This window comes from Oxyura jamaicensis, chromosome 14 (genome assembly GCF_011077185.1).
Source record: "Oxyura jamaicensis isolate SHBP4307 breed ruddy duck chromosome 14, BPBGC_Ojam_1.0, whole genome shotgun sequence".
Taxonomy (NCBI): domain Eukaryota; kingdom Metazoa; phylum Chordata; class Aves; order Anseriformes; family Anatidae; genus Oxyura; species Oxyura jamaicensis.
In genome coordinates this window covers 7,189,433-7,476,878 of record NC_048906.1, presented here as the reverse complement: position 1 = coordinate 7,476,878, position 287,446 = coordinate 7,189,433, and the positions used below count along the sequence as shown (strand labels likewise).

The 287,446-nt window shown below is 39.6% G+C and overlaps 7 protein-coding genes and 3 long non-coding RNA genes across 21 annotated transcripts in view; 6 read left to right on the top strand and 4 right to left on the bottom strand.

Annotated features, from left to right (window-relative positions):
• Positions 1–19,812, top strand: part of LOC118174393 — a 22,447-nt gene extending 2,635 nt beyond the window's left edge. For both annotated transcript variants that reach the window (XR_004754636.1, XR_004754635.1), the window contains 3 exons: positions 438–489; positions 11,287–11,392; positions 19,077–19,812. This is a non-coding gene — a long non-coding RNA (uncharacterized LOC118174393). The remainder of the gene's footprint in view (positions 1–437; positions 490–11,286; positions 11,393–19,076) is intronic.
• On the bottom strand, positions 3,748–13,849 carry LOC118174388 (parvalbumin, thymic CPV3). Of its 3 annotated transcripts, none has more exons than XM_035339703.1 (5): positions 7,309–7,402; positions 6,645–6,712; positions 6,148–6,280; positions 5,614–5,723; positions 3,748–4,020 (listed from the first exon to the last, which is right to left on the bottom strand). In XM_035339703.1, exons 2-5 carry the CDS (start codon positions 6,703–6,705, stop codon positions 3,995–3,997), a joined length of 330 nt encoding a protein of 109 aa, XP_035195594.1. In that variant the 5' UTR covers positions 6,706–6,712; positions 7,309–7,402; the 3' UTR covers positions 3,748–3,994. The 3 variants fall into 3 exon arrangements, with proteins under 3 accessions (XP_035195594.1, XP_035195593.1, XP_035195592.1); XM_035339702.1 differs by lacking the exons at positions 3,748–4,020; positions 7,309–7,402 and adding exons at positions 5,407–5,506; positions 13,822–13,849; XM_035339701.1 differs by lacking the exon at positions 3,748–4,020 and adding an exon at positions 5,408–5,506.
• A 1,857-nt stretch (positions 19,813–21,669) lies between the features above and the next one.
• On the bottom strand, positions 21,670–27,753 carry LOC118174389 (parvalbumin, thymic). Its single transcript, XM_035339704.1, has 6 exons — positions 27,653–27,753; positions 27,153–27,216; positions 25,831–25,898; positions 24,801–24,933; positions 24,399–24,508; positions 21,670–23,085 (listed from the first exon to the last, which is right to left on the bottom strand). The coding sequence occupies exons 3-6, from the start codon at positions 25,889–25,891 to the stop codon at positions 23,060–23,062; spliced, it is 330 nt and encodes a 109-aa protein (XP_035195595.1). The 5' UTR covers positions 25,892–25,898; positions 27,153–27,216; positions 27,653–27,753; the 3' UTR covers positions 21,670–23,059.
• Positions 27,754–60,187: 32,434 nt separating this feature from the next.
• Positions 60,188–104,696, top strand: LMTK2 (lemur tyrosine kinase 2). 2 transcript variants are annotated; one of them, XM_035339356.1, is made up of 14 exons: positions 60,188–60,533; positions 74,901–75,025; positions 75,896–76,040; positions 77,057–77,130; positions 77,636–77,754; positions 78,948–79,035; positions 87,504–87,637; positions 90,288–90,372; positions 91,010–91,131; positions 92,502–92,651; positions 92,889–95,784; positions 97,200–97,335; positions 99,368–99,613; positions 100,682–104,696. In XM_035339356.1, exons 1-14 carry the CDS (start codon positions 60,386–60,388, stop codon positions 100,708–100,710), a joined length of 4,497 nt encoding a protein of 1,498 aa, XP_035195247.1. In that variant the 5' UTR covers positions 60,188–60,385; the 3' UTR covers positions 100,711–104,696. The 2 variants fall into 2 exon arrangements, with proteins under 2 accessions (XP_035195247.1, XP_035195248.1); XM_035339357.1 differs by lacking the exon at positions 60,188–60,533 and adding an exon at positions 73,017–73,131.
• Positions 104,697–112,426: 7,730 nt separating this feature from the next.
• On the bottom strand, positions 112,427–138,461 carry TECPR1 (tectonin beta-propeller repeat containing 1). Of its 6 annotated transcripts, none has more exons than XM_035339496.1 (26): positions 138,129–138,461; positions 136,552–136,603; positions 134,799–135,031; positions 133,473–133,655; positions 132,841–132,963; positions 132,029–132,154; positions 130,595–130,769; positions 130,402–130,502; positions 129,039–129,140; positions 128,515–128,660; positions 127,158–127,681; positions 126,155–126,300; positions 125,045–125,200; positions 124,366–124,515; positions 123,572–123,729; positions 122,166–122,293; positions 121,780–121,882; positions 120,999–121,095; positions 120,515–120,594; positions 120,130–120,186; positions 118,462–118,636; positions 117,026–117,161; positions 116,580–116,672; positions 115,800–115,906; positions 115,226–115,345; positions 112,427–114,222 (listed from the first exon to the last, which is right to left on the bottom strand). In XM_035339496.1, the coding sequence occupies exons 3-26, from the start codon at positions 135,027–135,029 to the stop codon at positions 114,025–114,027; spliced, it is 3,615 nt and encodes a 1,204-aa protein (XP_035195387.1). In that variant the 5' UTR covers positions 135,030–135,031; positions 136,552–136,603; positions 138,129–138,461; the 3' UTR covers positions 112,427–114,024. The 6 variants fall into 6 exon arrangements, with proteins under 6 accessions (XP_035195387.1, XP_035195391.1, XP_035195385.1 ...); XM_035339500.1 differs by lacking the exon at positions 136,552–136,603 and having other exon boundaries at positions 127,158–127,307; positions 127,437–127,681; positions 138,129–138,460; XM_035339494.1 differs by lacking the exon at positions 136,552–136,603 and having other exon boundaries at positions 138,129–138,460.
• A 2,055-nt stretch (positions 138,462–140,516) lies between these two features.
• BRI3 (brain protein I3) lies at positions 140,517–155,074 on the top strand. Its single transcript, XM_035339935.1, has 3 exons — positions 140,517–140,862; positions 142,450–142,564; positions 154,683–155,074. Exons 1-3 carry the CDS (start codon positions 140,697–140,699, stop codon positions 154,813–154,815), a joined length of 414 nt encoding a protein of 137 aa, XP_035195826.1. The 5' UTR covers positions 140,517–140,696; the 3' UTR covers positions 154,816–155,074.
• LOC118174545 lies at positions 144,086–151,246 on the top strand. Its single transcript, XR_004754681.1, has 3 exons — positions 144,086–144,448; positions 144,576–144,579; positions 144,629–151,246. It is a non-coding gene; the product is annotated as an uncharacterized LOC118174545 (long non-coding RNA).
• A 1,306-nt stretch (positions 155,075–156,380) lies between the features above and the next one.
• BAIAP2L1 (BAR/IMD domain containing adaptor protein 2 like 1) lies at positions 156,381–196,200 on the bottom strand. 2 transcript variants are annotated; one of them, XM_035339929.1, is made up of 14 exons: positions 195,951–196,200; positions 187,558–187,633; positions 185,294–185,380; positions 168,240–168,301; positions 168,073–168,144; positions 167,601–167,738; positions 165,838–165,990; positions 165,189–165,356; positions 164,324–164,471; positions 162,968–163,175; positions 162,581–162,658; positions 162,065–162,242; positions 157,694–157,734; positions 156,381–157,160 (listed from the first exon to the last, which is right to left on the bottom strand). In XM_035339929.1, exons 1-14 carry the CDS (start codon positions 195,999–196,001, stop codon positions 157,085–157,087), a joined length of 1,536 nt encoding a protein of 511 aa, XP_035195820.1. In that variant the 5' UTR covers positions 196,002–196,200; the 3' UTR covers positions 156,381–157,084. The 2 variants fall into 2 exon arrangements, with proteins under 2 accessions (XP_035195820.1, XP_035195821.1); XM_035339930.1 differs by lacking the exons at positions 187,558–187,633; positions 195,951–196,200 and adding an exon at positions 185,942–186,072 and having other exon boundaries at positions 156,407–157,160; positions 185,294–185,382.
• A 158-nt stretch (positions 196,201–196,358) lies between these two features.
• On the top strand, positions 196,359–247,295 carry LOC118174546. The gene is made up of 3 exons (XR_004754682.1): positions 196,359–196,433; positions 221,569–221,743; positions 247,177–247,295. It is a non-coding gene; the product is annotated as an uncharacterized LOC118174546 (long non-coding RNA).
• An 860-nt stretch (positions 247,296–248,155) lies between these two features.
• NPTX2 (neuronal pentraxin 2) lies at positions 248,156–257,962 on the top strand. Of its 2 annotated transcripts, none has more exons than XM_035339932.1 (5): positions 248,156–248,706; positions 250,148–250,364; positions 253,718–253,962; positions 255,392–255,571; positions 256,737–257,509. In XM_035339932.1, exons 1-5 carry the CDS (start codon positions 248,269–248,271, stop codon positions 256,767–256,769), a joined length of 1,113 nt encoding a protein of 370 aa, XP_035195823.1. In that variant the 5' UTR covers positions 248,156–248,268; the 3' UTR covers positions 256,770–257,509. The 2 variants fall into 2 exon arrangements, with proteins under 2 accessions (XP_035195823.1, XP_035195822.1); XM_035339931.1 differs by lacking the exon at positions 256,737–257,509 and adding an exon at positions 257,593–257,962 and having other exon boundaries at positions 248,269–248,706.
• The last annotated feature ends 29,484 nt before the right edge of the window (positions 257,963–287,446 follow it).

The following is a 287,446-nucleotide window of genomic DNA, read 5'->3' as shown; positions in this document are numbered from 1 at the left end:
ATAAGAAATAGTAATAACTTCAGCATTGTACAGTCATACGTTTTGTTTTGTTGAGCCTGTTTCTAGGTACTATTTTGAGCATTTCCATCAGCTGCATAGTAGCAGACTTAACAAAAAGGTATACTATCAATCACTCCGGGTGTTGGAGCTGACAGCTGTAAGTAAATACAGCTGACAGCTCAAATAGCTGTTCCATTGACAGTATGTGGTCTAAATGTGTTAACAAATGTGTGGACTCAGCAGTTTGGGATTAGTTTCACAAATAAATTACAAAATAGTGCTGTGATCCAGCAAAAAGCACAATGCCTGTGTATCCCTAGTCTGCACGCTTTGTTAATTCTGTACCAGGCCTTTGTAGCTCTGTGTGAAAATGTAACACTGCAGCGAGATGCAAGGGTCCTGCCTCTGTTCTGAAGAGCATTGTTCATCTCCCCCAGATTTGTTCTTAGTGTGATGTCAAGGAATGCGAGCAGCTATTTGAGTGTCACGGTGAGTAGAGATGGTTTAATAAGGGTTAATAATGGTTTAATTCTGCTTTGCAGAATCCAAGATTCCATAGTGGAAGGTAGTAAATTTATACTAGTTTTGGTTACAATTAAGAATATGGAGTCACTGAATAGCAATAAAAACCCTACTTTTGTGAAAAACTGGAGATATTTAAATGTTTTGATTTGTTTGATGTGTTAGGAAAGCTTAGGCATTGTCAGTAGACTGAATCTGTAGTACCCATGAAAGAAAAGCTGGGAAGAGTGGATGAGGAAGGGGCTAGACAGGTAAAAGGAATTCAGCACTGAAGATGATTAACAGTAATATGTTAGTTATGTCCCTGCTTATCACAGCAAGACTTGAAAGAGAGAGAATTACATGAGGAATTATGTCATAGTTTGATGTATTTAAGGCATGGTATTGTTTTTTCATGCTGAGAGGTTAAATAGCCCACTGTTTGTTCTTTTATATTTTATATTTAATTTTAACTGTTCACAGACAGGATAATTGTTACAGAGTATTAAGGGGTAAATAATGTGAACATGCAAAGGAACTAAGGAGACCTGTATTCTTGCTGGAATCATAAGTATTCTGGTATTTCCATAAGTATTCTGGTATTTCCAAGTATTTTCTAAAAATGTATTTTTATAGTTGTGTCTAATAAAGTTTTAGAATATAATTTACAAGTGGCAGTTCTGGTAACTAGTTGCAAATTTTATTTCAGTCTGTAAACATGATTGTTAGCTGTTGCTGATTTCTGAATACTGTCTCTGATTAAATCTTCGTACTGAGTATGCTTGATTAAGGCAGTCCTTAGTCCTTATTTCCATTTCATTTATTACAATGATTGTAGAAATTAGCTGCTCATGTTCTTCAGTGTGCACCAGTATGTGACAAATGATGCAACGTACTGTGTCCTTGCAATATGGTAAATATATTTTTCCTTCTTTGTCAGTCAGTAGGCCCCTGTGCGGGAGCTCTTTCAGTTACAACTCCCTCCCTGCTTGAAAGCAATCAGAATTCAGCGTGCCATGGCTGTAGAATGATGCTTAGCCATGACATTTTGTTTTAGGCCATGAAGCAGAAAGGTATCTCTGTCAGTGAGAAAATGCAATTTGAGATATCACTTTCATGTGTTTTACAGACAAGACCAACAGCATTTGAAAGTATGATTTAGCACCTGCGGGATCCCAGGGAAGTGATAAGTTGATTTTACTTTAAAAGTTTCTTGTATTTCAGCCTACGTCAGAGAGTTTCCCTTTAATTAAAATGCAAATTCCCACAGAAACCAGTAATCTGCTGCAGTAGCTGCTGTACTTTGGAGCTTTTTTTTTCAAGGTACTTTTTATGTGTGTGTGATGGAAATGTGTGGAAGGATTCCTTTAGCTGCAGTACTTGGCGTGCTAGAGATACCTCAAAATAGCTCAGAGTAAGTGACTTGTATCTTTCTTGTTTGGTACTGCAGCACACAACTTGTATTGAATAATAAGCTGTAAACAACTGAGGCATGTTTCAAGCTAGTAACGATGCACAAGTTTATTATAAAACCTTTACATACAAATTGGGTAAAAGATACATATCAGGGTAGTTGCCAGAAAGTGCTTTTTGTTCTTTGGCATCTTAATTGGTCTTAAGTAAGTTTTGTAGCTCAGATGTTTTACAGGAACTTCTAATGCAGATGACTTTAATATATTCTGTTTTCTGGAAAATGGAGAGAGTTCTAATTTCACTGAAAAACTTCTTTTGGGTCAGTGCAGTACATAAATCTTCTGTCCGCCTCCTGTCCAGTGACTGGCTCCACCAATGCGTTGCATCTTAGTGGAGAGTAACAGAATTTGTACATTGTCTCTGGGTTTCTTTGTGTAGGAACATGGTGAAGAGGCTGAGATGTTGAGAGGAGATAAAGTTCAGAGTGCAACAGCAACTGGAAACTTCTTTGTTTTACATGCATTTTCCTGCTTAATGTAATATGGTTAGTCAAGGTCAGGAAAGTTAATTGCCAGTGAAATGGAGAACGGTTTGTTACTTACACGTGAACTAGTCCAAGACCCTTCTGTCATCAGGCTGGTTTCATTGCCAAGAACAAACTTTATTTCTTGTGAATATCCTGTGACATCCATCTTATGCTATGAGAATCTCCATGGGTCTGATCCTTATCTTGTGTAAATCTGAGTAGCTTTTTTAAGTCCTTGATACTCTAGTGAATTTTGCCAGGTGAGAACATTTCTTAATGTTAAGAAAGATTATTTAAATTCGGTGTTAAATTTTTAGCAGTTTGTTAGTATTATTTTTGCACAATAAAAGGAAAAATGTCACAATCATTTTAAATTCTTGTGTGTCCTGAGTATCCCAGTGTATGAATAACTAAACTAAGGTGATTTAAACATTTTGAAATGGGACAAAAATTCTATTTTAAACCTGTTAAGAGGTGTAGGGTAATATATACATGCTTAAAGCAGTAAATGTTTCTTGCTGGTTCTTCAGTACTTGGCTCCCAGAAGAGTAATTGGCTGTAGAGAAGGCGTTAGAGGCGAGTACTCAAGGATGAATCATGATTGTGTTTGTGCTGTTGTCTAGCGAGAAAAATTCAGTGTATTTAAATGCTTTTGCTTCAGTGATGAACACATTTGAGGCTAAGAGGAATTTCTTAATTACTATTATGTTAGGCAACATAGCCCAGAAATACCTGCTAGAATACGTTGGAGCTTTCTCAACATGCATTTCTACAAGGCTTTCCCCCACACTTTTAGTCCTCCCTTTGAGAAAGATGAAAAAAAAATACCACAACACATCTTTTGCTTCCCCTCTATTTTTTAAAGCCTTACAGTTTATATGAAGACTTAAGTCCACAGAGGCTTTTTTTTTTTTTTTTTTTTTTTAAAATCTTTCCACAGGAAAGCATATGATTTTTAACTTCTCTTGGTTGGTTAATGTAAAAAAAAATACAGCTTGAAACTGCAACACTCTCATGTAGAAACCATTTCCTAGGCAAAAAATAAAAAATACTGCTTTTCATTTTGAAGTCAACAAGAGATGACTCCTCACCTACCTGCTAGCTATATCTGAGCCCCTAGTCTTGGCCTAAGAACTGAGGGTTTTGAGGGCTTCAAGCTTAAAAAGTCTATTGTAGAGAGAACTCCCACTGAGTTCAATCAGATCTATACATGAGGCTCTGATAAGATCAAGATCTTTGAGAGATTAACACTTTCTGTTTAAGAATTCATATGTTTCCATTTATTGTTCAAAAAAAAACAGACAAGCTGCATTAAGTAATTAATTTTTATTGGATATTTTTAAGGGAAGTGTCTGGTAAAGTACAGTTTAGAACATGGTAAATGGTCCACACAATGAAAAAAAAACATTAATCAGTGTTTCATTATATTATTAAGTCAGTGAACAAATAACAGACACCGTCAAGATAAATACATAAGGGACTGCCGATTTTCAAGGTTTTGGAGTTTTTCTTGCAGATTCATCCTGATTCTATCTTGTTGGTCTCTTTGAACCTCTAAGATTGCACCATTTCCTGGAATTCTGTGAAAAATAAGACAATATTTGCAGTAGAAATAGTAAAATAAAAGGATTAGGAAGAAAAGATTAAGTGCTTATCAAGAGATTTAGAATCAAAACAAGCAGAAAGCAGTTACCTGATAGATGATCAGAATGGAAGAAACTTGCATGCAAGAGAGACATTGCCTAAATTTCCTGTTTAGGCAGACAAATCTAATTAATCAAACAGCAGATGGAGAAGCAGTGATTTGCTGACATTTATAAGGAATAGTAAGTGCCCAGGGTAGTTCTAGCCTTCTCTGCTTAATAATGATTCTGGGCAAAGTTAATGGAATGGCCAATGTGGAATCAGAGTAAGCGGACCTGAAGCAGGATTAAACATGAGTCCATGTGTCCTACTAGCTGTCTGTAGGGCTTCCGCAGTTGAGAATTGTTGGTTTAGATGAGAAGTTAAAGCTTAAAATGTGTGAAGCTTCATGTGGTATTGTGGTGTTCAACAAGATACCAGCATTAGGAAGGTTTTTTTAAATGTCTTCAGTGAGTTAAGAGCATCTGATCAATCCTGTCCCAGAAAGACTATTAAATATATAGATCGCTTCATAAATCATGTGGGGTTGTTCTGGCATGTTTCTTAAGGAACTGGATTTAATTCCTTTCAAAGAAAGGAACAGAAGAGTCCTGTGCCCCTAGCGCAGTGCGCTGGGCAATCCTCACGGCAGCACATTCCCTGCGTGCCCTTCCCTAAGCTCCTTTCACGCTCGCTGGGCAGCTTGCTGCTCGTGTGGGACAAGCTGCCGTTGGCTCCAAGCCTTTTTTGTGTGCTTCCTGTCCAAAACGAGACCCAGAAGGGTGGAATCAGGAGATTGTGAGGTTTCTGCACTGAGCAGCCATTAAACCACACCGACATTTCCAGGGGGTGGATGCAATCTGCTGCTTCCTAAAACAGCCGCTCCTTATCTGATGCGTAGCCTGGCACCGGAGGTAAATAACCTCCATCTGCACGCACAGAGCCTTCTGGGGTATCTCGTGTCAGGGTAGTGACACTCGATCATGCTGTTCTCCTTATGCAAAACTAATAGTCAACTGTATGCTGCTAGCTCCTGCACATTGAGAGTGATTTGACTGATACTAGTAGAATTTCTTTAGGGAGATAACTGCTGTAAAAGAGCCTTTGTACGTGCTGGTGATTCTGCTGTGCGGGGCTGGTTCTTTTGTCCTCGTTTCACATGTATGTAACACAAGTGACCTGGTGATGCTTTACATCAGAGTAGGTGGGAGGAGAAACAGGGAGCTGTTCCTTGCAAAGCAACTGGAAATTTATGAGTGGCAGTGAGGAAGCTCCTTAGAGCAGCTGGGTAGTTGTTGTTTTTCTTTTTTGTTCTTTTTTTTTTTTTTTTTTCTTTTCTTTTTGACTTGCTCATGCATGAGGAGTTGCAGAGATGAAGCGGTAAGGTCAGGGACCATTTCTGCACTCACACAGGTCAGTACTGAGAGGGTTTCAGCAAATTAACTGGAGGTACATTCAATATAAATCATATAAAATCATCAATATAAAATAGAATCATGCATCACTTACAACACATCTTGAGGATCTTAGTTCTATATAGAAATAAATACCTTCAGCCCCAATTTTACCATCCCCATCGTGGTCTGCAGCTGCCAAGAAAGTCTTGGTTTCTGAGGCAGTTAACACTCGGGCTCCACACTCAAACCTCTGAAGGAAATACCTGGTTGGAAAGCACCTTTGATTATGATTTTTCAGAGCATACAATTCTTTTGTTGGCTATATTATCACACTGATAGCTATCTGTAAATAAATTATCTGCCACAAACACTGGAGGGTAAATTTTCTTCATGTACAGTTCTGCTTTGTATGTCCAGCCCTGATGCGTTTGGATTTTGCCCATTACCAAAATCCAGCCCCAGGGAGTTATTTTTTTCTACACTAAGCAGTAATGGCAGGTATTTACTAATTTGGCTTTGACTGTAGGGATTGTCTACTCAAATGCACCATTCACAACCTGCTGAAGGGTTTATGCTGAAGGTTTTAGCATATCCTGAGGCACCCTTTTATGGAACAGTTCTGGAAAGAAAAAAAGTGGTAATTTGTGGATAGGCTCTTACTAGTCAAAGTAACACAGAAATCCTTACTTGAGCTCATCTTCCTCGATAAAGCCACTTTGGTCGTTGTCGAGAATCCGGAAGATCTCCTTGAGTTGGCTGCTGCTCTTTTTAGACATCCCACTGATCTGAAAGAATTTTTTGGGACTAAAGGAATCTGGAGCTGAAAATAAATTAATAAATAAATTAACCCCAGACCACTATGTTTACTATTCCTAAATGGTCTGAGGATGCAGCTTTGTTACATTTTAATTGTTCTAATCATGAACAGTAGGTGAAGGCTGACAAAGAATAAATTTTGCTGTATTACACCATACCCTGGTAAACATCAAGAAATCACAGGGCGATAGGTTACAAACAATCTCAAACCACCCACAAATAGAAATCTCATGAACAAATATACTGCGACAGCTGCTACGGAAAGAGACTACAGAAGTCTGAGAGTATGTGTTTGTTCAGTGTGCTTTTGAATTAGACTTGCCATGTGTTACACAAAATAATAGATTGTTAGAGTTTTGTTTTCTCACCTTGGCAGTCCCGCAGAGCAGCAGCGATGTCAGAAGGGCTTAGAATGTCTGTGAGGCTCATCTTAAACCTGTTCAAAATTATAAATTGCAAACAGATTTATGAAATGCAACTGCATCTTACAGCAAATTGTTTTTTCTATGTTTTGAGGAATACTATATGGCTAATGATTTCTAAAGTTAGATGAACCCATTTGATCAGACTGAAATTGCTGCTGTTCCTAGGCAAATTAGAAGATCTAGTATGCTACTTCTTTAAAAACAGTACCGCTGAAACAATACTTTCTAATGAGATGGATCACGTAAACAGTATTGTGAGTTGATGTACAATTTTAAAGTCTTTTTTAATCTATTACCTGCATCCTGGTTAAGTACATCATAGTACATTCAATATTACCATTAATCTATCAATGACTCTTACTGGAATGCATGGCATTTGGCAATACAATAACAGTATAGACAGTGGGAAACACTGAAGTCAAGAATGTTTGCTTCTGTTTTCTCCCCCAACAGCTCTGAAGAATAAAAAGAAAACATACTTATCTACAGAAGGTCCATCCACATGTAATTCCAGCAATTAAAACCTTAGAGCAATGGTTACTGTACTTACTACTGGTGCAGCTCTACACAGTAATGTCATTTAACTCATCTCAAGTCAGCTGCTCACCTTTATAGTTTTCTCAGCTAGGTAAACGAAATATAGCTGAGGAGATACCAGGCAAAATAGTGTTGTTGGCTGTGGCTTGCCACTCCGACTTATAAAGGATTCAAAATGTGACAATAACCACTACTTAGGTTACTGTTTCATGGATCAAATGTTTGATTTGAGACCTAGCTCAAATTTCTTCCTTAACTAATTAAACTTTTCTTTCTATTTATATCCTAAGATAATATGGACAAGAAGAACAATGTGTTTAATAAATCCACTTGGGATTAATTAAGTACGACTCTGCCATCAAAACATAGCCTTTCCAACTCCATGTGTGCTAAATATTTTCAGTTAACCTCTGGACCTTCCCGTTGCTGCTGGAAGCTGACTCCAGCAGTCAAAGCCTTATGAAATTGAACTAGGTTGGTTTCCTGAAGTCTGTCTGTCCTTTGGAGCACATAAAGGAAGTTGGAGATGAAAGATTTGAGGTGATAGTTTGTCCTTCTGACAAAGATAACTTGTCACTAGGGTAGAGGGAAAGTGTGGCATAATTTAGGGGAATCTTTCTACAGTAGGCTTCATTTCATGTGTCCTGACCATTTTCTAAATTACAGAGCCATCCCTAGTCCGGGTTAGAACAGAAACCAGTGCGTTCCTTGACAGCACAACCAAGTAATTAAGCAAAGCTGAATAAACTAATCTTCTTGTCTGTATCCTTGGAAGATTATGTATGGTCTACTTAATAATTTATTTCAATTATTTTAAATTGTACTAAATCAATAATAGATTTACTTGAAATCATAGGAATCAGACTTTGCTATTGTGGAGATAGAGGTATGTACAGTTTACAACACACATACTCAGTTTCCCTAATGAGAAAATAAAATTGCAGATATATAATAATGGACTTTTGTGTGTGTGTTTTTCAAGATTATTAATTTTGGAGGAAAAAAAAAATGGAACAGCAGAAATGAGGTTTTCCTTCTAAGAAAAAAAATCTATTTCATTAAGCGGATTTATGTGGACAAGACTCTAGGATGAAGTCCAATAAAAGAACACACGTATTTTGTTTAGTTTATTGTATAATGGTCTGTTATGGTATGTAAATTAATGTTCTCTTAATACCAGAACACTGATTTTTTTTTTATTTTTTATTTTTATAGTGGCAAAAATTATAAATTGAGCAGTGAAATAGAGTAATACATCTAAGATGGTTCTTTTCACATTGGTATAACTTTATGGAATGTGGTAGTTTTACTCATTTATTTAATGTCAGGGAGAGGAGAGTCAGGCATAGCATCTGTTTATGTGAAAGTGGATAGAGAAATATAAATTACAAATAACATGAGAAAGCAAACATCAGTTAATTACAGTTTTACCTTTTTTGATATCTCTTTTGTACAAAATTAAAAGGTATAAATCACAAATAATCAGACATGACGATAAAGCATCCCAAATATCAGCTGCATAAGAAGAATGCTTTCTTCTGTTTCTTTCAGTATGAAAACTGTTTATAGTGACCTGGAAGGACTCCTCCTTATTAAATCTAAGAATCATTGGCTGATGCGCATTAGAATTGTCTGAAGAAAACCAAATGAACAATGCTTATTTGTGTATATTGAAGATCTGATCTCAGGTCTCTTAACGTTCTTTCTATTTAATGTTCTTTCTTTAATATTTTCATTTAATGTTCCTTCCTCTTTGTCTGGTACGGTATGTTGATATTGCTTCCTATCTAAGATTTGCATGCTGTTATAATCTGCAGTAGGAATGAAGTGCATACATGCTTTCTGCAGAACCACTCAGAAATAATTCCCATCACTGTATGTACATTTTTACATTCCGTTGTGAATTTTCTCCTTTATGTCCATCTCATGTTAATATGAGATTTCACAGGTCTTCATACAGCTTCCCTTTGACATATTTTATAACCAAGATGTTTCTACAGGAAAGGTTTTTTTGACCTCTGTAGTAATGCTATTGATTTTACTGAGAGCAGAATTTCACTGCTGGACTTTATAGGAGCCTTCCTTTATTTTTGCTTGCTACTACACACTGCTGAGCTGCTAGCTTTGTGTAAATCTTTGACTTGTCATACTTCACTAATTATTAAAAGCCAATGATGTGGAAGAAGATGATGAGATGAAGGTAATTAAATAATACTCAAGTTCAAACTATGTCTGCAACTTATTCAGGCATTGTATTAAAGTATAAGCAGCAAATGCTCAAAGAATGGCCTCGGGTTAGCTTATACGCTCTGTTGTGGCACACAGAGTTCTGAAATGTTTTTACATGTGGCAGAGAGCATTTAACAACAGTAAAGTAATCAGAATGACTTTATATTAAAAGATGATGTCAAACAGAAGTGAGCTAATTGCTACACTAGGTTCATTATTATTGCTTATGCAGGGATATTGTAATGTTTGAAATTCAATGCTGACAATGGAAGTGATGCTAATCCTGCCTGAAAGATGATTTACAAAAGCCTAAAACAGCTGAATTTCAGAATCAAGTTGATGTCACTGTATATTGATACAGGCAGGAATCTAGGGTTACTGGTATTTATTTATTTATTAATGACACTGCATCTGAAGTACAGGTTTCCCTCTACTACAATTAGAATGAAATAATCAGGGATGATATATTATATAAAGGGGTATCTTAACTAGATAACCTACCATACAGCTAAACTGTCTGCCTGCTTTCCTTACTTTTGGGATATGTGTTAAATTAGTTGATTGTAATCACTGTAGGGGCTCAAAAACTAAGAACTGTAAAAGAAAAATTGTAAAAGATTATGTGCAGACAGTGTAATGCTATAGAAAAAAATACTTGTTCCACAAGAAGTGTAGCTGCTAGGTAATGAGCAGTTTACAATAGTGCAAAATCTGATACAGAATGTGAGTATTGCAGTTTCCAGGAATGGTTGCACTTGTGCCTGTAAAGTACAAGAAAAAATATTTATTTTGATGTTTTTGTTTGCTTGTTTGTTTTTGCTCTACTAGGTAGTTTTGGAAGTGCTGTTGAGTTTTTCTTCCTAATATTTATGTACATCCATAATTTACTTCTGTTGTTTTCCTCCTGAGATGTCTCTGCATGCATTATGCATTACAGGAATATTATCTCCTTTTTTTGTTTGTTCATTTCAAATCTCTAGAACTTAACTTGAAGATGTAGTTCTGAACAATACAGAATGTTCATATTGATAAGTTCTTGGTAGGAATCTTCTACTTTTTACCTTGGAATAAATTTGTTTTCAGTGAAATCTGACAGAAAAAATAAAAAAAATCAAGTACCATTAACTAATACATAGAGGAAAGTTGTATTTCAGTAAATAATTGACAGGTTGTGGACTAGTCTTGTACTCTTTCTGTTCTGTTTGGTATAAAGTACAGTTAATTGGTAAATCAACCCAAGGCATGACTTGAAGCAGATGCAACGTAACGTCAGGAGATGTCTCAGATGAGATCAGAGGAGAGGTGTTAACCTGAGACCAACTACGGTAGTGTAAAGAGATGCTGTAGCAGCTGTTCTAAACCCCAAACAATTCCATCTTTCAGCCCTGGTAGTGTTAGGGCTAGAACAGTTGTATCATGATCCTAGATAACAGTCTGCCTTTGTAATGAGCTTGGAAGTAACTAAAACAGATAGTCATCAACCTATGTGGTTGGTCATGAATGCTGATGTCTCAGTGGTGATGGCAGACAATCTTGGTGTGAATATAGCTTCTCTCAATGGAAAGGGCCTCTGCAATGATGTGTGTTACATCTTGCCGCTTCAAGCTGTCTCTCAAAGTACATGCTTTAATTGTATAGAAAAAAATACAGAATCCTATCTGAGTGGTCTCTTGGGCCATAGCCTTTACCACATTTAGCAGAGAGGTTTAAGAACATGGTTTAGTATCTGAGTTTTATTTTGTACTTCACATTATTACAATGAACGATGAAATCCAGGCCTCAGAAGCCTCAGTGACAAAGCCTTTTTTTTCCTTTGCAGCAAGCAGAGGATATCACCCAGAAGACTGAGCAGAGATTTGGACTGTTGAATCCAAGCTACAGGATACATCCCACAGTGCTGTGGGTCTGGAGCTAAACAGAGACAGGTATTTCTTGTGTTAGGAGCAATGTTGTGAGTGCTTTCCCCAGTTCAAGTTATGTCCTTACCATTGTGTGTAAATGAGAAAATTTCAAAATGATAACATGCTAACATTAATAACATAGCTAATTCATAGAGATGGTTCTGATCTTAACATGTTTCCACTTAAAAAGCTCTCCTGGAAGAACTCTGCTAGCATTATATATGCTATGTGCTTGTCTTCAAATGCACTTGCAAGTGCTTCTGGGACTCAATAACACTATTTTCTCACTGTGACCCTGAACATAATTGTCTAAGATGTTTTTGACTGCTGTCAGCATTGTAGGTAGTATCAGATGGACTGATCTTTGAAAGTGTAAATTGTTCAGATTTTCTGCGTATTTTAAAAGTGACTGTGCCCTAAGGTTAAAGACTGTCAAAGAATCTGGATGCTGCCTTTTGTGGCCTGTAACAGATACGTACAGCAGTACTATACTGTTACCAAAGGCCTTTTACACGTGGGTGTATTTCACTATGACCCATGGTGTACAAAGCCACCGTAAAATAAAGCAAATAACATTGAAGTGTTTCCAACTCTTTCCGTATTTACTGCCTCTCTTTATTGATATCAGTGGGATTTCTACAACTTACTTCAGCAGTAGTCAATCATATATGGATGTTGTATATGAGGATGTATAGCCCTTAACAACGTATAAAGTAAAAACTACCCTATAAATTAGTTAACCTTGTCATAAGCAGTCATCAAATGTCACTTGTAGAACAGAAATACCCTTCTAAGTAGAGGGGAAGCAGAACAAAATTCCATTGACAAAAGTTGACCGCATATTTAAAGACTGGTGGAAAGAGTTGGATAGAAATACCTGCTGAATATGGGTCCGTAGTCCAGACCTAAGAATTTATCACTCCACTTCACTTAAGGGAGCTGAGTGGGAATGCATGTTTATGATCATGCAGTGTTCTTTCCAGTTGTGGCCTTATAGGCACAATATGAAGAACTTTCTTAAAGCACAAGATAAGCAGATAAAGACTTTCCACAGTACCTGACAGCCTGTGTGAGTGAGAGACAGGGAGTGAAAGAGAAAGAAAGAAACTAAAAGAAAGAGTGAGTATTCTGGTAGACAGAAACAACATTTTCTCCACTGATCTCCACTGATGTTTAGTGGTAATGCTGAAAGCAGGAAAATTCTAAAACCCTAACATTCTGGAGTGATCACTGAAGCTGATATCAGGCCTACCTCATCATTAATTTTTTAGTGTCCTTAATGGAATGATAAGTGGTGAAATTATTGTAGATTTGTATAGAGCTGGCAGAATAGTCAGCGTGGAAGAAAGTGTGCTTAAATAAAGGAGGTGCCTGAGCTGTCCGTGCATTTCTCTCTCTTAGCAGTTAAATTGGTACGGTGCTTGAAGAAACTCAGGTGACCCGTGTTACATGCTGAAAATATAAAACATAGTATTAAATGAGATGCATAGCATTTTCTGGCAATGACAGCTTTTAGCCTTGCAATCAGACTGCAGTTACTAATTCCTCAGAATTTCATTAGTTTATTACTCTCCTGAGATGCCACTGAAATAATAAATGTGAATTTGTTGGACGGATAATTCTTTTTTCACTGTTCAGGAATTTTCTATAAAATTAGGACCTTGATTAAATTCATTAAAGTTAATGGAGAGATATCTGTTGGCTAATCCATAAGGCATTAACAAATTACTGAGTATTCATTAAAGTCATGTAGCTTGCTTTAATTTTTTGTAGTGTTGTAATTTCCCCAGCATGATATTGATCCCCAACATTGTATTAATATTCTCCTGCTTCTCTGTAATGTCTTACCATAAGCATGTCATGCATCAGTACCATTGTAGCATTAGCAGATAATTTTGAAATTAAGATTTTGGTCTACAAGTACCAGAACATCTTCTTAAATAGCTCCAAGAAATGCCATCTGAGACAGTCAGACAGGTTTTGGCAAGATTAATGCCCAAAGAAAGACCTTTCAAAGAGTTCCAAATCTTTTCCTTTCCAAATGGTAAAAGGTAGGTTTATTTTGTCTGTTTGTTTTTTAGAGGGGTGTTTGGATTCTAATTATTTTTATTGTATACGTAAGTCTAAAAAGAACATAAAGACTGTAATGCCTAGGTAAGTACTGATAGTAATTAGGTAATCTGATTTGACAGCTGTGTATATATTATGGCAAAATTGTAATGACATCAAACTCTTACTTTTTAACCAGAACTCTAATGTAGTCAGTGCACAAACTGGATGAAATTCAGTTAATGTGCACTGTCCAGAATTTTACATTTTTATCATTCCTTGTTTACTTCTTGCTATTTCAATCTGTCTGTAAAGAAAAAAAAAAATAATTTCATAGTAAGCTTTTTTTATGGTGCCCTTCATTTTACTACCCCTTCTTCACAAATATTTATGCATTTACTTACCTTGTGAGGTGTGGACATTGTGTTATGCTCAGTTATGAGACGGAGAAAAGCAGAACATTGATTACTTTGGGGCAACATGCCCCAGTTTGTCAATATGGAGGCAGGGACTTGAGTTTTCAAAGTGCTTTTTAGCTACTGTATCCAAAATGCAGCTCTCTTTGCCTGCAGTTACACTTGTGAGGGCTGGAAAACACTTTTCCTCCAAGAAGATTTCTGTGGAAAAATAAGCAATTTAGAATTGTGGTAGCAATTAATACTCTTTGCCTTGATCATACAAGAACTCATTGTGGCGTAAATTCTGTTGATATGATTAAAAGATACAGAATCTCTGTTCTGGCTGTGTGTGTGCAGACCTTCCAGTCTCATACTGAAAGAGGAACTCTGGGCTCTGTGCAGGTGGACCCATGTTGTGCTCCTTTGTTTCTCAGAGCAATGGTGTGTAACTAGCTAGTAAGTACAGCTGGTATGCTTCATATGTGATCTGCTGACCAACTTGTCTAGTACGGGGGATAGGAAAGGGCCTTGCACATAGGATTTGCCACAAAAGGGGATTCAGTGGGCCCACCAAAAATATTCTCCTGGTGCAAATCAGCACTACAGATCTTACTTCTGACCTCCATCCAGCTCCCAGATTCTGAGGGACAGGGTCCACTCCTTTGGAAAACAAAATTTTTATTGTTCTGTGTTCAGGGATAATTTAATCTGGCAAAACTGAGTCAGAAACAGAAGTGAACAAACAGGATACTAGTAATGTTCTGGCTTGAATTAATTCAAACAGAATGCCGATTTAACTTCTTTCAAGTGGAGCAATAGTGCCATCAGGTGGACATGAAGATGAGTTATTCCTGGCAGAATTTTAAATGCATTTATGCTTCAATAATCTGGATTCATCTTGATCCACTTGATCTTTCATTAAAATTAACAGTTTAATTAACACTAAGTCCTGCCATTTAATTAGTTTATGAAGCAAAATCAGTTGCATAAAGAATGACGCAAAAACTTCTGGATTATTAAATACATCTCTTGAATATGCAAGTATAAGATCACCATTTAGCATAATCAGTTTTTATACCCCAAAATTTTATTAATTCAAGTTTTTTACAGCATTTTCTAGCTATTATGCAAATGTTGAAAATTAAATGGCCCACAGAGATGCTTTTAATTTGTCCTGCTCTTAACATTTTTACCAGGATCTTTAAAGACCAAAATTCAGGTGAACAGAGTGGACTCCCATTCAGTCTCCCAGTGGTATAATGAGCTTCTGCATAAAACACTGGGGAAAATTGTGTAAGTAGTGCTTGCGCTACTTCATACGTTTTTTAGCAATACGAAGTCACGTACCAATAATTGTTCGTGACCTTTCAAGGTACAAAATGTATAAATAAATAATGTACTTGCAATGGGAAAGATTGTTCATGGCACAGATGTTGGTCTTTATTTTGAGTGTCTCTTAAGATTTGATGAGGGCTTGAAACTCTGAAAAAGAAAGAAAAGAACAATAAAATGACACCATATTTTGTAACTGAATCTTCAGAAAAGTACTTTCTGTATCTCTTATCTGAAAATCATTCCTTAAATGTAGCACATTGTGTATGCATAATAACGGATATTTAAAACATAAGAAATGTTGCATACAAGTGTCATATTGTATCAATAGTTCAATAATAAAGCAATGAAATTATACACTAAGTGTTTATAAATATAAGTTTGGATTCCAGTCCTGAAATCTCTGCAGCTGAAAAAAGGGACTGACTACCTAGAGCTGAGGGCAAAATACAAACACACTCCTGTGTTAAATCCTTTCTATGACAGAGCAGAACTGAGCACCTCAGAATCAGATCTGGAACAGCCATTGTATGGAGCACGGCAGCTGCCTAGAGCTAGTCACTAGGAAGTCCCAACAGCACGTATTACTCCATTCCATAAAGGGAGTCTTACCATCCACTCCAATTCTACCATCTCCATCCCTGTCACCTGCTGCCAGGAATGTTTTGGGCTCAGCATCAGTCAAAGCTCTGGCACAGGCTGAGAAGTTCTGCAGGAAAAGTCTGTTAAAGATGAGAGGAAAAAAGTGAGACATACCTCAGTAATGAAAGCGTTTGGAGGTAGTTGTTGGTAACAGCTGTAAAAATCCAAGCCTGATTCAATCCTTCAGACTATTTCAAAAGCTCTTTGTGAAATTCTTTTGAACTCAGTGGAAAAACTTCCTTCTTCAGTGAGACTAAGGGTAGGAAAAGAAGAGGGTCTTGAATTGTAACACATAAAGATGAATTTGATATATAAACTGAAAAAACAAATTTAAAAGTTAAAGTTTACCTTGGCAACTCTGTAGGCCAGCACCAATTTCACCTTCTGTCAGGATACCAGCAAGAGCCATGCTACTGAAACTGAAAAATAACATTGGATAGAGTTCACATTGATCTTGCTCTGTCAGCCTTTGACGCTGCCTCGTGGGCAGCCGGGTTTGATTAGTGGGACACTTGTAACATAGGTCCCAGCGCAAACCAAGGGAGCTGCCTTGCAGGAACAGGCTATTCCATCCGCAGTGCATCTGCCTTGGTGTTATCTCTAGTTATGGCTTCAGGTGCACAAGCTGAGGATGAAACCAAATGTATTTATAGAACTGCATGACATTGTGGAATCTTTGGTTATTTCCATGCTTTTTTTTTTGCATGGATCTGGAGATGACTTGAAAAGCTCCCGGAGGAAAGATTCAGTTTACCTTGCTGCTTAGTTTTTCCCACTCCAAGAACAGAAAGCTCTTAAAGGTAAAAGATCTGCTGTGTCCTCTTGACTTGATTGTTTTCCAGATGATAGAGATAATGACTTATATAGATCTCAGTTAAGCTCTCTTGACCTTTTACAGAAGTTCTGGAGCCACGTGATAGCTCAGATACCCTAGGGGATAAGTTACTGTGGCTAACAAGACCTGCTGGCTAATCAGATTGATATTTATATCCCAAAGGAATGTGCATGGTGTTTTACACAATATATAAGGTTTAGTGACATCAAAGTAAATCGTCTCGCTTGCACTTATTTATAATCTAGTGAGTGATTTTTGAGCTGTGAATGAACTTTTTTTTTTCTACTTAAATGATAGCTGCAAATGGACATCTTCATTGTATACCTTGACTTCCAAGTGTTCAATCCTGACACTAATTGCCCATGAAGTATTACTCCTGTAATTGCCTTAATAATCTTCAAATAATGTTACAATGATACAAATGTAGTAAAAATAACTGACATGCAAGTAGAATCTCACATAGATAAAACTTGCCATTATAAATCAGCCCAAGGTATTTTTAATAAGCTCATACATAAAGATTGGTTACCCAATTACTGCAATATGTACTTTAGACTATAAAAGTTTAATACTGAAGACATTTTGCTCAGTATTAATTCACTACATGGTACACATTTTGAATCATAATAGTAAATGTGCCCATTTATAGAATGATGGTTTTCAGTCGTTCAGCAGCACAAAGCACTACACACCAGTTAAAGGTAAGAAGTGAAGATGTAAGCAATGGAATCAGTAATATTTGGTTCTTCTTTTCTGTATTGAGAAGATAAACTTCCATAAGGATTTGAACACTGGCCAAGCACAAGCTGTAACTTTTGTCTTGCTGGGTCCTCCACTTGGCGATCTCATGAAATCTGTTGGAACTCAGTGGCCTTGAGAAAGGCTGAAATTACAGTGGTGTAAAAAGCCATTGGGTGAACATTACACGCCCACGTATTTATAGATATGCATAGAGTATTGTTGTAGGTTTAGATAGTCTTTGAGTAGTGCCATTACACATAAAATAAATCCTAACACTTGGTCCATGTAACATAAAGCTGTTGTCTTTTCTCCCAGCAGTTATGTACATGAAAATATAGACAAAGCCTCATCTTGCACTTAGTTTTTCTTGGATCTTTTCTTCAAGAGATGAACTTGGGCAAGGAGTGCTAACTGTATTATTCTAAACCTATGCTATACGATAAATTTAACATTGTGAAAGCAAAACTTTCTGGACTGTATAAAATCAACTGAGCAAGTTATTTTTAAAGACTTTTTATCCTGAACTGGAGAATGTATAAATTTAATGATCCAGTCTTTCTGTCTGGGAATCTAGCTTTGCCTTTGGGTCAAATTCCTAGGAAATAATTGAGAATATGGCATGGGATCAGAGAAGCTCTAATAATTGTGCTGGAATTTCTGAGCATTCAAGAAACAGTTCTTTTCAGAAGATTACAAAGCATTTATTGATACAACTTTTTTAGTGTTTATGTGGTTGATTAGAGCTTGCCTGTAGATGGCACCAAAGACAGTTACGTGCAGCCATGAAAGCTCCAGGATTATTTTGGGTGAGAGGGAACAAAAAAAACAGAATGAGAATGGGTTCGCAGGTAGGCATTCATAAGGAAGGAACAGAAGAGGAAAGAACTGATATTTAAAAGAAAAAAGTCTAATTTACCAAACCAACTGAAAGACTGCTATATAAAAAAGTTAAATCGAAAACTCAGATATAATTCCAGACCTTCCTTTAATGATAGGAAGAACAGATTATTTCACCTACTTAACAAAGCCAGGTTTTACTGTATATATTTTTTATGCTGGCTAGATAATACAGTCTGTCAGGGAGATCATTGCAAATCTGAGATAGGCTGGTTGTGGAAACCCAGGAATTAGGGCAGGAAGTTAGTGTCTGAGAAGTACCTGCTGATGAACATCTAGGTGTGATGAAACCAGTGCAATTCCTTTTCAGTCAGGTATTTGCCTATTTTAATTTGACAAATTTCCCTTTGAACTGTAGGGTCAGTGATGTCTTTGTAACTGCAGGGGAAGCCATTGCTAGGAGCACCTTCTTTTCATATTGTGACCAATGTGGTAATCTGATTTTGTTTTCTGGAGCTTGATACACACAAGCTCTGATTTTCTTGTTTTCATGAGTGTAAGACATGTTGATAAGCAAATCAAAAGTTATTGAGCAACCATATCCCATCTGTTTGATGGTTTTCTCCTTAGGCCTTCTGTACAGAAAGTTTTCCTGAAAGTCCATACCAACCTAATGTTTCCTGTGTGTGCTTGCAAGCTAAAGTAATGTGGAGATTCAGTTTCATAAAATACGAACACTTTGAATAAGTTCAGATTCCACTGCACCCACTTAGTATAATGTTGTAAAAATACAAGCAACTAAACATAAAAATGTTATGTACATGTCTGTTCAGGGATTTAATCAAGATGCAGCTATTTCGGTAACCCATTCCAGGAAATGAATCCAGCCTTGGCCCCCTCTGCCCACGCTGGGTGAAGGGCTCCAGGCGCCTCTGATGATGCTGCATCAAAGATTTTCCACATGGGCTGGCAGCTAACTCAAAGAAGAAGCTTTACCAGTCTGTGCATGTAACGAATGTGCTGACACCCCCTTGTCCTTTCTGTGCTCTCTTACTCCTCTTGTTAGAAAATGAATGCCAGATTTTGAACAGTTCGAGAGCTGAAACTGAATCTGAAGTTTACAAATGGCTCTAGGTTGGTATTTCCAAAGGAACAGTGTGGTGGTAAAATTACTTGGAGTATTCTCTGGCAACATGAAGTTATTAGGTAGCCAGCTTCCACTAAATATCAGGAGATTTTATTTTTTCCTGTGTGGTTCTGCTTCTTTATCCTTTCTTTATCAGGACAAACCAAATTTTATTTTAAGAGAGAGCGCATTCAGTGTCTGGAGCAATAGGTTGGGTTTTGACAATAGGTTTCCAAACCCTGACCCACCACATCCTTCTTGTAAGAACTTGTGTAGGACAATCAAAATTCTTTGATTCAAAATGTTTTGATATCCCTCTTAAAGAGATCATATTAAGTCTTTATTTTGTAAGAGATATTGGGAGTATTAGAGTTGAAACTGTTCCTACAGGGTAATGAGGGGACTATGTATGCAGCTGAAGTGTGGTTGAGAACTCACAGTCATTGGGCTCAGTGGGACTCAGATCTGCTGCTCATGTTTGGAGTTGATATTTAATTGTCTTAAGTGAAGGTAAAACATATAAACAAAAATTCCTTCATGCTGGGAATTAAGAGGCAGTATTATACTGAATAGGATGGAATTACTCTAGAAACTGAGCACAGATTATCGGTGTGATACACAGGGTGGTGTTAGATCCTTTCTGATTTGATGTAGCATAAACAATTTATAATAGAATATGGGCTTTAAACTGTGTGCTCTTCAATGTTTTATGTGTGTAATTTATTCATAAAAGCTTGATGCTGAGGATTTAATCTTTATCAGATTGATCAGAGAGGTTATAGACCCTCCATGTTTGAAGATACTCAAACTCATCCTAGAGCAGTATGATCCTAGTTGGCCCTGTGGTCAGCAGATTGCACCAGTGACCACCAGAACCCTCTTCTGGCATAGATTACTCCGTGATCCTGTGCCTTGGTTGTGGTAACATTCTGAGACTACCATTTGTCTTTTTGCTACTTAACGTGGCATCTATATAGACATCCTGCCAACAAAGGTTTTCTCTAGTGCTATGGCAGTGTGACATCCACAGAGTGCTCCTTGCTATTCCCTAAAAAAAAAAAAAAAATTGAAGGCCACCACCGGCTGAACTTAAACTAATTTAGATGAACCTTCCAAGAAAACTTTACTTTACAGATGTTTTATGAATTTCTGTAGTTTGGTGAATGAATGATGTGATCTTTCCTTTTACGTCTGCTGCTTGCTTTATTCTGTGACATAATGCTATGAAACATAGCATTGGGCATTAAGCGACGGTTGGTATGTTCCTCGGGTGCATCATCTGGGATGAAAAATAAAGGTTAATGATGTTTTTTCAAATTTCTATATAGTCAATTGCTGTTGGCACTTACAAGTGTCTGTGTAATGCCATACTTGGTAAAAGTATGTCTTTTAATGGAAGGTGAGAGGTACTATTTTCATTTGTTAATGTGTCTGTCACACAAAATAAATTGTTTCCTTTTGTTGGAATTTATTCTCTTCTAATTTAGTTCAGCTCAAAAAATGTGCATCCTAGGGCCAACAGAAAACTTACCAGGGACTAAGCATTGTTTTTGATGAACAGTCTATGAGCTTTTTTTGAAATTGAGGACTTAGAGTTTTATTGTAATTTCTTAATGAAATGGCTGGATGGCTTTAGTAAAATTTAAAACTCATCTTGTTATCAGGAGTCACTATTTTAAGAAGGATGGATTTTCTCATGAACAAAGTTCTCTAAGTTTTACTTAAAGTTGCAATATACATGAAAATTGCCTAATTCATAGAAGTACTTATTTCCCCGCTTGTGGCAACAGAAGGGACTGACGTGCAGTTTTTTAACATCTCTCAAATACAGGATAGTCTCGCATTTCTTGCATTCCACATGAGACTTTCAGGTGTGCAACGAATAAAATGTCAGGCTTGTCAGTTAGTGTATTGTGTGTGCCATCTGCTTGTGAATTAATGACATGATATTTTAATGATTAGCAGTGTGAAGAACTAATGTATGTGTTATATCTGTATACTGCTGCAGGTCTGGATTGCTCTGGCTTGTTTCTTCAGCAAATAGGAAAATGAATAAGGTAAAAGGAACCACCAGTCTCATCATTATGCAAAATATTTCAGTGCTCTATTTAACAGCAGCTATAATTTAAGCCCAGATTTAACATCAAAGGCACTGGGGATAGAATTAAGATTTATATTCATTATAATTCTGCCAAGGCTTCAGCGAATCTGACTGCTAGAATTCCTCTTTTGCATTAACATCTTAAATCTGCCGAAAGCTCTCTTACATGCCTGGGTATGAGTGAGCTGCACTTGCCTCACATAATCATCTCGCAATTCATAGAAATGCCAGCACTGAATGTTACATAAAAGTTCCAGCAGGCTTTGTTTCTGCTCTTCTTCAAAACAGCTGCCAAATTATGTTATAATTATCACCCAATTTCAGCAGGGAGGATTAAAATGACAGTCTACTTCTGAGCTGGAACCAAGTCATGCTGGATGGGAGAGGTCTCAACTAAGTGTTGGTGGGGAAATTTCCAACCCACTCATCCAGAAATGCACAGCATCTACTCTGTCTACTGAGCTCTGCATTTAACCATGAGTAATAATTACTTTGTCCATTAATGAAAACAATGCTATAACTAGCTCTAAACCATGTAAGACACTTACCAAAGGAAAGGAAAGACTAGCTCTTTGTAATGTTCATACTTAAGTAAATTGCTAATATAATGGGTTATATAGATGATTATTAGTTATAGTAAGTGAAATAATTGAGTAATGGCTGTTATTTATCTGCATAAGACAGATAGTATTTGTACTCTGCTTCACTTTAAGATAATCAAATAGCAAGGCTGGCTGTTTTTTCATCTGTCGTGAACACACATTCACAAATGTGACGAAGTATTATTGTTTAGTAGGTATTAAGAGGTAACAAGCAACATGCTCATCATGATTAACAGAAAAACCTCCAGGCCTGGCCCAGGTCATGAAGGCAGTGTGACTTGTCACAGTGTCAGATATGGGATTAGAACCTTCTCCTCTGTCTCACAGCTGCCTTAGGTTTCATGAAAGATAAATCTTCTTGAGAGAGAGTTACATTTTAGGCCATAAACACTTTCAGACGATGGATGCTGTAATCTAGTACTTCATTTTGTAAAATTACCCACAAATTTATTCCATGCTTTGAGCTATGTGTCAGCTCCTCTTAAATTTTTACTCAGAGTCTCAGGTCTGGAACTGAATATAAATTATTTTTGGCTATCTTGTTAGCATTGTTTTTGCCAAAGAATCAGAGAATTAAGTAGAAATAAAACTCAACAAAATCAGGACAATTAAGCCTTAAAAGATGTTATATTGTTTAAGAACATCAAAACTGTGTCTGGCAAGTCAGCATGGTGAAGTACAGAGATGGAAAACCTAAACAAACCAAAATAAATTAAAAAAAAAAAAAAAAAAAAAAAAAAGCTTTTCCCCAGATTTTTTAAATGTTTCTTTCCGTCCCATCTTCCAACCATGATTTCAACACTAGGAGTAGTTGAAAATGACAAAGTGCCTTCTTTACAATGGAAATGTAACAATGCTGTGTCACCAAAACATCTGTACATCTGCACACTGTGTGTGAACTTGGTGTATGGGGAATTGCTAATGCCTGAAACAATATAAAAACGTACAAACACATGCTGAGTGCGAAGTGCTTGTTGGACGAGGTAATTGGAAGAGTCAGTCCAAGGCTGCCTTTGGTCTAATGCTGTTTATGCCTTCACCAGAGATTGGAATTCTGTCAAGAAAGAAAATGAGAAAGGCAAAGAATAAAACGAGATGAAAGTGCTTATTAACATCCCTTAAAAAAAGGTAGATAAAAATGTCCTAAACTCCTAGCCATGGAGGGCTCCCAAAGTTATTATAACACTGCACAAGCTACTGCTAAACTGAGATTCTGGGGGCGTGACAGATTTTTCACTCCTTAAAAAGAATATGTGCAGAGAGGAGTGTGTCTGTAAATTCATATTTGTAGGAAATCCTGAGTTAAAAGTAAACTATCTTTAACCCATTTACAAAGTCTGATAATAGCTAAGGCAGCAGAGAATGAATTAATTAGGTCAAGCCTGTAGCTTTCAATGTGAGGGTGGTTTTTTTATTTATTTATTTTATTACTCCAAAGAAAAAATATTAGTAGTGATGTAATTTCAGAATGGGAAATTTGATGGTTAATAGCTAAGCGTAATATAATGCTCTATTTGGGGCTCATAAACAGAAGCTGCAAAAGCTGCTGCTAAAGCAAATTCCTCCAACAGTGTCTCTCTCTCCTCCCAAACTCTGGCTAAGATTAGCATGTGTGTCTGTTGGAGTTATTGCCACCTGTCCTAGTTCAGCTAAGACAGCCCTGTTTTCAGTGACTTCATCTCTAATACATGATGTCTAATGCCCTATTTTCCTCTGCTGCAATTTCTAAAAGAACTATCCTGGGTGGTTCACATTATCTTTCTGAGGTTTTGTGAGGAATTTGATTTAGTTTCTCACAGAAGGACTGCCCAGTGAAATTTGCTAATATCAGATAGTTCTCCAGCAGAAAATTATGTGCTGCCTTGTAGCAGTTCTAGCTTTTTAAAACAACACCAGTTTTTCTTTACTTTACTGAATTAGCCACTCAGTAATACTGGCCAGCCTTGGAAAATGGTAGATAAATAAGTTTATGTAGTTGGAAGTTGTTTAAAAGTGAAAGTGGTATATGATCAGAAGTGCAAAGCATCCACTGCTGAAATGAAAATGCAGAGAATGAACAGATGTTCAGAATGTTCTAAAAATCCGTCACACTGAGTCTATGGATCCGATGCACTGTACAAATTAACCCCAAAACTGTTGTTATGGGTTGAAAGAACAGGTTCTACATTGGGCTTAAATGTGCTTTTGCTGCAAGAGAGATCAAATAGAAATAAAGCTATGAAAACAAAGGATTATTTGCTAGTATAAAAATTGTATCAGAAAGCAGCAGGCCAACTTGCTGCAATGCATTCTTCATTCAACCATTTAAATGCAGCTAAATGATTGCATTTTAAAAGATAAATTCAATGAAATTGCCAAAAGTCTGACCTTCTATTCCAATTTTGCCATCACCATCAGTGTCACCTGCAGCCAGAAAAGCCTTGGTCTCTGCAGAAGTGAGGACTCTAGCACTTGAAGAGAAATTCTTCAGAAACATCCTGAAATTGAACAGGGTAGAGTGTTGTGCTTGAGTTTTGTTCTCTGAAATGACCTTGGCATGTTGGTATTTCTGATTTTCTATCTTAAATCCATGCCAAAAAAAAAAAAAAAAGAAAAAAAAAAAAAGTAATGTTATGCTTGCTCTTAATTTCTGATGAAGTTCACCCAGATCCAAGGAAAGGCAAAGTACTGCATTTTGTTTTAAAAATAACAGCAAGGTTCTTCTAGGACACCAAGAATGTTCAAAGGTTTATGCTGTTCAAAGAAATACATCAGCTGAGCAGTACTTACTGAAGCTCTTCCTCCTCGATGAAACCACTCTTGTCCTGATCAAGGATTCCAAAAACCATCTTTATCTGATCAGGGGTTTTGCTGGATAAACCAACCATGGAGAAGAAAGACTTGTAATTGAAGGAATCTGCAGCTGGAAGAAACAAAAAACTCTTAAATGTTTTCCCTTAAAGTTGCTCCTACTGGATGTATTCCTTGGGAATATGTATGTCTTATCTTAAAAATCAGCCTGTTCCTGTTCTTCTTCCCCCGTGTAGCAAGGAAGATGATGTAGTGGATAGTTTCCCTTTTTAATCACTCTGTGCCTGTGGTCATATATCCTTTTAGCTAGTTCGACATTTTCTGCTACAATGCACAACCTGCTAAATCAGGATCCTTGCAATCTGTGTCATACAATTAATAATAAATATTTAGAAGTGAATATTTAGAAGCTATTGTGGCTTACAGACCGACTCCTAACATTGCATGTTCACTTTTACTTTGGTGAAGGATTTGATAGAAAGTTAAGTAAGCTGCAGTCTTGAGCATTTGGAAATTCAAATTTGGAGTTAAGTAAGCTGCAGTCTTAAGCATTTGGAAATTCCAAAAGCTCAGTGAGCATTTGGAAATTAGGCTTGATCCTGCCAGGGAAGAACTCTTTGAAACAGGGAAGAACTCAGGGAGAACTGAGACTAGTCATTGATTCACAACTGGTGGTTGGATTCTGCAAGCTGTGGCTTTGGTTTTGTTTTGTTTTGTTTTTGACATTTTGAAGGACAAGGATAGCCAGTTACATCTTCAACAGGTTTAAAACTTGAGAGTCAACTTGGTACTAACTGAAACTGTGGTCCTTTAATTACTTCTCCATGTTTCGGGGAATGTTACCCACCAAATATCCACTTGTAAGACTTTCTGAATTCAAGGGGATATACTGTAATGTAGCCACAATGAGATCTCACAGGGAAGGAATCTGAGGGGAAAATGATAGGCATGCCATCTTAAGACATAAAAATGATATGCATCTTCTGGCTGCAGAAAGACCATTCCTTACCCTGGCAGCTGGAGAGAGCAGATTCAATATCTTTAGCAGAAAGGATGTCAGTGATGGCCATTGTTGAACTGTAAAATAAATTAAATGTGAGCTACTTAGTCATTAAAATGACTTATCTACCTCTTTCATGGCTCTATTTGAAGTTGCTGCTGTGACAGTATGTGATAGGGGAGACATTATTCATCTAATTGTAAGGCGAGCGTTCTGTAACAGATGTCTGCAGCAGGTGCTTCCACTTAAAGCTGGGTAATGAGGGAGGAATTCTGCATGCGGGAGTGAGTGTGGGGCTTCAGGAAGATCTGATGCCTCTATTGCAGTGGGAGAGCAAAATCAAAGGTGACGAGCACCACAAAACTTCATAAATTCTTTGTGGGTTTTCCTGGATCTGGATTATTACTCAATTAAATTCAGCATATATTTACAGCATACATAAAAGATAGGGCCAAGTATGTCCCCTAGAACTACATCTGGAATAAATTTAATTGCAATTAAAAACATAAATAAATCTGGTATTATGGTCTATAAATGCAGTGATCTTTACAAGAATAAAAATAATAGTGTAGAATGAGCAATAATAAACCCACTCTTTTCAAGGAAATCTAAAATCAGAGGGTAATTTCCTCTTCTCTTTAGCCACACAATAAATGTAGTGACACTCTTTAAAATAAATGTAGTGACACTCTTTTAAAAAAGGATCTTAATTATGTTTTTTGTTGTTGTTGTTGTTTGTTTGTTTCGTTCTGTTTTGGTGTAGATGGTAATAAACCAGATTTTTATCCACATTTTGGCATTTCAGTATATTGAACAGAGTTATTGAGACTTAAATCTTACTCGTAATAGAATGGTGGAGGCATTTTCTTCTCATACAGCAGCATTTGACAAAAGATAGTCTTTGTCTCAGTCAACCACCAACAGCTGCACTAGTCTGTTTGCCAAAGTAGTAGAAAATGCTACAAGGCCTGAATTTCTCAGTTGTTGTAGTGTGAATACAGCATCAATGCATCTGCAGTTCCATAGCACACTCCAGCGCAGACTGGGTGCAACTTAAAGCTTACAACATTACTGTGAGGTAGCTTCATGTTAATTAAGGAAGAGGGACCGAGGCATAGAAAAGTTATTTTTGAAAACCACAAGAGAACAGAAATCTCGTATCCTGAATTCCTAACCGATCTTCAGCAGCATCATCCATCCTGTCTAAGTTTGGAAAGCAGCATTGCTTAGAAGGAAATCAATGCTGGTAACCATTTATAGTCTGTACATTGATTTGAGATCTACACATTGGTTGAAACGTTGCCCAGATTATGAAAGAGATGCCTCCGTACCTGTTCGATTGCAGCAGAAGAAATTGTCAGTCTTTGCAGTTTCTTTCTGAATGTCTCAGAAGATCTAAGGAGACAATGGGACAAATCCGTGTTGATGGCAAGGAGCATTTCTCCAGCTAAGGCAGATAAGTTAACTTCTGTTTTGCTAGCAATTATTTGGTCCCAGTGGCTTCTTGTGCAGAGGATTTCCCCCTCTCCGTTCTAGGCAAGGTAATTTGGAGCTCTGCCATTCACCTAATTCTCACTGCTGACAGGATCAAAAACAGGGCAGAGTTGAAGAAAAAATTAAAAACTGCAGCATGGTCTTAGGTTTTGTGAAGGGCACCGGTCTGTCTTTTTGTGTCCTGCAATCTGAATGCTGATTCTGTTCTATGGTACCTTGTAAAGTATGGCACACTGGAAGCTGATATAAGAATATATATATTAATTGCATAGGTGCTTTCCATTTAGGGAGCATTTTGCTTCTGTGTTTCTGAAAGCAGAGGATCTAATCAGCTTACCTTTGTGGCTGTCTTGATGGGATAAGGAAGCCGTCTGGTTGGGAGGAAAGTACTTGCTGTGTGGCTCTCCCAGAGCTGAGCTTGCATATATATACTTTAAGTTGTATACCATATACAGATTTTAGATTTCAGCGTCACGAAGGGGGAATGGTGTCAAATGAACTTGCCTAACTAATCATCTTGCACTATTTTTATCTCAAGAGAATACATACGATATTTGCAAACGAAACAAGATAAGTGGCTACATACACGAAACAGACTGAGTCATATTAAATTTCTTCTGATTTAAGCAGAAAATACCAACTTCTCCACATGATGTGGGGCAAAGAGAAAAAGAACACCTATCTGATATGCTTGATCTGAGGAGTCAGATCAAATGAAGCGGTACTAGCTTCTGAAGAGATGCCTTTAATGTTTAAATGAGATGACTTGCTATCTTATCTGTAGACACTGCATGTGATAGAGTTTAATCATTAGAGCACTAAACAGAAAAAAAATAAAAATATTCTGTTCAAATATTGTTTGTGTAGCAAACCATTTAGAGAAAAAGTAGTCAGATTGTCTCAGAATGTCTGGTTTGCTGTCATTTTGAAAAAAAATAAAAAAAGCAAAGTGAATATGTTGCTACAGGAGGTAAAATAATATTATGTCAATCCATGGGAACAGTTGGTAGGGGGAGGGTATTTAGTCTGGTATGTTTCCAGAGAAAATCTTCGAATTCTGTAAGGTTCTGACATCCTGTTTAGTCGCGTATGTATGAAGCAAAGAGGTTGTGATCCACCCAGCTGTCTCAGACAAAAGCTCCTGAGCCCTACATGAAAGATCTTTGCTTTCAGAATAGAGAGAAAAATTTTGATAGCAGCATCACTGCAGGGAACACTATGTGAGGGGTGTCTGTGCAATTTGGTAACCTAGTCTCTTTTAGGTAACTCATTTTTAGGATCCCCCCCCCCGGTGCTGTTTCCAAGTGTTTCCTTGTGCTTTTAACCTTTTTTAAAATAGTGGAAACAACTTGTTATCTCAGTTTTCTTTCATGAACTGTGTAGCCTAACTGGGTGAGGACCCAGTCAGCTTGGATCTCGTTGGTGGTTTCAGGCAGCAGAATAATAGAAAGGAAGTTGTGGATGAGAGCACGAGATGGCATTATGGCCAGGGGTGAGGGATAGCAAGGGATGACGGTGCAATTGGCATCACAGCCTGAGGTGGTGGCACAGTAAGATGTGACAGTGCAGAGGCTGTCTTAATGTTGGAAAGAGTATCAAAGCATCTTTTGTTTCAGAAGCATTTCCCTCTAAGATGAAAGGCAATCCTAACCAAGCACTGAGGACAAACACTGACAAATTGCTGTGTGAGGCAGTAAAAGAGGCACATGGGGTGTCTGTGAGACTTTAGTCCATCTGACATTGACAGCAGCTGATGAAAAATAGATAAAAGACTATTGTAAAAGTGTGCAAGGAGGGGACATTGCTTCACTTACTGCATATAAACACTAAAATATATTGCTACAAGATTTTTTTTTTCATTTTCTTTTTACAGATTCTGTGTGTTTGTCCTCCATCAAAAAGTTTCAGATTCAGAGATAATTGTCATTAGGTGAGGAACTGTTGGTTAAGAATGGCTGTGGAAGATAGCCAGTTTTCCCAGTTTTCTGAATGGGTTGTTGACCAACTGGCGCTTAAAAATTTCAGGAAGAATTTGATAGATAGATATTTAATCCTGGCTCTTGTTGCCACTGGGGACATCTGGCAGAAGGGATACAAATATCACTATCCCCCCTCAAACTGTTCTAAGAAATGACTTATTCTACGTGGGAAAAAAATGCCTCACCCTTGTGCACACACCACACTTTTCTCCCCATCCAATTCGGAAAATTGCCTACATAGTGCCAACAACTGATGCGAAGTAAGTAGGGCATCCAACATAAAAATCGATGGCATGATATGACCTAATGAAGCTAAGTTAAGAGGAAGGCCAAATTCTGCTGAAACTCTTGGACTGCAGGAGTCTACATGGGAATTTGGGCTCTGGTGTCTATTTCAGAGAATGTATTTGATTTTAGATGCAATGGCTTCTCATTTTGCCTGGAGCTAATTCCACATATGTTAACCCCTCGCCCCCACTCTTCCTTTTAAAAATAGCATTGATTGCTGTTATTTCCCTTAATGCCTGTGGACTCCTGCCATTAGTTTGAACTTTTGTACATGCATCACATAAGGATGCAATCTTTAAAAGTGTGCTTTGTTTTCTAAGAGGCTTTAAGAACGTGATTCCTTTTGCTCTCTGAAATTTTAAGCATATAGCATGAACATCAAATGATTTACGGCTCTAGTCTGCTTAGCTGCACTCAGACTCCAATGAATTTTGGAGTTGCTTCTGCAGTGAGATTGGAGGCACGGGAGATCCAGAACATGTGCAGTGGCTGGTGGGATGAAATGCACAAGGATCATGTAACTCCATTTGTAACTCCAACAACCATTTTAGTTGCAAGCTCTACATTAGAGATTGCAAAAACATCTGTCTGGTCATTTTTACCTTCTTACATCAAATACAGCTGCCATCCAATTTGGTGGGGAGAGGAACTAGGGAAGTATTAAAAAGTAAGGAGAAGATATCCCTTCAGGTGGTCAGGTTACCACTAAGGCAATTTTAAACCCTGGGACTTGGACATTTCATTTTGCTCAAGTCCTGTTGACTTCTGGAGGATTCTGTAATGGAATGCTCTTCTCATTTTTCCCATTTTTTATCTTAACCTCTCTGGCACCTGAAGTTACTTCCCCAGGTTGAGCAGCTGGAGTTTAGGTCTTCTCTAATTGTTCTATAACATTCCTGTCATTATTCTTTGAGTGCTGATGTGATTCGTGTGCAGCAGAATAACAAAAATACACTAAACAGTTGTGAATGCCCACTTTGATTTAAATAAATCTGATTTGCTGCCTCTGTGTATGCTTGTGACCGTTTTCCCTGGCTGCCTATGATAGGGATATCCATAGTTACTAGTCAAGGAATAGAAATCACCTCATATAATGTGTATAACCTATTGCATGTGAAGAATGACATGTGCACAGTGCAAGGCCAATATCCAGTCAGCTTGTCATTTGCTTTAGGAATATGTGAGATGAAAGAAATTGTATGAATGTAATTTAGTGTAATTGCATTAATGCATCATGCTGCTGTCATTCTAGGAACATAACTCTTGGAGTGATCTGGACATAGTTGTAAGTGATTTTAGGTATATATTACGTTAACATCTATGGACAACTTCTAACTACTCTTCAGTAAAATGCTGAAAAAGAACACCAAGGATGCTGCTATGGGGTGGGGAGGCTGTACCTGGGTAACACGCCAAATAACATTTGTTGTGTTTTTACAGAGTTACATGAATTACAAAAAATCAGTTTCCATTTCTGTTTCTTTCTGAAAATGTCCATGTAGTGATGCAAAACGTTTTTTTTTTTTTTTTTTTTTTTTTTTTTTTTTCTCTGAAGAAAGAAATCATAGAATGACTCCTGAAATGACAGATTCCTGGACCTATTAAATCTGATGGAATCATTCATAAATGGACAAAGTACTTGAACTATCAGATGATTCTTTCAACAGTTTAAAAATTACATGCTGCAGGTATCAGAAAGCATGTAAATAAGTAATTTTTCTACATAAGTTCTGAAGCAAAAAGGTTACCTATTTTTGGAAGTATCCTAATAAAATCACCAATAAAAATGTATGTGTAGGATAATCATACTTTTTGAATAGAAGATAAAATGAGTTCCGTAAAAGCAATCTTCTCTAGCTAAGTTGGAAGCGAAGATACATGCAGAAAACAGAAGCTGTGTTCAATATTTCATCTGCTGTATTGTTTTCTTGTGCAATGTTCGGCAACTCTCAAACATGAACAGCCCTAGAGAGGTCCTTGTTACAGGAGTTGTCACTGGGCTGTGCTTTTACACTGTGTAGCCCAGTGCAGTCGCGCTCCATAACTACGGTTTATAGGCGCTATAAATAATCATCAGTTGCAGCAGGCTTTCAAATGTTTGAAATTAACTCAGATGTTTTGGAGCCTGTTTGTATATTCTTGTTTATTACTTCTCACACAGTGTAAACAGTGTATCCCACTGGAAAGAGAAACAACCCCTTGCAGTTACGTAATTACAGGAGTATGAAATAAGAATTGGGTCATTATTCACGCACATACTAATCTAGTACGGATATTTCTGAACAATGCAGTGGCTTTGATTTTTCTGGCAGAGTTGCTTGCCAAGTATATATATATTTCAAGGAAATGTAGGTTTCAAAAAACCTAAGTGACATAAAATTGACTCTCAGAGATGTTTTTCCTGTGCGCAAAGCCCATGCCCAGTCTGATTTATAGGTGCCTGGTGAGGAGTGATTCCCCTCTGTGCTCCTCTGTTTGCAGAGATCAAGAACTACTCACGACTTGCCACTGCTCCAGGCCAGTCTGTGTGCTCAGGCTTCTGTTCTATGGAAACTAGAGCATGATAAAGGGGCTGATGTGCATTTGGGTATTGTCCAAATGCAGAGTTCATGTCTCCAGGCCATGCACTCAGACTCAGGAACTCAGAAGGATCTCTTCTTCCCTTGTTAGACATTAGACATTGCCAACAGCAAAGCACTGGCAATAATGAGAACTGTAGCAAAGTAAGCTGGATTAAGACAGGTAATTGGTACTAGAGACATAATGGCATCAGATGTGAAAGCATTAGGCCTTTACAAACAAGAATTCCTTTACGTTAGAGAGCTAAGCCTGGCTTAATCAAATGGTGCATCAATAAAGCCATCCCACTGTTCAAATATTCAGGGGATTGGTGGGATGAAAAAAGATGGAAGAGGGCATTGTTCTTCCTATGCAGGGCTGCATTTGTGCTGTAGCTCCTGAGTAATACCAGCATCCAGATATTCCAGCGATTTCAAGCTTTATTGTATCCTATAGAACAACACAGACAGAAATTGTGAGTTCTTATTATTTTTTTGACTAACTACAGTATATTCACTATGGATCCTATTAACAAATTGCTGTACTCAGTAGGTGTAAATTTAATCACTTCAAATCTGTTGCTCTGAACAGAGAATACCTTTATTGCATTCCAGAAATAAATGCACATAACAATCTTTCTTAGAATTTAATGTCCTCCAGCTGAGCTAGATTATAGCACTAATTGCACTTTACTAAAAGCATACATTCAAAAAGGAATTGTACTAACCTGGAAACTTAGGAGCAAAAGGCTGAGTAAAGCTCTAGAGCAGGAGAACTGTCTCCTAAGCAGAAACTTGGGTATGGCTGTCAGTGGGTAGCTCTTACAGCAGAAAATGTCCTTGAAATGTGTGGAAACTGATCATGAGCTCACAGAGGACACAGCCTGCCAGCTGCAGGTGGGGAGACGCTTGTCTGCATCTATTGCTCTCTGAGATAACTCACAGAGTGGTGTTATAATGCATAGCAACAAGTAAATGAACAAGACTCTTGAGATTCTTTTATGAATCTTATGATTTTTGAAGGATTTTGGCACATTAGTTTTTAACTTCTGCGTTTGGATATACTGAATAGCAACCTCCAGATTTGAAAATCCAGAAGGTGAGAGCAGAAGGCATTTTGCTGATTCTTGAATTCTCCATGTTGGCTTGTCCTTCTCCAAGTAGAGGTGGATGGAAGCAGGTGCTGAGCAGAATGTATGCTTAAGTGCTTCGCTGAATTTGAGAAGTAAAACCAAATTTTTTGCAAATGTATTGTGTGTCATATGCAATGCTGAGGTGGGCTACACAAGCTGTAGTTCTCGGCAAAATTCTGCACCTAATTTTTTTGCTGGAATGTCAAATACTTCTGTGCAAAATATGATGTTACTGAAATTTGATTATCATATGAAATGTGAAGCCTTAACTAAGCAGTGTTCCAAAGCTGTTATCTCAGAATACCATGGTAAGGTAATTTCAGATTGCCAAATCCTTACTGTTTCCCGAAAGATACAGCCATATAAAACTTTACTTAACAGTGATGTTGAAAAATGTGTGCTAATCAGTGCAGAAGATTTTCCCCATCATGTAACTTTATAATTGATGGTGTCATCAACAGCAGAGACAGTCATTTAAATTATGAATGCTTCTGGTTATAAATGATGGATTTTTTTTGGCATAGGAATTAAAGTGTATGCATTATTAGAACTAGTACAAGAACTCGAGTCATGCTTTGGAGAAAAGTACAAAATTAAACATGGTTTTAAAGTTCATGAATATTTGGGTAACCAAGCATATTTTTCTATTAAATATGTAGCTATTACAAAACACACAGGAGCATCCACTGAATAATGTTTGAAAGTTTTTCTAAGCCTTGTTGAAGTTGGGATATAAACCAACCTTATATTAAACCAACCTTAAATTATAATACCTACAAGCAATTATGTCAGTGCTTTTATGGAAGCAGGCAGCTGAAATGATCAGCTTAATCTTTGTCAGCCTGTTCTGTTTTGGTAGAGATAGTCTAGGGAGCTTTCTGATGAGCAGTGTCTCTGATGGGTCTTGAGGGAGAGTAACTTCCTTGTAGAGGTGACCAGCCGAGCATTGCCTGAACATTTTCTATAATTGCATTTATTTGCAGAATACACTTCTATTTAGATCTCAGGTTTATGGACAGCATTCAGCTAAGTGATATAAATGGATCAAAGAAAAATGTGGGAGCTCATCTTCTGCTGACATGGCCAGCAGGTTGCCTTCTGAAAGGAGGATTTCTTTTGGGTGAGTGGGATTGGATTTCACCCAGTTTTAAAACTACAAATATGGAAATCATGGTCTGATAATCAGGCATCGCTTTCATTGTATCTTGGTATCCTAATTCTGCCAGTTCTTCAGCAACCCCCTAGAGTTTTCCAAAGAAAGCTGTGTAAACAATGTCAATTGCAAAATATCAAGACAGCTATTAGAGAAACAAAACCAGTCAGTAAAATGGGAAATACAAATCCCATCTTTAGAAGTAGAAAAGTTTTAACTCCCTTTCCACGTTTGCTTTTACTGGGGGAAATATCCATAAACTTCCTGAAGACAGCACCCTAGAGTGTCGCCTGTGCTGACTCTGGGATGGGGCCACAGCACTTTGGAAATCCCTTGGGATCTCAGCGACAACAGTAACCCCGGACAGAGGCCACAGCAGCTCGCGGAGGTGGCAGCTGGCTCTGGGCAGGTCAGGAGCCATCATCACACAGCCACGCTCAGCTGCGCAGGGTGCCTCTGGAAAGAAATGTATACCCGAAATTCAGCTTGCTCAAAAGAGCAAAGTCTCTTTTGAGATACTGTCTCCCGATATACAACTGAAGAGAGTTCGAGTATTTTCTTGTTTATGTAAAACAATCTGCGTGAGACCCATCAAAATAGAGCAGCAGTTAGTTTCCCCAAAGCAATCTCACCCTGCGTACTTCACAGTGTGAGCAGTGGGCTGTAGGTCGGTTGCTACAACAATTTTGCAGTTCTGCTATATGCAGTAGGATTAAGATTAAATACCCCAATGTACTTGCCTGTAATGACATGTGCTTGGTGTAAGAAATTCGGAGCTGAGCTAAGTTAGTTACTAAACTGGCTGTGTCCTTGGAATGCCGAACACATGTGGAGCAGATGCAAGAGATTAAAAAAACATAGAATTATAGATGAGAAATGTTCACAATTACAGTGACAAATGTGCCGTTTGTACATATGTATGTTCATCTCTTTCCTAACCATTTTGAAAGGTGTTACAGTGAAAAAGGCTTTACCTGAAAATTTTTGTTAACTCCATTTGGAATCAAATTAATTCTGGTTCAAACAGTGTTTTCAAAATGGTCTTTCTTTCCCTGTATTCCAGCTTAGTAAAAGCAAATCAATATGTTTAACTCCACCACTTAATTTCAGACCATTTTAAGTTGTCTGATGAATTTGATAATTCAGCTTGTCCTCTACTGTTTCAGCTACGAAGGAAATTCCAGTTAGGATCTGCAGGATCAGATATCCTGTGTCTCAGCTGACCCAAAATCCTCATGGTGGTTTTAGCACCATTCTTAAGAGAACCATGCAGACTTGGTGACTAACAACAGACTTGTTTACCTGATCATGGAAGAGGATTTAATTTAAAAGATAGTGGCATCCGTATTAGAAACCTCAGGATTAAATGACAGTGTCTTGAATATTCTTACTTTTTGCTGTTATTTGAAGCAAGTCATTATTAACATGGAATTAGGTAGAACATGAAAGAAGATCAATGGATCCCGTTTGCTTTGGGGAAATCCTCCACAACCAAATTGTAAGTGAAAATGAGAAGTTTTTCTAGGACTCTTTAAGTGGCTTTTTCAAAACTCAAGTCTCTGAGGATCATGTGCCTTACGCCCACTATGCCTATACTGAGCAAAGCTGGATAAGCTGTAGTAAGAACTCCTCTTGCTTGTGCTGCTGCTCATAACACACACAGGGCTGTCTTGGTGCAGTGAAATGTGCAAATTTTTTAAAAAAGCAGCACTATTACTCCAACCCCAGGGTTTTCTAAAAGGGGCAGGCTCTGAAGCGAGCTAAACAGACCTAGTTCATGTTAAGACTGTTATTACGGATCCCTGACAGGGTGTAAAATTACAGAGTGGTCAATGCAGATAAAGCTGACACATACTTGCAAGCATAGTGAGAGTTTAGGGCTATATTTAACAAAAACACTAGTTTTGTGTTTGGGTAATACACTCTGCCTCCATACCCCAAAGTATCACTGGAATCCCAGGTCTCTCCAGCTTCTGTGAATTATATCCCACATACTGGTTTCAAATTTTATCAGTTGTGCTCGTTGGTGGAAAGAAGTATGGTTTTGAGGTAAAGAAACCGAAGATAGTTTCTTAAAATGCATCCAGTTTTTAAGTCTCCAAGACCTGGTCTCTCTTCTGCATTGGTAGGCCAAATTGCAGCATTGGATTTTCTTTCTCTTTGTACAGGTGAAAATGTGTGAGTTTGACAAGCTGAGAAGAGGTGACGTTTTCTGACGGTGACTAGAGCACGTCTTTGCTATATGCATTGCATGGGCAACATGGCCAAAACAACTACTTTTGCCTTTATCTTATAGCTAGTAATAAGAGACTCCTAGAGTTAAGTTTGCAAAAGAGCTGCGTATTGAATGCTGGTTTAAAAATCTGTCTGTAAGTACCATAGTAGAACCTGCTGCTATGCTGGCAGTCCCAGAAAAAGTGATTCTTCAGAACATTGAAAATCAGGCCCACTCCCCAAACTAACGTAAGGCATTGTCTGTATTTAGTCTGCTTGTAAATGCATGCAGTTAATATTCTAAAGGCCGTTTCTTTGGATCGTACCTGACAGGAATGTTTCCCCAGTGGTAGCGGCTATTTCTGTTCTGAGGAACACTGACCACTTTCCAGACCTTTCTGAGACACTGCATCATCTGACATTTCTGCGGGCAATGTTTGCTCAGTGGTGAATTTGATTGTAAATTCTGCAGCTGTGAAGTTAACGGAAACAGGAGTCTTGGCAAATTTCTAAACTGATCTCTGCTAAGGAGTGGGAATTTAATGAATAAGAATTGTGGAATCAGTCTCTTAATTTGTTTTGATAAGGGCAAAGTGCCTAGATAGTATTTTTTTATTGATTTAGCAAGCATGGCAACACTGAAATTTATTATCTGCACCTATGCAGAGTATTTTTCTTCTTACGCTAATGAAACTTCTGACTTTCTTTACATTGGGAATGTGGCCTTTGAAGTGAGCATCTAAATGTGAATCCTCCCATCTGAGCAACATAAATATCTTTTAAGTCAGTAACACTTGGAAAGGATTTTCCCCTGTCCATGCAAAGACAGGCAGGTTTGTGGTAGCTGTGTCACACCTTTCTTAATAACTTTATAGAAGGGGATGCTCAGAGAATTACACTTTATAGCAACTTATAGTAATCAGGTATTTTTAACCTGCATTAATGAATCCCTTTTATCTGAAATAATTTTTGTGGGCAAGTGAATCTAGTTAAAGTCTCAGTGCATCCCACCCTGGGTATCTCCGTGGTCTGTCAGAGACTGGCAATATATCCCCGTGCGCAGCCTCTTCAGATTTGCAGGAGCACAGAGCACAGTGACAGTCACGTTGGCTGACGAGAGCTGGGCATAGCTCTTCCAGAGGGTGCCACTATCATTTCTGTATTGGCTTGAGAACAGATGAGATTGCAGAATGAAATTATCTTTCCCTTATGGGAAATACAATACAAAGCTTACACACTGTTCTAGGTCTAAGACAAGGAAATCCCATTGCTTTTTAAAGGGACTGGAGTAAGATTCAGTCTTCCAAGTAGAGCAATCATTTATAAATTATAGGGACTAACATATGATATCTATAACTGCTTGCTATACAGAGACTTCCTGTTTCCATTCAAGTCAATGGCAGAGTTCCCATTGACTTCAGTGCCAGCAGAATCTGGACCGCAGGCCTTAAAACAAATGTTTCCCATTAAAATTGTGATATAATTAGCATCAGGAAGCTGCTTAATGAGCTGAGTCTGATAGCTATAGAAGCTGTGGATTGTTTATATGAACTGAATCTTTCTTTGTTTCTCTGCTTGATTTTAAAATTAAGTAGTGTCCTTGTTTTTACCTATTTCTATAAATATTTAATCCTGTACCTCATTGTGGTTAAAGCCATCATATTATTATTATTACTAGTGAAAACTACTTTGTGGACTATGTCAAGACAAGTGGAAGTTTCTGTTAAGGCATTGTGGTTATTATCAGCCATCTTCAGAGTATTAGCTGTATTCTTAAGTTTACTTTTTATTCAAAAGCAGAACATTTCAATGTAAGGTCAAAAAAGACAGTAATTTTCGGTGTAAGGAGGAAACAGACGCTCTTGAGAAAGTAACGGTTGCAGGCTCTCCAGGAATGGCAGCAGGTTAGTGTTTGAGTAATTCATGTGAGCTAAGTTCAGGGGTAAGGATCTACTCTGTTAGGGATCAGCAGCAAATCCAGGACTGGATCCCACTGCTGCAGATTCTGTCGTTCTGCCACCAGGTAACTTGTGTATATTTAAATCATTTACACTTCTCAGAGAGACATACACACAGCTCAGGATGGGGCACTGGAGTTCTAATTCTGACTTGGATGTTGAACCTCTCTGTGGCCTGGGACAGTTACTATTTGTTGTGTGCCGTATGTCACTGCTTCCCAGCGTAGTCTGCCACACGTGCATTTACGTGATGGGTTTTGTCCCAGGTAGGTCAAAGCCAAAAGCGCAACTTATTGATAGAGCTTCACTGGATGTTGAGTAGATTCTTGTGCTATGAACTGCTTTGTTACAGTAGAGGTGAATCTAGGAATCAGAACTTACACAGTGTAAGTGTACCACAAATTTGTTCCTGTATGTCATTTAAGATGACATACTGATGAGAGATGATAGATTTTATAAGTATGGCTTATCTTTTTAACAGCTTAAAGAGATATTGTATGAATTTGCTAATCATTAATCAATCCTGGAGATGAAAAAATGAACTTAAGTACCGGACAGTTCATTTATTTTCATTTGTTTTTCTGTGAGTTCTTCATGCTGGTAAAAGCAGAATTTGGCCTACATTAGTTCGGAATCCTTCCTTATCCCTATATTGACAAAGTCTCTACTGGAAACCAGTTGAACTTTTGCCTGAATTAGGGCTGATTTATCATAGATTGGGTCCACGGATTAATTTTCCCAATGATGAGGATGATAGGAGTTTTATTTTAAGCTGAAATAGTCCCATTGGATCTGATAAGCAGGACAATAACAAAATGCAAAAATAATTTAGAAAAATAAAATTATTGGTATATTTTTCTAAACTTCCTTTTAAGCTGTACAGTTCATCTTGGGTTGGGGAGTGAAACAAATATTGTTATGGAGAGAAAAGAAACTGAGCAAATATATCTATGCATTTCTAATTTTGTCTTTGGGTGTTGAGTTGCCCTGGGTTAAGTTGCATAATGATAAGTAAAGCAACTGGACACAATCCAGTGCAAAGTGATGCATGGAACCAGCAATTTCCCCCTCTAGTGTGTGAAAATTTGTATCAGCAAGAAACAGTCTAACTTGTATGTAGTTGGAGATCTGCCTGCATTTTGATACCTGCATTCTTTTAAAATGAATCATTCTTCAGTGCAGACACAAGATCCCTAGCTCAGGGAAGCTAAGAAGTGTCATGCTGACATTGGGCTACATTAACCCTACATCTTCACCAGCTTCTGTGTACTCGTGTGACCCTTAGAAGTGGTGAGTGGAGAGGAGCTGTGGTCAAGGCTGTGGTTAAAGCTGTAGCCAAAGGGTTCTTTGTGCGGTGTGACAGCACAGTTCTGTACTTTGTAAATCTGTGCTGGAGTCAGGGCTAGACCTGAAACGTGCTAGCGTCTTGTTTCAGACCAGTACACTCAGCTCATCACCGGGGCTTGAGCGTGTGTGTGGTTGCATGGACTGGCCTGGCTGCAAAACTCACCATCCTGTTCAGCCACTTTTTGTCCAGAAGATGGGGCAAGGTGCTTCCTTTTTAAGGAATGGGCCTCTCCTTGCTTTTCACCAGGTTGTCAGCTAAGTCAGTCATTACAGGCTCAATGTAGATCATAAATGTAAATGCTTGTGATAATGGTTTTGTTCTTTAAGCACCTTCACCCTGAAGACCTAGTGTGACTTTCTACCAACTACATACCAGGGAGCCCTCATGGATTAAAAAAATGCCTCTGGTGTTAAACATAAGTTGCAGTTTTTAATAAATAACTTATTGCTTAAAATGACCCCCCAGCATCAGGTAGAGAGTAATCAGAGAATACTTTCTCTGTTCTGCTTTTATTTCTAAAGGAAAAAAAATAATAAGGCTTTCTATTCTTAAGTAGCTGCCAATCAATTGCTTTTATAAAGCATAGAGTAACCATATATATGTGTGAAAGCGAGGAAGGTTCACTTCCACAGCAAAATTCCTGTTTGGATCTGGTCTTTTCAAAACTGACACTCGCTGGAGGGTAACCATTCTTCTGGAATTTGGAGCAGAGTAAGAATAAGTATGTAAATAAGTCAGATCAGTTTCACGACTAGAGAATGTTGATATTAAAGATTAAGCCAATGTAAACATGTGGCTAAAATTGTGCAGATTTTGACTGCTGCTCAATCAGAATTTGCAGTTGCTTTTTTTCTCAGTGGGTATCCTTTAAAATAAGGCACAAAAGTATAAAGAAATTGCAGCTGATCTATCTTACTCTGGTACATGAAGATTTGGTGTCTAATTGTAATTTAAACTGTTTATGGCTGGCTTATAGACCTCCCCAGAGTGAAACCAGCAAGAGGAAAGCAAGCACATGTTTCTCTACTCTGATAGATCCTGCCGTCCATTGAATTCACAGCAAGCCTTGATGAAACTGCTCAGATTTATTAATCACTTTGATTTCTTTGATTGACAGTGGGACAACTGACCAAGTGGCAAATTATCATGGGTATGGAAATGCACCCGTGAGCCCTCTGAATGCCATTTAAAGATTCAGGGCTTGTTCCCAAGTGACTGAAGCATCGGGTGAGGTCTGCCAGCGTTTGGTACTTCTCTTTTGGGTGAGTTACAATTTAAAGGATGCTGTTGGAGTAGTGAACTGTAGAGTATTCTGCTTTTCAAGTGCTCCAAGGAATGCTGTATGTTAGATAATCATTGCTGTAGCAGGAGAGCGTTTGAGCTGGGCAATTAACTGGTCTAACTAAAACTGATGAGGAAAGATAAATGGTTTCCTCTAGCTTAGTTGAAGCATTCAGCAATGGCTCGAAGCTGTCTCACCAGGGCCAATGGGCACGGTGCCAGCGGAGGCTTTTTAGTGCCTTTGATGTTGCTGTGATGCTCCTGGAGGGTGTTATGGAGCAATGGCAATGGATTTTTATATTATCCCAAGCATGCACCTTGCACTCCCTTACACTTCCTAGGTATGTAAACAGCGTACACCCATGGAACTAGTCTTTGCAAGGGATGTGGCCACCACGTGCGGACTCATTAAATTCTACACCCACTTGGCAGTCAATCTTTGCAGATTAGATTATTTTTGGAGTCCTCTGTGATCATGGAGTAGGCAGGATTTGCCCTAAGAGAAAATGTCATAAGAACAGGATGAAAAAGAGGAGTGAATTCTGTTGCTTAAAGGCTGGCCCAAGAAGAATATAAGGGATAATGAACAAATCAAATTCTGACAAGGTATTAATGAGAAAAGAAGGGAGGTTTTTTTGAGCTGTCTGCACTAAAGCTGGATGCATGAAAAATAAAGCAGTTCATATGCATAAACACACTTATGATTTAGTTGGCATTACCCGGGGATAAGTCATACAACATAGTAGGCATATACATCCGTGCGTGCAAGAATGGCCCCACACATGGTGGTGATGCCAAGAAGCCAGGGAGACCACCTGTTCTGAGATAGGGGGTGTAATATAAACAAACACAAATACCTAATCTTTCCCAGCTAGTGCTAACACAAGTAACACCTTACATGTGATGTACATTGACATGCTTAGGTGAATAAAACATATGGCTTGACCTGCTTTTGCAGGAGAAATACAAGCAACAAGGTGTGTGATTGTAATCAAGAACTGTTTAGGGAGAGCTCTTCATTGTGATCAGTGAGGTCTAGTTGTCTTTCCTTCACTGTGATATTTATATCAATGTCAGTTCTTCAAACAGCAGATGCCTTTCAGATTAAAGTGGAAGGCCGATAATCCATCTCTGAATTGTACACTGCAGTATGGCTCTGCTGCAGCCATGGTGACAGCGATGGGGGAATCAAAGCTTTGTTCATATCCACTGGGGGATGGCTTGCTGAATCCTCTTCCACTATATTTTCTAATAGGCTATGCAGTAAAAGCAGAGAATGGGAGAAACAGGAGATTGAGTAGTCAGGTGGAAATAGTCAGGTGGAAGGGTATGGCCAAGAGATGGGAAAAAAACAAGAGCGAAAATTTGAACCAGATCTTGTCTGTCATGCAGTGCCTATCTTGGCCTGTTTTGCCTTTCTCCTTTAAGCTGCCACTGGCAGAGTCTGGCAGGAAGAATAGGACAAGGGTGGTAAGCGTCTTAAAACCTTTAGATGTGGAGAATTTGTAAACACTGGTGTAGAAATCACATGTTCAACGAATGGCCGAGTGTGTGAAGTATTCACTCAGCCTGGCTCCCAGCCACTAGATTGACTCTAGCCCAGCTCAGCATCTCGCTGTCTGAAATACCCACCCTCAGTGCATCCACAGAGGTTAAGGAGCACCACCTTGTGGCTACTTGGCTGCGGTCAAGTCCTCTGGGGCTGCTGGGGAAGGATGATGAGTGGTTCTTGGAGGCAGCAGGATCAGGTTGAGCGTTAACTGCATTCCCGCAGAGCACAATGGCCTAACGGGACACTGTTGGGTTCTACAACGTGCAGGCAAGCTATACAGGCAATTCGAGGCCTTAAATACATAAAAATTCAAGCCTCTAAGAACACTTTTAATCATATTGCATGAAAACGACTCTTCTTACACCCATCTTACACTGCTGAGCTAGCTGGGAGGATGAATAAGAGGATTTGTAGATAGGTCACTAAATGCTGCCCTGCAGTACAAAAATCAGTGCAGCAGTGAAGTTGAGGAAGCTTCCAATGCTGCCCCTTCCAGCTGCTCCCCTGACTTGTGTGCCTGCTGTTTTTGAGTCCTGTTTCCCACAGGTGAGCACTGAGCTGCTCTGAGATGACCCAAGCCCCTTTCATCCTGCTGGTGTATCTTGTATACGAGCCTTCATCCCAGCGCCTTTGCCCATGCATTTCCCCACAGTGGAGGTTCAGTTCTCCAGAAAAAGACCTTCCCCTATATCTTGATTGTCTCATCAAGCTATGAATAGCTCCCATTGGCATCGCTACCTGAATCATATCCACCCCTGCTAAACCTTATGTAGATCTCTTCTGTTATGTAGAAACCTCAGAAAGTGGATCCTTGAATGAATAAAGGACCCAATTTTGAGCAAAACAGTCCTTTGGGATTTGAAATATCCTGCAGTGCAATGCCTACCGGGACACAGGAGAGTCTGAGTGCACAGTTGGAACCTGTTGGAATTCTGCTTATTGTCAGAGAATAAACCAGCTTATTCTGACAGGCTAGAAGTTACAGAGGGCTTAGTGATTAAATCCAAATTATTTGTACCAATTTCACATATTCAAAAATTCAGAAAAATATCAAAAGATTCTATGTGATGGGCAACCAGAGTGGGCTTTGTGAGAGCTTGTACAGATTATGATACCACCAGGAAAGAGCTTAAAAAGAATGTAACAGAACATGTTCAAAGCATGGTAAATATGCTGTTGTTGTCGTATGCTGTTATTAATACTATTCCCCCCAAGGGTTTGAGATGTCCTACGTACTTCTCAGACATAAAAGAGAAGATTATATTTGGCCAGTGGGATATATTTTACTGTGGGATAAGGGCTTTTTTTTCCAGTTTGACATGGAAACAAATAAAACAAACAATTACTTTACTTCCTGTTAAGAACCTGTTATGTAACTCTTCTGGCTTTCTTTCCTCTTTAAATGGAGAGAAAAGAAAAATTAACAATATTCATCCGTCCTGCAGAAGTTCAGAGAATCACTTTTGGCAGGTACAGAAGTTCTGTCCTTGAACTTAGTGTCACAGCAAAAGTTCTTTATCGCATGCCATTCCTTGATAAAACAAGAATCAATAAAGCTTAGATTGTAGACTGAAGATCTGATGCTAAATGGAATTCTTAGAGGGCAAAATGTATTTAATAAGCAATCCAAGTTTACCAAGTCTTCTGTTATAACCCATGTCTCATTTTAATTATCAAGGGAGGCCTACAGGAGGGCTATGCCTGACTTACACCAAGTGAGAAAAGGAAAAACAATCACATAAGATGTGAAAGTGAACAGTTGGAAAAGCTCCAGTGTTTCAGAGGAAGGTGAAAAAAACTCAGAATGTAACTTGTCCAGCAAGGGGGACAAAACCCACTGGTTGGGAAAAACCCACTGGTTCTCTGTTGGTGGGATCTTTTTGCAATCAGAAAACACAGTGAGGCATGGGATCCATACAAAATAAATACAGAACAAGAGAGATCTAGTCTTGTTTCAAACCTCTTTAGGTATGCCCCAAACATTTATTGGCCACAGACTCATTTTCTTACTTAGTTATGTAACGCTTACATGGGTATATCAAGTTCCATTTCAAGCCTATTTAGGTTCCTTGCCCTTACTGCTCTCTTTGAAGGATAATGCCAAAACATGAGCTCCTTGAATAGTTAGAAAATTTTGCCTTGGTTTTCAGTCTAAACATACTGCTGATCAGATTGGAGCAATTTGAACTCGTGGTGGTGTTAACCTTTAATTTCATTCTTTTGTCTTGCTGTTTATCTCAAAATCTATTTATAAAGGACTGGCATATTGTTTCTCTGCTGTCACGCTGAATAAACCATGCTCTTTTATCTCTCCCTAAGACTGATGCTCCGTTTCTATACTTGTTCTCATAGCCAGCCTGCACTGATTCCAGTTCAAATTAATCTTTTTTTCAACACTGTTGACTGGAATTGCATAAATATTTCACACAAAATCTTACCAGTGCCTTGTGTAAAAGTACAAATATTTCCTTCTCTACTAAAAATCTCACCTAACCTGTGTTAACATTATGTTATCTGTTTCCAAAACTGTGTTGCATTGGCAGCTCTGGTACACTGACAGTCTATCAGTGCACTCAGATCTTTTTCCTTCTCTGTTGCTTCCAGCTGATGAATCCCAGGAACACGACTTTGCAGTTCACATTATTGAATTTCTATCAGTACAGACAAGAAGGTCATCTAATTCCAATGTGGTGATCAGGTCCTCCTCGGTACTGGCAATATCTTTCAGCTCTGTATCATGTGCATGTTTTTTTGATGCTGGGCCTGGTCATAATTCCTAGGTGACGGCCGCGTACATGAAATAGCATTGCTCCACAGACTGATCCCTGAGGAGTGCCGTCAGGAAATTGCTCAGTTCTTATAACTACTTTTTTATTATAACTTTTTGCTCCTTGGTCACATTGCTTTTTTATTAATCCCTATAAATTCCACTTTCAGTAATGATTTTTTGTGGAACGCTGTATCAAATGAACTGTTTCAAACTCAATAGACCAACTTTACTGCATTATTCACTTCTAAAAAGACATTTGTCTTACTCTAAATACACCATCTTAGTCTGACATTCTCTGCTTTGGTAAACCATGTATTTTTTCTCACATTCTGTTTGCCTCACTACAATTAATCATGCTTTGTTTCAACATTTGCTCTATTACATAGCATTATATTGAATTTAAAGAATACTTTCTGGAATATATATACATTATATTTGCTATACTTGAGCCTTAGGTAAATTTGCATTCAAATTTATTTAAAACCTGCTGCTTTACTTATAATTTTATATACCCGTTCTTTTTGTATACTAGGGAAGCAATTACGTGGATCCCTTGATGTTTTTCACATTAAGAAATAGCTTTGTTTCTCCTAAGACGCTGTTATTTCTGTTATCTTGCTGCTGTTTCCTTTGTGTATCATTCTCATCTGTCATCAGCCTTAAGCAAATCAAAGCAAAGGTCTTCTTTGCTTACTCTGAAATAACACCAGCTCCCCTTAGTTAACTGATTATTAAAGAAATGCATTGCTTACCATGCTTATGTCTTTGATGGAGCTCTGCCATCACTGGTGGCATTTATTTTCTGCTTTATGCCCAGGAAGCTAAAGTCTTCCATAAACGTGAAATTGCATTTCTTATTTACTAGCTGGTAGCTGACTTTTCACAGTCAAAGATGGTCTGTAATGGACATTTGATACTTCAGCTGCTTGTCTACACACCCAGACTTCATTGGTCCTTAGGCCCTGACTATCCACTCAGGATTATCAGAGAGATGTATTAGTACAAAGTTAAAGAACAGAAACACGGTTTTTCATGCTTATTGAACTGGCAGGGTTTTTGTTTGTTTGTTTGTATGTATGTATGTTTATCCTGGCATCCAGAGCCAACGAGAATAGTCAGGGCACTTCCTACAGAGAGAACTGAGCTAACCAGCCATCTCCAAGTGTTACTTGTTTGCTTCTTCAGAGAAATGATTTTAGCCACATCATGAAGGCACTCACTGAGATTAAAAAAATCATCATGGACAGGATAGAAGTGTGCTCCCTTACACCCGATCCTCTGAATCCACTCAAGATTTGCTTATTGGCAGTGGGCGCAACATGGAACACAACCCAGAGGACTTGTTGGGAAATGGCATTGCTGAAGTTCTTGTCACCCCAGTCACTCGTGGCTGCACACACCCAGCTGCTGTTGATGGGAGTGGCTCCAGACACAGAGCTGGGCGTTGCAAAGAATTTTTCAGATGTTTACACCCTGAAGAACTCCCATCATAGGGTCAAGAACAACTGTTTTCACAAACTAAATACTATGCATTTCCGAATATGATAATAGCTAAGGGCAGCAAGCACTGTAGCTGGAGCCTGAAGGGAAACTATGGTGGTGAGTGGAAAGAGACATTCTTGTCTCCTGAATTAGGATGAGGCTTCTGTGCAGTCCAAGCAATGCTTCCCCTTTCAATGGCTCCTACTGGCTGTGATGCATCGTGCTTAATTTTTCAGAGATGTAAAATTAAATTAGAAGGGGGGAGAGCAGCAAAAAGTTCAGTGAATTGGAGAAAGAGTAATAATTTTGTATCTGACTAATCTTCAAACTATTCTCTCAGATCAAAAATAGCTCAACCCCTCTACAAAGATGTTTGCCAACAACAGCAGCCCAGCAGTTTCACAGTGTTTACAGTTTAGCAGCTCTGGTCAGGAATTTTGCATTTCTTGATGTAGCAAGACTTTTTCTTTAGCTGCAATGTTATTAATTCAGATACAGTGACTCTCCTTCCTGTTAGCTGATAACACCTTCTGACTCTGTCTCACTACTGCTGTTTTGCCTTTTCCTTGTAGTGTGTTACAGAAGGATTGGCACTTGTTTAGCATATTGCATCTGAAAATATTTTCTTAACTAGTAGGTCTCAGAGCATATTAGAAGTTCATTTCTCAATAGAAGGGTTAGAAAGAGCAAGTTTAGTTTTGGAATGTCTCACTGATATTTTTGTGGGCTCTGTTTGATGCTTGGAATATTTTTGGAGCAGGTGTTTGGTCAGTTGTCTTTTGAGGAGCTTGGGAACTCACTACTGCAAAAGGACAATATGGTTTAAAACCATATCACAAGTGCAATGGTGTTTCTAAGATGATACAATTGTTTGCAAAGAACTTGTGGCCTGCTGGAAACAAATTTCATGTGCCTTCCCCCTGCTAGTTGAAAGGCAGGAAACTTATCTACATTTTTTTGCCTTCTTGGCAAAACACCAAGTAATCTGCATGAGGATCTAAGAACTAAAGCATCTAGAACCAGAGAACAGGAAACACAGGCACAAGGGCATGAACTGAGCTGAGGTGAGCTGAACACGGAGCTTGCTTAGTACTTGGTTACATTGCACAGTGTTATCTTAAGATTGCTTCTTCCCGGAAGGGACAACCAAAGGGGAATTTATACGTCCATTGAATGAGATTGGCGATGATGTAGATATGAAAGGTTAACTTGAAGAAGTGAAGGAACACATCTAGCATGGAAGAAAACCAGCAACCATTCTTACCCTTAGAAGTGTCTTCACTGCTAACAGAGTTGCGGTACCAGCTGAAGTCCTTGTTTTACCTGGATAACAAACTTCACTTGGAACAGAAACATTTTTTGCCTGTCGCAACTCCATTGAAGTCAACAGATTTGCATGTAAGAGTTTGGAGCCGAGGCTGGTATGCTGTCTGTAGCCAGTTCTTTTTGGATGGCTTATACTGATAGGTGGGTGAGACAGGAGGTTGTTTCACATGGGGGAAGAATTACAAATGGGAAGTGGCAGCTGAAATAAACACTTGATCTTGTGCCTACAGTTTTAGGATAGAAAGTGAACCTGACTCTTACCTAAGGTTGGTGAGCCAGCTCCAGTTGTGTGATTCATATGAATACTTTCATGCAGGCTGTGTAATGCTACTTGGGTTGTAAGCTCAATTGGCTAGATATGATTTTGTCCATGACTTCTGCTCTTAGGCACTGTGCCACTGCAAATACTACCATAATTAAATGCTGACAAAGAAAATTGGGCGAATGTGTGCTCTGTTTCTGAATATTATCTTTCAGCTGCAACCCAGATGGGGTTTTGTACATGCAGCAGTTTATGTGATTGCTTAATAGAGAAGAAAAAACAAATCTGAAACATTTTTTATGCTTTGGGCACAACTCCATGTCGTATATCGTGTTTCTTAGTGATACCGGTACAACTATATGACAGTATAAATGGTATGATCATTAATACCATCTGTATTTTAATAGTACATAATCCCCAGCATAAGTCCAAGGCCCAATTAGGGATGAATGAATGATGTGGAGAAACAAGTAGTTTTGGTACTTTCACAGTCACAGCTATTATCTGTCCAGCTATTTATAGTCTACAGCATCAGTCCAGTTCTTTCCAAAGCATTATATTCACATTATGTTTTTGACAAAAAGATTTGTGATGGGAACTTTCATTCTGATTTTAACTCTTGCAGGCAAATCAGAAATGTGATCCTGTAAGATGTCCATGAGTCACCATGGTTGAAGTTCTTTTGACTGCAGAATCAAAGCACAAAGACTCCCAGCTGACCTCAAGGATAGGGAAACCTTGTTCAATATCTCATATCTTAATTTGTAATCTGAAGATATGCGAAGTTTATATGGGATTTTTGCTTGGGGGTTGAGCAGAAGGAAAGATCCCAATATCCAAGCCTGTTATTTTGTTTCACCATAGATTCATTAGCAGTTAGAAAAAAATGTTTTCTAAGTGATTGCATATTTGTTTGCTCAAAATTGTATTGTAATGTGAATTATATGCCAATGAAAATACAGAATAATCTTTCTTGGTTACAGAACCAAAGCTGCACAGTCTAGACCTCAATTTCCCCAAGGTCGTCAGATTTTGGTATTTATTTAATGTGTCAGTTTTGACGTAGATCCAATTCTCATTACTGAAAGCTACATAAAGTTATGTCTTGCAGCAATTTTCTTCTTAAGATCTTCAATGTACATGTATGTAAAAATAAGAATTCCAGACTCTTTCTACATAAACTATACCTACCATATTTTCAAGGAGAGTCATTGTATCTACATAAAGATATGCACAAGATATTTCAGGCAGGAAAAAAAAAGTCTGGTCAATACATATTTCTTATTAACTGCTTTACCTTGACTTATCTGGTTTTACAAGTACTATTGTCAAGGGAATTAATTGCACCAGAGTCAATGGAGAGAAAAATCAAGTATTCTGCTCACAACAAATTAGGCTTTAACACTGCAGAGTTGTCATTTTGTGTATCAAAGGCAGCTGAAAGTCATGTTGCTGGCATTAACTGGGGGGCTTGTTAATGTAGTCATGATCATCTTTCTGACAAAAACTCAACTTTTGCAAATTCAATATGAACTTTTCCTTAGGTTCTTGTCTCATTTACATTATCCTTTTTTCCTTCTTAGTGTGCTTCTTGTTTAATTTCTCAGTTAGGAACTCATTTTTCAGCATCTAAACTATAAAATGAATGAAGAACAAGTCTGAAAGGAGTCTTAAGTAAGTGAATGCAAGTTACATGTTCTTTTCCCATCTTTCATATGAATAGCTTTGGGAATGTAGGTCTCCTCAACTAATTTGAGTCAAGGCCTTTGCATAAATAGGGTCATACTGTGCCTTTAGACTTAGCTACAGGATGGATTCCTAATTTGTACCTTGTTATAGGTCCATTTTAGAAGACACTGTTTTTTTCCTAGCGTGCCCTTTTGTAGGAGAATAAGCCCTACATGGGTGTAGTTCTTCCGTTCTGGTAATCTCTGTAATATCTTATCAGTCCCTTAGGGGCTCACCCTTCATTCTGTGAATGGCCGGAACTGCCATTGAAGTCTGTGGCAGTTAAAGAAAGTGCAGTGTCAAAGAGGTATGCTGCTGGCAGCTTAAAGGCTTTACAGAATTCGTAGTACTAGACATCATTTCTTCAGGATTTTATACCCATTCTTATGTATGCCTACCACATGCAAACCTATCTGTGGAATTTCCTTTCTGCCCTTGCTCAGTTTTTGTTTTTTGTTTTGTTTTGTTTGTATTTTTAAGGCTGGGCAGGAGTCTGAGTTCCTCTGCCACAAATAGTAAATCTTCTTGTGGCAGAAGAAGCAAAAAGCAAAGGGATAATAGGAATAATGCAGTGGGCATCACAGGGCACCTGCATGCCTGGACTACTTCAAATCCATTTGACTGTGTCTTATTTGCTGACTGATACAGGCTGATCAGGCAGTAAACAATTACACCCAGTGTAAAAGTCTATTTCATTTCCAGAGTGGTGTAAATAAACATGACTATAAATGGTAGCTGTTCCCAGCATTTCCTGGGCCAGATGATGTATTGGGCTCAAAGTTACCTACACAAAATGCTTGACCAATTGCATATCTCAGCTTGTAATAATCACAAGTGCATTGTTATGCAGTAGCAGTGAATTCAAAAAGCTTCCTTTTTTTTTTTTTTTTTTTTTTGTCCATACATTTGTTGCTGTGTGCACCAACTAATTTATTGGTCCGTCTGAATTTAATGAATATTCTCTCAGTATGTGAATGATGGCTGTCTCTTTCTGTTAAATTAAATGTAAGATTCCTTCAACATGGGCTCAGCAAATCCGTAAGTTATTACGTACCAATTGTATCCCAAATGGTAACCTCCATCTTTGTCTTACTTTTTAGGCTCTTTAACGGGGCTGAGCATTGTGCAGCACCAAGCATGCTTTCTCTGATACTCTGTGATGGCTTGCAAGTCTATGCAGTAGTCCAAATCTCTACTTAAAGAAAGCAAAAAAGTATCCAGAGCCATCTAGAGATATATGTAAATTTCTCAGTGGTGGACAAAATGGTATTTCAAACAAGGACCACAATGACAAAGCAGAAAAGGAGTAAGAGCAAACAGGGGGAGCAATATGCACCAGCAAGCTCTTTGGCAGCTAAACCAATCCATGGCAGAGTTCCTGCGTGTTCCTCACTCAGGGCTCCCTCTGACAGCAGGGAGAGTCCTCCACACGAATTGGGCCACCTGCAAGAGAGCCAAAGCACCACTGTCGGTGGAGCAGGGCAGCCTGGGCTCTGCCTTTGGCTGGTCCCGTTCATATCTCCCTGGGAATCATTGGCCAGCAATGCTGGCGCACAGGCGAGATCTCCTGCCTTTAGTGTTCATCTTGATGATGTAGGATCCTTCTATCTACACTTTCACTACTACTAGCACTTCCTTTACACGGTAAGAGTCCCAGTAGATGAGACCAGTGATCCTCCTGGGGATATTTCCTCTCCAATGGGTCTGCACAGGCTGGGAATGTAGGTCAGCGTGGAGAACAGTAATGGACTATTGCCAGGTCTGCATTTGCCAGCTGGAGCAAAGCACATTGCAGCAAGGACATGTGTACAAACCCATTCTCAGTGGTGGGACTAGCTAATTGTTTAACACTGCCAGTGAAGAGGGAAGCTCTTGGAACTATTCTCATCTCCAACAACTGTAATCAAATGTCAGGCAGAGGGAAAATCGGACCTGTTTCAGCTTATGTACAAAAAGCAGTGGAATATGCTGATATAAGAAAGGAGAATTAGCAGTGTGTAGGAATGTAACGAGTTGTGTTAATATGCTTGATAAAAATAACATTTTCCGTTACCTATGTTGAGTGATTCAGCATTTCTGAGACAAGTCTTTAATTAAAATAAATGTGTTTAGAGATTTGTGTGGGATAAAGATTATATTTGGGTCAAATTAAAGAGTGGTCCATGCTGCACTGGATGGATAAGCTGTAAAATGTAAAAACCAATGAAAGGGTCTAAGTGATAATCCTGCTTCTAAAATGCCAGCTCAGCAGTAAACAGAGCAGGTGCAAGCCATGTTTAATCCATTACCCCTGGGAAATGATAATGTTAATTTCTGTTGTCTTCCTGTGCCAGATGCCAGGCTCTTTGAATTTCTAATTGAGAGCACTAGCTAAAAAGACTGAGAAGGCACAACTGAACACCTGGGTTGCATCAAAATGAGCATAGCTTTGTTAGCTGCTGCTTATTGTAATATCCCACTGCAGGCAACACCTGTGGTATGACTTTATAAATAGATAACCTGAGCTGTGATCACACAAGGTTAATTCAGAAGTTGTCAGCTTGTTGGGCAGCTTTCCAGCCGTGTGCTGATGATACATGCTCATAACATGGGATCAAATCATGTTTTGTATGCTTATGTGCTTCATGATGTCAGAAAGATTTTTTTCTTAGGTAGAATATTCCTGCTCTGCTCTTGTGTTAAGAGGAAACTCCAAGCAGATGTGATTTGAACATTCTCTGATGTCTTATAGCATGTACTTCATCTGCTGTGTTTAAAAACTTTTAGATGATCAGAATTACTTAGATCTGGTAGCGTGTGCTTGTAAAATAATGAAAATTTTGGCAAAGGTGCTGTTAACTGTTTTCTCTTATAGTTTAATCTCTTAGATGCATTTCCTCAATTGATAGTGATAGTCAGTGTACCCCAGGGAGTTTACAGCACTGAAACAGCACATCCTCTTGGTTAAAAGAAAAAACAAAAAACCTCCTCTTGCTGAATATCCAAACAGCCCTTGAGTGTTGGTTGTCTTTGCACCTTTACGTTGAATTTACTTCATGTTCAAGTAATTTACATTTAAGAATTATGAAGAAAAAAATGCAACTTGTCAGCCATGAGTTGTTTCTAATTATTCAGTGTATATAGAGTTTGATTCACAAGATTCATAAATAGCCAGCAATTTATCATCAAGCTCCTTGGTACTGCTCAGAAGTCATTTGGATTCTGTGATGTTGGATATTTCACCAACATCCTACTCAGGATATTTACTGGTTGATAGGTTGCTTTAACACCAAAGGAGAGCACCAGTTCTCTGTATGGATTAATGCACTTTTGATTTGGATATTTTTTTCCTCTTCTGGATTGGAGAGGAAATTGGTAACTACATTTATTGAAGGAAATTAGACCTTTCCAGTTTAGTCAAAGCTTTGGAAAGTAGCAGAAGGGTGAGCGTTTGGAAAAATACTATATTTCCTGCTTGAGTAGCTGTGCTTGTACAACATGGGATCATTCCCTGGATTTTCCTAGAGTTCCTTAGTTAAAAAATCAGGCAAATTCCTGCAGATATGAGGAATATCAACCACATGAGCAGCCTCACTGCACATGCTCACCTAGCAGGATATGGCCAGAACAATATAATGTGGAATTTATGGTACATGCAATACTGCTATGATGCTGTAATGGGGAGGAAAAAGAATGCCCCCTTACTGAATGAGTTGAGTTCATTCACTTGTTAACATTTGAGATGAAAAAACAGTTGCACAAATATTATCCTCACTTAAATTTTTGCTCTCTTTTTATCTGCTTGTATTTTATAATTCTACTACCAAAGCAACTTCTGCTGTAAGACTTTGAACTTTTAAATAACTTTGTAATTAATCCAAATTAAATAATTTGGATTAGTCTTATTAAACAGATGAAGAAGAGATTGTGGAAGACAGGAGGCCTTTGATTCTTAGATGATCTTTAGACTCCCAGACTGCAGTGGTAAGGGAAATAAGCTACAGATTTCAGGTCTGTTTGTTTTTTGTAAGTAACCAGTTAAAATTAATGAGTAAACTTCTAAAATAAGAAGTCCTTTAGTAGTGCCAAAGTGCTCTCTTAAAATGTGCCTGCAATTTGTTTTCGGTGAGTTGTTTCTTGTCTGGGGCATTAAGCCTTTTTTTTCTCACTGGTTTTGATTGTCTTCTCTGTAACAAATTTTCACTGAAGGATTTTATACAACTTTCTGTTCTGATTAGTAAACACTACAGAAACTTACATCTAATGCTTACCTTCAATAAGCCATTCTTGTTCCGAACTCTGTCTTTTGAACCCATAACTATGAAAAATAAATGAAGGTATCAAAAGTTATGTTTCCAGTATACATGTGCTGGATATATTGCTTGCTCAGCTGGCAGGATTCTTCCTGATCCTGCTTAATTTGTCTTGATTCATCTCGATTCTTCTCTGCCTAAGGCTTCCAGCCAGTAGGTCATGTTGAATGTCAGTGCTCTGGGAGGCAACGTTCATTAACACAGGAATAAAAAAGATCACAAAGTATCAGCAGTCCAGTACAAGGTAAATCCTTTCTTCCCCTACATGGCTTCAACAAACCGCACCTTCTGTTAAATCTTGAATCCTTGTGGATTTCCTTCCAAATGTAAATTTTATCTTAAAGCATCAAGAACACCAGATGTCTGTGTATTAGAGCTTACTTATTCCATTTTATTTATCCCTTTCTGGATCTGGCCTCTAGATTCAAATACTCCTGTTTAAAATTCATTCTGGCAGTATTGCCAATTATTTCCAAACTGGGATGAGTTTTCCCCCAGTATGTATACTGATCCTTAGCAGGAAGACTTTGCTTGTGCTTTCACTAGAACTAAGTCTGGAAGCCAATTGGAGTCCAGTGAAGGGGAATGAAAGTGGTCTAAGACCAATTTCTGGTATAACTGTGGACCAATTATTTAGGATCAGGTTATTAAAGATACTTAAAATGTGTACCTATATGTGTAAAAAACTGTCCTTTCATCTTCTCTGAGCTTCAGCTTGCTCAATTTTAATGAGAAATAGTACTTGTATGAGTTTTTTTTTTAAACTATTTTCATGAAGTCAATATAAAGTATCTTGGAAATGGAAAGTATTACATTAATAGGCAGGTTGACCAGGTACACCCAGTTTGATAGGATTCCAAACACAGCTCTGAAAAACTCATTTGGTTCTTCTCTTTCAACAGGTGACACATTTAAGTGGCAATGTATAATATTTTCAAAATTTAGTATTAACATTACTTTTAATGGAGACATGCAAATTGTGTAGTGTTTTTTTTTTTTTTTTTTTTTTTTAAAAAAAAAATGTTTATCTTCCTTTATTGAAAGGATTTGTGATGGAGAGGTTCCTCCTGATTTAGACATCAAGAAACAAACACTGCTTTTTTGGCAAGCGTATGTGAATAGAGTATACACCAGCAAGATACTAATTACAGGACCATTCATTGCAGCCTGTGGCTAATTAATTTGTTTGTTTTCAGAAGCTGTGGTTCTACAGTTTGTAGGTTTTTTACTAAACCCATGCCCTTTGGCTAAAGCATTGCCAAATTATTCTGTTGCAGGAGTGCTGTTCAGGAGTGCTGAAACCTTAAGCAGCAATGCTTGCTTATTTCAGTCATCTCAGATAGGACAAGTTTCTGAGAGCTGCTGAACAGCTTCCACAACTATTACTGTAATGAAAGTACCATGTGAGGAAAGACTGAATTGAGACCTTATTATTTGATCTATTGCAGTTGCATCTTACCTGATCTATTTGTGAGAATATTCTTTCCACCTTGCTTTTTTCCTTTGACACATATAATGTATATTTAGATCAGTACTGCATTAGACACTCCTTTGACTAAATAGTTTCTCATTCTATTTAGTATTGCTTTCCTGCATCTGGAACAAAACTTAATAGAGCATACAGCTCAGTATTTGCTAAAAATAATTAGGGAAGAATAACACATAGGAGAGGACGGCAAGGAATATCTAATACAGCTATGAAAGTTGTACGACACCTTTACACAAAGGTCATCGTTTTGCATTTCCTGTCTTATTAATGGAAATTACTTAGCTAAATCTGGTTTTCTCTGAAACAGTTGGTGCAGGGTTCTAGAGAAAGCCTTAAAACACAGATGTGATTCAGTCCAGCATTAGACATCTAAATAAAGAAAAGAGTATCTTCATAAAGAAAAGAGTTCCAAAATTGGTAGAACTGGTATTTTGGCTGGCAGCATCAGCAGAGAGCAATACCTGGGGAAAGAAATTTGCCCACTCATGACTATTTCTTTCAAGTCAGGATGAAATTCTGTTGATAAGAAAATTATACTGATAAAAAGGCACTTCTTATGCCTTCTTGAGGGAGTACTTAAACACTCTTTTATAACAAATCATTCATTAGATTAATTTAATTGAGTCCTTAGGATGGTTCAGTGGACAAAAAGGAAATTAATTTGATTTAATAAACAACATAAATGGAATATTTAAACAACATAAAAGGCATATTTAAAAATATGATCCACCTTCATGTCTTCATGTTAAGGCCTCTTGAAAGCCCACCTGTCTGAAGCCAAAGTAGGCAGCACCATTCCAGATCAGGGCCATCAAAATACAGTAGCTATTCCTGAGTCAACAGAAATGAATTTTTTACTAAGTTTGCAAGGACATCAGTGGCAGATGCAAACCTAATTCTGAAATATTTCCCAAGAAGAATGTAATTCCTCTGTGGTTATGACAAGAGCTGCTGGTTCATTGTTTAACGCATTTTTAAATTCATATAAATGGAACTTTCTGCCAGCAGTTCACAATATGCCCTGCCATGTTTTTCAGGAGTTTTTCTCTCCATGTGCAAGCTTAAGCATTTGTGGGAAGAAATCAGGGAGTTCTGTTCTAAACCCATTTTAGAGTGACAGATACAGAATGAGGGGAAAACATTTGACTTAAATAAGCAAATTACTCATTGTTTTAAACCCGCTTTTCTTTAGCCAGTTTTTCTCGGGAGCTATATAAAATCCTTTTGTAGGCTGTAGTATTGGAACAGCAGTGAACTGAGGAAGATGTCTCTAGTTATATAAAAACACTATTTGGTCACTGTGACTGAAAGTGGAGGTTAAAATTTGTTCCTATTTATCAGGTAGTGGAGCAAATTACTGTTTAATGTAAAAAGAGAATAGTGACAGTGAAGGAAAATATTACGCATAAAGGGATGAGAGATTTTCCTTTTGGGGAGAGGAGGTGTTGGGCACATTCGTATATACAGAAACTAATCTTTATGCTTAAAACAGTGGCCTGGAATAAAGACCTGGGTTCTGTTTTCAGTTGTGTTCCTGATGCTTAGTGGTACTGTTTTGTAGTAAGCAAATTGTGAATATTTTGGGGCATTATTCACAGTTACACTGAGGACCTTTAACACCCCTCTGGCAACTTGCTCAGTCTGCTAGACAATATTCCTTCCACACCAATAATGTTATCAAAAATATTTAAGAAAATCAACTGAAAATAAAACTATCAACATCCTTTAGTTGATCCAATTATCCTTCTCTAAAAAAAGGTTTTAACACCTCCCACACGGAACAGCAGCTTCAGTAATTTGGCAGTGATAACAGCGCATAATCAAGAAACATGAGGCTGCGATGTGGTAATACATCCCATTTTGTGTACAGGAAGATTTTTCTTTTATTTAAGTAAATATATTTTCTGTATAAGTACCTTTTGGATTCCTTGGCATTAGGTTGCTCATCCCATTACTCTCGTACAGTCGCTACAAATGTTCAGCTCTAGAAACGGGAAATGAGTGAATTGTAACATTCCTGATGATGGCAGATAGGAGATTAGGATTTGTCTTTGTTTTTGGGATGCTTGTGGTATATTTGTAGATAGGGAGTAACTGTGACTAACACGTAGAACAAAGGATTGGAAGGGTTGGTTTTGTAGCTTCAACTTCGTATTCTACCAATGACTAATTCACAGCTAACCTTAAGTGTACTGTCATTATAGAATAGTGCTCTGACAAGTCCTTTTAATGATAGGCTACCATAACTTCCCAGATAATATTACAACATGATGCTTTATCAGCAAATAACATCAAAGGTCTAGCATTCAATTAGGATGGGGTGGGTTGTAAAGTGAAGCAGTCTGCTGTGTTTAAAATGCACTGAATTGTTTTCACTGTTGAAGTGAGAACACCCTTACATTGTAAACCTGCTGCTAGGCTACAAGAGAAGTTTTAAACTTGAAGTCTGTAGCTGCTATGAACCTCAAAATTATCTGCTTATGGAATTTGCATGAAGCCAGTGACAGATCTCAGAAATACCATATACCCGAGAAACCAGAGTGATAGGTAGAAATTAGATTTGCCCATGTAGTTATACCATAATAGCACAGTGTAGTTTGAATAACCATCATTAAAGGGGATTAAGTGTCAGCTAGAAGGAAAACACATCCAGAGGCCCCAGCCCTGATGTCCATATTCGGAAGGGAGATTTGGTAGAGTGAAGAATAAAGGAATATTTTTGAAGTTTCCAGTGGATATTATATATGTGTAGATAAAGACCAGACTACAGGCTTGTCACCAGCACCAGTTTTAAATCCATAAAGAACTATTTAAATTAACATAGTAGCTGTTTATATAGGAAAAAAAATAGATGTTGTGTAACATATTGCTTATTACGTATCACTGATTTTAAAGGAAAGAGGCCCTATTTTGCCTTCCCAAATCTAAAATCTATGGACAGCCAGGCAAGGAATAATTTGGAGCTGTCTATTGCTTTAAAAACATTCACAAGGAGCAGCATAATGCATTAACAATAGTTTACTAAAACGACAAAAGATTGTCTGCCACGTCTCTATTCAAGTAAAATACTTCACTTGGAAGAATAATTAGGACACTTCAAAAAATAGGGGACGTTCTGTAATACAATTAGTGTCTTCAAGCTGGAGAGAATGTATCTTGGGGCAGACACAGACTTCGTAGCAAGAAAGTAGTTAGCCTTTCAGTTGATGTCTATGGCAGGAGAAAAATCACCCTAGAAAAAATTACTTGAGATAAGGATTTTGGTTTCTGTTTGTGTCTTCCTGAACGTCGTGTCCTCAGAGCTGCTTGGAGCACAAAGCTTTCCCTTCCTGAGGTCCCAGGGGTGTGCTCGTAGGACATTGCTTTGGACAACTTGTGCTCCCAGATTCATTATATAACCTTGACATAATTAGCCTTTTCTGCTAAGTTATTGGGAAACTGTAAATCTAGCGAATTGTATGATATTTCTCCATTTCTTCACTATATGGAGCGTCTGGTTGCTTGGGATTAACGCTTCTGTTCACGTTGCTTAAAGCCATCACCTCATCTTCATGCCCTGTAAAACCAGAACGATTACAAACATAAACGAGGTCGGGCCTTATTTCTGCGCCGTGCTCGTGCCCCGATGTAACAACAAGGTCCCGTCCCGCCTGGGGAAAGCCGGGGCTGCAGCGGGCACCGGGCGCCTTCCCGCCTCCCTTCAGCCCCCTCACGCCCCTCCTGCAGGGGGCAGCCCTGTGAGGGACTCCCCCCGCCCTGCGCGCGGGCATGGCCGGGCTCCTCGTCCCGCCCTCGGGCCCCGCACTGCTCGCCGATTGGCGGAGAGAGCCTTCAATGCCGAAGAAGCCCCCCCCCCCCTCCACGGCCCGAACTGCGGGCTGATCACCGAATGCGTCCCGCCCTCCTCGCGCCGCAGCCTTCGCTCGGCCCAGCCCGCAGCGATTGGCCGACTTGGCTGCCGGTCACCGCTCAGCCCTGTGCCGCCCAGCGCTCCCGCCTCCCTATCGCGAGACGTGGGCTGATTGGTCCGCTGGGCTGTCAGTCAGTAGCGCGCCACACCCTCCCCGTCAGGTAGCCCGGAAGATGGCGGCGGCGGCGGCCGGCGGGGCTCCGTGAGGGGAGCAGGGCTGCGGGGCTGATGCCGCGAGCGGCCGCGCTGCCGAGGCGGGGGGCAGCGACCGCCTTGGGGGCTGCGGGGAGCCGCTGAGGGCCGCTGGGAACCGAGAGCCCCGGCTTGGGCGGCAGCGCGGGGAGGGGATGCGGCAGCGCGGCGGGGCCGGGCGGCGGGGGGCCGGCCCGCAGCCCCTCGGCCAGCAGCCCCTCGGGCCCGGCCTGCCGGCCGCCCTCCTGCTCCCGCTGCTCCTGGGCGCCGCCGGGGCGGCTCCGCTCCCGCCAGCAGCGGCAGGTGAGGCGCGGCGGGTTCGGGGGGGGGGGCGGGAGGGGGTCGTGCATCGCTGCAGGGAGCGTGATGCGCCCGTGTCTGGCGACACGCCGTGCTTCTGCGGAGGGCACCGCGCTGAGCTCCGCGGGATTTTTCTTCTTTTCCGTGGGGACCGCCCGGCCTGGCTCCCGGTGCAGGGTGGAGGCTCCGAGGGCAGACGGCGCTTTCCTCGTTTCCGGCCCGATTAGCCGGGTCCCCCCGCGCCCTCGTCTCCTTAAGCAAGCATGTAGTTCGTGTTTGTTTGTCATGCGTTAGGTAACGCTGCCTGCCTCTGCTTCCCTTCCTCCTTTTCCTGATAATCCTAGAGACACAGAATGAAAAATGTGCTCTCTCAACGTTAGGAATTACTGCTGGAAGGTTTATTAGTGCGCATAGCTAACAACCACCTTTTTTTTTGTGTGTGTGTTTTATCGGGGCTTGCAAGCATAAAATTGTGTTAGAACAGAATTTGGTTAGGCTTGGTTTGAATGCATGCCGAGATTCAGTGCTAGCCACGAAGAGTTTAGCAGCTGAGATAGACACTACGTTTGGAGTGGAGGAGCAGCAGCAGTGGGGAGGGAGAGTGATCTGAGGCACAGAGATTAGGTAATTTGGTTGCTGGTCCACAGAAATTATCAAAACTGGCAGTGGAACGCATGCTGCCTTTAGCAGGATCTGTGCATTTTTTCTCATTTATTTTCTTCCAAGAAAAAATCAGAATTGTTCATGAGTTACTCCTTCCATCAGCCTTCCTTGAGGTCAGCCTTGCTATAAAAGCAAGCCTCTAAAAAAACCGAGAACTGTCAGTCACATTTGTATTTCCTTTGAGACTAAATGATAACTTTCTCATTTATGAAACGCTTAAAGATTTTCCAAATAATGGTGGCTTGTCATCAGCCCCTAGGTAAGGCAGCATAGTCAGGTCTGTGTGGCGGTTTCTTTCTTTTCTGTCTGTCTTTTCCTGACATTTTATTAGTTTTTCTATTTAAAGCTAGGTGTCAATGTCTGCATTAAGTATTCTCAAAGTAGTCTAGTTTTTTTATTTTAATAAAAATTCCTTTGCTATCAGGACTATCATGTATCTTACAAAGCTTGGAGCTAAAGACATAATTTCTATGACTGGCAAAAAGCTTAGCTGTCAGAATGAAAAGTTGATTGGACATATTACAGGAAATGGCCTTAGAGTTGCCTTTTTTAAAAAAAGGCTAAATTAGGTATGGTAAGTATAGTACTGCTAGGGAAAGTACTCGCGATGCTGTAATGTTGCACTAATACAAAGTGAATGTCATACCCTAGCTTTATGGGGTGCCTTAGCCCAAGGTATACGTGTGCGGGCTGTTACCTGAAATTCAGCAAACTGCCACATCGTGTCATGGGAAACCCAGTAGACTTGGGGGAAACGGAACTCCTGCTTTCTCCTGTATCTTTGCCCATATAGTAAGAAGTGATATATTTGGATTATTTGTTTGAAAGGTATTTAGTGTTCAGACCCTTAAAGCCTCAGGAGGAACCTTTTCCAGTTTCAGTGGCATCGCTTTTGCTGGGAAGACTTCCTACAGACTTTTCTTTTCTGAATGAGATAATGCATACAAATGGTTTTGTGTGCAGCAGATTCTGCAGCACATCCCATATCATCAGGACAGCAGTAACCAGCTGGAAAGCTACAAGGACTTCTTTTTCCTTCCCTTGAATAGCTCACCCATGGTTGACAGACAGTTTAGTTTTGAACCCTCCGTCATACTAAGCAAATTTCATAAACTGTCTAGAAAACAAACCTGTAACTTTATTCTGCTGGGGGTAAGAGGCATGAATTGTGTTGGAAAACAGCTTCAGCCATAATATGACTTTCTCATGTATCCCGTGGCAAGCTGCTTCAATTTCCTTATTGAGACTGGTGTTCACTGATGATTTTGGAAATACTGGTCTCTGTTGTAGGCCTTGGCAGTTCTTGCAGTTGACCATAATGCTCAGTCTGATATTAAAGAGTTGTGAACTTGTGAAGAATTTAATGGGCTTTTCATAAAATAATTAGCAAGGGATTTCAGAGTTACTTCAAGATCCCACAATTCTGCACCTAGCGAGAAGGGTTGCTTCTCTGACAGGGGAGAAGCATTTTGATGTGTGTTGCCACAAGCACTTTACTGGAAAGATGACAATCCACAGAAAAGGAGGAAAGGATATGTATTATCTGAAGTTGTAGTGAACTTTGTGGAATAGTTCATGGAATATACCCATAATAAATAGATTTCCCTTTCAGAAAGGAAGGAAGAAAGCAAGAAGCGACAATGGACAGGTTCTAGCAGGAATAGACTGGAGTCCTTGTTCAAAAATGTTCCATTTTGTGGAAGTAGTGTGGAAGTATGCCAGACCACAGCTGGGGAATTGTCAAGTTCCGGGGTCTTGATCAAGATGAATGATGCAGCTCATACCTTAAGTATGGCTTCACGGTGTTTGCAGGTGAAGGTGTGCATTAATGTGTTCTGTGTTTGTCTTCCATTTTTGAGGTTGTAGTTCTAAACTTGTAGAAAAAGAAGAGGTGGTAAAGGAAACTTTGCTTTAACTGTTCCCCTAGTATGCTTCATAGCTGTTATTGGAACAGTTAGGAAAAGCAAGATGTCAAAGATGTTACTAGCTAGAAATACTTAGACCAACTTAAATTTAATTTATTCTGTGAACGGAAAAGAAGGTTACTGATATGTACAGTGGTAGTTCTGAATTAATGGTTTCACCTTATCCTGGAGGTAAGAGCTGGGAGCAGGTCTAGTTGATAGCAGCTTTTGAAGAATTTATTACCTAATCTGTTAAAAGTAGAAGAGTTCATAAAATGAAATACTCCAGTTTTTCTAAGCCTGTGGAGCATCAGTGATTTTACCTGAATGCATCAAGCTAGGACGATTTTCATCTTTAGTATTGTGTGACTGAAATAAGGGTATTTGGGAAACGGGAGCAGCACTGTTTTACAGACAAGCATACTGAATTATAATCTGTCACTTCTGCTTTACTGTGCTAAAGCTTTCTATTCAAATTTATGCTTGTTTTGTTTTTGACTCGGATTTTCATACGTGGCCTTAATTCAGCTGCCTCCCCAGAAAGCTTGGAATGTGAATCAAGGGTATGTACGTTAATGTCAGACAAAGCATTTCTATCATCTCTCTGCTTTATGAGTTGCAAGTGCAAAGGAACAGGGACTCAAAAGAACCCTTATTTTCTTGCAAAACTTGAATAGGTGGTAGCGTTTTAACGGGTGTGTTCAGTCTGACATCTGTGCTGAATTACATAGCCTGTCCAGTTGAACTGAGGCTGCTGCACTGGCGCCTACATGATTCCTTGGTTTGTGCTGGGACGTCATTTGTGGACTGCCCTCCTGGACCAGCTGCATGGCACAGCAGTGGAGCCTTGTTGAGGAGCTGGGTGATGTACAGCTCCAGAAAAGACACAGAAATTGGTGTATAGTGTCCAGAGGTAGCTAGATGTTGTTTGTACAGCTCTACCTAGTATAGTCAACTGGCCATAGGTGACAGTTTGAGATTTTCTTCTCTTCTATTTGCGGAGTTCTGTAGTTCACGTGCACTCATGGGAAAGTTGTTAGTTTTGAGTTGCTGTGGCTTGATGTTTTACTTGGAGTTGTGTCGGCCTGGGGCTCGCTTGTGGTTGTAGCCTGTGGTTTGGATCTATGTGCAATGTATGTGACAGTTGCACATAATGAGAAAAGCGATTTTCTAAGCATATGCAAGGTACAGACCCAGATCATTTGAAGTCAGGAAAAATCCTGCTTGTAAAGGAGGTTTTAATCAATGGTATAGTTTTCTTGGGAGTGGTCTGTTCATCTGACCTTCCTTCTCTCTTTCAAGCACTAAATTTGTTTGCTTCTCCATGTATTTCTTTTTCTAACTTCTGACCCAGATGCCTAATAATTGTAGAGCTAGAGCTGCTGGGTTGTCTTTTATCTTTTGTTTCTTTCAGTGACTTTGAGGTAAGAAGCCAACTCTGGCTCTTGGCCTGCAGGAATGTTCCCTGCAAGGCTTTTTTCACAGGCTTGGTCTGCTTTCTCTGCCTCTGGCTGTAAGGTGTCTGGAGTTTGCTACAGTTAAAGCAGTCCTTAGAGGAGGCAGCCCCTTTCTGAGGTGTTTTCTCACACCTTGAATGCTGTGCTATGTTTAATAATTCCTCAGGTATTGTAGCATGTTAAGATAGCCCTGATCAGAGGCAGTCTCAAAGTTGTGGTCGTGGCATTAGGCCTGGGTCATCGGTTTCCAAGGAAGGCCCCATTGGTGAGTGCTGGCTTTACCACAGGTCCTGGATGAAAAGGAAGTTTGTGTTATATAGTCAGAGCCAACATTTTATTTGGAAAGCACAAAAGGGCAGGTTGTATTTTTTGTGGGGGGGCTACTGAACAACTATCAGGCAAATTTGAATAGAAGTCATTTTCTGAATGTTTGCTGTAGTCTGGTTTCAGTCCCTGTACGTGTGGTTTGCCTGAGCAGGACATGGGGACCCTCAGCATAGTGCCCGAGGCTGGTTCTCTGTCCTGGTCCTAATGCACTATTTCTGCAGCAGAAATACAATGCACGGAGTACTGGATTTTCTTAAATTTAACTTTGGGCCTGCCTTTCTGTTGAGTGTATCTATTATATGGAGCCTGGTGGGGTTCTGCAATAGCTTGTCACTTCGATTGCTCTATATAAACCGTTTTCATTGTACTACTTGAAAGGACTTGAACAACTTCGGTGGTACTAGAAACATCTCATAGTAATAATTGGAGATGTTCAAAGTGTGTCAGGATAGTTAAGTCTGAGAGGTTCATTAAGCATAACTTGGAGCAGGAAGGTGTGCCAGACGCAGCTTAGGCGGGGGTGATGAAGTGAAGCAAGCTGTGTTGGGGAATTGTCTGCTAAGGGGTTTTCAGTATGAAAAGCTAGTCCAAAGTAGCACAAAGTGTCATCCAATGCTACATGTGGAGTTTCCTTAATGGAAAGGAAACGTCACTTCAGTGATTCAACAGGGATGTGAATTGTTTCAGAGCTACCTTTGTACCCTGAGATTTCTCTGTTACGAAAGTGGTGTGGGGAAGTTGGGCAGTACTCAGACAGGCTTCTGAGTACTGCCTTTAATCTCTCAGCTTGTAGACTAGATCCAGTTCTCCAAAATCGGGCATACGGCCTGTTATTTCTAATAGAGATTCCTCATCTGTGGATGGGAATGAGAAATCAAGGTGAACAAGCTCTTCTGGCAAAATGATGCTGTCTGGGGACAGCGACAGGACTTGAGGGAATGGCATGGAGCTGTGACAGGAGAGGGTCAGAATGGGGGTCACGAAAAGGTTTTTCACCAGGAGGGTGGTTGGGCACTGGGACAGGCTGCCCAGGGCAGTGGTCATGGCGTCGAGTGGTGTTCATGAAGCATTTGGACAATGCTCAGATACATGGTCTTTCAGGTGGTGGGAGGAAGAGGTATGGAAATTGTGGTTTCCATGCTGCAGATAACTCTGGTTTGACATACCACGATATGTAATCTCACCATGCTTTAGATGACTGTGGTCTACCCTGTTTGTTTTTTTTTTGTTTGTTTAAACAAGCTACAACTCATGTGCCTCACAATTGGAGAGATGTTAAAGCGCATGGCATCATGGTGTCCTTGGGCAGGAATATGTTATTAAAACCAACATCTAGCAGCATGTTATAAAATGTGCTCTGCAGAATTCTTTTTAAAAAATGTGCGTATATAGTGTGTGTATGCACACACTTAAGAATCAGATGCAGCCTTTGCAAGATTTTAATTAACCCAGATTCTCCAGAAACATTACCATGAAAGCATAGGATATGTTATTATTGAAGACTTACATTTTTATCCTTGTCTTAAGATCTTGCTTTGTGCAAATACAACATTTTAACACTTCAACTTCAAACAGACCTTGCTCTGTAAACACTGGAAGTGCTAGCCTATACTTACTCCTTATTAAAATTGAGCCCTATGCTGTTTCATGAGCAATTCTTTGACATGACTTGGAAGGTTTGTAGAGTAACAGAATAAGGACAGAAATGCAAAACTAATCCCAGCTCATAGTTGTGCTACTTGCTAATTGTTCAGCCAACACTGAGGTGGGACAGAATAAGTGTTCAGAAGAAAATGTGGATTGGAGGAGTGTTGTTTTGGGGATGCTGTGTGGCTTGGGGATCCAACGTTGTCCCAGCTATTCATGCCTTGGGATATGTAACCTCTGCCAGCCTTGAGTACAAAGTGGACTTCAGTAGCTGCAGAAGCTCACCTGAAGCACACTGTAGAAGTATTTGGGGGGTGAGCATGGGATAAAACAGTTTGAAAAAGCATTGGATGACAGGAGAGGTTTGTGTTCTTTTTAAGGACAAATGGGAGGACAGCCAATTCGCCAGGAATTGCTGACACAGTTATTCATCTAGTTGTGATGTGAAGGAGCTAATATTTATTCCTGAACGTATTGTTGTTTGTTGCATGGGACAGTAATGATTTCAGTGTCACATCCACAAAATACCTTTAGTTATCAATTTGGCTTTTCTTTGAGTAGAACTGTATCTAGCACAAGGGAGGCTTTAGGAAGGTGCAAAGGTGCTTTTTTACTGCTTCACGGGAGAAGTTCAGTTGGAAATTGCCACTTGGTGTCTTCACTACCCTTATTTCTGATGATTATCTGTTGTGAAGAAGAAAAGCTGGTGTTTTTTCAAAAGAAATGTCCGTGCACCTGTTCTAGTCTTTTACCCTGTCCACATCTCCCTGTGAAGGTCTTTAATAATAATCTAGGATAAAGCAGGGATGGTAATGGTCAAGTTGAGTAGTAAAATGTTTCAATTTCTGTCTAGCATAATATAGTAACTGAGTAACTTGCATGTGATTTCTTTTCCACTACTGCTGGAAACATCTCATTCTCATATTTTTAAGCGTGATACTTTGATTTAGGCAGTCAGTATTTTCTTATTGGTAAACTGTTAATTGCTGCCTCTTGTATTCAGAAAAACTAAGTACAAGTGTGCCCAAGTAACTCAGCTATTAACTTTTTAAGAGTTCTTTTTCTTGAGAGTGTAGGTATTGAGATTTTGCAAAGTTGTAAGGAAGAAGGGGAAAAAAGATGTCATCCATATCAAAGGTAATTTGTGTTAGGTATGCAAACATTGCCTGATCCAATACAAGGCTAGTAATAACATAATGTGAGGGAAGGCTTTTGAAATAACTCTTCAGTTAATAAACTTTTCAGTAGTTTGTTCCAGATGATTTTTATTGCTTTAAAACGTTTGGTTTTTTCTTTGAATGGCAACAAGTATTAAAAATGTGAAAGCTGAGGAGTTCAGACATGAGCTAAGAACCTGACTGAAGTCCCTTAAGGGTTATTATATATGTCTGTTCTTAGGGATTTGCTCATTGAAGGAACCACTTGACATAATTTGGGCATTTGGAAGCAGTATGAGATTTCATTAAGATGCTGGCGTTATGCTGAGGACATCAAGTCGATGAAAGTCATCTGAGATCTTGGGAACGCTTCCTCCTGCTGTATTGGTAATGGTCATTCAAATCAAATGGCCGATTGGCGTATGGAGTTTCGTTATGTGCCTCTTGTGCTAAAGCTCTCCTTATTTCATTTTGAAAGAATGGCTGAAGTGTAAATAACACTCCTTCCAAACTTACGCTAGGTTCATCTGCTTGTGCTGTGCTTTAATTGAAAGTTAACAGTGACTTGATGCAATTCTAATGTAATATTGTAAAGCCTATTGTGATGTACCATTACGCAGCTAAATGAAGGTGCTGCCCAAATACCAGCTGAAACTTACTCTCAAAAATGATGCTGGTTTTTGGCTCTGCTGTTAAATGGAGCACAGGAAAAAATGAGATGATAGGAATGCAGTAACTGATGGAATTGGCTCTTGAGATTTTTTTTGTGAAACAAAGGAATTGGAAGGCACACCATGCTTTGCCTTGCCATACTAATCACTCATTGCACAAAAGATGCACCTAAGGTTGGTTTAAATAGGCTTTTGTGTTAGTATTCTGCCTGTTACCTCTAGGCCTTCATATACAGATAGCATTGAGTCTTGGTTTTGTCTGCATTAGCAGCAAGCCTCTGAAGATTTCATGGAGTAAACAAATACAGGAGAAACCCTTTGTGAGAACAGATAGCGATGTAAATCTGACATGTGAAGAACTAGGTAGGAGTTGAGAACAAGTTAATTTTCAAGTTAATTGCTAGCACAGAAGAAAATGACAGCATTATTTAGGAAAGTCAGAGTAGCTTTTAAATGTGTATTTATGAAAAACAGTATAAATTAGCATTATTACATATTTAATCTGTTACATTAATATCTATGAATAGCACAGTGAGTAAACTGGTCGAGTTTATGACAGATACCATGGAAGTAACTGGAGAGAAACATTGGATTTGGCCATTCAATAGTATTTGAAATGATGCTGTGTTCTGACTTGATGTCATACGGTAACATCTCAGTTCCTGATCATATAATTTCAGGGTGTTCAAAAGGCAGTTTAAGTGACTGCTGTCATGCTAGATTTGTGCTGGAATAGTTATAGCTATTAGTGCGGAGCTGCCATTTAGATAGCTACTCTTGAAAGAAAAGAGGCACTTGCTTATGCAGTGGGACTGTTGTTGCATAGCAACTACTGTGCTGAAAGCTTAAAATCAGATGCTCCCTTGAAGTTCCCTGTGCTGCCCTAATAACGCTTTATCTGGGCCTTGCACTGTCTTTATCACAGTGGTGTCTTTTGTTAGCTTACTAAGTCATGTCTGTCATGTACAGTGACTTTTTTTTTCCTGAGCTTAGAAATGTGCAGTGTTGTGCTGCCTTTTTTTTTTTTTTTTTTTTTTAGCCCAATTTCCTGAAAATTTGAGACCTTAATAATATGATTAATCATATTGAACCGAATTTGAGAGAGGCTGAGTTCATGCTCCATTGCTTTTAATCTCTGGTAAGGGAAGAGAGAAGCAGGTCTGCTGTCCCTTGTAAGGACTGGCAGTTACATCTGATCCTGTGTCCATCCTGAGTGGTGGCTGCTGGTTGGCAAGTGAACATGGATTTACTGCTTGGCAACCTGGTGTGTGTGTCATTCCTACTTGATGGTAGCACAGGATGCCACGGATGACATGAGTGAGTGTTTGAGGTGATTGTGGGCAAAACTGGAAAATTGGAGAGAGGGAAACTAGTTCTAGATGAAAAAACAACTGTTGTTTGCTTAGTTGGTATATTTGATATGTGTCTACTATCTTACGAAGAAAGTAGACTTCAAATACAGAAACCTTAATACAGAATCCTGAGCTATATCCATTTTTTTGAAATATACTTTGTATGAAAGTAGCCTTTTTCTACCCCTTGAGACATGCTAGTACTTATTGAAGTTTATGTTCTTATGGCTATACTTGATCCTGAGAATGCCAGCATAATTTATCATTATTGGTTTTTGTGTGTTCCTGTACTTGCACGTATACAGGGCTTGACTTCAGATGTGCTGTGTTCAAATTTACAGTTCAGTGTAAATTTTGCTTTTGCAATGGCAGTCTTCAGAGGTGCTGAAGAACCTGCTTCCAGTAGCTGTTAATTAAATACCTACTACTTATGATAACATATGCTTTTAAAAAGTGTGTAACAGCATCAAGTTGGAATGTAACACTGTAAGGCTTTGAGAAAAAAGGCCTTTTTATTTTTGTGTTAATCATTTAGAGTCATTTAGATATCATTTTTGAGAAGAAATGCTTGCTAGCTTTAAACATTCGTGCAAAACATTATGTTGTGTTAACCATGCAGAAACACATAGTGAGACACACTGCATCTTCTGCTGATTTTAATATGGTACTCAGACAATCCAGGCCTCTTCCTCCTGTGTAAGGAGTTTGGATAGACTGGACTTAAGTAGGCTAGACAGTGTGTATCAGTTCATCTCCTAAAGAATGTAGTAGGTTTTTGCTGAGTTTGGTTACAGTAAATGATAGTTTCTTAACTGAGATGATACGCTGAGTAAATTTAATAAATGCTTTACTTTCAGCATCTGTTATGCTAAGATTTTAAACTTAGATACTTGTTATTTTAATTGTGATATTGGATATATTTTTATCTTGGTTTAGATTAATTTACAATATATTTTAGCAGGTTTTTATTAGAGAAACCCTTGTAATAACCGAATCAAATGGTCCTTTATGTTCAATTGAACTGATTTCTCTCTGTTTACATTAAGGTCAGGATCTAGTAAATATACACATACACCTATATAATAGGTGCAAATACTTTCACAATTTACAAACAAAAGAAGGAATTAAGCACCTCCTACCTTTTCTGTTCCCAGTCATTTTACGAAGTTGCAGTGAATTAATAGTTAGATGGCAATAGTTAAAAAAAAATGCAAGAGGTTATACTGCAGCAGATTGTTCAGCAGTTTGTCAAACACTACTTCCAATATTTAATCAGTGACTTCCATCACTGAATATGTATTTATGCAAGATATTAAAATAACTTCACTTATATTTTTAGCTCAATTATAGGTTGTCATTTTATATTAAATTTTACATTAATCTTTTTAAAAAGTGCAAATTAAAGATACCACTTATTAATGACTGTGTGAGAGACTTCAAAGTTTATCCAAATAGGTCTGCATTCTGTAATTCTTAGTAGGTAGCACTTGTGTGAGTCATCTGAAATGCTGTTCTGTAAGTGTTGCAGAAACTTGCCCATGATAATTAGCATTTTTCTTACATTAAAGCATCTTTTTATAACTTTGTTTATGAACATTTTCCTTGCATTTCTGGCAGATTAGGTGTCTTCCATCTCAATGAACCGTTAATGGTTAGTTGCCTTTTCAAAGATGTTCTTTGAAACATACTTTTTTTTTTTAAAAAAAAAAAAAAAAACAACAACAACAACAACAAAACACACCTTCATTGCCTTCTCCAGTTAATTGTTGTTAGTACACACACTTTCTTGGGAATTCTGTAAGGTTAGGAAGTAACACAATGAGCAGCAGCAGATTTTTTTTTTCTGAATTCCTTCCAAGACAGTTAAAGGAGATGGCTACATTATGGGGAAGAGTATAACTTGCATAAAACACTTAGATTTCAGGCTTGATAAATTTACAGTTTTCTTTACAGGGAAAACTAACCAAAATGTGTTGTTTATTTTTTCATATAAATAGCTGAGGGCATATACAAAGGATCTAACTTGTAGAGTTAGCATGGCTTATGATCATTAATGCCTCTGAGTTGAATAAGCCAGAAGACAGCATTCTCCTCAAGAAACTGGCTGCTCTTGGCTTGGACTGGCGCACGCTTCATTGGGTTAGAAACTGGCTGGATAGCCGGGCCCAAAGAGTCGTGGTAAATGGAGTCAAATCCAGTTGGAGGCCGGTCACTAGTGGCGTTCCCCAGGGCTCGGTGCTGGGGCCGGTCCTCTTCAATATCTTCACTGATGATCTGGATGAGGGCATTGAGTGCACCCTCAGTAAGTTTGCAGATGACACCAAGTTAGGTACGTGTGTCGATCTGCTCGAGGGTAGGAAGGCTCTGCAGGAGGATCTGGATAGGCTGCACCGATGGGCTGAGGTCAACTGCATGAAGTTTAACAAGGCCAAGTGCTGGGTCCTGCACCTGGGGTGTAATAACCCCAAGCAGAGCTACAGGCTGGGAGATGAGTGGTTGGAGAGCTGCCAGGCGGAGAAGGACCTGGGAGTGATAGTGGACAGTCGGCTGAATATGAGCCAGCAGTGTGCTCAGGTGGCCAAGAAGGCCAGCAGCATCCTGGCCTGTATAAGAAACAGTGTGGCCAGCAGGGCCAGGGAGGTGATCGTCCCCCTGTACTCGGCTCTGGTGAGGCCGCACCTCGAGTACTGTGTTCAGTTTTGGGCCCCTCACTACAAGAAGGACGTGGAGGTGCTCGAGCGAGTCCAGAGAAGGGCTATGAAGCTGGTGAGGGGCCTGGAGAACAAGTCTTACGTGGAGCGGCTGAGGGAGCTGGGCTTGTTCAGCCTGGAGAAAAGGAGGCTCAGGGGTGACCTTATCGCTCTCTACAGGTACCTGAAGGGAGGCTGTAGCGAGGTGGGGGTTGGTCTGTTCTCCCACATGCCTGGTGACAGGACGAGGGGGAATGGGCTTAAGTTGCGCCAGGGGAGTTTTAGGTTGGATGTTAGGAAGAACTTCTTTACTGAAAGGGTTGTTAGACACTGGAATGGGCTGCCCAGTGAAGTGGTGGAGTCACCATCCCTGGAGGTCTTTAAAAGACGTTTAGATGTAGAGCTTAGGGATATGGTTTAGTGGGGACTGTTAGTGTTAGGTCAGAGGTTGGACCTGATGATCTTGAGGTCTCTTCCAACCTAGAAAATTCTGTGATTCTGTGAAGACTGGTGTAAGTCCTCCGAGACCGAGGGAATCCTCATAGAGCAATAAACTGCATTCAAAGGTGTGCTAGAGTAGGGCTCAGGAACTTTGGTTTTCTACTGGGAAGAATATATATTGTAATTGTGGTGATGTGTTCCCAGGTGTGTATTAATGAGGGAGAATCTGCATCTAGTCGGCAGACGGTCTGTGGTGAGTTTGCTTCTCATTTCAGGGCTGTTGATGGTGAAGGTGAGGAAGCTGTTTGGAAATTGGGTGGGATGGTTTGAGGAAAACATTTAAAATAATGAGTAATACCTGGTACCATAAATCCATTTACATTTTTCTGTACTAAAGCTACCTTGTATTATTTGGCTTCAGTTAAATGTTCAAGGGAATCTCTTAAGCTTCATCTGAAGCCTTTTTACCTGTGTGCATTTATTTCAGTAATGCAGCTATCTAATGACTTATTCCACAATATATTTGCTTATATTTGTGGTTTAGGTAATTTTCAGTCTGTTTAGCAATGTTACTAACCATCTGAAGGAAGCAAACATAAATTAGTGTTTACTTTTCCATTTCCTTGTTGATGCTTATAAATGAAATCTACAAAGGCGTAACGTGGGAGCCTTGATTTAAATGAATGTAAATCATTCTACTGAGAGCCCTCAGCAGAGACTTCTCAGAGTTATGACTAAAAGGTGGTTAAATAGCGTCATGTCGTGGTTGATCTGCATTCAAACAGCATGTAATAGTTAGAAATGTAGTATTTGTGTCCTCTAATGAATCTGGAATGCCAGAGCTGCTGTTGAGACTAGAAATAGCATAGCTTGTTTGAAAACCTTACTTTTTTTGTTTAACTTTTCTGTTGATGTATGGATGGCTAATGTTCCTAATCTGTTGTACAGAAAACTTATAAGTTTCAAAAGTATGATAAAGCAGTAGTTTGTCATTTATCTTTTACGTGAAATTAAAATAAGTAAATGTTCTGTAAGTGTTCCGCAGAACATGTTGAACAGCTGTGGCTTTTTTCTAGGAATCTTTGTAGTTTTTTAAAGGTTAAGAGCTAGTTGGGCAGGTTTGTATGTCCTTAGTTATGGTGATCAACTTCTTATTTGCTTTATTGATACTGTATTCCATCGCAAGAGATTCCCATTGATCCTTAGAGCGTCCCTAAAAATCCAGTCAGACTAAGTCACCCAGCACTGTGTAACTTTTGCAATGCTGATGTAATATCTAAATATATCTTAATCAGTTATGGTCCTACTACTCTTCAAGCCATATACCAGTTCCTGTTTAAAAACAAAAAAACAAACAGCCAAAACAAAACCATAACAAAAAAACCCAACAACCCTCAAGATGTGTGCTGTGGTTTCCTAGGGAACTACCCAAATACCTTCTTTTTTTCCCCTCAACTTAAAAACAGGCATGAAAATGAGTTTAATTCGTCTGGCAATGCCTTAAGATTTTGTTAAAATGCTATGTGAGGTTTTTGGTTCTGTGCAAGGAATAATAACCTGACTCATTCGTATAAAATGTGTTGTAGAATGTCTTTATCGGCTAATATGGAAGTGTGCTATTGGGAAATGCATTTACAGAAGGGTGAGAGAGCATGTCTCAACTTGAAATGGAGACAAATCACCCGAAGAAGCACAAGAAAACAGAAATTGAGGGTGGAGCTGGTTAGATCCATTGCACTTGTGAAAACAACTTGTGTGTTTGGCAGACTGTCATGATTGCATTTATTGAAAGAGACAGCAGAGCCATATAGTAGTATGTTAGAAGTCTGTACACAATTCACGCGAGGTGTTCTTCTAGCTAAACGTCCAAACTGTGCAGGCAGGTTATAGAACATAGAAATATTTTGCCAGCTATGTCCTTACTGGTCAGTTTCCTTTTAATCATATCTTCAAAGTTAAATATTGAAACTTTAAATAAATGCTGAGGGGTAATATATTTTGAAGGAACTTCTTAAATTGCTAAATATATGTATATAATACTACATACATGTTTATTTCTAGGACAAGGAGCTACAGTTGAAGTTTCCTCATCTTTTGTGATTCTGTGTGTATGTACTCTAGTAGTACTGGTAATACTGCTTGCAAATTGTGTCTCCTGCTGCAAAGACCCTGAGATAGATTTCAAGGTAAGCATTTGAGGTTACAGTTGTTATATACAAGTAGTATTTGCAGCTGCAGTCTGATTTCCAGGATACTCACTACTTGCGCTAATACTTTAGTTAGTGACACTTCTGTCATTGTACATTTCCTCTTCTGAAATAGCCGGCAAATGTATTTCTACATGCTGTAAAATACTGCTGCAGCTGGTTAAATACTTGGTCCATGCTGCAGTAAGGATCTTTAGTGTCTTTTCAAAATCATTACGATCTATTAGGATCAGTAGCAAAAATATACCCTGAGACAATTTTACTGTACAAATTTTTTTTGCTGTTTGTTTTCTTTTCATTTGCTGGGTTTAGTCTGCTGACAGTGTTTAAGATGTTCTTGGCAAATATTATTGAAGATGTATATCCAATATAGCAAATCTGTTGAGAAGGTGTTATCAGAGAACAGTTACTTTTGAAACATCAGTCATTGGTGTTTCTAGATTTGAGTTTTGCTCTCATTTCTGAGGAAAGGCCCTGAAAAACCCTCTGTATTTTTGATAAAGATAGTACTTGATGCTTTAATTCCATTAATCAGCAATAATTTGAAAATAAGGAATAAAAGTATAAAAAATCGGTCACTGTCAAGAAAAAATGAGCCTCTTTATCGTTGTTCATTCAGATAAAGTGCTTTAAAGACTATGGTTAATTTTTTTCAGCTTTTCAGATGGTTTCTTGTAATATTATCAGGTTATCTCACTTAAAAATAAAGCCCTTTGTAATGGGTCATATTTTACCTTCAGGTGGTTATTTTATTTTAGTCAAGTTCATGTATTCAGATAAGAAACTAAAATAAATGTATTAGCGTTATTTTTAATACACTAGTTTGAGTACTAATATTTTTTATTGCAGGAATTTGAAGATAACTTTGATGATGAAATAGATTTTACACCTCCAGCAGAAGATACTCCATCAGTTCAGTCTCCAGCAGAAGTTTTTACTCTTTCAGTTCCCAGTATTGCTTTACCAACTCCCTCCCAGTTTCCATCTCGTGCAGGTAAAATAGACTTTTTAAGTTTAACTGTTACACATTGAAATAAACTGAGTTAATTAATCCTACATTTTTGTAGGGTATAGTGTGAAATTTCTTAAAATATAGCTTAGAGCAGGTGCTATATATAGTAGCTTAAGAGACAAACTGGCTTAAATCTGTTTAGACTGCTTCGTTTATGTATCTACATACATAAAGGGTTTGAAATGCTCTAGGATGTCAGTGACTTCTACGCTTTAGTTGTCATCGTGGCTGAGTTGTCATTGGACTTAGGTCTTATTCTTAAATGGAAGCAAGAGTGAATCTCTTACTTGACAGCAGTGCTACTGTTTCAGCTGTATCCCTTTCTTAATATCACTGTAAGAGAGATAATGCTGCTGAATCTCTTCTATAGTATAGAGTCTACCATTGTTTCTGTCGATCCTCTGCCAAGATCCTTGTCTTGTTTTCTGTCCTTTGCCTCTCTATGTTCTTTATGCAAAGTATTTTTAGTTGGAAAATGACCTCCTTCCAGATGGTAGCTATAAGTAGGGCAGTTGAACTGAAGAGTAAAGCAGTCAACCCTTTTCTCTTAAAATGGTAACTCTATAACTATAAATGGTAAGATATAGATACAGTGAGTGTTTTGGTTTTTCTTCTGTTTACATAGAAATTTGTGTAAGTGGGTAATTTGCTATGCCCCAATGCAGTGTATGATGCACTTGTATTGGAATTAGATCTCAGCTTTTTTGCTTTCTTACTGAAATTTAAAGAGGTTTATGTGTCATAGAGACACATCTTTTGGGTGGGATGGGTATTCTGGTACAAATGGTTTAGAATCTGAGAAGTTTCTCTTGAATACTATTGTCACGTTACCTTCATACTTCATTATGTTCATAATACGTTTTGTTGTTTAGCCTGAATATATGTATATAAGTGGGAATAAATATTCTAGGAGCATGAATTGTTTCCTCAACGGTTGCATAACTTTGTCAATCTGAGTGGTTAGCTGCATGTAACATTTGTTTTGTTGTGTATAACAGATGGATCAAAGTCTCAAGTTGCGCGTCAGAGTCTAAACTACATCCAGGAAATTGGAAATGGCTGGTTTGGAAAGGTGAGAAGTTCTTTAATGTTGTAATACAGATTGAGTTTTCCTCCTAACTAACCAGACTAATCTATTTCCTTTAATATTATGCTCTTTATTTAAAAGAATTATAATAGCGTAAGAAAAGCTGTAGTTGAAATTGTTTGCTTGCATGCACTTTTTAAAGCTATGATTAGTGCTTCTTTAACTTAAATGCAATTTCTTATCAAAGCCTCTTACTATCTAGACATTTCACTTCCATGGGATTGAATTAATATGTTCCTGTTACTACCAATGCTTTCTAGGAAGAAACCTTAAATAAATAAATGGTCTTCACAAAAAGACATTTTCTGAAAGCTGATGTGTTGATCAATTGTCAAGATTTATTAAGTATGGGTGTTTGATTATCAAAGCTCTACATGTGTTAACAAGCCAGAAAATCTTCCATGCACCATGTTTTTAGCTCTTTTTTCCTTCGTAGAGAAACTCCAATTTATTTTCTGCTGATTTAATGACAATGGTAATTATTTTTCAGGTTCTGCTTGGAGAGATCTATACAGGCACTAGTGTGGCAAGAGTGATAGTGAAAGAGTTGAAGGCAAGTGCAGGTCTCAAGGAGCAAGAACAGTTTTTAAGAAGTGGAGAACCATACTAGTAAGTAAACCATAACTAGGCTACCTTAAACACTTTCATACTACTGCTTATGAGTTACAGAAATTTTTGTTTAGTGTTACTGTCTCTGCTTGCCTTCCCTTACAAATTAAATTATTTTCTTTAAGATATGAAATACAGACGATTCGAAGTGACAAAATACGAGTTTGCTTAGATACAAGCTCTTTGCTTAAATGTGTCTGGTAGTTATTTGTTCATGATTGGAAAACACGCTTGGTTTGGTTTATCAGATTTACTTCGGCAGCTGTTTGAAAAAATCCTGATGTAGCAAACTAGCATTATGTCTAGTTACTTGACTTTAAGAACTGAGGTTTAAATCCTCTAGTTTAATTTCCTACTGGAAGTAGGAGAACTGGCAACACTTTATCAGATGTACTTAAATTTCTTTAAAATTCCCCTATTCAAAAAAATGAACACAGCATAGTGCTAAAAACTAAACCAGTACAGGTAGCTTGCAATCAGGCATGTGCAAAAAAAAAAAAAAATAATCAGAATTTGTTTGGAACTACTTGCTTCTAGAAATGAGTCTTTGCCTACTAGAAAGGTATTTGATGTATTAAAGGTATTCTAATTTCTCTTCTCATGTTTTGAGTGGAATAGAGAGGAGTACAGTAGTTTACCAGCTATACTTTTGTGTGGCTTACCTTGCCTGAATATGCTATGGATGCTTTCTAATGTTCTAGTTACGTTTGCATATAGGCTTAAATTGTTGGCAGTTGTCAGAAGAAATTTCATACCTTCTGCTGCATTGGCACGAGTATTTTTAAAGCAATTTAGAAAAAGAAACTAATCTGGCAGGGAACTAGCCTGGCTAAAAAAAGGGTTTAGCTTTTAGCCAGATCAGTTCCTCAAACGTAGTTCACGAACCAGTTGCGTGTATGAACACTTATTTTCGGTATAAAGGGGTGGCGGTGGTGGGAAGATAGGTGTGACTTTTTTTTGTGGCTGTGCTGGTTCGGTTGTTTTAAGAGCCTCTGAGTTTCAGCCGCTCTTGATATGCTGCAGCAATACAAAGTAAAGGTGCAAAGGGAATCTATGGCTGGATACTCATGCCTTCTGTTCATGCCGCCCCAAATTATGTTTTGAGACTTACAATTGAGATTTCAGTGTGTTATGTTATACTGCAAATAACGTATGCTGTAATCTTTCTGACTTTAACTGTATTTTCACTCCAGCATTCTTCAGCATCCAAATGTTCTCCAGTGCATTGGGCAGTGTGTGGAAGCCATTCCTTACCTCCTAGTTTTTGAGTTCTGTGACTTGGTAAGTGTGTTTGTACAAAAGGCTGCAGTTATTTTTTTGTTGTGTAAATTTTATGTAGTATATTTACTGCCCTTCAGGCACAAAACTTTTCTTATTTTTCTTTTGGGGTATTTCTTTTTTTGAATAACCAGAATTTCAGAAAAGATACCTTTTTAACTTTAGAGACAGACTGCAGAAATGTTTTTTTTTTTTTTTTTTTTTTTTTAGAATTTACATGATGAATTAAAAAGAATTTATGTTCTTGTGGAATATTCTGAGGAAAAAAAAAACTAGTTCTTTCTTTGATATGATTTATTAGTGTCTTTCAGTCTAACTATGTCATGTAACAAGGAGGCTGGAAGGAAAAAGGATGCTTTTTATTGCAGTCCAGTATCATGCACGTGCTCAGTTTCATTCTAAATTTTACTTGCTGTCTCTGGAGCCTTAATTTGTTTTTAATACGACTTCTATGAAAATGTTAATTTAGGAAACTGAAAGAATTTCCTCCCTCCTGCCTCTTCCCCTCCAGTGTGCACAACTTTTACCTGTGCTGTGCAGCTAAAACGCACCAGTGGGCTAATCTCCAGAATCTGTAATGAGTGTGTTCCAACAGTTGGAGTTTTAAGTATCATCCTGTGCTCTTCCTGATCCTTTATGTTACTGTACTTCTATTATTCCTACTTTCTTATTCTTTTATCTCCCTCGTTCTTTCTCTTCCTGCCCCAGGCATATACCTGCTGTGCTTCCTGAACACCTAAAGAAATGCTAAGGGCACAGTGAAGGGTGTTCTCATTGCTTTCTGCTCTGTTGTTAGTGCCACAAAGGCCACAGAAGATAGGAAAGGTAGTTGCACAAAAACCTTGCTCAGCTACTGCATTCTTGAGCATGTGTTGGAATTTACATAAGCTTTGTGAGGAAGGAGGTGTTATGCATGTATGGAAACCTTGCCCTGTGCTCAGTACACACAGAATCTTAAGAAACTAAGATTTGGATGTGGCAATGGTCCCATGGTCTGGAAAGACTTGAATTGCTTTATTGTAGTGTAATACAATATTAAAAAAAAAAAAAGATACAAACGCAGAACTCCAGGTGGCTATCTAAATGTAGGCTTAATTAATGCTTTTAAGTCTGTTGTCTAGATATTAGTGAAAACTGTTGAGAAATGTCAAGGCAGAAGCGAACTCAGGAGTGTTGTGTTTTACCCACAGCAGGCAGCTCAGTACCATGCAGCTGCTCGCTCGCTCTCTCCAGGTGGGAAGGGAAGAGAATCAGAAAGGTAAAAGTGTGAGAACATGTGGGGTGAGATAAAAAGTTTACTAGGCAAAGCAAAAGCTGTGTGCACAAGCAAAGCAAAACAAATAATTCATTTTTTAATTCCCATCAACAGGCAGGTGTTCAGCTGCTTCCAGGACAGCAGGGCTCACCACCTGTAACAGTTTCTTGGGATGACAAAAACCATCCCTTTGAATGTCCCTCCCCCTTCCTCTCTGTACCCCATCTTTAATTACTGAGCATGACACAATGTAGTTTGGAATTTCCCTTTGATCAGGCTGGGTCACCTCTCCTGGCCGTGTCCCCTTGTGAACTTCTTGTGGACCCCCAGGCTTCTCGCTGGCAGGGCAGCACAAGAAGTGAAAATGACTTGGATCTACGTATACCCTGCTCTGCAACAGCTGAAACCATGGGTGTTATCACCTCTATTTTCATCAAAAAAACAAAATGCAGCCTTGTGTGAGCCTCTGCGCAGAAAATTGTTTCTGTCCCAGCCAAAATCATGACTTTGCAACTAAGAAGTCTTTAAGAAGTAAAAATAGTTTGTACTTATAAAATTCAATATAGTCCTTAACCTGCTTCACTACTACTGTATTTTCCTTTAAATCAGGTACACAAATACAGTTCTAGTTGCACCAGATGCCTCAGGTGATTTAAATAAAAGTGAACATGAACTTTGAGTTTTTTTTTGAGAAACATCAGTTAATTTGTGACCTTAAATAATCATATTTTTCATTACTGCTCTTTTGCTCAAATTTACTATCTGTGTTAAATTAAATAAATGTTGATAAAATCATTCTTTTTCTATATGGGAGAAAGGCCTGAACTTTTAAAATGATCAAAGTGAAATGTTCCATTCTTGGCTAAGAATGGAAAAGTGGTTGCCTAAGGTTAAGCAGATATTTTTTTTTCAATGTGCAGAAATGGAATACTTCTTGCTGATTTTAAACTTGCTATTCAAGTTGTAGTTTCTTTTAAAAGGACCCTTGAAAAAGAACTGTATTTTATAGACTTTGTTAGTAGATATACATCAAAATATTTAATCACGTTTAACTGCTGCCATGCTTTTAAATAGTTACATTTTTTAATCTCACTTTGGAGTAACTTTTAAAGATTGCCCTGCTTTAAGTATATATTAAAAAAAAATCCTTGTTTGCCTGATGATTAGAGACAAAAATTGTCATGGAAAGGATTTTACTTAAGGAAGTAAAATAGATTTTTACTTTAAGTGGGGGCAGTAAGCTTGACAGCCAAAATGGTATTTTTACAAATTTAAATGTAGTTAGGTAATTTCATTGGAATGGAGAATAAATGTCTGTGCTGACTTCTATTCCAACTGAACTAAAGCTTGTTTTTTAGAAAATTACATATTGTAGGGAGTTAAACATGACTTTCATACTGAAAGCCTGGCTCACTTGAGGACTTCTTACTTGATAGGGAGAGCTGAGTATGTTGTAGAGATCATAGTATTTTATTCATTGTGCACACAAATATACAGGGGCTAGGCAGACAAAACAGTATTCATTGTAAGTAGTTGCATGCAGCGATTGAGATGAGCACACTGTTAGCTCAGTTATTGCTGTGTCACTAATTTCTGCTGTAGTCCTAGGGCCTAATGTGGGAGGGAGCAATATTGAAGTGAGGGGAGAAGAGAGACATGATGAGGGGAGAAATGTCAAAGAAGCCAGACGGCACCATTTGGAAGAGAAAGTATGACCAGATAGCTTCCTTTAGTAGTTCCTTGGTTTTAGTAGACTTACAGCAGGCTAATACTCTAGAAGTTATTTTTAATACGGTGGCTGGAATGGCAGTTACTTGGGTTTCTCAGGGCTTTAGTAAGTAATGCCAAAAGGTGGTAGGTTATTTTGTACCTTTTTTTCTGAAATTAGGTAACAGTGAGTGAGGAGGTGCTTCCAAAACATGCCAATTTCAAATTCTTCAGTAGAAAGACTGTAGAAAGGATGCAGTTGAAGTGGTTGGCTGAAGTCTTTAGTGTCTGTGGTGGCTGCTTGTTGTTCGTGTAGGAAGGATGGCAAATGTTGCTGTTTTGCTGGTATTAGTATAATGCTGTGCGTTGTGTTCAACAAAGAATAAAGTTGTTGTGATCTGTGTTACTTATGTGGTTAAGAGTGAGATAGCTATTAAGTGACAAATAGGGCGGCTGTATTGGATAGGAAGTATTATCTTTATATGTCAAGTTCTTTTGTTCTTTTTTTTTTTTTCATTTGTGCAGATTCCACTTTGCAAGTTTGTATATAAAGTAATGAAAAGTGTGGCTGGTCTACTGACAAAGACCATATAGAGGATACAGAGGATGTTTTCTTCACATGCCCTCAAAATTATAGCATATTGCAGTATCTCCCCCTTTTGCAACTTCTAATAGGATTCATGGGCCCTTTATAGGGCCTTTTGACCTTGCCTTGCCTGCTCAGGCAGCCCTGTTGGATTATCAGTTTCCAGGTTCCTTGGCACTGAAAGGTCTTGGTCAGAGGCACTGGAAACTAGTGCAGAGGTACCAGAGCCAACTGTCACTGGAGTGGAACTGAGTGTCATGTGGGCTAAATTACTTGTTTGCCTGGCCATATAAACTATTTACACACTTCTGTTACACAATGTTGTAAACACAGCGATTATATTTGCTAGCATTTGGCCTGTTTTGTAGTGTAATCCAACTTGCTGTGTGTCCCTTGCTTTAAAGAACTGGGCAAGAAGCAAGGGAGGTCAGTTGCATGTAAGTCCTCGAAAGACTTATATTTTAATTTTACTTTGCCTCTGTTACAACTGTTTAAATTCTTTAACAGGTAAATACAAAATAAAATGGTCAATAAGTCCTTAAAAGATCCTGCATTAGTTTGTTTAGTATGTTAGAGGTCTTCTATGAATAGCTAACTGGCCACTGTTAAAAGCTGTAGAATGGTGCCAGGTTAAAAATAGTGGTAGCTGGCTTATTAACTTCAACGTATTAGTCAGTCCTGTGTGGCCAGCATTTTGTCAGCACAGCAACTCTTCTAGTAGTTTGACATAATTTAGGAGTAAAGGAAAGTTATTCAAATGTGGAAGTAGCATCTATATGGTGAGAGTGATTTGCCTATCAGATAGTTCTTGAAGAAGTTTCTTATATCTTGCAATTCCCTGAGCAGATGAGATCAGCAGGACGCAGTGTTCGCCCAGAATGCCCTGTAGCTTGCTGCAGGGATGTAGTTGTTAGTGGAAGGGGTCTGCCTGCAGTGGTTGCTTATTTCTTATTTGGCCTTTTTCTGATTACTGCCACTTGAAAACATTATCTTAAAATAAAATAAAAATCTTTGAAATGAAAACTTGTTAACCAAAGCATTCAACAAATCAGTTTAATAATCGTAGTTAATAACAATGAAAGGCAAATACTACATATATCAATAATATGTAGTTTTAAAGAGAAAAAATGGGAGGTTGACAGTACATGGCAGCTCCAGAAATCATGTCTCTTGGGTTCAAACACTTCTTATTCTCAGAAATGTTTAATATTTCTTACTTACATATGCCTAAACAACTTTCTAATGGTATAAGGGGTCCATACCATACACCACTTGAGGTATTTTAACAGTGGTGATGTTGGGTACATATATGGTGAAGCAATGTTGAAGCAGGGAGGTAGGGGTAGTATTTTTAGTTTTCTTAATTATGTGGTATTATGTGACTTGGCAGGTAGCTTTCCAACTTGGTAGAAAGTGTTGAGTGGACATAATTTGGTAACCTCTTTACGCTTCTCAAGCACTGTCAGTACCTTCTTGTTTAAAAAGTCACATCAGCAGTTTGGGTGTTCTTATGGACCAAATGTGGAATTTCTGCAAAGCAGAAAGTTACAGAATTCTGCAGATAAATATGCCCCTGACTTCTGGTTGTTAGAGGAGAAAATAAAATTAAGACTTATTTACAAAGAAGGCTGAACTGATCCTGACTAGAACTGAGAGAGGTGGGAGGAAAGGTAAAAATCTAGTTCTTCACAGATTCCTGGGAGAAAAGGGATAGGCAGTGGCAGAACAAGTTGGAGAAAAAGTGGAGCCTTCTTTAAGCATGATTACCGAGCTTTTTATTTTCAGGTGTCTGAGCAGTGAATTTTGCAGAACTGTGTTCCCCCTGACATGTGTAAGTTTTGATACTTAAAAAGCTCTGCATTAAAAAAAACTGTCCAATAAAGAGTCATTTGTGGCTCAAAATTGGGAATACTATTGATGTGTCACTACCGTCTGTTTGTAGACAGGGAGGCATCATAGGATAATTCAAGCTGGAAGGGACCTCAGTAGGTCTTCAGTTCAACCTCCTGCTCAAAGCAGCCTCAGCCTGGGGGCAGACCGGGTTGCTCAGGGCTTTGGCCAGGTGGGTCTTTGAAAACATCCAAGAGTGGAAACTGCATGGCTTATCTGGGCAACCTGCTCTGCTGCTCAGGCGTCCTTACCAGGAAAACATTTTTCCTTTTGCTTAGACTGAACTTCTGTTTTGACTTATGCCTGTCATTTCATCCTTCTGCCATGCTCTGCGGTGAAGAGTTGGCTCAGCCTTCATAGCTTTATAAATACTGGACAGCTGCTATCAGGTGCCCCTGCAGTTTTTCCTTCTCCAGGCTGAATTAGCCAGGGTGAACTGTTCTGATCCCCTGACAGTCTTGGTGATGCTCTACTGAACTTGTTCCAGTCTCTCTCTTGTTCTGGGGCAGCCACTACTGGATACAGGATCTAAATGTGGTGTAACAAACATGGGGGAGAAGGGAGTAATTCTTTCCTTGGTCTCCTGGCTATGGTCCTATTGATACAGCCCAGGATGCTGCTTGCAGTTTTGCTTCCAGGGAGTACAGGTGCTTGATGTTCAACATACTGTCTACCAAGATCCCTGGGTCCCCTTTTGCAGAGCTGCTGTCCAACTGGTCGGTCCTCAGTCTGTATTGTTGCAAGGGTTTTTCTTCTTTCCAGGTGTAAGACTTCACATTTATCTTTGTAGAATTTCGTGAGGTTTCAGTTGGCCCCTTCTTCAAGCCTGCCCAGTTCCATCTGCATGTCAGTCCAGCACTAGAGTGCATTCATTGATATGAAGTAATGTCCTCTTAAACCAGTACCAAAAAAAACCCACAACGGCTATATTTTAACTTTGATTGTTGCTATTAATAGGATGAGGAAAACAGAGCCAGTGGTGTTCAAGATGCTGGATTTAATACAACTTGCATTTCCTATAAAAATGTGTCTACATGAATTATTTACTAAACAAGGGAATTATTTACTAAATAAAGGATACCACATAGCACTGCTGTTACTAAGGCTTTTAAAAATTAAAAAGCAATTCCTTGGCACATTTCAGGCATCTTAAGAACTTAATCCACCTGGGACAAACTGTGAGTAACCAGTTGCTGTTTCAAGGGATGACAGCAGTTTCACAGGATAGTTTGACTTTGTACAGCAGCATGCTGCCATCTAGAGTCAGTTAAACTGGATTTTTGTACTTCATTAGGCTATGCAATTGGGAATCTGTGATACGGACGCTGTTCATTTTGTAGTTCTTCAGAATTCTGTTCTGGTTAATCTGCTCTGGCAAGGCAGAAAGGGAAGTATGCGTTTGTGTTTATACACATGTATGAGTCAGAGTGATATTAAAGCTGTACTTGCAAGTCATAATAACCTTTATGGAGACGTTTTTCTAAAAAAAACACAATTCTGTAGGATGCAAATACTTAAATGTTGCCTAATTAGTAGCTGAAAACAGGATAAAGAGAATGTAATGAAGGTTTCTACAATATCAAAGTCTTAGAGCTTATACATTTTTTGTTACAGAGTGGTATTAGCTCTACCTACTAGCTCTGTAGCTTAAGTACTATGTATAAAGCAGATGAAGATAGAATAGTTGCTTGCAAGTACTGTAGGATCTGTTCATGTTTTAAACAAATTAAAATTGTTTTATGTAGGAGTAGTGTCTGCTTTTTAGCAGACTGTCCATCCCATTTCTTATTTTAATAAATACTGTAACTCAGATTTGTGACTCTCCAGTCAATTAGTTCTCAGGTATCACTGCATTGTTAGATGTCTGTGTGATGCGTTGCAATCTACCACTTGAATTAAGAGAACTGTACACTGTCACTTTTAATTAGCCGTATTAAGGAGAAATGAGATGCTTTAGTTACAGCTTTGTGATGTCTGGAACACCAGAGGAACAGAAGTTTAGCAATCTTTTGTTCTTTTCTGAAGATAACACTTTTTAGGCAGTGCAAAGACTGCTGCCTTGTCTGTTCAATCTCAGACTTCTCTTCAGCCTTCTTCCTGGTCCAAGGTTTAGGCATGGTTGGTGTCTACGGTTATAGCCCAGTATGTTACGCTGGTGAAATAAGTTGTGATGTAATGTATTGTGCAGTCTTGATACAATTAATTTTCTTCAAAAAACAAATTCTGAAATCTTTTTGTAAACTTGCAGGAAGACTACAATTTAAATAATAAAAATACAGAAGCTGTAGGTTAAAAGTAATGTGCAAGTGAAAGTAAGAACAGTGGCATAAGAAACTTGTTCTCTTACCTTTCTTGGATTCTCCTACACAGGAAAAGCAAGACTAGAAGATGCTTGACAACTCCCAGTTATTTTTCCATTTGTTTCAAAGCTGTTTTTTTTTTTTTTTTTTTTTCTTGGTAATTTATGGAGGCTTGTAAGTTGTATCGATGCTGATCAGCAGTGCCTAGGTTCAACAAAACTGCTGCCATCCTTTGGTGCCTGAATGATGGGAGTGGGCTGTATTATTGTGGTCTTTTAATATCCAAATCTCTGGTGAGCTGACAATGTCTAAAACAGTTTTCTGTGATCTCTTCCTTCCATCCCCTTGCATGTGCCAGAGAGACAACTGCTGATTGGGAGCACTTGAAACTGATTACACTTAAAAAAAAAAAACCAAACTCATCACATTTTTAATGGAAAGTATTATTGTATGACAGTTATGTTTTATGTGGCAGTATGATTTAGATTGTTAACTCCTAAATGATGTGATTAAAAAAACCTTACAAGGACAATACCGTATGCCTTGGATGACTTCTTATACAAGTGATGACTGAAACTTAAGGAGATTCTTTATTAAGCACAAATCTATTTATAACTAGTGCTAACCTTGTTCACTGGTAAATAAGTAACGTAGGTAGTTAGCTGGCTCTTTATAAAGTATTTTTTAGATTCACCTAACATACAAGGCTAAGTATTTTCAACTTCTTTTACAGGGTGACCTAAAAACTTATATTTGCAATGAGCAGGACCACATTAAAGGAGATTCACAAATAATGCTGCTACAGAGAATGGCATGTGAGATTGCTGCTGGACTTGCTGTAATGCATAAGCATAATTTTGTGCATAGGTATGTTTTCCAGATAAGTTACTCTTTGCTATGGTGCACTCCAAAATTCATGTAGGTGTTTTTTCATTCAAATCGGCACATTTTAAAGACACTAGTTTAATAAACTTTAATCTAATTTACATATCCTGTGTCAGGAAGGTGTGATGCTTATGAAGATACTAATTTAATTGCAGTGATATGGTCTTAAAGTCCTTGTGCAACTGTAAGCTGATCACCTACTTCTTAGGTGATCTACAGACTGTAGAACACAGCCTACAGCTAGGCCAATCCAAGAGACGTAGTTGTTTAATTCTTGCACAAGTTACGTTTGTTTTGTTGGGGGTATGTGTGTTAGGGTTTGGGGGGATGAAACTAAAATTTTGTTAGAATCAACCTTTTGTACTGTATTTTTATACATCACAGCAACTTAGAATTTTTGGTAGTCCATTATCTTTGTTATTAAAAATGGGAAAAAAAAGTTGTCGTTCATTTAATATGTTAAGGGAGAAGCTGACTTAAATTGGAAAACCTGACAGAAGTAGGTGATCTCTCACTAAGGCATTGTTTATCTTCAGTGTCTCTTAATTTTCAGTAATGGAGCTAGTCAGATCATAATGGGAGAACAATTTCATTTTAGTGGGGGGGGGGAAGCCTGCATTTTTTTATTTTAATAAAAGATGATGCAGTTACTTCTGAAACCATTGCAGTAGTTTTAAAAGGTAAGAAAAAATACAGTCATGAAACTCATTGCTCTGAACTTTACAATTAAAGAAAAATATTTTTTTTTGGTCAAAGTTGTTAAGGAACTGGAGACAACAACCTTAGACTTCTAATGCTATATTACAGTACTTGCTCCCCAGACGTGGCATACCTGATGATATATCTCAGGATAGTTTATTCTCTGTGTGTGTTTATTGGGTCAGTCTGTTCTTTGCTGTAGAAGCAGCACTTGCATCATCTCTTTCAGCATGTTAGGAACTTGCCGGTCAATGCATTGTACTACTTTGAGAAAGCAGAGACCTTGCGTTCAGGGAGAAGGTGAACTATTAAACTTCAGTCTTAAAATGTGCATGTGTAAAACAAAACCCTAAGCAACACCCCAACCCTAGACTCAGCTGCTGCCAGATAAGCAGAGCTTTTACCCTGTTTAACAATTTCAAGTTACTTGAAGGTAGTACCAGTTGTAACTTCTAAACTGAGTGATCACTGTTTCTTGTATTGCAGCAATGTGGCTTTGTAGGTATTAAATTTAACAGTATGTTTTCAGTGAAATACAGTTAAACTTGATAAATAATTATTCTTTGGATCAGCAGAATTACCAATGTAAATGTTTACTTCTAGCAGCACTATCCTGATGCTGTCAGAGTAAGTGGTAAAGCTCCAGCATCAGTGATTTTGTTGATAGTGGTAAATTCTAGCAGCTAAACTTTATCTTCTCTTCTGGGATATTTATTTAAATAGTATAATACAAGTTGGAAAGCTTTGGAGCGTACTCGAAGGTTACAAATGTTTCTGACCCATGAGGTTCAACAGTTCTCAAAGGGGGAAAAAAACCTTACCCTTTCGAAGTAGGGAAATTGTGTGGTTTTCAGACCATCTAAACTTCAGAGACTACTTTTCTTAAATCTCCACAGAAGCAATGGTAGAATTCTTCCAGTGCACTTAATTGCCTAGTACCCTTCTGTGGAACTGAGAAGCAAAATATTTGAGCAATTAGCATGTGGAACTCTGCTGTCATGGCTATGGTTTCATAGTAAGCATGCAATTTCATTAAACTTGCATAGATTTCTGAGTTTGCACAGTTTTCTAAAAAAGCTTCTTGCTATTATTCCAGCAACACTCCTGGCTATGATTACTTGTCTGGTTTATAGTGGAAACTGGAAATGTATATTCAAGAGCTTTTTGTTTCCTTAATTAAAGGAACTTTTATGAAATACATGATTTCTTCTGATGGTCTTTCTCAAAGACTATGTATAGTTCTAGTTCAAATGTAATGTTTCAAATGTGGTTTTGTTATTTAGAGGAACTTATTTGTGCGTGTAATATACTACTAGTTGCTTAGTACAATGAAGAGTGTTTGAACAACAGTGTTTGCAGGATTCTAGTGAGATTGGGAATCGATTGTTTATGTATTTTTTAAAAAAAACTTGATGCAAATCCAAGCAACAGAAGAACTATCTTCACATTTAGTTTAATCAAAATTGTACTTTTGAAATGAATCTCCCTATTGTTGCCAGTTACTGTGCCTGGGCTTATATTATGAGTTGATCTTCTGGAGTGATCTTCGGGTTAATTATATCCAAAGAGGATCAGAGAGGTAGCTTCAGATGCATGCCTAACTTGCTTCAGCTTTTAGGAGCCTTTTGTGGTCTATGGAACCAGGCTACAGCTCATCTGAATAAAATTACTGAAGTGTATGTATATAGCGTGGATGTTGAATCCTTAGCGCTAGTTACCGATCTGCTCCTGCCACTTGCTACTGTAACCTGTAAACGTGCATTTTTTTTGTAAATATGTATATTTATTTTTATAAAATTTTGTGGCTTTTTTTAGTTGATGCTTCAAGCCGTGGTCTGACTCTTCTGAATGGTGCTTCTTCTTTTAACCCACTTGTCTTATTTTTAATTGAAGACTTTGTTTGTTCTTACTATTTATTTGTTTGCCTTTGCAGTGACTTGGCCTTACGAAATTGCTTTCTTACATCTGATTTAAATGTCAAAGTAGGAGATTATGGTATAGGATTCAGTAGATACAAGGTAAGTTAATTGGTAATGTACTTAAAAAAAAAATATGAAGGATTTGAAAGCCTGAGATTATAACTAGCATATTACAAGGTTATGAACTGATCCCAGGTAGTCCTTTTGATTTTTCTGCATAGTGAACTTCTCAGAGTAACGGGCAAAGAACTGTAGCAAGGTCATGTAATGGAATAAACGATCTTTCCAGAAATGGAGTTCCTGCTTATAGAAGTTTCTGGTTAAATTTGTTTGTCATATATGCAGTAGCCCTAAAATAATAATGGCAGGTGTTATGCAAAAAATTAAATTGAATGTTCTAAGAAAGGAAAAATGCTATCAAATTGCCTAGTGAAAATATTTTAAATACTTAAATATACCAAGAAAGTGAAAAATGCAAAGTGTTCATTTAAGTTTTGAGTACCAAACATTAAACAAGAAATTGATATTCAATTTTCTTGTATACAAGAAATGGACTTCTTGAATGCCTTTTTTCTGTAGCATTAATCTCATTTTACCAAAGTAGAGGAGAATACTTTTTTAATTCTCATTATACACATAGTGATCACATGAAAACAGATTAGGGAAAAAAAACATTGTCAGCTTCTGGAAGTTGTCCCGGTGTTTGTTCAGTCTTGTTTTGTTGTTAATAATATAGGAAGATTATATTGAGACAGATGAGAAGAAACTTGTTCCTCTTCGATGGACTGCACCTGAGTTAATAACAAGTTTTCAAGACAGACTGTTATCAGCAGAGCAAAATAAATACAGTAACATATGGTATGTAGTAAATAATAAAATAGTTTGTGAGATATTTTGGAATACATTTTCAAATGTTACATAAAGGAGTAAATATTTATTGTTGAATATTGGCCTGATGCACTGCTTTTTTATTTTATCAGATGCACAGTAGGTTAATCTCTACAAATCTGCAACTGTATCTTGCTTTGGAAAGTTGCCTAAAAATTTGTTGCAAGAACAATTAGATTAAGAGAAATGTATAGCAGAAGAATAGATGTTTATATTAATAAAACATTACTTCATTTGCCAAAGTCCTTCAAATTTTTATAAAGGAAGGTAAATTTTTTCATTAGGAGCTGTGGATGATAGAAAACTAAATCTTGAGGTAGATGCCACTAGAATCCCATTGAGGTTAGTCTCTGCTACCACATAGCTTATAGAGAGAGACTAGGGAAACCCTTGAACTTTTTTGAAGTTGCCAAGTTCCACCTCAGTTCTCAAGTCCAGGAAAATTTGGATAAAATGGAAATTGAGGCTTAGGTTACCATTTCCAAAAACATTGTAGCTAACTTCCTGCTTTAATGTTTTACGGGTATTGAATAATAAACTAGGTTTTATTTGTTAATGTAAAACAAGGTTCGCAAAAAGTGAGATTGATAGAAATGATTTAAATACTGTCTTCCTTGTATCCTTCAAGCAGAGTTCCTCAAATCATACCGTTCATCTAAACTACCAGCAGCCAGAGTCTTAAGCATTCCTAATTGAACTTTAGTGCCTTTTATGCAAAGCTTCTTTGACTAGGTTTGGACTGGATGATTCCAGAGATGCATTCTGATCTAAATTATTCTATGGTAATAGAATTGACTTTGTATTTTGGGCAAGAAAAGGTTGCCTAAAGATCTGGATCAGCTCTGAGCACTGAAAATGTGATCAGTGTTGTATGTCATACGTATACAGCACTGAGCAAAAACAAGGCTTCTGAGTACTTCAGCTTAAAAATACTAATTTAAAGAAGTCGGAAACAAATGAGTTTTCTAGTGGTTTGACTCACGAGTGCAGTTTTGTCCAACAGTAGTCTTTAGTGAAGCCACAGTTTTTTTTTCCTCTTGTTTCTCTGTTTTAAAAAGGCATTTTCTACTTTTCTTTAATATGCAGGAGTTTCTTCCATAGATAAGTCACTTGAGTCCTCATTTTGTTACCTTCATTGGCGCTGGGTTTCAAAGAACTCTGTTTTTGAGGCTTTTAGCGTTCTGTCAAGCACACTTGAAATGGATTAACGGATTCTGAAATTATTATGGTGCAATGGGATAGTGACATTTTGTGGTTCCTGCCTGTTCTTGCAAAATCCTTATTTTCTTGAGAGCAGCTTAGTTCTTAGAACGTACAGTCATTTTGCTGGTCTTTTTTAGGTCCCTGGGTGTAACGCTGTGGGAGCTGTTTGAGAATGCTGCTCAGCCTTACTCAGAATTCTCTGACAGGGAAGTCCTAACCCATGTCATCAAGGAGAAGCAGATTAAACTTTTTAAGCCACATCTGGAGCAGCCATACTCTGATAGATGGTAAACTTTTATTATTATTTAAAGCTGCTGAGTATGTTTTTCATATTACCCATTTCTCTTAAAAATACACTGAAATTAAATGTTTCTGGCAAAGTCACTGTACAGAAAATGAATAGTTGCTATAGATGGAAATTCCTGCCAGTAATACTGCTGTTTTTTTTTAGTATTTAGGTACCTGATTTTTATAAAATCCTTTTCCTTGTGGAACCTATTTAAAGGTGTTTCTTACTTCTATAGGTATGAAGTTCTGCAGTTCTGCTGGCTACCTCCAGAAAAGAGACCAACAGCAGAAGAAGTGCATAGACTTTTAACTTACCTTCGCATGCAAAGCCAAAGGGACTCAGAGATTGATTTTGAACAGCAGTGGAATGCTCTTAAACCAAACACGTCAAATAGAGAAACAAATAATTCTGCATTTCCAATCTTAGATCACTTTACAGGAGATAGACTTAGCCATGAAATGGAGGAAGTTCTTACTGTAACTGAAACAAGCCAGGGTCTCAGCTTTGAATATATCTGGGAGGCAGCTAAACATGATCATTTTGATGAGTGTGGTCGTGTGAATACTGATGAAGCAATGGCATACACAAGTATTTTCTTTCCCGTGGAGGTTTTTGAGAGATCACTTTCAGAGCAAGGGCCAGGAGCACAGGATGGAAGTGGTCAGGAAGCATCGCTTGCCGTTCCTGGGGTGCTACCTGTGTTTGATGCACACAAACTTTCTGTTGGAAATGACTACTATATCCAGTTAGAGGAAAAAGGTAGTGGCTGCAGCATGAATTTTGATAACCAATCAGTTGTACTAACTACAGAAGTTGATCAAGAAGCTGTTCAAGAAAAAAGTTCTCATTTCATGGTTCTCAGGGATCTTGATGTTGAAGAATCTAGCACTGATGGGGACTTCTTCCACTACAATACAGATCCTAAAGAGGACTTTTTGCCTACTAATAGTAGTCCAGAAAGTCCTTTCCAGAATATATTTAATGACATGAACAGATCAGAAGAAATAACAAACAGAAAAATACTTGGTTTTGCTGAAACAAATGATATTCCTAAAGACTTTAAACTGACTGTTTTAAATTCAAATACAGATGTTACAAATGTCACAGGCTTTGCTGAGAAAGAGCATTCTAGTCATGTTTCTGAAAACAAAACAGTTTCCTTAGGTGAAAATACTTCTAACCAGTCTGACTTAGTAACTTTAGAAGAACTTTCTGATAACTTCTTATTTCTTCAAGAGAAAAACTTATTAACAGGGATATTGTCTAACAAAACCAGCAGTGATTTCGGGCAAAAACCAGAAACTGTTCTAAAAAGTATGTTGGAAATCTCGCATAGAAACTCTGTAGAGCCTGAGCCTGTGTTGGCTGAAAATGCACAGGTCTTTTCTTTAGTATGTGAAAATCTTGGAACCATGAAAGATGAAAATTGTAATCCAGTAACAATGGATAAAGATACGAATTCTCAGACGACTGTAGAGATGCAGGCATCCTCTAGTCCGTCTGCAGCCTATAAGTTGCATGATAAATATGCAAATCTTCCTTATTTGAAGGATGAGGGAAAACTTTCAAATGTGGAAGTCAACCAAGTCTTGTCCTGTAACACTGATACTCTTTGTCAAGAAGAGCTGTCCAGTAATACAAAAAACAATGTTGGAAACGATCCATATTATGGTGTTGCTGTTAAAACAAATGGGAGTGATGTACAAATGAAACAGGGAATACTTTCCAAGTCTGAAGTAGCTTTTAATAGGGAAAAATCCAATCAGGAAGATACAGAAAGAAACTTGGAAAGTAATTCTCCCATATTAAAAAAGGATGATTTGTCAGAAGAAAGACAAGAAACATTAAATCATTTTGAGAATTGTAAGGATGTTCCAGAAGAGGTGACCTTAATTTCTGTTGCTACTTCAGATTGCACAAGTCAGGATAGTCTTTTGGAAGACAGCCCATCTCCTGTACAGACTGTAGAACAAGCCTTAGAGACACCTGACTCTTTGGATTCGTTAGATGTAAATGAGGTTTTAGAATCTTTACAGGCTCAAAGTCATCAGAAACTTTTACCGCCTGATAAGCCTGCTGACAGTGGCTATGAAACAGAGAATCTGGAGTCTCCGGAATGGACTTCCCATATTACTGTTGAGGATGCTTCTAATGCAGATACTGGTAACTGTGGTGTCAGTGAGAGCAATGCCAATGATTTACCTTCTAATCCAGTCATAATTGTTTCAGAAGCAGCAGCTTGTTTAGATGCAGTAAATAATTTTGAAATAGCCCCAGAGGTTTTTGTGGGTGGGAATCAGAACTCCTATAGAGACTCTGCCTATTTCTCTGATAATGATTCTGAGCCAGATAAAAAAACGGAAGAGACTGTAAATCTATCAAGAGAGGCTACGTGTATCACTTCTGCAAATAGAGGAGAGAATAATTCTAAAAAGGATTATTGTTCTGAAGAGAGAGAGCAAAAGCATGACCTAAGAAATTACCAGGATACCAGTAATCAAAGTACAAAACCAGAACTGAATCACGAGATAGAAATACAAGAGATGGATGTAAGGATACAGAGGTGTCCTGACGAGTGGACTGAGGCAACTCTGAATTCCCTGGAAATATCAATGGAAAATAACCTAAGGGATGAAATAAAGCTGTCGGAGTCTTCCCATAAAAGTGTCTCTTGTGTTGGCACTAATACTTCAGAACTTTTTTCACACAGAGACTTGAAGTCTGTGCATAACATACACAATCCTTTAGACTCAAGTAACAGTGAGAAGTCCTTCTATCATGTTGAAGGACAAAAGTTGAAAGAGCCAGATATTGAAGGAAAATACCTTGGCAAACTTGATGTTTCTGGAATGCTTGATTTAGAAGATGGCGATGATGCGGATGAGGAAGATGAAAACAGTGATTCTGAGGATGACATGAGGACTTTTCATATGCATAGTCTGAGTTCTGACAGTGAAGATGAAACTGTTCATCAAGTACCTGAGATACTTACTGACAAGGATGATGGAAAGCATCTGAGGAGCTTGTTGAAACTTCCGAAACCACTTAACGAAAGGCAACGTGAGCACTGGAAAAACGAGAAAAAGGCTGTAACTTTCTTTGATGATGTCACGGTCTATTTGTTTGATCAGGTATCCTTTTTTAATTACCAAGTAAAGTGTTTTTTTTTGTTTTTTTTTTTTTTAAACAAGACATGGTAAATAACTTACCAGTATGTATGGGCACATAATTACAAGATCACTTTCTTGTCTTGGCATCTTGTTTGTGATGTTTGTATTCTCTATGTAAAGAAACTTTTTTCTTGGTTAGGTGCAGTTTTGTGTTGATGGGAGAATAGCAGCAGGGACTTGAAGTGTAGTTTTGCTGTGGACAGGGTTGCTTGCCAAGTCCTGAATTTCCACTGCTTTTGGAACCTTGACTGTGTATGCACTGGATGAAACCTGGTTTTTAGTGATGTTTTACTGATGCATGTAAGCTGTATTGAATTTGAGTGAGAGACAGCATTATGGACCAAATTTAGTTAATAATTTTATTTATCAGAATGTTGTTGTAACTTTATAGAAGTGGTTTACCTATCTGTTTATATGAATTTGAGGACTTAAGGCTTAAGTTCAAATGTCTTTATAATAAAAATAAAAACTGAGTCCTGCATTAGTTAGCATTAATTTACCTTAAGCTATGATCAAAAATGAGAGCAGTAGTTAGATGACAGTGCTGCTTTTTATTAATACAGTGTTACTCAAGTTCAGTAAAACAATACTGATCTGCTTATAAAATTCAAGGTTAGTTTTGTTTCCCTATTTGCTTTATCAATTTTTAAGCTTCTGTAACTTGATACAAAGGGGAGTGTATTTTAATGGTATAGCAACTGAACTAGTACAGTCAGTTTAAAAGAACAGTGACATCAAGCATACTAGGGGTCATTGTCTTTTGGAACAGAAAACACAGGTATGCATTTGTTTTTCTGTCCTCTGTAGAATAGTCATCCTATTGTTGGAGGGGAAGGAAAAAATAAGCCATGTTAAACTACTTAGTTGTCGAACTCTCATTTATTATAGTTACTGTTGGCTGCTTCAAATACTAGTCATACAGAGTGTCTCTCTTTATCCTGAAGCATAGTTAAAGGGTTAAAAAAAAGGTAAAATGGGAGATGGGACAAAAAAAAAAACTTTCCCAGAATAGAAAAAAGTCCATACCTGTGTATTGTGATAAGGGAACTGTTTTCTGTGCAATTGGAAGATACTTTAGCTTTGTTCCTAGGGCATATGAAATCTTTTTATATGATAAATGATGTAAATAGTTGCTTCTGCATTCAGTTTACCATAGATTTGATGCAACCTTTTTGAAAATGGAGGTGTATCTATACGCTTAATGTACAATTCAAAGTTCTGTTGTGTGGTAATAACTAAAGAGCTTGCAGACCATGTATTTTCATAGTAGATTTGATGAGGAAAACGAAGTGTTTTCAGAAAGCTAGCATCCCATCCAACTGCATGGATGCATGGTGTATATGAAAAAGTTAACCGAGCTGTTTTGTTTGCATTAGGAAACGCCAACTAAGGAGCTGGGAAACCGTGTAGCAGACTTGAATGGTGAAGGCTCTCACAGCACTCCTGCTCTACCTTCGGGTTTTAGTTACTTAAACAGATTCACAAATTCAGAAAGCTCAACAGATGAAGAAGGTACTTAAATATATTTATACACAGCAGGGGTTGAGAATATTTTATGCATAGTTTTTAATGAAATGTCACTTAAAATATGTGGTTTATATGTTCACTGTACCATACTGGCTTCAGTTTTGCATCCTAAGCAAATACTTCAGCTAGGCTTGGATACTAGTTTATCAAAGGATCAGACTAGTTTATCAAAACTTGGATACTGTTTATTAAAGCTTGAGAGAAAATACTGTTTGACATGTATTGGCTATCTTGAGAGGCAACTGAAATACAGGCAACAAATCTTTGTGGCCTCCTGGACTAGAACACAGTTGGCTCAAGATGATTTTTTTTGAGTTGGAGAGAAGGTCTGGACGCTGTGGCATTCCAGCACTTCTAGACCTCTGTGCTCTTGTGACTTGATAAAGGCTTTGTACTGTTCAAAGCTGCATTCAGTAAAACAAAGGAAAGCAAGTAATTTTCTTTAGCAGCTGTTTTTTTTTGTTTGTTTGTTTGTTTGTTTTTCAGAATTGCAAGTATGTATGAATGCAAGATTTGAGCTCAGCGTTTTCTAAGCTGAGTTTTGCATGTGGGGAGGTGCTACACACCGCTTTTCCAAATGCAGTCTCGTAATGGCTGTCAGTTTGCTTGCTGTTCCAGACCTTTTTTCTTCTGTCCAGTCTCTACCCTCTGTGTGTATGCTTGTAGTGGGTTAACAGATGGTAAGGCAGCTGAATGCCACACAGGCATTTACTCAGTTCTCTCCCACCCTCAGTGGGATGGTGAAAGATGAAGGAGAAGTAAAAGCAAGACAACTTGTGCGTTAAGAAAAAAATTGTTTAATAAGTGAAGGAGACATGGAAAAAAGAAAGAAAACAAGTTGTGCAAAATCAATCACTGACCACCTCTCCCAGGTAGACAGATGCCTAGCCAGTTCCTGAGCAAAAGAGGGCTAGCTTCCCAATCTCTTCTCCTCTGTTTTATTGCTGAGCATGCTGTTATGTGGCATGGAATATCTTTTTGATTGGTTCATCTGCATGATTCTGTCCCCTCCCAACTTTTTGTGTACCCCCAATCTATTCAGTGGTGGTAGGGTGAGGAGAGGGCAGAGTGAGGAAAAATAGAAGGCCTTGATACTGTGCAAACGCTGACCAGTAGTTAAAATGTTATCAGCATTGTTTTGTTCACAAATCTAAAGCACAGCACCAAATTAAGAAAATGAACTCAACTGCAGCCAGACTCAGTTCAATGTTTAAACTACCAGCCAGCGTTCTTCCTTGTTCCCCTATTACTACACAGAAAGAGATGCAAGGAGTTAGTCTCCTCCCTGTCCCCACAGCCAGTCACTCCTAATGAAGTTAGTATTATTTCAACATTTCTATGTTAGGATGCTGTAAATAATACTTTCTTAAAGTGCATTGGATTATCTTAGGTCTATACAATGCTTCTGAGAAAAACTGTCTGTGTTCTTAGCCTGGGAATCTATAGGTTTTCATCAGGAGGTCCTCAGAAAATGCATTTAAATATTTTTGTGTGTATAATGTGTTTTATACTGATATCCATAAACACAATCTAAATTATAGCACTGTAAAGTGTTTTAAAAATACTCCTTTATTCATTTGATACTAATTTCCGCAACAGACTTGGCCTGTGTTAACTATTTTTGTTCTGTGCTTTGAAAGCTGGCATTCTCCAGCTCCTCTCAGATTGAAGGTTGTAATTTCTAATTCTGGTGAGTGTCAATAACAGCAAGTACAAAAATAAACTTTTCCATACAGCAGAGGACAGGGTCAGGGTTAATGTTTTTAAGGCTGTATTATGCTTTTGAGTGCTGTGTATCAAAAGCCTCAAGTTTAGATTTTGCCTTCCAAAATTTATTGGTAACCTCTGTAATTCTGTAATAAATGTCATTCCTTTTGACTCTTAAGAGATCCTGTATGAAAAGGTACTGCAGGTTCCTTATGGGTTAATGCAGGCTTCCAGGACTTGCAGGACTTGCTTTTAAAATGATATATGACTTTATATTTTGTTGTTGTTTTTTTTTTTTTCTTCCTCCAAGGTGGCGGTTTTGAATGGGATGATGACTTTTCTTCTCCAGAGCCATCCTTTATATCAAAGGCAGCTAATAGCCTTATTAGCTCTAAACCACCTCTTCAGTCAAAATACTTCTCTCCACCTCCACCCACCCGGACTTCTGAACAGAACTGGTCACATTCATCCCCATATTCTAGATTCTCTATCTCTCCTGCAAACATGGCAAGCTTTTCCCTTACACATCTTACAGATTCAGATATAGAGCAAGGAGGTAGGTGATTTAGTTAATTATTTTGAAACTACAAATTGAAAGCTTTGTGCAAAGATGTGAGTCATGTAGATGACAAATTTTCTTCTTTGATAAATACTTAGTTTACAAATATATTGTTAATGCTGTAGAAGTTAGGTCTGGTCTTGTACTTCGGTAAGATCGACCTTTCCATTGAGGTTGAGATTATTTGCATCCACATTGCTACAAACTTATGGCTGTACATTTTCTGGAATGTTTATGGGACAAGCTCACAAGTCTTGTTTCCTAAATTAGTACGATAGTTATATAAATGAAATACAAGCAGTCCTTAAGCACTTATGTATAGCTGTAACACTGTGGCACTTTAAATTTCATTATTGCCCTGTCATAGGACACAATTTATTGCACAGGTTGAGGAATATGTCTGCAGTTGTTGTCTAAGCTTATTTTACAGTTCAGTTTGCATTGCTTTCTAGAAAGTGCATTTTCTACTTTCTAAAGAGTTGCAGCGTGTTTTCTAAAGTGGAGTTAGAATAGTTAGTCAAATCAGTTCATAGAAATATTTAGTAGAAGTATTTGGTAATGGAAGCTTTCTTGTCTCTAACAAAAAGCTTTATAAAACTTTAATACATTTTTTGAGAGTTAAGAGGGGAGAGAAAACTGATTTGAAGCAGTTTAACATATTAATCTTGGTAAAATACTGCATTATAAAAATAAATACTACTGATTGCTGAACCTTGCTGATGGTCAATGTCTAAAAATGTAATCACTGTTTTGATTTGTATTGTTCTTGTATCATGCATATTGATTAGATAATGCTTGCTGCTTAGTAACTTACAGATAAGAGATTTTGGAGATCTTACACTGCCTTGTGTGTCCTAGGAAGTGACATTGAACTGTGTGATTTAAGCAGATGTCTATGTACAAAGGTACCAAATGTTTATAGTATTTGAAAGCTCTAGGGAAAGATTAACCAATACTTGGAAGTGTGAAACAGAAGAATGCCAAGTTCTAGGAAAAGCCTTGCAAAGAAGTGATGGTTGTGCCGAAGAATCTCACTGTACATTATTACCTTTCTTCTGCTAATAGGAAGCAGTGAAGATGGAGAAAAAGATTAAACGGATTTAAAACTTCCTGGGACTACATAAACAGAACACACAGACTGTGTCTGAAACTTCTTTATCTGAACTCTGGATCTCCTGGAGTAATACAGGTAATCAAGAAGTCCTAAGAAATGAAAGTAAACACTGAAAGCAATGTTAAATCAGGACATTAATTTGAATGTGTATTTAACTTTGTAATGTATTTTTAAATCAGTGCAATTTTGCTTTTCATTGAAAGATGATTCTGCCGCCGTTTTCAAGTACTTGAAGTATTTTTCAGATAACTTAAGAAACAAGTAAAGCAATTACACTAGTCTGGTTTATGTATGAGATTGTATAATACTCTTTTTTATATTTTTCCATGTAGTTCATTATCTATTTGAACATACACCTGTTGTAGAATTGTGTATAACTGTCCTGTGCAACAGGTGTCCGTGTTGCTGAAACTGTATGAATGATAGTTGATCAGTAGTGAGCCATATTCAAAAAGATATCACTACATGTTACTTTGCTTATTACAATTGCACTATGGATTATTCTTCCTCTATTTCCTGATGATGTACAGAATCAAAATCTTAAATCTTTCAAGGAAAGTAAGACAAGTTGAATTGGCCCAGTTACCCAGTTTAATTTGTCCTCTTTTGTAGCCTTTGCTATGCACGGTACTTGTAAAACGTACATAACTTCTGAGTGTTACGTTAGACTTGCTGAAATCTTCTATTCAGTACCATTTCTAAATGATAACGATTATAGATTGTTAGTGTTCATGTTTTATAGGAAACTGGAATAGAATATATGATATACTCTGGAATTTGTAGATGAAAGAGATAATGTCTCAATTCCTGAATATGATCCTATTGACTGCATAAACTGTAATACCATCTGACTATATCATACTTAAGGGCCTTCCAGTTGTTATTACAACTTCTGCCTTGGAGAGAGAAGAAATAAAATTGACTGTACAAAACTGGAAATTACGAACATTCTAAAACAAGACTAATTTCAGTAGACTGGATTTAGGCATGTTTGGCCCTGCAATTGTACATTCTGTGAATTTTGAAGCTCTCTTCTGCTGATTGCAGACTGGGGCTGCCATTCAGAGGCCTGTGGTAGATCTACCTCGCAGTGATGTTCCGACAATTAAGAATTAGATTAATGGTTAATAACCAATTTTGCACCCTTTATAAGGCCAGACATTTTAAGATATCTGCAAGGCTCCATGCTATACCTTGAAATGCATACTGACCCAAAGATGCTGTATAGTAAAGTTTACTCTGAAGCTGTGTGTAGGGAAGGGAATACAACGTGTTTTTTAACCTTTGTGCTCTGCTGTATGTTCAGCTAGCTTAATTCTTTAAATTGCTTGGGAAAAAAATAATCTTTAATCACTACTCTAAAGTGAGTTAATTTGAGAAACAAATCAAACAAATCCCTTTTTTTGGAATGCCTTATCCAGCTGTGGATCTGTAGGAAATGCAGACAATAACAGTTTACCTGGCTTTAAAGTACTTTGTATTTTAGTGGCTTCTTTGGCAGGGCTTCAGTGTATTGGTGGTCCGAGTGCTCTGTGTTCAGATCCACTCACCAGAGAATTGTCATCCCATGAAGTGCAGGAGGACTAGATAATTTAAGCTCTGTGAAGTTTGTGTCGTATGCTTCTATATGCATTTTGATTTTTAAAGTATGTTTTAAATGACAGGAATATGTTAACTGCTTTTGTCCAGCATTATTTAGCCCTTAGCCAGAATGACTTCCATACCAATCAAAAGGGAATGATTTAGTTCTGTAAAGTTATTTGATTTTACCAGTGTATTGTTGAGAACTTCTAATGCGGCACTCAGGTTCAGAGGTGGTCAGAACTGTACTTCAGTGTGAAGCGAGGAACAGGATTTTTCATGGACTTTTCCCAAAACATGATTTAAGAGACAAAGCCAAGTAGTTCTTAATACATGCTTACGGTACGTACTGTAGAGCACTTAAGGAAGCTGTGCGCTGTTTGTAATATTTTTAAAATATAGGTAATAGAATTTGTGCACACATTATTGCTTAGAAATTCCATAATTCCAACATTAAACTCCTTGATATGGCTAGATTAATTAGATCTCATCTGTATGGTGTAACTTTCACACTACATTGAGAATGGAAATTCAAAACTAAGAATGAAACTCCCTAAGTGATCTGCAAATAATGTGTGGGTTTATCTGCCTCGTGTGCTGAGAAATCTACTGGATCAGACCTGGAGTTCAGCCTTAATTTTGAATTGCTTAACTTAGAATAGAATCCAAAGTTAAATAAAATCTTTTATTCCAAAATGTTAAAATTTAGTAGTGCATTCTGGTTCTCGTAATTCCGGAAACTCGTATTTCTCAAACGTGCAGTATTTCATCCTGCACATTGGGAATTTCCTTTGCTTGATGGAAATGTTTTTTATTCTTTACCAGGGTTTAAAGAAAATCTTGCATAGGAAGTGAAAGTTTACTCCTTTGTCCAAATGGACTCATTGCTAATGAATTGCCAAAGGAGCATTTTTCTTTTCCAAAATGGGCTGGGATATTTATGATATTAAGCAAGGTAATGTCCTTTTTAGCTGTACAATGAAGAGAAAGAAGTATTTGAAGTTGACTCACCTCAGTTAAATTAAGGATTTAATTTTAGTAATCCAGTAGGCTGGATTGCAATAATCTAAAAGGTTTTTTTTGGAAAAAAAAATAGTTAAAATCTGATCAACTACTAGCAATATTAGAAACCCACCTAGCAGTCAGTGACACAATGAAGATGAATCTGTATTTCCAACAAATCACCTTTTAGTAAGGGGGTTTGTTATGAGTCATTCTTAAAACTGTATATGTAATTTCTTGCACTAGCTACAAAGCATGGTTTCAGTTTTAGAAGTACATGTATCTATTTTCAATGGTTTATTATGAGGACTGGTTACATTTTAATTCCTTCTCTAGTACAATACCTTGATTATTTGAATAATGAAGGCATTGTCTCAATTTGGCTACTAAAGTTGTTTAAAAGATCTGATTTTTCCCACCTAAGGAAGTTTGTTTAAAAACAGAGGATCTGTAGTGAGAAGCTAACCATGTGAGAAGTGTCCAGTTGTAATGGAAACACCTGTACTCTCCCAAATCCCCTAGCTGCAGACCTGCTGTGTGTATAACTGCGTTCATGGAAACTGCCATTTTCATGGAAGTGAACGAGTTAAGCATTTTTTTTCATATCCTTGTTGATGCACTAATGAAAGCCATTTAAGCCTCATTCTTTTTATCAGTATTTTTAGCAGATTTTTATGTAGTACTCAAATCTTCTTTTCATGAGGAGGCTGGTTGGTAGAAAGACTTTTTTTTTCTGATTAAGCACTATGCTAAAATGTCAGCATTGTCAGGTGTTAGTGACATGGCTATTTTTGTTGGTGTTAGTGAAAGGTGGAATCAAAGTTCATTAGCCTTATAAGAAATAGCCTTAAATAAGAATGGAGTGTACAAAATTACTTCAGCTTTAAGTCATACAGAAATATCCTTGTATGTTAATGGTTTTGGTACAAGACTGGAAAAAATCTAGAGGGGAGTCGAACATCATATAAACTTATTGAAAATAAGTATTTGTAATACCAGCAGCCTGTTTTTCAGAAACTTGAATATGACTTACAGTTAGTTTTGTTTATGAAATTGTTTGAACTTGCACAGTTATAGGTGTAACTTAAATGATAAATGGTACTGATGTGTGTATATATAATGTTTAATTCTATTTGTAAATGAGAAACTATGTAACAAAATCATAGGTATGAGGTTTTCCTATTGTAATTTAATACCGGTATGAGGTTTATGGCAATATATCATAGTTAATGAAATTTCAGGTCAAAATGTCTTTAAATTGTGTACATTTTTAAATTGTAATTTCTACTGTATATTGATTATCATGCATAGTGTGATTCAATAAATTGCTTGTAATTTAAAAATATTTAATATTAAAAATAAAATACAGTTATATATTTATAATCTCTTTGTATATTTGTTCGTTCTTAAACAGATGCCAGTAATGAGTCAGGTCCACAGTATAGCATAGTTGGCTACTCTGAGTTACGCTTGTTAGCATCCAGATGCAGAGAAGGTACCAAAGGCTCAAAGCCCCAGTCACAGCAGATGAATCTACACTAAACAGTGTCATCACCTTTAATATCTTCAGTTATCACCCTTGTTTCAACTTCAGGTAACACAGGTAACATGTATATGTTGTCAGTAGAGAAGCAATACTTGAAATACAAACATGGTGACTTTAAAAATTTAATATTGCTTTTAATCCTAGAACTAAGTGTTTGTAGGAAGAATGCAGATTTCAGAGTGCATAACTATTCAGAAAACAGGTTAACTATATGTTTTCTTACTATTTATTGAAGTTATTTTATCGAAGATCATGGTTTTTAATCAAAGTCCATGTGCGGAACTGATGTAAGATCTCCAGGTTAATGTAGTACTTACCTGTATGGGTAGCTTCTTTCACTTGAGATTCAGATTGTCAGCCATGGCACTGCCAGAGGCAGGAGAGAGCTGTTTTTCCTCATTACCTGTTGAGATATGATGGCACAGCAATGTAAGTAGATAATGGAGGCTGGTGTGGAAGCCCCTGCATCTGTCTGACAGCTGTTTGTGGCTCCTGGAAACTGTTTAAACCTGGGAACAAGAAACTGATATCAAGATGACGACTTCATTAGCTAAAGTATAACTAGTGGGCTGAAACTTGACCAAGATACTGGTTGTTATTGAGAACAGATGTAAAAGATCCCAGCTATGGCACTAACTGGCTGTCTGATACCAACTTTACTATCAAACAATCTGAGTGCTCACAATCTACCAACAGCAGCCTTCTTGCAGGGGATGGAAGTGCTTTGGCTCTGTAAGGGTAACTTGCACTGCCCAGGGGAGAACAGAGAATTGGGATAGCCTTTTCTCCTCCACCACCTGAGGACACTCCACATGCTGAAGTAAGTCTGGGACCCACCCCTCCTGCAGTGACAAGTGTATTGATCTGTGTGGCTTAGCTTCCACCAGTCTGGCAGCACCACTTCCATATGCTGCCCCAGTTCTGCCTCCCCTGGGAGCATTGTTGTAATTGTCTGTTTTCACTCGGAGCCCTGTGACCCTTCAAATTACCAGAGCCTTGTGCTCCTGGCTACCTCTCCACGACTTCCCCCTCCATGGGGGAAGAGGCCTGTGGCAATTCCATGCATGCATGATTCCTCTACCTAAGCTCAGCTCTGAACCGTGCTGCTTGGCCTCAGTGCAGCAGGGTGCCGGTAGGGACTGATAGGGACCGTTTATGTTGTTTTGCATGCCTGCTGGCAGCTGCAGGGCCCGCCCCTGCCGCTAATGCAACGTGTCATGTCGCAGCCACCTCCGGTGTGGCGTGGTGAGCAGCGGGCCTGTCTGTCGGTCTGTCACAGACTGCCGCACAGCCCTGGGGCTGCTGCCTCACCACACTGCAGGCAGAGCTCTGGGGTACAGCGGCAGCACCAGCCCTGGGGGCTCCTGGCAATGCTTCCCCACACTGTCCCTCAGGCTCCCCTTTCAGTGTGAGGGAGCTTCATGGGCTCCTCTCTCTCAGGTCCCTCACAGGCTCCTCTTCCTGGGGCCCCGAGGGCAAGCAGTGCCCCAGCTGCCCCCACAGACCCTGCTGCTGCTCCTGGTTCCTCAGAAGCCTCTGTCATGTCCTCCTTTGGGCTCTAGGTGCCTTCTCCACGGCTGGTGACAGTGGTAAGTCACAGAGTATGAATGCTAGCCCTGATGGATGGATATAGAGGCTTGCTGGTATTTGGCTTTTCTCTTTCTTTGATTTCTCTTTACAATCCCAGTCTTTGTTTCCTGAATCCCCTCTATCTCCCACTTCTTTCTTTGCACCCATGCCATCTTTCTGGGCGTGCCAAGAATTCTGGTTGTGGCTCCATGAGGTTGTTTCTCAGGCAGTGGTGTGTGGCAGTCTGAAAGCAAACTTCAGCCAGCTGAATACTCTCTTATCCCATCATCAAATTTGCTCACCCTCACCTGCGTTTTCTAAGACTTATTCTTTGCTCCTGTGGTTTGCTGAAGTGTCCTGAGCTGTTCTTAAAACTTTCTCTGCTGGCTGCTTCCATGAACCTCCTGTTACCTCACAGGCAGGGAACTTTGTTCTGTAAATGCCCAACAGCTGAAAATACCCCTAAAGTGTGAGAGAGGAGAAGTGGTTGTTACTGCAACACAGCTGGGAACTCTACAGCCTGCTGGTGATGACCTGGTCTGGGATGGCACCCGTGGCAAGTCTCCTTTATTGGTTCACCACCCTCTAATACCACTCATATGTTAGCATCAGCATACAAACGCATTGTTTAAGACCAAACCTTTCTGTGACTACGTGGACTGGTTGAAGGTGGAGGGAAGAATTTTTGGAAATGGTCACAGTAACATTGATCGTTGCTTTTAGAGGAAGGGTTGCTGTGAGGCTGCTGTCTTCAAGTGTGGCAGAATCTGATATAGGGGAGGGTAAAACTTCACTGTCATCACCTGTTCTGTTAACGCAAGAGGAAGGAACATTGCTGTGGCTTTTTGGATAAATGGGACAACAAATAGTGCCCTGCTACACTCAAACTGGGGCAGTAACTGTAATTATGCCCCATCATTATTTGATTGTTGTTAAAAAGGGAAATGCTCTTTCCCAGCAGCTGTCAGTCACACAAGTATAGCATGTTACTTTGGGTGTATAGTAGGAATGCTGCTAAAACTGCATCAAACTGCTCTAGCCCTCATTATATCTAGCCCCCCCCCCCCCCCCTTGCTTCAAAATTTACTATTTTGTTCTGTCTTATTAATACCCAGACTTTTTATGACCTGTATAACAGCATCAAAAAGCAGAACTGAGAGCTGGGAAGACCACCAGCAAGGAATTACTGCTTGCACTGTTGTAGCAGCTACAGCTGGCACCTCAAGGATGAGACTGAGAGTAAACAAGGAGTGAAAGACACCTGTGAAGGGGCTTGGGCAAACAAGAAACAAAGAAATCTCTAGCTGAGAACTGCTTATCTCCTCGTAGTTAGTACCTGGTCTGCCTGCTTTCTCGTCTTCTTTGCTTGTCTGAAAGAGAAATAAGCTGTGTGTGTGAAGAAACTGCCGAAATTGTGCTTGTGGGTGTTGTGGACTGGCCCAGAATGCAGAGAAGCTGTGGGTGAAAATGTTACTGGCTAGGAGTTTGAGCTACATGAGTCAGTGGTTCATGTTTCCCTCTAGTGGACAGCTCATAAACACAGCAGAAATGTATTCCTCAAACTCCCAGCTGTTGCTTTTTGTAGAAGTTACGTTGAGTAAGAGCCTGAGGGTTCTGTCTAATGCTCCACACACAAATCTGTGTACTGACGATGAGGCATTGTGTGGTTTTATAACTTTTGATAGCTGGAGCTAGGAAAAAATAGAAGCATGTGAGATAGAGGCAATATGTTATCAAACCTAATTGATCATTATGTTTCTGGCATGTTTTGATTTGTGGCTCTCTCTTCCCACAGGCTTTTTTCTGGTTGAGATCTTTAGATCTGAAAAGCAGAATCTCAACCTGTTTACATTTCTGTTCTGTTTTCTCTTAAGGGAGACCCTGCTTTTACATGCTCACTTACATAGTTATTACCAGTGTTATCAAGTGTCACGACTGCCTAAACTCTTTTCATGTAAACCACTGATAACACCATAGCTGAGAGGAGACTATGGCCAGCACTTCTACCATCCAAAGATGATTCCAGCACAGTGATTACCAGTGACTTCAACACTATTTGAATGCGCTGTCCATTCACTAGAGGAAGCAGGGTTTAAAACCATTTTTACGCTGGAAAAACTATTTGGCTTCAGTTTAAGCATGCCGGTAGACACCTACAAATGAATGGTTAATGACTGGCTGAGCCTGGAGACCATTTGCTTATGTTGCATGCAGTGAGAGGAGAGATCTCTCCACTTGGAGGCCTATATACGAGAAAATAAGTGTCTGTTTTTTCACTAGCCTTTCCATCCCTGGGGGCACCAGGTGGCGTTCACTGCATCTTTGTTTTAGTGGTTCCATTCACTTGGCCTCTGTTCCCTCTGTAACCCCTTCCAGCTGAAGGGGGGAATCTGTTCTCTGAAGAAGGATTTTCTCCTTGATTCATTGGCATAGATCATGTAGACTAGTACCATCCACAACTTCTAAAATGCACATTGCTAAATTGAGAGTCAGTGGTGGTTTTCCAGTACGGAACAAACTTCTCAAACCTGCATCAGATCCCTTGTTTGGTGTTGAGCTGTTCAACAATTAAAGATATTGGTGTCATGTTTTTACAGCATATTGATGCTTAATACCAGTACATCTACTGAAACATGAAGACTAAAGCCAAAGGGAAGAAGCAAAGGAATACTGTTGATAAAGAAGCATTTTCAGAGGAGTCAGCAATGAAAAAAAAAGAACTGGTGAAATGCTTGCGACACAAAGAAAGGAGGAATGGGGGAAATAAGGAGAGCAGCAAGATTACTGCGGCCAGAACCAAGCATCCTTGGAGCAGTAAAGACAGACATTTGAGGAGACTGGAAAGCAACGAGCGGGAGAGGCAGAGAATGCACAAGCTCAACAATGCGTTCCAGGCCTTGCGGGAGGTAATCCCTCATGTGAGAGCTGAGAATAAACTTTCCAAAATAGAGACTCTCACACTGGCCAAAAATTACATTAAATCCTTGACCTCCATTATACTCAATATGTCCAATGGACACTTCCCAGCTGCAGAAGGGGTGGGGGGAGCCTGGGGGTCCAAACTGTGCCAGCATTATCAACAGCAGTATGCGGATGATGATCATGAGGAACATCTGCAAAAACATACCACATAAATTTATAGATTCAGCAAAAATACCTACAGTTAGCTTACTACCTGAATTCATCTTCCTCTTTGCATGATAATACATGTCAGTACATAGCTGGAAGTAAAAAATAATCTTTTAAATTCTCTCTGTCCTCCTTTTTTCCATAAAAAGACAAACAGTTAACACTAACAGCTCTAGCTCGTGCTGCATATAAAGTTATCCTAAATTATAAGGAATTTCTGGAGCTTATACTCCTGGGAAAGGTTGTGAGTTCATTTTTAAGGCCTGAGTCACCTGAGTTCACTCACATTTATTGAGAATCTTGACTGTAACACTGATCATCAACCATGCAGTGAATTGGTTCTTGTCTATCTTGTTACTCAAGAAAATCAATGTTGATGGCACACTTGACAAAATTGGTGAGCAAAGTAGCACATATATGAAATTGGCCACCAAATCTGAGTATTTATCTTGAGTGCTTTGGATCAGCTCTGAAAATGACTGGAGATGATGGAAGACTCTCTTGCTTTATTTGGGTCCAAAACGCAGATGCATTACTGTACTTAAAATGCACAGTATAATTTCAAACCTTGCAAAGCATAAACTTTTAAAATACTTCTAAGCAACTACAAAGCTATTTTATATTATAAACTGTTTAGAGTAAGAGCATTTTATGGCTTACGTTTCTGAAGCATCCAGCCTTGTGGAGTTTTTCTTAAGTGGGTCCTTTGGCTGCCGTTGTAATACAAATATTAAGTAATGGATGAATCAGTCATCTTTGCAGAAAGTATAAAAATGTTTTAGTATAGTCTTAAGCTAGGCAATGATCTTTCCAATTACCAATTATTAGCTAATAGAAGCTTGTAATGTGATTGGGATTCTTTCTGGACTCGTGCTAGATTCTGGTGTTATGAAACAATAAATGAAGCAGGAGCAGCTCTTCAAACAGGAAACTTTTTTTTTTTTTAATGTTTCTCATCTCATTGGAAAATGTTTTGTCACTGAAAAATTCTCATTTCCTCTTTCAAAGGAAAGAAGAAATCTTTCTTTGAAAGGTTTCACAGACAGTCTCATAAGGGATGTGAATTACTCTTCACCACGGATATCTACAGGTATATGATGTGGAACAACTTAGCATTGTCTCTGTGTGGTTGTCTTGGGGGAAGAGAAATGATTTGGATCCTGCTTTCTTGGCTTCGAATTCCTTAGGTTCCAAACTATTTTCATGCATGTTTAGGATGTCTGTGGCTAGCTGTCCTGCCACTTAAGTGTTAGTGAAAGTATTACCTTGTCTCTTACAGATTTGACTTGCAGTAATGGTGCTGCTCTATCTTACTTCATACGACAGGTGCTCCTTATCTGTAATTCACTTATGTTGTCTGATTGTAATGGGAGATACGAGTAACACTAAGGCATTTTCTTTCAGTTCTTATACCCCTTCTTTTATAGCAAGGGATGCTTTATTGGGCTTTAATTGGTGATTTCTCACCATAAAGTTTTCACTTAACAAAATTTTCTCTTCTCCTTTGGGGAAGCATATCGCCAGTGCTCAGCTGTCACAGTGCTTCTCTACTCTTCTACAATGACCCAGAAAGGGAAGCAAACTATCAGGCAGTATGTAAACATATTTAAATACATGTAGCATCTTCCTGGTGATTTAGCTTAAAATTTGCTGTCCTTCTGGGATTGGGGAACTGGATGTTATAGCCTGTGTTGAAAATGAAAATGAAACCCCTGTCCCTGCCATGGTGACTCGCAGTTCTAATCTGCTCGTGCAATGACTGCAGCCCAGTGGAGGTTCTGTGAAATCCTCCCATGGCCGTGAGGGCATCATTCTGACCGGGGTGTATAAGCTGTGGTGGCAGGGAGGGCTGGTGATGGCAGGGTGCCCGGTGCGGCAGGGGTTTGTGCAAGGCAGCAGCGGCCATGAGGCACATTGGCAGGAGTGCCCCAGGCCCCGTCCGGCCTCAGTCCAGTGTGGTGTGAGGGGAGCAATGACTGCGTGCTGCACACTGGTAATTGGAGCTATGTTTGTGGGATTCGTTTGAAGTCATTAGGTCCACCAGACCTGTGCATTACATGGGAGATGTGAGCGTTTCCAGGTCTTCAGTGCCTTCTCAGATGTTTCTGTGGGAGAGCAGGTAGCTGAAGTGCTCTTTGGTTACTTTGGCAGAGGAAGGAACCGAGTGAGTTGGAGAACCAGTATTTTAACAGTGCTATGGATGGAAGAATTGCGTATCACTCCAAGCGCCGCTTCCTGGTGCTGTTAACAAGTACAGAGTTCAAATGCTTGCGGCAGCGCATTTCTGATAGAACTTAATGCGGACAAAGAGGCATTATTTCAAATATCAGGCCCCAAATGGCACACAGTACCTGGCTGCAGCACCAAAGAGACCAGAGGCTAGCCCTTCTCTCAATGCTGCCACCCTCATGAAATGCCAGGCATGGCACCAGCGAGCTTCAACACGGCAGCAGCAGCTGGTGCCCAAAGGGTTCTTTGCTGCAAAGTGCTGCTCTTGAGGATGTGTCAAAAGGGATTTCATAAAAGGCGTATTTTTCTGATAAATTACTTTTATTTTTCAAAATTTTTTTAGTTTATAGTCACTTTTCCTGATTTTAATTAGCCATAACAATTACATTATCTTTTTAAATTAATTTTCTAATTAACAGTTTCAAAAAGCAAATACTTAATATTCAAACATAAGTTACCTGTGTTCACTTAAAGCCTGTGTTTTACGGTAAAGTAGGTGAAACTTGACAGTGCAGGGGAAAATGCAAAGGAACATTATAAAGCTTATTGTATGGAATTGATTTGCTACTTGGCCTTGTAAACACTGACTATTAAAGAAAAACATTTTTGATATGCTGCAGAGAAAATACAATCCTAATGATTCTCTAAAAATACATGATAAAGTTATTTATTTGGACAAGATACTGTGCAAGTTATGCAAAACCTATTTATGGTAATTAACGCAAAACGTTATTTGTGGTATTTCCACAATGCATGTATAAAACAGAAATCTGTAATCACATACTGGAAAGATCAACGGATTTTTTTTTTAAACAGTAAAGCATCTTCAGTCTTAATTCACATTTGGGTTTCAAAACAGTGCTTTCCTTGGCATTAGAATATCAAATATATCCTTTAAATACGTGCAAACGTAAGCTTTACTTCTACAAATACAGTACTGAGACCACACCACACTGCTTATTGTATAAAAATAACTTCATATATAGTCACACATACAGAGGGAAAATGATTGTAAACTGCTGCCAGGGGAGAAAAGGTGGTGCCTTCCTGAAGCTATTTGGGGAGAATGCTTTCTCAGCACTTCCCACAGACTGGATTTCAAATAACGATTTCAAATAATAATTTCACGTCACAGTCTAACTAAGATAAGTAAAAGACAGGAAAAATGTTTCTTTGAGAATAAAAAGTGGTTTCTTGCTGGAAGAAGGAATGAATCCATTGCTTACTAAAAGCGAAGTGCAGAGCCTCCTCCTAAACCTGCATAAGTATATGGTGACAAACTCTACTGCTACCAGCACAGATGTTTTGAATTCCTACCACTGTGAAGCCAGAATCTTACTTAAGACCTGCTCTTCTCTTTTATGCTACAAACATATAACTTGCAATTATCTGGTGCACAGTCTAACTCCTTAAGCATCTGGTCCCTTCCAATGTCATTAGGTAGGTATTTGTATACCTTAGTGATTAGGGTTCCAGTTAAGATGGAGACTAAGCGTGATCTATCGCTGTTTGTCCTGACAATCCAGCATGAGACTTTGCCTCTCTAACCAAGACTGAATAGGACCATGCTCTCTACATAGTCTTGCTGAAACCAGTGATTCTTCTTGTTAAGATATTATTTGTTGAGTGCCAAGATAGCAAAAATTGGCCCTTACTGGTAACTGCATTCTAAGCTGAGTTGTACACAATTTAATTTTACTGATGTGAGCAAAAGTAGCATGACCAAACCTACAGGCTTATATAAACAGGGCTCACATGCACAAAGTTATGTGCATATATAGATGTTTGCAGTGCAAATCATGGAAATGAGTGTAATTCAGTTATACTGATACCTCTGCTCAAATATGAATCTGAAGTATACCATGGAAGACACATGAATATGAGAAATGTAGGGACGAGAACTGTAATACAAATATTAAATAAATATAATGGTCTTATGCAAAGATTCACATTTGTATAGTTTTGTAGCAGCTGTGGTAAAGGGTCAGAAATACATTGTGGCTGTAATGCTTGCCTGTTTTGACAAAACTATTAGTTCTATTAAGTCACATTTTACACACGACAGTTGAAGAAATCAGTATTAAAATTACCCCACTGTAAATTCCAGTTCAGTAAAACATAAGTAGCACAAAACGATCATGGTTTTTTTCTCCGGGCCATGGACATTGACATGGACATTCAATTTCTTTTTAAATTATATTGACTACTGCTTGTTTGCAAAACATAGACAGTGGCAACTTAACAATTAGCTGCACTTCCGTCCAAGTCTTGTCTTTCACTGACCATCAGAGAGGTTTTGGAGTGTACCGCTCTCCCTTTACTTTCATTCTCTTCCAAGTCCTTTGATACTGCAGAGTTTTCCTCAGAAGTGTCTTGCATAGCGACCCTAGATGCTTCAGTTGCATTTCCTCTGACTGTAATGTGTTCCCATCCACCCTACAGAAGATTGATAAAGAAACATAAAAGGAGAAACGTCACCCTGTAATTACAACATTTGATGTGATGCTTTATGTGCACTATTACTTTTATATGGCTTATTCATATAGAAAATAATCCTGCTCTGGGCTCAGTCAGAAAAAAGGCTCCTTGTAAAACAAAGCAAAACTGTGATTGCATATGTAACTCCCCAAAAAAGAATGTGCATATTCATCTCGCCCTTTAAAATTCACATGCAGCACCCACCATTCACATTGCTGTTTCTTTTGAGCAGAGTGCCTAGAATGGATGAATAGAAGGAAGGGCTCTCAGAGTAGTCCTCCTGCATCGGGGTTGGGCTGGAGGGGCTCTGAGCCTGCGCAGAGATGGTGCTGGTGAGGGCTGTCGCTTCCCTTTGGAGGCCCTGGGGAGAGGTTCCCAGACAGCTGGGCTGGGAGACCTCAGCCAGGATCCCCCTGCATCCCCTGGGGTGCCGAGTTGCTAGCGGTTGCTGTCTCATGAGCTCCACCTCCAGGGAAGCTGTCCTTCTGCCTGGCCATGGGCCCCACTGATTTGGACTGGGGGACTGTCCAGCCTCCTATAGAATCACTGCAGGTTTTCCACCCAGCTGCAAGGGGCCAGAACACTGAAGTAGCCTTTCTGAGAACACTGAAGGTAATTCAGGGAGCAAGAAGGAGGAATATTCATGTGCAGAGCAGGAAGGAATCCACTTTTTAAAAATGCTACATACTTTTATTAATTTTTCCATTATAACTTTTAAATAACCTATTTAAAATGAATACTTATCAAACGTAAATAAATGACGTCCCAGCAATAATTGTATAGCCCATTATATTTAACTTAAAAAAGGAATTAAAACTGGAGAACAAATGTCAGTTTCCTGCAGGTGTGTGCAAGCTTTAGAAAGCTTGCCAGCTCAGCAGGCTAGTGCTTTGCTTTCTGCACAGTGCCCATGGGCGTTTGGTACCAGCTTTAAAGGAGCATGATGTCCTCCAGCACTTACCCCAATTCCGTAGTCCCATGAGAGGCCTTTGGGCTCCATTGGCTGAACGCCAGTGCGGTGGCACACTGTCCCACAGCTCAAACTGTGACTTCCTTGCACTTTGTCAGCTATCACCCAGACCTCAAAGAAAGCAAAAAGTGGCAATAAAATGCGTTCCTTGTGCTGTTCTTCCCAGATGTGAAAATCCTGATTCGCTTCACCACATTAACAGACCAGTCTTGACTCTGGAGTAGGCCAAACTGCCCATATTTAGTCAGAGAGACAACCAAACGGGTAACTAGATACCAGGGTTGTAGTGAAAACATTGCCAGATAGTAAGACTTGGCAGGAAAGAGATTATATAACAATTTTTAAAAGTATATGAATAAGGCTTTTTAAGGCAAAGAACTGTCTGTATCACTATTGCACTGGTCTCATTTTTTGTACTGCTGGTGGGATTGCAGCACTTAGATCATCATCTTGTGGAATAAATAAAGCTTAACTAAAAACATCCTGAAAAAAACATTTAGTTACAAAAATATGTTAAGCATAATTTTTAAAAAACTAATGAGATAGCAGGAAACTTAATACACACCTGGTCCAGGGGCCCTACAGACATTTTCCGGATATTATTTGATACATAATCCCAATTAGATCCTTGAGGGTAGCTTGGTGTGATACCTTGTCGGTACCAAAGGTTGCCTATAAAATAAATAGTCCTGGTTACAGCTCTGCATAAAGTGCTAGTAAACAACGTAAGAAATCAGTAGTTAATACTTTGTATGTTTTGTGGGCATGCATCACTGGGGACATCGACTGATGTTTTACAGCAAGGGAAGATGAAGGTCCTACTTTGGAATTTGTGTTTCTGCAGTTACTCTTTATAACTTTCTGGAAAACAACAGCTACTCTGTTTTGAAAATTTTCTTGAGGAAAAAATATTTATATAAAGAAGTATACATTAGAGAAGTAAAACATGAGGTCAAGATACCTAAAGGAGACTGGTGTTAAAGGCTTGTTTCTTTCACAAAACAATCCTTCACAATGTTACTTGTGATGGTGGTGCTATTTCTAGCTTTCTCAACAGGAAGGTATTCTTCAGTTTTGTACATTCTAGGGTTTCAGACACAAAATCCTTCCACGGAATTCTCTTTGAGATTCACCTGTTACTTTTTTTTTTTTTTTTTTCAAAAACACTATAGGCGATGGATTGTTGTTACCTATGGCACTACACGTCTCTTTGAATACAAAAGAGTATTCTCTAAGAGCAGCAGTGCAAGCAGAAGGTTTGACTTGGACTCTCCTTTTAAAATGTATCTGACAAATACTGATGTAATTTTTCTACCAAGGATAATAATTTTTAAAAAATCCGTACCGTTCTTATCCAATACAAACACAGATGTTCGTCCTACTGAGACTTGTTTTAACTTTTGTTTTTGAGGTGAAGGAATATGGTACCAACAGTCACCTAAAAGTCAGAAATACTTGAGTAAAACATTGAGAAAACAGGATTAGGTATGAGAATTCTGGGAAATATCTGCAATGGAAATACATACCTGTTCAAGAAAGCTGTGAATGACATTACACTTGATCTATTTTTGCTATCTTGTTTTTAGAGATGAACACTGTTTCTAAATCACCCAAGTGAAAAGCAAATTAATGGCTCTAATTAACACGATGCTGATTATTCATATGCCTTATTTTTTATAGCCTATTGGAAAGACCTTTACTAAAAATTGTCTTCTCTAGACATGGCACTGTAGTAGAGCTTACAAGCTGTATAAGAGGAAGATTGTAACCAAAAATCATACAAGTACTTACCTGCAGGTTTCTTTGGAGACACTGAGCCCCGGTAGAAGGCAGAACCATCTCTAGCAACAGCCCACACCTGGTAAAATGCTCCAATGGAGATGGAAATGAAGGGCTGATCTGTTCCCACATGAAGCCAGGATGATCCCTGACAAATTGTGGAAGAAATTATGAAGCAATGGTTAAAAACTCCATGGGAAACCATGATAAAATTATTTTGATGATTACCAAATGGGGAAAACCCTAGGTAGTAAAAAAGACTCTGAGTAATAATTATTTTTAGAAAAATAAAAAATTAGGGTGACTGAACAGAAACAAGGTCTCTGATCCTCAAAGATACTTGGATGTTTAACTCTTTGAAATTAATAGCTATCTATGTAGGACTATACCAGAGCTTTTTCAGTTGAAATCACTGAAATTTAGGGATCTGCCTGTCTCTGAATGGTTGGGATAGAGATCTGTTCTGTTTCTTGCTCCTTCTTCTCTCCTCTTTTCAAATAATACCTTTTTTGATTACATAGAGCAATAATGTCACAAAAATCAATAGACTGAAATCTGTCTGGCTTCAGATTCCAGACACAGAATTCCAGTTCTTGCTGTTGCACTGCCATACAGACCTGTGCTATTGTAACAGTCTGAGTAGGAAGAAAAAAAAATCATCCCTATAAATTTTTCATCTTCTTGCAGTTTTTCTCCAAATTCTACTGAAAGTATATTTTCTTTCAAATTGTAAATATGGCTTAAAATTAGTGAATATCAACCCTAATTTGTTGTTTTAGCACATATATTTTATTAGGAAAGATTCCTATTGAAGCTACTCAAATTATTTGTTCCTTTCTGTGTACCTTACTGGACATGTACTCATTATTTCTGTCCCAGTTCATAGAAAAGTCAGTAGGTACATGCAGGCCCACCTGCCTTTGAAATAAGCAAAGTCAGTTCCAGGCTCTTGAGAGTCCATGGACAAACTCCTATTGCTAGCAGTGGGCATTAGCTTAGGGCCAAGGTTTAGAGAACTTCTATCCCATGGCAGTTAAATGAATAAGATATACATATTATTGACAATGGAAAAAACAAAACAAAACAACAAAAAAAAACAACTAAGCTATCAGTGCCGAAAGCGGAAGTAAAGTGCTTCATGAGGAGATACACAGGGGACAGATTAGAATAGAGTCGTTCAATTGGAAGGGACCTTCAAAGATCACACAGGGATGAGAGGCTACTGCAAATAATGTAGCACAAGCCAAAGCAGATTATGCAAGAGAAGCAATATTAAAAAAACGTGGGCAGAAAACTGTCACAGTTGATGGACAAGGACTTTAAAATCTGGGACACGAAAGGGAAAAAAACAAGGTACTTTGACAGAAGGCACTGCATGACTCTGTATGTACTTGCGTAATTACATTAAATACATCAATAACGCAGTAAAAATAAACAAGGAGCCTTACAGCTGGGTTTTGCTGTGTCACTCCAAGTCTGCAGAGCACGTCTCCTTTGTCACTGATTGCCCACAGTGCTACTGATTCTTCATCAACCGCATCTGAACTGGGAATTATGGAGATGTCCCACAGGGTAACAGGAGGCACTTCCAGCCATGGCCCGCTGGTGACTATCTTACATTTTCTGAAGCAAAAAAACCCCAGACCCATCAGAAGTATGTACTTTCTATAACTGAATTTGTTCCCTGGTCCATTGGTGACATTAGTGTGAACAGTCCTGAAGTTTTCATTAAATAGGTACAGTAAGAATTACCTTTTTTTTTTTTTTTTTTAATTGAAAGGGTTTTCAACAATCATATTTTGCATCAGGTTTTGAATTCTGACATCTTAACATCTGTTCTGATTTCACAAGTTGTTTTTTGTTGTTGTTTAGAAAAAAAATATATAAAATCAAGGTCACCAAAGAAGGTTTTGCAGATTTAATTTCTCTGCTTCCCAATTCTCTAAAATCCAGTGGGCAACAGCTGAATCACAGATGTTTGACCCCAGCTAGGAATCCCATTGTACTGAGAATTTCATACCCAATTAATTCATTCCTTCCTCTGCCTTGGGTAAGGGAATCACTTTACAATTTGTTTTTTTGGTGGTGACTGTTAAAAAGCAAATGTAGTATCCTGAGGTAAGCAGAGAAAAGGCAGTTTTTGAGTTACGAACTGGAGGTAGGTCATCCTGGAAATCAGTGTATTCTGGAGGGAATCTGCTGCAAAGCAGTGCTGTCTTAGGGAAACTATATCAGATTTTATCATCACAGCAGCTATTTCTGTGTATAAAGAATGTCCTAAAAAACGTGGGGCATTCCTCTGTTCCCAATTCTGAAAAATAAGATCCAGCCCTGAGCTGTTCCTTACCTATTTGCAATTTTAAAGTAGGAGGAAATGTTTAGGTTTAAGGGTATTCCTCAAGTTGCTTATTTTGATCAAATGGGTGTTGTTTGGTTAGTTGCACATCCTGGAACAACAACAGTTTGCTTCAGGACCTTAGTTAGAAAATACTATGCAAAGGCCTAAATACTAGCTTTGCAGCCTCAATATCAAAGAGAACAATGCATAACTGTAAATTCACAGCAATTTCTTAGCATAGTTATTAGATAGCCTAGTACAGGAAGCATAGAAAAGCTAGAAAAACAGTAAATGCAGACTTTCACTGCTTAATGGAATATAATGGAGTTCGCTATTTTCCTGGACCTGTCTGTATATAGTGTACTTTGATTTAAATGGGGCTGGGATTAGCTGTGGCCTAGTGCATGGTATGTGGAATTCTTATGTTAAAACAACTAGTAGAGATGACATATTTCATCTGTTACAAGTGAACTAGTATGTACTAATATACCTAGACTTTATTGTTCCTTGATTATTTACTGTAAGGAAAAACAGATACAGAGAATGACCAGCTGATTTTGTCTACCGGTCCTACAAAATCAAATAGGTTATCTACTGTAAAGGCTTCAGATAGAGCCAGAGTGCTAAAGATCCTGAGCTTATCCTGGAGGTGGGTTAGTTACTGCACGTTTCTTTATTACTGCTTTTGTTGATTGTGTGACAACCCTTCTCCTCAAGTAAAAGAGATGATAAGGGAGCAGGTAGCATCAAAACTTGTGTTTGTATCTTAGTTCCTCACCTTGCCCAGCGCCTCCGTCGGACGAAGTCTTTCATTGTCTTGTGACCATGGTAGGACCTACCAAAACAAGTGGAAATATGTGTTCATGAGGATGTCAGAGCATCTCCAATTTCAGTGACAGCCTGAGAGCATCGTCAATTATCTGCCCACCAGACACATCTGCTAACTAACTTTAAAACACTTGGAACTTTCGTTTGCTAAGGTGACCTTCACCTTGCTGCCCTACCTCCCCAGCACATTTCAGTGTTAGTGTCTCCATACCATTAGAGAAATGAAGGCATGCTCATCCCTGTCAAAGTATGGTTGATGTGCAAAAAAGCAAATGAGGAAACAAGAACTTAAAAATGCCTGCTAGGATTTTAGGCAGAAAAAGTTATCTCCTTACGCTGGAAAGTCTGCTGCATACTGCCAGCCTTCCCGATCCGTTCCACCTGAAGTACTAAAATCAATGTACCAGTCAGATACCTATTGTCAGAAGGAGACAATAAGAGTAAGAAGCACAATCAATACCTACTGTATCATCATAATAACCTCTTTCAGTATTTCCCCTTCTATTTGGAGTGCAGTGACCTGCTAAAAACCTTCTAATACCTGCAATATAAATTCATACAGAGGTTCCTAAGTCTTTTTAATTCAGCTGAAGACAAAGCAATCTGAAGAGAAGTATAAGTCCCACTAAACAACAACAAAACCCCCTCAATGCTTAATGTTCTTTGGGCTATGGAAGATTATTGCTATTGTGTAAATAGGGAAACCAAGGTTAAATGTAATGAGAAACCCACAAAAAAAATCTAGGTCAACTGATCACAAGTTTTGTATCCTATTTAGCCTCACTTTAGTAGTTAAAAGACTTTTAAAACAAACTTTACCCAAGACCATTGTGGTGAAGGAGGCTTGGTATTGACTTTTGTACATTCCTGCAGGCCAGAGGCATCGCTCCACATGTATCTGTCCGTGGGCAGGCCTCTGCAGTGAGACAGTGCACAAGGAATGGAAGGTCATTTACAATAACATCATTCAAAAGGGGAGAGAAAAAAAAAAACACTAATTCTACCAGTTCCTATTTTCATAAATGAAAGTCTTCTGTCATTAAACTCTGTATATAGAAATACTATGTGTGAGGAGCATAGTGGGAAAGAATCTGTACAATTGCTTCCAGTCACACCAAACCTGATGACCATGTATATGTTTTTCTCTAGAGTGATATTCCTCACTACTACTTACAACTGCAAGGTGAATCCTGAGTGTCTGTGACATAGACACCCATGTATGTGAATGTTTTTTAGTACTTGCATTCATATTATTCAAGTATTCAAATGTGCAATGTTTAGACCAAAATATACATGAACATATCTAATAACTTTTGCTCTGTGGCCTTAATAATTAAAGGTATTGCAAGCAGGCACTCTTTGTACACTCACAAAGCACAAATCTGTAATGTTTTACTACAAATGGATTTTGAATGGATATTTATGAATCTAGGAAATTCAAAAATTGTGCACCTTCCATCTCACGCTAACTATAAATGTTGGAGGAGACTGAAGACAGAATATCTGTAGTAATTATTCTGAAAGGTAGAACAACCCCCTTGATGCTTCATTTGACATCAGTAAAAAAGTACGCTCAATAAACACAAATCGAGTAAATAACCTGCTGCTGTATCCAGTGACTGGGTTCCAGCGTTGGTTCTCATAGATATAAACACATTTCACATCTGACTGTGTATAGATGTTATCAGCACTACTGGCCAGTCCTGGAAGAAATAAATCTTTTGGGTTATACCAAAGATAACTGTCTAAGCACTACGTTTTAAATTCCATTAGCCACAATAATATTGTAAATTACCCTATTTCTTACTTCTAAGCTGACAATATAAGACTGCAATACCAAGTCCTTCCTGATGTGTGGCCTGTTCACTGTACACCCCTACATATGACAAAGGCTAGAGGAAGGACAGCTGAAATCACTTGAATAGCTGACCCAGTTATGAAAATGGGAAAGAAACATGTACACCACAGAAGAACAGTTGTCCCTACCTTGGATGAAGCCACCTCCATATCCCCCGGTATAAACCCAAGCTGTGTGATCATATCCTATGCCCCACACTATGCCTTGGTTATTGCACTCTATCAGCCGAAGATGCCCTCCAACTTGACGCCAAAACCTGCCAGAAAAAGGACAGTATTTTACATTTACCCCATACTACATCCATCAGGAATCAATGCTTCCCCCGCTCCCTACAACTTTGTCATCCTAAGGAAAGGCGACTTTGTTTGCTCAGCCTCTGTTCATTCAGTTAGTGAGGCAGTTGCCAGTTGAAAGCATTCCCCCAGTTGAAAGCATTCCCTCTGAACTGGAGAGGTTGCTGGAAGGAACCTGTCTGCCTTCACTGGGAATTTTCAGGCTTTGAAGTATTCTGCTTTCCTTTTATATTATGGCTTATGTTTTGATTTCTTTTTTGAACTAGTTAGGACAATCTTGTTAGAATCTCTATGTCTTAGAAGCCATCAGCTGCTTCAGCTTTACCTTTGTCCTCATTTTTCTTAAAGGCAGGAATCACCTTTATCTGACAAAAAAAATCATTTATATATCTGCTATGGAGATTGGGAAAAAAAGAAGGGATGAAATTCTCCCAGTACTTCTAATCTTGGCAGGTTAATCCTTTTCTGGGGCTTTATGCAGCCAGTTGGCCATGGAACTTTTCTGGGGAAGAATGGGGAAAGTAAAGAAATTGCAGAGGCGTGTTTTAGTTACACAAATGGTAGGAGATGGCTTCAATCACAGATCCCCTAAACTAAGATGTAAGAGAACATCAGTTTGTGATTTTCCAGATGCTGAAGGTGCTCTATCCTGAAGAAAAGGACCAAAGTATTTCTGAAGCATTATTATTCAAAGAAACTGGAGGCATTTTTAAAAACTGAAGATTGGCCTTTGACCCCCCAGTTCTGAGTTTGTGCTTGGATAGCTTGCAGTACTACATTGTCACAGCTGTAATAGAAACTCTAAAGGAGATATTCCTGGACTGAAGTGACAGTAGAGAAATGAGACTTTCAGATTTCCTGACTCAGATAAAACTGAAAGCTCAAATTACATTACAATTACAGTGATTAGGTTTACTTTTAGTGTAGGCCACCTCTTAATTTAGATCATTACTACATTAAGGATGCAATCATGAAAAATTTTCAAGTCATTTGTGATGGGATCTCAACCCAAATTTTTGAAATCACAAGAATAGCTGCATCATCTGAGAACTAAAATACAACTTGGTGAATTTCTTCAAATGCACTCATAAGCAGGAAGGCAGCCGTTAACCTTGTGATTGGCAGACACCTGCAGTGTGCTATACATTCCAACAGCCCATCGATGTCACCAACTTGACATGAAAGACAATCTCTGCTGGAAGGCACCCCATGCAGAAAGAACAGCTTCTGAAACCCCTTACATTTGATCACATGGCATCAGGTGTGGTCCTGCCTCCAGTTCAGGACTTGGCTCGCTAACGAAGATGTCTCCTTTACAAGTAACTGACCAAATGGCATGGTGAGAAGGGGGGCCTTGAATCCGTCTGCTTTCACAACAGGACATGTTCAGCAAAGACAGCTGAAAAACAAAAAGCAGAGAGCCAGCAGGTTACTTTTACAGAGAAAACAAAAATTTCCATATAGATGCTCCAGTACTACAAAAATGAAGTTTTAGCTTTGCAGGTTCTTACAAGTCAGCAAAGTGAACTACTATGTTTTCCTCAAAGGCACTGGAATGCAGTGTTTTAGAAATTACTGACAGAGTAACTGGAATTAATGTGGTTTGTAGCATTTGACCTTTATGAGATATTTTTCTGGTTTTCCTTTGCTTCGGTGTGTGTACACAGGCCTGCCTGTATGTTAGATTCTCTACAACAGTGACAACAGTTCTTCTACCAATGCAGAGGAATAGTTTCACTGAATTTAACTCCTAACTCATTTGCAGCCCAATATATATCCAGAGGTAGGAAGGGAAGGAAAAGCAGTGTTGGTTTTACTGTGGATAACTGTGGCTTCAGAACCAGTGCAAACTCTGGAGGAGACAGAAAGCCTTGGGTGCCCTTGACGGAGCTTGAAGAAGACTTCTAAAATACTTAACATGTGAAGATAGGTAAGTAGTCTAGATACTGTAAACGTAACGCTCAGATTTCAGAGACTAGCTTTTATGTTTTATTTCAAAAATAGCCAGCTTGAAACCAAGATTTCACCGAATTACCCAATCATTCATTTCTTGTTCTGTTGTGGCTGCTAGGCGGATTGGCCATCGCTGCTTCGTCCTTTCAGGTGTATACAGGGCAAAGGAGTGTTTGGCTTCATTCAGAACATCGACTATAATGGTGACTTCATTCAGGAACACGTGAATATACTAAGACAAGAGAAAAAAAAAAATGTGACCAAGGTGAACTCAAGATACACTTTCCTCAGTGCCAGCATTTTTGCACTTCAAGACTATGAACAAGGCATTGCTGCCAAGGGTAGCAAAGAATCAATTCTTGGTGCAGAAGGAATGCTGTTCCTTATGTGGGGCTCAGTATCCAGGCCTGCACTACCTCTGGTTCATGTTGCCCATATGCATCAATCCTATTTTTGAAGACCCTAGCCAGCTAAGCTTGGTTCTTTCTTCATAGCCAGGAATGTTTCAAACTTCCAAAGGCAATCCAAATTAGTGCAAAGCTGATGGTTTAAGCAGTGTGGATGTTTGCTGACTGGGCATTTCTGACAGAGCATTAACAGAGCTTAGAAAAGCTTGCAATTCGCTATTACCCTGGGCTACATTTGAATTGGTTCCCAAAACAACAGCATATCATAATTTGCCTTCCCTAAAAAACTTCTTTTTCTTCATAGGTCGTCTTTTGCCATACACAACACTGTTGGGGGTCTTGAGCTGAACACACCTTTTTCTCCTCATGATACATGTAATAGATGAACAGGATGCTGTCGCGCATTCCATCACTCCCAGTGAACTGCTCAAGTGCCACTCGCACATCCATCCATTTATGAGGCTTCCAATTTCTCCACCATTGCAACATCCCCGTTTTAACCCAAACTGACTGTAATGCAAACACAAATTTTCAAAAGTAAGGAAACCACATGACTCTTCTTTCTCCCAAACCTTATTTCTTGTGACCACAAGAAATCTCTGCTGTAGGTCTGTAAGGTCTGTATTATATCAGTTAATTCTGACAATGAGTATACCAGTGTTCAGAAAGCTGAAGAAAAAATGAAAACTGACAAAACTGGATAGAAAGGCACTGAATGGCATGTGTACATCAGCGTTAACATTTGACTTCTGCAAAGAATGCAATGGCACACAGATACTAATTAACTCGTGTGTTCCTTACTATAACATGATTTCTGTTCCAATTTTGAAAGATTTTGACATAATCCTTTTAAACTGAATTAAAGCCCCAGACTCCAAGTGTTTTTAATTAAATGAATTGCAGACTTGGAAATTGGCATTTGGTAATTAGCCATGAAGGGACTAAAACCATTAATAAATCTGAAAAGAGACCAGGAGGTGATATTTAAGTGCTGTTATTGATATTATCATCACTGATTTATTTATGCAAGTTATGTTAATCACCTAATGCTCACAGAGAAGAAAAGTTCACCTACGTGAGTCACTGTTTCAATTAAGGAGCCTCATCCTGTGGTGGATTAATTGTTACAATTTTTTTCCACTGTTCCACTGTTGCAAACGTTTCTCTGAATTTGATGTTTCAGTATATGATATAATGGCTGACCAATGCTTCAGTTGCTCCTACACAAAACTACCAGCTAACGTTTTTAGATGAAGATTGCTATTCCATGTTTAATAAGCCACTAGTTTTCCACAGGGAGCCCAGACAATGATAATCCAGGAAAGCTGTCACAGACAGAAATAAGGAAGAGAATAAAAAGCTGACAGCTAAGTTCAGATGAGTACATCAGAATTGTACCACTGACACCTAGTACTGACAGATCTAAGTGCTCACAACACAGAAGTAGGTATCCTCGCTGCTTACCTGCTCAACAGCCTGTTCGTAGTGCCTGAAATTCTCCAGCTCCCGCTTTGTCCTTTCACTGAGCTGCTGAAAAATTTGTTTTCGCCATGCTGCTGTCTGTGCTGGAGTGATAGACAGAGAAAGAGACTGCACAGAGGACGACAAACCTAAAAGAAAAGCAAAACCAACACATTTCAGTGAGCTTTGAATACAGTCCTGTGAAGAAGTATCATGATACTGCTTGGAACACTGGACTGAATCAATCCAGTCTAACAAATTTAGCTAATTTAGCTTTGAAATCAGTGTATTAAAGCCAAGCTTTGTAAATAATGCATAGGAAGGGAACCGCTATACAATTATATTGAATCTTTCAATGCTGTAACTTTATACAAATGGGACTTCTGTCACTGAACTGCAAGATAATTAGGTAATACAATGCATGAAGAGTTATGCTGTTAGTAAGTATTGGGATGCCACAGTTCATGGTTTCTTTTTAAGATATGGTTATACTCTGCTGTCTTTCAAAAATGTAAATTCCAGCCTCATCCAAGTATCAGTGGGGCTCACATCCACAATGCCCCTCAGTAACTTCAGTCTTACCCTTGCCTCATCAGGAATGGTAGTAGCAAGGCAACATTTGTGGCATTGGCATCTCTCAAGAGAGCTTTTTTCACTGCTTTTTAGTTACAATTCAGTGGTATTATGAGTTTAGCCTGAAGTTGCAGTTTCAGTGCCATTAAAAAAATAGATGCAGTTCCAGCACACTGATTATTTTATAAAATTCTTACAGAAACTCCTTTATCACCTTTACACTTACATATCTCAATCCCAAAGTGCTTTACCGTCAAATACGTGCATCACTGTGCTCAGACATGGAGTGTAACAACAAACTGCAGGAAGAGCAGTAATCAGAAGTTTTGTGCCAAGGTTTTGTTTTAAAAAAAAAATCAAACACATTATTTTTTTAAGAATATTGACTAATTGAAATTGGTAATTAAAGTCTGCTGTGGTGCTTGGACTGTACCTGAGGAGACTGTGAACCATTTCAGTGGGCTGTGCAAATCCACAAGGCAGCCTCCCCCAGACACCCAGGCCCACAGTGGGTGCTCATCGGCTCCATACTGCTCCTCAGTTCCCACCGAGAACATGCCAAGGGAAGTCAGGCTGGATGTTTCTGCAAAGGTGCTGACAGAGAGGACTGGATGCTTTTGTGCCTCCTTTAAGTCAATGTTTGTCCACTGCAGTTCTGCAGAAGGATTTGGGTTTGTAGACTTATGACTTTCAAGATTAGATTTCTTATTACCAGTCGAAGCAACATCGGCTTCTCCTTGATCAGAGTCCAGAGGATCCATGGGCAAATTTGCACATATTTCTGCTGTCTGGTTGCCTGTGCTGCTACCACTGTCGCTGGCTGCAGCTCCCGTCGGGGGAGTGTTGGCAAGGTACGTGGGGATGCTTGGAAGATCTGTGTCAGAGGAAGTGTCTGCATCACCAGGAATGATCGCGTTTGTTTGGTTCTGAATATCATCAGTAAAGAAACAGCCAGCACTGAAGGACAAATAGATAATTCATTAACTATAATTCATAACATTATAAATTAACACAGGCCTGAGACCACAGACACAGAAATTGATGGAGTGTTACAGCTCTAGGAGAGAAGCAGCTGACTTCTTATTAAAGGTTAAAAATCTATCATTAAGAAAAAAGAGTCTAATACGGATATAAGAGGAGATTTAATTGATCTTTGTAAAAAAATCAGGGGTGTTGGCTATCAACAACCCCAAGAAAAGCACTGAAGCAACATCCCATTTTTGGGATATGAAACAATAAATAGGATTTTTTTTAAAGCCTGTTATTAACTCTGTGCTTTTTGTCTTAGCTAGAGAGGTCTTCTACTCAGAGCACTCTGACTTAAGTAGCTTCTTCAGCATGCCAGCTCCATTGTCATGTCTTGCATAGCCAACAGCAAGCAGTCAGCAGGGAGTTACTGGTCTAATCTCTCAGGAAAGAAACGTACAGTGATGCTCTGGAGAAGGATAATCGCTAAGTGAAGCTGACACTCCTTCACATTACTTCACAGGTAACATTTTATCTTTTTAGAGACCAGCTCCAGATAGGGCTAATAAAGGCCAGAAAAACACACTCTACTGGAAGCATGCAGTGAATTCCAAAGTAGGAGCATCAGCTTCTGACTGCAGCAACTGCTGCTTGTTAATTTTAATGGCAAAAAAAGCAAATGCTTTTTGGCATGCTTAATGGTTAGAGACGCCTTCCCTGCTCTTCCCTGTCTGTACCATTTGAATGTACAGAATGTACAGAAATATGTCCTAGCATTGAAACTCCTGCCATACAGAGTCTCAAGCAGGTATTTTACTGTGCACCTGAGCAGACTTGTTGAGCTCCCAGTCTGAGATCTGTCACTCTCTCGGCCGCATACAATTGCCTTCCACGTCTTCCCACTGAGCTCACTTGGCGTGACACCTTGGCGAAAATAGATTGCTCTGTCATCACAGCCAATTCCCCAGACCTAGGGAAGGAAAGGGCTTGGTGAAGGAAATGGCATGGAATGCAGGCAAAGAGCATCTACAAAAAGGTGCAGTAGCAGAAAATTAATGCAAAAACCTGCTGGACTCAGCATTTTCCCTTTCCTTTCTTCTTTACTGCTGATACTGTACATGCAATATGAAATTCAGTACCATCAAGACTGAACCTGAACGTGTCACATGAGAGACAGGCTGACTTGTATTCTGGTGAGGAACGCAGCCATGCATTCCTTCCTAGCAGTTCAAGCACATGGACCTCTTGCTCAGCTGTCCATATTGGCACTGCTGACAGTTCACACATGAATACTATCTGCACAAAGAGGAACACAAATAGCCTCACAACTGGTATACAGGTGTCTTACCTGATTATTTAAGCCTACGTTTACCATCATCATGTCTCCAACCATTTCAATCCAGCTTGTTCCACAAGGATTATGTGAATTCACACCTCTTCTAAACCATACCTACAACAACAAAAGTCTGAAGTTTGCATCTTCTGTACAAGCAGGTAGACAGCTGGAATTTAATTTCTTTAGTGGATTAGTCTTAATCTCCAATACTGACTACTGCATTGCCTTGAGAAGTCACTTACCTCCATGTTTGTTTGTTTTAATCAGGTGAAGATAAAATAATTCTTTTAATAATAACCAGACAACACGTCTTTGTGAGCAACTAAAACCAGAAGAGCCCACAAGGAGACATCATGTTATGACTTTTTGTGACAGAGTTAGTTTCTCAGCCATTGGAGAAATATTTGCTATTACATGTCAACTGTAGGCTATTTTTGGTGACTCTAAATCAACTTCCCAACAGTGTCCCTCTGAAGCTGAGCTGACAGAGGGAACTGACAAAGGGATTTTTTTCAGTGATACTGCTCTTTAAATTGTCTCCTCTTAGAGGAGTTTTTACCAATGAGAAAGTGTCTGTGGGCTGGGTACCTGGAAAATTTTCCAGTTATGCATCTATATTTAGGATATGGTCTTATAATGACAAGCAACTACTTTAATACTGGTTGGTTGAAACATGTAACAGACAGTGTACTTGACTACCTTTGGCAAACCTGCAGAAAAACCTACTAGCTTATTTACGTTTATTATAGTGGTTTAAGGGGCAGATGGAGCAGGCTGGACAGTCAGTTGCCATGGCTCAGCTGACAAGTAACTCATTAAACCAGTGTAACTCAATTACTTAATAACAGCTTAAACTGTTTGAATTACTTAAAACACATAAGCTTATCCCAAAATAAATGCCCAAAGGGAGAGCTACACCAATGATGCAACTACCTTGATTTAAATCACTTCCTGTGCTTCACTCTTATGCTCTTCCTTATGTAAAGAAGCCCGTAAGCTACACAGCCTATGGGGAATCTCATTCATATTATCCATCTTATTCTTAAATTGTCTGTAATGTCAAAGTAAGAATCTTGAACAATTACAATGTCTTAGTGTTTGAAATCATATTTTCTTCCTGAACAGAATTAATCTCTTTTTGGATTCAATATGAAGGGATTCATTGAAGGGAATGTTGACGTTGTACAAATATGTATATCACAAACCACAGTGTATTCCCGTAACAACAGGGCTACTGGAATTGCCCAAACCATGCGTATGGGGTGCCCAAATCATCGATACTTCCTATGAAAGTGACATGCCCATTTCAGAAAAGCAGATGAAAAAAGGGAGAAAAAAAACAGAACCAGAGCAACCAGAGCATAACACCTCTTACCTTCCGATCTTTTGTAACGCACCACACCACATCAACTCCCACAGAGACATGCATAATCCCATTTTCTGAGCTTGGGGACTCCACAGTACTCCAGGAAATTCCTGCAACAAAGCCCGGAAACCATTGTAGGTTATTTTCTTATGCAACATTACAAAAATCAAAGAGGTTTCATACTAAATGTAACACACTTCACCTTGAGGGTTATTCCTATCAATTCCTTCTCTCACAATAGCTTGCCCTTCCCAAAGAGTTGCCCAGAGGAGGTCATACGGTCCACAGCTGATCTGTACAACTTCACCAGGAGTGGGGATTAAGGACCACATGGAACCTTCTGGATTGTGATGGCAAACGTCTTCTCTGTACCACACCTAGACAAGTTAAAAAAAAAAAAATTTAGAAAAATACTACTACAACAATGAAGCTATTCAGAGAAGCATGATGACATCCTGATGAAAGAACAGTCCTCCTTTAACAACAGCTGCTTTTTTTTTAATGCAGTGTTTGCACTGGCTGTTAGAAGTATTTTTGTGATGTCAATTATGCTGCTGAAGACTATTTCCTTATGTACTAAGGGAGGAGGTGTTTTTACAGATTAGCTTTTATCACTGTCCTGAATCTGGATTGGGCATGTGACCTGTTGCTACAAGTTCTGTGTATATTTCAACATTAAAAACAAAACAACTTTGTTATATCTCAAGGCATGTTAAAAAAAAAAACAAACAACACAAAACAAGAATGAACAAATACACAACACAAAAATGTTCCTGTTAGATGACAGCCCAACCTCGCTTTCACTGAACAGAGCTTGCCACAACATGGGTAAAAATTCCATTCTCTGTGCAGCCTGCAATGACATCCCGTCCATCTACCCGTCATACTCCAACTGCCTGTGTGATTTTTTTGACTCCAGTCAAAACAGGAAGGTCAAAGAAAGCATCCTGCGGTGGTCATACAAGTGCTCCAAAAGACGACTGCTGAGTGCTAAATCATCAGTTTTAGAAATGCATTCTTCCTCTAGGGACTTTTACTTTGAGAAATGAAAGCATTTTATAATGTCAATCAAGTAAGCCTGTAGAGTGGGATGCGAGTCAGTTATTATGGGGAAGCCTGAGGCACAGGGAATTTCATTTTAAACAATTGAACCAAGATTGCTTGTCTCCCCAGGCAGTTTCAAGTGTGAGTGCAGTCTCAGGCTACCTGTTACAATTACTGCATTCTTCCTTGTGAGACCACAAGTTAGAAATTGTCTAGAGACAAAGGAAGGCTACTCAGATGCATGCTCTAACAAAGAAGGAAGGAAAGCAAAAAGCTATCTCTACAGTACTGAGCAGAAGATGAGAAGCATTTCAATGGGCCTAAAACCAGAAACAAAGCAAAAACAATGAAAGATGTATAGTTTTCAAAGGAGAATAAATTCAAAACATTCCACAGTTGGATTCTGCATTGCCAAGTCTGGAAACTCAAACAGTAACCTCAAATCTCTCAATCCTAGAGAATTTTAGTAACGAGTAGGCCTGCCTGCACACCTTACCAACATACAATGATAACAAACACGCCTTGCTTTAAAAGTACTTAACTCCTTTTCAGTAGTAATTTATATTAGAAAACCTATGGAATGTGCACATACCATTCCTTGCAAAGAAACCGCCCACACTGATAAACGGCCAAGAGGCTCATCAGTGATTTCCCATCCTCCAATTGAGATGTCATTGAAAGGGTCTGGCAACTGATCTGGATCATCCCGTGATACAATCTGGAGCAAAGAGAGGGAAGACTTAGAACAGAAGAGATGCTGCAAATGGATAGGCCATTTTGCCGGTGGCTTAACTTGCTTTTTGCAGATTGGTTTCAGTATTGCTTCCCAAAGAGGCTAAGCATGGAGCTTCTTTCTCTCATTGAAGGCTGCTATTTACAGAGGGCGGAGAAACACTGCTGAAGCAGCATGAAAAAGTCTTTGTTTCAGCCCCAAACTAAAGGAAAGTTTTGCTCACAGAACATTCCAAACAGATGTTTTTTGAGTTGGAAAGCCAGAACATCTCAATTTTTGCACATTCTCAGAATGGAGCAACATTTATTAAATAACAGTTATTTATTCTCATAAAGGACACAGCTGGTTAAATGATGCTAAACAGGTGCTATCTCAAAAGAGAATGCTTTGTCAATAACCAAAGGAACTTCAAAAGTTAGTATGAAATTTACAGAGGATTTGAACATCTATCTCCAACTGCATTAACATGAGATTTGGTACCTTATTACCACAAGTTTCTAAGAAAAATCCCAGCTTTCCATTTATGTTTGCAAGAATTACAGGGTTGGAAGTCAAGGAATAAAAGTCCAACCTCCAGAGCAGCAATAATCAACTGTAAGTGCAGGGAAATTAATTTTTATTTCAAAAAAAAAAAAAAAACAGTTTAGTTAATGTTAAAAAGATACCAGAACCTTTGCCCAAACATCCCGTGATTTGTATCTCCTGTATCTGATCCATCTCCTGCGTCTCACACAAGAATTCCATTTTTTATCCTTTGTGTAGGTGCTGGGGAAGTCTATGGCATAAGTCCAGCCCTGCAAACAGAGGTTTTCTTTTGTGAAAAACTGGACCAAGGAAAAGCTTGAAATCTTAACTCAGAATGATTCTGCACAAGAGTCATTCCTACAGACAGTACAGGTTACTGTGCATGTCTTAACAGCCTGATTAACAGACGAGCTAATTCTGTGAATGATTTATGAATCATGTCCTAATTCCTCTGCATGATATATACAGAACAAACAAGATACAGTAAAGCACTTTGCTTTCTTCATAGTAAGTTTTTAAATAGCAGCAATACGAAGTTGGCAGCATTTCTTGGCCTGATCCAAAGAGAAAAAACAACTCCTATGGACTTCAAAAGCCTTCAAACAAGATCCGTCCTTGTGTTGTATTATCGCTGAGCTATTTCCCAGAAAGAAGTAGCTACGGGAAGTTAAGAGGTACCTTTTATTTTTACAGACCTTTTGCCATTTTATAAAAGCGCCTTTTATTTTACAGATTAAGGATTCCCAGAATAGATCTCTTTTTGGTATTGTTCACCTACCCCTTTCTCTGTTGGTTCCCCTCCAATATTTTCATCCACATACCAGTCAGACTCCCACTCCCAGTGTGGTGAAGGCAATGTGAAACTATCAAGCTGCTGATGTTTTAGCCCGCTCACATCACTCCACTGCCAGCGGTCACTGGGCAATAATTTCTCACAAAAGCCACCAACTGGATTCCAGCGCTGTCAGAAATAATAAAAAAAATGTTGTGTTTGAGATCACATCACCTCATTGGACATCTACAGAGCCGTAGTGAGTCATAAATTATACTTTTTTTTTTTTTTTTTTCTGCAGAAGAAGAGGAATAATTCTTGGGGTGACTGAGCAAGTGGTCATGCTGTAGGTCACCAACTAATATGGTCTTTGGAAGAAGCTGTTTTAGAGTATCAAAGAAGGACTGACTGCAGAGCTAGTCCCAACCAAGTAAATTTCAACTACATAAATAGGAATGATGGATGATACAGTTTACTACTTACAGTGCATTTTTCTTTGGTGATGTATGGCACCATGATATTGAAGCATTAGGATAACTCCTGTGTAGATAGATGGCTTTGGGATTTCTAATATATCCCACATGAGAAAGTTGACTAACACATGGCCTACACTAGGAAAACAGCATAGTTTCAACACCAGAAGCTATGTCAAGACAACTACATCATTTTTTTTTTTTTTTTTCCTAAATCAGTTACAGGACAAGTAACTTGCTAGGCTCTTCACCAATGCAGTTGTGGTTTTTCTTTTTTTCCGCCTCAGTTTTACCCGCTATAGAAACACTGGCAAGACTGGTCAGGTAATACTGTCCTGCATTTTAAGGCACGTGGGAAATTAGTTGTTCAATTAAATTGCTGTTATGCAAAATATTACTTTTTCTTACTAGGAATCTTACTAAACTGCTTTGCACATTATCTGTAAATTACTTGAGTTTAATTCTGTTGTTAGCTTTTTCACAGTATTTCCTTTTGTATTTTCTAGTGTAAGAATAGTGTATTTTTGTTGCCTGTTACACTGGACATTTTCTTAAGGAAACCGTGTCTTTTTCACCAAGGAAAGGAACACATCAGGTGGAATGGGTGAAACAGCTTACATGAAGGATGCTGCAGGGCACACTGTTGTTCCTTTAGCAAGAGCCAGAAAGTATAACCTTCCTTTGGGAATTAAGATATTAAAATAATAACCTATTCAATGCATTTATACTCTTCAAAAACATGAGGTAAAAATGAAAAATAAAACCAAAAAATCAATCTGTGAGAAAAACCTACAGAGACAGCTAATCTAAGGATTTGCTTTGTGAAGAACATACAGCAGAGGTACGCGGTGTTCCATACCTGATTCTCATAGGTCTCTTCCTGGTACCTAATAGGAACATCACCCGAGAACACGTAGGTGTATACTTGATGATCGCAGGCTATTCCCCAGCAGCACTGCTTGACAGCAGAGACCCGTTTGAATTCCAGCTGTGTATCCTTACAGAGCTCCCAGTGCTGGCCAACAGTGGACAGAGTGTAAACCCTCCCAAATATGTCAACAGCCCACAGAAGGGAACTGGACATGGCCATGTCTGAAAGGCAAAAAGAAGGTATTAATGGAAATGACAGTTATAAAAAATAGATCCTGAACCTACTGTTCTGCTCGGAGCCAGCACCGGTCAAACTAAAGAGAAAAGTAAAGAATGATCTTTTATAAACAGCCCATGTGAAGCTGACAGGCAGATCTCTTTGAGTCAGAGCCACACATTTAAACACCTTGCAACAGTCTGAAAATTCTTGTGACAGACCTTGCTACTGCCACTCTTGTCCATCCTACAAGACCTCGCAATGTTAATAGGACAGTTTTGGCAGGCTGAGGACAGGAGCCAACAGTGAACTGAGATGCACTGATGAAGCACCATGGAGTGTTTTACAGCAGAAGGCTTCGCTCTCCAGAGCTGGTTGTGCCCTACACACACTGCTCATCTCAGGTGCACAAAGCCACGGCCTCTCATGGTACCTCCTTCTCAGCCTCCTCTTGCCACCTGCCAACATAGTCACACAAGTGCAAGGGAAAGAATGCGAAGTGAGAATTCTCCATAAACACGCATATAGTTTTAGTCCATTAACATCTCACGCCTTCAGACAGATATTCGAGGTGCTGCTGCTACCAGGAAACCTCTTTCCAAAGCATGCTGGTGACCACTCTGGGATCTAACATTTATTTAATATACATAGGTGTGATATTTATTTAAGTATACACAGAGCACTGTTTGACAGCAGAGAATTGTTTGAGTTCCATTCCAGTTTTATCACTTAATAAGCTGCTATTTTCTGGGCACTGAAACTCTCTCCAAAATTAAGGGGTCAGCATTTTCTGCGAGGTAGGTGTAGGCCAGTCCTTTCAGAAGTCAAGAAAAGCTGGCTTATTTCTGCCAGTTGCTCTGTATGTGCAACAAAACTAGTGATGAGTATTTTGAACTTCGCCTCCAGTTCTATAAATATGTAGTGGGGGACCAGGAAGGGAAAGGTAAAAAGGAGAACTCACAGCCAAACCAGTGAAATCTGGCTTAGTCACCATGGAACATCGCTTCTCCATGGTCAAGTGGCAACTTTGCTTTCAAGAGATGAGCGTGAGCAGGTTTGCCTGCCTGCTTTCTGACAGGTAATTAGCAGAGATGCGGGGGGGACTCGTTTGTACCTTGTGCTTGAATGCAGGAAAGAATCAATGCACAGCTGGAAACAGCTAAGCCAGTATCATGACTTGCATGGTAAATGCACAGGTAATCCCTGGGAGGATGGTCCTGAAGGCAAGAGGATCACAAAGACCCATCTTCTGCTGTGCTGGAATTCTTTTATTCCTAGTGCTGCTGCTGCTAAGTACCTACAAAACTGAACCCGTCAAGGAAAAAACTGTTACAGTAGGAAGAAAATTTGCAGTAGTCAAGAATGAGTGAAGCCAGGGGAGGTCACAGAGCAAAATTCTCCTGCTAGTTGTGGCAGGATAACTACGATGAATCCTCTGGTTTGGGCTTCTTGTTTTTTTTTGTTGTTGTTGTTGTTGCTGGGAGTATCAGCACCCTGTGTTTTATCCCAACACTGCAGTACAAACCTTGAGAAGTTAGCCTTGCAGGACAATCTTCCTGGGAATCTTCGTTTGAGCTCTCACAGGAAAACAGTAAGACAAAGATAATTTTGTGTTAGGAAATAGAGGTGAGAAATAGGGCATGTATAACTGACTTCACTCTTGGATCAGCCATTTTTCTTCTTTATCTGCATTTTTACATTGGTAACAAGAGGTTAGTACAGAAATGCAAAATGTGGAAAAATTGAATGGAAAGAAGTAAGGAGGAGATGAAAATTATGTATCACTGGGAAAATAAAGCCCATGAAAATGAGCTTGTCAGTGTAAACATTGAAAATTCTGCAGAACAGTCTGTAATGGAGAAAAATATGTGTTTAATGCTGAGCAACCAGAATATGCCAGCAAGTCTGGAGTAAAGGAAGCATTATGGATAATGCAATGAAGAGATCCACAGTCAGATAATAAAGAAAAGTGATGCCCAAGTGTATTAAAAATGGACAGATATACAAATGAAAGCCTGGGTCTGGAACGACAGTCCAGGCAGACAGAAAAGTGCCTGGAACAGTTCAGAAAAAGGCAGCGGGATTTTTAGATATCCCTAAAATGATGAAGTTAGGAAGAATATAGACGGATACGGACAGGATGGAATTAAGCTAATCTGAGAAGATGCAACTGAATTAAAATATTCAAGGCAGGTGAAATAAGCAAGTTTCTGGATATTCTTTCCTTTGAACTTATCAGACCGAGTGTTTAGAGAATCGTGGGATGTGAAAATGCATTTGGGGTTATTAACTACCTTTAAGAATTACATTTAGGCCCCTTTGCACTGGCAGCACTACAGAAGATTAAGACAAACGTTGCTCGGCTTTCAAGGACGCTCCGTGCCGCTGGCTCACGCCCGTCAGTGAACACACAAGTTGCCTGGTGGTCTCAGGGCGCAGGAGGGCCAGACCCCCACCAGTTACGTTCCCCTCACCCCTCAAACTTGCCAGGCCGCTTCTGATACAAGCGGAGCTATTTCGATGCAGAAGGCACGCTATTCCAATGGAGAAGGTGTGCTGCGGGATGAAATTCCCCACTGCCTGCCCTAACACCGACTGCCAGCGAGTTCAAGAAGAAAATCCCCGTTACAAAGCCGGGGGAGCTCCTCGAGGGACAGGGCTTCAGAGGTGGCCTCCGCGGCGGCTGGCAACGCGGCTGTGCCCCCCGGCGAAGCACCCCGCGGCACCCTGAGGTGATGGCAGCCCGCTGGAGGCACGCTGACTGCCGAGGACCCGCACGGCTCCCCAGGGCACCACTGCGGCGCGGCGGGAGGGCAGCCGGCCGCACACCGCCGGTGAGCCCGGCCCCAGCCCCTCCGCGGCCTCAGGGCCGGTGCCCGGCGCTCCCCTCCCGACCCGGGGTGAGCCCCTCACCTGCCTCCCGCCGGCCTGCCCCGCTCCCCGCCGCCTGAAGGAGCCGCCCGGCCCGGCCCGGCCCGGCCCCGCGGGGCGGTGACACCGCGCTCCCTTTGCCCGCGCCCCGCCGCCATTACACGGCCCCGCGGGGCGGCGGCTCCTCAGGGCCCGGCGGGAGCCCTCAGGGCCGGCCCAGTCGGCGCTTACCGGGAACAGCGGCCCGGGGGCAGGTGGCAGCGGCCCTCCCTGCTCAGCGCTGCCGGCCTGCCGCAGCACTGACACCTCCCAGGCGCCTGCGTGCCCGGCCCCGCCGCTGCCATCCCACCCGCTCGCCTACAGCGAGCCGCAAAATCCAGCGCGACAGACGAGAACTTCCATGGGCTGTTGGAGTTACCAGGCAGGAGGCAGGCTGCACACAAAGATCATTTCCTGGCTTCGCTCAAAGATGCAGCGAAGGAGGATGAAAAGGCAGGCATCAGCTTCAGGTCTTTCTTGCAGGGAACCAGCCGGCAGATCCCCTCTGAACCCAACCCAAGGGGCTTCTAGCTGCTGGCTGAGAGGAATACATTTGCCTTGCTCCTGCATTTTCAGAGGGAGCCAGGTGGGACATACATGTGAAATTCTCTAGCAGGATGCCTGTGTAAGGCAAAACCATCCCTCCCGGTACATCCTGCAGGGCCGTGGAGACTCGCCTCACACGGCTCTGGTTTGGTCCCTTTTGCAGATTGGTGCCTAACCTCAGTGCAGAAATGCTGCTCCCTATTAATGCTTTGATCTGATAATTTCAGTAAAACATTTTTATAAAGATCAAGTACTGCTTAGGTCATAAAAATTTCATTTTGCAAGGTCTGTTGTGTCTCTGATACAGTTGGCATTTACTCAATCCAGCTGCCTTTTTAAGCAGGTGAAATTGAGACTTTTGTTTTCCATTGGAGTTGGATTGTAGAAGAGCTTAAGGCATATTTTCTGTGATTATCTCTCAGTTTGGATTCTGACCTGCAGTCCTGTAATCCTACACAGTGGCAGCAGGAATGACTATGCAGGGAGCTCACACGACAAGCCATTTACAACCTGTAGAGTTCTCTGACACTCATTTTAAGGAGGAACTTTTATGTGAGGCCAAACTTGCCTTATCCATGACACTGGCAGCACACAACTTCTTTGTGGCCAGCTAACAAGGACGGTGGCTATCCTACACCTGTGGTTTGATGTAAGTTAGGCAGGATGCTTCCCTTGTGGAAGCTCATACTGGGTGTCAGATGCTGAGCCCTGCTTTCTGCAGTTGATGCTGTTACAACAGCGTCTGCTATTTGGTAAGGAGGTAACAAGAAAGATTTTGCAAAACCAAACAGGTAAATGTTAACAGATTCTGGGCCAGATTTTTATTTTCCTGCCTGCTGGAGCAGTGGATTTGGTGTGTGACCTGGGGCATGGTGTGAACTTGAGCCCCATGCCACACTGTCTGTGGGTGGGGCTCTGAGGCCTTGCAAAAGAGGGAGAAAGCATCCAAATACCCTTTCTCATTTCTGGTCACAGCCCAGCACAGGAGGAAACAGCTTCAGTGAACCACAGGTCACTTGCTATGGCCACTAGTCCTTGTCTGCTGCAATTTTGCAGTTTTGCCAGTAATTGTAGCACTCCCAATGCAGGTTGCAGCATACCACGGCAAAGCCTCTGCTGCACAGAAGGTGCAGTCCAAAGGGGCCTCCCTGCGCAGCTGGGACATGGCCCCAGCGTAGGCAAGGCCGGAGCTCAGATACTGACTTTGTGAGTCTGTAAACCTCTTGTCCTCAAGAAAGGCTTTGCTCCATCCAAGGTATTTTACGCCATGTGCCACTATCCTCTGGCCATGGCCCTGACAGGCCAGAGGTGGCTCTTACTCATGGTTTCCCTTCTGCCTGCTGGCTCTTCCCCACTTTCCCAAATCTCACTTCTTCAAAAGGGGGATTTCTCCTCACCACTGTGTTTGTTATAGGGAAGTGCCTTTCCCCAGACGAGGAAGCCCTGTGTCACGCTGGGCTTTAGAAGATTTCTTGTGGAAACCTCCCGCCCCGCAGAGCCCCAGCAGCGACACGAGCAGGGAAGGATCTGGGCACCCTCATGCAAGGCTGCCTGGGCCCTGGGGTTCCTGTTCCAAGCACGTCATTTCAAGGCCTGCCAGTGCCTGTGGGACGGCGACACCCCAGGATGCGGATCAGATGCTCACAGGACAAAGATGCGGAGCAGAGGGCAGAGCTGTGAGGACAATAAAAGCCAGGGAAGAGCCTTTCAGCATGTGGCCTGAACAAAGTACTGAGAACTTGGGTTTTGGACGCAGGGCTGCCCGCTGGTGAAGCCACGGGCATTTCCCGTTGAGGGCACCCTTCGCTCCCCCCACCCTCCGTCAGCCCTGAGCGGCCAGCTTGCCCCGGGCCCTCCCTCACCGCGCCGCGCGGCCCCTTTAAGGCAGCCCCCCCCCCCCGCTCCGCTCCCGCTCCCCTCAGCGAGGCGCCCGCCCCGCCGGGCCGCGGCGTCACGTGGGGCGCCGTCTCGTGACCGTCCGCGAGCGCCGCAGCCGGGGCCGCCCCCCCCCCGTCCCCCCCCCTTCCCCTTCCCTCAGGCGCGGGCTCCCCCCTCACCCCTCCGGAGCCGCGGCGCCCCCGGGCGGGCGGGGCGGGGCGGGGCGGAGGGCGGCGCCCGGCAACCCGGGGCGCTGAGGGGAGGGCGCCGCTTCCTCCTCGGGCGGGCAGCGCCTCCGCCTGCTCCTCCCGTCCCCTGTCCCCCGTCCCCCCCAGCATGGACAACAAGCCCCTGCTGCAGGAGCGGCCGCCCGCCTACAGCCCCGCCGCGCCGGGCGCGGGCTACGACTACGGGCAGAGCAACTACGGCGCCATCCCCGCCCCGCAGCCCGGCTTCCAGCCGCCCCCGCCCTACCCGTACCCGGGCGCCGCGGCTGCCGCAGGTGGGTCTGAGGCGGGGGGAGGACGGGGAGGGGGCTGGCGGCCTCGCTGTGGGGGCAGCACCCCCCTTACGCACCCCTCACACACCTCACAGTCCCCTCACAACCCAACCCCCCTCACACACCTCAGTGCCCCCCTCAGGTACCTCATACAACCCCCGAACCCCCTCCCCAAGCCCCTTAGGCCGGCGGCTGTCCCCGCGCCTCAGGCCGCCCGCGGGCCCCGGGGCAGGGCCGTGGCCTGTGGTGCCCGGCGGGAGGCGCTGAGGGGGCTCCGGGGAGGCGCTGCTGCCTCCCTCCTTCCTCTCCTCCTCTTCCTTTCCTCCTCTTCTTCCTCCTCCTCCTAGGGACTCCAGGTGTGCGGGGCTCCGGTACGGAGGCGCCGCCCCACCGGTGGGTGGCTCCTGGGGGAGGGGAGGGGGGGTACCGACAGCAGTGAAGTGGCCCCAGGGGGCTCTCCGTGCTCCCCGCGTGCCTCTCCGGGCTCCTTGGGTCACGTTTGTTTTGGTCTGGGGAGCCTCAGGAGTTCTGGAGAGGCTGGAGCAGGTGAGCGGTGAGTGAGTCAGTCCTGAGCGCAGTCACAGAAAGGAGCCCGTCAGGAGAAGCCCTGTAGTTGTAAGGGAGAGCTGCTGAAATGGCAAAAAGTCTGCCGTGCGTGGTAGGTGTGTTGGGCAGAACTGTGAGGGAGCAGGTGAAGCTGCTAGTAACTTGGGACGTTGTGCCACGATACAGATAGTGCTGACGGCTGGCCTTTTGGTTTAAAATAGTGAAGTTCATGGGCTTTCTAGTGTGTAATGTGACTGAAGAAAAATTAGAACCGTGCTTTGGGAGAGAAGCACAGAATGGATTATACTTGGGCAAAGTGTGTCTTAGCTGTAGGAGTGCACTGTATACATTTAACCATCCCTTTAAAAGCATTTATTTCTTTATTTTTCACATTAATGTAGTAGCCAGGGGGCTGTGCTTCTTAAGTACAGTTGTTCAAATAACACATTGACTAGCCAACAAGATGGATTTTGTGAAAGGCTTTTTTTTCTGTGCCATGCAGCCTGCTTCCTGTCCACTTGCAGCCTATCAGTCCCACCTCTCTCAGTAGCCAAAAATTTAATGTGTGGAAGTTGAGCTGGACACCAGAGGAGAGGAAGACTAACTCTGTTTAAACTGGTTTGTTTGCCAGAGTTGGGCATACCTGATGCATAATGTCCAGAAGTGAACTCCACAATCCTCATTTGTTTAAACTGTTTTTGTTCAGTGTTCAAACAGCTTTGAAACAAACTCTCAAAGTTAATTATTAGCTCAAAATCCTTTTTAGATGGTTAAGTTGTGCTAGATACTTGGAGTTATGAAGTGAATTTGCAATTAGATGTGCTGACTGGCATGCTTTGATTCTGATTTTGAAACATTCTTAAAGTGCTTCACTTTCTTAAACATTCTTACACATTCTTAAACATTTTTTTCACATTCTTAAAGACACTTCTATTTCTTTTAATGTTCTGTTTCTTTACTTTTCACTGAACTACTAGTGATTTCTGTGCCTTAAACATAGTGATTAATTTGTTTTTTCCTTTTTTTTTTTTTTTTTTTTTTTAGGATATGCTGTTCCTCCACCGACTTCACAGCCGAACTATTCGAGCACATACACCATTATTCAACAGCCTGCTACCACCACTTCTGTAGTAGTAGTGGGTGGCTGTCCTGCCTGCAGGTAAATAGTCCTTTAGTTGAGAAATAAACTGAGCCTTATGTTTTATGTTTGAAATGAGAGGTATCCATATAGTTGCCTGGTTTTCTGTGTGTGTGTGTGTTAGAATTGAACTAACTGAAAAAGCACTAAAACTCAGCAGTTCTTTAATCTATGTAGTGTGTCCTAATAGACTGTAGGCAATTGTTATAATTAATACAGTAGGCTTTATGCAAACATGAATCTGTCTGGTATGATGGAGGAAGACCTGTAGGCAGTATTTTTATTGAAAAGACAATTCAGTCACAGGTGTAGAGGGTCAGCTCTTGGGGGAGAGGGTGACAGTAAGTCCTTTCTGATGCATTTATGACTAGTGATAGTGAGTAGCATGACTTTATTATGAAACGTTCCATGGTCTCTGACCGTCATCAGTTCTGGTTATCCGGCAGTCCTGTGGAAGAGCTTCTGCTGCTGTGGTGAGTTTCCTCATCTCCACAGTCTGTGCCGTGCAAAACCAGGCAAGGTGCTTGTCCGTATTGATTAAAAACATCAGTGTCATAGGGTTTTAAAAGTTCTCATACTTTATAAGTCCATTTACTGCAGAAGTATTGGGAAATTAATAAATCTAATTCAAAGTGTTAATCTGACAAAGAGGTTAAAAAAAAAAAGCTCTTAGAATGGCAACAAAAGGGCAACTTCCCCTTCAGTGATCAACAGCCATAAAATAAGAAAAGGGAAGGAGGCATTCTGTTTCACATTAGTGCTGTAAGTCTGCAGTAGTTCCTTTGCACTTCAGTTCTCCTCCTCCCAGGATATTAACTAATGGGTGAGGGCAGCCAGATTGCTGCTGGTGCAGTTCAGGCGTTTGTGTGCTTGGCCAGCTCTGACTCAAATGCAGAATCATTCCCTTCTGTTAAAATGTATGGGAGTTACCCTTGTGGCGTCTTATGTGGAAGCACTTTGTATTCTGCAAGTCTGAGCCTTTTCTTGTCCATTTCAACACATCTAGGAAACAGACTTGCTAGTACAGCTTAAATGATACGGGGTTTCAACGCTAGGAAGGTGATGGAGATTGTCTTAGTGATGGGGGCAGCACCTCAGATGCCTTTTGGTTGTGTTAAAACTGATGTGTGTTTGAGAGTCGGTACCTGCCTTCAAAGGTGGATTCAAATAAGTATCTTGTGATGCTAGGTTAAAGCAGGTGCATGCTGAAATTCCAGCAGTTAAGGCTGAAAAACCTGTACCAGCTAGAGCTATTGATGTAGAAGAAGATGTATGTCTTAAACAATGAGGGAAAGTAACCTCTGAGCTGCTGGGAGGATGTGGTAGATCCTGCCACTTGAGTAATTACATTAAAATCTCATGCTTTGGCTCAACCAGACAGGAAAGATGTTATGTGTTGCCTGGTAAAAGGCAAGCAGTGTGTTTGTACAGGTCTTCTGGCCTTAGAACCAGGAAACTTCAGGAAAAAAAAATTGAAGTAGTCTTCTGTGATAAGGTTGGTAGACTCTTGCTGCTATTTTTTAGGATTTTTTTTTTTCTAGGAGATTCCTTTGAAATGGTCATTTGCAAATAAAGAATCTAATTCTAGTATCCTTTCAGCCAGATCTGGAAAAATGAGCAAGTTTCTGAATCTTTTGTAAGGTGCTGTTGAGTGACCTGACTTAAAGTTTTTTTGTCATCATCCTGGTGCTACTGGAGGTAGTCAGTGTTTTTTAGAGAGAGAGACATGTAGCCTAACCACATTTTTGCTCTTAAATCCTCAAGTTTTGCCTTAGTCTGCGAAAAGAAATCAGGTGTGAGACCTGCTGTTCTGGTTCCTTTGAGGCACAGTACTATACAGCTTCGATGTAGGACCCATTTACTGTTGATCAGGGACTCGCAAGGACCAGCATCTAGTAACGGTGTGTCATAATTGTCTTTGCACCGTGTTTTCCATAACTCTGTAGTGAAAGAGTCAGATGTGGGGGGGACAGGGGGGATGGGACAAAAAAGCTCCAATTGGTTGTCTTTCACTTAGATAAGGAGTTGATAGTCTAGTGCCTCAAGAGAAGTAGCAGTGAGGCTTGGTGGGAAGCATAATGTTAGAAATATTCACAGGAACTTGAAGTGTCAGGCTTGTGTTCTGAAAGGTTATGTTGGCTATTTACTTCTCTTTGAGAAAGAGCTTGTAATCCTCTTTGACTTCTCAATACCTTAAACATAGCTCTAGTTTACTTTCTTGGCCTGGAAACCTATTTTGTGAAGACTGCACCACGCAGGTAGGTTCTGAATACGTCACTGAACAGAAAGGTACTGAAAGGGCATCGATAACATAAAAAGCTATTAATAGTGCCTAAAACTTAGTAAACTGCCAAGACAGTTGTCTTGTTACTCCTTGGATTTGAAGCTGTGCATGGTTATTAGAGAAGTCCACGTGCTTTAGACTGTGAGAGGGAAAAGGATTGTTTGTGGCTGTGGAATAACATAACTGATGGAGAGCGCTAAAGCCCATCAACGGGATTTCTGCAATCAGAAACAAACCAGTCAGTTCTATGGCATGGAAATGTTGCTAATTGGAAAAAAAAAAAAAGCCATTTTCAACTTAAAATAGATGATTTTGAAGAGAAGCATGTGGTTCTGATCTGTTATTTTGGTAGGAGTCTGTTTTATTGCAGAGTTGCAAATGATTTCGGGGTTTACAGGCTAGCTACAGTACCTAGGTAGCTAGCACTCTTCAGGCTTAGTTTGTGGTGTGAAGTCATAAAAAGCACAAAGTATCTCTAGAAGTAGGTAGCCTGCCCCTGGTCACCACGTAATTGCATTTTATTTATTTTAAAAAAATCTCAGAAGCATTGGTGTATCTGAGGGATGACTCTTCTGCCTTGTGAGCTGTACGTCTTGCCTAAAGTTACTCATTAGTCAAATCATCCTTGTTCATCCTTGGTCAGTGTTGCTTTCTAATTACAGACTTCAGCCTTGCTGTGTGTTCCATCCTTCTTTGCATTGCTAAGAAGTCTAGGGTGGCTGCAGTCCTCGTAGTGTGAGCTCCTCTTCCAGCCCGGTGCTGATGTACAGAGAATCAAACAGAGGTGCAGAATGTTGTCAGTTTTAGTGCTGGTAGTTGACATGTAAGGATTAGCCAAGTTTGGCTTTTAAACTATTTTATGTTCACAAGAACAGCTTGAGTTATTATAGCCACTAACTTCAGAGATCCAGCCGTGTAATTATCTTTTTAGCTGGGAGAATGCAGCCTGGCTGCTTCTCTTGTGGTCACTTTCATTTTCTTTTTCTCCATTTCTTGTTCATGGGTAGAACAAACTGGAAAGGAATGTTTCCTTTCCCGTTTCTTAACAGAGGAAAGATCCATTTAAAAACTGTGACAAACATGCTTTTGATCTGAAGTTTGCAAAAACTGGTTCTTTCAAAATCTGGACAAAGCCTGCGATTGGCCTGGTTGGGTATTTATGTTTCTATTTAACACACATTCAGTTGTTTGAAGGAAAGGGTGAGGGAGGGGACATGCTACTGCATTGTGGTGGCTTTCTCTTCTGATGGTTATGAATTACCTGCTGGAGAAGTATTATAGTGGGTTCCAAATTAGGGTAATGCTGAAGCGTCTTCCAGGACTGAAGGCTGAGGAACTACTATGAGTAAAACTTTATTTCTTCTCAGATCTCTTGGAGCCTTCTTCCTGACAGAGTGGCGGGGGTTTGTTTGTTTGATTTTTCAATTTGATAAAGCAGTAGGTTCTCAGATTTTGGTTGATATTTGTTTTTATTCAATTAAGGGCATCCGCTGAGAAAAGTGTGTTCTGGAAAAATTGCATTTAAGTGATAAACTCCTTCAAAATGTCCATCTTCTGCTTACTTCAATCACAAGTGCTGTGTGTGGTTTGAGAGAAACTCATTCAGGGTACAGGAGTTCTGTATGTATTCACAATAAATATCTTTTATATAAATATTCTTAATATAATGCCTTAATATGTACTGACTAAATATTCAAGGAATAATTAAAAAAAACTATCAGATGTGCTTTCTATCCTGAAGAAAAGCTGGGGATTTTCAGTTTCTAGCAGCAGGCTGACATGCTACAGAGATCCTTTTGAATCTTGTGAGTAAAGCCAACTTTGAAATACCATTTCAAGGGTGCTATAAAGAGGAGTAGCTATAATAGTGCGGCAGCTCATGACACTGCTTTCTGTCACAAAGAAGCTCTGCCTGTGCTGAATCAAAGTAGCTTCCTTATAACATGCAGCTTTTTGTAAACGTATGCTGTTTGGACAGATCGGGGCGTTCATCCCTGCTGTGCTGTAATTTGGTGGCTGGAGCAGTTAGGGCATGAAATTCAGCGGTGACTTATGCATGTGACTGTGAAGAAGAAAGCCTTGATACAGCAGACTTGAGCAGATGCCATGAGTCTGCCACTCGGAATTACTGGCTAGGATAGCTGTAACTTTTTTTTTCACCAGCCTTACAGCAGAGGCATGCAGCTGCGTAGCAGGAAGTCTGGTACCTAAGCCCAGAAGAAGAGAGGAGGTGGTGACCCTTGGAATAGGGTCTCAAGAGAGAAAAGCATAGTTTCATAGCAGTTCTGAGGACTTTTGTATTACTGTTTTGAACCAATTGGTGGAAAATAATTAAAACATTTTCTAATAAATGAGACTTTATGCATTTAACAAGATACATCAGAAATATATTCCCTAGGGACCAGATTATCACCCTTATAGTGGCTGTTAACTCCCAGTTGGTTGCTGGGCCTGAGCTGATAACTTTTTTTTTTTAGTGTCACCATTTGTCTTGGTGTCTGTACTCTGATAATTATAACTTATTTGTAGCAGTGAGGAGGAAACTGGTCTTGTTTGCTAGGTGAAGGTGATAACCGGAGGTGATACTAACTTGGCCACGTTACATGATGAGTGGTGGTGGGGGGAAACCACACAGATCAACAACAATTCAATGTGCCTTCAAGCTGAGGCTGAAGGAACTGGCACCTCTCTAAGTGGAAACTAAAACTCTGTTGGTATACCATCAGTACTTGCATCTATAATTATCTTTTTTTCTTCTGCTGCTTGTGGGTGAAATTTAAACTGCTTAACCTAGCTGCTTTTTTTGGATTAGCTAGGATAGACACAAGGAGAAGCTATCTGTTTGTTTTCATGCTCAAAATTAGAGGTCTTGTGTTCAGCTTCCAAAATCCCTGCTTGTCCCTGGTCTGACTGTTTCTGCTGAAATCTAAAGACTCAACCAACCTTGGAGGCAGGAGAAATTGGGAAACTGTTCAGAAAATTCCCCTTGCTTGATCATTCAGGGAGTATTTGTGTGTAAGACAGCTGGAGGCACCTCTTAGTAAAGTGTAGCTTCTTTTCAGGTCTTGCAGAGCTTATCATGCAATCAGAATGCTATCTTTGATTACCCAGGCTGACCCTTGGACTTCATTTGTAAGGGATCAAAAATGCTGATAAGCACACATCTAAGTACTGTGATGTAGTGTTAAGTCTAAAAATGCTTGTGGTAAATTGTAATAATGTTGTGTTTGCAAATCTCCCTGTTGGCTCTCTGATCCTGAGCACATGACTTAATGTTTTGAGACTTATTTCCAAGAAAAGGTTTGTCTGAAAAGTAATTTGGTATTAAATGCTTGTCAGTGGGAATAATTGACCTTGCTTTATGGAATTGGCATCTGCAGTGTAGCTTAAATCCAAGACACTGCTTGCAATATAAATAAACCTTTCCTCTTTATTTTTAGATTGGGAGTGGTGCAGTTATAATCAGCTTTTATGTGGTTTGTGTAGAACAAAATTTATGTTTGGTTACGTTAATGAATCGACAGTTTGAATATGGAATCTAATTATTCTGTAGCTCAGGTAAGATACACAAGCACAAACTAAAATATTCATGTTCTCCTTTATAAAGAAGTTTTTTTTTTCCTCCTTCTAAATTTAGTAACTGGCTAAGCAGAGACAGTGACTGGATAAGTGTTCATCTAAAATTAGGTGGTGACACAAATCAACAGAAACCAGAGCATGCTTGTGGAGTTAATGCTGTAGTAGCAGTCACGCTGCTATGGAGGTGCTAGGAAATGACTGAAATAACAGGTATGTTGTGGGGGAGGTCACACGGATACGCTTCTGTTGAGCGTCACCTGGAACTGACTCGGTCTGTTCCCTGGTTGTGCTGGCCCTGGCCCTCCTCTGCTGCTGAGCCAGCAGTGCTTCCTGCTACTTGCTGCATCCCTCTCAGATCTTCTCCCTGGTTCTGGTGTTGAATATGGATGGCAAGTTGTCATCTTATTTCACTGGCATTCTGCGTGACCAAAGAACACTTCCTGAATAACTGTGTTTCGGGGGAAGGGAGTTTGAAGTAAATTCTATTTGAAGTGTCAGGGACGTCTGCTGACCAGGAGATCTGGGCCTTTGCAAGCTGATTAAGAGGGCTGATGGTAATGAGTTAGACAGCAGTCATCTACGCTTGGGTTTGCGGCTGCTCAGGGCTGACCAGAAGTACCCTGACTGATCCCTCTTCAATGTTTAATATGTTTATACCTTAAGGTCAAATCAAAATTAGGCTGCTTATTCTCTTAACTAAACTCATTAGCTTACTTGTCACAAAGGTGGACTTCAGGGCAGGACCTGAATATGAAATTATTAAAAGATTGGCCATTTTGAATTTACCACCGATGTCCTTTCTGTTGCTGTATCTATAACCAGTCTGGTTGTGTCTGAACAGTTTTGAATCTCATTGCGTTTCAGTCCTGTTAGCGTATTCTTCCCAGGAGATGGCAATTCTAGTAGCACATCTTTTCCCCAGTGAATGAAGTTGAAGGCATGAGAGCCTTGTTTACTGATCCTATTCTTTAATTATAGTCTAATTTTGAGGATTCCTTCCAATGTAACTGTACAGTTAGTGTCCGGATTTGCCCTAGCAAACAAATTATCATGAAGCTTTCTTATATTAGCCTTAAGACATACTATGTAAACTCTGCTTGTGCGCAGTATGCTCGGGTAGGACAGCTAGTGGGACATCTCTGGAAGCAGGTATTAATAGGGAGTTCTTCGCCCTGCTTTCAAAGTCTGTCTAGTGGAGTGTCTCTTCTTTGGGTTAGTATGCTCTGAACTTGACCTAGCAAGCCGATTTTGATGTTTCCTTTCTGGTTAGTAGTACACAGCTGATTTGGGATTAGGACTTGAAGGTTGTGTAGCAAGGACATATTGATGGAGGCTACCTTTTCTCTACTATTATTCTTTTCTTTTGACACTCTTCCATTAAGCTACTCCTTTTTGTGATGAGGACCAAAGCTGCATATAGCAGTCAAGATGAAGCATTAATAATCCAGAGCATATGGAAAAAATATACTTTGTGATACACTCTTGTATGGTGTTTGCCTGTCTTCCAGTTGTGACAGTGATGACTTCATAGTTTTTTAACAGTTCCTTCCACTCTTCTTTCTCCTACTATCTATCCTCTCTGTTTCTCCCATTGATATTTCAGTTTCCTGGGGAATGCTTTGTGGTGGGAGAGGAAGGGAAGCAGCCACCACTGCCACAGTCTGAGGGGAATCCTGGGCTGGAGTTCTTTGTAGCAGAACCCAAGACACAAACGGAAGAGCAGTATTAAACAAGCCGAGCAGCTCTGGTGTCTGTAGCTTCTCTGAGTACTGCTTGCTAAGGTGATGTGGGGAAGATGCAGGGCAAGTGCTGTGAGTCAGTGACTTACGTGCCAAGTCATGGGTGAGCTCCTGCTTTGCAGCAGGGATAGTCTGGCTCCTTTTTGTCTGCTGGCATGTAGTGTAGTTCGTCAGCACTTTCCCTATCAAGGTAGAAATGGTTTGCGTGCCAGGTGGGGGGGACACAAAGCTTTTTCTCTGACCCTTGTAAACCCACTGGACATACTTGTCACCAAGCCAGCAGAAGTGAAAAGCCTACAGCTGTGCACATTGGTTCTACAAGAACTGCCTGCAGTGTCTGCTGGACAGGTGTGGAGCTGCCAAGCCTGACTACAGAAGAGAGCTCGGGTAAACTACGTCGTGAAGACAACTGGTAGTGATTTTTCTGAGACATTGCTCTTGCTCTGCTGTGTCTGTAGTCAATGGTCAGTGCTAAAACTTGTGGGGGTATTAGGTATAAAAGTGGGATTCTGTGCTTTAAGTCCTATGTTCTTTCAGTCAGTTCCTCATTGTGGCAAGAATCAGCCACTGAATCCAATTCAGAACCCTGGGAGATAAGCTGGAGCAACTTTCTGGCATGGCAGTCTGGTGGTTTAGGTCTTCTCAGTAGAGAGCATCCTGTCCTTCGCAGAAGATGTAAAGAATATTTGCAAAGCAAAAGGCTGCATTGTTACCTTATGCTTGATTCCTTACACATATCTTTTGCTTTATGTGGAGAATAAGGTACTACTGATACCACAACTACTGTACAAAGTACTCTGAATGTTAGTGTCATTAGTACTTGTAGAATTAGCAATAATATCTATGGGTGACAAGCCAGAATCATTATCCTCTACAACGTGTCTTGACTCTACCAGTGTGTTGAATATGGAGATTCCACCCTGAATTTATGGATTTGGGCAGCATCACAGGTAAAAACTTCAGCTGTACTTTAAGCAGATGTTGATACCTGGATTTGGGAATGGAAGTATGAGAACAGGAGCTAAAAGAGACTGGAAGGAAAGATGAAATTTTTCCCATGTCTGAGGAGGCTTCCAAGAAGTACTATGGAGCCTTGAGGGGGAAGAAAGCGGTACCTATACCACTGGGACTAAATCTACAAAATTTGTGCCAGGTTTGGGAAAAATGGTAGGATCACAAATCCTGGAGATCTTGTTACAACTGTAGAATGCTTCTGCAGAGCTGATCTCTCATTGCTCTTATGTCTCTGTACACACAGGTGTTAATGTTCAAGAGTAATCTTATGTTCTTGTAGTGAACTAAGTGCTCGCATGGACAGAGGGATCTCTGGCAGTGTGTGCCTCTGACAGGCAACAGAGGTGGTGTGATGCTGAGGTTGTAGGAGTAGCCACCATGAGCAGCACAGGCTACAAAACTGAGTCAGGATACTTGTGCGCTGAGACTACAATCATTAGGATGATCAGAGTGCTAGTCTACATCTCAGCTTGTTGCCTTAATGGAGCCTTTTGGAATTACTGCTGGGATCAGCTTACCTGAATACCTTACACCAAATAGAAAGTCAACGTCTATCACACAACTCTGTAAACAGAAGGATGTTCCACAAAAGGAGGTGAGCAGCTGAGTATTGGGAATGCTGTTTTCAAAGCTTTTGGCTTCTTATGATGGTTGAGGGGAAGGGCAGCAGCTCTTAAGGTAAAACAAGATGTAATGTTTTAGTCAATTGCAGTAAGGGAGCAGTCTCTGAGACTGCATCTTCTTTCCGTCACTTTATTAACTTGTACAATAGCCTGGGACTGCTCTGTAGGGAAAAAACAACTTGTTGGTCTTGGCACGTTGCGTGTTGTAGCACATTTCAAGGTCACTTAGCTCAGTTTCTGTTGACTTTCACTGTAGCAGGCAATCAAAGAGGTCACTTCTTATTCAAGTGTTTTGCTAACCTCCAAATCTTGATTTTTTTTTTTAATAGCTGCTCAATTTTCTTAAGTCTGAATGCTTAGGCTTTTCTGTCTAAATTAATTCTGGGGGACACTCAAATATAGCACTTCAGAAAGGGTTAGGGACTGAAGTTAAATGTCTGTTCAGATATTTTTCTGCTGTGACACAAAACTGCTGAAACAGAATTCTTGTGTAGGGTGGTCATTCAGTCAGGCCTGGTCTGGAGCCACGCGATGTCAAATAGTAGGTTCTCCTTCAGCTCTACAGAGACTTGGGATTTTTGAAATAGAAGGCTGGGAACACCTACTGAGGGTTATTTTAATAGTGCTGCATGTTTGGCCTTTTGGATTATTTCTCGAGCTACCAGAAATAAACTTGCTTAACAGCTTATGACAGTAGTGCTGCACCTCTGAGCTGTTCTAGTGACATAGAAAGCCTGAATGTGAGTGGTTAGCCTAGTCCTGTACACGCTTATTTAATTGGCACTTTCTACAATGAAGTGCTCATATTTAAAATACTTTCACACTCAATCTACAGCTAGATGTGTTTTTTTTAAAGTTCCTCTTATCCTGCTGATGTGGTCAGAGCCCTAAATGACCGGTGTACCCAGCCTTTCACAGGTTATATGGTCTCATGCAGTCTGAAGAAAGATCTGCGGCCATCTGAAATAATGCATTGGCAACTGGAGACTGGTGTTTTTAGTTTGCTTTTAGTTTCTCACTGTGCTAGTCTGCTAGTGGTAGGCAATAAATTACGTTAATCTCCCTATGATGAGTCTGTTTTGCCTGTAGTGATAATTGGTATGTGGTCTCTCAGTTGTTACCTGAACTCTTCAGCCCTTTCCATCTTATTTTCTCCCCGTTTTCTTTTGTGGAGGAGGGGTGAGAGCAGTTGTGGTGGAGCTCAGCTGCCCAGCTGGGTAAAACCACCACACCTCTTTTGGGACTTTGGTTTCTGGTGATCTTGATGCAATAGGACAAGAAGTTCAAGTCATGTTATTAGACACTTACATGTCAATAGCAAAAAAGGTTCTTTTGTGCCTTTGTGCTAAGGAAATGTGGAGCGTTTCTAGTAAGACTGCTTGCTTATATAACCTTTGACATTGCCAGTGAAGCAACTGCCATGTTACTTCTGCTTTGTTTTCTTCTGTCACTTGACTTTCTATGAGGCAGGGAGTTGGGAGATTTCATAGCTTAAATAGCAAGTCTTGCTGCTATGAAAACATCCTTTTTGTCAGCTGATTAGTCAGACATACGTAGCTTTGTGTTAAGTATCTTCTTAGAGATACTCTGAGCAGCGTATGCTCTGTACAGATACTGATGGCTCTGTGCAGTGTAGCAGGGCTATTTGCAGTAGAACTGAATTACCAGAGCATAATTTCTGGGCAGAAGTGACTCAATATTCTTTTTATCTGAGCTTACTTCACATCACTACTTGATGTGTGTGGAAAACTGCTGCTTTCCTCAGTGACAATCCTAGCTGAGGAAACACAGACTTATACTACATGTAGTTACCTAGTTTTAACTGGTGAAAGCATGAGCTGGATGGTTGACCAGAAGCCTTTAGCCAGTGTTACACAACTTCAATTCAGATCTTTCTGTTAGAAAGAAGCTGAGAAAAACACTCCAGATCATCACACCAAAGCATTCAGAAAGCAAGGATTACTATTATTTTTCCTGAAAGAGCTCTAGTGCGCATATCCTCTGGGCAACATGAGGCTGAATGAACTGAGAGGGTTCACACTGGGATATTGTCGAAACTAGGTAGGCAAAGCATGTGACACAAGCGTGACTGCTGCCTGTTGTGAAAGACCTAAACAGCTGAGAAATGGAGCTGTTCTGTTGACCTGCAGTAACCAGTACAACACTGATAGTTAAATAAAAGTTATCACAGACTTATTTTAAAAGCACACTTGTTTTCATTTTTATGAGCATATTCTTTAGTTGGTAGTAAGGTTAAGTTCTAGGAAATTTATCCTTACCTATACAGAAAAACTTGACCCTAGAAAGGGCTAGCAAGGAACAGGTTTGCTACTTGCTTTACTGCCTGTCCTGACCATTTGATCTGTTAGTCCTGTGTAGTTACTTGGCAAGGTTAGTTGAACTAGCATGCAAGAATACAAGAACGGAGTCGTGAGTTTCAGATCCTTCAGGACCAGCTAGTAATAACAAACGTCTGAAGCTGCAAAGGCTTTTGCGTTAAAGTTTTCTGAATCTGAGAGCACGTGTTGCTTCAGTGAGTTCCACTGTGTATCTGGTGCTGCACCTGTGTGTGTTTTTCAGTGTACTGGAATTAACCAATTAACACTGCTGCTCAGAGTTGTGACTGTGTCTTGTGCTAAGTACCAGTCCTGTTTTCCTGTTTTGTGGTGATTGATAAAGAAATGGCTGCTTTCTGGAACTGAAGTGGTATAATTTAAAGCATTTTGTTGCAAGCTAATGGCATAAAAGACTTTTAAAGAAACAAAACAAACCGCTACATGCACTTCCTTTTGCTCTACAAGACGGTGTTGGTTTTTTTAGTGACTGTCAGATCGCGAAGTGGTAACTTTGGGTTAAACATGGTGGGTGTCTTTGACTCAGTCTGTTTTCCGTTTTTACAGGGTTGGCGTTTTGGAGGACACCTTCACCTGCCTCGGTGTTTTGTGTGCCATTGTATTCTTTCCAATTGGGATTCTGTTCTGTCTTGCACTGAGGCAGCGAAGATGCCCTAATTGTGGGGCAGCTTTTGGCTAACGGGGACGATCGTGGACGTGCTTATGGAAGCTACAACTGTTAGCATACTCTTTCTAATGTAAATGTCATGTACAATCATTTTATTTGCTTCAGACCTGTTTTTGTAAAGTGTGAAGAAATTTAGTCTCTTGCATGTAATTTAAACTTAATCTTTTATGAGCATGTGCATTGCAAAACATGAAAACCCAACTTGTTTTCCATGTTTACTGGCACCTCTTGAAAACTAAATAAAACTGCTTTTCCTTTTTGCAGTCCTCAACTTGTGGCTGGGTTATTACATATGTGACTAACGTGTCTGATAACATGTAGTCTGAAAGTGAAGTTAGTAATCCTAGCTACAACTAAGGATGAGTATTTGTTAGAGTAATTATGATGAAAATAGACATGAATTAGGGCTGTACTTTGCTGAAACAGAGATTCCTTCAACCTGAGTGTTTCTGAGGAAAGTAGTGCAAGTGCTGTCTGCTATAATTGTGTAATGGACGTGGCTGAATAGATACCCTCTCTTTCTTCCGAAGGCTCAGTACAAGCCCCATTTTAACAAGTGAAGGCTTTGCATATGGGGACAAGTGTGTTACTTCCGAGGGGTTGCTGTAGCAGAATTGCTCCTGCTGTAGCAGAAGCTTCCTAATTCCTAACATCATGGAACTGGTGTTCAACAACACCTGTAACTACTGACTGAAGCAGGGAGCTCCTACCAAAAAAGACAGGCTGTGGCACTGCTATGGGCCATGACCAAAGATTTATGCATGTCAAAATACTTAATTCTGATGCTGAACTGTTGAGGGCTTGTAGTCTAGTTTGACGTGCCTCTCTCTAATAGCTTAGAAAGTGGGTGCAGGTGTAAGTTGTACCCTTGAAATATCAGTGTTTCAAAAGGGTGTAATTGCTATGTAACTGTCCATGAGTATCTAATGAAGTGTCTTCAGCCTTGAACACTGAAAGGCAGGGTGAGCGGAGGGGGAGGTGGAAGGAGTGGACTCTACCTCTGCAGCCATCACATGCTGGTACTATTTTTTGGTATTAAATAACTGAAAGGCATTTTTGATATTAAATAACTGAAAGGCATTTCACATGACTTGAATTCACTGTGGTAGCACAAGCAGACACAACAAAACAAATATCCACAGGATGCTGTAGGAGGCATGTACATATATATATTTATATATAAAATAGAAGGTTTTAGGATATGGATTAATTGCTGAGGGTAGTCAAGAGAGACACTTCACATAACAAGTTGGAAATATCACCTGAACTGTACAGGTTCTGACAAAGCACCTAACACTAATGCAGAATGAAGAGACGGGTTGTAAGATCGTAGGCTAATTTCTAAGCTGATTATTACAGTAGGAAGAATCTTTTCTTCAGACAAGGTAGCTCCATTTGATTCGGGAACTCAAAGCCTGTAGCAACGTTAATTTCAGTCCCCAAGCAGAGTTGTGTGTTTTAAAAGCTATATGTCACTTCATTGAGATACTACACACTCTGCCAGCATTTATGCTAGTGCTAGGCATTGTTTGTCTCTTGTGGAAGGCTGCAGGAATGGAGTAACTTCAAAAGCAGTGTTTTTATATTAATACATGAAGAAAAATCATGGCACTGTTTTATTATTAACAACTTTTATAAGGCTAAAGTTTGACAATGTGTTAAGAAAAAAAATCATTGAAGAATGTGTTGACAATGCATTAGGCTTAGTCCTAACATTTAAAAATTTGTATCTGAACATTAAGCAAAGCATTACAAATGTGTCTATGCTTAGAGGATAAATATTTATTTATGACCTAGGGTGTCTTTTTTAAACAAAATAATATTTTATACAGGCAATTCTCTACTCTGGAATAATAAGGCAATTGTTACATTGCTGAATTCGGAGAAAAAAAGTCAGCCTTTTCTAATTTAGTAAGTGGCAGATGCAGACTTGCATTCTAGAACTTACCATTGCAATTTCCAAATAGCAAATGCCAAAGATTCAGATTTGAGCTATTAGTTAACTTAGATTTTCTACAGTATCCAAACTACCTCCAGTATTTTCACAATTGTCCTACTACAAAAAAGGCATACTGTAAAATCAAGCTAAAGTGCTCAAACATTAGCCCAAAGCAATAACCTCATTAGAAAGTATAGGTTTTTAAAAATCAGAAATCCATTCCAGTATGATTCTATTGTACAGTAATTACACTTAAATAATCTTTTTTAGAACAACTTTAGATAGCAATTGACAGTACTGAAAATGGTGTTTATAAGGAGGAAGTGTATATATATTGTACATTCATCGAATAATTGGTGCTGATCTGTCGTTTGTTACTGTTGGTCTGAGCTTCACAGTTGCAAATGGATTTTCCCCACTGAAAAGAAATGTACAATGTTACTACAAGGCTCACTGTGATACAAAACCAAATTTAAGCCATGCCATTTCTTCATCTACCTTATCTGAAGATTAAATTATAGTTTAAAGGACTGTATGCAACTCTTAGTTTAACTTCTATATTTAAAACAAACTTCCCTATGAAATCTCACTTTACAGCAACCCAACACTTGGTAAGTTAGTGTCCAGTTAGATCTGGACATTCTCTAGATAGCTTCCAGTCTTCAAAGACTTTTAATTTTAACCCTTAAAGACTGTTTCACTCATGCTTCCTGCCAAACTGCTGGAGAAAAACACTCTTCTGAGAAGGGCATTGCATTGTATTTCAATTAACAGCACTCTTGAGAAAAGTACAACCGATTTTAACCATGGTGGTTTTAACAATGCCTAGGAAAGGTCATAGAGTAAAATTCAGGAAAAAACATCTCAATTTCCCCTCAAAATCAAAATAAACTTTAAGTCAATATAAAAATCAACACAGCTGTATTAGCATAAAAGCTTTAAAAAATATACCTTAGAAAGGGTGGTTTTACAATGCCATTCATATCAGGTTTCTGCAAAAGAAAAGGATATTTACACAGACTTAAAACAAAAACCACAAAAACCATGCTACAGGTGATCCCCATTCTGCTAAGGAGAAGAGGCCCTATCATGTAAGCAGGCTAAAACATTTAGTGTAGAGAACTGTGCCCCCAGTAACAGCCTTAGCTTTTTGTTGTTGTTTTCCCAGCTTTAACACCAAGGATCGCCTGAGATCTGTCTGTATTTTAGAGGTTCAAGGAGCAAATCAGTGAAAGTCAAAAACCAAAAAAAAAGGGACAGAACTTTTAGCAGCACACAAGTTTTACCATGTTATTTCTATAGCATAATTAATAAACAGCTAGTTGTCACCGCACAATGCCAAAGCTAGGCTTGGAGCAGATCTTACGGAGAGCACAGCTTATCTTCATGCAGCTGTAAAGCCATTAAGTTAAAAAAAGGCAGTAGCCAGCTTAATGTCCTATTAAAAGCCTGAAGCGAGAGCAGATTCTGACCAGTAGGCAGGGTTGGTTTTTTGGTTGTTGTTTGTTTGTTTTAAATAAAATATGAACTACCACTTTCAGCTGCTGTTGATTTACAAAGGACAAGTTCTGGTATCACCTGTGACTTTTGTGAGTAATAATGGTGAATAATAATAACAGCAAGAAAAGAGCTGATAGCATCCATGTATTTAACTTGCAGTGTTTGTGGGCGAGTGATACAAAAGGAGGAATAGTTTTGCACAGGTATTGCTGATGTTTCTTTATAATCAAACTGGCCTGGTTAAATGTACAAAGCACTTGTGTTTACAGCTACTGTTTGCACTGTACTTCTGTGATGGAGTTTATTTTTGTGAATTTAAGCTAACCCAGAAGAGGGCAGTGTTGCACTGCCACAAAGTTATTACAGGACACAATGCTTCAGGTGCCATAAAATGAAAAGTGCTACGAAGCAGGGTTGGCAAGCCTATTGCACAACAGAGCAGTATTGGAAACATTTAACTCCTACTTCCCCCTGCACTAACTTTTAGAACTAATCATACTTAAGTATTTAAAATGGCAAACCAAGTGCCTTGCTTCAGATAAGTGTCAGCTAAAGGTCAAAGTGAAAGTGAACATTTGAATAACATTCATGCGTGTAGAAGCAGGAGTATGCAGTTGCCTTTTGTGTAACTGCTTGATTTGTACAACTCTTTCTGTCTTTACAACCATTTCGCTTTCAGTACGTAAGATTTCACTGCTAAACGAATGTCTGTAAACCACCCTTTATCTTTGTAAATTTTTGTCTTCTCAGATGAGGTAACCATCCATTGTACCGGTAGTTCCTGGCTACCATATTGATGACACTGTGACACAGGTGAAGAAATCAGTATTTATTAAGGACCTAATTTGACCATGTTCTTAAACCTGTGCTTAACTTGTGCATGGACATGTGCAATTTCATTGGATCACATCAGCCATAAGTAAAATTAGGTGTAATTAGGCCTTAAAATTAATTACAATGAATAATTAATGCCTTAATTACAGGCTACTGTTTACTAAACACCAGCCCTTATCCAAGCTCTCAGTGACCAAGTCCTTTATTGTTGATATTGGTCTGCATAGAACTGTCCTATGTAATGCAGCATGAACAATTTAACTTGTAAGAACCATTCCTCATCTTTCCTCCTTGAAATCCTGAGCTATTATTCTTTGTATTCTGAAACAAAAATAAGATGCCTCGAGTCATTTTGTGCTTCTGCATAAAAGACACTGTAAGCATACTGTTTTACATGTATGGAAATGCTGTACACACCAGCCTGCTGTAATGTTGAGCTTATTTCCAAAGCCTTAAGATGGAGTGGGAGTTGTTGACTTGCCCAGAAGCAGGAATAACAAGGAAGCTCTACAGCTTTCCAAAAGAATGAAAGTACATAGTAATTTTGGAGCAAAATCCTTTGGTGCAAGTACAGGAACTCTCCTCTACAGTTCTCTTCCTTTTGTATAACAGGTAAGTATCATGGGGTCACAGCAAAATGTATCTGCTACAAGTTATGGGGTACCTAAACAACAGTAATGAAGAATTCTAGAGCATACAATAATCACTTTTTCCCTGTGGAAATGCAGAATCTCAAAAAAGATGCCTTTGTCTTCGACTTATACCTTCTTATACCAGAAGGTATAAGCCTGATCTGGCCTCCAAAGAGAATACACTATTCTAATTAGAATTCTGACCTCATCTATCAACTAAATAGTTGGACATTTCTCTCTCTTTTTTTTTTTTTTAAAAAAAGTTCAATACTAAAGTTAGTCCACAAGCCTTAATTTTATTGATAAAACCCCTAAACTAATGCCATAGAAAAACCTTCCTTAAGGTTGACAGCTCTTGAGAGCTGACTAAGGCCAGACAGCTGCACAGAACAGTGATACCACGGCAATTTAATGGATTCAATAATTTTAAAAGGTCTATAGTAAATCACCTTTTACTTGTCACAGGGCAAAGAACTCACTGTACTGCTTGCTTGGCAACTTTCACAGGCTGATACATCTTTTAACTATTGAGAACATAATTACATTTGAAGGACATGTTGATCCCCTAGGTCTCAACAGATAGTCATAGAATAAATGAACCAATGTATAAATCTGACATCACAATCGTTAAGGCTCATTGCTTCTTTATCCAAAAATGAAAACCACAAATATATCTAACTATGGATGTCTTTCTTCATGATAATTTTAGAAGTTCCTGGATACTCCATTTGAAAGTGACTTAGCACTAAAATTTAGATCTTACTTCTTGCTATTCCTTTCATGCATGTGGAAAGCTTTATTCCCTGGAGAAAAATATTGTCTTAGAAATGTGACATCACTGCACAAATTATATACTTCCTATCTATCTTATTTCCTCCTATATAGGAGGAAATTCTTCACTCAGAGGGTGGTGAGTCTCTGGCACAGGCTGCCCAGAAAGGCTGTGGCTGCTCCATCCCTGGAGGTGCTCAAAAGCCAGGCTAGACAAGGCCCTGAACAACCTGATCTAGTGGGTAGCATCCCACTTGGTGGGATGAATAGTGGATAAAAAGGTTCAGTACTGATAAATAAAATCACTTGAGTGTGGATTCAAATATATAAAAAATTAAATATTTCTATACATCTGCTGCTTGCATCATTCTAACACTAATTTTGTCTATTGTGATGTATTGGAGGTTATTTATATATTTTAGTTATTATTAATGTTTCTATTTTTACTTATTTTAAACATAGTTCATTCTCTTTGCTTGTCAGTATAACAAACATTTGTCAACCCCCACCCAAAATAGCTAGTATGTTGAGGTAAAAAATGCTGTAGATATACTTGACATTACTAATACTAGACTTCAGTGAAATGCAAGGAAAGGAGGCTTCTTGGATGAAGACCATTGTTTCCTGATGCCTTTCCATTTTACAGGAGATAAGTACTATTGTATATATAGTCATTCTTTGAACTTACGTGGAATCTTTCACTGTGAATCAAAATGTGATGCAATAAACTTTCACCTTTTGCTTTTTAGATTTCTTAATTTTACCTCCATCACGTACAAATTTACAAAATCCTCTTCAATTTATACTGTATGATTCAACAGATCACTTAGAAAGCAAAAACATCTCGCAGAAGGACAGGCCAAATGCTGCTTAGATGTTATAATAGCATACAAAATATTTTGGTCTAACTGATAAATAATTGTATTTTTTTAAAAAGTTATGGGCAGACAACTATAAGATTCCTGACTTCTCAGAAATTTGCTATTGCTTGATATATTAGTCTTCATTTTGAATCATTGTTAGAATGCTGACATAATAGTAGAAATACCAAATGTATATAGCATTACCTGTTCATAAAAATGCACTTCCCCCCTCTGTAACTTTGCTGAATATAGGCATTAATTAGTATATATATCCCTGAACAAGATTCACAAAAGTAACACTAACTTTCATGTTGGTGTTTAAAATATTCTTTAAAACAGAGCTTATGCTAATCTAAATCCCCTGTCCCACTACAGTTCTAAAGTCACTTAAGATGATGGATTTGTATTACTTTGTATGAGGATTTACTCTCAAGTTTCATAGATTACATTCCGGAGAATTTTTCTCTGCTATGCAGAGAAAGGCTGCTAGTACTCTTAATTATATCCCTAAACAATTTCTTTCCCTTCTTATTACTATGATTTTTTTGGATTGAGTTACCAAAAAAGTAAGAATCCAGAAGACAGGTGCACTGAATGGCTGCTGAAGTCTAGTACAAGTACCTAAACCAGAATATTTCAGGGCCTCATTTAAGAACTCAGTTAAGTAGGTCAAGAAGAGTAAGCAGGGGAGAACACTTGGATTTGTGGTACTGATTACTTACCTGACCCACGTTTTCTGGTCTGTCAGTTGGTGTTTTAACAGTAGTACCTTTGGAAGACTCCATTCTCTTATCTGATGATGAACCTGTTCGCGAAGACCCCAGATAGTCTGGTGGTGGGAGGACAACACCAGCTTTTTCTGCAAGATTCACAGAACTAATACTTCTAATTGGTGCAGGGCTGTAAGACAGAACCCAACAAATAACATTTTCAGTTCCTCTCAGATGTCTTTAGTCCCAGGAAAGAACAGAAGTGGATGAGCTGAAAGTTAATTAAAGCATGTAATCTCACTGAAGTCAGTGGGACTCAAAGTTGGCGTGATGCTAGTTCTTGGGGTCTCTGTATAACTGTTAAAACATGATAACGTAATCAAGGAATCATACTACAGATTGTTAGAAAGTACTTACTATATATGCCACTGAACAACATCAAGTGTAAGCAGAAATGTAACATGATTAATAGACGTTACAGAAGTGTAAAGATTTGGGGATTTTTGCAAGTCCTACTCAAAATGTTACCTTGGCACTGGGGCAAATGCTTTTTCTTCTGCTGGTTCTTCCAGTGGTCTAGTATATGATGATGGAAACCATCCTTTTCTGTAATGGGAAAGGATTTCAATTTTGTATTATATACAATTGGAATGATCTTTCAAAAGACAACACCGGACAAAACAGTAGACTCCAGAAGACTTAACATTTAAAGGCCTGGGTCTGATGATATCAAATTAGTGTACAAGATCTCCCTAAAATAAGTGCAGTGATTCACCTGACAGAAGGACTTCAAGTGCCTAGTCAAAGACAGCCAGCAAAAAGGGTGGAAAACCATTTACTATTATCTGCTAATGAAACCTGATGAGAGACATTTTTCTTTCATGTTCAGATTGGGTGAAGTATTGACTATCTTACGCTTTAGTTGACTCATGTTCCCCATAAAGCCAGCCATCCTTTTCTTCAGCTACAAGAAGTACGATGATATCCCCCTGTGCAAAGCTAAGTAATGTCTTGTTACTTCCAGCAGTATGTGGGAAGATTGTCTTCACTTTTTGCCTCTTCATTATATTCAACCCTGTGGCAACAGAAGTTGAACGTGATAAACTGGCATCTTCTGAATTCTCTGTCAAAAAAAAAGCAAAACAAGAAAAAAAAAGCAAAATTAACCACACTAATAAAATACAATTAGCTGTCTGATGGGAAAAGAAGAGTAGGTAAAGGAAAACTCAAGTGTAGATGAAGTTCTGAGACTTTGTACTGCTTTACTTTCTGCTTAGACTCAGTTATCTACCGTTTCTTATCACCACAAAGTTCTTAATAGTATGTGTATACAAATGTACATATCACAGAAGTGTTGAACCAACAGATATGTAAATTTTAACTTGCTACTGCTTTCTTCTTTTGCCATGAAAATGCTAACCCTACACAGCCACAAAAGACCTTTGAAAATTTTCCCTTTTTAAAAAAAAGAAAAAAAAGAAAAAGCTGTGTATAAAGTCCAAGATTTCATTTGCAAATGAGCCTAGCACTCAACTTCAACTGAATCAGTGAGGAATGCAGACACTTTGCAGACATCAGCTTACCAGAAGATATAAAGGATGTCTAAAAAATGTGTATTATTTGCCTAGCACAACATATTGTAGGGGAATTTTTAAAGGAAGAAATGCTGGAAATGCTATCATTACACTGAAGAGTTCTGCATTTCTTTCGTTGTGATGTAGGCTTAGTTCTTTCCCTATAGCAGGGTAAATCAAGGATTAGTATTTTAGAAACTAGCAAAACAAATCTAAAGAGGATTTTGCATTTCAGGAAAGAAATACAAGACTGCTCGGTTTGTCACATGTGCATTCTTCCCTAACTTACATATCCTTAAAGGAAACCAAAACAAGACTGCAATATTAGTTCATGTTTGTCTGTGTGCACTGAAATAATCACACAGATGTATCTTGTTCAAAATTACAGAATGTATTCTTCCAGTGAGATTGAGAGTCTGAGGAGCAGTTAAACTGGGTGAATAAGGTATGCATGTAAAGTGATTAAAATATAACCTACCTATCTTGACCTGTATTTTACTGCTAACAGTTCTTCCCTTCTTATGATGTATATTTTGCCTGTTAGGTAACTCATAGATAAATATTTCATAAAGACCATTTTCTACTCCTTCCTATGTCCTGGAATTCACATCATGATAGTAGTCAAGAAATCCAAAGATAGTTTTTAATACTGTAACATGCCATTTGCATTTACAGTTTGCAACAAGATGACACTCACCTGCTGAATTTAGTCTTTCGGAAGATGTCTTTGGAACCGTTGCAGGATTGTTAAACATATCAACCAGTGGACTAATGTATGCCCTACCTGTAGGAGCAGGGGGCACCTTTGATGCATTTTCATGATGAGTATAAAAATCGTTTCCAATCTAGAGTCACAAAAACAACATTATCACAATACTGAGGTGACAGTGACACCCGGGTTATTTGCATCATAGAATTCTAGAAAGCAATGCTCAAATTTTCCTAGATTTTACGTATAAAGCCCAGCCAGAAAGTCCTTATGTTCCTATGAAGTTGATGATAGGATAGTTTGTAATAAATTCCTGTCCCTTGATACACATTTGTTAATGGGAATGCTATGAAAGCCACAAATAGTACACTCACACCTAGATAAGTAAATTTCTTTAAATAAATAAATAAATTTGGAGATTAGTGTAATTCCAAAATTCAACAACTAATGGTAAAACAAAAAAAAAGAGGGAAGAAAGAAAGAAAGAAACATTTTGTTTAGCTTATATTGAACTAACAGAGTATGAAATTACTAGTACTTACAGTTAAGAATTCAGGATATCTAACTGTTACAACAAATGAAGTCCTAAGACTGGGGTCTGCAGAAAAAGTCCTGGGCTCCCCACTGAAAACTGAGCCTTGTCTGGATGTACATTTCTGCTAACTATATACATTATGCATTTTTCCAGTGGTAGAGCTTCAGCTTAATGATTGGCTTTTATACCCAACCCCAGTATATTCCAGCTGAGTTATGTTAATAGACTTGAATACAAATGCTTAAGTACAAAAGAAACTAGTGAAGTCAATCTAGTGCCATTTAAAAGAAAACCTTTAACTATCAGGGAAAGACATACCATGGTATTTCTCTCTATCATTGGTGAAGGCTGTGGTGTTCCTGATATTGGAGTGGAACCAGGTGTCCTTATTTCGTCTATCATCATTTTGACTTTTTCAGGCACTTTGGTAGCATCACTACAAATTTCCTGCCACCCAGGCAGCTTGGAGTTGAGGAATTCTGCACACTGCATCCAAGTGTAAAAGGTACTAGTCAAAGATATGCTTTTGCATAAAATTACACAGAGCTACTTGCTATTTTTTGTTACAGCAAAATGGTAACATAACTGAAATGGAAGTCTTTTCAAACATGTTCATAATTAAGTAATATCTCTTTGAAATAAATAGCATGTAATAAAAAGAATGTTCTTTTTCAGGGTCAGATTTCTATAAATTTTTATAAATTTATAGAAATTCTATGGAATTTCTATAAATTTTTTAAAAACTCATAGTAACCCTTTGTTGTTACTACAACACATTTATGAAAATATTGCATTGTAAATATTTTTTTTTGTGAACAGATTGCAACACTCATCTGGTACTACAGTGTTCCTAGTGCTGTCTTAACTATTTGTGGCAGCCTCATCTTGATACTAAAAGAAATGCTTAAGATCTCCTATAGGATTAGATTTCAGGAGTTTCATTTCTATTTACACTTGTGCCACTGACCTGAACATGATAGAAGTGCATGTGCTGGGTAAAACTGCAGTGCTTGTCAACCAGAAAACAGAATCTTCTTTTTTCTTCAAGTAGAGCTTCTCTACAGCCTTCTGCAATAAACCTCTGAATATCAGTCTGTCGAGAGTTCACGGTTTCCAAATACTAAGGGAAAAAAAAGTAGTCTCTTAGTTTTATTCAATTCAATTCAACTCTGTTCAATTACTGAAGTGAACTCCAAAAACCCTAGAAAATTTAAAAAATTTTAAAAAGTTAATGGAAAAGGGCAGTAAGGTGACTGTACTTCAAAGTCATTCTCTTTTCATGCATACACCTAACTCCCCAACCTCATCAGGTAAATGTGTATTTTTATTATAGGCAATTAGTAATCTACACACAAGGAAAGTTGCACCAGGGGAGGTTTAGGTTGCGTGTCAGGCAGAGTTATTCTCAAAAAGGATGTTAGGCTTTGGAACAGGCTGCCCAGGGAGGTGGAGTTGCAACCCCTGGATATATTTTAGAGATGTGTGAATGTGGCCCTTGGGGACGTGGTTAAGTGGTGGACTTGTCACGACAGACAGATTGTTGGACTTCGTGATCTTAAGGGTCTTTTCCAACCTAAATAATTCTCTGATTCTATTTAAAAGGGGAAAGGAAGCAAAACAAGAAAAAGATTTTAGCATCTAAGTAATATCTACAGCAAATGAGAATATGACTTCAAAGCAGTAGCAATTGAGCTGAGCAATTTTAAGGCCACAGGTGTTCATTCTCTAATTAGACTAATTACCTTCATCTGCTCTATAGCAGTTACATTTACTCTCACAAAGCTGTGATGAATCTATACTTCATTTTAGAGAGGGAAAAATGAGATACTAAAGAGACTAAAATATATTTATCTAAGGCTATGAAGATTTCATGGCTAAAATGTGCTTAAATGTTAATTCTTGAATTCTCTGTCCAATACATTAAAAAGAACTGATCTTCTGAATGCAGGTTAAAAGACAAGCAGTAAGAAATAAGAGCTATTCTTTATTTATTTTTTCTGCACCTTGTTATAAACAAAGCTTTATTTGAAGAGAAAATTAGAAAAATATGGAGGAAAAAGTATAAAATATAATATAAAACAAAAAGCTTGTGCAAATAAAAATACCAATAGCAAATATTTTCTGAGATACAAGATAACCAGAATATGACTTATTATTTATAACAAAGGTTCTCTTTACTGCCTTGCCATTTCTTATTTTGCCTCAAGATGGCAATGCTGTTTAAGATCTGTAGGAAAGGTAATAAATAATAAGTGATGTTGCCTACTTTGGAAAATTAATTTATAGCAAATTACTGTTGAAGTTGCATGGCATAGCTACGTAAACTTCTACATAAAGGTGTAGTTACTGAGGTAATTTAAAGTAGTTCACCAAGTAGTGGTCAAGTGAATAAACCTAGAAACTGAAGCAAAAGTCTCTGAACATATACAACAGTACAGTCCAGCATTTATTTTCAACCGGAATGCATATTCTAGGAGCCCCCTTGATATAAAACAGCTTTGAGAAATCAAAAATACACATTCTTTGAAGTTAGTTTAATTGTTGCCAAGCAACTTACAGAGGAGTTATATGTATTAACTAATTATATTGCACATATAAAAATTGTCGTAAGCTTCAGAAGTCAAGTTTTAAAACAGGCTCAGATATGACCAGAAACAGCTTAACATTTTGACCAGTTCTCATTTAAAACAAACAAACAAAAAAAAAACAACTTAAAGACAACATACTGACCTCCATTTCTTTATGCTCATATTTCATTACATTTCGTGCTCCTTGGCTTTTCCTTCTGATTTTTTTCAGCTCAGCCTGAGACTTCTCTAGAGAATCTAATTTGCTTCTGTGTTCGTTTTGGTACCTCTTTAAAGTTGCCTGCAATCAAAATATTTAAAACATCTCATAATGCACTCAGCAGTGCAACATTGGTAAGCAGCTAAAAAGCATTACCATAGATTATCACTAATACACATCAAATTAGGTGACCAATTGCTTTTCTCACCTTTAGTTTAAGAATGCTATTAAGTCATCATGCATTGCTTCGTATTTTAACTCAACATAAGTATGACAATTTTGGCCATGTTTATGTATTTAAAGCTCAAATCTGTCATATTAACTAACTGCTAGGGAACAATTTCTGAAGAAGTCTATGCCTAACAACAAGTAAATAAAATACGAGCTTGTTAGTATTAGAATTGAATGTACTTACAGTCATGTATTTTACATCCAGGTCTGTTTTCTTCTCCAGTTCAGATATAATTTCTTTATGAAATTTTTTGAACTTGAAAAGCAAATGAATGAAGGGTTATTAAAAATCAGCAAAAAGTGGTTTATAATTTCAAAAGGTTAGATAAGTTAAGAAGTTGTTTAACTTACACTTTCCTCTAGACTGTCATTAAGTTTCTTGTGTGTTCTTGAAATTTCTGTGAGAACTTGGCCTGTTGATAAGCATACAACCGTATTTGTTTCTTTCGTAGAGTTCTGAAGTTAGTTAACAAAGAGCAGCAAGAAAATATATTTAACTGATACAGTTATTAACTAGAATATCTAAGAGAGATAGGAAACCTCTTGCTGTTGCTCATCACAGCCGTTGAAATAAATATATATGGCCACAGACAAACCAAGAAGCTCATAAATGATAGAAGAATAATGAATCATTTTACTTTGCAAAGAAGACTTGGAGTGCCAGACAAAATAACTACTTCCTTCTCTCCAGGATAGCACACATTGGTTTAGGAACAGGCTATTTTCTTGCCAAGTCAGGGAATAGCAGGCAAAAACTAGAGATACTTGTTACTACCCAAATAGCTGTTTCTTAGTCTGAAAATTGAACCTTAATGGTTAACTAACTGCTCCCACAGAATCAAAGTAAACTTTCATGTTCATTGCTGGCACACCTGCTAAAGCAGATCTGATACACATGCTGATTAATTTCTTGCACTGTCTTATCAGAGCCTGACTGGATGGCATTAACTAACAGCCAAGGAGAGGCAGATTTCTAAGCTTCCTCTCAACTCATCCTAAAAATGCCTATTACCCTTTGCTGTCTTCTAGCACTGGGTTGCATAGCTTACTTTTAACTGCTAGCAGTTAACAGCCAGAATGTTTCACTTTGCTTTAGGAGGGTATAGAGGAAAAAAAAATCATTCCTTGGGTGTGGTTCTACATGCAAACCTATCTAAACTGGGCCTGCTGTGGTCCTGCCCTGTACACAGGCAGCCACATCATCCTGCTCAGGATGCCGATGGCCACATCATGCAGCTCCCTCCCAGCTGCACTGGCACCGACATGCTGAATGTGTGCCAGTCTTGTCTGGGAGACTGCAGCGTACAGCTCGGAGGAGCAGCTGGACATGCCCCAAAGTGGCCAGTTTGACCTCACCCAGACTAGAACCGTAGGTAGTTACCGGGCCTCAGCCAGGAGCTGGTATAATGCCTTTTTGTCTACAGATGTGTTTTCTGTCATTACATTTCCATGGCAAGAACACGGGTTCTGTTTCAGGGCTGGGTCAATGTCATGCCTCCTCCAGTAATCTATTTGTCGATCAACCTTGCATTATCCCACACTGAAGTCCTTGCCATGCAGGTTCTTACGGTATTAAACCCGAAAGGCTCTTGTTCTAATGTCCAAAGCTCCATAATTCTGGTTTTCTGATTCTGTGCCACTGGCAGAGCCCCAGCACAGGACTGAGTCGGTCAACAAAGACATGTCATCCTACAGTGCCTCAGTTCCCAAAAAAGCTCCCCAAACAGTGCAGATAACTGACAAATTCAGCTAAATGACACAAATGACACAGAACTTTTGATGAGATCCTTCTCATGTTCTTCTCTCTGAACATTTCTCCAGCCACCAAGACCTGTCTCTCCATAGTATATGTTAGGTGCTTTGGTAACCTTCCCATATCATGCAGATACATTCCCATAGTGATGGGATATATATCATTACTTTTCTCTTTTCAAACAACATATATGTATTTATATATACACATATCTATGTGTATGTAAACTATATGATATATATATAACACCCTGTTTTTCTGAGTCCTTCTGTACAGCCTACAGTGCTATGCTTTTTTTTTCCTCTATATTTAAGGTTGCTGGTAATTACCAAAATACAAAGGTAAATGCTATGAGAAGTGAGAGTTGCTACAGTAATTAATTATTTCATATGCAATAGAGAAGTAAATACCATGTATCTACCATGTTATTTACCATAAACACTGAAGTAACCAACACGAGTAAGCCACCTGGTTATTTTAAGGCTGCAGAAGTGAATGTAATTTAGTCTGCAGTGCTTGTTTCATCAAACTCAAATGAGAAGTTACATTTTAGACCGTAATGGCATTGTAAAATTGGAGGAGTTTTGCAAAAAAATTGTCAGCAACTTAAGAAACATAGTGTTAGAAGACATCAGGAAAAAAAATCCAATACAAGTAAGATTACAAAGTTTGGTTTTCTGTATGCAGAACAGAAAGCTATTTAGAAAGTCACAGAAATTCAGGGTGAACATTGAAATGGCCATCAAAAATTACTCCTGTAGGTTTTTATTCTTTAAGATGAACTTATTCTCACTCTTCGTAAAAAGTCTGTTCTGAGATCTGCTGCCAAAGCGGTGCACTTAGCTAATACTTGGCAACGCTCGCGCAGCCAGGCAGAGCGTTCCAAGTCCTGACAGACATCCAACAACGCCGGGTATTGACTCAGCTCTCGCGTCGCTCTTTCACACTCCCTTCCTCTGCCCGGCCCTGCCACCACAGTGTAAACGCTCAATAAAACAACCCATTCACCTGGTGCGTCAAGAATGGAAAACCTGACGCTCGGAGGTTGTTATTTTTGTCTCACACAGCACTTGAACCAACTGCAGCCTTCAAGTCTTTAGGCTTTGAATACTTGGTTAGAAACATTTTTATTTGGTTAATCCTTATTGGGAAGAATACTGCCAAAACATGTCCTGAGATTAAGAGAACTTTAAAAACTACGCTTCCGTTTTAACAGTTTGTGCTGGATTATTTCACTTTTTTTTTTCTTTGTACACCCTAGAACACTTGAATTTTATTTTTAAATATCAGTGACTGTCTCTCTCATAGCATTTTCTTTTACTGTTAACCAAAGGCTCCCTGTACGTAGTGCATCAGACAGAACAGATTTCATACTGCAATCTCTTTACTGCTGCCGGTAATCCAGAGGCACTCTCTGTATGTGCTGGCTCACCCATTTCATTTCCTCTTTCACGTTTTGAATCAACATTTTGAAAGGAGCCCATAGTAAGCACACTCTGACCTATTAAGATCTAAATTATAGTTTACATTAGAGGTCAGATTCTGCACTTTGAATAGAGAACACTTTTATAGTGAGCATATACCATGGTCTTTTATCGCTGGTTTTAGATAATGGGTTAGCCAAGTTTAGATGGCCCTCCCACGTAAGATTTATACAAGGAGAAAAGTTTTTGCAGGAGACTAATTCAGGAGAGGCAAAATGACCCCTAGCCTACTTGTAACAGTATCCAAGTGGGTTGGAAACTGAACAAGTTCAAGAGAATATTTTGATTTTAATTACCATAGTGATTTATAGAGTAGCTCTAATAAAGATAATGGGTTACTCTAGATTAATAATGGCATAAACTAACACCAGACTCTGGCATTCAGTGATTATTCAGTTCGTAAAAAGGTACAGAAAACTATCTGAAGTGAAGGCAAACACTCATTTCTCACATCAATTAAAAACATTTTGCAATATATTAAAGCTGCTCATGATCAGGTTTTATATATGAGACCTTATAACATACAGTAACCAAATATTAGCCTTATCATCATTCACTGTCAAACCCCATAGCTAGCAAGCATAATGATGTGACTAGACTGCATGATAACAGACCACTTAAGTCCAATTTATGACAGACATACTGTAAACTTGAACCAGCTTTAGGCATCATATTATGCAATGAATTAACAAACCAAAACCACCAGTCCTGATGATAAGCATAACTATTAAAATACATCCCTTTCAAAGATACCTTTTTGCCTTCCATTCCTCCACGCCCCAAATGTAAAATCTTTGTGACTAAAATGATAAAGGTACTTTAAATATTTCCACATTTATTTTGGAAAACAAAAATGTAGTCATAAATGTTTATAGATACTTTATCGTACTATTAGCTTAGTAGTGCAATACAAGGAAGAAAAGAAACAATTCAGGTGTTTTGAGAGAGCATCTCACCTTAAAAATAGAATAAAAATAAATCAAACATTTCTCATGTAGAGTTCTTGAAACTAGGCTGTATAACACAGATATACTCTGAAATATGACCATGAACAATAATGCCAAATTTATTTTAGTTTCAAATAGGTGCAGTGCACAGGTAGAAACATCTTGTAAACTGAAACGTAAGAAATTCATGAAAGATTTTTAGACTTCATCAAGGCTGTTGTATCTGTATTTTCTATCAGGAAAATAAGACAGACTAGAATTCCATTAACGCTCTGTTGGTTTTGTTACCAAAATAAATATATAGAAGTCACTAACCCAAAATACATAACACTCCTCCACACGCAGCTTCACATGAGCAAGGAGGAATCCTTAAAAAAACCTGTCTTCACAGTAGATGAAAAATAAGGAAAACAATTTTTAACAAATTCTCACTTGAAAAAAAATAGCTAATAAGCACATTCATTTTAAGGCCAGAATATAGAACTTCTGCAGCAGTTCTCTCTCTGTACGTGCTGGGTGACTTTACTGATTATCTTTTTAGCTTACGTTAACTGCTCCAATGAACAGAAGACTAGAAGAATTAGTGCAAGGTAGTCTAATAGAGTAGTCAATAGAGTCAGAGAAGCAAATATTAGTAGCTACCAACAAAATCACTTAAACCTTTAAAGTACTAAATGATTATATTAGAATTAAAAATATATTAATTGTATCACCCACTTGAAATAGAATTAAATTTTGTTTTTTCTTAGAGGAGATCACTGGAAAAAAAATTCAAGTCTTTCTAGTAAGACTTTCTTAGATGTCTGGGAACAGACAAAGTGCTCAGTTATAATCGCTCATTTATCTCCTGTTGTCCTATTTTGTATTCAGAGCAGGTCTAGTAACTTCATGTATTCAAGATGAAACCACATAATTATTTGTATTAAACAAGAGTGAAAGGCTGAGTCAAAGCTGCAGATGGAGACAATATAGTTCAAGTGTATTAGTAGATGCCATTTCTGTTGAGATGGTCTTTCTTCCAAGTTACCCTTTGCCCAGAAGAAAGGCATTTATGACAAAGAAAAGTTGGAAACAAAGTCCTTTGAAGCCATTAGCCCCTGAAAGGCAGTAAAATAGGAAGTTTCAAAGGAATAGAGTATAACAGATAAATATGATAGAACTAAACGTCTGTTAAGCCTCAAATGCATTAAATTTATTATTCTCTCATAGGAAGGATTTATTGCAGAATGATTTAATTGTGTAGCAGTTGCCTTAAAGAAGGCAAAAAGTCTTAATAGAATGTAATATGCATGAAAAAAGTAATAAGGAAAGAAAGCAATACGAAGGTTTCCAAACCTCTAACTACTCTGCTTCTAATACAATTTGTCCAGAATGCTTTACAAAAAAACACAGTATGTAGGATTAATACTAATATGCACATAAATCAATAGGACTAGGTCAAGTCTGCCTTTCCTTACTGCATGAGCGAACATGAAATAGGAAGCAAGGAGTAAATCTCTCTGTAGTTCATTTTATAAAACAGCATTGACACATGACCATTCAATGCCATTTTATGAAGGTGACTGCAGAAGGTGAAGGGGAAGAATAAGAAGAATAAAATCTGCAGTAGAGAATCAGGGAAGAGATTTCAGAGTATAATGAAGTATTTGACGTTCCTTATACGTGCTAGATCCAACTATTCCAAAACAAACAGTTATGTTTTGCTAGAACAGCACATAAATAATATGAATAAAATCTATATGTGAGAGGAATACAGTTAAAACAAATTTTGGAAACCGAGTGACAGACTTGTTGGTTAAAGCATACATTAAAAAAAATAAATTATTAAAAATTATTTTGTTTTCCAGAAAGCCATAGCAGATATAAAGTAACTGGAAAGCCAAAACCTAATTCTGAAACCGTACCATCTCGGAAAGTCTAGCCCTTCAGCAACCCAACTCAGGGGAGGTAATGGAGTCCGTGTCAGTCTGCTGTATGCTGAACTTCATGCTTATCCCACAGAACTGCCTTTTTGACCAAACAGATCCCTGACAGTTTTATCATAGGCATTTCACATTACAATCTTTTGAATGTGTTATCAATTTGTCAATCCCATTGTCCATTCAGTCAGACTGCTGTGAATAGGCATATGCTCTGTTCTGAGTGCAGAATAGAAATATGACTTCCTATACAGGTAAGTGTTCTCCCCTCCCGATAAAGCCAGAAAACGTAAGAAAATATTTTCCAAAGTCTTTTTTTGTTTTGTTGTTTTCTTAATTCAATGACTAATACTATATCCAAAGTTAATAATAAATTAATGCCATCTTAGTTAATAGCATGCTGGGCACACATCTCATTTCATCCATGGCAAATCCATGCAGCAAAAATGCAGCCCTCTTAACAGCAAGTGTTGTCAAAGTTGTTTACACCAGGCTCCCACTCAAAATAAACTGCAGCAAATATTCATTTAGAATGCAATCTCATGCTTTTAGCACCCCTTTAACTATTTAAGCATTTTATATGAAATTGCTTTTAAAGCATCGTTTTTCCTCTGAGGTTAGCTCAAGCTACACAACCCACAATATTTTAGGTAATTATCTGAAACAGATTTAATGCTTTGAGTTGAGAAGTTTCAATTTCTCCGTAGCTCTGTTTGATCACCTGTTTTTCTTCCCAAAAGCTACTTTACTTCCAATTGCTTAAAACCCTTTTAGATAAAGTCTGATTGATACAGAAGAGAGAAAACCTTCCAAAGTTCCGAAGAGCCTGGAAGATGCCTAAGTATCATGGTTCTGTTTCCAGACCAAAACAATAAGCAACAACTAGGATTATACAAAACACTTGCTAATTTAGTGATTTGGGCTCCAGGGTTATTAGGTGGTGATAAACTCATGCCGCTCTTTCTCCTTTTCATAGGACTTCACTGCCTCTGTTCCTCACAAGGCTACTGATGAGGGAAGCTTGTAGATTTTAATGTATGTTGGATGAAAGTGAAAATTGTAGTTGCTTGAAGTTAAAATCAAGCAGAACAAAAAAGGAGGGGGAAAGAAAAGATACAACCTCTCTTTTTATCCAGTCAACTTCTTTCCAGCTACATCATAGGCAACGTTATTCAACAGGAGTCCAGAGCTGCTTTGATCAGCAGAGACTGCTTTCTAGCTACAACACACTTTCTTCTGTTGGAAGAAAAGTACCTTTTACCGTTGTACCTTTACAACCAATGCTGCACACTAGGTTCGGTTCTATGCTTCCTGGAGTATTAGCTTTATTTTGATCTGTACGTTTTTGTACATATATATATGTATATATAGCATATACATACAAATATACATGCATTTGACAGCCTGTTCCCTCTGTGCCAAAACCGAATAGCATCAGGAGGGAAAAAAAAAAAAAAAAAAAGAGGGGAAAAAAAAAGGTTGCTCGTAGCAGGCTGCCAGTGCCAGTTTCTGTTGCTCATCCTCTCCTAGCACGCCTCCGGAGCACGCTGCTAGTGGCATACGCTGCACTGCTGGCAACAGCTCAACGGTGCCCACCCCCTTCTCTGAGACTTCTGTCTTCTCGGTGGTAATGAACCACCACAGGTGTACTACCTGGTAGAGGTGGCTGGGAAAATGCAGTCAGGAGCATTTATAATAGGTTGGCTGGGATTTTACCCCAAAGGAATTAGTGGTTCTAAAAGGAGAAAAAAAAAAACAAAAAGCCTAACCACCAACACTCAGCAGCTTATCTATGTTATTTAGAATAAGCTTTGTTAGAGCACACACTTGGCAGTGCTCTCTTTGACACTTCCCGTGTTAGACGACACACTGTTCTCCATGTGAGGAGTATAATCAAAGGCTCCTGCTATTCAAAAATCCTTTCCCCATTTCATAGACAGTCAAGGGATAGAGCATAATTTGCTTTTACTTAGTAGCCTAGCACCTATTATTTATACCATTTTCTTTCGTAGATCAGGATCTAAAATATGCATTAATCTTTTCCTTGTCCTAAAACATTGTTGGTGATCTTGTGAAACAAAAAAGGATGAGGCTCCATAATGAAGTACTTTACTAACATGAATAAGAAATAAAAATAATTTTAAATTATTATTTTTCTTCAACTGTGGAATATTTAAGTATTAAAAGATACAGAACTTTTCAGCTCTGTATACCTCAAAGTCTACAACTTTTTTATAAAGTGATATTAAGATAAACCCAGGTATTAACTTATTTTAAAATATATTTAGTCTAAAATTAATGCCAAATACTTTCACTTTAGTACAAATGACTTTAAAAAGTACTACAGAATTCATATGATGCACTACCTGCTATATTGTAGGCAATATGCTGTTCATAAGTTAGCCATTCCTACTTAAGAATTTACTGGAGCAAATACATAAGAGATTATCAAGACTATTACAATTTCCAGTTCCTTCGAGTTTGTTCTTGGTGTGATGCCCCTATTTTAGGATTTCAAACAAAACAAGAACAACCAAAAAATTAGCTTATATTATTTTAAAGAGAAATGTGAGTTTACTCCAGTTTTAGCAAATTCCAGTCTGCTAGTCTAATTGCCTTTTTTTCTCCCAAACTGTTTTGATCTGGCAAAAAAACATCAGATTAATTTTTTTTAAAACCTACTATATCATTGATCAGATGTTAATTAACATGAAATATTTATCTTGTTTCAGATGATTAGTAAGCATGGTAACTAAATTTCATGTTAAAAATAGGAAAGGAAAAGCATGTGCCACATAAATAATGCATGAAAAATGGCAAACTTGTTTTTCCACCTGTTACTCCATTACTAATATGTTTAAAAACTGCTGGAGGCATTTCTTTTTATTTTTTTTACCCATATGTAAAAAACAAAACAAAACAAAACAAAAAACAAAACAATATATTAAGGTATGTGCTACACTGACTGATCTTTCATAGGACCTTGAAAACCTTATATACAAGGTTTTTATACTTGAGCTCTGCAATGGTGTTAAACAAGTAGCTTCTAATCCTCATGCACGTCAGGTGCAAAGAAAATAAGTTAGAGTGCAGCCACAGGCCTGAACTTGCCTGTAAGTTGTCCTGCTGTTTTTAGGCAGATTAGTTAGGGAAGATCATACAACAGAGCTAATCTCTGTTTTTCAGCAGGACTGGAACAAGAAAATTATACTAACCAGCAAAAAGGGAGGCTCTTTATGGGTTTCCAGTACTAACAAAAAGGATAAATACTTAAATTGACATTGTAAATGCTACATGAAATTCAATAAAGTGCAAGGAGTCACTGTGTTTTTTAATCACAACAATTTGAAACTGCCAGTTTCAAAAAAATAAAAATAAGAAAATCCAAACCCAAATGCAGTTTACAGTTTTGATAAAAGTGTCTTTCTTGGAATTTCAAGGCAGATGTTTTTTTGTTTGTTTGTTTATTTGTTTGTTTTTTCCCTTAGGAATGTTAATGACATCTTCCTCTCCTTGTGGATTTTTTTGTTGTTGTTCAGAAATAATTAGTAAGAGCTGACTGTACAGAGAAAATACAGGTAGACCTTTGGTTAAAGGATATACAAGCTAGTTACATGCATGATGCAATTTTCCTTGTAACGATGATATTTGCTTTCCATTTTCCATCCATTTCTCTCACTGGAGTAGACAATAAGAAGCCTCTACACAGGCTCTCAGGCTTTTTATTTTTATTTTTCCTGCCAACAGACATACCTGGGGGTGGAGACAGTGAAGAAAAACTGATTGCTTAGCATCAGCTGAGAGAACGGCCTCCTGCCTGCACCAGCCCCAGTATCTTGCGATTGTATCGTGTTTGGGTAAGTTAGGAGCGCTGCCAGGCAACACGCACCTACTGTGCACAGAACACACATTCTCTCACTTTGAAACTACTCTTTTCTACATAAAAACAAGCCACAATCAAGTAAATGTTGCATGTACACCCAGGTGCAATTCATTGCAAGATGAAAGATGTCTATGCTACCAGTGAGGCTCATGTGAAATCTAACTGTTCCAGTACAGTCAGGTATCTTTAAAAATGCCCTTCGAGGTATTTTCCCTATTTTCTTAGGCCTCTGAAGCACTGCATGATGATATCAAGTAAGTGCACACCCACTTTTATTTGAATGTAAGTCAAATACCAGAATCAGCTTCAGTTTACAGGTTGCTGTAGGAAAAAAATACAGAAACACTGAAATTATCTGAGAAATATGAACAATTACCTTGAGATCATCTAGAATTTAATCTGAAAAATATCATTTAAGTCATATCAGTGTCCGTTGTCTTTTCTTCTCTGCTGCTCCTATTATTCTGCAACTAGCACCCTGCAATTGTTCAAATAAATTTTTGTTTCCATATTCTGTTACTCCCCTCAGCTATTTCCAGAAGCAGAAAATTTGCACCTTAGCTGGAAGTTGTTGCAACTTACAAATAGAATGATGTGATAGAACAAACTTCTGTTTTTCTAATCTTACAAGAACAAGCCACAATACCTGTTTTTAAGCATTTACATTCTCTATGTGTACTAACATACACACCTCTTGTTCACTCCTTCTCTTGGCAGGACCATATTTTAGCAGAGAAGGATTGTAGAAAGAGACTCCTCCTCACTGATTATTTATTGCTTTGTGATTTTTTTTGTTAATAATGGTTCTGGACAGCAACAGGATAACAGGTTTCTCTTGCCTTTCTTTTTTTGATTTATTAATAGTACCGTACCATTTATCTACTGTTCATGAACACCTTGACTTGCAGGAGTTTTTACCAGGCCATTGGCAGGGCATGTTTATGAGTATCTGAATAGCTGATTCGATTTATAAATCAGTGAACACCTACAGCTTCCAATAGCTCTGCAATAAGTGGGCAGGCAGCTTACTAGGTGATACGGAGTTGTTCGTGTTTAAGAATTTAAGACTGAAGGTTTTCTGTTTCTTTGTTAGGCTTTCCTCCACCAGACTCATCAAAAGTTTACATGCAGAATACTGAGCATCAAAAGCCACAGTACCAATCCTAGAGGAAAAAAATTGTCAATCAGAACGTTTGGCTTGCTTTAACTTTATAAATGACCTGGAAAAGTAGAACTACGACTACAGGGAAGTTTCCATTAACTCAGCTACTGTTTCCATCAGTAGAAATATATCTAGAAAGGCTGGCTCATCTCCTCCTAGCTTACTTACAGCAAATTGGAGGTCTATATAGCATTGAGACTGAATGGTATCACAAAATTAGAAGATACAAAACCTCACTCCTGAGAAACAGAAAACTACTTTGTGTTTCATATTCAAGATACTTTATTTTTATAATAAAAGAATTCAGTCACTTCTTTCAATTCCGTTTCATTATAAATATAGAAGAAGAGTGTTTTATTAATGCTCCATAGGAAAAGCTGGCCTGATATACTAACTGCTTCAACTGTAAGCACTAAGCTAGTTTCCCAGAAGTTTCCACAGGATGAGGTGCTAAAGAGGTTCTGTAGTTGCTGGCACACTTCACTTGCCTTTCTATCCAACAGAATCTATTCTAAAAGTAGAACATTTATACTATAGAGGAGACGACACTGATGCAGTAAGTAAGATGGGACAAGATGACAGATCTTTTCTTTAGATTACACGAGCCAGTGAAGGAGAACATGCTAGGTGTCATCTTTCGAGGACAACTGAGACAGGAGTCCAGCTGAACGGGTCAGTTTATATGATAAAGCAAGCCAACAATTTTTCCCTCCACTGCACCCTCTGCCCCCCTTTTTAGTTTTGTTTTTAAATTTACGTGCAACTAGCTACATTTATCTCAAATATTAAATTTTCTGTTTTTCTGCTTGGCTTTCTCAATAGTGAGAGCAATGCTTAAGTGCTGTATCGCAGAAGTAGCAAAAGATAGTACAGGCTCAAATGGCCATGTTGCTTATTAATAAGGAAGGAAAAAGTTTTGAATGACAATGACTTGCAAGATAGTGCTTTAGAAAGATGGTATTATCTTACATTACAGTCTGATAAGATTTTTTTCAGCCAGATATATATATATATATATATTTTGGTAAAATAAAAATTTTCCCATTCAATTCCTTTTTTTTCAATATTAATTGGCCCCTCAACTCACAGATTCTCACATCAAAATTCTCTACAAATTGAAATAAGGAAGGGGAGAAAAAGTTCCCTGGGTTTCTCTTAGCTAAATATGTAAAATGAAGTAGTTACCACTTAGAAAATAAAGTAAAATTAGACAGTGCTCTCTACAGATTTAACTTCACTTAATTACATTAATACTAGATTTATATTATCAAATTACTGTTAGTTTGCTTTCAAAAACTAGAAAACACTTACCAAAAGAATTCTATGATCCTGTTAAATTTTAGTCCATTCAAATGGATCAGAAATGCTCACTATTGGATGAGCTGTAGGCATATTCACCACTCATTAGCTTATTTTCTCAACTAACCTATGGTTATCAATGAAGACTGTCAAACTGATCCGCAGTTACCCCAGTAACTATAGGCATCTGGCTAACAGAAGAATAAGGACTCTCAGAAAAAAAAAAAAAAAAAAGGAAAATGAAAATGTTTATATAGAGAACTCCTGCCCTGAGTTATGCACATCATAGTACTATTATGTGTAATTACTATATTACTATATCATTTCAGTGGATGTTTTGTATTTAAAGCATGACAAAGTTTTGGAGACCTTTAAAATTACATTATGTGGACATGTTCAAATGTTGTCTTTTAGCCCTTTTAAGAGGACAGTCAATGCCTTTTGTGCCCAAGCAGAACATCAAGTTCAGGGCTCTCCTCGGTCAGGTATTCTGCTTACTGTTTGCGCCTTGAGGGCTTCCCCTTCTCTTCCCCAGCCTCGTGACTGGCACAGCACAGAGCAATCTTTTTGACCAGTACTGTAAATTACCTGCAGTGGTTTTTAACCTGAAAATTTCTCCTAAAAACAAAGAAAACCCCTATTTTTAACAAATTCTTAAGTTTCAGGTTGTAGATGAGCAATAGCTTTGTATACCTGTTTCCAGATGAGTTTTAACAGAATGAGAGTGTGAAAACAGTAAGCTTATGACACAGACTAATATTTAAATAAACAATTTAGGTAGAGTAGAAAAGAGTTTTTTGTCTCTGATTTTCCTTTTGTCACAAATTTATGCAATTCAGTTCCACAGGTCAAGACCATACAATATAGTATTTTTCTTACTATTTGGCTATCTGTTGCATGAGCAGCAGTGAACTGTTCACACTTATTAGTTCGTGAGCAATAAGCTCTATGTACAGACACGTAATATAGCTGTGGGTGACTGCTGTAGATACAGTTGCCACACAACAACCAAATTGGGACTTCATACCCACAGTATTATAAACGGGTTTAACACCTGCCGTTTATTGTACCTACAAGGGGATAGTTGGGAAAACATGAGAAGTATTCAATGATTGTGCAGGAAAACTTCCTGATTCCTTGAGAAAGTAAAGGCTAAAAAGACAACCTACATTATTAGAAGAGAAAGCGTATTAAAATTATAAGCACTATGAAATCCATTAGATAAAACCTCATAAACCTTTATTTTGGGTAAGACAACAAAAGATTACCATCATGAAAGTTAATATCTTTAATGCTGATACAGTGCTAACATATACATGTGAATTTTAATGCATTATGGAAACTTGAAATTTTATTGTGCTGATGTGATATGCTGTAACTTAAATAGTATGAAACTACATTTTTAAATGACTTGTTTCTTCTTTCTTATGTTAAATTCCAGGTGTGATTTAGAAAAGGTTCCTAGGAAAGAAAGATATGGAAATTCCATAATGGAAAATAACTTGAATTTAGGAATATAACCTGCATGTGTATAGTTCTTGTAGCTAATTCTGAGGGACTACAAGCTTGGAAATTTAGGAAAATCCAAAATTAGAAAGGAAGTTTACCTAAATAAACTTATTCATAAGGATTGTATTAGGAATGCAATATATTCATTTACTTCCTCAACTTACTCGTATTAAATTATTTTGTATTAAAATATTTCAGAGAGCTTTAGCTAGACTTGAAAGATACAGATACTTAGTACAAAAGATCTGAATCATCTGGAATATCCGGATTTCCATTTCATTCTCATTTCCATAGAATGAGGTGGGAGCAGAAGAGGGAAGAAAGCATTCTCTATTTTACTGTCTCATCACAGGGAGAATGTGTTCTGTGTTTCCTTATGAGAAGGAAAGATTGACTGAGTGTGTTTTTGATACAAATCTTTACATCACACTTGGCAGTAAATATACTCTAGGTCACCCAGCAGGTTTGGGTTTGAACTGTAAAAAGACTCAGTATGACCTTCCAGTAAACATTCTCCATAAATTAGAAAGAATATTGTATTTTAGCCATCTAACCCTTGTAGTATTTTGTAATTAAGTGAAAGAAATTTAATGCAACAAGTTAAAAATAATACTTTATTTTTCATCTGACACTACTGAAGGTGACATTGGTACAGGAAAGAGCTGAAACATTGATTCCTGCCTTATTGCCTGGTTCAGTCTTCATAAGGCTGATGTTAACGTGAAGTGTATCTGCAAAAAACACAGGCTGCTATGTGAAAGGGCAAAAGGGAGGAATCTTGTTCTACTATCTCATTTTATAGCCAAAAAGTACGTAATGGGTGGTACTTTTCTGCTGTAAACACAAATTCAATGCAGGAGGCATCTACATTTAAGTTGAGTCAAAAATAATTTGCTGATCTGCTTTCCCTTCATTTCTGCTGTAGTTGACACAGTGAGGTAAAAAGCAGCACCATGGATTTCTGAAAAAGTAATTTCTGTAGAGCCTTGCCATCCATGCACCAACTGACCTGATTTTGATTAAATAGATAAGTCATGTTTTTTTTTGTTTGTTTGTTTTCAGACTGACTGGCTGTATTAGTTTCAATACTTACTTTGGATGTTTCAATTTTTATTACTCAAATCAAAACATTTAAATTTGCTGGCTGTCCAAAGCCCTTAACACTGGAAATCCAGACCACAGGAACTCAACTCATGCTCAAATATTAAAGCATTCCAAAAAACTTAACTCTTGCCATTGTTGGTTTATCTAATTCATTGTGAGCAGCCAGGATGATGTTTTACATACTCAAAATATCATGATCCCCCTACTGACATCTGTGGGATTGCTGCTATTGATTTCAATTAATACAGGATATAGGAAGAGGCGTAATGTAGTTTAAAACCAGGGCAAGGTAAGAAGTTACAGAAATATTAGAGCATCAGATGTGGACACAGATAATGAGCACACAAAAAGTTAGGGAAATGGCTACTCTCTGCTTCTTTGCCAGTCACCTGTAGATTACTGCTCTTGTAAACCAAACCAGTGTCAGCTCACTTCATTCTCAAGAGAAAACAGTCCTGTAAGGCAGGTCACAGGTAGGTCACAAAACCGAACTGATGACTGCTAACTCTGTTTAGGCAAAGATGCCTGAAGCATTGTGTGTGATAGAGCTGTTGGTGGTCGATAACACACATTTTGGCAAATCTAAACTCACAGGAGACAATTCTGTAGTGGGCTGAGCCTACAGTAACTCTGCTAGGGTTAACAGGGTCCTCAAAGGAACGAATCTGCTAGCCAGATTCGCCAAAATCACCCTAGCACCTATTTTAGTATTTCTAAAATACAAAAGGTAAAAGCCGTCCAGTATTGTTTTTTTTATTTTGTTTTAGAGAAAGACACTTTTACAGCTGTCTGGGGTGTATCCATTTCTTTGCTAAATAGTTCAGTATCATAGTCTAGCTTCAGAACTATTAAAAAAGTTAAGAAAATGTAACTAATCTCTCACAGATGTGTAACCACATTATCCTAACTTTTCCAATGTTACTAATTTAAGTATTCTATCAGAGAGTTTGCTGGAACAAATCCAGAGTTGCTGTCTTCCTTAGGAAGATTTTTATTGCAGTACCAGTGTAAGTAGAAGATGAACAGAATACAGTGCTAGACACCTGAGCCTGAAGTAGGCAATACTTTCTCAGTGTGTCTAGAAAAATGTTTATAACTGCATGGAAGAATTCATAATTAAACCAAAAAACTATTTTCAAGCAATGCCCCTGTAATGCCCCTGTAGTAGGGAAGAAACAGAATTCAGCTTGAGACTATCCAATGGTATTTTCAAACATGCAGATAACATCCCACGGTCAATACAAAGTTCAACAAATAGATTACTGCTACTTATTTGACCAACTGCTCGATTACAAAAATCATAACTATGCTTCTGTTGACATTTTTATAAGACTGAATGGTTGATACTTCTAACTTTCTCATACTTTTGTTCCATGGTTTAAAACTAGCAACTCTGTTTCCTGTAAACAACATGCAAAGCAAATACAGAAAGTAACTACCCTAGGACTGTTTGCTTTGTGCTGTTTGCTGTTCTGCCGCTCCCAACTTTGAACACAGAATGTTAACACACAGAAGAGGTTTCAGAACAAAACAAAAATACATGCAGGCACATAGAAACCTGTGGTCACCATTCAAGGAGAGTCTTTCCCTCGAATCACCTTCAACAGAATCACTAAGAAAAAATTACTAAAACCATTCCTTTTTATCTGCTGAATTTGCATACTATTCTAAGTTAGAGTTACAGAAGCAGATGCACATTACACCAGTGAAAGAATCCTACGTTGCCCGTAATCAGACGTAAGATTGCCCATAATCGAAAGACACCTTATCTGGTTATTTTAGTCAAAAGGCAGATCAAGCCTTTAAACAATGTTTCCTCTTTACAGTATAGCTCAATTTATTTTTTTTTATTTTAAATGATGTTATATTTTTATCAGAAATATTACAAGTACTTTGATGAAAACTTCACTTTTGTAGATTGAACGATATTGTTTCAACGCTAGCCATTGGAATACAAACTGCAGTGCTGATGACAGTCTTTCAAAAATTCAGAAATTATTTTCAGGAAAGTACAGAATTTGGATTAATTTTACATTAATGTAAATGGCTACTGATAGACTAAATGATATCTTTTACTCTACAGTTCCTCATTCAAAAGCTCAACTAGAATATTAATATAATGTATCTGAGAACTTTTACTGACATTTTTGATCAAAATAGCATAAGTTTCCTTAGAAAAGAAATACATTTAAAAGTGATCTAATTCCTTCCATCTATGCATTATTAAAGAGTAAATTGCTCTTTTTCCTATACTGTTGTACTTCACATTAGTTCTGTGAAGTGTCAGTAGGAAAACAGAAAAGAAGTTTAGGTCATAAAATACTTAAAAAAAAAATATCACTTACCTAATTCTTTAGAAACAGGAGAATCAGCTGATATATCACCAATCTTTGCAAGACTATCATAATATGCTCTTCCAGCCACTACCATAGCTTATAGGGAAGGAAAAAAAAAAGAGTTAAAAACATAGAAAGATTTTCTATTTTCATTTATCTATGATCCTATGAAATTTTGGAATCCAGGACATAAATTAAGAGAGGGTTGTATGGTAAAAAAGAAATCCTGATGCTGGAAAAAGTTACTCCTGTCCCTGTGCTACCTTCTAATTTGTGAAACCAGGTGACAGAAAGACAGGACTCCAAACTGTATCAGTGAAGCTGCAGCCTTTAGTTCCAGCTTTCACATTTACCCAGGAACAATCAGCTGGGTAGGTTTAGTACCAGCCCTTGTTCAGGACATAGCAAAACTCCCTGGTACAAATAAAGCTGTTGGAAAAAAAATAAAAAAAAAAGTTTAGCAAAAAGCAAGACAAAACAAAATTGCACCAACAACTATGTTGGTGCTACTGATGGAGCAGTCTGCCACACATTCATGAAGAGAAGAGCTTGTGTCATTTCAACTCTGCCTATCTAATGTCTTTTCAGATAGCCCCAAGTCAATCTCATCTCCTAGTTTAGTCACTAAGAAATGAAGAAAATGTGATTTTTTTAGCCGTGTTTATCAAGCTAAATCAAGAAATCCATCTGTATGCTATCTTCATTAGTACTACAGCTAGTAAGCTGTACTTTTGCAGAAAAGGAGGTTTGACCCTTTAGCCTCAAAATCCACAAAGACTCGTTATAAATCCAACAGAAGTTTTTGTAAGCTTTATATTATTTGTCAGACGTGTTTGAAAAGCTGCAAAATGTTTGACTGTCTAGCAACAGGATATTTACTCCTTGTTGAAGATCTATTTATACCACTCAGAATTTATGGAGAAAAGATTAACAATTTATGAGAGCCCAAAGATGACTAACAGTTTCTCAACAGTTGTTGCAATGTTGCAAACATTTACTTGTGAAATTAAGCATTCATACTAGAAAGGCTTTATCAACCAGTCTTAAAGGCAAATTTTGTAAAAACACAATGCCTATCAGCCTCTCTCCAGTGTTGCTGGGCACAGCTATACTGTGAAATACTGATAACAAATTGAATTTTAAAAAGACAAATGACACAATATCATGTATCAATAGTACTATTACAGTACAAAAAAAAAGGCAGCTCTTGAAAACTGCTATAAATCTTTTTCAGCCAAACATATTATTTCTGGTACTAGATATAATCCATAAACTGCATTTGCTAATGAATCAGGTATGGTAAGGTACTGCAACTAAGTCAACATTTCCTTATTTTCATCTCCAGCAGGCTTTGTTTTTTATCTTTGTCTCAAGCCTGGTCTAAAATTTGCATGAAGAGATATTTCAGTGACTATTTGGCTATGCACAACTTCTGCAGTATCACATTTCTCAGAGTGCTAGATTACATGTAGGGAAATATGTGTCACAGACTTTAATGAGGCAAATTTGGAGACATTTTACATTGCTTTAATATGGTATCAAGCAGCTCAACAGGTCTGCGTAAGTGAAATAGAGCAAGCTCTAACAGGTCCTACAATGTAAGCTTTGGGAATCCAGAGCCCAGTCTTGGAAACCAATTCTTACTTAGTTTCTCTGAAGTCAATAATGGAATGAACAAACAACTTATAAAGTCTGAGAGACTGTGCCCTTAGATTCAAATTTTCTGATTGTGATTTTGACTCCGTTAGAAAGATACCATCAGATTTAGTATGGATAAGAAAAAATTGAATCCACTCCTGCAACTGTTACTCATTCACATTCTGTTCATAGGCGGACTTGGGCAGTGACACGTGTACAGGTGAGCAGGAGCAAATCTTAAGAACGAGAAGTATCTTTGGAAGGTATTTCCAGGAGGAAAAACCCTAATATCTAACTTGCATAACTGTTTGTTTCTTCAATTTATATTATGATTCTAATATGTGTGATTCATACTTTTTTTATTTTTTTCAGTAGCTCAGTGCCTACGTATTTGGGATGCAGCTTCTGCAGGACAGTGTTTGAACTTGGCCAAAATCCTGTTTCCCCTGCCAAATAAAAGGAAAAAAAAAAAGAGGAGGTACATATGCTGAGGTCCTTGTGCTTTTTTGTTTGTTTTATAATTGCATAAAGTTCAACTTAGAATTTAAGCTTTTACACAACCCTCACATCCAATATGAAAATGAATTAAATGAAAGTTAAGCATTATTTCTAAAGTTAACACCCAAAGGACTTACCATTAACAGCTTTTTCATAATTCTTCCCCAGATTTATTAAATTCCGCAGTCCCGGATTGAACTGTTCCATAACATTCTAGCAAACAAAATAAAATTCGTGTTATAGCTAAGGCAATTCAGCAATGGATGAAAATATTTATCTCAGTGTCACTTATGAATATTTTTGTTTTTATATACAGTACCTGGAAAGTCTGTGGATGGGTGAACATTAGAAGACTCAGGAGGAAGAGGAGAGCAAAAGACGGAAGGGTGAGGAAACTGAGCATTTAAGATCAACAAACAGGAAAAAAAATTAGGCTAAACTAGGGTTAAAGAGGAATCTGTCTGTTTATAATACAAAAGGATGTTGAGTATATGATCAAAGTTTCCACAGACCTTGCTTTTATGATAGATAAGTGATGGAGAAAAAAGCATGAGAGAAACCATTTCTCTACTAATTGTTTTCTGAAGTCAGACAATAACAATAACTTTCTGACAATGGTGTAAGATTTGAGCAAGAAATGGACGAGATACCTGATTAGAGGAAGACTTTTTTTTTTTAAACAAGCAGCAAAATAAACTGAAAAATCCTCTTTTCTACATTACAGCTAGTATTTAGTACTTAGGGAAAATAGTTCTGTCTAGATTAACAACAAATCCTTCTGTGTCTGTCAATAACTACATCTGAACAAATATTATGGCATTTTCCATACCTGCCCAGTCATTTAAAAAGCAAGTAACCACAGAGTTCCAATCCTTCTTCTCTACTGTCTTCCATACAAAATACAATTTCATATAAAAACAGCTGCTGAGTCTCAGGAACAACTTGGTAATAAATATTTTCTTTTAAATATAAATTGAATAAATGCCCTGTATTTCCATAGGTATGGATCTTCCATTTTTGAAGATTCTAGACCTTCTTTTCCCAGAACCATCCTAGTGAAACTACAACTGTGACATCACTCTGTAAAATCTTCTAAGACCATGAGATAGCTGAAGACACCACTCTGTTATTCTTACTATTTTAAATGGTACTCTTTTTAATGGCACAACTCACGTCTCTCTGGATACTGTTCGCACAGCAGGACTTGCAATTCTGTGTTTCCACATAAAGCTCATACCACGGTTTCAGTATTTATGTATCACATTACATATTTTACCGGCACTATTAAAGACACTTGACCCACATACATAATATTGCTGGACCTGGATAAAATTATAGGTTCACACACAACAGTCCAATGACACGCTCTGACAACATCCCGTAAGAAACGGCTTCAATACTGAGTTAGCATCTATCCTGTAGCTTCCCCAAGCTCTGTTGGAGAACTGATTTTGAGGACGTGTGTTGTTATTCTGTTAATCTTCAAAATGTTTTCCTTAAAAAGGTCTTCCCTACTGGCCCATCTCTCTGTCTCCTGTACTGGGATACAATGGTAACTGTCAGCATCTCTGTTAGGGGGCATCCTTCAAGCATGCCACAGTTAAATGAAGTAGCAAGCATCTCCTTTTAAACCTACAGATTTTCAACTCTTGCCAAGCCTCTGACTTTCCATTTTCTAGGTAATGGAATTGAAAAATCTGTAGTCCAAGCAATCATTTTATCGTTACTCTTTAACAATGGCAGAGGGGATGTCATTACACAGTGGTATCACAGTTCTGAGTGAACATGATACCAAGAGTCATAGAGCTATTAGGTTCTGATACTGCTACAGCACCTATGACATCAAAAGTGGACACACAACAACAGTGCCCAGCCCTATTGCTTTTATTTGTACAAATTTAATGCAACGGGGATTGTTTTCTTATCTGTACCAATAAACTCTTACCCGTCCAAACACAATCACTTCGAGCAAACTTACCTGTTGTCCCCAGGCCCTTGGTCTGTGTTAACTCACAAACCACATCCAGAAATCATGTGAGAACGTGTGTTTCAGGTTGGGCCAACAATGCCCAGGGCTATTCCAACAACTTAATGGGATGGACTTCCAAGCTGCAGTGTCTGGAAACGCTCTTCCTCCTGCCCCAGCTGTTTGACTGCTGGAAACCTTGCTGCTGGGCCTCTGCTGCCCTTCCTCAAGCTGGCACTGTGCGACTAGGTGCTTGTGTTCCTTCCTGTTACTAACTTTTTGACTCTTCTTCCCAGCATTACGCTAAAGAAGGTGGCTGTTGGCATATATGGAGTCAACGAATCATGCGATTGTATGAATTATGGAATTGCCTTAGGATAGAGTCCTGTGTTCCAAGGATATGGGGGAAGAGAAAGCTCTACATGATGTGGAAAATGTGTGCGTGCATAGCAGGTAAGAATGCCACCTTGAATCTCTACCCCATAATGAAAACGGTTTTTCCACAGGATGGATCCCCTCTCTGTTTACCCTGCCCTGCACAATAAGGAGTTAAAAACCTTACTGCCCCCTATCCAAAAATCATAACAGTAGTGTGATAATTATTAGTCTTGAAATATTCATTTTGTTGAATGCATGTCCTAATGATTCCAAGGTTAAGGTGCCAGTTTTCTTGACATCTTCTAATCAGACTTCAGACTGAGAAAACAGTGACTGCACCTGTATCATCAGTCTTCATTTAGGAGGAGGTGACCAAACTCCGCAAGAATATGTGCAGCAGTTCCCCTCTCTGAAGCTGTTTTCTGCTCTTTTCCCCCAGATTTTCACTAGCTTTTTTTTTTTTTTCATTGTTTTCACTAGCTGAGTTGAGACATACCAGGCGTCCAGGTACAGCAGATAGAGACCATGCTGTGGAAACAAGTCCACTGAAATAGAACTCCCAGGGAGAGCTCCGGTACATCACATCTGCTCTGTGTATACGTAAAGCTACTGGAAAGGATGAAGAAACAATTTCTAGCTCAATGCCTTCAGGAGCTGGAAGGCATACAACCAAGGGATCTTTTCTCCATTAGACCAAGCAGGCTCTGGAAGTTTTTCAGTCTTTGCGCTGCCACAGCGGTTGATTGTTAGCAGAGGTGTCTGCGCCAATTTCTAGACCGGAACGCATGAGAAACAGTGAAAACCTTTGCAATGGAAATTTCTCTTTGGAATTTGCTTGGTTTAACACAGGGTATGCTTAGCTGATCTTCACAGCACTCCGCAAGGGTCGTCTTTCTTACCACCAGTTTGTGTTTGATAGAGACACAACTTTTTTTTTTTTTTTCCCCTCCTCCCTGCTGGATTTACAAGACAACCTAATGAAATATTTTTTAGATGATTTTTTCCTCTCCAGCATTAGAGAGAAGCATATGTATTGTTTTTTCTACTGGAGGCTAGATTCTCAGAGCAAACAAAAACCTGCCCTTGCTTTGAGAGCTCTTTTTATACAGCTAATGACTGTTGCCATCTTCAAAGCAGCTTCATTCCAGGAAGAAATACCTACAGCACTTCTGCAAAAAAGCGAAACTGTCACTGGCAACTCCCTTTTCAGGATCACATATAAACTTGATATTGCCAAGACATTTCAGATCACTTAAAATGATTGCAATATTTCGTTTAACTTCAGAAGTTACAGAGTTAAAAACAAGCCACTCAGAAATCAATTTTATAGCTGTTTATTTTCAGGTGATGCCTTACTAGTTTACAGCTTCCCGTATTTGTAGTCTAAGGAAAAGGTCATGACAACGACGGGGACCAACCACCAGTAGCACTAGTCATACATTAAAGCCAGATTTGAGAACTTCTAAAAAAGCAGAGACGGCAGAACAGAGGAATTTCTGACCACGAGGCCCACTAACTTAGAGCTGTCAGAAGTAACACGATCCCGACATTTGACATCCGCTGTGCTGTACACAGACATTGTAATAAAACTTTTGTCGCAGTCGTGCGGGACATGACGAAGTAAGGCAACAGCTGAGAGAAAGTAGTTCACAAGACATGGGTTGGTTGTTCAGTGAGGAACCCAGCCCAGGCCTCCTAATTGTTAATCTTGTGCCCTATATTCTGGTGACACACTACCTCTCGTGAACAGGATAATTAACTGGAAGAGAACAGGAGGCACATGATTAGATCCTACAGCTTTCTATTATTTAGGATGAACGGAAACGAAGGGAAACACTTTCAAGAGAGGCAGCTGGAAACATCTTTTTATGCAGAATGTTAGAGTTGGCACAAGTGACCTTCCCAAAAAAAGAGCTGAAAGGAGATGTATTCTCTGGTATGAGGGTTGCTATGTGCCCTTCACCACATGAAACTAATGCGTTAACCAGCCTGGCAGAAAAGACTGAGGAGGAACAAGCGGTGTATTTCCACTCGGGTACAGGTATCATATCTTCCACAGTTCCTGATAGCCATATAAACAAGGTTAATCTTCAAAACAAATGAAAGCCATTGTAAAAGTGCCTTCCTGTAAATGCGCAGCTTTGCTTCTTACTTAAAGACACACCTCACAGAACAATAGCTCAGCAGGTATGGGTACAGCCAAACAATGCACAGACTCCCTGTAGTTTCAAGTTTACATCCTGCAGGCACTTTTGCAAGAGTGGATAACAATGTATTTAGGTCGAAATCCAAAATTACAGAACTAACACAGAAAAGTAGGTCTAATGTTACTCATATTACCATCACTACAGCTATTCATAGCTAACCTTTGTATAGCCACTAATAATTTTGTTTATAATATTACAGGTCAATTAGAAAAAAACAGCAACATTAATTTTTTTTTGAGTCTTTCATGTTGCTACAGTATGTCTGAGAACCCATTGAGGAGATTCAGAAAGCCCTGTAGAAAGCCAATCATAGCGTTCCATTCTGTACATGATTACATCTCATCTCCTTCTTTAGCCTTTGAAATCCAGAATAAAGCTGTCATAAGGACAGGATTAAGTTGTCATGTTAAGCCATCTCAGCTGTAAATGAGTTTAATATTGTTTTAAAACAGGTATAACAATGGAGAAAAAAATCGGGATGACAGTGTTTAATCAAAAAGTCTAATTCTTATGACTAACTATTAGTCAGCTTGATGTTTCATGTTTAAGAGAAACATTAATGCATCATCCATCAACGTGTTCTAAATACAAAGCTTTCCAGGTTATGAATGTGTGACCCAAGACAGAATATAAGCAGACATAACTAAGTAAGGTCAAATACGTAACTTGTACTAAGCTAGAATTTATACGCTCACAAACTCCCAGAGGCCCCTCTTCTCCCAAATTAGGATTTATATTTTGGTGATTCAAAATAACACCCTACCTAAAGCATGCCACAAGTGAATTTTAACTACTGTCAATAAGTCTGGTAGTCTAATCTAATCGTAAGCCTTTTTAAAATATGGATATGTGGGAGTTAGGGTTTTAAACTGAGTTTATCAGAAATATTTCAAGGAAAAAGCAGTATAGCCTATCAAAATAATTCTACATGTCCCTGTTCAATCAGAGTAACACAGCACTCCATGGAATAAACTTTTTTCAAGTCTAATCATATACTTTGGGTGATAATGAAAATTTCTAGGTAAAATTTACTTTTATACTGAGAAATTCATTTTTAAAATTCAAGATGATCAACATCTGTGAAATATCAGGAGTTCCAGAAGCCTCAAACCAGAGGAGCAATACATGTGGGTGCAGCCCTCAGACCACATGGACAGAACCATGGGTGTGTAATTCAGCACTTCCACCTTCTTCCCCTTTCCCCTGCTTTGTGTGTCACAGCCGGATGACAAACTGGCCTCCTTACACAGCCGATAAAAGGAAACTGCATCAGCTGCAGTGGCACACCAAGAAGCACCAGCTTTCCTGAGTTACCGACGGACACGGTCTGTGCGTGGAGGTCACGAAACGTCCCGCACAGCGAGCATGATGTGTCACTGCAGCAGTGGCGAGAGCTGGGAGACGTCACAGGAGCACCCTGACACAGGGGAGGCCGTGGCCCTCCTTGCTCACAGGTTCCCACACCCTCAGGCTTCCTTTCGCACGTGCCATTCCTATCATGCACTAAAATAATTCTTCAGGTATGACATAAAGAGCAAATGTCAACCTTGATTTTCATGTGTGTACACATGCACGTATTTGTGGATTATGTTGTTTATTCAGTCAGGTTAGCTAAAATATGTTGAAGTATTTGCTTCCCTATGTTGTTGCCAACAAAAAGAATGAATAAGATAAAAATACAAGGGCATTACTTTTAGCCACTTGGTGATTTCTGTAAGCATATTTCAAAGCTTTCTATAGTACAGGTTACTCTGTGTTTAATAAATCCAGTGGATTAGCACTATAAGAAAGAAGAAAAAAAAAAAAAAGAAAAACAGACTAGCAAGGCATTAAACTTCTTTTTCTATTATTTTTCCAGGTCACAGAAAGGTTATTCTTTTTTTTTTAAGACGCTGAAAGCCTGTGTTTGATCCCACAGCACACGGATGCCATCCCTACACTACATCGAGCTGCTTTCTCCAGAGCAAGCCTTCTTATTGGTAAGAGAAACACAAACACTGCTGCTGACTCGGTCGATATCAGCCTGGTGCTCTGAGCGCTGTGCTGCTAGGACAGCACCCAGCGAGAAGTTACAGGGACGCTGCTGAGCAGAGAGCACGCTCACCGGGCAGACGGAAGCACGACACAAAGAAGCGTTCATGTGCTTTAAATGAGGGAGGTGTAATTGTAGTCACAGCAAACGCTGAATACAGAGGCCAGTTCTCTCTGCCCTTAAGAAGTAAAGAATTATTTTCCAGATTTTAAGTTTGATATAGAAACGACTACTTTAAAACAGAGAATGGATTCTGGGTCTATCTGAAGCAGCCTTTATACCTTCTCTGGATAAAGTTTCCATTTTTAATGAGGGCAGGGCAGGAGGGTTTCCAGGCCTGTGAGTACTAGCTATGTGATGCAACATACCAGACCTCTCAAAATATCCGCATAGAAGACATTTCATCAGACTGTCAACATTAATTTCATATTACTGTGGTTTTGCTGGTTGTTTCAATCTTAAGTGTCCCTTTGAATTAGTTTAGAAAACAAAGAAAAAAAAGGGGGGGGAGCTTTCCCAGGAAGCAAGTACTAAGTACCAGGGAAGGTTTGTGTTTATTTAGAGGTCTGTCATTCCTTTAAAACCTATTTCATAGTATATCCGTTAAAACTCACAAATAAGAGATCTTCTGTTCTGTTTTAGCTATATTCTGGAAGCCAATAGACAGGGTAGGGCATTCCTTCTTCAGCACAGCCCTGAACTTTCCAGGCTTCTCATCTGTGAGCCTGTATTTACAGACTGTTTTTCTGAGAAAAAAGAATTTGTTTGCTTATGGCCTTGCCATGAAAGTAACTGATATCAAAAAGCAACAGACTGTTTAAGACCTACACTGATCCTAGAGGACAACCTTTATTGCCAAGTAATCTAATTTTTCCAGTAATTTCACATGAATTTAGTATCTAGAGAAATTAAATAGAAATATGACATGACACCAACATGGTTGGACTACTCGAAGGAGTGAAGTCGACTTGTGCGTCGGAGAACAACAAAACAGTAAAATACTCCTGTAAAAGTTTTCGGAGACCTTTATACTGTAACAACATCTTCAGAAATATGAAAACATTTGATAGTATGCCAGTACGATTGAGTAAACAGCAAAACAGAACAGTCTCCAGAAAGCCTTCCTTTGGGCTTGAAGCTGTAAATGCATTGCAGCTGTAGGTTTATTTGCATGATTAAATACATTTGCAAATGTGAATGATTTCTGTCCTACAACACACTGCACAGAATAAAGACCATGGATCTACGACTGCTATTGCTACTCAAATGCAGGATTTTCAAGGGCATTTTGCCCTTTTTTTTTTTTTTTCCCCCATTCGTTTGTTTCAGAGGGGCTGTTTGTTGAAAGAAAAAGTTTGAGTGCCTCCTGCCAGCACACAAAATACTTTTCATTCTGGTAGTAAGTAGGCATTTCTAGAACGTTTAGAAGTCTGCCAACATAAATCGGACTATCTTTTCCAGCAGACGCCTTGAATCGCTAGGGTGTCCCTCCATAAATCAGATTATCAGCTCAGGACTCTGGCAAGCAACTTAATTCACCGTTAAGCCACTTCCAGGCTCTGGCCCCTATCAAGGAATGGCTTAAGAAGAGAACCGCAAACCCCAAGCTCTCCGAACCACGTTCTCATTAAAGCACACCGGGGGAATTATGGTTTTCTGAGAACCGAGCCTGCTGAGGAGGGAAAAAAAAGAAAAGTCTTAAAGCTTGCCTTGCCCTAAACCTGTTGCCCAAGCCCCTTGGCTTTATTCACGCCCTGGAAGCCAGCACCGAGCAGCAGGGCTCTGGCGCAGTAGGACGGGCGAGCTTATCCATGAAAAAATAATAATAATAAAAAAAACTAAAGAGCCAGCTCTCTTTCCGCGAGAGGGGCCCTGGCTGCCTCCGTCGGCCGCCGTCTCCTCAGGCTGGGCGGCGACAGGCGGGCAGCCCCCCGGCGCCGCGCTCACCTTGTAGGTGCTCTCTGTCAGCCTGTTCACCTCCTCGGGGTCCCGGGACATGGTGCCGGCGGGGAGAGGGGGCTTCGTTCCTCCGGAGAGCGCTCACGGCCCCAGCGCAGCCGGAGCACAGGCTGTTTTCCCCCTCCTCGGCTGCTGAGAAACTGTCAAAAAGTTGTGGAACCAGCCGGGCAGCGCCGCCGCCGGGCGGGGACTGCGGGGCCGGGGCCGCCTGACGCGGCAGGACTGGCTCGGCGGGCGGGGCGGTGGCGTTCGCCTCAGCGGGCCCCGCCGCCTCCACCTGGGTGCCGCCCGCTCAGGCTTCCTTCCTCAGCCTCCTGCTCCTCCTCATCCTCCTCCTCCCCGCCCCGCAGCCCCTGCGGGGCCTCCCTCCCCTTCTCGGCCTCCACGACCACCGGGCCCCTGGTGTGGGAGCGCGGCGTGAGAGGCTTTTTCGGGAGGCAGCTCTGCTTTGGGCGTCGAGGCAAGCCAGAGGTAAAGTCTTCCTCTCAGCAGCTGAGTGAGAGTTCTGTGAGAGTTACTGAAGGTTCTGTAAGAATTAGTGGGTTTTCTCCTGTCAGAGTTAAACAGGGGAGGCCGAGGCTGTCTGTGAGGCAGGGGGTGCGCTCCTCGCCCCCTTACAGAACAGCCCTGTGCAAGGCAGAGCTGAGGGGCCTCCCTTGGGACCCCTCAGGCCTGGAGGGAGATGTTTCCCCCTGAAAACACTTGTACACACGTGCAGAGCACCAGCCATGCTTCGAGCTGCACCCTAAAGTTTTCTGTTCTTTTTAAATACACTCCAATAAAACAAAAAGTGCCCCGGTCACACTTGCTCTATGAAATGACTCACGAGGCCTTCCTGGGGACAGCATGGGGGAAAGTCTGGGGTAACTTACTTTTTGTGGACCATAAATCGCCTGGAGATTGTGAGATTAATTTGAAGTATGCTGGCTGGAATGCCTTCCTGATAAAGTAATATCAGCACTATCTTGAAGGACCTTATGGGAATTTGATAATCTTGGGTATTTAAAGCTCAGGCCCAGCTCAGGACAGTGTGCTCGTGTGGCATGAACACCCATGCTCATTGGACCTCCTTCTCCAGTTCGCTGCCTCTCCCTCCCAGCTCCCCACTTTATTGCGGCAATAAAATGACAGAGGGCATGCAACAAAACTGGACTTAGACCAGAACCCTCGAAGTTGGACTCAGGCTTGGGAGGGGGTTGTTATCAGCTTTCAAGAGCTGTTAAAATGTTTTAATCCAAGCACATGGAGGTGTTTATTCCTTCACAACTACAGTTTACCTTCCGGGGAAAAAAGTGAGCGCTTAGAGCATTATCTTGAACACAGCTAAAATGCTGGGGCAAGATGGAGTTGTGTCAGACTTCGCACTCCCAGGTAAAGTCCTTGCAGACTTCCAGTGTTTGCTGTATTCATCACCATTCTGTAATAGTCCAATTTATGGTGTTGTCCTGTAATTACAGGGAGTTATTTGGGGCCCAAGTCTACAATCTGTGTTTGTACTAAGTGGTGTTTATTCATACAGACCATCCTTCTGAACGTGCTGTGGCTGTTTGCCTGAGCATGGGATGTAGAATTGCGTTGTTTATTTCCCAACTCTTTGTCTGGAAGGTTTTTTACAGCTCTGGAAACAGCCTATGAGCAGTTACTATTATTTTTGTGTGCATTTATGCTGATGAGTGAAAGGATGTTCTTCCCTAAAAGGCTGATGTGAAAATTTCAGGGAGCAAGTGCCCAGAGGAAGATGTCAAAAAGGACTTTTCCTTTGCTGGTGCTGGCCAAAGGAGCTGGCCATTACGTAGCAGAGAGCGTGTTACTTTGTTAGGGGCAAAGCATTTGTCCTATTTCCTCTGAACGTTATGGAGCTCCGGGAAACCAACTAGGCTTCAGTATGTTTGTTTCTAATTAGCACGCTAAGTTCAGTCACGGTAAATGGCAATGCAAGCATTAATAAAATACGCATGTCTGAAAGAAATGATAAGGATAATTTATGTAGGTAGAATTGTTTAGAAATGTTATGATCTTAACATTCTCTAGTATCGTGCTGATGCGCGACATTTCAAAATACATGTTTCTAAAGGTCCTTTTACTTTGTAAGCCAATGTAAATATTTTAAAGGTCTACTGAACTTCACATTCTCTATGCCCTTCTTGACCTTTCCTAGTAGTTTCTGCTGTCTTCATGTATACACAATTTTTAGTGTTTTTATGTTATCTTTTCTAAGTTTTTAGTGCTGAAGATTATAAAAACAAGAAAAATAAAGCCTGAAATTGGGAAGTAGTAGGAAAGGAAAAAACAAGAAAAAGTAGTTTTTAAAGAATACCTCAAAAGTGGAAAATGTAGGTAGAAAGGAAGACTCGTTAATTTTGGTTAGTGATTAAAATAAAAATGACCAGCATCAGGTGAGAAATAGAAAAAGTGTTAACAGATAGAAAATAGCAGGACTATCTTTTCTTTTAAAATAAAAGAACTATCAATGCTTACTTAAAACTTTTGAAATTAAATTTAGAAACAATAAGTTGTATTTTTATTGAAGGAAACCCATCAACCTGTATTCCTGAAATTAGATGCTACAACAAATGCTAGTTACTGACGCTGGTACAAAACAATGTGTGGAAAATGTTTCTCATGTTTTTATGTTTTCCTATACCATTATACATTTTTTTTTTTTTAATTCACAGATCCTGAGAATATTATATGTGTGTAGAGCATTTGGAAGCATTTTTTGCATTTTCTTTCTGTTGTAGTATTAGAATTATTTTATGTATCAACTGTAATAATCAGTAGTATTGTTCTGTCTTAGTTTAGTATTGTTTTACTTGTATGACTGCAAAATGTGAAACTTGACAGAAGAATCAAATTCTTAATTTACAAATACACAAACCTGTGGTATAAATCATAAATTTTCAAATTCACCCCCCCAAAAAATACACGCATTTGCACTGGAAACTCGAGCAGATATTTTATTCTCTTAGTAGCGGCTTGTTGATCTTACGCAGTTTTAAGATCTGTGTTACTGTACTGATTTAGCTGGAATTAGTCCTGATGTGTGCAAACAACCTGAATTTAGAATGGTTAAGAGATGCCATTTTGCAAATTACTTCAGGGTGCTCTTACACTTAAACTTGTGTGCAGTAGTCCTCAAGGAACATACCAAAATGTTTTGTCTGCTCAGGACAGAACACTGACTAATGTGCAAAATGGAAACCTCAGTGAATACATCGCTATGCTCTGCCTGCATACCAACACAAGCATTTTTAATAAATGTACTGAGATACTATTTTCATTTAGAAGTTTGCTTTATCGTATTTGTCAATAGCACTGAATTTTGGGTGCTGCAGTGTTTGAATACTCACATTTGTGCATTTGATTAATGGCTTCTTCGAGGCTCTGAAGAGTACTTGCTAACTGCTGTAGGGATGTGTTCAGAGCAGGAGTCTAATTGTGAACACTCATCATATATGCTCTCTGAACTGATTGGAATTAAAATAACTTGATTACTTTTTTTTTGTAAGCTTACATTTAATGTGGGTGGTTTCAATGGCCAGAAAAGGCAAAGAAGGGATTATTCTTAACTTGGCGGTGAGCCCGTCCTGTGGTCATTTGAGTCCTTGTGCTGCATCTCAAGCAATAACTGCCTCTCGAGAATAGGTTAGAGGAGACCAGGTAGGTTAGTAGTGCACCTGGTCAGCCTCCTGTCAGGGCAGGGATAACTTCAGTGTTAGGTCACTCGGGACTTCGTCCGGCTGAGTTTTGAGAGCCTCCAGGAGGCAGAGGTTGAGGACCCGGCTGGAACAGTTCTGTTTGAAATAACCCACAACTCCGCACGTAAAGAAAACCCTCTGCAGCACCGGAGGAGGTATGCTGGTTGTGTTTTACATGGGGCTGTCTCCTGAGATATGTCAGCCACCCCGCTGAGTTGCTTGTCCCTTGCAGGCATCCTCCATGTAGTAAGGAGAGCTTCGGCGTTGGGCTCTAACACAGTGAGTGCCTGTTAAGCAAACAGAACTCCTCTCCTTCCTCCCTTCTGCCTCACGCCTTCCAGAGCTCAAATAAAAATATTTGTAGGCCTGAAGTTGTGCTTGATCCTGGCGGTTTAAGAGATGACTTGGACGTGCAGCCTCTCCTGTGGTCCTCACCATGGTGGAGATGGTTGGGGCTCTCGCCAGCACGCGGCTAAGAGGAGCGGCCGGGCGGGTGCTGAGGCTGGCATTCCTGCACATAGCTCCGTAAAGCGTGTGCTTTTGGTTTGAGTCCTGCCCTTGATTGTATGTTGGCCAGAGGCAGAATCACTTAGATCCGAGAGCAAAAGTGCCGTTGTGGGACCAGCTCAAAGTAAGCGCTTATATTTATTCCGTGCAGAAGGCCAGTTCCCCTTTGTAGCACTTAAGCTTTGGAACAGGAGTAGCAGCAATGAAACACTTCCTCACACACTTGTCAGCTTTCTAGAGTCGTGAAGATTTAATGAGAAAACGGTATTATTGACATATCTTTTGAGAAGGTACATACTCAGAAATATTCCTTTGAGTAAATATATGCATTGCATAAAAGTATAACTGATTTTAATGAATAATTGCTTTCTATAATTTTTCTGTTTGCATGTCAGCAGCTTATACAAGTATTCTTTGGAAACTATTTGAGTGTACTGTAATGACTCATTAACGTCAGCTCATCATTAGATCTTAATGTGTGTTTTAAACAGCATATTATGACTGCAACCAGCTACATAAATTGTGGCTAAGCAGCAGTCGCATATGCATGATATAGCCAGCTGCAGCCTGTTTCAGTCCCCGTGGTCATCAGCAGACGTTTAACAAAATAAAAAGTATATATATGTCTACACAGTGCGTTGTTTAGTGGGATCAGACGACATTCAGAATCATCATCATAAAATTTTGTGAGCAGGAAATTAAAGTGACTTCATCAGCTTGTTTTTCTGATTGATATATATATATATATATATTTCTCAATCTTTTGAACAATGTGTCTCTAAAATAAAGTTTTTAAATACAGGATTTTTTGTTCCTCTGCTGGCACTTGCAAGGAACTTTTCAAGTATTTTAATCCCCTTCAAGATGCTAATACAAAAAGGCAAGTAAAACTGACACAAAGTGTCATTCAAAGGAAGCATTTAAAACTTTTGAAGCTTTACTAAACCTTGTGGTCTGACTTGGTTCTGGTTGGTTAAATGGAGTTGCTCCATTTTTAAACTGATGCAGATAAGCACAAAAATCATTTAATTCCGTGCTGTTCATTGTCCTGAGCTGATTTCAGAGCAGATGAACTGTAACTCAGACCTCCAGGTCAATTCAATAAGATACTGAGCTCTCAGATCAAGGAAGACACTTAATCAAGTGCTTAATTTAAGCATGTAATTAATTCATTGTACTTCTTGGGTGGAAGGGGGTGGGGAGGAGGGGAATTCAAGGAGCTACAAAATGCTTCTGATAATCTCTTCTTTCTCCAGACTGCTTACATGGGGTGACAGATTTGTCTTTGAGATGAATGCTTTGGACATTTATATTTTATCTCAGTTTTCTTCCTTTGTGAATTATTTTGGCTATATTATTAGGTGAATTGTAACCAGTTTTCTTCTTTGTGCTTTATTTTTGGAGACTGGAAATAATGTATGGTATAGAAGAATGCATTTTTTTGAAAGACAAGGTGTTTTGAAATGCCTAGGGCTTAGACAAACCTAGGATTCGAGGGAATTTAATAGCCAGTGCTATTAGCAATGCTAATCTTTATCTGCTGCTAACTAAAATATTTAATTCCAAGCTGTTATACCCACACGTTCTGTGCTTGCTCTGTCCTTGCTGAAAGTAGGTGTGCTTGCTTTAATGCACATGCTGTGCCCACTAGATGGCGAGCAAGCTGTGCACGAGGGAACAAAATCTTTGTGCTCGAGGCTTTCTCAGAGTGGTTTGTACTGTAATGGGATAGACAGTAGTAGTAAGCAAATGGGGTAGCCTTTATATTGCTCGTACACTCCAAGGGAAAAAAAAAATCCAAGGCTGTGCAAGTGCTGTTAGGATGTTCGTGTTATTAGATTCTGAAAATGCCTTGGGATCTGTAACTTAGTTTTGGACGTCAGCGTTAATAACAAGCCAACATCCTGGTGAAACTCTTGTTGCAAACTCCTAATCCATTTAGGTTCCAGGGGTTTATGAGGTGAGTCATGCCAAAAACACAATATTTTAAATAACAACATACTTATTATTCTTCCTTTTGTAATTTGTCAAGCGCGGATTAGCTGACAACAGGTGTGTGTGCGCTCTTCCAAATGGATGAACTGGTTTTGCCTGAGGCCAAGCATGGATACTGCAGCTGAACAGAGCACGTGCGTGTTGCTGATGTGACCGAGAGCGGTGCACTGGTAGCTGTCACCCTGGTGTTAATACGCAGCGTTTGTTACAGGGTGGAACAGAAAGGCCCCTGCTAGGCTGCGATGCTGCTGCTGGGCTAGGAACTGAACTTGTGCCAGGTGTACAATGGCATTTCTGTGAGTGTTTGCAGAGATCTGGAACGTAAGTTTTGGTACCGTCCTTACCTCTTCCTTTTCACAGCTAGAATTTGTTTATAGTTTGGCAAAAATCCTAGAACTGCATTTCCATATTATAAAGAAACTTGTAGCTCATTAACCTTTCAACCTAACCTTGTTAGCCTAAGCTCATTTATGCGGTCTTACTGTAATGAGGAATTACCAGAAAAACATTCAGGGAAGGTTGTATTAATATTAAACAGCTCAAAGGAAATACCATTACATTCTTCCTGTAACTTGTCACTTAGCTGTTATCAGTACAGCTTCTAAAAATGTTACCCAACAAAATAATCAGTTTCTTTTTTTTTTTTTTGGTAACAAAAGTGTGACTATTCCAAAGCCATACATGGAGGTTTTTGGATTGAACCACACTGACGTTTCTTTGGATGGACTCCTTATGAGCCTGCCTGCTGCTCTAATGCTGTGCTGCTGCTCCAGGCAGCTGCAGAAGCAGAATATGAACTGCTGGGCCTGCTCCTGCCTTCTGGACACCCCTGGCTGGTGCCAATGTAGTGATGCTTCTAGAGGATGTGAGGGCAGTAACAGTTGATGCTCAACAGCGTGGATCTGGGGAGCAATCTGTGCAGCCGCTGATGGACTTTCCTAACCAGGCCTACCACAAGTGCGAGGGCAGGCTGGAGGCAGGGGCCTCGCTTCTGGCTTGCAAACAGCCTGAGAAGAGAGGTGGCTGGAGGCAGAGTGCTCTTGTCCAAATGCAGGAAAACAGTTACTGGGTTGGACTGGCAAAGACCGTCTGGAGGTTTTGATGGAGAGGGTGTTTAATCTGCTTGGCTGGAGGGTGGCAGCTCCAGGGTCAAACCACTGCAGTTCCAATCGCACTGGCATTGGAAAAACAGCATGGTTAGGGAACTTAGAGTGGCTCTGGATGGCTTTTGGGCTCCTGATTAACTGTCTTTTTTGAAGTCAGTACAGTTCCTGTAGATTTGCTGGAAGAGTTTGACTTGGCATTCTTCATCATTTCTGCTCCGCTTTCTTGTTTGAAAATGAAAACCTGAGGGCTATATCACAAGGAAGGATTCCTAGCCTGTTCTGGGTGGCTCTAGGCCACACCGACTGCATCCACACCAGACATAACCCGCTCTGGGACACCTCTGGGCTCCAGGTGTAGGGCCATAACCATTACTCTGTTGTGTGTTTTTCAGTTTAAGCACATGAACTAATGAGAGCTGTGCTGCAGCTTGCCCTAGCAGAATTTGCAAGGAGCGATGCTGCAGGTGTGCGGCACGTGCCCTGGGGCTTGGCACGAGGAGTGGGACAGTCTGCAGGAGGATGGAGTTCCCCAGCACTGCAGTGTCTGCTGGGCGGAGAGAGCCAACCCCAACGTGGCTGTGCTTCTGTGGTCTTCAATGTGGGTCCTTGCAAGGAGCTTTTCTCAGGGTGCACCTCAGATTTCACCTGAAAGGTCAGCTTGTGGCACAGGAGATCCTGTAAGGTGCGTTACACAGACGGTTAGAGGACTGGGATCTCGGAGCGAGCCAAGGAGCTTTTTTGTCATCCTCATCTCAGAAATGAGAAGAAAGCATTTGGCTTCTGAGAACTGTGCACTGAGCCACTGACTTTCAGTGGAGTCCTAAGGCATAATCCTTCCTTAATACTAAGCCAGCAAATGATCGAAGGTAATCAGAGTAAGAATTAGAATTGGACAGAACGGAGTAGAATTATTGTGTTGTGTTGTGCTATGGATGTTACAGCTGCTGTTGTATGGCTTCTGAGGAGGAAATAATTTCCCACTTCTTTCTCAATGAGGACTGTAGTTTCAGCCTCCGAGCTTCCTGGGGATCTTTTAGAACTAGCGGGGTGTCCTGGAACCAGAGGGCCTTGTGTCTGGGTGCAGGGTGCAATGGAGTTGCTTCTGTGCTGCTTAGACTGCTGCTCCATCCTGGCATTCACTGTACTGAATGTAAAGCTTCTTATTAACCTCAGGGGTTTCTAAATGGATGATGCATTAACTTTGGAAGCTCTTTGGCCAAACTAGGAATGAAGGTGCATAGTAGATCTTCTTTTGCCCTATCTTGTCTACGAGACTCGTGGCTATTTGTTAACTTTAGGACAAAAAAATTGGTTAAACCAGAATTAATGGGAGTTTCCCCTGTATTTCAGTGAAGCTCAGCTTTCATCTTTTATTGCCTTGATTTGTGTTAAATGCAAACTTTAAAAGAGAAAACAGTGGTTGTGAAACCAAATTTGATACCATTTCCTCCTCCTTGCAGTCTGAAATTTGTTGAATGTACCATATTTTTATTACCTGCTGTTCAACAGTTGGTTGTACTGCATACGGAGATGGAATGTCTTTGTAAAGTCATTTTCCATTAGTATTATCAAGGAATACTCTTATTTTTCAGCTAAAGCGTGAGGTTTTATCACTGCCCACATTCTTACTATCGTAATGCTGCTTAGCAACTAAAAGTAAATCAAAAGAACAACAACAACAAAAAAACTGACCCCCCAACAGAAGGGCCTAAGCTGTGAAATTTGGATTTCAGTTTGGATCTGAAATTCCCCGAAGTTAGGGGATCTTCCAGTGGTTTTACATACATGAAGTATACAAAGCTGCGGCCTGCTTCTGGGTGTTTTGTAGTTCCAGGTACAGACCAGGACACAGGGATGAAACGTACAGTATTACCATACATAGCAAGAAAATAAAAAAGGCAATTCTGATCGTCCCTGTTTTTGGAATACCCAAAAAAGATGCAGTATTTTACTGGGAGTTTATTCTAGATCTGTGTACTAAATCCCCTACCTCCCCCAGCTGACAGAACAGATGGTTCATCTATTCCTAAAATTTCTGAATCCTTCGAAATCCATACTGTGGGGAACTGAGGATCGGTCTTTCCATCAAGAAGTCCCATACCTCCAGTCCTTTTTAATTCTCTACTTCATGGCTATACGGAAAACCACTTCTAGTATTAACCCAGCTTGTTGATTTCTCTGGAAACTTCTCAGGGATGAGACGGCATGCAGAAATAAGGCTGCTGATGGGAAACAGCAATGCAGGTAGTATTTCTTCAACACTGCAAGAGGAATGTACAGGCAGAGCATCTCCACTCTCTCTTCCCCAAGCTTTGCTGTATAACCCCGCAGCCTTTCAGCAGCAGAGCCACTTTGTTGTGAGATCTGTGTTCTAGGGTGTGTGACCACTTTAGATCTACCCATATCTTATGGGTGACTCTTTAGGCAAAAAAGAGTATTGCAAATAATGAAGGTGAGGGTAGAGCTGTAACAGTCAGTGCAACGATGACAACGCAAGGTCTGGCTGAGGGAAGGGCTGTTTATTATGGTTGGCTCTGTATTCAGAACGAATAAAAACATCCTTGGCAGTCAAGGACCAAAATCTATACTCTCAGAAAACAAAAGGTGAAAGATAGGTAACATAACAGCACATGGACAAGGAGATCTTGAACACCTTCATTGGTAGCCCCAGTGAAAATAGTTACTGGAGTAACTGAAGGCAAGGAGGGAGAAAAGGATAGCTAACATCGTTTGATTTTCCTTCACTGTGGGGAATTTTCCAAGACTTGAGGAGAACTATGGCAGCTGCCTGGTGTCACGTCAGGAATGATGTCCAAGTGACCAAGTCAAATAGGCTATGTAATTGGGAGCTTAAAAGCATGCACTGCTTACTTTGATGGATAACTTTTCAGAGAAATTAACATTTTGTTTTGGTGATTCACCAGCTAGCAGCTGGATATTTTTCCCAAAATATTCAGAAATACTCATCTCGCTAAGTGCTGCCAACAATTTGTGCTGTTTGGGTAATGCTAATGGGTTAATGTAAAAATGTGTAATATTTTGTTAGCTCTTTCTTAGTTTGTGGGCCAAAATCACATTTCTTCTCCAGCAGCAGCAGAAGGCAGTTGGAGGGGCAGACCAAGTGGCTAGGTAGGAATTCCACTTTCAGTGTCCGTTGTCCAGTCTGTCAAAATCCCTGAGCAAAATGAGAGCTGGAAAGTTGTTTCTGCTTCTGAGTTAGTTGTGGCTATCATCACACTTCACCAAGAAAGTAGCAGCGTATGAAGTAGAGCAATGCAATAGCTCGAGCTCTGTTTGATGTTACTGCCGGTCTGACTCACTGTGATCTAGATTTTACCCCAGCTGCCGAAGAGTTTGAGGTCTGAAGCTGGAGCTCCCTGGTGCCACCCAGCCTGCAGTATCAGGGCTCCTTCCTCTGTGCCAGCTTGGAGCTAGTCTCGTATTCTATTACTTTTTAAAATTTCTCCTGCCCCATGCACAGCTACTATTTACTAATATAATAAGTACCGTATAAAATAAATCAGGCGCACACATGCCCACAAACCAACAGAAGGCCCTTTCCCTGTTTTCAGCTGTCTAGCATTATGTTCCCTTTCTTCTTGCCTTTTCTGCTCATTTTATGGCTCTTCCCCATCTCAGTTTCTCTCTGCACTCGTTGATTTCAGGTGTAATATTTCCCATATCAAATTTAGAGCTATAAAAATAGGCCACAGTGCAGAAAATATTTTAGAGAAGGGCTGTTATAGCTGAATTAGTAAGGTTATGTGTTGGCAAGTAGTGACACATTAATTTATCTATCTGCAGGGCATTGTTAGTGAAGTTTCTTGTTTATGCCCTTTCACTCTTCCTCCTGATTCATTCTCACCCGTTCTTTGGGATTGTAGTGACTGTGTAGAAAGAGAACGTGACCTAAATAGCTCAGATTCATTAGAGCATGATTATCATGAAGCAAGAGGGCTAGCAGATACATTTTAAATGAGGATGTAGCAGTAGATAGGTGGCTCTTTATTTTTTATGAAAACGTAAAAATTCAAGTAACATATTTATTAAGTTAAGGCAACTCGGGCTGCAGCTTGCTTGGTATGCCTGCTGTACATACGGTGATGCGAAATGAGCCGGAAGCAGCATCCTTCCCACTCCTTCCTCTTGCTTTTATTGATTTAAGCGAGGCTCTTGGGTATCTGATCCTATCGTGATGCCTGAAGATTTATTCCTGTGACTCCCCATGCATCAGCATGATATTATTCCACTTGTTCTCTAGAGAAAATAATTAAATGAATTACTAACGCATAAAATACTCAAGTTAAAATGCTTAAGTATTCCATTTGATGCAGTTATATATAGCTTAATGTAATTTTTATCAGACCAAAATAAGTGCAATATCCTCTTAGTCAGAACGCTTTGGCTTTCATCTCCATCAAATGGGATACTAATTAACAGTTGATTCCAATTTTGTCAAGGTTGCTGTGTTGTTACACTCTTAAACAAGCCCAGAATGTGAAAAAGGTCTGCCCTGCATATAAATTAAAACGAATCGTTGGAGGTCAGTGCAATAGTGTTGTTACCGTATACGAATGCAGACTTTTGAACTGCAGTTATAAATACTGTGCTATTATACAGGGCTGCTAAAATGAGACAGGAGCTTGATCTAGTGACTGATTTACAGGACAAGTTGCTCCTGGGGAAGGCATGTTAGTTCAGCTTAAGTACAGTTTTTTTCGTAGTCCAGAAATTGCTTAAATACCATTTGTTCCAGTGAAACAAACTCTTTTAATGTTTGGATTTCTCCACAGTTTTTAAGAGAAGATACAAATCTGAGATAAATATTGTATTCTGAATACAATTCTGTTCAACTGGGAACAGAACTATCAGTTCCTCTTTTTTTTTTTCTTTCTTTCTTTTTTTTTCCCCATCCTTAATTTTTGCCTTTTCCTCTTGATTCACTATGGAAACAGGCATTTTAGCCCCCAGACTTTGTAGTGAAAACATAGCTGAAACCCTCCTTTCTATTGCAATACACGTGTCTCTGTGTGTCTGCTTGTATTCAAATAAGCAGCACTGAACACAACGTGCACTGCAAGGACTGCATCCTAACACTCATCCATCTTCAGGGGACTGTCCCAACAATTCCTGCTGTATCACTTTCCCTCTGTACTTACACATCTGTGTAACAACTGTGCTGTACAGGAAGTTGAGCGCTGACCACACATGAGAGTGACATGAAGAGGGAGAAAGAATTTGCCCAGCAGAGAGGCGTACGTGTAGGTTGCGTGGTGCTGATGCCTGCTTCCTTCATGGCAGTCATTCTTTGCTAAGAGTTTGGTTTAATTCTTGCTAATTTCATGAGCTGGAACAGTATCTACATGCAAAATTTACCTTTTGCATTTCTTTCCTGTGGGGCATGATAAGAAAATACAACCTATACCCTCACTGTTTCTTTGTTTTGCATACAGGGAGAATGCAAAGCTGAAAGCTTGTGGTCTACTGGCAGCATCACCTTCCTGGTGCGGTCCTGAAACCCTATGTATTTTATAGATAAAATATATTGAAGCTAACAGTAGTGGCATTTACTTCAACATTGTACATTTTTATGCTTTGGCTCAGAGAGGAAAATGAAAAATAGATTAAGCAGTAGTGTATTGTTGATTCATGCTCAGTATTGTACCCAGTCTCCATATAACAGAGGTTTTGAGCAGGTTCTGTGCTCCGACAGTTTCACAGCTCAAATCAATTTAGCAGATCTATGCGAAGTGCGAGAAGCTAATAAGTTTTGTTCATCTTTAAAGTAGCTTTTGCGTCATTCTGTCTGTCCCCCCCCCAAATGCTTTTCTCACCTTGACGCAAATGATGAGCTTTGGGTCAGAGGAATCTAATGCTAATTAACATTGTGGTCATAGAAAGATGTGCAAATGTAAGAAGAAAATAGATATGCCAAAGTTGCTCTAAAATGTAGAAGGCAGGAGTGCAAGATGATATCTTACATCTGAATAAAAAGGAGGACCTTTGATTTTTATCTAGATCTGAAATTGATCGGCCTTTTGGCACCTGGCAATTGGCAGGTATACAAGTGGTATGCAACTTCGATATCTATGTACAATTTTGATATTATTTGTGTTTTAAAAGATAAAAGAAGTGCTAGTATGTTTGGAACATAAACTGAAAACATTTCAGTGCTTGTAAGAATACTGCAGTATAACAAAAATTCATTTTCTATTTAAGGAGGAAGTCCTTAATCCCTGATCTCACTTGCTTTTTTGCAATGCTTTTGCGGTTGTCTGGATCTGTAGTGAAGTCCACTTGCATGGAATCAAGTCTAAAGTTAGAGCCACATTTGAGTTTGAATTTTTTTCCCTTCTGGTTATGGTCCAGGACAAGAGAAGAACCTTGTATATTTTCAGAGCAGAAGCCAATTGGTAATAGGCATAAGGAGTGGAAGGACAGCGGCCTGTCGTATCCAGCTCTCAGCAGTACCAGCCAGTGAGCTTATCTTTATTGTCAGCTCCTCAGGCTTGCCTGGTTGTTCTGCTTTGACAAAGATAGGTGTAAGGTACAGCTCCTAGTCTTTGTTTTCTCCAGATTGTCTCTGGGGTGATGTTTTGTCCAGGATATGAAATTTGTCTGTTTTATCCTCTCCATTGGTGGGCTTGGAAATTTGCACATTGCCACTTTTGAGGCAGGAGAGCAGGAGAAAGGCCCCAGGTCTACATCTGGGTAGAAGATCGTGCTCACTGTAACCTGCCTCCATCTATTTATTCTTATTTTTAGGTCTCTATTATAAAGCATAAATACTTGTGTTAAGTATAAATGTATGCTTAAGTATTGGCATGATGCAGACTAAAACACAGAGGTGGCATTTGAAGGGTGAGATAACTCCTTGCACTGTAAAAGCTGCTAACCTAGTAAATAGCTACTGTGCAGTTTGTTTCTGGAAGATGCTGAGCGGAGATGGTGTGATCCCACCTGAGTCTCAACGCTGTGCTCTTCTTTCCCACTGGCTCACCCCAGGTACCTTCCTGCACTGAGCTTTACCTGGGCTCTGCACTGCTTTTTGTAAGTTACCTGGCCCTGAAACTTGGGTGTCACATAATCTACATCAATAGACTTACTGTGATAATGTATTATCTTCTATTTCTTCAGGAACTGCTGAAGCTTTTCCTGCACTGCTTCTCATCATTGTGTTAGAGCCCATCCTTGCATGCTTGGGCTGCCTGTTGTATGAATAACCTTCTAGGCAGCGTACATTCGGGGGGAGATTGGTCTGGGGAAACGTTTGCAAAAGGAAGTTGTAAATATTTGGGAAGTGTTTAAACTGAGAACAGTTCTGCAAGTTTCCCTTGGAGGTTTAAGTCTGATAAACTTACAGAACTGAAATACATTTTTCAATTTATATTCGAATAATCCTTCATTTTCTCTATTATGGATTTTTAAAATCTCCAAGGGTAACATTTCTCTATCAATGTCTTCTTTACAGTAAGCCCAAGCATAGCCGTTGACCCTGAGAATTTTCACCTGGAGAACAGGGGAGGCAATAAGTGCGATTTCAGCCCCCGTGTACCAGCCATCTTTAATGTGCCAACTGTCACAACCTCCACTAACTCTGAAGAACTCTGGTCTTCGAATGATACGAAGTCTGGAAATGACATTTATTTTGAATGTGTTATAAAATGACAGCTAATGCATTTCAATTATTCAGGAATATAATGTCAGATCCAAAAAGGATTCTAAGCTGCTTAAATTTAGCCATAGTGTAGGCTCTCCTGTCTAAAATCGTGATCCTAAAACATCATGAGACCTCAGCTTCAGGACACCTGAAGCTGCAGTTTTTTCAGTCATAAGTGACTGTGAAAAATATTTGAGATTCATTATTACTGGGCATAAGGAGGGGATGAACTAGATGATAACTTTCTAGTGATTCATGAAGCCAGCTGTGAGAGAAAAACATTAGAATATAGACCTTACTCTTGGTGCTGTTTCTATATTTTATCTCGTTACTTTTTGCTTATGCAGTAAGTTTTTTAACATGAAATGCAGGAACAGCCGATACTCCAACCACAATCATTTTTGCACGAGAGATGTCAATTATGGCTTTAAGTTACTTCACCATGAGACAGGTCTCAAACCTGGGTAGCAACTACACCAGCGATACACTTTTAGAGGCTTTTTAAAATAGTCTTGCTGTAAGTGGTGTTGTAGCTAAGGAAAATTATCACTTATAAGAAAACTTTAAGATTGTTCTCACTTTAGCGGTGTAATTTTAGAGTAACTCCATAGGTTTTACTTGTTTCAAAAATGGGCCCAGGAGGCAAATTTAATTTTGTGTCTGTTTAAAGAGTAGTCAGCAGGGACCGACTCAGTCATGGCGTGGAGGCTGTTTGCTTGTTAGCTAATGGAAAGTGTAGAAGAAGTATGCTGAAGAGAAAAAGAGAGATGTTCTTCAAGGTATAATAGAAATGTTAGCTGACGCTTCATTCATTTGGTTTGACTCAAGAGGGTAATACTTACTCAGCTGGGAGTAAAATTGGGAAACTGGGAAAAGAGAAATAAGGGAAAAATGAATAAATTAGGCCTCAAAACTGAGATTGTGATAAATTCCTAGTGGAAGTTTTAGTGGAATTCTTACAAAAGTTTTCAGAGTAACACTTACAGCAAGACCGTAATTCCCTGCTACCAGTTGTATCTGTGCCAGGGATTCAAGGGTGGGCACTCAGGTTTGCAGTTACCCTTTTAAAAGACAACAATTTGTATTAGGAAAATAGGAAGAATTGTTGTTGGGAGCCAGGAAAGCAGTTGAGAATACTGTAAAAGATAACACAAACGCGTTATATATGTATTTATGAGTGATATTTATATAAAGTAATTCAAGGGACAAATCAGCATAGCTTCTATAAAGTTAAATCACTGCTTTCCAACTGCTCCAAGTTCTTGAAGGATTTAATGAAACACAGACAAAAAGAGAATGGGGAGCTAGAATCTATTTAGATATTTGGAGGGCTTCTGCTAGGGTAACTCTGTATACAAAGTTATTAAGGAGAACTGGAGCAACTAAGGCAGGGGGAAATTTCTGCCAGGTGTTCAAAATGCATGAAGAGGTAGGAAACAAAGAGGTCTGGCTGGAAAGGTCTAGAAAAGGTCAAGCACTGGGGCTCCCTGAGGCTTCACCCACCAGCTGATATATTGCTGTGTTATCTCTCTGGAGTAGGCTGAGACGTGGTGTGCCGATACTTTGTAATGCCAGACATTTATTTAAATTAGGCAATATTAGAGAAGATTACTGAGGGCTTCATGAGAATGTAATAGGACTTGGTAATAAGATGTCAGATTAAATTCAATTTAGAAGAGTGCATGGGAATTAAAATATGAATGACTTCAGCATGCTCAGTTCCAAATTAATCCTTAAGAAAAGCGTATGATATTATATTGGATTATTTGAGAAACAATGTTTTGATTAACTAAAGCTTACAGTAAAAAGCTCGGTGCAGGCACAGATATCTTAAAATTGTGTGGGCTTGATTACTGATTGCTGACTATACTGATTCCATAAAGTGGTCCAGGTGCATGGGGCCCTGCCAGATTCGTCTGACTTCATACCAGCACAGAAGTGTCATCACAGTGGACAGCTTGGCAAGCCCTTGTCTGCCTTGTAGTTTTAAAAGTAAATTTCAGATATCAATATATATTTCTGGTCTTTTTTTTTTTTTTTTTTTTTTTTTCCCCTGAAAATGAGAAAAACTAAATACATCCCAGCTATGTTGAGGACATGGGTTTTCCAAAGCTCCCTCTTCTGAGGGCAGACCGAGGAAATTCAGGGAGGTGCCTGCTTTAGGCATGGGCTCAGTTCTTAGCTCCTGAGCAGCCAGGGGGACGTTACAGTCCCAGCCTTTCAAAGCTAAGCAGAGAATTTATCACCACATTGGTAAAAGCTTTAAGCGCACAGATTGCTGTAACATTTGAAGTAGCAAAATGGATCTGTGCTGAAAATGATCTTTGTGGATGTTTTCTGTTATGCCAACTAGTTACAATAATAGGCTGTTTCACAGCTCCCCAAATCAGCAAAATTTAGTTCCATGGAGTCAGAAAAACTATAAATATTTTAGATTTTGGGGAGAGGGGGAAGAGCAAGTACATGCTCTTCTCAGAGAGGGAAGGAGAAAGAGGAACCTTTGAAGGATGACCCACATGGCCTCCGTGTTGGGCAGGGAGGTGTTGCTGGGCAGCTAACATGAGCTGGCTGAGTAATGCTCACTTTGAAACCTGTGGATGTGACTTAAAGCGATGGACCAGGTTCTTCTGTCTTCCCAGGATCCATCTTCTGGGGTGTGAGGGGTTACTTAACTCTAGTTTTTATAAAAGTTAACGATGCCATATCTGTTTGGGTCTGGAATTGGCTCTAGGCTACTTGTTCAGGAGGAGGCAGGCTGGGATTCCTCTCCTTTCTTACTGCTGAAGATCCAGATCAGGGATGCTGCGGTCACAGGGCAGTGTGGTGAGCAGCCAGCGCGTTATCTTATTTGGTCTGCAGAAGCTGGGCCATGATGGAGCTAGGAAAATGGGCCCAGAGCAAAAGCATGGACAGCAGTGCCTAATTCTGCAATCTGTTTATCAGGGAGTTATCTGGGCAGGCAGTCACCAGTCAGAAACTGGAAGTAACCCAGGGATCTGGGAGTGCAACCAACAATTATTCCTTCCTCGCTGAGTTCCACTCTGAGGGGTACTCCTGCTGTCCCTATGAGTGAGCTGTCACTATGAAGGGCTTCTGCAGAGATTTAGGCAGAATGGCAGCATCTTTACTTATAATTTCTGAATTGTAATTAGCTAGGAATAGACAATGAAATGCCTCTGAACTTATCAGAGTTTTGGTGTTCAAAACATGGGTGTCGATTGAATTTAGGTGCTTATATTTTTTACTATTGCTGGAGAATAGATTTCTGGGTTTTCAGCCTTGTGGTGAAAACCAGTATTTTTCAGCTTTGTTTAACTCTGCTCCTTTCCTGAAACCACAGGAGACTGTGCTGCAGATGCGAAGCATGGGATCAACTGCAAGATTCACAGATCTGCATGTTATAATGAAGATTCTGCTATAATCTGTATATTGTGGCTGCTATCAAGTATCTGCAGTAAGAGCATTCGCTTAGAACTCAGTTGCTGCAGATTTGACCCTAGGTCTTCTGTAACTTCTCTGCTAGTATATAGTGTAGTTCCTCTGGAGAGCAAAGGCAAATCCAATTTAAAATCTTGTCTGAGGAATGATGTTGTCTTTAAAACAAACAACAATATAAACAGAGTTAGATAGTACTCAGCAATCTGCTTTTTATGATGCCTGTTGCTCCTTGCTATATTGGATATTTATATGAGGAAGAAAGTGTTTTTAAGCGAAGCAAAACACAAGTTTTTTGGATTATAATACCCCTTCAAATTTCACCAGGAACTTCTGATGTCATGAACGCAAATATGTAGGCATTATATACATGTTTATTTGCCTTTTGCCTCTTAGCACTTTTTAAAATATCCTGGAAAAGCAGCAAATGTTGTAGGATAGAAACTTACCACAGGCAAACATAACTAATGATATCATCTTTAATTTAATCTTCTTCTTCTTTTTTTTTTTTTTTTTAATCAGATGTTTGCATATGTATTCCCTTTGATTTCTCATTTGCAGTTGTAAGATAAAGATCTCTTCTAGGTTGTTCCTACCTGTCATTTATTTATATGAAAATAATTAATGGTAAGCCTAAAAAGTGCAAAGTATGGACACTGGATATTAGAATTTAACCACCTGCTCAGTTTTTCCATCTGATGCCATATTGTTTGGTAATGCACAGCGCCTATGCTGGTAGTTTGTCATCAAAACACTAACGCAAGGTCCAAGTTTAGTACTGCCAGTCTCAGGCACTCTGAAGCAAGATAGATTTCCCCAAATCAAAGGGCTGGCTTAAAATGAAACATGAAGCTTTAAACTTGTTTAGGTTTATTCTTATTTTAGGTTTTAAAATGGAATTTCATAAGAGAGATTAGTAACAATGCTAAGATGGGACTGCATGTTGAATTTAATTTATGGAACCTTATGTAAAGGGTAAACATTTTGGCCTGATTTATTTTAAAACTTGTAGAGTTTAGATTTCAATCCAGAGAGAAAATGGGTTTCAAAGTCAGTATTGTGTGCAGGCTCATCTCTAGACATGACAAACATTTTTCCAAGTCTTAAGAGTATGCAGACCGCAGAGATATATATAGTTGAGATTATAAATGTAACATAGAGTGTGACAGTTTTTGCAGAAACTTTTCATTGGTTTTATTTGTTGATACTTTACTTAGTACATGTGCCTTTATACATTTTAAGTAACTGAATGTATTTAATCTATGCATAAGAGCTTAATTAAACTGAAGAGGACAACAATCCCAGTTAGATCATGATGGGATTAAAAAGGAAGGCCAAAACATACAGTTGTCCACAAGTATTGGGAAATTTCCTATGTATTCATAAAATTGTCACTGCAGTGTGTTCCAAAACTCCACATCCCTTAACCAAGAATCTTAGCGCTTCCAGTAATGTCATCCACGTAACTGTAACGAAACTGTGACCCTTAAATTGTGCCGCCTTACATATACACATTGATTTGCTCTATGCTGAGGAAGTAATAGCCCGCTCATTGTCTGACGACAATTTGCATTATTGTCATTTTCTCTGTTGGTTTATCAATGCCTACCTACTGCGTAACACTTGGAGAGGACTTCTGTGTGTAGTTCTCGGAGTCCCGTTCGTATGCCGTGTGAAATATTCCCTGTCAGTAGCCATTTACGCTTGGGCTCTAGTGAGACTGCTCACCTTGTCAAGTGCTTAGCACCAGGTAATGTGAAAAGTTCTGTATTTTAGAGAGAGGACATTGATCACTTCGGCTCTGTGTTAATAATAACTCTTTTCAAATCGCCATTTTTTCATTGCTGGCAAGAGAAGTATGCCTAGTCATTGCAGTTAATTTCTGCTATGGTTGTAGCATCTTATATTGATGAAGTTCAGTCTTATTTTTTAGTCATCTCTGGATGTTTAAAAATGTTTTTGAACAATGTTTAATCTAAGGTTTTGGTGCCATCTAGAAGGACGTTGCTCGCCTTTTCCAAATGTTCACAGAATTGTAAGGAATTCTGTGCTTTTGTACTTTCTTCCACCAGTACAGCTACATCTGTCATTTACATCCAAATAATGCATGACCAGCTTGCTTTACGACGCAGAGGATCAGTATAGTCTGCTTACTGGTACAGACGGGAATACTCAGTGGGAATGTATGTTCTTATGGTTTCTGCGGTCCTTGACCTGCGACACTGTGAATCTTGTGGCCCACAGATGTTTTCCAAGTTGTGTGGTCCCTGTTTATGCCCATTTTGTTTGCTTCATGTAGCTCACATTGCATCCTTTTCATCTTTAGACTCTATGGAAATAATTCTGGGGGCTGTTCAAATCGTGAGCGTCAAATCCGCCTCACACTCAGTTCCTCTCCCTGCTACCTCCAGCGTCCAGGTCTCGCTCTGTGCCAGTGAAAGCAGCGGTACCACACGAGGCTACAGCCCTGCGTTAGCTCCTGTTCTGGCTTTGCAATCTCTCCTCACCTCTCTAGCCCTGGTGGCAGGCACAGCGTTCAGGCAGTAAGTCGGTTTGGGGAGCAAACTCGGCTTGCTAATTGGGATCTGTCGTACGGCCGTGCTCTGCTGCTACAGAAAGAGTTGTGTCAGCTCCAGGGGAGATGGGAGGCACAGGGCTGGGAACGAGCGCTTGGGACTGAGAGGCACTGCCTCTTCCCATCAGCTTTGCTGTTACGAATGGATTTTTAGGCCAACCAGCAAGCAGGAGATGTTTTCCAAGGAGGCTGCAGAGGTGGCTGGAGCTGGGCAGAGTGCCTGTGTCAGTGGTTGCACGTTCACCTTTCCAACACAGTTTTCCATGCATGGTCCTCCGTGTATGGATCCTCTGGCTGTGAGTCAAGGTGCTGAGGGTTCAGAGGGGTTCAGAGTTTCTCCCTAGGGCAGTATTGCCAGTTCAGCATGTCTAGATAAAATGTGTTTGTTTTTTTTTTTCCCTGATTTTCTGAAGAGAACCTTCCTGAAGAGAACCTTTTTAGATTTGAGAATTGTTCTACATTGGTACCATTGGTACCTCAACAGTTTTTGCCATTGGCAGCAAATGTCTGAAAACATCATGCTTAAGAAGGTTCCCTCTCTCTCTCTTTCTCTCTCTTTTTTTTTTTTCTTTTTTTTTTTTTTTTTTTTATTTTGAATGAAGACAGGGCTGCTGAGATCAGATCTGCAGTTGAGCTGTTAGTTATAGCACTACAATGTAGGCAGGAATGGATTTTTTTTCCCTTTGCAGTCTCTTTCAATTTGTTTTTAGGAAGCACAGAAGTGTAGCTCCATTCATACCCAAAACACTGTTGTACCAGTATCATCTATAATTGTAATTTTGGATGATGTTTAAACACACGAGCAATACCTTTGTTGTTCACATGCTTATTCTTTGCAAGTTTGTTTTCCCATAAAAAACACTGTTAGAACATTGTAAGAAATAAAACATAGTGAAGTAAAGTATCCAGAACTAGTATGGCTATGACTGCACAGAGAAAAAGATGCCATGTTCATTTGGGAATTACCCTGTTTCTATTGCTGTTAAGTCTCTGAACATGTCCACGGTGATATATACAGTTACATTTACAGAACTCTGAACAGTGTCTAACTGAGTTTCAGACTTATGTAGTTAATAAAAAAGCCAATTCTCTTCAGACAGCCTTGAATTCTTATTAAATGTATAAGCTTCCTTCTAGGCAGCAGGTTTCTACATACTAGAGGCCTCAGGCTAAAGCAAAAAGAAAAGGGAACTTGTATACGTTGGTAAGTATAATGCAGAAAGGAAAGTCTCTTTCTGCTGCCAGGGCTTCAGCTAATTCAGTTGTTTGGTGTTCCCCCCTTTAGGAAGGGCAGCTAAGAAATACAACTTGAGGAGAACATCATTTTATTTCAGGCTCTCTCAAGTAGCTAGTGTACTTTTAATTAGAAAAAGCAGTGAAGGGGGGAAAGCGACTGCTGCTTCTTAAGAACCAATTTTATATATCCTGCACAAAGAGCAATGGAAGTCCAATTGAGGATTTTCCCTAGAATTAATGGGACTGGTTGTAGAAATGATACTTAATACAAGAAATGAAAAAACGAGGTCTGAACTAATAAAGCCTCGCAGTAATACTGTGCATTAAGTGTTGTTTCTTACACAGCTTGGAGACCAAGGCAAAGAGAAGTTCTACAACTTGAACATAGCATGGGTTTTGTGGTAGAGCCAGGAAGTGAATCCAGCTTATTAATTCTTGACAATGTCTTCCATCCCACATAGAAAACAATATTTTTAAAATCCTTTGAGGCGGTAAATTCATTGACATATTTGTGATAAAATTGCATGTTGACAGCATTGTCTTATTTCAAAAGCAGAACTGAATCAAATGCAGTAATACAATAAAAACTGCACTTCTAAATAGGATGCTCTTCACAGCAATACCAGAGTACTTGTAAAACCTACTAAAATCAGATTTTTCTTTAACTCAACTCAGAGAGCGTATTGCTGAAAAGATACTCATAAATGAAGTGCTGCCGTGGGCTTTGCCATTCAGCTTAGTTGCTTTCATTTCCAGGCCAAGTGGCTCTCCTGAATTCTGCATTGTTTCCCTGTGCCTAACGAATAGCTAATATTAATTACTCATGGAATTGATCCTGTATAGCAGAAGGTAGGGCATGTGTGGATGGATGGTTTAAAATGGCTCAGCCTACCTGCTGATGTGCGGTTGAAGTGACAGCAGATGTCTCACCAAATACTTAGGAGATACCTGCGTATCACCGGCACTTCTGGCTAAGGCTAAATCCTTTTAGGTGCCCAACACAGCAGTAGTTCTTGAAGCGGTTGCTGCTGTGAATACACATGTGACGATCCTTATCTAAAATGTAAAAGTAAAAAAGTACTTTGGAACCACATCACTGGAATACTGTACAGGGGTTTAAATGCGAGGAGCAGAATCATTGTTCTGGTAGAGACTTTGCAGATGACGGTAGCAGAAGAAGGAACACTCACAAAAGGTGCAGAGCCTTATGGAGTGATTTGCTGAGAAACTGGATGTGACAACACTAGTCAGGCTAAAAAAATAACAGCCCACAAGTTAAAACAGTGGAACAGCTTTTCCTTAAAGTGTGGTGATGAAGACAAACAGACGAATGTAGGAGGAATAAAATAAATCAGCTGTTAACACCCTCTTGGAAAGCCCTTTTAAAAGAAAATAAAATTACTTTTTAGTGCTTTTGAGAAATACTTTCAACTTTTCATCCTTTTAAAGAAGAAATTAAAGAAAGTATCTCTTGATTCTGTACATAATACAAGATAAAAAAAAATAGTTGTCCAATTCTGTGAGTATTTTCACATAATAAGTGTTGTGTCAAAATGACAGCTGTTAGTTTTGAGAACAGATATCATTCAGCCCTATTTTTAACAAATGCAGTAAAGATGACTTAACTGCCATCAGCTATCACGACTTTGGCCTCCAGTCCAAATCCATTTCATGCAAAATTTTGAGGAGGAGATGGGCTTTATGCTGGGAAGAGAAAATTAACAAATTTGGGTCATAGAGTACTCCAAGTTTGAGGGTTCTGTGCCAAAAACAGTTTGTAACTTTCTGCCTAGACTTTACAAATCAACGCCAGCAGCTATAATTGGACTAGCAAACAAAAAAGAGCACAGCATAAATAGTCCTGATTCAAGATGCTCAATAATGACAGTTCACATAAACAAATGATCCCATAATCTTTTCTAAATTCTATTTTTTAAACCTTATTTCCTATTTCTAAAAAAAAAAAAAAAAAAAAAAAAAAAAAAAGATTTTATTTTTATAACCTGTTAAACCCCAGAAAATCAGGGTTGCAAGCAGCTACAGCATACATAATGTTTTTTATATGGTCTGTCTTTCCATGAAGTGACTCTATGCAATATTAAAGATCACAATCATGCAACTGAAACAATGGAAACTCCAGTTCTGAAGAAACAAAGGACAAATAAAGTGACTACAGCAGGGCTCAAAGTAGAATACACTAATCACAACTTCCCCAGAGTTCAGAAATGTGTATATTGGTAGGGTCTGGTTTACTTCAGGTGTGATGAGAGTACCCGTTTTATTTTGAAATAGAAAATACTGTTACATTTTATTTTTTGAAACAAACCATTGAAAACGGAGTATCAAGACAGTGATTTGCTTTTTCCTTCTAACTCCTACACTCACAGGTTGATAATTACTTTGCAGGAACTGTCAAATTATTAAGGAGTGGAACATTTTTACCTGCCTGTGCTGATGAAAAGGGAAGGGATTATATTTTCTGATCTTGAGTATCTCAGAAGCTGTATAACTCCTTTAAACAATAGTATTGCTACAGCCTATTGGGTATTTACGAAACTTCAGCAGCTTAGAATTACCTTCCAGTCTTCATGTGCTGTATTTTTGTTGTTGTTGTAGTAGATATTTTTTTGAGGGGGTAGTGTCTTCTGTTTCAGTTTGTTTTCAATGCGGATGCATCACAGCATCATTTTACAATTCGGGGTATTTAAGATAGTATTCCTTCCTGCACCCGTTTTTCTTTTTGAATAATTAGTAGAAGGGATACCAAGATCACAAATAAATGCCTTTTAAATGATATTATAGACTCAGTCTTCAAAGGATGTGGCTAAACAAATTAATATTCAGGCAGACATAACCAAAGTCCTTTATCATCATGACCTGTCATCATATTCTGGTAATTTTAGCCAAATTTGTTGCGTACTGGTTAATAGGATGTGTATTCGGTCATTGCATGGCAGATAAGGTAAAATGCCTGCAAGGCTGTAACGTGTTCAAAGTAGTTATGTAGATGTTTTATCTGGTAACTGCTGGTTTGCTTTAGCTATGTAGGGGTTTGGGGGTTTCTTTTTGTTTGTTGTTGTTTTTGTTTGGTTGTTTTTTTTGCTAACTTGCAATCAAAACTTAAGAGACCCAGGTGTATCAGATGGCAGCGACTGAGAATTGTAAATTGCAGCCATGTATCTTTTAAATTAACACTTGATTATAGCTCAGAAATACATTAAGAAACTTCAACCTATGAATTAAGCGTGTGAAAACATTGCTTAGAAGATCTTGCAAACTCCATTCCACTGTGAACAAACTGCACCCGTTATTAGGGAAGGGATGATTCTTACAGTGCTTTCTGCCGGTGGACTTAGAAAAGGTCTTTACATGGGATTGTTGTACCTCTTTGCAGGTGAGAAGGTCGATAGAGAGAGAAAAGAAGCAATTTATCCAAGGTCACCTAGAAAGCTAATAATACTGCAGGAAGGAAAACCAATGAATCCAGAGGTGCACACTGTTTTCCTTCCAACTGTTCCAAGTTTCCCAAGGAAACAAACATCTCCACTGAAGTTTCCAGTCAGCATCTGGTAAGCATTCAGAGAAAACTGTTACTTCTGCTATGAATTCCTATTTTTATAGTTTGATTCAAGCAACATTATACTGTTAATCACATTAAGTCTATTTTTTTTCTAATTGATACCATTATAATTCCAGTGCTGTTTTTTGAAATTAATTCATTTATTTTTTATTCAGTTATTTTTTGCCAATGCAAGCGAAAGCAGTTTATCACAGACTTTCTGTATTAGAATTCCTAATGTTTTGTCTTTTAAAGAGATGCCTCCTGCTGTACTGTATCTCATAATCTCTTTATAGAAATAGAAGTTCTGTCAAAAGCAAAAGTAGAGGAAAGGACTTAATTTTACATTAAAGTTCTCATTCAGATTCAATTTTTTTTTATTATTTATTTTTTTTTAAAAAAATGAATTACTTTTCTCATAGTTGACTATACATGAAACTGTTCAATTTGTTTCTGTGAATGGTATCCTGCTCTTTGGAGAATTCCTAGAACTGCCATATAAATCTGAATGTCGCAAGGTCTGTTTACTCAAGACAATGTTGTTCTTACTATGCCAATAACAAAAACTGCATTTATATTTTAAACTTCTGATGGAAATGTTAGTTAGAGTTGATTGATTTTTTTTTTTTAACAAATAATTTTCACAGATTTAATGGAGCTGGTAAGTCCATTTGTTTTAGCTAGTGTAGCAGCCTCTTGGTCCACTGAGACTATTCAGCTCAGTCACTCTGTCACTCTGAGTAGTGTGTGTTAATGGACTTGCAGATGACTTTCCTAGCAGCGTTAGTGTCCTGTAAGCAGTGTTAGTAACCACAAAGATCTGTAGACTTTCAGGCGGGATTTTGTATGACTAATCATGCTCTCACTGGAATTGACTGACATTTTGGTAATGGCTTCAGTGCCGCAGAAGTAAGCCTTTAAGAATGAAATATTTTCTGTGTTATAAGGATACCCTTCCTACTACTGCAGCAAACCTAATGAGGAATGGCTGCTCAGTGCACTGAAAAAAGAGATCATGTGAAAACAAGGTAATAATGCAGTGTTCTGGCATATCCACAAGGTTTTGCTGAGTAAACACAGACAGGTCTAATTCTGATGCTGTCTAACTTGTGGATACTTGACTTTGCATGCCAATAATGCTTCTCAAGATAAACTGTGTGTACAATATGATCTGAAATTGAATAGCTGCCTTTCCTTGTCTAAAATACCATACACAGAAGCATCTGGGCTGGTTGAAATGAACACGTTTGCCAGACATTTGCAAATGATGCATTTTGTATGCTTTGAAAATATAGTCTCAAAGTTTCATTTTCTTTATTTTTCGTACTGTGTTGTTCTCAGATCTGTTTTCTATAAAAAATTACTTTTCCCGTAGTATTTTGTAAAATAAATAGCAATAAAATTAGGTGAGTTTTCTAAGTTACATAGGAAATCAATGTTGTTGGTGTATTTTCATTGAAAACCATTTAATTACTTTTTAAAGCTTTTTCAGTTATCTTGGCAATGTGCAGTGTATAACTAGAGTATGTGACTCAGGAGAAAATGTGTTGGTACTCATTTTGAAAAAAAAAGAAAAAGTATTGTATTCAATTAAAACCTGAACTGAGACCCAGGGGAGCAAAGAGAACACCGTTCGTTACATAGCGGAGAAAATCTGTAGCTGATGTAAATTTTTGTAGCTGAATTGACATCAGTGAAGCTAAGTTCATTTACAGGAGCCGAATATTTTTTTGCATGGTGGCGGTATTTTCTTTATTTGAAATCCAACTCTGCTTAATATTGGATAGAACAGCAAAATAATGTTCCATGACCTGGCTTCCTGGCTTCAGTGAGGTTCGCCTGAATTTACATTCATGAAACTGGGGGCAGAATCTGGTTCAATATATACAATATACTGTCTTTTTTTTTCCTCTTTACTGCTTTGAGCCACTTTGCCACTTTGTCAGATCAAAGCTAGTTGAAAGCTGAGCTAACCAGATGGTTGTGGATTTCCCTGTGGAAGACTATCCTGGGGAGACATAGAACTAGAACGAGGGATAACTTGATAGGGGAGGTGCTGAGAAGCATTTGGCTAGAGTACTGCTTATGCACAGGTGATTATAAACTGCTAGGATGATCTGGGGGGCTGGCATAATACAGAGCATCCCTAAAGCTGTCTTTTATTGCACTGGGACTGACATTGATGTGGGAGTACTGGATAGAGGATTGAATGTGCCCCCTCTTCTCTTAGCTGTGTGGGGTGCATCTCGGCTAAAATGAAAAATTCATTCTATGAATGATAATTTTTACTTGAAAAGCTAGAGCTTTATATTTTCATTTTGAGGAGTACTATTTTGTATGCAAACCATCTCAAGGATCAAGATGAGACTATTCTCTAAGGTGTGTTACTGCTGCTTCAAGTACATGGCTTTGCAATTCATTAAACTCTGCTCTCTTCCATGAAAATGTTTGTATAAAATTCTCCTATGTGTATCTACAAACTGGCATGTATAACGATGTTGCATGGCATCTCTATTAATTGCATGCCAGTTACTATGCAATTTGTGAACTTAATGAATATTACAGGAAAAAGAATGTCCTTTTAGTGCCACTGAAAGAAACCTAGGATGTTTTAAATTATGACTATTGCTATTTTATTAGAAGAGCCCTACAACTATTGACAATATCAATAAAGAAGTTTTTTAGGGATCATTTAGATTATTTTCTAATGGTCCAGCTGGCATACTATTAAATCTCTGCATCTAAGTCAGTGTATGATTTTAATCTGCAATTACTCCGAAGTTTTGACTGTACCTATCGAAGAGACCACCTTACTCACCAGGGCACGTTGTGAGAGCTGAAATGTTCCACTAGTTTGAGCAAGTAGTCATAACATGCAAATGGATGGCAGCTAACTTTTCAGTGAGGAGCCCATCACAGTTGAATTGATGATGTATGTCATATTGTGGGATGATGAAGGAAAATATATCAAACACAAATTTGATATATTTACAAAATTTTCTTCTCCTAACATTTGCATTGTTAAAAATTGTGCCTAAATTTAGATGCAATCAGCCTGTACTTCTGTTGTTTATATGAGTGTAAATTGGCGCAGATGTGATGGTCCTACCCTATGTACAATTAACAGGAGAAAGAATTTTATGTTTTATAAGTTGAGTAAATGTAATCTTAAAAGTTGCATATAATGTAATCCCATAGGCTGCTGTAAATGTTTACTGAAAGTCTTGGCCAAGCACCTTACTTGGTGGTAGAGGGTCACCCTTAGAATAAGGAATAGCGTACAATTCAGTATTTATTCATATGTGCTTTTAGTTTTAGCACATATCTGTCCCATATAAATTCTTTATTTTCAAAGCATAACATGATGCACATCTGCAGGCTGGGTACCTGTTCAGGCAATATTTTTAGCTTTCCTTGAAGAATACTGATGTTGGCATACCTTTGGGGACCTCTGGACTAGAGATCATGGTAACAATGTGGAAAGTAGGTTGAGAATTCCCTTGTTGACAGGGAGCAGTACATAAGGAATAGTTTTGGGAAGTTTGCAAGCTGTTGCTCCTGGACCTGTCTGGTGTTTGTCTGGTGCTTTTCTGAAAGAAACTACCAGAAATATCAAAAGACTTTTTGCTTCTTTGTCTCAAGGGTGTTAAATGACAAACCTTTAGTAAGTTTTTATCGTGTTTCTTACAAAAACAAACCTGTGCACTGATGGCAAGCAAATTTTATAATCTCCACCTCATATCAAATGTCATTTAAATTGTGCGTGTATACCTGCTGACCATAAACACCCCAGCATCTAAAATATTTTTGAAAACAAAACACTCAATTGTCTTTAGGTGAGATGATCTTACTCTGCTTTTTTTAAAAAGGAAGACAACATATTTTGAACGTATTCAGCTTGCCACCGTTCCTTTTCTCAAAGCATGTATCTTCAGAGAAACCTAGGGCAGTGTTATTGAAGAAGGTGCTGTGTTGACCTGTATTTATTTTCAGGCTTGAGATGGTTGTCCCCAGTAGCAGCAGCCTAGACTTTCCTTCCAGTTCGATGCTCTGTAACTGCCTGCCAATTGCCTCCGCATGACTCACGCATTGTTTGCCATTACTTTTGCATAGAGCTGGTCTGTATTGCAAATATTTGGCCCTTCCTTTCTCATTATTGTGATTTTTCCTTCTTTTGCTTTGTTCTTTTTGATGAAAACAAAATAATACTGTAATGAATCCTATATTTATAGAATACTAAACTGAGTAATAATGTACTGTCTTACACTGAGGTGAGAATCGTGTCCTTTTTTCATTTTTTTTTTGAGTTCATAAGTTATTTCTCATTGTAAAACTGTTAAAATTGTTTACTTATTTAAAAACTTCTATTGGCTTGGCTTCTGTGAGTCTGAATTTGAATTCTGTCAGTTGTCACTAAGCCACAAGCAGAACAAGATTCTGCTGTTAGCACTTGGAATCACCAGGGTGATTCTTTTTTTTAGTTTGTATAAATTTAGTTTGTTCTTCATTGATTGACTTATTGCCATAGGTATCAAGGTCTAATAGAATATTTTTTATCTGGTGCCTTCCCAGTTAGTTGTCTAAATCATGTGGGCTGTGAAGAAAATACTTTGTTTTGTACAATTCTGGGAATTGTTTGAACACAAAGCACTTCCCATTGCATCAAAGCCCAGCTCACAAGGGAGATACATTACTGTAGCTGACTTTTTCTTGGTGTGCTTGTGGTTCAAAATTAGCAAGTGGCTTAATGGACAAACACTGGGAGCACTCTGGAATTACGGCATCGTGATTCTTACGTGTCATGGGTAGCAGCAGTATCCAGAGGAAAAGAAGGGGAAAAAAAGTCTTGCCTTAAATTTACAGCCTCATGTTATTTATAAATATATATAAATATATATTATATAGTTAGCTTATCTGTCAATGTGTATTTATAAAGACAGTAATACATTTTAACTCACCTCTAACATGTTTAATGACAAGGATGACCCTATGGGAAGCAGCACTTTCTGACATGAGTTCTAGCTGTTTCAACCCAAAGGGTTGATTCTTCCCCCCCTCCCACCCTCCCCCCAGTTTTAGTTTTTTTTTTGTCTGCAAAGTCATTATTTCCCTCTCTGATGGCACTCACTTACAAACAAAAGTCAAGGAACATCAGTTTGACTTAGCAACTCTGTACAGGAACAGCAGCTTCCTTCTAAGTGCTTTAAATCCCTTGATTACCAACAGTAGCAATGCCCTAAAAGCAAGATTATTTAGCTTTCATGAAGTCCTGGTGTAATGGCAGTACTGTAAAGCACTCATTAAAACTCATGTACTTCTACAGTGAATTAGAAAAGCTACATGATTCCACAGTCGCTCTCAGTCAAAACATCTGTCTTCATATTAAATGCAAGTGCTTCTGCTTGTTAAGAAAACAGTGTCATGAAATGTGAGGACGGAATAATCACATCTCTAATACAGTGTTACAAAATTCCCTGCATCGAGGAAGGCAGATTTATACTAGCTTGATCTTATGAGGGTGTAAGAGATAATGGGAGTATAAATCTCAGGAGGAAAATAAAGTGTATAATTTAGAATCTCTTCATGAGATTAATGCTGTACAGAGTGGGTTTTGTTTAGTTGGTGGTGGTGTGTTTTTTTAACTTCATGAGATTAATGGTTTCGTTGGTTACAGTTTCTTTATCAATCAAAATAATCAATGGAATATTCTAAAATTTTGGAATTAAACAAACAAACAAACTAGGTTTATAGTTTTGGAGGAATAAAATTGTTCCATAATAATTTTAGTGTAGACTCTTAAAACTCTTTTTTTTTTATTTATTTTTATTTTTTGCTTGCCAGGATTTCTTAGTTTAGGAATTGATGTTTTCTAGAAATATCTTACACTATGATAATGAAGTGGAAATACAAGGAGTAATAGGTGAAGGAGGAACATTTTAGAGCATCAGTGTAAGCACTGGTTACCAACATGCTGCAAATACAGGAGCTGTGTGAGACACTTTGTATTATTAAACCTATTAGCAGATGTTCGTGCTTCTAAAAATAAAGCTATTGTGTCAGTGAACTCTGCTCAGAGTGACGGAACATCAGAAACCTCTTGAAGGCCTTTGTTACTGCTCTGTGCTAAGCGCAGAAGGCAGCCTAACTCAGCGCTTGGGTGCTAAACTGGAACACAGGTTGCCAGTCCTGGCCCTCCTCGGTGGCTTGGCATTTCACCCCATTTTCTGTATTTCAGTTTACTCAGGTGAAAGTAAGGAAAGCAGTACCAAGCTGCTTGATCCCAGTTGATCCTAGCAAAAATTAGAGGATGCTGTCCTACAACTGTGTTGCTAGGAGTTAGTGTTCAATGCGCTTCTTTTAATAAAGCCTCGTCCTGTTTTTATTTATCTGTGTTGCAATACTGCTTCTCCTTGCATGAGAATAGCTGCAGACAAGTGGTTCTTGTGGTCATTTCATCTTAAACTGTGCATTGCTTATTGTCTAACTTTATAAATGCTTTGCAACTGAAATGGATCCATTTTCTTTTTTATAGTTTGACAGTGGTTTCCGTTTGAGGTTTGGCTGTCACATTAAATTTATAATTATGCCCATCCTGGAGTTCAGTTTTTATTTCAGAGGGCAAGATCATTAGAAGGAAACCATTTCAGAATCTCCCCCTATATGCTTGTTGCTTGCCTGTTACATGTTCATCTAAACTACTGAAAAGAAAGACATGCTTCAGTATTTTCTGGAACTTGACAGAATTTTAAAAATTTGTTAGATATCGAGTGGGAAGTGTGCTGTGGTACTCTCTTCTTAAAATGTTTTTTTTTTTTTATATATATATATATATATTATCATTTTTTTTTATTTTTTTTTCATTCCTTCTTTTGCTGTAATCTTAAGAGTTTAGAAACTTTATTTTCAGAACTCAGTAGAAGTATATCTTAAATACCCTTCAGCAGAAGTGGGTGTGTGAAACATGCTGCAAAACTCCAGCTAGTGGGAAGTATGTTTTGCGATGTCCAGGAAAGCATCTGAGTTATTACTCATGTTTTGGAGCACAACCGAGTGGTTGTAGCGTAGCCTTACAGGTATTGTGCTGCCCTGTCCGCTCCTCCTCGCACCATCTTGGTTCATCAAGTGCCAGTGCTGCAGAAATCAGTTCTGAATGAAATTAACTGCAGTACTGGCTGCGACAGAGGCTGCTTTCCCCACCAGGGCTGCCTCCAGCCCCCAGAGGCAGCGGGTGGGACCCGGTGGGAATGCAGGGGGCATGGCCGGGCAGCTGGCCTGCACCGACCGCAGGGACATTCCATACTGTACGGTGTCACGCTCAGCAAGGGAAGGCAGGGAAGGAGACAGAGAAGGGGGGCTCCTGTAATGAGAACGCCTGTACCTCCAAGCAACTGCTACATCATGTATGCTATGCCTTGCTGCTGGAGACGTGGCCAGACATCGCTCGTTGGTGGGAAGCAGAGAATTATTATTATTATTATTTATTTATTTTTTCTCTCTTTTCTTCTGTGTGGCCTTCGTTTATTTTCCCCTTTCTTTTCCCTTTAATTAAATTATCCTTATCTCAACCCGTGAGCTTTTTTCTTTCCCATCATACTTTCTTCCCCTCCTCTGAGTGACAGGGCAGTTGTGGTGGAGTTCTGCTGTCCATCAGAGTGAAACCACCACACCATTATAATCCGATTATAGAGAAAATAAAGGGATTGAACAGTCTCCTTGTTTCTCCACTTAAAGGAGATACTTTTTCATAGCCCTAGGCAATGCTGCAAAGGAAACATTTTTGGGTACTGTGCAGAAAATAGTCATGGTTTGCCTTTGATCCTGAGAAACATACAGAATCTGAAAGAAAGGTGAGATGGAGTTAGGTAGGAGTGATATGTCTGGGAAAATGCTTTGAAAGTACCTGGCATATTGTGTATGCCGCGTTAGTACAAAGACAAAGGTTTATCCTTCATAAGTGAGCTTATGTTGAATATCATTTCTGGCAGAGCCCAGCTAACAGAATTAGAAAAACTGGAGATGCCATTGCAGGCAAACAAATCCCTTTTCCTAAAATGGAAATTGAGAATACTCAGGTCTGCCTTTTAAACATTACCAATGTACATTGGATCCTGTGTCCAGGAACTAAACCAGACTTGCTTTGTGTTCTTCTTCCAAGTATCATCTACAATATAGACCATGACCAGAAAAATGCTTCCAACCACGCTCCTCAGGGGCTGAAAGTGGTTTTTTTTTTCCCCCAATTCTTCAATCCATCTCTGTTTCACAATTGCAAATTGCAGTAGCGTAGTCTTTTAATCTTTCTTTCTGTTTATTCCATAAATGTGTCAGAAAAAAAGCTGCACATTCTTTTTGATACAAATTTTGCAACCCTTTCTTCTTTGATAATCTCGAAATTGAATAATAAGAATGCTTATACTGAGCTGTTTTGTTGTACTTGGTAAAAAAAAATGTGGTACAAATTAATGAGGGAAGGTTTAATGAATAGCATTGTTTTTCCTTCTGCATCTCATTGTGATAATTAAAATGGGTTTTATTTTTGTACTGTGAGAAGACACTGCATCAAGGCTAACAGAGTGTTTACAAAGAAGTGATACATGAGCTCTGTGTACCCATAAAATACAGTGAAGCAGGCTGACATTGACTTGGTTCTTACAAGTTTCTGTTATTACAGGTTTGCAATTTTACTTGGGAAACTGTGAAAGTTTATTTATATAAATGCCAGAGATGTTATTAATAATTGTGTCCAGGATCAACCTAGTACAACATCGATCAAACCTGCTGCAGCTTTGTTTTAAATCAAATGTGAGGTATTTGACAAGCTCATAACTGTCTACCATAGATTTTTTTTCTGATATAGCCCAGATATCCAAGTTAGAATTGCAAAAACATTGAAGAAAGAACTCCAATTTACAAATCTGTCAATAAAGGCAGCCACATCGTTAGGATTGATGTAATGTATTATAAGATTACATGGGGGGAACTCAGCACAAATGATTTCTGTAGCACTTGTCACACCTGGATTTTACAAGTAGTAACATTTAGAATAATAACCATCTAATGCATTTCCCTGTGAAAATACAGATCATAAATTTCAGCTATTGGTTCAACTTGCGAATTGGTAGCTCATATTCAGATACTTTCTGTTGACAATTCCTTTGGTCCTTTTAAGGGTTGAGGATTACGGTGTTTAATTTTAATATTGCAAACCATGTATTTGTCTTTGTAGAAGAACCCTTCTAGTCCAGTTTACCAAGCAAACTGTTTTGTTATGAGTGAGCTGTCTTCGCTGTTTTCTATTCTGTCTATCCCTGCTCTTTTTGCAAACATTATCAGGTTCAATTTTAAATTTGTAGTAAAAGAATACATTGTCACAGGTTGAGAATCAGTTCTCTAGGTAGCCTTCACCCTAAATAATTGATAACTACTCATTAAGAAATGTAGTATCAACAAAGTCTTTTCCAATTTGATATTGTCACATAAGTTTTGAGTGTTCCTGTCTCTCAGAATCAGAAACCTGTGTGATATTGAGTTCAAAGCTTAAAACATGTTCAAAAATAAGTTGTTAACAGTTGCTGTCAATTGTTGGTAGGAGTATTTGATTTGACAAGACTTGTCTTCCTCCAAAACCTGTTGGGTAATATAAAATATAATGAATCCTTTAAAAGTAAGTAATAATGCTTCATCAGATATTATGATGATTTTATGATGAAATGATTTTACTTGAAATCAATATTGAGATGACTCAGCAGTAGAAGTCATGCTGTTTACACTTTTGAAATAGTGACAGAACAATGAAATTCTTCTAGTTCTATGGCTTTTTCCAAGATAGGTTTATTCTATGGGAAATATATCTGTTTTCTGAAACTGAATAAACAGGAAAAAATGTATCTTGAGATATGTCTAAGATGCTACCTCCTGATGGCATTCTGCAGCAGTTGAGATCAGTTGGATTTTGAATATTAATAGTGGAAGTTTATATTGCCATAATCTTAGTTATGGGTGCCTTTTCATAGACAATGAAGACAGTATCTGGAGAATATTGGGAAGAAAACTGGCATCATATACTTGTGCTTGTGGAGTGTCAACAGCGTCTGGAGCCAATGTTTGAAACACACAGAGCTATGGATGGCCCAACGTATGTCAGTCCTTTCCAGCTGCCCTGGAACATTCAGCTTCCCTACCTCTCTCCTTGTTTTAGTGCAAGAAAATAGATTCCTGGCATACTGTATTTTTATTTTTTTTTTTTTTACCAATGGGTAAAAAAAATCCCTGAGCTGGAAAATCAGCTGCTTTTCTTCACTGGTGAGAAGTGTTATGTATAGAGCTGCTAAAACCTTGGCACCTGTAATTGTGCCAGACTTGAGCGTGGCTGTAGCTGGACCCTGAATGGATTGATCTGCGACCTCTGCTCAGCACTCCTGAGAGAGTACAGAAGGAAGCTTTAAATTATAGTCACAGCATGTGATCCTTATGGTATTCTACAGTGTTGAACCTTTTGTCCTCTATTTGAAGCCTTGTAATTTGTACTAGTGTCAGCAGTCCCATTTAAGGGTTGAAGGTTTTAGAAACACTTTTCCCCACTCCCTTTTCTATGGTCACTTCCTGCACGGAGAACTAGTCACAGTGAAATGCAGGTGTTTAATATTGAAGAAATCTTCCTTGGGAAAGTCTCCCTTGGGCTAGCTTAAGTTTTTGAAGCACAGAAGTCACTAAGTTTTGAGGGCCATTGTTTTTCACAAAGGTGTAATCAAGTTGGATTGTTAGAAAACTGTTGTCAACATCCAGTCTAACACTGATATTTTGATCCAACTTGAGTGAATGCATATCCTTGTTCACACCTGCACTGTATTGCTTTGACTTACTGCAATGCGATATTCATTTCAGTTGTAGACAATAGTCTTGTCTTTGTCTTCTAACCTGCCTACTTGCCTCTGTTGTGAGAAAACTGGCTTGTAACTTACCTTGCCGGCTGTGCAGGCAAGGCGGAGGTGCCTGCTCCTCATGACAGCCAAACTTTTCCTGGGCTGTGGGAGATGGACTTTGCAGCCTGTCAGGTTAATGACAAAATTGAATCTGGGCCTCCTTGTACTTGGAGGAGTTTTCTGACCTACAGACTATTCCTGAAATGCACATATCAAAATAAGCACCCATTTCTTGAACGAAAACCTCACCGACTCTTCATTATCCCTGGCAGATGCCTTGAATGTAGCCTGAGACCAGCCCCCTCAGCAAACTGGACGGTGTAGCTGCTTGGCCTGGGTAAGCTGAGCTGCCCACAGAGGAGAAATTCTTTGTCTAGAAAGCCTTAATGTCAAAAGTGACTGGTGGGAAGGCAACTGTGGCAAGGCTGCTTTGGTTGGAGTTTGAGACTGAGATGCAGAATACTGGCCCAAATAATACAGACTTCTTTTATAGAGTTTAGTGTATTCCAGGGCTGTCAGAAGGGTCGCAGGGGAACCTGCATTTGCTCTGAACTGTAATTTGCAAAGCGTGCACAGTCAAACACCCCAGGCAGGCTTTTATGTGAAAATACCGTGCTCTGTTCTGTTGGACCAGCAGTTAAACAGAACGATGTAAAATGCTTTATGGTGGCTTTGTTGGTGTAGAATGCATTCATGACACCAACCTGCCTCGGCAAGCTTAAATGTATCGGTAGCATTTAACCTCAGGTATCCATCCAAATCCCAAACCAGAAATGAGAGTGTGACATAGCACCTACCAGCTGGATCCAAGCAGACCTTAACAAGCCTCTCGCATCTCTGCCAGTCAGGCACTTGAGAGGATGATTGCGAATGGCTAGCTTGAATATTACTGAATTTGAAATTCATTGGAGGAAATAAAAAGTCAGCTATGGCTGTTGCCTTGCCAGTTCATCTTCATTCCAAATGGTAAACATGTTGGTAGATGTGAATGAAAAGCCCTCTAGAGTGTAAATAATAAATGCTTCTTCCAGCTGCACTGAGAGCTTTACGTTTTTGAAATGATGCCAGCATTTCTTTGCTTTTAAATGGATTACTTAGTTACACTGTACTGTGCTCTGTGCTAGGCTGTGAAGGACTTTGTGTTCATAACTGTTGATTTTTTATAATTACTAGCATAAAGCATCATATGCTGCAAATTAAACACAAACAAATGAAATGAATATTCCGGGAATTCTTAGCAATTTGTAGTATTCTGTATGAGCTTTTAGGGCAAACACTTAGGAGTTTCTCAGTTCTTAACAAGTAATGCCTGAGTTTGTTCAAAATATCTAGATTATAAATATATTAATGTGTTTTCTTACTCGGGTAGTGTTTGTGCACTTAGCACATCTAAATAACAATTATTTCATTTAATCCCCACTAGTAACAGTGGCAAGTGGTCAGAAAACCACAAAGTGAAGTCTCGGGAGCAAAGACTGTATTAACCTTGGGTTTTCTTGGACAACCCCTGCAGCTTTCTTTGCATAGATCTGAGAGTTGGTCAGCAGTGGAAGTAGCTCGTCTTTATACTTCAGAGTCATGCCATTAGTACCTAATACTGAGTATTCATATGTGACAGTCACTAAGGTTGTATGCCTGGTTTGCAGCATTTCAAAATAGAAACATGGGCATTGAACATTTTAAGAAAGAGTTAAAATTGAATTATTTTCTCAAAGTAGTACATGTGTATGACTGATCTTTCCAGAAAGGAGATCCAGCTGAGGACTGCTAACTAGTATTTATTGTCTGTCAGCATCCTGCTGAAATGTGGTTCAAAACAATGCATTTTAAGCCAATGATAAGTTTCTGGGGTGAACTCCTCTTCATTCTTGGCTGAAGTGAGAAGAGATAAGAGAAATATGCTGTGTGTTGGAGAATAGTTTGTGGGCGTCATTAAGTAACTAAGTCATAGCAAGTTTTAGCTTTTGAATGCTTTTCCCTTTTTAGTGTGAATGAATTTATTGACTGTAGTTTCTTTCCTGAATTGTCTCTGCTTTAGCCCATGGATGAAATTCCAGTCACAGACAGTCGCCTTCATTTCCTGAATAAATGGGTGTATAATAGGACTCAGTATTAAATAGTATCTGCAGATGGAAATGTGATAATGGCCTGATTATTGTCCCACAGAAGTCAATGGGTATCTGAGCCATCTCTTTCACTGGAAGTGTGATTAAAGCCAAAGTTTCTCAGAGAAGGCAAAGCTTCGGTGATGAATGGAGAATCCTGGCTGTCAGAATGCATTTGATACACAACTATATGGTGCATTTAGAGCAGACATTCGATTACATTTCTTCAATTAAGAAAAAAAAAATAAAAATCTGTCTTCTCTCTGTCTTAAGGAATAGGGAAATCTCATGAGAAATGGGTCATACTTAGACTGTGTGCTTAGCTGCTGTTTTGCTGCATCTGCTGCTCTCTGGACTTGTATTGCCTCTGGCTGTTCATTCGCAGCTCACCAAGGCATTGCAGCTCTCTCACAATTTCTTATATTTCTTTTGAGGGCAAATGTATTTGCTCTCTGCTTTGTGCAGTGCAGTGTTCTGGCCCTGTTTCATCATCATGAGTTAAATCCTCTTCAGACTCCTTCAAAACCTCAAAGAGTCTTGACACAGCAGAACTTTTGCAGCTGAACTGTATGGCGCACCAGGAGTGCATCCCTTGCTCTCCGCAGGAGCTTTCTTTTCCAGCACGGGGAGGTCTGGAGGAGTAGACAGCGCCTGTGCTGAGCCTGAAGGGAGCTCAAGAGTAAGTGCGGGAGTTACTGGAACCGAGGGGTGGTTGTGGGATAAAAACACACAGTCAACAGAGACAGTAAAATAATAGTTGCTGAATCTGTGAACTCACTTAGGATTTGGCTCAACAATAGCAGCAAATGGAAACAGATGATAATCAGCTCCTGCACTGCTGGTGCAGAGGGTAATGAATGAACATTTACTGCTTCTGCTCTGAGAAGCCATGCCGAGTTAGCTGCAGCATTTGGCCAGCTTGGCTTTGATTTTATTACAAGTGTCAGGAGCTTGTGTCTAGACTGGTGTTTTGGCAGCTAATTGATCTCCAGCATTTGATATGCTAATTATTTCTTTCATAATATGCTAATATGTGTACAGTGAAAAAGCACCTTTTAAATGCTAGGCAGGTATCTCAGAGGCATATTTAGAAATGGAAAGTAAGATCTGTAAATCTTGGTGTATATCATCACAATATACAATGACTGAATGCTTCTTGTGGTGGGAACTTAGCTTAAAAATGGGAGTGTTGTGCCAAACAAAAGCTAGACAAGAATTTCCTTGAGTGATTCCATATAATTTTGTTGCTTTGCTTTTTTATGGAAGGAATGCACTGTTTTATCAGGATCAGATATTGTTTTGTCATGCAATGACTGGACAAGGCATATATAACAGGCCATCCAGTACAGCCCAAAGAGCAAGAAAATCGGTTTGGATGAGGGATGTGCAGTCCCACTGTTCAACGCACTTAACCTTAATAGAACTTGGCAACTTTTTTTTTTTCTTTTTTTTTTTTTTTAATACATGGATGTTCCTTTTTGTGAGGTCAGTAATCCGGACGTCATAGTTTTTATTGTATTTCCTGCAGTTAGAGAATGAAGAGTCATGGCAGAGAAATGTAGATGAGTCATCTCCCAGTTCTCCTTTGGGATAGAACATGCCTCTCTGCATTAAGAGCAGTTCTCTAGGTAGCTGAATAATTTGCTGGCCTTCTATGAATTCCTATCATTTGGCCATTCAAAAGTAGGTTTACTTTACTGCTTTCTGATGTGCTTGTATGCAAGATAGTTCAGCCCCAGTCATTCTGTCTGTTCACTCGTTGGGGTTCTCGTCACACTGTGGGTACTTGTAAAATAAAGTGTTATGTGACTCACACATTAGCTTTCTATAGGTCCATGTGGAATTACAATTGCACACATTTTTCACTCTTAGAGAGAAAGGCGCCATCAAGGGGAGTTTTTGTACACATTCTCTTTTGTCTGTCTCTATTCAGGTATTTTCAAAAATACTTTCATTGAATACATAAAAACAAAAACATTTTTGAAAGCTGTCAAAGCAAACTGTGGAACCACTACTATTGAACAACCGTACTAGGATCTGAGTCAGAGCTGCAGGAACACATTATCAGTTTGGTAGAGAGCCCGAGTCAGAACCAGGATCCTTGGTTCCTCCAGTCAATGGAGCTATACTTACTGAAGATTAAAGCAAGATCTTAAATCAAAAGTTACTACCTACAGTTAGATTCATCCAACTACAAAATCCTGCAAATGCTGTGTAGCCACAATAGTTTTCTAGGCAAAGAGGAGGTGTATTTTTGTACTGAAATTTACTGTGTTATATTTAGTTTCACTTTGGGCATCTTTAGAAGTGATGTAATGATCCTGACAGTAGAATTTCTTATCCTGACACAAGTGTAAATGATAAAAGTAATGTCTCCCATAAATGTTGTACATTCTTGTTCCGCTAGCTTACTTTTCATACATTTAATTATCTTCACATTTATAACTGGTTTTTGGAAGCAGCAAGTATCTGACATCTTGAATCTCCCTCTTAAGGTGAGGTTCTTAAGGGAATAATTTTTATTGAAATTGTAGGATAAAATGAGTTTCTACAATGTAGCAAGGACTCATTGATATATGTTGTTTGTGGCCCTTTACTCCTGGTTTAGGAAACGATTTTCTACAGGCACTCAAACCTTACAGAGAGAATTAACGCTTGGAATACATTGTGGGCTTTTTTGTCTTTAGCCCCATCTGGTTGAGACAATGTAGTTATGCTATAACTGTTTCTTTGAGGCTCCATTGATGAGGCTAAAACCTTTGGCTCTTGCATTTATCTGCACAGTATATTGCAGATATCACATTGAATAATGTCTTAATATGCTTACCGATTATTCAAACATAGCACATGGAGATAAGGTTATTGATATACCTTTAGCAAGGAATCTGCTCAAACTGGTTAGATTATTGAAATACACTTTAATAAGGGAAATAATTAGAACTTGATTTAAACAATGAAATGCAGTGACTTTACTATGGAGAAATTTGATGTTTCAGAAACCTCGTGTAGCTGAGTAGACTTAAAACAAATGTGTTTTGTGGCTTTGAATGTTGAGTTGAATTTATTTTAGCCACGTTGGTGCCCCTTGCCTTTGCTTTCTATAAATATTCCAAACAACAGGACTTCCAAGTGGGAGTGTTCACCAAACAAACAAACAAACAAACCACCATCACAGCATAACCTTTGTAAGCGCAGCAATAGTTTCCATAAGATACAGCATCCAAATAGATATGTTACATCCCATCAGTAAGAACAAGTGTTTGTTATTCAAGTAGCAGCTAACTATTGGCATTTGGATTAATGGTACTCAATGGATTAATTAGGGACCGTCGCCGCAGTACAGCCAGTGCTTTCTGACAGTTCAGTAATGCACCTAGGATATAGCAGCTTGTATCCTGTGGAACATAATTCCAAAATAATTTTCTCGTGTGATTTTTAAATAGCACTTGAATTTTTAAACCTCTCTCAACAAATGCTTCCAGGTACTCCAGACTACCTTCAGATAAATTAGGGACTGTTTCTCTTGCCTAATTGAGTTTGGAGCTACTCTGCTTTTCTTAGATGTGTGTTTAAGCTCATTCAATGTCTGTTGAGAAATGTATACAATATACCGAGTTATTTTTAGAAGACTGGAGTACTTCTGGATGAATAACAACGAGTAAATCGACCACATGATAGAACGATGTGTCTCACTGAATGATACAAGCTATGATTTCAGTTTAGGAGAAGGATTGTTGAGTTGGCCTTAGCCTCAGCAGCTCTGTCTTGCAGCATGCTGACCCGGGGGCTCAGACTCAGGTGAGCGTTCGCTGAGGGGGCGTGGTTGAGAGGTAAATAAGCCTCAAAGTTCTACATGGTTCCTCAGGACTTAGTGTCACATTTGGCAGTACTCATGGTTTTGGATCAAATTGAAAAGAAATATCTGCAGACCGATGAAACCTGTTAAGACTGAATTTTAAACCATGACATTTCTTCTTCTATGTCACTGAATAGTGTATAAATTTTACCCACTCTCCTTAGCAACCACAAAGAGCTATGCTCTGCATAAGAATTCTTAAAGATGACAGACATTTTTTCAAGTGGTTCTCCTTGTCATAATCCAAAGCCCTCTGGTTGCTGCTCAGGCATCCTTTTTATTTCAAAATCCCATTTATAGATGGTTACTATAAAGATCAAGCTATTCATTCCAGAATCCCAGTGCTGCAGTCAGCAGTGATACACAAATCTTGGCCTTACGGCACTTGTAGGGAAACTTTGGAGAAAATCTGATTTAGTAATGAACCTCCATCTCACTGAGTTGCTCTGGAGCAGTACTTGCATTTGTTCTCCTTCTGTTTTACTTTGTCCTTGTAGATCCTAAGGATCAAGAGCTTGTATCAAATCTGTATAGGACAAAAAGAAAAAACAGTTACCCCTCACTTGAAATTGTCTTTCTGACTATGAAGAAATAATACAATCTCTAAAAAGAGTGTTTTAATCATCAGGAGCTAAGATGTTTAGTTTTCCCAGAAATTAATTTCATTGCTGTTGCATTAATGCTATCTTTTGGCTTGAAAAATGGAGGAACAGGCTGGTGGCTTGGTGATTAAGCCCAAAACAGTGTGCTAGAGACCACAGCTCTGAACTGTAGCACTGTGACAAGTAAGTTAGAAAAGATTTTAAGTATATTCTCTTTACTTTTCCCTTTATTTTATGAATCTTCCCTTTACTGTCTTCCATTCATAAAGAATATTTTATGTAAGTACAACTGAACAACACTAAAAAGCAAATGGGGGTGCAAATTAGTAATCACTATTGCAGCCTAATGTTTGTGGCACTTCTGAAAATGTTAAAATGTTTTTCCTGAAGAAAAATAAATCCTTACTATTTCTTCATCTATCAGGGAAAAGATTCCAAAATCCCCTCCTGGTTTTAAGAATTTCACTCATCTCTTCACAGCACGGTGATGGCACATCAAACTAGGCACATCTGTAACTTGTGGCACGCTACTGTGCCTGGCAGCCTTTGACTTCCCAGCTCATGCAGCTACGTACTCCTTTACCGCTGCTCTGACTGAGTGTGGTCTTTGGCACACAACCTGGGATCAGGATTTGAACTCACACTTTTGGATTTGTAACATTTCCTTGAACAACTCTGACTCTAAGCCCTTTATCAGATCAAACAGCAGAAAAGAAACTCTTTGGCTCATTTGACTGCAGTAGCTCGGTGGCTATGTATTGAATTACTTGCCATTGATCCAGACTAAAACCGTGTCATATAAAGCTCACTTGTGTTGGGTATCTCCAAGCGTAATTTTTGGAAGATGTCTGATTATGGTCATTTCACAAGCAGAAAGAAGCGAAGGTGATTCGTTCAGTCTCCTCTTTAAAAGTTTAACAACCTATGAAACCATGCTATACTTCCAAAATCACCGATAAAAATGAGTTTTATATGTACTTGATAATTCACAGTGTTAGTGAAATAAATCAATTACTAAGGCTCTTAACATTGTACAAACAGATTGATTGGGTTTTGATGTATAGGCGTCTCATTAATTAAAACTTTGGTAGGTAAGTGCTCTAATTCATCTTTGTTCATCATTACTATTAATGTTCCAGATAAGTTTTATGAGAGCTTAGACTTCAATGCTTTAATCTTCAGTTGTTTTTAATCATTTCATTTAGAAAGGGTTTAGCTTTGTAAGAGCTGCTATGAAAGTAATCTTTAGTTAAACCTGTGAAGTGTGAAAATCATCTGTCAAAGCAGATGTACAACATGTCTACTGTTAATATCTCTTTGGCCTTTAATCCTATTTCTCCGGCTTGTGTGGGCACTGACAGTTGACTCAAGTTTCAATCAAACCTAGACGAATAGGATTTTTCCTACCCTACAGTCAGCTAGTCAGACAATCAGTGATTTTTTCACACTACTCACAAACTCATTAGACCTTTGTTCAGACTGGCTGAGGCACAGCAAGGATTTAGAACGTGCTCTTTCATAGTCCAGGATATTTTAGTAATACTTTTATTTTTTATTGCATTTGAAAATGAAATTATGTAATTTGCAACTACAGATTTTTGACATGCATTATATAATACATCTAATAGATACAAACATATTGAGGCTGGAACTGTTTCACAAATGAATTACCACAATGCCATTCATCTCACAATTCTTAGAATATTGCAAACCAATTAAATGCAAAATATTGACATTTTTTACATTGCATTACTGCTGTTTTGGTATATGTTTTTAAGTGAGTATGCATCATTCGGCCAAGAAAAAAATAGTCTGTGGCATCATTTTCTGATGGCACACTGTGAAACGTACTGAGTGAGGCAATTAATATAAAATTATCAGTGAATTCAGGTCTTAGATAATGCAACTATACATGGGGTAACTACATTATGATGCTGAGTATTTGTATTTTATCTTAGCGGGGAATTGGCTGGGTGCTATAAACCACACAGGAAACGGACAATTGCTTCCCCAAAGAGCTTGTCATCTTAAAAGATTCAAAAATAACCATGGATGGGTGAAACCAAAGAGAGCTGAAAGCATGTGGCAGGAAGGATAAAGTAACTCTGTGACAAGCATTAAAATCAAATAAATTCATTTGGATCTACCCCTCTGAAAATGCGATTGCAGTCAGGCCAAATAGTATTCGTACAATGACAAGTAAATGCATTGGTGACAATTCTAATCTGAAAAGGGTTGGGCTGGTTAGCTTTCCTCACACACAGGTACCTCTTAGCACAGATAACCTTACCAGGGCAGGGGGTGAAATACCCTACACAGGTCCATAGTAGAGCTGCCATTGATTTCAGTAAAGCCAAAATACTTCAAAATCTACCTGCCAGTGTAGCTAAGCTAATCTCCAAATCCTCTACCAAATCTGCAGCCTAGCCCCAGGTGTTTTATCTGAAACATATTTGGTGCCGAATCCTTAGCTGAAATTGCAAACCCCTTTATTTTGTAATTTTCTTCTGTCAATCTTCTTTCATCTGTGCACATTGTAGTTTCTTGCAAAAGTACCTTCACAGATGATGTTTTTTTTTGCCTACCAAAACTCCGGAAACTCTCCATGGATTGGTACTTTGTCACACTCATTAGAACTTGAGATGAAACCTATTGAGGTGACTTAACATCATCTCATAACACCAGGTGCTTTGGCATTTCAGATGTTGTATGGGTCAAGACAAAATAGCATCTCTAATAGTCAGCCACAGAATCACACACAAAAATAGTGAAAGGAAGAAGGAAATCCCTGTAGAGAGAACTCAAGGTTATCACTCTAATTCTGACAGAATTGAAAAACTAACTCATGAAAGGCATGAAAGACTTAGCTTCTATAGTAATGTTCTCTAATGGAAAGGCACTGAAAGTCATTCTGCCTTTTGTCCTGGATTTCTGATCTCTCGCGTATTCTCTCTTTCCCTGTCGCAAGGTGGGTACATTACATTTTACTTTGTGAATTCTAGCTCTGAATCCAAGTGTGTATTTCTGGTGTGGTGACTTCAAAACTGTGTTTAACATATATATGTGAGTGTGTGCCTGTGTCTAATACACCCATGCAGAAATGTAAATGAGTGATGCAAATGTGTATTTATGCTTTACGTACCTTTACCACAGAGAAAACCACCTGTCTGATACCATCATGACAGTGAACCATCTGGTCAGCGATAGGGAAACTGAAGCTATTCACCTACCGCTGCACTTCCTAGTGTGTAGGACTGAACGGATTTGAAGGGGCTAGCATAAGCGTATTGACTCTAGAAACCCACCAAGGCAAGCCCAAGTGTGGCCTGTACTAACTGTCCATATGGCAGTATTTGGAGATGTAACAGGAGGTAATTTATCCTGCTCTGTACAGAGCACTGTGGCGCCTGCAATGGAGTTTAATAACCATGTGCCATAGCTACTGCACTGCAAGCTGCAGTCCCTACTGGAGGTGGTGCTAATGGGCTAGCACTGAGGAGATCCTTCTCACTTGTTACCGAAGGAAGTGCAATATTTGGTCTTTTCACAGTAGCATCTTATTTTGCAAATTCAAATCTAAGTAGATTATGAGCTTTGAAAAGAAACTTGAACAATAAATATGCAGTTCTGGACATGTAAAAGTACTTGATTATTTTCTGCATGTCTACATGTAGATTTTAAATCACATTAACGTATATTCTGCATATTTCTAGCCAAATTCTGTGTTCTATGTTTCGTATTGTACGTGGAATTGGGGAAAATTCTTTCATCCTCAGGAAGATATGCATTAATGACTATTGAGTAATAAAAGCCGGCGAAGGTCTCGGTGTTTGTTCTCCATGCGGGTAACCTATTTCATTTCTCAAATGTATTTCTAAGCTTGGCATTTAGGTCTAAATGTCTGCAGAGTACCAGGAGATAACAGGTCCTGCAGAAGCTGACCCACTGTTTCTCAGGTTGGTGATTAGTACCACAGGGTGACAGACAGCTTGTGTGCATTCATGGCAAGGTCTCCTACTCCTGGCCTCTAGTCACCAGCAGGAAATGGGAATGCTAGAGGCAGCAAGATCTCTTTTAAGTGTCTTACGTTCTTTGAAAGTTCCTGCAGTGATTCTCCCTGACAAAGGTAGTATTTGCAATGATTACCTCTAGAGTAGGTTCTGTTTTCCTTCTGCCAGAAGCAAGATTGTCCTAATTAATGATTCTCAGAAAAGTAATGTATCATTTAGATGATCTAGAGAAAACCTGAATTTATTCAGATCAATGGCAAAAATCCTGTTGAGTTAAAAGGGAATACATTTTTCATTTATGATTTTTATAGAACTGTCTAGGATTTGGAAAGAATAAGGGAGTATGTCTCTTAACGATTGGTTTCTTCTAATATTCTATCTATATTTTATCGATAGAAGCTTTATTAGACGGGGATATTAAAAACGTCTAAAGTATGTTGAACAAAATCATCTTGCTGCAATATCCCTAGGTGCTGTGACTTTTAACTTCTGTAGCCAAACCCAGGTTTCATTATTCTTTTCCTGTAACTGGTTCACAACCTCTCCTCCGCCCCTGAATTTCCTGATGCCAACACTTGCTGGATACCAAGTTTCTTAAAAGAAACTTAAAAGTTTCTGAGTTCAGTTTTGTGGCAGACCTTTAATCAGTAGCCAGGAGATCTTTATGCAGTCAGAAGCAGATACTAAAGATTAAATAAAGACTCTGCTCATGTCTCTGATTTCTTCTGCAAACATATTCAGAAGGACCCTGAACAGAGTTCCTGATTTCAGGCTTTGTTGCTGGTGCATCGTTCTATACTTTTGCTGAAGTTCTGATACGGATGAAGTTGGTCGTCTTTGACAGAGTGGCACATTCGTACGGAATGACACAAATTATGCAAGGTTGAAAGGACAGATTTGTTTGTTAATCAATTATATCTTTGAGATCACTGCCCATAGCATACCGAATGCTACAACCAAAGTCCAATAGTACATTTGGTGTAGACTCCTGTTCTGCTTTCAGTGGAATGGGTTAGACAACATAAGCTGTTTACACTTTTTTAACCACAACTATTCAGAGAGAGATGCCCATATTTTACAGTTTCAAAACAGTTTATTCCCCATTTGATCCCTGAAATGTAGAAGTCATTTCAAAGTAATCAGTGCTTTATGGCAATTACTCTTGTAGTGAACACCTCAGAGACCCTCACTACTTATCAGAAATCAATGAATTAATTTAGTAGAAAATACTTTTTCCTATCTGTATGTTTTCTGTCTTTTAAGTCTCCTTTCTTTACTTTGGATAGCCCAGCATTGAATTTTAGTGTCAACTTTTCCATAATATTGACTCCTGGAGACAAGGAAATCAGATTTTTCCCAGTAACAGTTTACATTTTTCATTTTTTTTTTTTTTTCATTTTTTTTTCTTCTTCTGATGTATTTTTATCTTATTTTATTTTAACTTCTAAGAGTTGTAAATGGTAACTGAAGTAGCATTTTCTTAAAAGTGAGTGTGCTAAATAAACTACTATAGCCTAGGTGATATAAACAATGTTCTGGTACAAATAATAAGCATCAGGTGAGACAATGTCCCATTGTGATGCACAGACATACAGGAATAGACAATTTCTGCCTGGTGAGAGTTGACAATTTGAGAAAGGCCAGAGAGAAAAAAATGAAAAATAGGTTCATTTTACAGACAAAGAAATGAGGCATAGAGAAATTAAAGATATTTTTCTCAAAAGTTCCTGGGGCCAAGCTGTAAAATGTAGGTACTAACTAACAAAATTGAATTATCACTTTTGAAAATTTCACTAGGTAGTTAAATGCTTAACTTCCATTACAATAAAACCTGAATTTCCAAGTTATATATAAAAAGGATCTAAGCCTGGATCTATAGGTCCAGGCTAAGTTGAGCTTAGATAATTAGGACAAAATTTCAACTGAATATCTGGACAATGATGAATGGAATTTTGGACACACCAATGTGTCCAAAAAATAAGAATCCTATCTGCCATCTGAAGACATTTGTATGCTGGCTTTTATGTGCATAAGCCATGCTTTAAAAATGTGTCACAGTCTCCTAATTCATTTAGAAGTTTCTGCAAGATTGTGTTAGGGCTTTGGCCAGTATTGTAGACAGAAGTGTGTTAGCAGAATTCTATGTCAGATCTCCTGAATTCCAGACCTGCATCCTAAACACAAAAACTTTCTATACTTGAGAGTCCAACTGCATTTTACATTCATATTAAAGTTCTAGTATTAGATATTACAGTTGTGCATCAAAGATAAAGACAGATAGCAGCTAGCATGCAAATGCTGGATCCAAAGAGAATAAAGCCCTTTTGAAGGCAGCAGAACTGTCAAAGTTAAATTAAAAATTAAAAATCCATTCTGTGGGCTGCAGAGATGCTAGGCTGCCTGACAGCCCCAGAGCCAGGGAGTTTTAGCTGCAACAGTAAGTTATCTGTACTCGCTGTGCTTCTCACTCTACCCTGATCAACTTTTATACCGCACTGAAATATAATCATTGTACCTATAAAATGCTCATCTTGGTCATAGGGGAAAAAACAACTTCTCGAGAGTGTTTTTTTTTTAAAGATCTCAGATTATCAAGTATTCAATTTGTTTATGCCTTAGCATGTGATATATTAAGGTGACAGACTTTCTCCTTTTTTTTGTGATTAATGATTTATTATTTATGATAATGTACTGCTGCATGTTAGTCACTGAAAATGAAGATCGATACGGCCGTCAACATATAAAAACACTGGCTACATTCACTAGCAGCATTTACATAAATTAATGCCTCCATCAAAAGTCAGTCTCAGAATCTGGAAGTGGGGTAGAGTAGGGTGATTTGGGTATTTTTGAAAGCACTGAAATGCTATAGAAAAATACTGTGCATGTTAAGAAGGATGATGGATAAGATCTGCTTCTCTCCGTGTCTGTCCACCCTCCCTCCACACTTATGCCCTCACTGCGCGGTAACTGACATTTCTGAGTCTCTGTCGGGATTCGTTCGTGTTTTACTGTCCTCACCTGTCAAAAAGAAACAGTATAGTAATAAAGGACAATACTTCTGTTGTCATAAGCAATTTACCACCATATACTGTATGGTTTACCACCAGATACTTTGGAAATCAGACATGTATTGCTTGCTGCTGTTTGTATTACTTTTCAGCTGGCCTGAATAAGAGATTATGACAGAATCCATCTATAATTAAGCAAAACTTTCAAGCCATAGGTTGCTTGAATCTCAAAAGGAACAATACCTTTATCACTGTCATGGACTAAGTCAAAATCTTTGCTTGATTTTACACCTCTGTATTAGAAGGTGGGTTTTAAAATCTGGATCGGGATTTTGAAATGCCTGTTTAAGTACAATGAGGTTATTTTCATGGGGTACCATCACAATTCATGTGATAGGGTATGGAATCAAGCTGTATAAAAGCAATAGTCTACTGTTGTCCTACAGTAGGGTGACAGGTCTTAAAGGCAAAGCCAGCATTATGCAATTATTTTATCAAGGTATTTCATACTGCTTCACTTGACATTCGAGAGAAAATGTGACACAGATATGACTGAATGATCTTACGTGTAGATCAAAAGATGTGTATGCTATTGCGTAAAGGTCTCAGTAGCTCTCAGACTTGGGTGGACTGGAAAGACGCTGTATTGACAGATGAGATGCTCCCAGTATACTTGCGTGGTCCTCCTCATTGCAGCATCCAAAATTTTTGACTGGCTAAGTTATTTATCAGTGGTACCCCATCAATTTCAACGGGAGTTAGATGTCTAACTAGGGAGTCAGAGGCTGTGTGCATGAGTGCTTACATCTCTTCCATCTGACCAGGAAGCAGGACAGTCTCTTAAGACCTGCTTTCCAGACAAACAGAATTCAGACAGAAATTGGAGCTCCTGGCTGCTTATTAAACACCGTCCTCTGTGTTCTCCCCCTTTGAGTAGGCAATATGAGCTGTGTCTCTCAATTGTGTGTTAGCAGTGTCTGCAGTCAGCTTTGACTAATGTGATTTTCAAACAGGACACTGCTGGAGGGATTGAACAAATTAACTGGACATCATGAAGCAAGTGATTTAACTATCTCTGTGGTACGCGCTCCTTGCTAACTCAGTCTGTAGCATAAAAAAATTCACATGTTCACTGAACATTTTTTTCAATGACATATTATTCCTTGGTTTTATTCATTATAACTAAGCAAGTTATGTATGCCATAGTGATAATTATTTGCCCTGTGGTAAAATGTCTTTCCATATATAAACTTTATAAAAATGTGAAATTCTACTCAATGGTTTTAGAGTCCTAAGAGCAGCCTCTGCTGATGCATGAGGAAATTGTTTCTCCGTTTTTCTACAGAGGCAACAGTTTGCATTGCCTGTCTGTGAGTAGTTGGCAAGGACGATTCAGCTGAGGTGCGTGTGGCACTTGGCAAAACAGGCAATCCTTCACTGACTGTATGTTGTAAGTAATTGTGGTCAACGTCAAAAGTGTCTGATACTGGGAATCATAGAGAGAAAACTGCACTGGTCTTACGGTCCTCTGTAAAAACTTCTGGGGCTGCTTCTTAGAATAGCCCCATGCCCATTCCATCATTACATGTGAATACCGCCCTACTAAAACTTGAACCCCCCTCGTTTCTGTGACACGGTATTTGAGCCAGGAGCTCGCTGCTCCAAGCCAACGGTGTCGCGGGCGGGCCTAGCCGCGGAGAAGCGGCGTGTCCCTCCCAGCCCCACCCCGACCTGGGCGCACGGAGCAGGGGGCCGCCTCAGCATCCCCGCCTGGCCCAGGCCCCCCTCAGCCCCTCGCCCGCCGGCTTCCCCCTCACAGCCCCGGCCCCCGGGACCAAGCGGCGTCAGCGGCGGCCGCAACCAACCAGCGGCAGCCGGGAGCGCCCCCCCGTCCCCTCCCCGCCTCATAAAAGCCGCGGGCCGGCGAGGCGGGACGGGGCGGCGGCGGCTCCTGTCAGCGCCGCGTCCCCGCTCCGCTCCTGTCAGCGCCGCGTCCCCCGCCCGGCCATCGCCTCCCGCGCCCGCCGGGATGCTGCCCGTGGTCGCCGGGCTCCTCCTCGCCGTAGCTGCGGGTGGCCGGGGGGCGGCAGGGGAGCAGGAGAGCCCGCCGGGCAGCCGCTTCGTGTGCACCTCGCTGCCGCTGGACGCCGCCGGAGCCGGCTGCCCGCTGCCCCCTGTGCCCATGCAGGGCGGCGCGCTGCCCCCCGAGGAGGAGCTGAAAGCCACGGTGCTGCAGCTGCGGGAGACCGTCCTGCAGCAGAAGGAGACGATCGGAAGCCAGCGGGAGGCCATCCGGGAGCTCACCGGCAAGCTGAGCCGCTGTGAGAGCACCGACGGCAAACCCTGGAAGAAGGAGATGGGCAAGGGCAAGGACACCATGGGCGACCTGCCGAGGGACCCGGCGCAGGTCATCGACCAGCTCAGCCGCACCATGCAGACCCTGAAGGACCGGCTGGAGAGCCTGGAGGTAGGGCCGGGCAGGCAGCCTTCCTCCTGCCCCAGCCTCCTGCCCGAGCCCCCTGGCACGACACCACCAGCACGCTTCGGCTGCGTGGAGCTCTGCGAGCTGGCTGGTCGCTTGGCTGGTGTCCCTTGAGGTCTTGGCTCATCCGCTTGGCTTAATGGTAGCAGCCCAAAGGTCTCCTCTCCGAGTGTGTCCTCAGTGTGGGGAGAGGTTATGGGATTTTTTTAGTGTTTCATTTCTGTACTAATATGCCTAATTCTTTTTTTCTGGGAATGTGGCTTCATAGGGTTTGAGGTATAACTGACATCTGTAGCGATAAGACCTTGGCATATGGTGCTGAGCCAGCCAGTGGTGACAAGGAGTTTGTGTAGGGCAGGTTGTGAAGATGAGGCGATGGATTTAGGGCTGGTGTTGAATAAAAATATTGTGATTCTGTGTGACTGAATACAAAGGGGACTTGGTCCAAGCTCACTGACAAAGGATTTCCATGTGCCTTTGGACAGTGCCCATGATTTAGTGGTGCTTACAGAAACAATTTATAGAGTATTACCACATGAATGGTGCTGGGCATTGTGTTTTGTCTTCCACACACAGAGAGATCCATAGGTGTCCTTCTGCTCTCCTCCAAGCATTCAGTGATGCTTGGGAGGATGGAGAGTTACTTCCTAAAGGTTATTCTCTGAAATCTAAACATTGAGGACTGTTTTTTGGGTAGTTCTGAATGATCAGGTTGTGTAACAACCTCTTCACTAATGTTGCTGGGTTTTTGAGGCACCTCATGTTGGCTTTTTTTTTTTTTTTTTTTTAAAGGCTGTAGAAGGGAAGCTCCACTAGAGTAAGATGTAGGTAGGTGGTACTGTTGGTTTCCTGGTATGCTTAAAGATACCAGTGTTATTTAACAAAGATTTTTGATGGTTGCAGTTTAAAGAAAAAATGCTTTCACTGTTAATATCTACAGTTGATCTAAAGAGTGTCTGACTCCATACTCTGCAAGTCAAAACCGAGGAAACTTTAGTTTGGTAAATTTGCTTTAGAAGTAGTTAAACATTTTTGTTGAAATACTATTTTTTTCTATTTACTTTAAGTTTGTAATGTCATTTGCAGTAAGTAAAGCAAAAATTGAGTAATGTGCCATACATACCCATAGTAAAGGAAATGCATCAAACCTGGCTTCCTACATTGATTTTATTGAACTTGAATGTATGAAGACTCCTTCATGTGAAACATTGGAAGCGTCTAACAAAAGTGCCCTTTAGTTTCAGGACCTGTTGTGCTACAGTGCTGATAAAAGCACTGAACATGACAAGTGCTAAAAGGCAATGCCTCTTTTGTACTTGCTGGAGAACTCAGTGATCCTGCTTTCTTTCCTTTTAGTCAGAAACATATCCACATTTAACTTGTTGTTTTAGAAATGGCATTTTTTTTCTTCTCTTTTCCCCAAAAGCACCAACTCCGAGCCAATGTGTCGTATGCAGCACTGCCTAATGATCTTCGAGAGATGCTCCAGCGGAGGCTTGGAGACCTGGAACGCCAGCTCCTGACCAAAGTGGCCGAGCTTGAGGATGAAAAATCTTTGCTTCATAATGAGACATCAGCCCATCGGCAGAAGACAGAGACAGCCTTGAACGCATTGCTAGAAAGAGTGTCTGAATTAGAAAAAGGTAATTTGCACAGAATCTAAACACTTCCCCATGCTGATTTATTTTGTCTCCTCCCCCCTTCCAGCACACTAGTTTAAATGTGTATGTTGAGGAAGGACAACAGCCTGCTCCTGGCTAAAGTGCTGGACTGAATATTAGGTAACAGTGCAAATACTTAAATTCCTTTCTTCCTTCTGTCAGAGACTTCCTGCATGGCTTTGGCTTCCTGTCCCTTACCTTGGCATATGTGAGTGCTTAGGATGAAATTCTTAGTGTTTGTGAGGTGGAAATTTAAATAAAGAGGCAAGTGGAAATAGGAAGAAGTATGATATTAGTGTCAGGTAATTACTTGGGTAATGTCAACTACACATCTAAGTAGAGCTGCCTTTATTTGGACTGAAAATAATATAGGCTAAGCTAATTAGCACAACTGCCTTTGATGTAATAAATGGTGTCTTTTGCCAGAACCTTTTCCTGCTACTTTGGAAATGTCACTGGTAGGATAAAGTCTTTCCTTCTATTGCTAGTTATGCCACTGAGTAACTGCACATACTTGAATTGTGTCCTATCTGAAGTACATAACCTTTGGAGTTTATAATAGATTACACATGGTGCCACTGGGGGACACTCTTTTAATCCCAGTCATTTAATGAGATACTTGGGTTAATTATTACTGAGATCTGTATGCTTGAGTAGGGTCCATTTATTTGAATTACAAATGTCTGTGAAAATGAGCTGAAGAACAGAACTGTATTTCTGGACTGATTATATACACCTACAAAGTAGACAGTATAGGACTAGAGTACTGGTAAATATCATTGTCCAATCTTTAAATGATTTTTTCAAAGTGAATAGGCTCTGTCCTTAAAAGCAGCTTAATGGACATGCTTTCAAAATGGCATATACATACATATCTCATGAATTTTAAAATGAAGCCTAATGGATCCATTTGTATAACACTGCATTCATGTTTTCATTTAAAAAGTGTGAAGGATAGGGAAAGAGGAAGAGGAAGAAGAACTCTCATATTGACTCTGTCATGTAATGCTTTCCTGAGAGCTAAGAGAAAAACTACACTGCAACTAAAATTCTGGAGAACTGGTGGCCTGTTAATGTCTTATTTGGCAAGTAATGCTAGTCCATGTCTCTGAAAGATGTGACTCATATCAGTAAGTCATCAGAAAGAGAAAGGCAGTAGTGGGAGATCAAGAATATGTAATTTGCTTGGGCTAAAAATAGCCCCTTCCCAGCTTCTTTTTTTTTTTTTTTTGTGTGTGTGTGTGTGGGGGGAAGAGAGAGGGCTGTCTTCCTATAAGTCTCCATGGAAGTGAAGTATTTGGGCCAGCAACCAAGACACAGGTTTTCTTTTGGTTGTGTAATTTGCTGTCTGTTACAACACAGTTTCCTTAGCTGTTCTGTCTTTGGCTCCTCAGTCAAATCAAGGTGAGGGTTTTAATGACCTAAGAACTTAATGAATCTGTAGATTAAATGCAGTCAATATTTGAAGTGATCTGACATCTTTTGAAAACAGCGTTTCTACAGTGCTTTTATTTTAAATTACATGCTGTTTAACGTGTATTCCTGCCAACTAAAGTGCCATAAGCACCTGCTTGTCCTGAGACTAAGTAAATGGAGGAAGAACTAACCTTCCAAGTTGGCAGTATGAATTTGGGATTTTTATCTGTCACTGTGACAGAAGTCTTTAGTTATCAGTGGAGCAGGAGAGCTTGAAGTTCATACAGCTGTCCAGATTGCCAAAGTCTTCTGGTAATTTATACCAGTTGTCTCCTTCAACTGAAGTATGTGTTTCAAAAAACAGCGGGACTGATGGGAGGACTGATCCCGCAACTGGTAGCTCCTGGCCTTAAATTTGATGCATGGCACTTGCTATGTTTAAATCCAAACCCCTCTAAAAGGGAATAACAGTATTTTTTGCCCACCTTGTCCACAATTGCTTGAATTTCTTTAGGAAAAGGACTGTTTTTCACTGTGCATGTACACATTGCCCAGAACAGGAGAATCTTGGTACCATTTGGAGCTGTGGATGTTTTTGAGTCATAAGGACAAACCTGAAAAGTGCAATTAAGATGAATATTGTTTGTTCTTTTCCAACCTATTATTGCTTCCTTAAGCTCTTTCACACAGTGACTAACGCTCTCAATGGAGTAAATTTTTTATTATTTTGACATTGGCTGTGCCAGCCTAGTGGAGGTTGCTCAACATTAGCCCTAAGACCCTACTTTTATTTGCTTATAAATTTTGAGTATTTCAGTTTTTGGGCTGTAAGGTCCTTAAGACAGATGCAAGCATCAGGGAAGTTTTTTCTTCTTCCACCCCCTCTTTCTTTGAAAAATGCAGTCAAAACACTTCAGTTGCTTCTGAGAATCAGAACTGAAAGAATGCCAACAGTTTAAAAATTCATACAAAAATTGTGGCAACCTTTTGTGACAGCAGCTCTTCATTTGGATTGGAGTGTGAAATTTGGCCATTTGGATTGAATTTGTTTTGGGAATGTGAGTAAAGGAAATGGGTGGGAATCAGGTTGTTAAAAGGTTGAAGTTGACACTCTACTACAGAACTATGGGGTTTTATTTTGTGGGCACAATGTGGGATTTCTTTCTTCCATTTAATATACTTAAATCTAAAAAATTACTTGCAAGTAACTACATCAGTGTCTAGTGTTTTGGTAGTTCACAAGTTTATATCACATTTTTCTTTATGTCACTTTGAACTTCAGCTTTATATTTGAGTTCAGAACTCCACTGGATTTGTCTTTGGGGAGAAAACAGTTCTAAATTTAACTCTGCTTTTTGGAAGCTTTCTGGAATATATTCCCTTTTTTGTTATTTCAGATTGGCCATCCAAATCAAGAGCATCAACCTGTTTCTCAGTCTGCTATCTATAAAATTGGGATACTGCTGTTAGCTCCCTGTGTAGAAGTAATAGGAAACGAAGCATCATTTTTGAAACACTGTCGTGCTTTAAGAATGAGTATACTAGAGATTCACTGTTTAGTAACAGTAAATATGTTTTAAAACAGTTTGAATTGTGTGAGATAGGAAGGCCTCCAGCCATGAACTGAGCAACGAAGAAAGAAAATATTTAATAGCCTCTAATTAGTTGTATGCCATCTATTATTTTGCTCTGAGTGAGGAGGAAAAAGAATTAGCATGATGTATATAAAATCTAATTGTATTCTTTAACTGTGCTGCAAAATCAATACTCACTAATCTTCAGTATATTTTTTGTGTATCCTCTTCAACATGAGTAAAATTAAAGTTTCTCAATATAAATTATATTTGTTTCCTAGCCTGAATTACATATATATTGTTTTGTTTGATGCTAAAGATTTTTCTTCCTCAATGTAATTCTAGGTAGCAGTGCATTTAAATCACCTGATGAATTCAAAGTGTCCCTTCCTCTTCGCACAAACTACTTGTATGGGAAGATCAAGAAGACTCTGCCAGAGCTGTATGCTTTTACTGTGTGCTTATGGCTGAGGTCAAGTGCTTCTCCTGGAATTGGCACTCCATTCTCATACGCTGTTCCTGGACAGGCTAATGAAATTGTCCTCATAGAGTGGGGGAATAATCCAATTGAACTGCTAATTAATGATAAGGTAAGAATCCTTCTCACGTCTACGCAGGCAGAGTAACACTGTGTTTCTATGCCTGAACCCTTGGTACCTCTGTGGTAACTCATTCTCTCTGAGAGCGCCACCTCTGGGCCTTTGGGATGGTAGAAGAGCGTCTACCCATCTGTTGTTGCCCATCTGTTTGTTGCAAATTCATAAAAGTACTCTTAACAAAGTCAAATGGTGTATGTATTTGTGTACTGAGGCAAGGCTAGGTATGTACACACCTATGCTTGTCCTCTCAAGTTACAAACAGATCTTGGCCTCTTGAATTTTGTATCCCATCATTTGTTTGGGAGGCATGTAACTGTGGCTGCTTTTATTATGTTTTGTGACTGAACATCATTTGAAACATAACTTTTTCAGACTTAGTCTAGATGCAGAAAGCAACATCTAATTGTCCCGCATGACTTCACACCACTGATGATTTTTGAATTAGACCTGAGGGAAACAAGACGTGTTGAAACTCTGCATTAAAATGGACTGGATACTTGCTTTTCATCACCTTCTGTTTGGGTTAATTATAAACTGTAAATAGTTAAAGTGACTGGATTTGAATCAGTATGAGCAGAACTAGATCCTTAACTTTGCCCAGGCTGTATTGTAGTGTAACTTGCCTTCAGGCACATCCCTTGTTTTCTTTGGCCTGTTAGGTTTCCTAGTAACTCACTATTCTCTGAGGGATAAGGTGTTTACAGATTTACAGCATAACTCAGCTGGTTCAGTCACATGGATAGTTAAGGACTTGTAACAGTCCTACCATCCTGTCAAATCAATAAAACTGAAATCAGATTATTTTTAATGGCTTATGGAAGAGGAGACTTGAGCATGCTTGTTTCTTTTCTTCTACGTATTATGTCAGTTGTACTAACATTCTGGTAAGTTTTTCTTTCTCCCACATCACAGCTGCTTCATAGCCCACTACATTTGTGTCTTTATTTTGACTTGGGTAAGTTTTTAGATCAGAGTCCTAAAGGAGCAGAATCCCTGCATAACAGCTTCCACAGCAGACCAATCTAATTGTCAGAGTTCTCACTGCAAATGGTGCAAACAAACTGTAGACTTGAAGAGGAACTTAACATGAGCACTGGATTGAAAGTTAGCAGTGAGATATAAGTAAATGCTGCAGATAAATATGCAGTATCACTGGGTTGATAGCAGCTTAGACTCTGGTACTTGTGTCTCGTTAAGAGGTGGAACAAGGGCCTACATCTGGAATAAAAAGCATGCCCATTTTGCTGAATACAGGAGAGCTGGGACAAAAGAGGAAAATGTGGATTAGTATCTGCCCCTGAAGTTTATGCCTCTGCAGACAGTAAATAAATACAGGCCCTTTACAAACATCGTGCTTGAACTGCCAGACTTGGTTTACAACATTCATTATTCTTTGTTTTTGTTGTTGTTTTCTTTGTAGGTTGCCCAGCTCCCTCTCTTCATTAGTGATGGAAAATGGCATCATATCTGTATTACGTGGACAACGAGAGATGGAATGTGGGAGGCTTTTCAGGATGGAGAGAAGCTTGGCACTGGGGAGAATCTTGCTCCTTGGCATCCAATCAAACCTGGAGGTGTCTTGATCCTAGGTCAGGAACAGGTAAGTGAATGATTGTGTGTTCCAGGGTTGTGTTTTGCTTTGCTTAAAACAAACAAACAAACAAAACAAAACCCCACAACACACATGACCCCACAAACAAACAAAAAGCCCAATAAAAAAACAAAGGGAAACCAAGACTCCCCAAGCAAACAGCAACTGTGAGACAATTTGCTTGTAATTGCTTGGTCTTGTTGTATATGTAGAATCTGAAAGATTAAAATAGCAACAAATACTTAATATAATAATACTTTGGTATAATATGTTTAATTTATTAAATATACAGAATATTCACGTTGCAACTCATTCCCACTCTTAATGCTACAAGGTGCAGCTTTGTCAGTGATCTGCATAATGCCTTAAATGACATCCTTGGAGCTAGGTTGCTCAGTGCTAGCAAAGTGGCCACTGAAGTTAGAAAAAAGGAGAGAACTGGCCAGTGCTGTTGTGTAAGCACAATCAAAAAGGAGCTTCCTGAAAGCAGACCAAGCCTACTTGCTTTGAATTTTTTTAATTGAAGCCAAATTGGCCACCCCCATTAGCATATTGCCTTTTTTTTTTTTTTCCTCCTCCATCTCCTCATTATCCCAAGAATAGTCAGAATGTTAGTCCCAGAGCCCCAGATTAGACAACAGAAAGTATATATGGGGATGAGGGGACCAACAACTGTGGGCACTGGAGTGCTTGTGGGTATATTGGGATCTTATATCCTGATAACCTTTGTAAGTGCCAAGGGGAATTCCCTCTGGTCTGAGTTGTGTGGCTTTTCAGGTGTACACATCTTTACAGTAGTGGATCCTGTCACTAATTTAGAAGTTGATGTCTACTTTAAAGATGAGTGGAAAAGGTATGAATTATACTTCATATATTTGGTTTCTCGTTAAAAGTAAAGGTAAATAGATCTCATAATGCAAATGCTAATAACGTTTGAATATTAGTATTGCAAACAGACAGTATTCGTGAGGTTGAGGGTAAGTCCTTTCTGAATATGGGAAAAGATTCAAAATCCTTTGATTTAGGCAATAGCTTAATGAGATATTAACTATGAATTGTGTGGCTCTCTTATCTTGATGTCTTTCTCTATTTGTTCTTTGGATGATTATATATATATGTTATTCTAATAAAAACCGTTGATTGTAATGCATAGCAGAAAATATTCTTTCTCCAGGATTCCCAGGTTCACAACTGGGCAAGGCAATGAAGAATTAATTTTGTCCTAATGCTGATTTCAGTAGCTCCTTACCCATGACAAAAGTGACAGAATGGTAAATTGAGAATCCTAATACACTCTGCACGGCAGATGCTCCAGCTCACTATTAAATGGCTGGCAGCTTTTTCTGTAACTCTCTCTTGCCATAGCCTGTACTATGCTTGGCTCTGTCCTGTGCTATCAGTTACATGTTAGTCTGATCACACTGTCCTCTAGTAGTGAGTTGAGCAAATAAACACTTAGGCTTGTGCAGTGACAGGTGGAGTTACTCATTTGGTTCAGCTGGTGGAAGCCTGTGTATCCAGATCCAAAGATCCCATCTTGTAGTCCCGGTGGACCATTGGTCAAGTGCTGCAGTAACAGTTTAACAGCTATATAGCTAATAGCTATAAAGCTTTGAGTGATCTTACGCATCTGTGTAGTTCTTGCTGAAGCTTTCTTGTGCCAAGCTTGCAAAATGGGTCCTAAATCAGCCTCAGTATTTAAAGCTGCCTTCCTGCTCTACTGCTTGGGGGCAGGGTTAGTTAAGTGTAACTGTAACTGTAGGTGACTGTATACCACTGTGTGATGATGTACAGTCACTACTGTTTGCTTTGAATTGTTTTGAACCATTTCAGACTGGAGCTTTTACCTGTTCCACAGAATGACATCTTGCTCAAAGTAGCCCTTCTAGAAACTTGAAATTGCTTGTCCCTGTCACTTACCTCTGTGCCTCCTTTTAGCTGTGTGGCTGTGGGTGGGAGGGTCTTCAAGTTTGATGAAGGAAATGCTGAAATAATCTTCTCATCTAATCTGAATTCTTGTGTGCCTGAAGGACACAGTAGGAGGAAGATTTGATGCAACTCAAGCCTTCGTTGGGGAGATGAGCCAATTCAATATATGGGACAGGGTCTTAAAAGCTGAAGACATCATGAATATTGCTAACTGCTCTACCAACATGCCTGGCAACATCATACCCTGGGTTGATAACAACGTTGATGTGTTTGGAGGTGCAACTAAATGGCCTGTGGAGACATGTGAAGAGCGTCTGCTAGATTTATAGCTGCAATTGTTTCCCATTCAAGTGCCCCCTTTAGTAGGACGATCTTCTGTGCAATCTAAAGCAATTATTTTTCTTTGTCCTTCCCTAACTCCTTAAAAAAAAAAGGAAATAAATTGCCTCAGTGGAAAAAAAAAACAACACACCATAGTATTGGGGCATTGAGCCTGACAATGAAAGAAGCACTTCTTGTCTAGAGCAGCCCTTCTTTTCTTATGGGCTGATCCAGAAATATGCTTTGGCCTGCAGCCGCCTTTGGGTTAGGCCCTATTTTAGGACATCAGTTCTTCTGACAGGGATGGGGAGCAGTTATCAAAACTCTAGTTAACCTGTTAATGTGCAGTGCTGACACAGCACAAAGACTAACAGGCTCAATGTGAATCCTTCCTGCCAGTGTATGGTCTCCACTTCGAATTGAAGCCATTCTTTTTTAGCCCTTTTTAAAGAAATCAATTTATCCTTATATTACAGTGACTGGTGCAACTGTGGATAGAGCAGAACAGCCACTGTCTGAGTGCGATGGTCTTGCTTCTTAATTTACAGTTCAGAAATCTTTATTTTATGATAAGGAGGCAATGTATTTGACACATGCTATTCTAGTTCAATTTGCAGAAAGGGCTGTGTAATCAGCATAGCTCCACTGAAGTAGAGAAGCTTCAGGTAAGGCTCTGTCCCAAAGCCTGTCTTTCCCTAGCCAGGGTCCCTGTATAGATGGTCGGATGAAAGATTGTATTTGTATTTTCTGTAGGCTGAATGTACTGAATTTGTAGTGACCTGGCTTGTAAACTTTTCTCTATTGTTTTTCTTGCTTTAGTCCATGTCTCTTCTTTAAATATACAAGCTGTGATTAGGTGAATTTCTGTTTTCTTTTGCTTTGAAAGGCCTTTTTATGAGCAAGTGCCAAAGTTCAGTTTCAGCTTGCTAAGAATCACTATATATTTTTCCAACATAAGTCTTCTGCACTGTTTTCTATGTTATTATAATGGTCCTATGTAAATGTGCTGGTTCTTTCAACTCTTGTTGACTGTCTCTCTTCTGTAAGCACTGGGCTGACTACTATATTTTTTCATTTTCTCTCAATATTTTGCAAACCGTTGCTGTTTTCCTTGGCATTGACGTGACTACTTAGTTTGTGGCTCGCGGATAGCAAATGCACTGTAACAGGAAAGAGTTAATACTTTTGTTATTTAAAAGAAAAATAATTTAAAGGGGTGGGGAGGGGAAATTTATATAGCTAAATATCATATTTTATTTTTCATATGTTTGAATTGTAAGAATAATATGGTGACAGTCCCATTTGTAGGATAAAGTTACATATTTCCATTAATATGTAGTATGCTGTTCTTAAAAGAAAATTCTTATAATGAAATTTTAATTAAAATGCAATGTAAAATGAGTCTCATAATTACTTTGTGGTCACACAAGACATTGAATGTTCTTTTTCATTACTGCTGTGAGTTCTGCTAACATTTCTCTAGACTGATAGAAGTACAGACCTAACAAATTGATTTTTCTGGAGTTGCCTTAATTCCCTACATGTCTTAAATCACAATCTGTGAACCAAAAGGGGCTTTGTGTGTGTGTGTTACCTTACCTGGGGAGCCTGGGGTGAGTCTCTGCATTTGGACGTGGTGGGGTGTTGCAAGCTCTGAGACGTCACCTCCTGCTGTGATCAGATGAGTGCCTGTGTGTGGGGTGGCATTATGGGAGTGGGATGGGACACAGAGTAAATGCTTGTTTTCCATTTTTACGGTAGTGAGAAACCGAAAGTATAAAGTTTGCTGCTGGGTCAAAGTGCAGCTTGTAGGCATCTTAAGAATCCCAAGCCAGTGTGAGAAGAACAGTTCAACAGACAAAAAGAAGAGACTTGTTGAAGTGTGGTAGCAGAGGCACTACATCTGTGCAAGTTGTAAAGTGCGGCATCCACAGCATCTGGCAGTAAACAAAATGCTCTGCTTGGTAAGCTAACAAGCTGATGGTGTTCTCTGTAAGAGGAAATCCGCTGCGGCAGAAATGTTGGTCTGGCTCTGACATTCTGACATCCTTCTCCAGCCATGGAGAGTTTGAGGTTTCTATGGAATATTACACAATTAGATTTCAAAAGATCTCATTTGGATTTGTTAAACAAACAAAAAAAATCCCCACAACAGGGTTGGCATTTCCCATCCCTGCAAGAAAAAAAAAAACTCAACATCCCAATGTTGTATGTCTTAAGGTCAAGGAGAGTGCAAAATTTCATTCTATTCTCATCTTGTGAGACCATCTTATGGGTCAGAGACCTGCAGGGATATCAGCCTTCCACTTAATCCACCTTTCTTTATCATCTTTTTTCAAAATAAACTGTAGGAACTGAAGACTGACATTCTCTGGGGGTGAGGGCTGCCCTTTATGAAATAGCTTTTGCAGATCTCACTTTGTTCTTGAAAAGGTGCAATGGTGAAATTGTCTTGAACGTTTTCCTGCGTGACTGGGAGCCTGTAGATGGAAGCACTCTATTGTTAACAGTTCGGTGTTTGCATTGGTTTGTTAGTAGGGAGAGGCAGAGGGGCTTTGCACTTCAGTTGGCCATGCTGATCTTTATTTGGAGAGTTACTTAAACATGCTCACAATTTTAGTTCTGTCTTTGGCACTGCCTAGCAATGAACACCTGAGTAAGAAACTGCACCTGGGTGGGGAGGTGGTGGTGGGTGGGGGCTGTAATTGCCTTGTTGTGTGCATGCTGAGAACAGCTGTTCTGGGGGCTGCTCTTTGGTGGGCTGGTCCTGGGCAGCAGCTGCCTGGCTTCTGGGGTTCTGCTCTGGCTGTGAGAAGAAGTTGAAAAGATTCAACTACAGGAATCTAACAGAGCTTCAGAGTGGAAATCAACGCTAAAAGTAGTTGCGTTCTTCCAAGGTATGTCAAACTGTTCAGGCAAGAGGGCGTTTGGGGACATTCATCCTGTTACAACCTGACCTAGAGCTTGGATGGATCTTTTCTGCTAAAGATAAACAGCATAGCCCTCTGGTTGCTTTTTATTGACTGATTACATAAGTGAGACTGTTGGGATCTGGAGGCAGGATTATTTTTTTTTTTTAAAGATGCCGATTCTTTAGTAAAATTGTAGCTAAGCAGTATATATTGAGAAGATTTATATATATATACACACTAAATATTTTTATCTGTTGTACAATTCTACCTTTTTCATTAAAAAGAAGAAAAGATGTGTATTGATTTTTATTTTTTTACCTTTATCTCACAATGAAAAGCCGTAGCTGTTATTTTGCTGTTCCACGTTCTGGGAGTTGCATGTTTTATGTGCATCTATAAGCAGATGGCAAAACAGGAGTAAATATTACCATATTCCAACATCTTGACTGTTTATAGAGCGTGGAAGTGACAAGACAACCTTCGGTTCCCAAACCGCTCTGAATGCACATAAGTAATAACTTATGGAAAGCTGAATGACAGCTACAGCTCTTGGAAGATGCAGTAATGCAGATTTCTAGAAAATCTGTTTCTGTTTTAAAAACAGAGCTAGGACTCCTAAGAGTTGTGTCAGTGATCCTAACAAGTCAACCTCTTGGGAGCTGTGAACTGGCTAGGTCCCCAGCTTACTTCTTGGGTGCGAATGCTGTTCAGTTAGTTTCTGCTTTGCACTGCTCTGTTTATATGTGTTTGCTGTATTTAATGGCTGTTGAATGGCAAAGGATCTAGCAGTTGGTTGGTAGGTTTAAATCCAGATTATATTCCTTCAAAGATGCTTGGGGGGGCTGTTGGGGGTGGTGGGAAGGGCATGCTATCTGTCTGACTGTTAGAAAGTGTAGATCATGTTGTCCGTTTAGTATTTGTAAAGGGCTTTGTCTCTGCGCTTGCTGCCTAACTAGAGCTGGGAGTTGCAGAGGGGAGGAGGACAGCAGTTGTGCCTTTCAGCTGTGGGTGGGAGACCAACTCCTTTGTGGGGATGATTTGCTCCTGGGCTGTTCCTACTTGTTAAATTGTTACTTTAGGTGTCAAGCAAGGAAGACCATGGTAATTCTTGCAGTGAACCCTTGTTTTTGCACACGTCTCCCCAGTGGTTGCATGTGTGAGATTGCAAGGGAGCAGCTGAGTCTGTTTTGCTCCAGAGGGCTGTTTTTTTTTTTTTTTTTTTTTCAGCCCTTACCCAAAGGTGAAATGCAGGCTGGCAGTGTACCTGCTCCATTGAATTAGATTCTTAGAGGTGGCACTTCTTCAATCAGAATAACCATTGCTCTAAAAAAAACTGTTTATATAAACTACAGATCAGATTTATTTCTTGTTTGCTAGTGGCACCTATCTCTATGTATGAGGATTCTTTAACCAATTGCTGTTGGTTCTCCAGGTTGAGGGAGAATCCTCTACCACATAATCCTCCAGGGAAACTTGAATCTTGCTGGGGAGTGGAGATACAGAAGAAAGCAGCCTGGCAAAAGCTTTTGCCAGATGATGCTCCCTTGATGTTGCTGTAGGAATCTGAGACTAGACACAGCAAGCACTCACTGTGATTTAGAGATCTGCTGATGGAGAGAGTCAGGTACCATCAAAGTCACAGCAGAAATGAAAGGTCTGCTGGTAGCCAGGGACTCTCAGGGTTTTGGAGGTAGTAAGGGATATTTTGCAGAGATCTTTCACCAAAACTCTTTCTGTTGTGTGTAAAGGAGAAAACTGGACCCTGATAATGTTCACAGTTTAGTTAGGAGGCTTAAATAATACATGAGTTTTACAGAGCTAAAAATCTTCTGGAAATAATTGAATTAATTGGACTCCCGGCTATAGCCATTGCTAAAAGCCTGCGCTTAAAAAAGTATAAATTTGCACAAGGCATTCAGAGGTCCATTTCTTACTCTACAGGAGAGCTGGGGTGAGCGAGGGCTGGTGTTTTAGCCAAGCTTCAAGTACAGAAGTTCTCTGATGGCCTGATGCTACTGGGAGACCTTTAGTGTATTTCCTATGGAAGCCCTGGCGTTTCACCTGAGGTGGCTCCCAGCACACGTTTGTCCAAGCAGGTGAGCTCCTGGTGGTATTCTCAGGCTCCTGCCCATGGCTGTGGTGCTCCTGCCGCGTGAAGGGTGCTGTACTCTTCAAAAGCACCAACCCATCCCCTCACTCCTGGTCAGCTTGTGTGGGACTGTGGGGAGCAGAGCTCGCCTTGCAGAGGCAGCTCTCTAGCATCAGTGGTGTGATGTATGTTTTTCTTCCAAGCTAGATGTTTTTGCAAATGTTTTACCCTGATTCTTAGAGCACTAAGCTGTTCCTGACAGTGGTTCTGGAGTGCTTACTAACATTAATGGATAAGAATTCAGAAGGGTAACTGAATGAATATTTCGTAGAAAGATCTAGATGGTTTTTGAGGTACTAGAAGCTCTTCTATTTAGTATTAAAAAATAAAATTAAACCAGCTTATGGTTAACTGGAAATCATTATGCTATTGCATCAGAGTTGGTCACCTAGGCTCCACAACAAGAATTGCTCTCCTGATCCCACTGGACAAAAGGAAACCTATTTAAATGGCAAACTCCTGTGTTAAAAAGAGTATGTTTAAACCTCCTGGGTAACAGCACTAGGTAAACAGGTGTCTTATAACTTTCCATTTTACTATTATACTCACTGATTGCTGCCTATTTGCAGTGGGAAGCCTGCTGTGCCGTCATGTTGTGGTCCCAGGCATGGCTGTTTTACCTGTAATAGGAAGCAGTTGATTTTCCCCCTGTTTTGGAGGGCGCAGAGCAGGCAGCTGCCTCCTTGCTGGCTCGAAGCTGGGGAGAGGTTGTCCTGTGCAACCTTCTGTCTCTGCAGCTGCAAAGGGGTCTTGGGAGAAATAGTCTGCACTAACTCTTAATTTAGTGTGAGATTTCCCTGGGGAGATGTTTTTGGCTGACACAACAGAACAGACCTAGGTTTGCTTTCCAGGGATGATGTAGCTTGCGGGAAGGTACTCTGTTTTAGGTCAGAGCTTCTCTTCTTGCCTTATTTTATTTTCTTCTTCTCTTTATGGCCAATTATAAATGGTTGATAAACACCTGTAATAAAATACAGATCTGCATTGGCAAATCATTTTTTTTTTTTTTTTCATTAAAGAAAGCAGTTACTGTGTGGAGAGTACATCTCCTCCTAAGAGATCGAATTATTTATGGGAGTGCATTAATTAGGTTTTTCAAGGCTTCCAAGGTCTTGGAGCTTAGAAGCCAGCTCTGGGGATAACTGCAGTAGGTAAATACCTCTCTGTCTTAAGTATAATTTAATAGAACTGGAAGACAACTGTCAATATGATGTGCTTGGGACTTCTTGGGGGGCTCTCATCAAATTGAAAGCCAGCACCTACAAAGCTCTTGCAAAGGGGTGATCAGAACTACCCAGCTGAGTAACTGCGCTGGTCCCAGGCATCCAGGCAATGCTGGGGGCTTCCAGATCTGGTTTGGTTTCCAGTTTTACATCTGGATATCTGTGTTATCTTAATTCTGAGGTGTATCAGCACTCTGGCTCACCTGTTGTGACTGCCATCTTGGTAAACAGCAGATCTATCTCTACTCTCTTGTTCATCAGCAGCTCCAGTGCTTTCGCTAGTGGCGTTGTGCGTTCCACCTCGAGTTTCTGTGCGTCTGTTCATGAGTATTTGGCATTGTTCAAATATGCTGCTATGGTTACTCAGGCGCTGTTGACAGCACAGGTCAGCTTGGAAGAGCTTTAAACAAAGTATTTGGGACAGAATGCAACACTCACTTGTGAATTTAAGACCTGGCACATCAGTTTGAACAAGTTATGTAGAGAATAATGTCTGCCTTTTTTTTTTTTTTTTTTCCCCTACGCTTGGGATTTGGAAAAAACAGAAGAAAAATAGTGCTTTGACGCCAGTCCAAGCAGTGACAGTGGCTCCTGCTGAAAATAGAAGCCAGACTGTTTGTTCTGGGAATAGCCTGAAGGCCGGTAGGGCTTTGTACGCACAAGTGGCAGGAGGATGTACAAAGTGAGAAACCCACTGAAGAGTACAGGTGTCCTCAGCTGCGTCAGCACAAATCAAGAATAACTCGGATGTGGATGGGGCTGACTGCAAATCTCCACCACAGCAAGACACCTGTACAAACATTTGAGGGCTGAATTTTGCAACTGTTGGGAAATGGAAGGGGCTGGAATTGGATTCTCAGACCTCGTAGTGCCATCTCATGGTGCAGGGGTAAGGTGCTAGCAGCTCACTTTTGGAGACTGAGGCCCAGGTTTTTGTAATGATGAAGATTTGGGCTGCTGTGAGGTTGGCCCATTGAGGGCTGTAGCCATGATTTTACTCTTCTAATCATGCGCTAATGTGAGCTGAATTGACAGGAGGTGGTGTTTAGGTCCTGTAAACTTAGCAAGGTCTGTTCTGTACTGCAGCATGGGCAGGGTTTGAAAAGGGACTGCTGTAAAATGTCTTTACAGATGCATAGTGGTACCTGCACAAAGCTCTGCTGTTTAATGCCTTTCTGTTTACTTTACCCTGAAGAAATGAACGTGACAGAAACAAGTCTGCATTTCCTCTTCGTATTACATTGGAGGCAAAATTTCCCTAGACATGAATGGGAGAGGAGCAAGAAAGTGTTTGAGACAAGACTGAGCATGCTGGTAAAAATGAAACACAAAAATGTGGTGTGACTTGAAAGCTATTTTTGAAAACACAAGCTGAAGTGGGTTACTCTGGTTACACTGGTCTGTTATGTCCTTTCTTTCTTTATTCTGTAATTTTGAGGAGACAGTGAGAAGAGGATTCCTTAGAGATGGGTTTTGTGTGTTAAAGGGGGAAATGTTTTAGCATTTCTGAGCACAATAAATATCACTGCCAAATGAGCAGGCCCCTATTCTGAAATGGCAAAAATATTGCAAATGAGAATTCACGTCAAGCCATTACAGGAAACAAGAGTTGATTTATTACTTTTAATTAAAATATTAACCTTGCTTTCTCTCTTGATTGTCTCTGCAGGAAACTGGGCAATGGTTGGCACTCTTGGAGCAACATCTTTGGTGGGTGGGTTGTGCAGGGGACTCTCTGTCTTCTACTTCTCTCCTCTCTTCCTAGATCCTGGGGACAAGTATGCTGCAACTGAAAGCCTGGACAAAAAAAACTTACCTACTTTCATTGTCATAAGTAATAGCAGCATGTTACTAGTATTTCTTGGGTTTGGTCCTAGTTTTCCATTCAGTGCCTGGAATTCAAAGGCTGGGCATTCATATGCTTGCTTTTCAGGTGAAGGATGCTAATTTCAATGGCATTCTCATTGAGCTGAGAATTGGCAGTTCTCTTTATGTACTTATTTTCTCTTGGTTATTGTAGCTGACTTCTTGCACTTGGCAGGAGGAAGGCAAGACAGCATAACCCACTCGACAGGGAAGTGGAAGGAATCTGTGACCATAGCAATATGTGTTGTAAGGGGAAAAATTGTCTCTGACTTCAGCAATAGAAATTGAAAATAATGTCTGTTGTGGTCATTGCGGATATGGAGAGAACCATCTTCCCCCTTGGACTTTGCCTGCAGGTCAAGTTCATATTTCAGTAGGTTACACTGCAGCAGCAACTGACTCCAGATATGCTTGTTTTCATCCTTCTGTCCTGTGGGGTGTGTGTGAAGTCTCTTTTCATTACCAGACATAGTCATTTCCCTTTCCTGATGCAGACTGGAGCACTCTAGAGCAGTCTGAATTAAATGCCAAGGTGAAAACAGGTTGCTGTAGAAACCCATGTCAGATTTGCAAATGGTTCTTGTGCACCTCTGGGGCCATGTTACCAATAAAGGCTTTTTTTTTTTTTTTTTTTTTTTTTTTTCCAATGATACTGAGAAATGATCCTGCACTACTAAAAACCAGCTGGAACTACCAGAAAGCATATGCTACCGTTTAGAAAGGGAGGGAGTTGACAGTATGACAAGTTGTTCAGAGAACTGCTGAAACTTTGGGAACCATCCCTTGGCTTTAGAGGGCTCTGGCTGTAGGTCCCCCTGTTCACTGCAGTCTGTGCAATGTGCAGCCTGTTGCATCCCAGGTGGTCTTTTCATATCATGGTGGTAGCAAAAACTGTTCTAGAGCACTGCCTTCTCCTTTCCCTACGTGAAGCATAAAAGGATGTTGGTGACAATTGCACATGAACTGTGTGTTGTGAAGAGCTGACAGTACTTGATTCTGAAACATTGTTCTGGTGCTTCCTGAGCATCCCTTTGATACCTCTGCATCTTCTTGGATTAGCAATGCTGTTATAATAGCACATGGCACAAATCTAGTTACATGAGCTCTTTGGTATTTGACTGTTTTTTGAGCAGCGTTTTAGGCATTATTGAAACATTTCTGTGTGCTTTTTGGCTCTGAAAAATACAAATTCAGAACAAAACCCCATAAACCTTAGTTTAATCAAATTATACCTCTAACAATAGTCTACATGCATAATAAGGTGGGTGAATGCCAAATACAACTTTGCAAATCAAACCAGAGCAGAAGATCAGGACAGGTGGGGTGGTTTTAGAGAGTCTTGCTTTCTTCCCAGAAAAATCACTGTAATATGTTGCGTTATTAATGCCTAGGTGAAAACTGCAAGTGGATTTAATTTGGAGCTATGCTAAGCTATATTGTATTTGCTAACACTTAGTTTATCTCTGACGATTTAAATGTTCCTGGCTCACTGAAGCTGTGCTCATTTCACTGACTAAAACTTCCCTGTTGACAACCTTGTCAGCTGAAAGCATTAGAAGAGAATGAAATTACTTTCTGGGCCTTGCCCCAGATGGGAATTGCTGTAATATTTTAAACCTCAAAAAGGTTGGAAGGGTAACAGAACAACATGACCACAGTCAGATTTATCAGTGCTGCTTTCATCTTGGCTTTGGGCCATCTCCTGTCTGCAAAATTCCTGTTGATGTCCCATCTGGATTTTGGTAGAAATTGATGGTAGGGTAAAGCTCTCTGATCCTATCAGTTCACATTTGCATCACTTTCTGTTCTGGATGTGCTATGAAGGGCTGGAAGCACCACTTGTTAAACTCTAATTAGCAGGCAAGCAGAGGAGAATACAAGGTCAATTTAGCACTTCCAGAATTTGAATTATTTTCTGAATTTGAAGGGTGGGGGGAAAGAAATCAAAGCTCATGCCTCTGAGTTCAACTGCCTTTCTAAAACAGCTCCTTAGGAGATATTAAAAAAAAAAAAAAAAGATTTGAATAGAGCCCTTAAACTCTAGTTGTCTATATATTTTGCTGCCATAATTGTTGCGTACTTTAATGTGCAAATTTGGGTTTGATGCCTGTCTTCCCTTAAAACACACAGGGGGAAGAATGAAACTTAATTACAACTACTGAGAGCAAGTGAGTGGTGTTTCCAAATCTCAGTGTAACAGATCCTCAAAGACCTGATTTATCTGTCTAAAGGCTTTGTGCCTCCTGCAGAACTTTGTTACCCTGGCACTGCTTATTGGTACAAAAATCATGATAATGGTACCTGTTTCTGCTCTTTCCTTCCATCCCTATTTGAGCTAGTTGTGTCATTCTAATCTTCAACCACAGTGGATGATAAGAACTTGGAGAAAGCTACATGCAGACTAGTAGTTGGAAGGAGACAGTCAGTAAGAGCAAGCAGCAGTCGAGCTAGCTGGGGGATAAAGCAAAATACTGGTCTAGTTTGACTGGTCTGAGGCTTGTTGAAGATGACAGAATCTTCTCAGACTTCAGCAGACTCTGAATCTGTCCCAGCCCTGCTGTCTCAAGGGATACTGTAGCTCTTCTTGAGAACCAGTAGGGTTCCTGTGGATTTGATCACTTGGGCAGCATTTCAGAAGTGAGCTGGTGACCTCTGCGTAAGAGCAGAAATGTCACCTCCTGAGCTGAAGGCACAGGCATGCAGTCTAGCCTGAAGGTGAGGTTTTGGGGCAGGTCACAAAAGTGGAAGACTGTGTGTTTGGGCATCCTGCAGAGAGCTGTGCAGTGAGTTTGCTGACTGCTGTGCTCAGTCATCCTTCAGAGGGTGTCCCCTCTCTGTCCTCTGACTATTGACAGGCCAAACAGGCTCCCAAAACTCAAGTCAAGTGAGTTATTGTGAATACTTTGCTCTCTTACTAGCTTTAACCAGGTGCTCTGCCAAGAAAACTGTCATTCAGGTAGCTTACTGCTCCGCTCGGCTTCAAGCTGAATTACTTTGCATTATTGTCTATTATTTTCAGACTTGCCCCAACTCTTTACGTGCATCCCGGGTCACTGATGCAAACAGACTATTATTATGGGTCTGAATCAACATTGCAGCGCAGTCAGCGGCAGTTCAGGTCTCCCTGTGCATACCAATTTATTCTCTCGATGCAGACAAAGTGAGTGAAGCCTCATTGCCCAGTCAAGGTGATTGAATGCAACTGCAGCTGATTGATTAAACTGAACGAAGGGAAACAGTCATGTGTCACTCCACACGCTCTACCACGTGAAGCAAGGGGATTAGGTATGGTGAATTTCTAGTAATGAAAGCAGGCAATCGGGTTCGTCATAAAATCAGCTTAAAAGAGCTTTCTAGATTCCAGAGAGAACTAAAATAACTTGACCTACCTTGGTGCTGTAATCTTTAAATGCTGCATAACATCTGCTCATCAGCACTTGGCAACAATATTTATGATGAAATTTATAATAGGCAGCACTGTCTTGTGTTGAAAATAATGCAGAGGGAAGTCATGGTGGAGGAAAAAATGTCATTACACGAGGGTTAAAAGTGAAACGGAATTGTTTGGCTTGAGTTTGAAAAAGAAAAGGTTTAGTAGAAAGGTGCAGCTACAGCAGTCTCACTGAGGGTGCCAGCTGGGCACAGGCACGGTCCGGTGGCCTGGGGCATGGTGAAGCATCCTTTGTCTCCTGCAGGCATTGAGCATTACAACCAGTTCTTAAGGGATCTCAGTTAACGATACAGCCATAGATTTCTGAGCATGTTCTTAGCTGTTGTGGTACAGAAGGCACCTAACACCAGGTGGGCTGGATGTGAGCCCTTGCAGGCAGAGGAAGGGGTTTTGAAGGGCTGCATGCTGTCTTCTGTTGCGTAACCAGCTAGGGGCGTTCTGGGGTCTTTCTTGCAGCCCTCAAAATTTCTGTGGCTTTTTTCTTCTGCTAGTGTGAGTCTTCAGCTGAAGGAGGAATTGGTTCCTGCCAATGCCCTGTAGAGAAGTCAAATATCATCTCTGTCCCAGATGCTGTTCTTGGATTCATATATTCAAGGATGATATTAATTGCTTTGCCACTGGGAATGCCTAACAAATTGCTTGTTCTTTATGTTGACAAACCCTTTATTCAGCTTGCTTTCCAGGATGTGGCTCCTCATGCAGAATGCTTGTTGGTTCCTAGACATACAGCGCCGTGTCTTGGCGTTATTAAAATCTATTTTGTTGGAAAGATTCCAATCTATTAAGCTACCCAGGCCACACTGCTGGCCTCTTTCCATCCTGTTCTACTACTGTGGTGTCCTTTGTAGTCTGTAGGTTCACTTAGAATATACATTTGTTTCAGAATTAAAAATGACAGTGAGTATGCTAGGCCTGGAATGGATTTGTGTGGAACATACAGCCACTTGTTGCTACTTCCCTGCGGACATCTACTTTTGGAAATCTGTCGCTTCCCCGCTCTTAATTTGTTTACCATGGACTTTAATTGAAGCTACAGGGTTGTACAATGAATATATCAAAATTGAAATCCCAGTGGTGTTCAGCAGCCTAATTTCTGTGTGGGCTTTCCTCCCAGCACTTCCCTTGGAGCTCATCAATATCTGTTCCCTTTTTTTTTTCTTCCTCCTTTATTTAGGGGTTGAATCTCTTGAACTGTTCAGTAGAGTGTGCACTGTTTCCCTATACGTAGGTACTTCTTGACACTAACATTCTGAGATTTCTACAGCAACCTCAGTTTTTAGCACTGAATTCCTCTTCAGTGTTTTGTTTGTTTGTTTGTTTGTTTTTAATACTCTATTTGTATTTTTTTTTCCAGCTCTTGTGATCTACATGTTAACTTTGTCTTTCATGGGAGCTGCAATGGAAGGATCACTTTGCATGTCTAATAAATAGCCCCAGACTAATTCAGGGAAACACTTCAAAATCTAGAATTGGACTGGAGATGGGTATTTTGTTAGGGTAGATGCATATATTCCAAGTTTTTCTTTCCTTTTCTATTTTTATTTTTCCCCTTTTCCTCTGAATTGCATTAGTATGAGCGGTGGAGGTGGGGAGAAGGTGAATCAAGTCTGGTGGAGGTTGGTTTGTTTTCCTGGAAGGCCCAGCCTGTATTTTTCCTCTACATAGATTTTTGCATTGTTTTGCAGAGCATCTCTTCTGCAGAGTATCTCCACTGAGAGGGACAGCTTGTGCTGTGGCTTTCTGCTGCATTTCCTATCCTTAGAAGGTATAGTATGTAGTAGTTATCCCCACGGGCAGTTTTCCCTCCCTTCCTCCCTGCCCTACCCCTCTCCGGGATACTTCTGACCAGGCCAGCTCGCCCATCTCGGGAAGGCAGAGGCACGACCAGGGAGGGAGGTGCTGCAGCATCAGGTGAGAGCCAGTGGCTGTCCCTTGGAGCAGCACCAAGTGCATGAATCACGGCGTTTTACAAGAAGATAGTTGACAAATCAATTATTTTAATAGCTACGCTATCTACATTTATATGCGCAGAGAAGGATTATTTTGTTCTTGTTAAAAGTGAATGTTCCTTTCTTTGCTCTGTCTCTGTGCACAGCGTGTCTTGCTGTTACATTTAAGTTGCTATAAACGCTAAATCAATAATCCCGTTAACAATAAAAAAGGGGTCTGGTAGCAATAAGCACAATTGCAGAGTTAATCAGATCATCTTTATGTGAATTGTAGGCTCTGTAGAGTTAGAACATCTTTGGGAAGCAAAATCAATATGGACACAATGCAGTCACTTTATTTTCTGGGTACCAACAGTACTAGAGTGGGGTCTGGGTGCTTGCATGGGACCCAGGGATTTTGCTGCCTGGGAACACCACAGCTGTGGGAAAGGAATGGCTGCTGCTATGGAATCAAATAACAAAGCAGTGTACGTTTTAGGCACTCCAGTGTCTGGGAGAGGTATGGATCCAAGAATTTCTTCACTGTTACTCCCTCCCTGCCCCCTTCAGAAAATGTCAAAAATGACAATGCATTTTAAACGCAGAATGTTGTGTCGTTAACTACTTAGTTTGCAGTATTTAAAAATAAATGCAAACGCCTGATCTTACAAACAGATCCTTTGGAAGAGGTGGTGATGTTTTTCTCATCTCTCCTTTCAATCATAATTGAACGCGCTCCTTACGGCTGAGCTCTGGGTGCACCTGGCCGTGCTGGGGAGATGCCAATGAGGTTTAATTTTTCCCAAACCGGACTCTGCACAACTTCTTCCAAGTAGAGTTGCTCCCTGTTCTCTGCAGCCACTACCACGTAAATAGCTACTGAAGATGGCAAAATGGAAACCACAAAAAAGATGGGCCTTCTTGTTGTTTCATTATCATTAAATATGATCTCTGCTGTGCGGTGGAATAACCAGCGCCCAACGCTGCTGCATCTTGATTGCTATTCAATGATCCTTTAAGATGAACCCCGCTGAATGTTCAACAGATTAGTGTACTGCCTTCTCTCCACACTTTACATTAAGCAGTAGATCATGTAACTATGCCTGAAATATTTAGCGTGCTTGTGTTTGTTAATAAAGATTTTTAGGAGAAATGATGTTTCATGCTGACACCCTCGCTAATAATCAAGTGCAGCTGGCTGAATATGTATGGCACCAGGGCTTGGTGCTGCCTGTCCTGGTAGGAAATAACATTGCTGTAGCACGCTGTGCGAACTGGGAGGGTGGTCAGGGCCAGCGGAGCAGCTGGACGCATGTTGGTGTTGTCCAGCAAGTGCTGCAGAGTGAGGGGGGCTTCGTGCACCCTCCTATGGAAAGGGGTGAGCAAAGCTTTCTGAAAGCAGGTTTAATTCAGCTGGAGCTGCTGTATTTTCAGTAGCTCAGAATGTTTGAGCTGGCTTGTTAGCAGCTCCTGGTGCTGAAAAGCTGGTCTGTGCTGTGTATGCTTACCTAGGCAGCTGTACAGCCTTTATTTGTGTAGTGAGAACCCCAAGATGTCCCTGCAGAGAGAACCAAGCTTCCTCTTAGTTGGGTTAGTTTCTAAAATTGCATCTTGGTCTCGGCAAGGCTTGATTTGAGCTAGATCTTAATTTATGTAATTCCCCTACTGTCTTCCAGCTATCAAACTGTTTTTTTAAATATAAACCATTTCTTAAGGATAATTTTAGACCTGGATCACGTACAAGAAGGCATTCACATGCTATTCTCACCACCTGGTCTGTTTGGATTTGACGGTTTGCCTGAACATATCCTCAGACCTGATTTTCCTCCGGTTAAACTACCGTGTACCAAAATGTCTTGTAGAATCAACTAGTTGTGCAGTATGTGGGCACAAACTGCCTTTTTGCTTACATAAGGGAACAAAAAGTGTGGTTAAGGATAAATGCAGGGTTCATAGGTATCTGCCTTTGAAGAGACCATAACAATAAGACACATACCAAGCCATAGCAAGGAAATTTAAGTTGGACCTGGGAACAATCCTTCTTTAATGGTTGGAGAGGGTTCCTCAGTGTTTTACACACAGTCTGAAATGTTTAGAGAGTTTACAAAAGAAAAAGCATGTCAGTGAGGCATGTGCTCTTTTGATTCTGGCTTAAACAAATAAAAAAATAGACTTTTCCCAACATGAATAAGAGGATGCTACACATGTGAGATGGTCTTCTTGCACTTAGGACTCAAAGGATTTATTGCTGCTCAGGTATTTACAGTTCTCTGCCCAGTACAAGCTCTTCCTAAAACTGAAGTATTTAGGAAGTTTGTTTTCTTGGTATGAATAGCATAGTCTGCACTGATGGGGGAGGTAAGAGGGGGAGCTTGAAGAGCTTTTCTCAGTGGCAGTTTTGACTTTTAATCATGTTATTGTTTATCATTTTATGGATTGCTGTTTTCATTTTGCTTACAACCTGCTTCTAAGATTTCTATTAAGTATGCTAGAATAACACAGATCCAAAAAACAGCTCTTAGCATTCCCCTTCAGATTGCCTTTCAGTGATGTGTACATGAAGTCAGATACAGATAAATGTTTAATAGCTATATAAACAATATACTTCTTTCCCCTCACAGTTTTTTTTGTCTGCGAAAGTAACTTGTGTACACAACATTGTGTGTGTATACTTGTGTAGGAACACATTTTATCCATGTTTACTTTCATATACACGCATAATTGTGCATACACAAATACACACCCACTTCCCAACACGTGAGAAGAGGGAGTGACTGAAATCAAGATTCAATGTGGCAGTGCAAACCTACCCCCAGAGCTGTCCTGAGCTTCACGGCAAGGTTTCAAGGTAACTGCAGGAAGCTCATCCTCTAGCATGATAACCACCTTATGCTGGTTGTGGCATAAAATTAGAGCAGTGCAAAGGAACGTTTCAAAAACTTGCATGCTAAATAAATTACTGGTCATGTTTTATTTAAAGTGCTGGAGCTGCCGGCAGCGAGCATAGCAGACAAGCGGACTTTCAATTAAAGTAGCAGCCAGGATTTTCCTCCTGGCGCTCCCATAACTTCTCGCACTTGTTCAGCGTTATTGCATGGTGCTTGCAACTGAGCAGAACCACATGTACACGCGTGGTCCCCATGCACGCTCCATCATGCGACCAAGCAGCTCATCTCCCATGTCCAAAACTCCTTTCAGTAAGCCCTGTTAGGACATCTAGCTGACCCCAAGCCTCTTTGCTTAGATCCTATGGATGCTAGCCTGGGTTTGCATTAGTGATACCGGGCTGTTCCTGGTGCTGTGCATCGCTTGAAATCCAGCGTGGTGCTGGTTCCTGTGACATGGGAACCGGGTTCTTCCCTGTGCCTGTCCCTGCGCTGCAGGACTTGAGGGTGGGTCGGTGCCAAGCTGCAGGATGGCAGGGCTGGGTGTGGAGGATTTGTTTCCAGCAGGACAGATGTTTGCTTTCTTTTCTCCAAAACATCTGTTCATATGCTCTATTTTGGGAAGCTGGGAATGTTGCTTTGAGGGCACACTGAGGTTACTGCAGGCCAGTGGGCTGATGCCATAAGAGGCCAGCACGGGATGTCTGGGCTGCTGTTGAAACGTATGGAAAAGATGTTTTCTACCAGGAGGGTTCTTGAGCTTTCCTGGAAACTTGTCCATTGCAGGACAGCCTGTAGCATCCCCAGTCATCCCGGTGACACAGACCTTTGCTTTCCCTTCCTTGGGTGTTGCCTGGGCTTCATGTTCAGAGATATGGTCACCTTGTTGTGGGGTAAACCCTCAATGCTGTTTTGTTCATTTGTAGGTGTTTTTTTGATGTTTTGTTTTGTTTTGGTCTGTTTGTTGCCCCCCGCCCCACTACTCTCATGTGATATCCTCCCAACTGCTCGCTGCCATCAAGGCTCAGAAGTGTCCGTGCTGCCTTCAGGAGGTGATACAGATCAGCTCTCTTGTGCATCAGCTGTAGGCTCTTGTGTCCCTCAGGACGCTGTTCAGTGCAGAAGTGAGGCTTCTTCCCGGAGAGCTGAAGGTGGTAGGGAGGAGTGTGCGCAAAATTGATTAAGAAGAAAAACGTATCTGCACACTTTTACCCTGAACGTGGTATTGATTAGCTTGTGTCCCAGCTTCTCTGTGAAAATTGAATAAAAGGACTTGTTGAAAGGGCTGGAAGGCAGGGCACGGTGTGCAGGAATTTGTTAGGAGCTGGGTGGAGAATTAAAGTGTAGTGAGATGGTGTGGTCCTTTGTGCCCAAGGTGCTGCTGCTTGGAAATACCTGAAGGAATGGGCAGGAGCGACTAGGTCTCCAGGGCTAAGGCGGCAGGATCTTAAAGCACGAGGAGGAGAGGTCTTTGTGACCAATCTGTGCTGTTGTGCATACCTTGTGCATACCTGTGCTTTTGCAAATGTACTGGAGACTGTGCTAGCAAATTTCCAAATGTCTTTGCATTTAACAATCTCCCAGTCTGAAGTGCAAGCTGGACAGTCTCTGTATTGTTGCCTGTAGGGGAGGGTGAAACCATCCTCTTGCTCACTCATTCAATTAGACGAGCAAACCTTTGGTTTCTGATTTTGCATCCTGCACAGAAATTTGCGCTAACCTCTGCAAGTTTTTACTCTGCCAAGTGCCAATGTAATCCAGAATGATAATTAAGTGTTTCCCTTAGAAAAGGATCCCAGAGAGGCCATGTTAGCTGCTTTGGGACTTCTGGAGCACAGCAGCACCTAAAGCATCGTCATCTTCCTCTGTGCTCTGAGAGGCATCCTGCACCTAGGGAGTTCCGAGGCTGATAATTATGCCTGTAGTTTTGCTTCTTGTACGCTGAATTTTTTTGACTCTGGCTCAGTCCAGCCCCCTCCATTGTCTCTTTGTCATAAAAGAACCCAAATTAAGAGTACATTGAAGGATCTTGTTCCCCTGCACAATGGAGCCATTTGGAAACACTTCTGAGCTCGTTTCCTTGAGCTCGGGCTCTGCCAACTGGGCTGTCGTTGAACACTGGTGTACGTAGTGTAGTTGCTTAGCCAGCAGCTCTCATTATGAACATGAGTAAAACACTTCCTGCTGTTTTAATAAACAGCCTGGACTAAAGCAATAAGGATGATAGTGTTCAGGGGTAGAGTCCATGTCTTGTCTGCTCAAAAATGGCATTGCAGTGGTGGCAATCATGCCTTTGCTTGTTTGTTTTTGTGTAATGATGTACAAGTTGGAATCCTAGTAAAATAATCAGATTTATGGGGAGAAGTGGTTTTGCTGTAGCACAGGAGCCGATATATGCCAATCCCCTTTTATGCTCTGTATGGAACAAAGTGCTGAGAATGAGAGAAGCCATATGCAAAACCAAGAAATCTGTGTCTGGTGGCCTCTGGTCCTGGTATGGATCCATCAGCAATGCCTTTCAGCAGCTGTTGAGAAAGCTATTCAAAATTGTGAATGCTTCTGGTTTACATACTTTTTTTGCGTGTGTGTTTTTAGCATTAGATACTCTAAGGAAATCACAAGTTCAGTTTTAAATGCAAGCACGCAGATTATACACATTGGGATTTTATAGGTTTTTTTTCTTTATGTTTCTCAGCATTTGCCCATTATCTGAGGCCTCTTCCTAGCTAGCAACTGATTTTTTCATTTGGGTAAACTTGAGGCTTTTATTTAATCACACATGTCTGTTGAGCTCTAGTCCTGGTTAAGCATTTGGGGATTGGTCTTGGCAATAACTGAATGAATTATACTCAGTACTGGAGATGTCTCATATCTACGGAGCTTTACAAACAAATACCTAACAGTACACTAATTAACCCAGACAAATTCACTTTAGTTAGACTTCACCTCTTTAATATTTCTCAGATTTGTAGTTTTGTCTCCCTTACATAGGGCACAATTTATTTTAAATGCTCCCAGAACCGTTCTGAGATCATGCAGTCATTTGGAAGATAACACATGTTTTTAATTACATTTCAAAAGCTTCAGTGCTTTGCTCCCTCTGTCCCTTCAGCAGTAAGGAGATTAGGTTCATTGCCAAGTGACTTGCATCACCCTCTGTCATGGGATGCGACTGCCTTCGTCTTAGCAGTCCAACAAAATGATTCACCAGCACAGTGTGGCTTCGTGGAAATGCAGATATGTAACAAAGAGCCTTGCGAAGGTAAGAGCGAGCGTTTTCTGAGGACCTTGCTAAGATGTACGAACGTGCAGGGTGGAGCTCTGTTAGGCCAGTGACAGCTAATATGTCCCCCAAAATACTGCCTAGGTAAGGAAACCTGACATGGACATTTAAATGCACTTGAAGGTAATGTGCACGTGATTTTAGTGGCATCTGTGCTGGCTTTAGCTGGCACAGCTGTTGTGGTCAAGGGTACTGGAACCTCCTAACTGAATCAAGCTGCAGGAGTTGAAATGATTCAAAAACAAAAAACCCAACCACCAATACAAACAAAAACAAGGAAAAAAAGTAGCAGAGTAGTGTGTAGTCCATATTCACAGAAAAAAAAAAAAAAAACAACATGCTACTTAGGGGAGTAATTTCAATTTTAACTAGTAAGTTGAGAGAAATCTTGTATGTAGCACCTCTAGTGCATAGCAGCATACAGCTATCTCTAAAATCATTCTTCTTTGGAAAAGCAAATGGCAGATCTCTCTCAAAAACTACTCTGCACAGACTGTTTAGAGAACAAGCAGACAAGTCAATTTTCCAGCACAGAGAGAGTGCATTTTAAACTTTTCATTTGATGCTGATTTTAATACTAGTTCTAGTGCTGCAGGTTTCAATCTGACTTTACAGTTGATGGAAGTGGCATATCTCACTGCTGTCTCAGTCACATTCCCTCCGTGTTCTCTGTTCCTTAAAAATGGGTTGGAATTAGGTTGATGAGCAAGTTTGATAGGGTAACCCCACTTAAATGCTGTGGGTCACAACGATCTCTGGTGTAGTAGGTGTGCACTAGGAGAAAATTGTTCCAATGTATTTGTTGTTTGCCCATGTCAAAGGACACAGCTGCAAAAGATTGCAGTGGGTTTTCTGATGCATTAGGAGAGCTATCTATTATTTACTTCGGAAGTAGCAGTCTTATTTAATGTTAAATTCCAGATTTCCTTTAGATGTTTACTAACCATCCAGAAGATCAAGTACACTACATTAGTGAATAGCCCTTTTTCACGAGTCGCCTTCTACCTCTTGGTTTGTGAATGATGGAGTCAATCCCCTCCCACCCTGTGCCCCAGCACATGCTTGCTCAGAGCCAGCATATTTTTCTAGCTTTTGAACTATGTTTAAGGAATCTGCAAACCTTAAGCAGATTTTTAAAAACAGATGAAGCTTATCCAATTATGAAGAACCAAATTCACATGGGAGGTGGTATAGCCTCACTTTCTTCTCTGTGGTACAAGGTCTCTTAGTGTAACTAATTTTTTTTTTTTCAGACAACTGACAAAGCTGAATGGAAAATATGCATATCAGTCTTCAAAAATGTAGTCCTCAACATTATTTAGTTTCTGACGATGAAAATGAGAAGTGATTTCAGCTGCTTCCGTTTACAGGGAGTATGGGATCTGTACGCCATTATCCAAATGTTATCCATGTCCTATTTACTGTGTCACACCTCCCTCCAGGCTGTGGGACCACCAGTTCTCAGGTACTGGGTTTGGTCTGTGTGTGACCTGGAGGCACTAGAGGAAAAGCTAAGGCTGGATGTTGATCAGGAGATTGCATGTTCAGGGCTTTAGGAAGGTGTCGATGAGGCAATGACACCAGACCACTATCCCGGTGCCTTTCTAAAAGCATCCCAGGTTGCACCAAGGAGGATGCTCAATTTTTGCAATGTGCTTGGAGACCTTTCAGCTGCCAGTTGCATTTTAACTGTGTATTATTACTGTGTCCTGGGTGAAACTGTCTGCCAAAAGCTTGGAATGTAAAGGGAGCAAGCCAGGTGTAATCCACGGGTGCCTGGGAATCTCCCACCACCAGACCTTTGTGAGCTGCTTGTCCGAATTCTCTGGAGCTTCCAGGCTCCTTGTTGGACTTGTGACTAACTGTGCAAGTGATGCAACCTATTCTTATCTACTAAAGTATGCAAAGACATGGTATTTTATTTACACTCTCTCCCCACCCCTCCATAAGTGATGTTTTATGTGTATAACACCATCTGTCCTGCCCATGTGTGGGTTTTGTTTAAGTGAAGATCTTCAAAATCTGAATCATTCTTATCTGAAACCAACTCAAAATGTTTAAAAAATAATTAACAGAGGAATTTGACTAATGGTTTGGTACGTTAGGGGAAAATATATCTTTGGATCCAGACTTGCAGTCGAAGAGGGTAGAATTTGATTATCAACATCTAAGTATTAAAACATAGCTTATCCAGCTTCAGCAGGGCTATGTAGATTTAAGGGCCTAGAGAAAGTTTCCCCTTGTGCTTTTGCCAGGACCCCTTTACATGTTTATCTGTGCCCCTCCTTCTTAACAGCATTAGTGGGGATTATGATGGATAACTGAAATAAGATCATTCTGTTTCCAGTCAAAGCCTTATAACGTTGATTTTTATTTTATTTTTTTCCCTTCCTGTTATGCTGTTCATCAAAAGCAACCAATGCACAAACTTCAGGTGTTGCAGGGAATTCAACCTGTTGCTTCTCTTAAATTTTAGCTACTGCTTATAAAAGAAAACAATTACTGTACCAGGTCGTTAATTGTCTATAATGGGTGAGTGTTAATGTACTTGGTGGAAAACTACACAGCGTTAACTCACATTTCCTGTGTAGAACTCCTAATGACACTACTATTATGGTATAATGGTGTTGTTATTGTAATATTTTGTGCTCATATAACTTTTTATTGTGGTATGTGAAGTGTTAAACAGTATTACTTGTGCTCCAGTAAGTACTATCATGTTGGTTTACAGGGCAGCTGAGCTGGAGCAAAGGCAGGCAGAGGTTTGTTTGCATAAAGACATACAACGAAGGCTTGGCATAGCAAAGTGCTGCCTGTGTGCATATTCCAGAGCACTTGGTTAATTCCAGACGTGTTCATTCTGTTAAACAGTTTGCCAGACCTGGGCCTAGGTAACCAAAGTTCTTGGCCAACTTAATTAACTTTCAGATCATCCATCCTAAAAATCACTGGCAATTGAGGGGGTTTATATACCTGTTTTTTGCTGGGCTCCACGTGAACTGTTTTGCTGGATGGGGGCACCGATCAGTGAGAAATGAGTGAATGTCCTTGAAAGCAACTTGTGGTGCATTGAGCAGTGTCTGGCTACTACTGTTGTCATTCTGTAACTGTGGACAGTGACTTTTGTGAGCTTTGAACTCGCCTACTACCACGGAAAGATGTCTTTTTGGCCTATCTAGTGTAGCTGCTGCAGCAAGTCTGCCTCTGGAGCTCCAACCTTGCAGAGCAAATATTACCTCTAGGTGGTTGTTAATGAAGTACCCTTCCGTGCTTGTTTACCCTGGAAATGCACATTGTGATTTTGTTGGCAGGTTTTGATTGCTCTTTATTCATGTTATTGTAAGAGGTCTAAGTCCATGGAAGCCAAGGTAGTAGGGAAGATGGTAATTTGGAAAAATGTTGTTAATTCATTTACCTACCTTCCTGGAGAGCTGGTTTGCTGTTTCTGTTCTTAAAAATACTAGAGAGCTATGCAAAATAAATAATTCATTGTGCAAGTATCACATTTCTGGGAATGCTAGCATGAAAATCGCTAAATATGCATTTAATTTAAGCTTGATTAGACAACGGATTCTGTTCTAACGCAGTTGTAATTAAAATGTTGCCTTTTGAGGTTTAAGCCATTACCGATGTGTGCTCCATGTGCAGCATTGCTAATTAGGGCAGGCAAGGTGGGTATGGAGGCTTGGGGGTGGACGAGAAAGTGGCTGATGGCAGTGAGGGAGCTGAATATTGAAGGGGGAATTGAGGCATCCCCTACTGCGCTGCTCCTTACCCTGCAAGGGGTGCCACTGCCCACACGTGGGCTGTGGAGTGGCTGTTGCACGTCTCCGTGGGGCGCTGCTCTCTGCCCTGGTGGTGATTTCTGCTGCTTGCTCGGACTGGGAAGATGGGGAAATGAACCTTGGGCTGGAGAAATCTGGTGGGAACTCCAGGCTGGATCCTCTACAACTGCTTTAGCAGGACTTGGGCTATGAACCGCTGCCAGACCCATCAGCTGTATAAGCTGAGCACGGTTGGGAGTAGACCAAAGGAAAGGAGTTTCCTCAAAATGACTCAAAATCACAGAATGGTGGTGAGGTTCTCCTGTGTTCTGGGGTGTTCGAACTTCAGCTTACCTATGGGATTTTAATAGCATTATTATTTGATGCAAAGCTGAAATGAATGCTGTGTCCTGCAGCCCCTCCTTGCCTGAGACAGTAGATATACCCTGGAAATGCAGATAGTGTTGGAGAGCTGGGTCACCGAGCCCCTTTTCTGGCTGGTGGAAAGGTGAGACCTGCAACCAGAAATGGTGAGGGTGGTTTTCCTCTTCCCACTCTCTAATCACCACAGCTATCTGCTGACTGCAATTTGTCTGGCAGCTCTGAGCCCTGTTGACCATCTCTGAGAAAGCTTATCCTGAAAAGATTTGCTCTAATTGAGGTTTTTCTCATTCCAACAAAGCCCTCGTTCGGCTGCATGAATTCCAAGGAGGACCAGTCTACTGCTTTCTCAATCATCTGGGGACCTGCCTACCTTCAGTACGCATGGACGGTTTTGTTATATTGCTAATTCATAATGCAGAAGCAAACTGTCTTGTGGGGGAAGAAATCCAGGGGGAGCACAAACAACAGCCCTGTGGTGCTGCCCAGGAGCAGACCCACAGGTCTGCAGGCTGTCCTCTGTGTTGTCCTTCAGTTCTGTGGACTTCAGCCACATTTTTGGTGTCTTACACTTCCTTTGCTGTTGCGGACCAACCCGTCATGCCTGTGGCAGCACTTCACTGTTTTCCCTGTGACCGATATCACCTGAAATAGGGCAGTGCTGATCCCTGAAGAGCCTTGCTGAGCTCAGCAAGTTCCCAGAGCATGAGGTGGAGTTTGTCCCTGCTGCTCCCAGGAAGGCTGAAATGAGGCAGGCTTTAGGGAACTGGGCTAGTTTCTCCCCATCCTAGTTGCTGATTTATTTCTGTTTTTTTCTTCCTCCTTTGATCCATAGCCCACAATATTATTTTCTGGTGTACTTAATAGAAGGCTGTGCATGAGGGTTTACTATCAGGCTTTTGTATACACAAATGTCAAATGAAATGATGGAAGGTATATTTGTAATTTGAGTTTATAACCGAAGTGGGTTGGTTTGCTCTCCCAGTGCCTAATTTACTCCTGCACATTCACTGCCACATCTCGCACAATTTGGAAGTGATCTTTTAAAGCCAGGATGCTTTTCTTTTGCAGGCTGCTTGTTGTAGCATGTTATATAATGTCATTCTGTTCAACAACGCTCCGTTCTGTTGTGCAAACAACAACAAAATAAGGGGGGGGGGGGGGGGGGCCGAGAGAAGGGGAATGAATAAGCAGGCACACCAGCAGAAATTTTCCTTTGCTGGTACCTGAATTGCTCTCGGGAAGTTGACACATTTGTATTCCCTGTCACTGCTAGCATGACCAAAGAGATCCCCCGGTCCCAGAGCTCCAATTTATAAAAACTTGCTATCTAGTGCACTGAAGACAAAAAGGGGTTCTCAAACCAAAGAAGCTGATGATGGAAACAAATGGCTGATGACACTGCTGGGGCTCCTGGAACCAGGGCATGGTGCTTGCCCTGCCGGGGGCTGGTCCTCCTGCCCTGCTCATGCCAGCACAATGCCTGGGGCTTTGGTGGGTTGGTTCACACCAGTGTGTGCGTGAGGACTGGGGGTGAGCTGGGAGTGGGGGGTGAAGGTGCCGGCCGTTGTGACCTGGTGGCTGTGCAGCCTCCGAGGTGCCTCCCTGGTGCTCCTGTGTCTGGGATGGGCATGGGACAAAAGCGGGAGGAAAAGAAGCAAGAGTTGCTTTCTGCAGCATGATCCTGCAGCCTGTGGGCACGTCCTTCTAGTCAGAGCAGAGCCTGTGCAGCGATACCGACCCTGGGGGCCTGGAGCTGTGCTTTGCAGATCTGCGATCTGGTGCTATGTGTTTGGGCAGAAGTATTCTGCTTCCTCGCTGTCTGACATCGAGGAATCATGTCTTGCTTCAAATCTGGGTTAACCTCTGTTCCCTAAGTCATCTTGTGTTCCACACTCATAATAAATTATTTAAGTAAACAGGCAGCTTAAACCACAATGTGGGCAAATGCTGTTGATGCTAAAGGAATAGATGCCAGTCATGCCCCCTCCAAAACACGTGGAGGTATGTACGTACATTGCTACAGCTTTTTTCCTGAGAAGGTGATGTAATTGTGAGTCAGCTCTGTGATGTGTCTGGTCCCAAGGACCTCACATGATGCATCCTGAAAAGAGGACACTCCAGTTTCATGTTTTACCAGTGTTCCTGTTACTTTTTTATTTTAAACAACCCTCACCCTGCTATAGTTCTTTTTCTTTTTAAACAAAATAATAATCTAGTTCCTTGGCACCATAGAAACACTTCCCAAACCCTGAGGTCTTGCCCCAGAGAACGTGTAGCTACAGTGTGCCGGTGTCAGGGCTAAGATTAGAGCTCAGCTGTTCTCATTTCCCACTCCTGTTAATTGCCAGCACCTCCTGATGTTGTGTGCGTGCTATGAGGCATCCATGCAGTGATGGATGAACAATAAGAATTCAAGAAGCCTAGCAAAAACTAAACTATTTTCCTGAACTTTTCATTGAATAAGGGTTTAAAAAAAAAATAAAAAAAGAGGCACTAGATTCAATGATGTCAGGAAATGTGAAACCAGCCAGCAGCTGCCAGGGAGCCAGAGAATATGCAATCTCCAGTGGGTTGCAGTATAGCCAGCTCTTTTTTTGATGGTAAGGAAAGATGAAACACTACAAAGATATTCCCAGAGAGAAAATAGATGTCATACAACTTTTAAATAGATCCTTTCAAGAAGGAGAGCTGCAGCAACCCGTGTAAGTAGCTCACAAGTGTGAACCTGCTGCGCTTTTTTTTTTTTTTTTTTTAGGGGCTGGTAGGACAGACAGTGTGCTTTAAATACACAGCTCTGTTGTCTTGATAGCTTAATGCTATTGTTCAGCCTTCACCTGAATGTACCAGCTAATAATAAGAGCAATAGAGGGAAGCAGGTCCCTACCTACAAAATGAATATTTAAGAAAGCTTTGTACTCTGCAAAGCGAGACATTCCGAAATAGGGCACTGGTTAAAATGGAGGTTTTGAAGCCTGCACAGTGATCCGTGGCAATAGAGGAAATGCAAGTAGCCAAGAAACTTCTTGTGTAGTGGAACTGAAATATTGATCACTGGGAGGTGGGAGCGGAATTTAAAATTAAAAAACTGGGAGAAAACCTGGAAAAAGTAATTTCTTTTCCAGAAAGCTACGTGCATTATGGAATGATGGTTCTTGTCCGTTTCTAAGTCAGCACTGGTGAACACCCAATAACAATACTTTACAACAAAAAAGCAACTGATGCAAATGGTTGGTTGCCATTCGACACAATGCAAAGCCTCTGTTGGAGGCTCACTGCTGCCTTCTTTTTCCATGTAGTGTTTTCTGAGGATGGATTTCTCCCCAAAGCTTTCTCTGACACTGATGTGAAAGTCAGGTCTGGCTGATCCTGCGCAAGGCTGGGGAGGAATAAGAGGGTTGCGGCGGAGTTTGGGGATGTTTGTTATCAGGTAACAACCACCTGCGTGCCACAGCATCAGGAAGTACACAACTGGTGGGGAAAGCTGTCAGCAGCTTTGCAGATCAACCCTTGGGCACCCAGAAATTGCATGTAAAAAATCTGCAGTATTCTTGGGAAACCGAGTGCACCATTTCTGCAAACCCAAGCACATCTCTGTTATGCAGCCCGCCGTGGGAGCTTCCTGGTGACAGAGGGACCTGGCTGAGGTGGCTCCCTCCGAGCGCAGAGCGACTGCTTGCTTGCACTGGTCATGCTTAAAATACATCTCTCCTTATTGTAAAGCTGATAAAATTTTGAGCGGTTTCTTGTACTTACAGCCTCAGCTGAGCAGATTAAACATTACATAATGTGCCTCTCAGGGGCACTACATGATTAATGAATGCTTACAAAGTGCTTTGTTAAATATGACACAGTACGAATGCCTGTCTTGTAAAAGAAGAAATGAAGAGGCGTTAGTAGAGATTGTCTTCTCTGAAAGGCATTTTCTAACTTTTTGTTGTTTTCCCCCCTAAAGTAAAGCACTGAATGAAGAAAAATAAACTGTGAATGATATGCGTGATAAAGCAAAACACTTTTTTTTTTTTTTCCTTGTGTTGGTAGAGTGACTTATAGCTGCTCAAGAAATCAGCCATAAAGTCATACAGAATTCAGAAAAGGCAATGCAGAGGCCAATGATTTAACTGACAACTTTGCTGTGCCACAAGCGTAAAGATGGAATATAACCTGGAGCTAAAAGGAGGCTTGCTTGAAATGAATACTGCCATCCTAGCTGAGCTCTGATTTATTTTTATTTTGCATTGACAAATGAACCCAAGTGAGGCTTTGGCTTTCAGATTTCTTTTTAATAAAAATGTTTTATGCAATAAATCTGGGGAGCCCATTTCAGATAAGCGGCAATAGTTAAGGAAAAACAAATAAAGGTGTATGTATGTGTATGTATGGAGTGGGAATACAAATTATAGGGCTAGTCAATTAAAATTATTTATAAAGATGCTGTTGTGGCTAACTGCTTAGAGCCAGACTGATGCAAATCAGCAGGTATATAATGCCTTTCATTTGTGGCAGCTGAAACTTGGGCCTTCATTGTTGATGCCTCTTACTTAAATTCAAAATAATGTATTATTGAGGTTATATTTGTCTTTATGTGCCATTTCCCAGAGAGAATGCGGATGGTATTGAGAGGAAAAATCAACACAGATTCATGTTTTGTGTCTTTGTGACATGTTCTGGCCACGGCTGTCGCTGAGAGCAGCGAGGGCTGAGGTCAGAGGCAGGGACAGCAGATTAACTCAGTTCTCTTACAGATTTAAAAATGGGCCCTGTCCATGTGGAGTCCCAGATCTCTCACCCACTCTGTTCCAAGGTTATCCCATTACTGCTCTGATTTTTCCACTTGCTGGGTTTTTTGATTGTTACAGATTTATGTAATTTTTTTAAAGCATGTTTTCTCTTTTCTTCTTTTAAAGAGAAAAGGGACAAAGGAGAGTGGATGGATTTGTGAAAGTGAGAGATTTAGAGTGCTGGGACTTTTTCTTTGTTTGGTAATTTTGCCCAGAAAGGGTAGAATTGCAGCATGGTGATGTTTTCCACCCGTATTTCACTAAGACAAATGAGGACACGAATGTAATGGGGAAACAAGCCCAGAGGCTAACACCAGACCAGACTCCGGTCTGTGTTACTCCACTGCTTCCCTGCTGTAGTCCCAGATTGATTTCTAAGTCTGACTGGGACCAGAACTTGCACCCAACTACAATTTGCCACCAACCTTTCAAAGCACTTTATACTGACCTGCTGGACGTGGAGTTTGGACGCAGGATCAGTGTGCCAATACTGTCGGGCATGCTGTGCCCTGAGAGCAGGGTGAGGGATTTCCTGCTTCGAGCTGCTGCTTAGAAATGCAGGCACAGAGCATTTCCTCACCCAAAGCTATGACAGGTGAGAAGCTCAGGCCTGAAAAATCTGGCTTTCCTTTTGCTAGCTGGATGGGAACAAACGGACTGGGCATTTACCTGGGGTTTGCACGCAGAAGAGAGGCTGCTGGCTGCGTATCTTCCGCTGGGAACGTGCCAGAGTGTGCAGGCACGTGTAGGCGGCCCTCTGGAATCTAAGGAAAGGTAATTAGGTATATGCACGTGTGAGCATAGGCTTGGAGATCCAAGAACCCTTAATTGCTTAAAAGGACAAGCAAAACTGGCAATAATGGTAAAAATCCTCACTGTGTTTCCATCCTGCTATATGAGGAATCTTAGCTGTGGGTTCAGAAGTCGCTCACAGATTTCAGGCCATAAGCTTTCTTTATGATTTATATGCTATGCTATAGTGCTTGTTTTCATTTTGCGTCATATATTATT

What these genes read in the sequence shown, in the direction of transcription:
- LOC118174388 (XM_035339702.1), bottom strand. Translation starts at nt 6,705, where the DNA reads ATGAGCCTCACAGACATTCTAAGCCCTTCTGACATCGCTGCTGCTCTG. An exon ending in TGCTCTGCGGGACTGCCAAG is followed by an intron (nt 6,281 to 6,644) that starts GTGAGAAAACAA and finishes ATTTATTTTCAG; the next exon opens with CTCCAGATTCCTTTAGTCCC. An exon ending in TGGTAAAATTGGGGCTGAAG is followed by an intron (nt 5,507 to 5,613) that starts GTATTTATTTCT and finishes ATGTACCTCCAG; the next exon opens with TTAATTTGCTGAAACCCTCT.
- LOC118174389 (XM_035339704.1), bottom strand. Translation starts at nt 25,891, where the DNA reads ATGGCCATCACTGACATCCTTTCTGCTAAAGATATTGAATCTGCTCTC. An exon ending in TGCTCTCTCCAGCTGCCAGG is followed by an intron (nt 24,934 to 25,830) that starts GTAAGGAATGGT and finishes TGTTTCTTCCAG; the next exon opens with CTGCAGATTCCTTCAATTAC. An exon ending in TGGCAAAATTGGAATAGAAG is followed by an intron (nt 23,086 to 24,398) that starts GTCAGACTTTTG and finishes CTTTCTTGACAG; the next exon opens with AATTCCAATCTCTGGTGAAG.
- LMTK2 (XM_035339356.1), top strand. Translation starts at nt 60,386, where the DNA reads ATGCGGCAGCGCGGCGGGGCCGGGCGGCGGGGGGCCGGCCCGCAGCCC. An exon ending in ACCCTGAGATAGATTTCAAG is followed by an intron (nt 75,026 to 75,895) that starts GTAAGCATTTGA and finishes TTTTTATTGCAG; the next exon opens with GAATTTGAAGATAACTTTGA. An exon ending in TTCAGATATAGAGCAAGGAG is followed by an intron (nt 99,614 to 100,681) that starts GTAGGTGATTTA and finishes TTCTGCTAATAG; the next exon opens with GAAGCAGTGAAGATGGAGAA.
- TECPR1 (XM_035339496.1), bottom strand. Translation starts at nt 135,029, where the DNA reads ATGGCCATGTCCAGTTCCCTTCTGTGGGCTGTTGACATATTTGGGAGG. An exon ending in CACGGGATGTTTGGGCAAAG is followed by an intron (nt 132,155 to 132,840) that starts GTTCTGGTATCT and finishes TCTTTGCTCCAG; the next exon opens with ATTGTATCACGGGATGATCC. An exon ending in CGACGGAGGCGCTGGGCAAG is followed by an intron (nt 118,637 to 120,129) that starts GTGAGGAACTAA and finishes TTTTTGCTTCAG; the next exon opens with AAAATGTAAGATAGTCACCA.
- BRI3 (XM_035339935.1), top strand. Translation starts at nt 140,697, where the DNA reads ATGGACAACAAGCCCCTGCTGCAGGAGCGGCCGCCCGCCTACAGCCCC. An exon ending in GGGCGCCGCGGCTGCCGCAG is followed by an intron (nt 140,863 to 142,449) that starts GTGGGTCTGAGG and finishes TTTTTTTTTTAG; the next exon opens with GATATGCTGTTCCTCCACCG. An exon ending in GGTGGCTGTCCTGCCTGCAG is followed by an intron (nt 142,565 to 154,682) that starts GTAAATAGTCCT and finishes CCGTTTTTACAG; the next exon opens with GGTTGGCGTTTTGGAGGACA.
- BAIAP2L1 (XM_035339929.1), bottom strand. Translation starts at nt 196,001, where the DNA reads ATGTCCCGGGACCCCGAGGAGGTGAACAGGCTGACAGAGAGCACCTAC. An exon ending in TTATGAAAAAGCTGTTAATG is followed by an intron (nt 185,381 to 187,557) that starts GTAAGTCCTTTG and finishes CTTCCCTATAAG; the next exon opens with CTATGGTAGTGGCTGGAAGA. An exon ending in ATGACAGTCTAGAGGAAAGT is followed by an intron (nt 168,145 to 168,239) that starts GTAAGTTAAACA and finishes TTGCTTTTCAAG; the next exon opens with TTCAAAAAATTTCATAAAGA.
- NPTX2 (XM_035339931.1), top strand. Translation starts at nt 248,269, where the DNA reads ATGCTGCCCGTGGTCGCCGGGCTCCTCCTCGCCGTAGCTGCGGGTGGC. An exon ending in ACCGGCTGGAGAGCCTGGAG is followed by an intron (nt 248,707 to 250,147) that starts GTAGGGCCGGGC and finishes TTTCCCCAAAAG; the next exon opens with CACCAACTCCGAGCCAATGT. An exon ending in AACTGCTAATTAATGATAAG is followed by an intron (nt 253,963 to 255,391) that starts GTAAGAATCCTT and finishes TTTTCTTTGTAG; the next exon opens with GTTGCCCAGCTCCCTCTCTT.